Source organism: Coturnix japonica, chromosome 5, assembly GCF_001577835.2.
Source record: "Coturnix japonica isolate 7356 chromosome 5, Coturnix japonica 2.1, whole genome shotgun sequence".
Taxonomy (NCBI): domain Eukaryota; kingdom Metazoa; phylum Chordata; class Aves; order Galliformes; family Phasianidae; genus Coturnix; species Coturnix japonica.
In genome coordinates, this window is record NC_029520.1 from 2,600,049 (window position 1) to 2,888,406 (window position 288,358).

Below are 288,358 nucleotides of genomic sequence, written 5' to 3' on the forward strand. Positions count from 1 at the left end.
ATAAATTCATCTTCTGCCTGTCTTTGACATGAGAGTAGTTCATGTATTTTCTTGGCATGGCTTAAAAAAATACTGCTGATAACAGCAGTATGAAGATTCTAATCTTACACCAAGAGGGTAATATGCCCTTCATTCATTCAAAGAATTACTGTTCAGAAACTTACATATGTGCATGTATATATATTTTTTGTTTGAGAGGAAACTAATGTTCAATTTACAGATGATAAATATACACATTTTAGAAAATATTTGAATTATGTTGAGGGAAAAAAAGAAAAGAAAGGAAAAAAGACCTCACAAAGATGCCTCCATGTACTGATAATGTCTTTTTACTTTTAACCAGAAAAGGTGTATATATTTTCCCTCAATAGATCAGTAACCATTCTTTCATTCCAGCCATGACTGTGACTAATTTGATGTCCCAGTGCTGGGATGGAGGTGAACAGATGGTGGCATTTCTTCTGGTGTGTGACTACTAGAGGTTACAAAGAACACGGTCATAAAGGAGCTTCAGTTCATACAATTTCAGCTGCAGATATACTTGGTCTTTCTAGAATACTCCATAACTCTTTTTATGAGCAGCTTCACAGAGAACTGGGTAGCTGGGTCTACTTCCCGGTGAGGGCACATCACACCACAGAGCAGCACATCTTAGGGAGACATGTTGCAGTTCTGTGCAGTTGCCTGGCAACAAGGTCATACACCATATCCTTTTCTTTGCACATAAAGATTACTTAAGAGGCTTTTTTATTAGATATTCCAGTGTCTAATGGCTAAAAGCAGTTTCCAGATGAAGAATATTCCATTTTAAACTACAATGTGAGTTTTCCTTTGGCGTCATAGACTTCATCTCTGAATTTCTCTCTCTTTCTATCCGTATGTGTCTGTAAATGTGAAAATACTTGTTATGAATTTATATCTGTTAGATCTCCATGCGTATACCCATCTGAGTAAGCATGTAAGTAAATAAAAAAGCCTGGAGTGAAATTTCATCCCTAGTAAGGTATTACTTAGCATCATAAAACTTGTAGCTAAGAAATGCTCTACACAAATAGACAAAAGTCGTGGTAATGCTTTATACAAAAATGAAACATTAAATCTGGCTATATTCCTTGTCAAAAATACTTTATAAGTGTTTAAGCTTATTTGTGCTTAAGATGGGTCATTTTAAGTAGTTAAATGTGGCATATCATTCTGTTAGACTGAGCATACATATTGCATTGGACACCTATAGCTATCAGGAAGCATGAAAGTAACTCCTAGCTTTTCCCCACTTAGATCAGCTCCAATGTTGACCTTTCATAGTGGATGTTACATAGCAAGGGCATTTTTGTTCAGCTGTCCAATAACTTTAGAAGTCTTCTTGTCAGTAATAATAGGCAGCGGAAAGATGGAAGTTATAACTTTTAGTAGATTATTTTCACATGCAATAGTATCAGATATTCTCTTCAGTGCTTTCAGCTGTGCTTCCATGGGGGTGGGGGGGGGGAGGGGAGATGACTGTGCCCCACATTCTTTAGGCACTATTTCAGGAAGGGAAGAAAAGCAACAGGGATTTTATTTTTCAAGAGTACATTTAAGTTTATCTGGCAGTAATTGATTTCCTTTGTATTATGCAGTGATTGATAGTTGAATGTTATAGATTCACATACTGTCATTAACACAAGAGATGAGGATTAATTACTGGTGTCTACTAAGCTAGGCTGAGCTAAATGCAAGTAAGCAGAAGTGGCAATTTATTTCCAGTAATCATCAGAAATGTATGAGTGTTGCTTCTATTTTATTTCATGTTGTGTACCCTGGGTATTTATGTAAGTAGGAGTGCCAGCATCTCCTGTATGCATGCCTTATAGCAGACCAGTTTGCACAGGAGCTCAAGGTGTTATCAGCCTGCTCCTTTTCTTTAGCAGTAATATTACTAAAAATCTAGGTTTTGTTACACATTGTCAAGTTTTCTATCGATATGGATCTGACACAGAAATAGGGAGAGTGCAGCCTTCTGACAGACAGCTGGCCCCTCCCCATGCTCTTCTTGGGCTCTGCTTCCAGCTGCCCTCCTCAGCAGCTGCCAGCTCACTCTCCTTTCCCTTGCCCTTCCCCTGATGCTGCAGCTGAAGCTCTGCCAAGATTCCTTCTTCTCTTGGAAAAAGAGGGAATTGTTTTAACTCTGCATAACCCTCAAGTGATACCGAGGGCTGGAGGGGAAGCTGGAACAAGCAGCATTGCATCTGCTGCTGGCATTCTTACAGTACTGTCAGTCCACAGCTGCAGTTGCAAAGAGGCAAGCAGGCTTCTAGATTTAGTGATGCATGTGAGTGTATATGCACGTGTGGCAGGCATGCTGTGCTGCTGTTCTCAACACTGAGTCAATTTGTATTTACCTAAAACTACAAAAAAGTTTTAGCAATAAGATGTAGCAAATGCACAGAAAACTGGATGTTCAAGCATATGTCTGCCTTTATAGCTGTAACTTCATGAGAACGCTTCTGACTAATGCTATGACAAGCACATAATATTGTGGTATATCAAGAAACATTTGGTTAATTGTCCATCTTCTTCAAATACTGACCTGTAGTGTAAAGAGATGTCACGTTAAGACAGATTTAATTTCATATGCATCAGATAATGGCATCTGCCTTCCTCACTTCCTTTCTGCTGTCAACCTGTCAGCTGGGGTGTCAGCTTCAAGGATGATATTCATATTAAAGGTTGCTGTGGTAGGTACTGATACGATCCAGCATCATGTCCTGTTGACAAAGGACATGTTCTGCACATGCATTGAGTTGCATCACTCTGGTCACTGACCACTGACAGTTGGTTTGGCACAGAACTTGTTGGATGAGCATCTGACATCCTGGCTGAGGAACCATGTCTGAAACTATTAGTGATGAACCCCAGCATCGTCTCAGGCACTACAGCAAGCATATTTCAGGTCAGATACAACAGTGGCACTCATTGTGTAAGTAAAGTTAAACAGAATTGGGTACGGCAGCCAGTACTGTCTGTGTTGATCTATTCTGTGGATGCCTTTAAAATGACATTGAGTGTATCTGGCTTCTTCAGAATTTTAAACCTGGGCAAAATTAATAAAATGGGCTTAAGACAGTCTGATGTGCCTGGATCACAAGGAGAATTTATCGATATCTTCCCTGTGATGTGGAAATATGTGCTTTTTATTATTTTTTATTATTATTTTACTCTTGGACTGATACATAATTCAATCAAGTCTCAATTGGCTTTCAGTACACTAATCTTGTGAAAAATTTAGAGGGAAGTTAAAATGTAAAAGCATTAAAACAAAATAAGAAGTAGTCTGAAACTTAGCCAAGCAAAAGAAACCCAAACTAACTCAAACCTGAGACTTGCTGATGTTAAGGGAAGGTTGCAGGATGAAATTGGACCCATATAGAGTTGAAAATTCAAATCTGTTTTATGATACTTGGGACAAATTGTTTAATAAATGCATGATTTGTTTTTCTGGGAAGCTTATTGGAAAAAATATCCTTTACTGACCTAAAGGGAAGTACGAGTATTAGTGTTAATGCGTAAGTACTTCTATTAGTACGTTAGAATTCTAATGGATAGCAGCTTAGAGCTTCTGCTTTTGTGGTTGGTTTGCTTGTTTGTAAATTCCTTTCCTTGAAATGTCCTTGTTTCTTGATCAAAAATCACTGTTTTAGTGAAAAAATGACACATCTGAAATTTTGAAGTAGTGAAATACTATGTTTTAGTGATAGCAATGTATAAACCAAGAAAATACCAGCTATACAACACTAAGAACTGTGTGATGAGTAGATCGGAGGAATGCAAGACTTTAACTCAAAATTGTCATGTTTTGAAAAGCATCAAATGATACGATGGATAATATTGCTGAAAAATGTCTTGTCTTCTAGTTTAAATTTGTGAGTTACTAAATAATAATTATAGGAAAACATTCCACACTGGCAAAAATGAGCAGAATTGATCTTGATTTTTGTGTGTCTTACTCATATGAACATCAGGGCTGAAAAGCTGAACACCAACTTCCTCAAAAATTCAACTTAAATTTGGCAGGTGGAATTATCCTCTTGCTAATTGGAATATTGGTGTGTATATCAATCTAATCTCAGACATCCAACATGAAAGCATTTTATTTTCTATAGTAAACTCTGCATTAACACGTTAACTAGTGAATCCAGTTCTAGGTGTGCAGCTGTTCATATTGAGGGTTTCCTTGTACCTATCAGCTGCTACGTGTTGCTACATGGTATGGAATAACCCTTTAGCCAGTTGGAGAAAGCTGTCCTGACTCTGGTCCCTCCTGGCTCCTTGGATCTCCCTTCCAGCCCTTTGTGGACATGCTGGAATGGCGACCCTTCCCAGCAGTAACTATAAATGTTGGTGTGTTATCAGCATTGTTTTCCTCCAAGAACCAAAATGAGGCATTATACGAGACACTCCAAAGAAAACAGTTCCTCCCCTGCTTGCTTAATCTATGTGTGAAGGCACGTAGCCAAGTTTCTCTTCTCATTTATGCCCTGTTAGAGCTGTCAGGTTTCTATCCTCCCTGAATAGATGAGGAAGTTTCTAATTTAGGTTCTTTACTTTAAAACCAAATAAACCTGAGGTTCTTTGGTTTAGGTCTCTATTAATTTAACTATCATTTTCAAAACAGAATGTGTTAAATAATGACAAGTAATAGAACTAATTAATATTTACCAAATAAAGCCCGAGTTGACTATATTTTATCTTAATTTCGTTATATAACTATATAACAAAAGCAGCATTCAAGTAGTTTTAATTAAAAACGCTTCTTAATCAATAAATAAAGGTAAGCTAAATAATGGCCTTACAGGTTTGGTAGCATTTGTGATTGCTAATAATAAGACATCTATTACTTATTTCTACAAAGGGAGTAGGCTCAGATATATGTGCACAAGCTGCTGATCAGCCTACCAATTTCCTTGGTAATTCATGCATGGACAGAAGCTGTCATATATTTCTGGCAGTCAAGTCAAATCTAACACTTTAAAGTATCTGGTGTCATTGCTCCACAGATGTCACAGGCAAAAGCTTGCTGCAGGTAATGAAATTATATTGCTTTTACCTTTTCCAGTTCAGATGAGATGGTTGACATCTGTAAGGAATTCCCGCACATCCTAATATTCAGCTAAACTTAAAGGTGCCAGTTGAGTCTTGTTCTCAGGGCATAATAACCTTAATATTGTAGTGCTGTCTTTGATGGGTTAAAAGGTATTGTGTCAGTAATGATTTTTTTATTGCTAATCCTTGGTGCACAGATATCAGCCCTATATTATAAAGCCTGTTGAATTGATCTGTTCTTGCAGTTTGGATATTGCTTACTCTACATCAGCATCCTGCAGCACTCTCTAGCTGCTTCCTTACACCTTTCCACCCTTCCCCTCTCTTTATGAATCTGGACTGTCAAAAAGAAGGTCGATGCTGGATTTGTTTCATTCATAGCATGTGAAATCTCATTTCTTATTGTTCCTGAATCAGAAACATAATGCATTTGTTGGAAATAAAGCAGTCGTTGCTCTTTAAAACTGCTCTGTGATTAATACAGCTGTCTCTTGCCTTTCTTCATTTCCTTTTGCCTCTTTCAGAAACCATTTTTAATGAGAAAAGGAAAATGCTTAAGGATGAAACGATCCTTCTCATGGGAAAACTGGTTTGGAATATCCTGTGGAGAAAAAGAATTTGCTAATTCAAAAGAAGTTTGTAAAATTAAAACAAGTATGTTTTCTTTCTTTGGGTTTGGCATCATTCCACAGGTGCAGATTTTAACTGCTAAATGAAACACAATTGGAGAGAGAAGGTGTTGACTCACTGGTTCTGTTTTGGTTTGACCAGCTGAAATGTAGTGGCATCTTACAGGAACAGCTTTGGGTTCATCGCTTTATCTTTTACTTTTGGAACTGAAAGCGAGGAAATTGATTTGCACAGACTTTTGGGAAACAGTATCTTGTTCTGTCAGTTGTGATAGCTTTAGTCATTCTGGCATGCTACTGAGCAATTCTATACCATTTCAGTGATGCATATTGCTCTTCTCATAGCAGTTAAAAGCAGTGCCTGTGGCAGTCCAACCGCTTTTTCAGTATATGCAGTTATTTCAAGCTCATAAATCAATTCATTTGCTTGGGATGTGGCAGAAGAAGCATGAAAGATACCACTGCTCCTATAATTATGTGCTTGTAAGGACAGATTAATTTGTGGTGCGAAACAGAGAGGTTCTGTGCATTACATCTTCTATTTATCATATTCCACAAAACTAGAATAGATATAGGAAGGAACTTTCAAACTTACAGATACACTTGGGTAAGGTAATAAATATATCTTGTATACTTTGCCATTTATTTTTCATTTATAAATAGAGTTGTTAAGAGTAGTGTGCACACAGCCACCCACCTTTGGTTGAAATTTGGCAAAGAAATCCTTTGTCTGAGGGACACAGATGGACAAGGACAGGGGCAACGAGAGAGAGAAGCTGCAGCTTAATGGCCATGAAGCAGTCTTGTGTGGGCTTATCTTGAGGGAAACAGCCATCTCAAGGAGTGCTGCACATGGCTCTTACCCGAGTGCCCAGCAATGCCACACTGTCAGAAGGATTAAAAAAGAAAGGGACCAACAACCATGAAGTAAGGTTTCTGACAACATAGAGGTTGACAACAGATTCCTCAAGACCTGAGACCTGCATGCTGAAGAAGAAGAAGACTCTCCATCCTGGACTTGCTCTGCACTCTACTTACTTGATGCCTAAGGCCAACCATTCTGCTGCTGCTCTTCCATGATGTGATGAAGAAGAGGTGTATGCTATCAGGTCCCTCATTACGGAATGTCTGCATGCTGATGGACTCTCCTGGTCCTGCTACCTGAGACCTGCTGCTTCCTCCCAGACTTACCCTGCAGCTTCTTTCTGGGCTTACTCTGTCACTGTACCTGCTTGCTGCCCAAGGCCAGCCATGATGCTGCTGATCTCCCCTGCACTTTTGCCTTGGGCCATTAGAACCCATTTTACTATTTCTTCTATGTTTCTTTACCTACAGAAGATCTGTGAGGTGATTCATGCAGTCATCTTAATGTACCAACATACATCAGTAGCAGCTCAGGTGTCATTTTCCAAGGTGTTTCTAGGCACACCCTGCTTCTTTCTTTACCCTTCATCATCTTTTGTAGTCAGAAAGAGGCATTTTAAATTGGTTGCTGTCCCAGCATGTCTCTTCCCAAATGAAAGGAGAGCTCAGATGGTGTGATGCTGCACTTGGCACACTGGCAAGATCAGCTGCATGTGGGGACATAGGGACAGCAGAGCTGGGGGTTGGATGTCACACTGAGACACAATGAAATGTCAAAACGGGGAATCTGGAGTGCTTTCCCATCACTTCCAATTGTATTTCTTGGCAAACATCTTCAGCATTGCCCTGAGTAGGGAGAAGAAAAGCCGAAATTGCAGGTTACTGGGGAGAGAATAAAAGAGAAGCCTTTCCCTCTACTCAGCCCATGTCTCTTAATTAAAAATGTTTTTAATCAAAGCAGAAGAAAGCAGACTTGTCTACTATTGTTCTTGTTGGCCAGATAGAACAGCTCTAATCCATAATGTCTTTAATATCTTATTAATTTCTACTTTTTTGTTTCACTCCTTTCTTGCAGTCTTGTTAATTACAGTCTCATCCATAAAACAGGGAATATTTTCAAACAGTGGAAAGGAACATCTCTTTCATGGTGATTAAACAAAGGAATGGGGAGAGAATGGGAAATTGTCATGCATTGCATGTATCGATAAGGAGGGAATTGTGCTATTAGTGTGTACAGGCTGAGTGGTAATTCATGCAGTCTTCCCTTTGTAATATAACAAGTTCTATTCTTTGTGGCAGGTAAAAGACCTAGAAGTTGTTGTTTCTACTTGTCAGAATGACACTTAAGGAAAACAGAGCTAGTCTTGGTTTACATAGCATTCGTACAATGTTACTAATGAAGCTTTAACCAGTCAAGCACTTCAGAATCTATCATGGTGGGAGCGCATGTGAAATATTATGGTAGAGAATCTGCAGCAATTATCATAATAGCCCATCTTGATTATATATCAAGAAATAAGAGCTACATCTGTTTTTTATCACTGCCTTCCTCTGAGCTCCATGCATAAAGGCAGCTGTGTTTCTATAGTACAATGGTTAACAAAAGTACTGCAGTGCATTATCAGAGGGTGCATGCACAGCAGTAGAGATACAGTCTATACAATTTCCAGATGCACATAGTGGGCATTGTGCAATGCTCAATTTCTGGCTGGACCAGCAGCACTGGCAGGGCAAGCAATGCTGTAAAGACACCAGGGAATTTGTCAAAGTTACATTTACCTGTCTCACTGCAGGGAGGAAAATGAGATGTGAAGGAAGAGGGGAGCTACTATTGACTGTCTTCCAGCACACCTTACTTTCACAAACTGTTGCTGGCAAACCATCATAATCAGAAGTTTCAAAGAAGCACACAGCAGACTTTAATATGGCATTTTTCCATGGGATTTCCTTCATTTTTAGCTAATACTCCTGTACCTGTTGTCAAAAACATGAAATAAGTATGTATACCAAATCCCCTGTTTTGCTTAGTATCAATTAGAACAAATAAAGGTTTCCAATTAGGAAGAAAGATGATTTTCTAAACAGAACACTGTTTTATATATGCAATATATATATATTTTTCCTTTTTATGAAATCATTTTTTAAAACCATAGGATGTACATTTATTGTCAGCTACTATATTATTACAGGCTTTTATTCCCTGTATCACTTGTTTGTTTATAGGAACTTGTATTCACTAATGAGGAAAGGAAAATATTCTTAATCCTGTTTTTAAGGTCTTATTATTGCATTACTGTTGTCTGTTAAATAGTCAGTACTTGTGAAAAAACTCACTGTATTTTGCACATATATTCAGATCCCTGAGTACTCCCTCAGCTATTCAAGAAGTTAATGAAATAAAGTGATGCACATTTACATGACCTAATAAATTCTTCCCATTTCCCAAGCTCAGCTGTTTTCTGTTCATCATGGTCTGAATTATAAAACCAAATTCTTTGTTTTGAACTTATCTGAATGTAGCTGCCAAAATCAGCTGTGGTATATAACATAGTGAGAATAAGAGACTGCAGGTAATTCAGCTAAGGAATAAAGAGACTTTTTGTATCCTCTGTAAGCATGAACTCCTATGGAAAGTTCTCTTGAATTAGCGGGCTGGTAATACTTGATCAAGTATTATTCCTTCTTTTTCCATGCAAAAACGTTGCTTATTTCACCTGAAACTGTAGTATACTGACAGTGACACATACCTCTCCCTGCTGTGTCCCTTAGCATATGCATTTGGGTGTGGGTGTTGTCAGCAAGGTATGCTGTAGTCACAGACAAGTCTCTGTCTCCAATGGAAGACTTCAACAGCATCTGTCCTAGAATTGAACCCAGGAAGCTCTAGTAACCTACATTAAATATCTGTATCCCCACTTAAGCTATAAGACTTGGAATGCTATTTGTGCAAACAGACCACTGGATCCTCAAAGATCATCAAGCTCCAGTCCCCCCCAACTTCCTTATCTAATACTAGATCATGGTAGACCAGGGTTACATAGAGTTCATCTTTAATTCCAGCTTACATTAGATGAAATGGTTTGAACTTTTTAATTAAATAATGATTCATTAACAAAACTTGGGTTTTGTTTCTGATAAACCAGAGATTCTACTGGTACTCACATTATGCTCTGCAATGAACATACAACACACGGCAGCAAGGTGCTTTCAAGCGTGCTGAGAAACAAGTTTCCACAGGAAAAAATAGCAAGTTTCTTGCTTAGAAATGCGATGCATCTACTTTGAGAAGAAGATAGTTTTGTTTTGTAGCAGGAGTATATGAGGCAGTTTCCTTCATGTGTTTTACTCTCTAAGGACCTAGAATTAACCTGACATTTGCCATGTATGTTTATTTTAGAAGGAGAATGAGTGAGATGAGTTATTTGCAAGACTTTACAGATGCCTTATATTACTGAAATCTGAGAGAACTGAGGCAAAATGCATTTAGAATAAGTTTAGGAAAGCAGCGAGGAGACTCCTTATTCTCTAGCTAAATGTAATGATTTCCACTGACTGCTGTGTGCTGTTTCCTCAGTGCATGCCAGGTTCAGAGACAAAAGCTTTCATGCTAATTCAGAGGCACAGAATCTGTTTAAATTGTTTACCTCATGGGCACTCCCTGGTTCTTCTCATGCACAAAAAATAAGAAGATGAAGATCAATCTGTAGGGCCTCCAGCATTGCCCAGTGGTGCCCCAAATAGTGATATTAAATATTTACAAGACGAGCATAAGGAACAAAGGAGGAGAAAAGTGTTTTTTTTTCAAAGAGCATACTGGAGATTGAGTACTATGATGTGACCAGAAGTGGATTTATCCAGATCTAGGTAGGCACCTTGCTTGAAATACAAAGAAAAGAGAAGAAAAGAAGCTTCCCACTGCTTCCCTTCTGATGCTTAACTCAGAACAAGGCATTTTTTCCAGTCCTGTTAGAGCAGGAATACCTAAAAACAGGACAGACAAGGAGACGTCCTTGGCAGTAGAAGGCTGGTAGTGAACTGTTACATCACTGGCTGGATGCCCTTGGTTCCATAACTAGCCACAGCTGATCTAGCACTTTGTTTCATATTGTACTCTGCTTGGAAGTGCGATCAGGTGTGTTTTGTTTCCATGTGCCCTTCATTCTGAGAGCAGGTAGTGGAATTAAATTATTCATGTATTTATTTGTTCAAATAGGATCCATCTTTCAGAATTAGAGTCTGATCTGTGAACTATGTGCAGCATAGATTGGGAGCTAAAGAAGATATTAATTCAGATGTTAAGGCAAATTAGAACACTGGGCTCTATTTGCAAACAGAATCACAGGTTCAGAGATGGGTAAAATCTGCAACAAGATAGTGGATACTGTCCTAAATAAATCTTGATGTGCTTCAATATTTATTCTGCCTACTTATGGGTAGTTAATTGTTTTTATGTTTTTAGGGGAGTAGCATTCGATCAGTGAGGATGATCAGCCTTCCGGTGAACAGCAAGACCTTGTTGCCTTTTCTTATGCTAGAGAAGGGAGGCCAGTGTCAGGCTCTGGTCTTCATCTCAAAGGTAACATATGGACAACAAATTTACTTGAACATGAAGTACACAAGGTAGCACTGAGATGAAAATCAAGGAAAACAGGCGAGTTTTTAAATCAAAGGGACTAGACATGGAAATTTGATGTATAGTGGAGAGTCAGGTAATCAGTTGCAAACTGTTTGATATGAGGGACAAAATGATGATTTTATGTGTTTTGTCAAATTTCTTACCTACAAAATACGCTATCCAAACACTGTTATGGATTATAGAGATTCCCCTGCCCTCCTCTTACCTACCCAAGGCTTCCCCACTGGAGGGCAGCCTTTCAAATGCCAATGGGGAAAGCTCTCAGGCTTCAGCAAGAACATACGTGATGAGAAAAGGACAACTCTATACCTTACATTTGTTATTTATTGTTATCTATCTGTTATTTATTGATATCTATTGGCAAAAATGTTTACTCGTTTTATTGTGTTTCCTGAATCGTTGGCAGAAAAGCACTTCTGTTATTGCTAATGTCTATTGTCCTTTTTTTTCTCTGTGATATGCCCTGACTTGAATGTCAGTGATCTCAATGATGAAATCATTGAAAAATGAGTCTGCAGCACATGCATTTTGCAGTGTGCATTAGCACTGCTATCAGAGCCCTCTCAGAAGAAAAGTAAGGGCTGTGGGGTTTGCTCACTGCAGAATACTGGAGCAGCAGTCTATTCATGTGCTCTAATCACAGCATGTAGAGATTCAACCATTAAGCTCCTATCAAAGTTAATTAAAGTTTTGAAGTCAAATGTTTGAAATGCAGGCATGGTACAGAGAGCCATATTTCCTCTGAGAATTGTTTTCAAGTTCATCACCACAGCTCTATTCAGTTTCCCGTTAATTCATGTCTTTTTCCAGGTGGTTTTAGCCATCAGAACAAGATCTAAAGGGCTCAGGATGTGCATGTTGTGAGCTGGGACCCGAATCCTATCCTGAAGCTCCACTCATTATCCTGGAGCTGTCAGCTAGAGCTTCACAATGAAAAGTGTAACACTGAGCTGCTGGGCAATTCCAAGAGATACAGCAGTGAAAAGAGTACTGAAGGAAGGACAAAAATATGCACTGTGATCTGAGAGCATTTGCATATTCTTTTGAAAACAAAGACCTTCTCCTCTCGTTTCTTTTCCCCCACCTTTATTTATAGGATGAATATTCTTAACATTCATATTTAATAGATCTATTACGCCAGTTGGGTCTCTCTAATCGGCAATAGAATATTCAGCATTTGAAATACCACAGAAGGATGTTAGCTAACTGAGAGCTAACAGTGGCACACGGATGTCTGCTTATCATGCAAATAGTTTATTTAGATACAAAGACACATTAGACTCTAATGATTAAGAAGTGAAAAATAGGAGGTGCTTTGTATCTTTTCAGAGCACATGACCAGAATTTCAGTGCCTTTTCTTCTATCGTTCAGAAAGCAATACTGAAATTAGCATCAGTAATGGGGGCTGCAAACGGTGCATACAAAAGAAGCTTGATTTCTCACACAGTGGTAGAGAATGGGCTGCAGAAGAACAGATGCTTTTAAATCAGCAGAGCACTGTGCAAACAGCTGTTAACAAGGCATGGCATCTAATTTCACTGACTGTACTCTTGATTTTGCTGCTACCATGCAGTTGCAGCGTGACATTTAGAAAGAGGTCTCAGTAGCACTTTGTAAGCCCTGCTTTGCAGAAAGGTAACTGACAGGTACTACCTTTGAGTTCCAGGAAATAATACAGCTTATAACTTCTTGTGGAACATGAGTGGGTTCTCACTAAAACCTTAAACCTCAACTCCTTCCTGACCTTTTCACAATCCCCCACCTATTATTTTTCTCTCTAAGCAATGTTCTGCATTTGTACATCGCTTTTGTCTGTTACTGCTCCTGAATATGACTTAATCATTCCAATATGTAGTACAAGGGTCTTGCTTTTGTAACTAACCACTGATAGAATGCAAAAAGCAGGACCTCCATTCAGGGTCAGATGGCCAAGTGTCAGATTAGCACAAAGTCCACAATACACTGTGCACTAAATGGACCACGAGTATTTTAGTTCCTGGAAGACACATCATTTATTCATACTAGAGAAAGTTGCTTCTGAACACAGCAGATGAAAGCAGGACTCGTTTCCTTGACAAAAATGGGCTTTTGAATGGTGAACCTGCAAATACACACCCAAAAAAGCAATTTAGAAAGTGCTTTTGGATATTTCTCGGTGGTTTTGCATTGACACGAACCACTTTAGACATCAGAGTGTTGTTCACCACATTGGATATAAGCATCCAAATTTGTTTTCTCTCCCTCCTCCATCATCACTTGGCAAAGCTTGACTGATGCTGCTGCTTATTGTGGGGCATGGATGGATGTAACGCTGAGAAGGAAGCTTAATTTACTGGGGAGCTCAACAGCTCTTTGGGTCTTGATATGCTTAAGTTATTTTGAGGCCTCTGCAGTAATTTGTTGCCTACATATGATTTTAACCTGCTCCCTAACAAATTAATCCAAGCTACCACTGAAAACCTGAGTGTATGATCTGGTCTTTGCATTACACTGCTATCGTAAACAAAAGGATAACAGATGGGGTATTCCATCCTCTGTGCCAATGGGCAGTTGTCATCTGAAAGGTCTGCCTTCTTAAATCTCTCATAGGTGACAGTGGTGATTAAAAAAAAATATGATGTGACATGTTCTCTGTATAGGAAATTGGTAATCACAGCCTGAACCTCTGATTAACCAGCTGAGGCAAGTGTTAGGTCAGCTGTCGGAGCACAGGTGAAGGTAATTCAGCTGTGCTCCCGGGGTAGAGCTTTGCTTCACCTCTCCTAGACTTCATTTCAGGGCTGACCACTACAATGGCAGCATTTCTTTTGGAGACTGCTTTTTCATGGAGTTTGGGTGACCAGCCTCAGTATTTTCCATCTAAATTGAAGGCACCAGTATTGGTGAGGTTTTCCCTATAGTTAACCACTGTTTTTGTATTATTTCCTGCTTTACATTGTCCAAACCCCAGTTGTTTCTATAGCACATTTATGCTTTTATGAAGTCAATATTTTCATAAAGGGATGACCAGTTATTAAAGGAAGTAAGTTATTAGGGTGGAAGAAACAAATGTAAATTTTTAGTCAGGTTTTTGTTTTTTTTTTAATTCCGACTTCTAATTAATAATTCAAAAGACTTAATATGATATTTATTCAAGGAGTTGTTGCATGTTGCTTTACATTTATTTATATGCATGTGTGAATACTTAAGCCCATCAGTGTAAGTGTTTGCATGGTTAGTTTAGCTCTCCACAACAGCTATGTTGTGTGCATCTACATGTATATTCATTCTAAACTTATTTCTCTTGATTTATGCCCACTTAAACCCTCATAGGTGTTTTAGTTAGTTTGGGATTAGAATCAGAAATTGCAGCTATAACGCCAGCTATTGTGTCCCTCAGCATCTGTGACAGTACCAACACCCACAGAAGTGCGTTTCACTGGAAACAGACATTGTTCAATTGACACAGTCTCTTTCTGTGCATGAGTACAAATAATTTGCTGGGGAAGAGCTGTGCCTGTGACATGATAGAGCATATTTTGTCCTGGAGAGAAAGGCTGCATACAGAAGTGAAATAGCAGCATCAGGGGCTGCCTGCAGAGACACAATTGCACAGTCATCCCAAAAAATTGTTCAAGTAACAAATTCTGTCTTAATTTTAGCATCACTGATGTTTTCTGTTTCTCTCTGGCTGTATGTAACTCAGCACTGTGACCAATGCTCTTCCAGCCAAGTGCCAACTTTTGTTAGGCTGGGTGTGAGCATTGTGACAGCAGGAAGCTATATATAAACATATATAAAGATAGTAGATATAAACATATATTTCTCAATCATTTTGCCTTGAAGACCTGATGCGCATTTATTGGATAATAAATATATATGTTTTTCTTTTCGTTTATTGCAAGGCAGTGCTATGAATGCAAGAGCTTTCATATAAGCCATAAAACTCATCTGTGATAAATGACACTGCAAGTCGCTGTGGGTATAGCTTAAGCTCAAAAGCATCTGCATTATCTTAATGGCCATTCATGTTGGATCCAACACGCATAGCTAGTTCTTAGGTTATATTTAAAGAATTCTAAGAGTTCCATATTCAGCTGTATGAATGAATGTATGAATGACCTTAGTTTTAAATTGAAGTGATCTGTAGCCCAGTGTATTGTCATGGCGCTCTGGTAAATTTAGGCTTGAAGGGCCCTTTGGAGTTCACCTGATCCTGATCTGTGTGCAGGCTTGAAAGCTGTTCAGGTTGTTGGAGGTATCATTCCACTAAATTCTGAGTTTCCAAAATGGAGATTACATAAGAAAGGAATTCCTCCTGGAAAAAAACTTGTGCAGTGTTTGAGAGATTCCTGTATGGTGAAGAGTTTTTTCCCTTAGCTAATTGGAATATCCCTTCCTACAGCTTCCAGCCATTGCCTCACTTTTTGATCTGCTGTAGGTAGCAGTTTCCATCATGTCATAAGAAAACTTCAGTTAAGATGTTAGCATTCTACAGGTAATAACATTTTACACTGATTTCTGATTGATTTCAGCTTAGCACAGGAACCATGACTGAGGGACTCTTAAATCTATTTTATTGGCACAGCTAGAATCACATGGATTTTTGTTCTTTCTTTACAGGAATCATTGGCTGAATCAATTTTAATTCACTCAGGGAATAAATATTTTTGGCATGTTGTATACAGGAGATTGCTTTCTACCTCGAGGTCAGAAATGTTCTTAGACTTCCAGAACCATTGGTCTGGCTTCAGAAAGACTTTTTGGAGTGACTCCTCCACTTCCAATTCTGCTGTGCCATGGATGTATTCCAGCTTATACTTAGGTAGAGTTCTGTGTTGATGTTTCAGTTCTCTTAAGACTTCTTTTCATGGTTAGCCAGGAATGGGTGTGAGAAGCTTTGCTGCTCTAGAAGATAAGCATGATGATGACAATGGAGCCAGAAGAAGCTGTAGAAGCTCTTGGATGGATCTTAGCAGCCCACTTGGCTGCCCCTCTCTGATGCACCTATGACAGGCCCACACTCCAGACAGGTGCTGGGAACAAAGTTGGTGTAGAAGTAAGTAGTCCTTCCTTTCTATGGGGAAACAAAACTTTGTTCTGTGTGAGGGTACAGCTGGCGTGAGGTTTAGACAGTATTATGGGGCAGAGAGATTTAAAGTTAGAGCGAAGTTACAGATATATCTATTAATTTAGATTCTACAGGCTTCATTATTGATCTAATGAGAACCCATGTACACTACTGTAGAACATTATGGTAATATGAGTTAATAGAAATTGCATTCATAGAATTATAGAATCATGGAATGGCTTGGGTTAGAAGGGACCCCAAGGATATTAAGTTCCAATCCCCCTGCCACAGTCAGGACCACCATCTTCCAGACCTGGTACCAGACCAGGTTGCCCAGGGTTCCATCCAACCTGGCCTTGAATTCCTCTGGGGATGGATGGGGTATCTACAGCCTCTCTGGGCAGCCTGTGCCAACACCTCACCACTCAGCTCTATTCACTCTCTGTGGTTCTTCCTTTTCCCTTACACTGTGACTATAGTACTCTTCTTTCAATTAGCCGTATGCTTTGTCCCTAAGGCTGATTTTATTTGCAAGCCTGAATAAATTACTTCACTGAATAAATTACCTCTCAGGAAGAAAGCAGCTTATTAAGCATTTTTGAAACAAAGCAAAACAAAACATACATTTTATTGTACAAAACAAGCCATGCTTGATGTGTCTACGAATGTTTGTACTTCTAAGCTGTTTACTGACACGTGCCCTGTAGAAAAACTTGAGGAATGTATGATGAGAGAAGAAGTAATGGTATTTAAAATAGGATGTGTCGTGTTAAAACCACACTCAATTAACTTAAAACATATTTTTAAAGTGATACAGAAAGAGGAATAGTGTGAAGTATCTAGCTAAGAAAAGGAGCTGCAACTGAAATGTAACTTAACATTAGCTAGAAAATACCCTGTATAACAGAGGAGGGAAATCTATTAAAGCGAAAAATCTGTAAATCCACCTAATTATTTTAGTAACCTAATAAATAGCAGTACTTCTGTCTGAGAGTTTATGATGAGTTCATATATCTGCCTTACTCCGTTTATGATCTAATTTAACAATGTAACATCAATTTCTATGAATTCTATGTCTTGTAGACTGAATAATTCAAAATGAGGGATGCTTAAACAATGGATGTATTAAGGCTGAGTTTTTATCTTACTTTCCACAGACTTTTTCTTCTAGAAACAGCAACATCTGAACACAGAAAGTTTAATTTAATTTAGTGGTGAATCAGGCAGTACTGTGAAAACCTGCTGGCCTTTGTTAAACATATGCAGTAATATTTTACAAGCAATCTCTTCTGTAACCATGCAAGTATATCTGCTGAGCACCATTCTGATTCCAGTCCACTGGGCCCGTCCCAGAAACCATTACTCTCAATCTGTTTTATCTTCATTTCACTTTTTACCCTTTCCTTAAAAATATCATTTACATTTTAGCTTATTTATTTATGGCTGTTTCTATGGTGCTAATGCTTGATTAAGAAAGAAACAAAAGCACCCTAAGAAAGTATGTATCTGGATGACAAGCCTGTTCTCAGCAGAAAGAACAGGATGTAGGTTAGTTTTTCTCCTTTGTTTCACAACATTTGATTTAAAAAAGCCAACTTTTTCAATGGAAAAGGTAGACTGGTTTTTCATGCAATTTTACAAATGCCATTGTTAAACTTCCTTGTAATTTCATTTGCAGTTTTATTAAGGACTTGTCTCTTCAGGCCTCAGTGATGCTGATTTTTATCCTTTCATGTCTGATAATCACATCATTTTAAAAACGATGAAATCTTAACAGACGAAGGAATCTGAGCTGTGCTTTTCTATGCTTAGTCAGAAGCATGTGGAAAGGCATTGTGGCTCAAGGAAGGTTCCATCATGAGAATGCGATCATAGTCTCTTCTCTAAAGCTTGCTGCAAGTACTTTTTAATCATCTTTACTTTTTGGTGAGTTAGCATAAATTTAAAGAAAAGGATGAAAGCAATAACACACAGCACTGCATTTTCCAGACCAAAGAGTGCCTGCAAAGTAACAAAATTCTTCTTATTACCTTTCCAGAATTATCACTGTTTTTTAGGAGGTGGAAAAAGATCCGTGTATTTCATCCATGAGAAGATTTCGTAATAACTTCCATATGTGGAAACTTGTTTTAATTATAGGAGGTTCAAAGATATAACTACTATTAAATGCAATAGATTGTTTTGAAAATACATGCAATCACGAAATGAGGAATCACTGCTTCCAGGGACTATGATGTACAAGTTGTCAGACATATAAAGGAGCCAAGTAGTAGATAGAGATTTTTCTGCTCGGAGAAAGCTGTAAGACTCGTATCTGGAAGGGCTGCCAGAGCAACTTAACCATACCAGTTTTTGCTTAGCCTATTTTAAAATAGTATGTGCTGTAAGGCGTGTTATGGTCATCTATATTCTTTACTCAGAGGATGATGAGGAACAGACACAGGCTGCCCAAAGAAATTGTGGGTGCCCCATCCCTGCAGGTGCTCAAGGTCAGGTTGGATGGGGCCCTGGGCAGCGTGGTTTGGTGAAGGACAACCAGCCTGTGGCTTGGGGTTGGAATTGGATAGACTTTAAGGACCATTCCAAGCCAAGCCAGTCTGTGATTCTATCATTCTATAATCTGGTAAATATGCAGCTGAGATCTTCATCCCTGACATGGCATTATACACATTCATGTATATCATACATAACTCACAAAAAAGACACAGCTGTGGAAAAAAGGGTTAGAAAAGGGACACTGGGATGTGCTCTCCCATGTCCCCATGCTTCGAAGTGGGAAAGGGGGCCACGTAGGGACCATGCGTCTGTGTTCACTGCCTAAATACCCAAGTACTGCTTGTGCTTTCTTTGCTCAGGACAAAGCACAGGATGAGGCCACGCTACTTTGGGGCATAGTTCCAGTTAGGCAGGAGAGGTATGAGCTTCAGTGGGATGTTTTCTAGTTTTCTCTTTGTCTTGAGAGAGAGGCAGAGAGAGGGGCTATGGAGCTGCCTTGAGTATTGATCATGTACCAAAACACATACACACAAAAAGTATTTCTTTCCTATTAAGTGAATGAATGTTTCTCCATTAATTTTTTTTTTAAGTTCATTTCTGTTCATTCTGAGTTAACTCAAAGAAGCTGCTTTCCTAGTAGTGGTTGTTGCATAAATTCAGCTGCATTTCTCTGCCAGTGCCTGCCCAACAAGATCTTGCATTTAAGGGTCTCTCTGTTGCCATTTTACTGCACGTAGCCCTATTACATATGACAGCATCTACTAGAGTGCTTTTCACATTTGTTGAATGTTTGCAATTAAGAAAGCATTTCAAAGTACTAGCATAAAATCCTTTTGAGTTTGGAAACACAGAATGCACTGAGTTGGAAGTACCATCCCAGGCAGGTGGTCTGCAATGCATCATTGCAGAACCAGGGACCTGATTGACAGACTGTATCAAAACAGCAGGTGGAAAAAAGGCATGTTTATCTAAATGAGTGTGGATTTTCAGGTTAGAAGCATGCCCTCCTTATCTGGAGTGAATTCTTAGTAGTTAAGAGACATATCTAGTGTATATAAGAATAACTTTTAAATTATATTTAGAAAATAAAACCAAAAGCTTGAATTAGCTCAATTTCCCTTCCATTCAAGGGGAGTATTTGCCCTTGGCAAATGTGAATCTTTTAAAGCCAAATACTAATTTCATAGCCCTGAGGACTCTCTGTGCACTACCCAGAAGCTGTAAGCACACCTGCTGGCTATTTCTGATGCGGCTTTTATGCTGCTGGAGTGTCACCACGTTACCTGAAAATCTGCCATCTGAAATCATCAAATGAAGTGTTTCCAGGTTGTTTTGGGTGGGAGGGAAGATGCTGGAGAGAGAAGAGGATTTTCATTAGATCTTAATTTGCAAAGCATGAGGAACATTATATCTTGAGCTGAAGCTGAGGATAAATATCTTTTATTTATTTTCCAGGTTTCATTATTTACCCTTTGCAACAAAGCTTGCTCCTGTCCACATTTGTGCACCTCCATATTGGTACACAATATGGTTCTGTCAGACAGTGAAGAGAGGTTTTGTCAGTGGAGATCTGAGCTTAGGAGGGGGTAAGTGGTTGTCTAATTGTGAATGAACAATTCAAACAAAAGTTCAGACTTGTTCATATCTCCAGTTAGGATATTAGTTGGCATGTTGGGATGGTATTACTTTTGGTGTTTCATGATCCCTGTGCTTTTTCTCCTGTTGTGTAATGATGTGAAAATGACCAATTTTTGCTCCAGATTTTATTTTATTTTATTTTATTTTATTTTATTTTTTAAATGTAAGTATGGAAATGACTGCAACTTTTTCATTTAATATCCGGTGGTATTATGGGTTATATGTATACGCTGCTTTTAGCAGAGGAGTTTTCCTACCTCAATACTGTCACAAATGAAGCAATGCTCTGCTCAGTTTCCCTCCAGCTGGTTTTGTTTAGTGCTTCACAATGGACTGCACATTTACTTTGCCTTTTTACTTGCTCTTTTAACAGGACAAAAGCTACAGCAATACATAACAACCCAAGCAATCAAAGCAACTGTGAAGTGATGTACCACTTCCAGGTGAAAAGTGTTCAAGGCTTTCATCTCTAGAGTTTGGACTGATTAGAGTTACACATTCTAAGCGAGAATTGTATGGGGTTCTTCGGGTCTGTTTACTTGGTATACTAGTTCCAGTTCTGAGGTAAGGTGTTTTTTTTCCTATGGCATTCTAACTGTTTGTGTTCAGTTAGGATAAGAACAACTGCAGTTAGCTAACTAATTCTTGGGAATGGAGCTCCTTAAACTACTGTGAGATGTAATCATTTTTTTCTATCCCTGATATCAAAGCAATCTGTTTTTACTACTTTCCAGAAATGTGAGACATTGAAGCCTGGTAACTGCCTTCCATTTCTTGGGGCTTGGGCTTTATGTTGTCTCTAGCAGAAAAGGTTATGGAAACAACACTGCTGGGATTTGGTTCAAGTTCCTGAATATCACTGATATCCCAGTGATATCACTGGGGAACAGGACAGGTGAAGAACTGTGCTTGAATTTACTGGGAGTAATTTGCATGTAGAAAAGGAATTAGATGTCACAGTGAACAAGTCACACAATGGGCCCTTGGATGGAGGAAGTTTGGTCGTGTATGGAATTACATTAGGATAAAGGACAGGGCTGTTATTGTTCCTCTTCCTTCAAGATTTCTGTAACAGAATCTAGAGTGCTGTACTCAGTCCTGGGCTGCCCAGACTGAAACGCAGGAGTGTAGGGGAACTTTCAGGTTATGGCTTGAACTTGATTGAGCACCTGGTGAAGGGCTGTGGCTGGCCTAAGGAGGACCAGGCATATTGTTTGCACCTGTGAACAGAAGGGGGGTAGACCTGGGGCGGTGCCCTCCTGGCCTCATATAAGGGCTAGCCATTGAAGGGAGAGTATGTCTTGAGTCCAGGCTGTTTCCTGAGAGGAGTGCTTCAGCTGGGTGAGTTTAGCTCTTCTTGTTGTTTATGATTATTGTTCTATTTGCAAATACTTTACCTGGTTTTGTTAAGAATCTATTAGAAGCAAGTTTGTTTCTCTCTGAGCAGAACACAGTAGTTGGTCCTGTGTGGAGGCCATCATGGCTTTGTGGTGGTTGGGCCAAGCTAAATGCCAGGGGACTCTGAGAAACCTGATCCTTTTCTGCAGGAAGAGAAGGGTAAAGGAGTGACCTTAGTCTAACAGAATGAGGGATGAGGAATGCAAATTAACAAAGCCGGTGATTGCTGTTAGATACTAGGTTTACTTAGCTTTTTAGGGTGACAAGGCAATGGAACATACTGTGGAGTGGTTGAATAAGCTCCATTTTAAGATGCAAAGCAGCTGTTTGAGAAAGCACTAGGGATGATGCCTTCAGGAGTGTGAATATTGTTGATGTTATTGCTTGCACTGTATGTTTAATGTTGAATTTTAAAATGCAAAAGGTAGATTTTAGAGGAGGGCTGATGTTTCTTTAGGTTTGGTTTTCTTTCTTAATTCAATACTCTGTAGTGAAGAAGAAAGCCTATTCTTGTTTTCTTTTCAAACTTGATGCTCTACTAAAGAGTTGTAGCTACAAAGTAAATATCTTTGGATTTTGAAGGGTCTTTGTGCTGATTTTTTCTTACATTTTCAAAACTTGGGCTGTCCCTGGAACTGGAAACAATGTGTATCTTGTAGTTTTGTTCTAGGACTGACACTTAAGAACATGTTATCCTTTTAGATCAATATGTTGTGGAAATACACAGCTGCTTGGCAATCATGGTGTTAAGAAGCATGCGTGTTCTAAGCTGTCTGAGGGAAATCCTGCTTGTAGTTGTCCAAGTGAATTGCAGAGCTCTAACTGATAGCTGCCACTTGATGAGCAGTGGCTGCTGGAAATTGGATTTTGTTTTTTAGTGGGAAATTACTGTGTTGACAAGTGTAGTGTATTGAAGTGGAAAATTGCCTTTGCAATAATGCAGATATGCTGAGACTGGGGGATGGTTTAATGGATAAGCAGTTGAAAAGACTAAAAGAATATGGTTAATTATGCAACTTGCTTTTTGGGTTATTTCTGTTTTTATTGAATAAACTGTGGGTGAATGTTTCATTAACTTGGCTTTTAAATCTAGTCAAACAGCTATTTCTGATCTCGTATTTGCTATGCTTTCTTGTTCTGACAAGGTCCAATGAATGTGTAGGTGCCGGAATTATTAATTGAACTGAAGACTAAGTATTTTAATGACTTGTCTCAAAGCTTCCAATTTGTTTATTTTGTAATGAAGTGTTTTTGTTGCTGTTTCCAGGAAACTATTGGTGCTGCTATGATTGTCCAGACTCTAAACTGGCAGGCTACTGTGGCTAGACTATTAGGTGGCTTACCAAAATGTGCACTACACATGTAACCCCAGCTGCAGGCTGCGTTCCACCAGTTTACCAGTCTCCAGACTTCAGTTAATGTAAAATTACTTTAGACTTACAATTCCATTGTATAGGTATCTCGTCTGCTGATTCCTGTGTTTATACAGGCTGATCAAAGAACCACTTCAGAACAGCCCTGTAGAGAAGGACTTGGGGGACTGGGCTTTTGTTTAGCTTGGAGAAGAGAAAGCTCCAGGGAGACCTCATTGTGGCCTTCCGATACTTGAAGGGAGCATACAAACAGGAGGGGTAACAGCTGTTTACGAGGGTGGATAGTGATAGGACAAGGGAAATGGCTTTAAACTGAGATGGGAGGTTTAGGTTAGATATAGGGAAATTTTTCACTCTGAGGGTGGTGACGCACTGGAACAGGATGTCCAAGGAGGTTGTGGGTGCCCCATGCCTGAAGGCATTCAAGGCCAGGCTGATTGTGGCTCTGGGCAGCCTGGTCTGGTGGTTGGCGACCCTGCATATAGCAAGGGAGTTGAAACTAGATGATTTTTTAGGTCCTTTTCAATCCATGTGATTCTATTACTCTATGATTGTCAAAAAGTTTTGCTGTTTTGGCCTCAGAAGCTTGTTCCTGCACCCACTCCTCTGCCTTAGGACTGAGGGAGGCAGGAAGCTCCTAAATAGATGTATTTCTCTTTCAGAGTCAGGTTTCCTTTGATGTTGAAAGGTCTGTTTCCTGTTGGAAAAACATTTTGGGGAAGCATTTGTTTCTATACTTCATAGGTAATTTGAGGTGAGGTGAATACTTGAGGAAAAAAACTGCTTCTCTACAATTTTATCTAGTCTACCTCCTCCAAGTTATTTTCTTCCTTTAACTTGAATCATGATGCAAAGAACTGAACAATAAACTCTAAACTTCTTCATTTAGTTATTGTGATTCATTGCTTTAGTCTATGAGCCCATACGATTGAATGAAAGTGTCCTGGTATTACAAAATATAGTAATCCATTGTTTTGTGCTGCTTGCTGGAACTTGCATTTAAGAAAATTACTTTGCAAGGCACAATTGAGCAGTTACTTACCTGGTCGATTCCTTTCTCTTTTCAACTTGTCTTCATAAATGGACAGCAACTGATAAGCTTGTTTCTTTTTGTCTGAAGGCGTGTTGGTGTTTTGACAGGTCTTCAAGTAGCAAAGTGGTTCTGAAGACTTGATTCTCCCCTCAGACTGATCATTTATACTGAACTAATCACTTCTTTTGAACTAATGGTTTCAGAAAATATTATGTAAGAGCGCTATTCTTCTATATGTTTTGAAGAAATCCTAGTACACTGAATAGCTTTGCAACTGTAGTACTGTTCACCTTGTATGTGGGAAGTTCTTGAAGTCACAAACAGCCCAAGAATGAATTTTGAGAGGTGGAGGAAATAGATGGTGAATGATCAAGCTTTATGAAAGATGATAAAGAAGGAGAATTCTGTTGTTGTTCTGCTCCTGGTAAAAGTTCATACTGAATCAATACTTTCTGGTGTCCTTCTCTGGCTGTAGATGGATGTAGGTGTCCTATACTTCATAGGAACATCTAAACCAAGTGACTTCCAGTTTTGACCTCCAAGCAGTCCTAGCCAGTAAAGGTACAGGAGACAAGATTAATCCCTGAGTGAAGAATCTTCTCTGAGGAGGAAGAATGAATTTAGCTTCCCCCAGCTTAGGGGCTACGAGCAAGTGAACCAGTTTGCTACCCTCATTCTCTCCGAAATAGGAGAGAGAAACAACTTGGTCAGCAGTACATCAGTAGATTTGTTAAAGCTTCTTCTTGCCTCACTGCAGACTTTGCTTTTCACAGGCACTGGCAGTGTGAATCAAATCCACTTTTTGTTTATCCTAAGTATATAATAAATACTGCATGTACTCAGGACTAGGGATAGAAGTCTGGGTAAGGAGTTGTGTCAAGGTAGCGGTGTGTTAATGGCATCTTCTAAATGAGTATCTGTCAAAATACTGTTTTGCATTTCCTCTGTAGGAGGTGAAGTACTCCAGAAATTAGACTACCCTGTCTAATGGATTGTTTTCTGTATTTGAGATGTTTACAAAACTATCTAAGATAATTGCTGCTGCATTCAAGTACGGATGACAAAGCCTCGTGCAAGATTCCCTTTTCTCTAAGAGAGGTTTTGTCAAATCAGTCCAATGTGACCTTGTCTTTATTCCAACACTGATTTGTAGCGTGTTTAGTTGATTGTAATCTGACACAAGTGCTTCAACTGTGTTACTGTATTTGAGATTGGTACAAAAGGGATGACAACACGGCATGTAAAAAGCTAAGTGTAAGAGCTCTGAGTGCTTAAAATATTTGGAATTCATTGGAGAAATTTTGCACAACTTATTGCAAAAGCAACCCTGTTTTGAATGAGTAACTGGGGGATTCTGTGGCTGTTAAACATTGAAGTTGTCTTCCCCTGACCCTCGATGGGATTGTTGCCTTTCTTCACCAGAGAAGTCATCCTGCTAGATAGCAGGTTTCAAGCATAACTTAACATATCCTAAAAATGGAAGGCTGTGTACTTTGTTAACTTATTTGAAGGTTTTTTTCTCCGTGTCATAAAGATCGCTATCTTCATTTTTTGTCGATCATTTTTTTTTAGGCTTTGACTAAGACTTGCTTAATATCCTTCATGAATTAAATTTACCCTGGTTACTTACATCTTACGACATCATTATTTGTTGTAAATCATGTTGCTCTTGCATAGTGTTTTCTTTCCTTGTAATATGAGGGTTTACACAAAATGAGCAATAATGCAATTTTCACCTGTGTTTAGAAATCCCAATCAGGTATCCTGTGCTTATATAAACCCTAACTGACATGAAGTGTTTTTTTGCTGTTTTAAGTGTGTGGACACTTGAAGGAATCAAAGGCCTGTATACTGCCTAGGTTGGTGTGTTGGTTGATGCTCAGCTGAACATAAGCCGACAGTGTGCCCAGGTGGCCAAGAGGGCTAATGCCATCCTGGCCTGCATTAGAAATACATCCAGTGTCCTGTGGTTGCTGCCTTGCGTTTCTCTACCTTGCATGTCAAAGTGTTGTCGAGTAATTTAATAAGAAATTCATTTGTGCTTTGTTATCTGTATGTGATGCGGTGAGATTACGTACCAGTGACACACAAGAGCAGCTAACAAAATGGTCTTCAGTTTACTGTGTACTTGTGTACACAGTATGTGTACTTGCATGGAGAAATGCATGCTAGGAAGTATAGATAATGTTTATGGCCAGAATAACAGTCAAGCTAAGACACTGTTAATGAAAACCACTGTGAATCCTAAAGCAATTTAGGCTTTTTTTCTTCAGCACTTCAGTCTCTCTCTGCTGAGATTTGTTAGCTGTATACTCTTCTTATGCTTCCACATCATCTTTGATGCAAGAAGGGGAAAAAAAATAAAGAAGGAATATTTTCTTTCAGAAAACCAAAATAATTATTTTTGAGCAAACTTTCTTGAATGGTGTTGTATGGCGAATGTTACATGCCAGGTGCTCGCATATTGTCTAGCTCTTACTGACAGCTGGTTATCCATCTAGTCCTGAAAATCCTTTTTGTTGGTGTGCTTGACAATTGGATACAGAGAGGCAGGAAGCAGCTTGTGTGACAGTTTAGCCTCAGGCTGTGATGAGTTTCACTCATCTGATGGAGGTTTATGAATTTCAGAACTCTTTTTACCCTATGTTTACATGCTATCCAGGCTGTTCCTTGTTCTGAGTTCATTGTATCACATCCACAGTTGTTCTTCTCTAACTCAATGCAGGTTGCTGTTTGTCCAATTACGATGGAGGCAGCTGCTACCTCAACAAATGCTTTAACTACTGATCATAGCAGATTAGAGACAGCCAGGTTTTTGTCTGCAAAACAAGTCTTTGAAGATAGATCCTTGAGTCTACAGTAAAAGATGGTTTCTTGCATTTAGTTGTTGTTCTGTAACCAGGAATGCTAAGCTAAAAAGCTGATCTGTAGCTAAGTTTATCTGCTGCAGATGTTAAGTACTTGGTTGTCTAGAAGTTTTCATGTCTGAGAAATATTACCTTTCTGTACTGATGCATAGGCTTTTCATGGTTATTCACAACCAGGTGTTTCAGTCTGCTTGCACTGTAGATACTCTTCAACTTTTAAGCATGATTTGTCATCATTCTGCATGATATCTTCAAGAAGGGCAATAATTAAAGCTGTTTCTCCGAGCTCCCTCTAGCACTCCTATTGGCGTTGGCTGTAATAAATAGAATGTGTGGAAATACTATTTATCTGACATATAAAGTTCTCAAATTCATATCTAATTATCTGGTATAAAGCCCTGGTGTTACAATGATGGAGGGAGATAAATGAAGTACTTTATAAAATCTAGAGCCAACTGAAGTCAAAACTCACCTTTCATCTCTTCCTTACTGTATTATAAGGAAAGAGCAGTTTCTTTCAATAAGGGCTTCATGTATTCTGCTCAATTACATTAACACCAGGGTAAGATAGTAAATATTATTTCCTGCTGTACCTTTTTCACTGGCCCAGGGTTACTTGTGTTAATGTATGGAGTCAAGTAAGTTCCTTGTTAAATAGCTTGTTCTCTTAAGAACCATCTTCCAGTAAGTGCAGGGCATTTGCAGATGATGAAGAGGACTTGCTATAATGACTGTGTATTTTGTACTGTAGAGTTGTATTCAACTATGCCTGATAATCATAACTTATTATGCAATCAACTCTGCATAAAATGTTTAACTTTAGCAGAGACACATTATCTAAACTTCCATTTGTATTTCCTATATTATGTTATATGACAGTCATGGTGTGACTTGTTTAATTGCCCTTTCAACCTTACTGTCCTTTATCTCAGGGGCAAGCCTAGGAGTTGCTTTTCTTGAGTGTTCATTATACGATATGCAGTGTATCTGTTAGCAGGCATGTCTTGCTCTTGTTCCTTCTTACTTTCATAAAGTACTCTACTTTTTAGTCTTTATGCTCTCCTTGCCAAATATTAAATCCAGGAAACCCAGTTTCTAGGGAGAGTAGATGCATCAAATACTAATATTCAAAGCTTTGTCCAAAGTAATGAAGTTACTTTATTTGTTCCTTGTTCTCCTAATAGAATAATTGCTACCATGCTCTACCCCTCCCAAAGATGAAGTCCATTTATTCACATTTCATAAATTTTCATCAGATCAGTACTGTATTGGGGCTGTAAACAGACAATTATATTCTCATCAGTCAATTGTTAGGTAAATCAGTTAACTGTAAGGTATCTGAAGATATTTTTGGTTATTAAACTTGAGCCTATTGATTCATCCCTCGCTAAAAACAAAGCTAGAAAGCTAGTAGTAGCTCTCAGCAGGATAAAAGGATTAAGGTGATGACAGCCAGTGGTTTCGGTAGTTAAATAAAAATGTGTTGAGAAGTGCTCTTATCATATTTTTATTGCCTTCTGTGGTGCTTCTTACTTCTGGTGCCTGTGACTTATTTCTTACTGTTCATTTTATAGTCCAGGTACTTGCTACCCAGCTGAGTCCTACCCAGCTTTGTTCATTTCCATGTCAGATTTTGATCACTCAAAGCTCCTTTCTTCACACTGCTCACTGTGCTGGTTTGGCACATGGAGCTCCTAAAAACCTTTGGGAACTTTCACATTCTTACCTTACTAAGCATTCTTGAAGTGAGTTGTAGTATTTAAATCTGCAAGTTGTCCCTAATTGTGTTGTTCTACACATGCAGTAATGAGTTTAGGTGTTTGAGATCAACTACTTCAGAAAGGCAGTTGAAGTTGAATGCATACACAGAAATGTTCTTAACATAAAGTATGTTTGCAAAAACATGGTGCAGAGCCCTGTTTCTACAGCTATGCAGCTTCTTAAATCCAGAAGAGATTTGGCAGGGGGCAACACAATGGTTCTGTTCCAAGGATCCCCAAAGGGTCATGCTCAAACTTGAGCTTGGCTCAGTGCATTAAGTATGCTCAGATACTCCCTATATTATTATGCTGTTTTCCAAAAGGCACCCACCAACCAAATCCTTGGGAAGATTAGGGTTTCAAATTCAGAGATATAATATCAAAATGTTTGCATAGCCTTTATTAAACAAAGTATTTTGCTTATTCCCTTTTTCATTCTTAAAATCGTTATGTGGGATGTTCTTAAGTTTTTTTCTTTCAAAAATCTTTTAAAAATTGTATATTTGTTCCGTCAGTACATTTCAATACTGCCCTACTTCATAACACCGGAGTACTTGTTGAGGTTAGACCCTGCATGTTAAAGTGCTCAGGAAGTACGTAGGCAGTAAAATCACACCCTTGTTCAAGCATTTACATGCTGGAAGACTCCCACACATACTTTTCCCCTTGAATAACTTGGGTACATCTTGATTAGGAAATAGGAATAGCAATGGAATTTGAGTGTTGTGGGCAGACAAAGGATGAAGTATTGTATATACCATATAGGAAAAAGTCTGATTTTGATAGTTTTGTAAGATAACATCATTTGTGAGCTTGTGTTACAGTTACCATATAATTTATCTGAAAGATTGCAGTTGAAGTAGAAACTGAACAGTTTCTCAGGTGTGTTTGAGGTGCCATTGGTGCCTCCAACCTGCTTTTGCAACCTGAGAAAAGGTTCAATGGTTGTTAAGGGTTGATCTGAACTGAAAGCAGACACATTAGCAAGAGTGTTGAACCTGGGAATTGACAGCCCCCTCAAACCTGAATCTGTGATAATAGGGTTTTATTATTCCTTCCTTCATTAGGCTCATACTGTACAACTTCCCCTTTGTAATAAATCAGGAAATTGCTTTTTGTCTCTGAGGTCTTCCAGTGTACTCATTTTGGTTTTATCACTACTTTTTTATCTAGCTACATATACTGGATTATTTTTGCAATCAATCCAGTAACTAAAAACTCATGAACTACTACTACAGAAAAAAAGAAGCCACTATCTGTTTTTTGTCTTCCCATGCCAGCTTAAGCAAGTTGAGGGAGTTGAGGACTGGGGAAGCTTGTAAGGCATAGTTTAAGGTAAGTGTAAGTGGCTCATGTGAAATCTCTTCTGTTTTACTTTGAGCCCAAAGGCAAGAAATGGGAAGGAGATGACATTAGTGTTCATCCTTTCATGGGCTTCAGATGAAATCATGAATAAATGCTGGTGAGGTGCAGAGAGTAGGATGGGAAATAATGTGTATAAAATCTGGTAGGAAAATGATGGAATGAGCAAGAGTACGAGTGCCTCTAAAATCAGGTTTATTGGACCTTTGATGTAGGAATATGCAAGCTTTAAAACATCTCTTCTTTTCTTCCTCTCTTGCATGATATATAGGCTGCTCTCAAAATAATGCCTCCTTGTTTATTTCCATGAGAACCACGAGAAAGATGCAAGGAGGATAATAATGCCACTTGATAGAGCAGATGTCCAGCTACAAATCACTGTTTCTCAATGTGGTCACTACCCTTAGCTATGCATTTCAATTGGCAGATGTGATTCCTTTCTGCCACTGTCGAAGCATGCCACTCACCACCTCACTATGTTGACATCCACTGTTTGGTCTCTGTGTTCAGCAATTGTTGGTGAATGTCGAAGGCTACCATTCTTTTTCAAATATAGTTCAATGGCACACCTTTTTTGTTCATCCACAATTCCATTTCAGAGTCTTGTTTTGTCTGACTTCTGCTGCTGTCTGTTGCACAGCAACAAAATGTAATGGCATATTGGTTGGAAGGTTCAAGCCCTGCTGCAATCCCACTAACACCCACCTCTGACACAGTGGGCCTACAGTTACAAATAGGATGCATTATGTATAGAGCAGCCCTTGTACATAGGGAAGTAAATAATGGAAACGTTGCTCAGAGCTCTCTTCAAATACTGATAAGGGATTTAGTGAAAGCATAGCTCCCTCTTTTGACTTTCACGGTACACTGCAGGGTGTCTTGTGCTGAATATTCTACGAAAACTCTGCCACAGGATTATCTTTGGTTATTGGCCCTTGTGCTGAGGGAAGATGCAGACATCTGACTGTAATCCTGTTCGGTCACTGGTGCTTGAAACCAAAACCGATGGACTCAATTTCATTCCTTTGTGCAAAACAACTGTGAAGAGCTGTTGGCTGTGTTTCAGGGAAGAGAATTACATTGAGACTATTTCAGGGTATTTCTTATTCTCTGTATTGTGTTCATAGACAAATCTTATGCTGCTTTATTTAAAATGTGCTGAGAGCTGCAAGTTTGAATACGCAGTAAGATCGAGTGACATGCACAGCTTTGTTGTGTGTTAGGCAGAGCTACCTTACCTGATTTTCCCATCTCAAGTAGCATACCTCCTAAGGTGATTAAACACAAGTGAGAAAGCTATTAAGAAGCTCCAGGCACATATTAGCTGCTGATCAGTGAGATGGAAGCTTACTTGGAAGGAGGAAAAGCTCATAACTCCTTTATTTGAATAGCTGGTAGGAGCATGATGTTTTTGTATTGTATATTCAGTTCTCTAGGAAAAAGATTTCTTAGTCTGTATATGGACTTTAAGATGTTATTCCTAAATGCCTGCCCAGCCCTTAATAAAGCAAAACTACAGTTGGTGTTTTGCTACAGAAATCAGAGTTCTAAAGGGAAGACTTCTGCTGGCTTCCTGTAATGCTACTCAAAGGCTTAAATACCCAAAGTGAAAGAATTCTGACTCTAAGCAAACTATTAAAAATGATTTTGCTGATATCTGGTTATTAACATTGCTAATACTTGGCTTTCAAAGTGGGTTAAACAGACTAAGATGTTGGAATATCAAGATATTTTAATCTGGTTGCAAATGAATGGCTGTACTGAAAGTGTGTGAGGGGAGAAGCTAATGCTGCTGCTGGTACTGATTTTACCCTTAGCGTTTTCATTCAACTAATGAAGATTCTTTCCCTGTTGGAGGTTTCTTCATTATTTCTCTCTTCAACTTCCACAACATTTCCTTCTCTTTTCCTTTCCCCCCTGAACGTGATAGTCATATTGATTGTGAAACTGCTCTTTGTAAGACTCTTTTACTGGTACCGACAGATAACTGTGTTCAGTTCAAGTCTGTATGCTATCATTAGAGTTGCCTTCATTGTGTTATTCTATAGGACTCAGCATCCAATAGAGGTGCCGCTATTATAAGTATTTTCATCTGTCTTAGTGACTTGGTTTTTTTCCTTTCCTTGCTTTGTGTTGTTTTTTTTTTTTAATTGAAACCAATTCCGATCTCTGTCTCATGTGCCTCCATGGGAATATGCCGCAGACCTTGTATCTCAAGGTGGTTATACGAATGCAGCGCTACTTAGGAAGAGAAAGCAATAAGATGGATGTACAGTGAGATTATTTTTGTGCTTACTTGTCCATTTTCCTCTAAATATTCCTGGTTTAATCAAGCTGAAAAGAACTTGCTACAAAAGCAGAGCCGTTATTTCATGTTAGTTTTACTGCTTCTTGACTATAGCATGGAATAAAATTTCCTAGGTCAAAAAACCTTTTGCCTTTTATGAAGATGCTAAGAACAGTTTCCTAAGAAGAATTGTAATCATGTAGCAAAGAAACACACTTGTGAGAATTATTGTTTCATTAGTTTCAGTGTGTTTTGTATAACGCACACTTGAGCACTCCTAAAGCTAATCTGAATGAAGCCATCTCTCTAAGGCAGGAGATTTTGTTTCAGTGCTAATTCCTTTTTAAGATGAGAGGGAGTGTGGGCAGGATGCTTGCAAAGAATTGTGTGAGATGCCACTGGGATGAATTAATGTGCAAAGGAAAAATCAAGTTTCTGTAAGTTGTGTGCTCAATAACAATGTATAGAGCACGTTTTACTCTCAGGTCTGTGGCTGCTGTATGGTTCATTTTAGCTATTTATGAAGCAATTATGTTTAGCTTTCAGTGCGTAAAGCAGTGAATTAATCCAATGGCTCCAATAACTTTGTTTTGCTGCAGTTCAGCAGTCCTGTGCACAGAGTGCTTGCTATCCAGAGTGGTGTGTTTTGTCAGGTAGTTTTATGACCATGTAGTGAACAGGTTGTACAGTTGTTCACAAAACCCGAACTGAAGAACTCAATTCATGTGTAACCCATTCTATTCTGTGTTTGTGGCCTTGATTGCTGTGGCATGACTGAAGTGGGGGCACACAGGGAAATGAAAACACTTAAGCACAGAGCTTGTGGAATCTGTCATCCTGCTTGAGGTGATCCTGACTGAACAGGGCATTGGATAAGATGATCCCCAGAGTGCCCTTCAGATGAAATTTTTTCTGCTTCAGTAAAAGCTCCCCAGCACAGGGAGGGACATTGGTAAGAGCTGTTTCACTCCCACTGAACTGAAAATCATAGAAAGGCTGGGCAAATGTTGAGCAAACAAAGGTGATGACAGAGCCTTTATTTGAGAAATAGGTGCTATAAGAAAAGATATCGAAGAACAATTAACTCGCCTCTCCCAGTAACAGTTTGGAGAAAGGGGTGAGATGAGGAATGCAGCTGCCTTCTGTTCATACTCTCACGCTGCTGGAGAAGGGCAGGGGGAAGAGGAGCTTGCACAGTCTCAGACTGCACATGCTCCTGGAAGCATCACTGATACAGAAAGGATGGCTTCAGCTTCACCTGCTCCAAGCACTCCTGTGCTCACTTATTGGTTCAGGGCATTATGACCATGGAGTTCCCCTATAGCAAAATAAGTCCTGGAGCTGTGCATTAGTGATGGAGGGATCTGGGAGAAGTAGGATGTGCTGGAAGGATGGCATGGTTGGCCGCAGACCTCTCCAAGCTCTGACTGATGGGAATAAGGAGTATTGGCAGGGCATGGTGATGCAAAAGGGATGCTGGCCTTGCTGTAGCTGCAGAGCCTTTTCAGAGAAATGCAAGTTTTGGACTTGCCTTCCAGAGTAGGTTGGGAAGACAGTTCTGCCTTCTTCACAAATCCATGCTTCAGAGGAAAAACAGTGGTGCAATATGTGTCTAGCTCTTTGGATCAGCTGAAGCTTATTTGAAAGAGGACATATCAGTATGTAATTGAAGGTGAGGAATGATCAGTTCTAGACTGTTGAATCTCTGAGATGCTGAGCTGTCACGGTGTTTTGAGTCTATCTCCCTTAGATAAATACTAAAATTGTAGACAGTTGTTTAGGAATATGTTGGAACAGGAAAAAATACTACGAGATAATGCTGTAATGAAAATCATGGTGATTTCTTTCTGAATCTGCTTTCTTTGTAATTTGAAAAATCTGTCACAGACGACAGTGGATAGTATATGAAATGATGGGTCCACCCAGAGCTATAAAGCAGTGTTTACTTGTCTTGCTGACAAGTATGCTATATTCTCTTCAGGTGGTACTTATTGGGCAAATTTTGGAAAACCAAGTAGTTTTAATTTACTTGGTTTTAGTTGAATTTGGAATGTAATCAGGAGCTTGTTTGTTTGCAAAGTACTGGTTCAACATTAGATACTTATGTTCTTGTTGAAACTACTAATATTGTCTTGTAAGGTCCAAGTGCTTAGTTTATCTTGAAGTGTACTAGTACTACTTTAGCATGGTGCTTTCAAGTCTTACTTCAGCAAAACATAAATATTTTACCAATTGCAATCTGTGTTCAAGAGGATATGAACAGCAATAAACCGAACCAAGACTGGTTGCAGTGTAGATAATTATGGTAGGATAAAACAAGTTGTTTCACTATACATTTTATGTCAAAATAGTGTGAATGATAGCTGTTCCTCTTGGTCCATCTGACGTCTGTAGTCAAGGTGTCAAAGTCTAATGTGAAACACAAATAGGCTCTGTGATGCAACTCTTGTTTGTGTTATGTGATCTAAGAGAACCTCCAGAAATACTTGAAATGTATCAGAGTTATTTCTAATTTTTAATGAAGGCAGAAATTGCATTTGAAGTAGAAAATACTCGCTAATAAAAGAGAATTCGTGGGAAGAGTGATTATGAGAAAAGGGTAAGTGATGCTTTGAAAAAGGTGATGGTAAATGAGAGGTGAGGATTAGAACTTGATTAAACTGATCTCTTAACTGCTGTCAGATGTATTGAGTAAATGACAGTAATGGAGTACGTCCTCACAAGCATAGCCTTGTGCCTGTTGAAATGAAATTGGAATCATGCTGGGTTGCTTATTGCTACTTTATGAAAGGTATGGAGGGAGGTATCTTGAATATTACTAGAAAGGTGCCTGGCTCCAGGAATGGAGGGAATGTATTGTGCAAGGAAAACATGCATAGTGTGATGTCATGCTGGTATGGGTATTGTGGAGAAAAACAGAGTATGCTAAATATTGTTAAGTAGTTTATATAATGAGAGGCATGAAAGCCAGGCATTTTAGTATGCAGAATAAACCTTTTTAGTATGCTTGAAACAGGCACAAATGAAAATAGTATGTGATGTAAATTTGAGGACCTTCTTTCTACAGCTTTCCATGCTTATATTGCAGTGGGAAATGATGCAGGCAAAATGAAACTGTTGAGATGGAAAAATCATCCCATATACAGAGCTAAGGAAATTAGTAGAAATGGCTTTGTTTGAGAAACCTGAATATAATTTGAGTGTCAAACCTGTACAACTTCACACTCAGTGTTTTTACTTAACCTTCTACAGTTTTTATAACAATGGCTTTTACAAGAGAGGTTTGTTTTTGTTTTGTTTTGGTTTTCTGAAATGAGTTTTGCAGTTATAATGTGAAATTATGACTATTTTTTAGATTGAAAGGAATTATAAGTGATAAGCTATTCAAACAATTAGTTGATATCCCCAAAACCTTAAGTTCAAGTTTAGAAGATGGAGTTCTGCCTTCTAATGTTTTTGTTCTGTAAGATCTCAGGCTTCCTGCTAAAGATTGTGTGGTGTTTAGAAGGGTTTAGTCTGACAGAGAGAGAAAATATTGGTGAACATAATGATTAAATATGAAGAATTAGAACTTTAGAAGGGGAGATAAAAAGGATAAACTTAAAAGAAGGATCTCAGATTTCACATGTGTACAGGAAAAGGTTGGGGAAGGAAGGGAATCTGCACAGTAACCTTAGTTTTGCTTGCTCACATATGTGGAAGAAACAACCACACCAGCCTTTTATTATGACCATTTTGTCATAATACAGGTCCATTCTGATTAAGGAAAACTTGGTAGGTTGATGTCATCTTACTTTATTTTCAGGAATGAAAAGTTGGGAGATGTTAAGAATTCTGCTTTTTGAAGCGTATGCTTCACTGTATCATTGCAGTGTAAGTTGATATTCAAGCCACTGCAGTCTCTAAAATGCTGCAAAATTTCACTATATGAAACAAAAAGAAAGGGGTAAGTGTTGAGTCACTTCCAGGAGAGCTGGGGGCTCATGATAATAATAATAGATAATAGTCTTGCACGGGTTGGAAGGGACCTTAGAGATCATCGAGTCCAACCCCCGGGATTCGAGCCTCTGTGTAGCAGAGCGGCACTTCTACCACTTGCGCCACAGGGGGGATTCGATGTCCAATGATTTCTTGGTCAGACAAACAAATCCCCCTCTTCTTCCTTTCCACCAGTTTTATTGCTGAGCATGACACTGCACAGTATGGAACATCCGTTTTATCCAGACTGGGTGAGCTTTTTCATCACAGCTCCCTGTGCACCACTCCCTGCCATCAGGCAGGATAGCAATAGGAAAACTCTTGGCTCTGTGAAGATTGCTGTTCTACAACAGCTGAAATATCAGTGTGTCATCAGAACTATTTTGAACAAGAAAAATAAACCACAGCTTCATACGAGCTTCTAAGAAGCAAATCAATCTTATCCCAGCTAAAATAAATGACAGGAAATGTGCTCTTATTCCTTCTTGCTTAGAATACGTGAAGTTGCAGGAGCTGTGCAGATTGCTTCCGAGTACGCGACATATAACATGAAAAACACATCATTTATGATGATAGCTCAGGATTACTTCATTAATTTTCATTTTTAAGTAATCCAGAAAAAAATATGTTTATCCCAACTTCTCTTGAAGATGAGAAGTGGTACAGTTAGTAGTAGTTAGATTGTGCCCTATTAGGGTCCCTGTTATTAGTTGAACAGGAAGCTACCACAAGTTACATCAAAACTTAGAGAGAAATCATCAGTGATATGCTCAAATACTGTGTTTTGGGGCTTGAATTATTTACCAGTGACCTGAAATCTACGGACAAAATATGTTGGAAACATCTTAGTGATAAGGAGGAACAAATCATTTCCCATTGTGTGACTAGTCAGTAGATAAATGGGAACTGGAATGGAGCTAATCAGAAGATAATTTTCAACTGCTAATGTGATGGAACTGTGAAAAACACTAATGTGATTTTAGAGAATATTAGGCGAACTTTTTCTGTCCGTGTTAGGGAAGTGTTGGTGCTGTAGCTTAAGGCTATTCAGTGTCTAGTTTGCATAATGTGTTACACCCTGGCTACAATTAGCTGAAATAAACGAATGCGAAAAACTACTGAATTAAGGGAGTAAAATAAATAGAAAAACCGGGAAGCTGACTAATTTAGGTTAATAAAATATGTATTTTTTTGCAAGCCATCTTAAAATACGTAGAACATAGCTAGCTTACTCTGTCTCTTTTTGTGAAGAAAGACTAGATGAAATCTAAAAGTGGTTACCGTATCACTTAGAAGCCTCTTCTGTATTTTGAAGTAGCTGAACAACCTTCCCTATGGGACTAGAAGCAGAGTAGAAGTTATGTAGAAGAGGAGTTAGGTAACTTCATGGCTAGAGAGGTCCAGGTGAACGCCTGGAGAATACTTAATTTGAAAATACATCTCTAAGATTTTTAAGTAGTGAAAGGATTGGGCAGGATCTTGGGAGCTGCTGAAGTATTTGAGTCACTTCTGAAACTGAGACTCTCATTTCTCAGAAGATATATATGATTTTTGGAGTCTCTCTGTTTCAGGTCTCTGATTGCCTTAGAGGCAAGTCACTGAATGGGAGTCAGAAAGGTAAACTAAGCTTATGTAAAACGCCTTGGGCAGTTTTTAGTAAATAGGAGAAAATTCAAACCGTTAGATCTGTAATTCTCTCCTGAACGATTTGGTCCTGCATTGAAAGCTTTTTCCTTTCTCATGCAAATTCACTTAGTCTGTACCATCTTCCCCTCCTCCCAGCTTTATCACTTTTCCTTCCCTTTGACTGACCTCTCTCAGTCAGGAAAAATGTTCGGTTCCCTTCAGTAACATTGAGGGCAGTTCACTCATTCCATCTGTAGGTCTTCCTATTTCTTGAAATGTTTACCTTTTCATCCTCATTTTCTGAAGACATGATTGTCTTAAGAATGTGTCTTGTATTTCCTTTATTAAACAAAAATCTCAGGTGGAATGAAGTTCCAACTCTATCTTACCGTTGGTTTGTATCCGAGGCATCTCTTCTCTTGTAAAATTAGCTAGTTGATACTATGACGGCAAAAAAAAAGACTTACAGGAAGCAATAGGGAGAGTGGTTTCTTGAATAGAGCCCATCTTCAATCATTGCTCCATTTTCTTCAGTAATTCCTTTTTAACATTCCCTTCTACAGAATCAGCTGTACACAAATATTCTGCTCAATGAGTGAGAATGGAGGATTCTGACTTTATCTTGCAGCATGGGATCTGGGATCTGTGGCTGCAGTCAAAGGGAAGCTTGTCAAAACCAGAGGGTGTAATGTGAGGGTCAGGAAAGGTGGTTCTATCTTTGCTTTCCAGACAGCTTTCTTAATGTAATTCTCAAAATTGATATTAAAAAGAAGACATCTGTTTGGGCAGAAAAGAACTGAAAGGAATTGGGTCTCCCATCGTTTTCCTCTTTAATGCAATCTCTGTATGTGCCTCACTGGTCTGCTGCGACTGAATGTGCAGGAGTTACCTTAAACAGAAGTCATGACCTTAAAAAGCATTTTGCCCATCGTGACTAAGTCTCAAATTATACAGCTGTAGCCAAAAGCTGTTTGAGCTGTAAGAACTGACCTTTTCTGCTAGCAACAAACCACTAATTTTGTGGAAATATAGGAGTAGATGCTTACCCTTTTCTTCAGACAAGGTGTGGTATGTGTGAGTGGAATTAGAGAAAACACTACATTCCGTTACATAAGCAGTTGTTCAGTCCTCTTACTAAGGAAGAACCTGATGCTGGGGAAACTGCTGTATTATTTCTTTTGTACATTCTTTCCCAGTAAGATTTTGACAGTCCAAGCAACCAGGAAAATGAACTGAAAGAGAAAAGCAAGATAAGATGAAATTGCTGGCATTGTGATAGCTTTTTCAGCGCAATGTCTACAGTGGGTGGGAGTGGAAATAAGGAAAGCTGCTTTTCCTCTACCTTGGGACTTGTGAGGAAGTCACTGAAATGCCAGGCTTGATTCTGACATTTACTTTTGGCTAGTGGGGAAACTGCAAGCAGTGATAGAAAGAGCTGAGCCACAGAACTGCACAGCTTAAGTGTTCCCCCCAGAATCCAGGTGGGCATTACCTCAGCCTTTCTGTTACTAAAGATCATGCCAAATCTATGTGTTATATATGCAGTAAGAAAAGCAAACCACAAATGCAAAACACCTACAGATGTTTTCTCTCCGGGTGGATTGCTCTCAGATAATTCCTATTTCCTTTCTGTTCAGCAACAAGCATGTCCTATTGTGAAGCGAGGCAGACACCTAGCGTCTGGTTCAAATTCATTCACTGGGTAAGTGTGTCATTTGCAGGCTAAGCGTGCTCAAAATTTCTGCTTGACCCTGAGGAAATACTGTGCATCTAAAGGAAGTTACATTATTCTAAAGAAATAAGAGCTAATTCTGGTCATCTTATAATAAATGCAAATCAGAGCCTTGCAAAAATATACTAATGTACAGTAAAACATTGCACAACTGTTAGTGCTTAGAGCCACAGTGTAAATGTAAGGAGAAAGCATTACATTTAACAAAGTGTTTTATCTTTTTAAGTAAGCAGTAAGTGGAAGTTTGAGGATGTGGCTTAATTTCTGGTTGCTTAAGGAGTATTCAATATTATTCTCTTGCACATCCAGTTCCCTAACAGTCTTGGAGGACCTCCCCACATCTGTGTTGGTCTGCAATTAACAGAATTGCTGTAGGCTGATTAAACCACGAGAGAAGGGTGGCTTGGAGTTGTACACCACCTGCAGTTGAACACCGGTATGGGTGAGATTTGAGCTACAGAGTTGTCTTTATCCTCCAAGGCATTTTGTTGCTCACGCTGGTATTTTTAGTGGTATTTAAATGTCCCAACTTACATCTAATGTTATTTAGCTGAAGTTGATAAAAATTGTGTATTTAGTTGAAATTTGTTTTTACTAGAACCTGTATATAATGAGCTCCTAACAGGGAAAACCTGTGTAAGCCTCTAAGGACTTCGTCAAACATTGCAGAGGAAATTTGAGGAGTATTTGTTTTATAAAAGGTCACTGCTTTATAGAATCATCAAGGTTGGAAAAGCAAAAGATTTGCAAGGCATTAAAGATACAGTTTGTTACCTCAGTAAGATCTGATGTCACAGTAAGTTCCTCTACGTGGGTTGCTCTGAAAATAATATTCTGGGTATGTTTTGTACATATATAAATATGTATGCTTTGTGTGTGTGTTGGCTAGATATACTAAGAAGTTAGAGTGGTTTTAATTATCTTTAGATGATATGTTCCTGCAACTAGGAAGCATAAGGATTAAAGAGCCTTGACATTTTTGGACTGCAGATCATTATGCGTGTCTGATGTTAATGGAATTTCCTAACTAATTTTTCTATAATAATTAGTGAAGATAGTGGTGACAGAGTGTGCTGTCTGGTTACTTAACTGCTTCATTTTCTCTATCCCGCTAAGAACAATTGTTGCTGTGTCCTGTTTTTGAATAGGACTTCATTGAATTTTGCAAGCAATAGTTTGAAGAAAAAATGCAGTAAATTCTAAAATGAATTTTAAGTTGATACAGGATAGTTGATTCAAAATTAGATTTTTTTTTCTTTTTCCCATCAACCCTACGTATATAAATGAATGGTAAAAACCTATACTTGTAAGATGAATTATTCAGTACCATAGTGAAAGCTATTTGCAAAGCATTCAAATGTGATAACTCATCAGGAGGATGTAGCCAGAATTGCCTCACTTTTCTACCAGCTCAAAACTGACAATTATGTAGTGACTTAATGAAATTCAATTTGTGCCTAAATTGAGTTAAGCAATCAAAAGTGTTCCTTGGTTACTTCTGGAAGATAGATGGTGTTTTCTTCTCTGCCACTTCATGTAATGTAAACAAGTGTTTCTGTGGAAATCCAAGTGAATAACTCCTCCATTAACGTGGAAGGCACAATAAGCACGCTATGGAGATAGAAATGGTTTTTGTTGTTTAAAAACTATTCTGGCTCATTACAGCTTAATGTCTCTTTTTTCAATTAGTTAAAATCACAGAGTTGAAAAATATAGCCAGTAATGCTAAAAACAACCAGGAGGTGAAGCACTAAATACTTGTATGTACTTTCTCCCTGGTTAATGTGTTTTCTGAGCAGATGCCACACAACAGTCTGTAGGTTTGCTGATATTAACTGTTGGAGAATTTACACTTTGTAATGTAAGTACATGATGTTGGTAGATAAGGATGCATTTAACTGCATTAGTTTAGCATTGTTTTAGGAAGGCTTTATATCTTGCTTGTCTGTTTGGAACTTCCTGTTTATCTGTAGTTCGAATGAGCAGGATGAGGTTCAAATTAGCACTTCCATTCCTGATTGACAACAGAACAGAGCAATCACTGGGTATGGATGTAGTTCTGTCCAAGCTGTGGAGGTCATTGGATATGTCATCAAGTGTATGCCTGAGCACTTAGCATTTTGACAAAGGGAGAATTATCACTGTTTCTAACTCAGTGTGAACACTCAAATCTCTTGTATTAAAAACAAAAATCCTGAGGAGAGCTTTTTCTTACAAATGAAGAAACTCATTTTGACATCAAAGAGTCTTTTTGAACTGAGTGACCTCAGTTCAGTGTCAGGAAGAACTGAATTATGCTACTAGAAATTGAAATTCCTCTGAAATATGGTTAGTAACATCATCTGTGCTTTCACATATATTACACAATATGTGAATTTTGACACTTTAGTGAGATGAGAAGCTTGAGACATCTTAAATGTCTAATGGCTGGATTTATTAAGAAAAAATAATTATGAAGCCACGTCATTAAGTGAAATTGTTTAGGTGGTTGGGAGGAACCTTCAGCTTGGTGCTTATTTGAGTGTCTTGAAGTAACTTTAGGCTTTGAAAATGACTTCTCTTCCTATGGTTATTGCAATTACCCTTTGGTTTTGCATGGAGCATCATGTCTATAGGCATCTATCTTCCTGATCTTGCACTGACAACAGAAAAGAGAGAATGTGGTTTATCCTATTTCACTACTAGGAAATAGCATTCTATGTATACAGGACTTTAAATAACTTGTCTGTGATATATTGTCATACCTTATCGCTTTAAAAGATTATCCTTACCTGTGGAGTTAACTAGTATTTCAGGTTTCTACAGATACTTTGTAATGTGTTAACAGGTTGGGGTTCTTCCAATTGCCAAAGATCAGTACCCACTCATATAGAAGTGAAATACATAAATTAACAAAAAAAAAAGCTTGTACACATAAAATAAATGAGTAAAAGGACTGCTCCAATCCTAATAGGCTCTAGACTGACTTATGAATACAGCTACTGGTAGTTCTGTAGGAAACAAGGCGGCAATGGTAAAAAGATGCTAAGATGCTTCACGCCGAGTTTAATGTCTTTAGAGAAACTTTAAAGCTTCAGATAAAGATCTGTGCAGGAGGTGAACTTGCTTGCATACCCAGGAAAGATCACAAGTATCCAGGTAAGCACAGTATGAAGTTCTAAAGATAAGCAGTTTCAGAGAAGCAGATCTCCCTCTGTGCATTCATGATGCATAGTCATCAGGAGAATAAGGTTTTGCTTCCTTTAGAAGTCTTAATATACTGGATTGAAGAGTAACAACCACATTAAGTATCAACTCTTGCATGTTTAGCAATAGGAAGTGTAATTTAAGACGTGGAAAATGGTAAAAAGTCTGTAAATATTCAGATGTTTAACAACCAGCATTTTCACTTATGAAAATTTTCTTCCAAAGGCAAAATCACACAAGCATCAGTAATGGCAGAAGTATTTTTTACATAAGAGGAACTGTAATAGGATACTATTAAAATGATGAAGTGCAACTCTGGGTCTTGCTAACTTTGTTATTGCCTTTCTTGGCATGACTTGTGCTGAATTTGCTTTCCAAAGCAACATTTGCTTGCTTGTTCTGCCTGTTATATAACCATTTCATAAGTTTGGGTAACTGTGATTCTTTCACCAAGCTGTCTTTTTCTCACTTCTAATGTGTATTAATTGAAGTGAAAGAGCCAACTGCCCCAAATGATTTTTGGCCTCCCTGTAAGTCTCTGCGGTGACTGATGCATTTTTCAGTTCTACTTCCATATTAGATTGATGATCTCGTTAAGGTTGGAGAAGACCACTAAGGTCATCTCATCCAGCCATCAAAGTGCTGCTGTACTTACTAGTCCTATTATTACCCTTACTATGATCATAACCTACCCAGGCTGTGCAGGGACCAGAGGGCACCTCTGAGGGTTCGTCTTGAATGGGTCTGTGGTAAGCCAGGGTGGCCCTGGAAATTCTCCTGTATTGAGCTGAATCTGGAGATGTGGCATTTGTCCTCTTAGTCCAGGATGATGGACTGCTTATTAATAAGGATCTGCTTAGAGAAAGCTATCAGGCTGCACAGATTTTGTTGTGTGTGCTTCTCTTTCTCACTGTAGGCAGCTAACAGGTGAGGAGTCATTGATAGCCATCCTTTCCTGAGTCAGACTTGGCCGTTTTCCCAGCAAGCCTCCCATGTGGCACACTTGGACAGATGCTCTAGGCAGGCAGAGGAGAGGGGGGCAGGGGAGGGCGAAGCATGCAAAATGAACAGACAAAACAAAAACAAATACAGGATGGGGACCAGTTCCCTTAATATCACTAAAAATGGTTTCTCAGGGGGGGGAAGGGAATAATCAAGGCTCTGAAGTACAGAACAGAGGAAAAAGCTGTTCCTTACTGTTACACTGCTGATTGAAAACTGTATGCGCGTAGCTTGCCACACATCTCAGATGAGCACCAGGGAAACCCGAGTGTGGCCAGAGGAACTTCCCTGGGCGGCTGCACTTGTTTTCATTGGTATGGCTTAGCCCCTCCCAGCTGGATCAGTGGGGAACAAATTAGGAATTAAAGGCTCTTAAAGTTAATCCAGAACTTAGCAGGTATGGACGTCTTCACTTATCCTTTCTATTTTTGTACCAGCCCCACAGAAATACTGTATTATTATTGTCACTCCAAGACCAGAAGAGCTTTTTGAAGAAGTTATCTACCTTAGAGAGGAGCTGCAATACTTAGCAAATGCTGCAGAGCTGGAAGAACAGCCTTATGAATGTACAGTTTCTCAGATAAGAGAGTTAAAAGCATTTTGCACTGTTATTTTTACCATAGGAAGCTGGTAAAAGACTGCAAACTTGGGAAAACTGATCTTAAGGTGGTTTCTTTAATTGAGCTTTGTGTTAATTTTGGTTACGTTGAGACTGTATCGCAAAGTCAGCTGTGATAATGGAACTGGATAAACTTTATTCAGATGAGAGTGAGAGCAAAAAGGATCCCAAATCAGATGTTCATGAAGGCAAATTGAGCGAGTTCTGTGCTGATTATCGTGGGTTTCGGCCTCACTGCTCCCATTCTGCACCAGCTGGTAAGCCTGCATTTATATTGACTGTTTCCTTAGCTCTGTGTCTATTTACTCATGTAACGTGTTCTGAGTCAAGTATAGGAATGATGAGAAACACAGGAGACTTTCCTGCCACGTGTAGGTAATCCAAAGTCATTTTCCCTGCCAGTGAAGGGAATAACTTACAGCTGATGCTTTAATAATACTTTTAGAGACTTCTGAGCTCTCTAGTGAGAGCTTGAGACTGTTACCTTTTCATCACCTGGATGGTGAGCTGTCTGTGTGATATACCATGGCTCTGAAGTCAGGGCAGCCCCAGCAGCTGCACTGGCATGGTGCATACAAGGTATAGATATATGCTATGTCCACCAGTGCTTAACACCATGTCCTCTTCTTTCCTCTGGGATTTTTTGTCACATCAGTGTTTGTAAAGAGGGAACTGCATATGTTGTAACACCCTTTCGTGACCAGTGCAATTGGTTTATAGCTCTTATTTTGTGGTAGGTGTTAATGTAGCATGGAGTAGTGGTAGATAGCAAGAAGAGGCACTCCAAAATGCCAGTTGAACCAGCACCTTGAACTTCCCTGAGATGTCAGTCGTGGAAACATACAGAATGTGGTTGCTTTGGATTTGCTAACATTACTGTAACTGACCAATGCAATCTCTCTTACCTCCTTAAAATTTCCTTAAAGTAACAGATGGTTGTAAATGTAGCAAATACCTTTTAAGAATGACTACTCTGATAGCTCGTAACACTGCACAGTATACTGTGACTTCAACAGTTCCCTAGGGATCCTCAGAGTTTTGTGTTTTCATTTGTTTATGACCACTGGAACAAAGGGCAAGTGAGAAAAATGAACAGTATCTGAACATAAGCAGTGCTTTATCCTGTGACAGAACAACTTGCAGTCGGAGACTGCAGCTTGTGCTCAGCTGAAGTAAGTGATTATTTAAATAACAAATGTATTCAAAAAACTTTTTGACATCTGTGACAAACTTTTGGAATGGTTCTTAAACATTCAGTTCTGATAGAAGAAAACGGGCAGACAGTTGGGATGTCATGCTATCTAATCTCTTGCTAGATGAATGGCTGTCTTCTGCTTTTCCTATTAGATTTATTTATTTATTTTAAGTTCTCATAAAGCATTCAGTAAATTTCATATTATTGGAATAGCAGTTTCTGGAACTTTGGCATGTCTTTGCAAGTTCAGGAATCGTGTGTCTGTCTCTTCCCTGGGGTCCTGTAACATTACTTGAAGGTTACCACTCCCGTCCCAAAGAAGCTATTTAGACAAGTTGTCTGTAATTTCCATTCTTGCACTGCATTATCTGAAATCTGAATGAAATGGGGTAAATCAAGTCCTGCTTGGCTTCCACATGTCACTTCATAGAAGAAACTTCTAATTGCTCAAAAATAGTCACTGATGAAAAGAAATAAACATGTTTTGGTCCTGTTTCTTCAAGAATAGGCTGTTTTTCAAGCAGCCGTGTTTCATAGGCAGGTGAAAACATCACAACTCAGTGTAAATCTAGAAAAAAGATTGGAGTAGTGCCCTCTTCTGCTGTTCATATTTGTGTTATGAGAAGTTCTTAAACAATTTATCATGCTTATTTGTATTAAGGTTTTTTTTGTTTACTAAACAGGATTTGGTATAGTGGCACTGTCACTCGAGAGAAAGCATTTTCCTGTAGTACAGAGGGTTTAATTCTGAACTTAATGCTCAAGAGTGCAAAGGCAGAAAAGTGAATGCTCTGACAGTGTTAAATGGTATCCTGAAATAGTATGATGTTCTTTGAATGGGAAATGGAAATGTCATTAGAAGACCTGATGTCTATTCAGAGTTACTAGGGCATGAAAACACTAACATTATCTTGTTTCTTTTTTTAACTGAAGCTGTAGCAAAGGGATATAAATGTTAAATTACTTTCCAATTTCTCTCTTCTTAGATAGGAAATGTTATCAAGAAACTTGACTTACAGTATATAGCTCAGTTTTCAGTACTAATCCTAATGCTTTTTTATTTGGGCTCTGCAAGTATGTTAAGAATATATTGCAGCAAGTAATACACTAGAATATGAACTACAGCACTGTTAAACTACTTTTCTGTGTACCTTGTTTTTTTTCCTGTGCAGGGCACATAGAAATATTTGGGGATTGACCACTTGCAGTGTCATTAATTTCAAAAGAAAAATTCTTGCAACATGTGACTGACCTTGTTTTACTAAATGCCCTATGAATAATGAATGACTAGTGATGGTTCCCATGGCGCTCAGGACAGTTGGACTCTGGGTGAGGGGTGGAATGGAGCAGTGATACTGGAAGGCACAGAAGATGGTGATGAGGATTGATGGTTTTTAAAGATGCCAAACAGTCTTGCGAAAGAAATGAAGCTTATGGTTTTTTTTATCTAAATACTGTCTATCCTGTGAAGAATTCTACTTCAGTACACAGTAACGTGAATGTTAGTGTCAAAAACTACAGATGTTTGTCTTTTTCAGTGGCAAATGAAAGCTATTTAAGATACAGGAACACGAGGCATGAGATTTTGCATTTGCTAGGACGTAACTTCTTTCAGGACCTGGCATATTCACTGTTCAGGCTTCTCATAGAAGCAAAGCTATTCTGAATATTCCAGCTGTAAATATTTGCACAGACTCAAGTCTTATCACTGATAGATGATGTTCTGTCTCATCTCATTATCCTGGAAATGACCAAGAACGTCCAACCTACAATAATGGCCTTTATCTCCTTATCTTTGTTTTACAAGTCTAAGACAAAAACACATTTAAACATTTCTCTGCAGTGGTCCAAGTACATTCCTGAAGGCTGCTCTGTCACTTTTTAGTTACAAAAAAACACCATAAATGGAATCTTAGTACTGTAACTGGCAGATCTGAGTACAGCTCTCAGACTGTCCTGAAATGTGTATTCGTCAGGTGACTTTAATAATGTGAGTACAGAGAAATCTAAAAGCAACTTCTGACAAATCTTCAGGCAGGAAAGAACAAAGATTAAAGACTACAGAAAGATATTTTTTTCTGCCTTTCTTGTGATCTTTTCTACCAATCAGTTTCTTTAGGAAGAGATGTAGGATTTATTTTCCAGAGGAAAGTACCTTATTTTTCAGAAGCTATTTTTACCACCAGCCTTCTTTTTTGTTACCAATATCCCAGATGCTTTACACAGATATAAAAGAATCAAAGCAAGTTATTGAACTCGGAGAATCTTAAGAGGGTTACACTTGAAAAATAAAGAACTTCTTTAGATGTTTCTTTCAGATGGCACAAGAAAACCACAGCTGGGCTAACAAGGAGTTCAGGGAAAGGAAAATGAGAGTTACTGGACAGAGGCACTACGAATGAGTAAATGCTTTCAGGTCTTTCGTTAATATTTTTGTGTCCAAGACCACCCATGTAGTAGATGCTGATATGTTGTAACAACTTTTGTAGGAAAGGTTTAAGGGCTAAATAACCTTTGAGAGTTGGAAAAGCAGTGGGAAATTATTCAACTTCCCTACAGTTATCTGTCTCTTCCTTTCTAACATGCTTCTAAGAGGCAGCAATAGGCTGAACTGAACGCTTGCTTCCATCTTTCTTGGTAACCAACCTAGGCAGCCTCTCACTTCTTTCTAATATCAGCTGAAACTATAAAGCAGATTGGTGGACTGCTGTCTCTGAACGGAGCATTTCCTCTAATGAAATTGAAATCATTAACAAGAATTACACAGGGTGAAGAATCCAAAATCTCCAGTTGCTTCCTCCCTAAGCCTCTGCAGCCCTTGCTTGGATAGATGACTGTCTTTACTGAAACTTCAGAGGGATTCCTATTGAAATTCTGCTAAGCCACTGTCTCCTATTCCTGAAATTTAGAAGGTTGTTTCTGAATGAGATTTTCTTTTTCATTCCCATTATTTATGTTTTGGAAAGCGTTTTGTTTGCATTGCAGTGTCTGGAGAACTGATAAATAGAACTGATAAACCAGAGCCTTCTGCATAAATCACCACTACCACACCACCTACTTGCCTCAGTAACTCCTGTAGGATTACATAGTAAAACCAAGAGAGCAGACACCATATACAGAACACTGTATCTGATACTTACAATGTAATTGAAGGTCACTACCTTGAAATGCATCCTGATTGTAGCTGCAGTGCAAACACCAACCAATTTTTGAAACCACTTAAGTGTCCATGTGAAATGAACAAATCTAATGAAATAATGATTGCAGAAAGCTTAGGTACTATTTCTCTGTATATTTATTCTTGTCCTGTTGTCCACTAAAATGCCAGGGAATGTGGTTTTCCTTCATTTCAAGAAGCAAAATCAGTCTTTTTTGCTACTTCCATGTACACCTGGAAGAAAATTCTCTTTAGCACTGTCCTCTGTGCCAAAAGATTTGTTTGTAAGATACAAAATAAGGCTATAGCTAAAGAGATCACATAGAGTTCAAGTGCACTAAGGCATTCACCTCTGCCCCTGTGAGTCACGATTTTGATCTTCACATAGCTAAAATGAATGGGAACTAGGCTGGATAAACTTAATTTCTCTCATGGGCATAATTTCTCTTCTGTTCTCTTCCTTCCTCTAATGAGATATTTACTTTCAGTTTGAAGTTGAAACTTGAGTAGAGATACTTGTCTTTTTCTTTCCAGATTCTCTCAGCAGTAATAGCAGCATGTCTACATAAAGTTGCCTTCATAGATAATACTAAATCTTGTCATCATTTGAAAGATGTCAGTATGGACAAGACATTTGTCCAAACTCAATAACAGAAGTAAAAAAATGGGAGCAACGGCCAAGCCTGAGCAGTTTTCCTGTAGCAGTCTATATTTCACATCTATAGCAATTAAGCGCTTGTTAGCAGAAGTAAGGCTATATACTTTATTCTTTCCCTTTTAAATAATGACATTGTATGCAGGATGAAAACACAGCTGAGAAGTCACTGAGGTATTTAAGGTCTCTCAAAAGACTGTAAATATGTTTGTGTGTGGTATTAGAATGACAAATGTCTTCTTGTGGCCCTAATTTTTAAACACTAAGCCTGAATTTCTTGAGTGTTATGTGTAAAGAGGATGTGTCAATAATTTTGGTATGTAAAGAAGGGCACTCCTCTGGCAATGCAGGATATGCTTGTCTTCAGTATTTGGACACAATCTACTATGAAATGTGACAGCTATGTCTAGACAGGGTGAAGCGAGATGACAGATGATGCCCATACATAGTCAAAATGCTTTTGTTTAGAATTCATTTCAGTTTCTTACTTGGTCTTAAAACAACTTACAGTTGGTTTTCTGTTATGCCATCCTGAACGTATAGGAATTTCACAAGATCATCTTTCTATTATTTCGTGTCTTTTACTATATTTGCAGCTAAGCTGATTAAAACATAGAAGCTTTCCAGAAACACTTGTTTAGTAATATTTAGGTTTAGAAAGGACATCATGGGAGAGATAGCTGTACGCAGTTATCTGTGTAGGCAACGGAATGTTTTAAATAGTTTTGAGTGGTGATGGAAGAGACAAGCGTACTTTTCTGGGAGTATGTAGTGAAAAAGAATTTGGCTGCCTAAAATCCACTGTTTTGTTGGTAAAATGCTAAGTAGAGATGGTAATGCTAAGAGTTGAGTTTGTACGTGCAGAAGTATTAGTAACTATTTAGATTTCTATCATATTTATGCTTCCAATTTTGGGATAGAAATGGAGGAGTGTTGTTTAATTTAAGTACGTGAATCTCTTGAGCTGGTGCAATTGTGCCAAATCTCTTAAGCTATGTATATTTCCTAAAAATAATTAGCTTTGGATTTTTGTTTTAGTGTTTTAGATGTATGTTTAAGGTGTCTGTTTTTAAAACAAGCGCCTTCTGTTCAACATCAAAATCCAAAGAGACTGCACTCCAATACAGCAACTTAGATTATGCATCAGAAATTCTTAAAGTAAGAGCCTTCCTTGTTTCCTTTCTGGACTTTTAATTTGCTCTGCAATGTGGTATCATTTGTTAGTCGCTGACAACAATATACATCTTCACATTTATTTCTGAAAGTTATTAAGAAGAACCTAGGCATGGATAAGAGTAATACCAGAATTTCCTGAAGTCATTAAAGCAACCTGGAGTCTATTCTGCAAAGTTTTTCTCAGTTCATCTTTGAAGATCTTTGCTGCTTATGCTCCACACGTTTTGATGCTGACATTCCAAAGCTGCTCCCATCTTCCTACATTCAAAAGTTTTGAATCTGAAAGACTATATAGTACTCAAGGAGTATGCAGGGGTCATTTCTTCAACAGTGGTTTTGATGAGACATTTAAGTGAACAGCCATCAAAATCCTCTGTTGCTATTTCAGATTTATGCTCAAGATTCCACTTGTCAGATTCTATTTTGCTCTGGAGTGAGATATATGAGGTCTGCATGGCTTCTCTCCCAGTATTCCTACAAAGGCAAGCTCCATTAATGCAGCTTTGGAGACAAACTTAATGAATAGAGTCCCTTGGTCTGCGGGCCTTGATGAACCAAAAAGGGTCCTTTCTAGTCAATGGTATTTTGACATGGGTTTCACTCCAATTATTTTTGGAAATACATTAACTGATGTACATCAATCAAGAATATAATTATATTCATCTGTGTTTTCTCTGGTTGTTTTTAAATAATTAGCAAAAAAGCACAGACTCCAGAAGCTGTGTCTGAGAAAACTAAGTACTGAAGCAACCTACTTTTGCTGTAACATTTGTGTTGGCTATTGTGGCCTTGTGGTATGAGATGCTGATGGTCCCTGCTCCTTCCTGTTGACTAAACTTAATGTTACATTGCAAGAACAAACAGTAGTAAAAATAGCAAGTGTATTCTTGTTAGCACTGATATTTTGTTTCTTTCAGTTAAAAATAAAGACAAAAGATAGAGTCACTCAGGATTAGGGAACTGTCTGTATATATTTTGTGTTTTTTCTTTTTTTTATTCTGAAAACACAAGGAGATCATAAATCTTCAAATGTCAAGGGTCCTCAAAACTTAGACAGGAGAAGCTTATTTCAAATGTTGACATCTTGTTCTTGAGAGGGATTTGGCCTTGTTCTCTGAACTGAATTCATGTAACAAAAGTTCTTTGGTATTGTTTTCCTTTATTTCTGGAAGAACACAGTTTTGTCATTAGCATGCTCTTCACACAGGATGTGTTACTGGAATGTTCAGTCACACTGGAAAGGAAATAGAGTGGTGTACAGGTGTACAGATAGATATCCCATTTATAGACCTGATGTCAGCCTCAAATCTTTAATACAACTTGTTTGCCCTGTTTTCCTTTTGTAGTGTTACAGTGGACCTAAATTAAAAAGTACTACTTTGTTTTTAGGAAACCCTTAATCTCTATTTTCTTTTCTCGACAGGGATGTCTGTGGGGAATTGTTAGCTTGTCTGTCCTTGATAGAGCTTATAGGAATTCCCCTGCCTACGTCAACAGTCCACCATGTTTGGTATCCCGTTGTTTAACACTGCTAGAATTTGCTATTTCAGAGGAAAGAGCAGGAAAGCATCCTGTTGGCCATGTATCCAGTCCCTCCTTGAGGATATCCTACCACTTGATCAGAATTAGCAGTGCTGCAGTCCTGCAGGAGATACGGCACCGAGCTTAAGAAAATGAATTGTCAGCTTCACAAGTACAGAGTTTAGTCACTCAAAAACCCAAACCACTGCTTTTAGCCAGATCAACATTGGGGTAAAGTGAGATGAAAGGTGTCTTAATAAGCAGCCTTTGAAAATAATCACCTTATGGTTGGCACTGAAAAGCCTTATAGCTGATTTTTTCTCTGTTCTATGTCATTCATATTTTTTTTCATTTCCATAGGTCTGTTTATTTCTTGCTCGTTCTTCTTCACGAATTGCCTCATTTTTAAGGTTCTAAGAAATGGAATTCTTAATATACATATTCAGCCATGGAACATCTGCTGTCTATGTAGCTTTAAATGTCTTCAGTAATAAGGAATTTTTTCTGAAGCACTTTTTGGAGAACTGAGGATACTGAGGAATAATAATAATCCCGCTGTTTAACATCTTCCTGATTTTTGTGTGGAAATGGGTCTACTTAACATTTGTGGAAAAAGAGGTTCCAACTCTTTTGCCCAAGGTCATAATGAGACTTGAATTCTATACAGCTGTTTGTGGGTTTTCATTTTAAAGATGCAAATACATGAATATATTTTCTACTGTTCTAAATCTTCGTTATCCATTGGGTACCTTTTATAAAGCTTATTGGATATTCTTCAGCAAGAATGAGGTGTCTAATACTTTCTACTGCTAGGCAGCTAAGTTACTTCTAAGGTATTGGTGCCTCCTTTGCATAATGGAAAACATGTAGAAGGAAATGGAATATAGTCTGTCAAGTGCAAAGAGAAGGCCAGTATTGGAGTTAAAATGCCATTTTGACTTTCCTAGTAATAGGCACGTTCTCTCTTTATCTTTCATATTCAAAAGTGGCACGTTAAGGATGAGGAAGTCTTTCTGCCTCGTGTAAGACTGATGGTTCACAGAATTGCACCTGTTTGCTTAAAATGAGGGGATTTATGTAGAAGTTATAATACAAGCATGAGGAATTTTAATGCCTGTGGAATAATCACAATTAAGTTCAACTGTGAGCGTAAAAACTGTCTGAACAGTGAAGTTGAATCACTTGTGAGAAGCGATTTAAGGAAGTAGATACAGAGAATTAAGCAGTTCCACCTTCATAAGGGAAAGTCTTTGTAATGGTCTTTTACTGATGCTCCCATCCTTTAAGCACTAATCTTTGTTTTAAAAAAAAGCCAAATAGCAACTTGAGCCACTTGTAAAGGAAGTAATGATGTGAGTTTCAAAGAAAGGTTTTGATTCTTTATAGAAGTGAAAACTGATTTTTGGGGGGATTGGGAGGATGAATACTTGCAGATAGGTTTGCAGGAATTAATTTCTAACTAAGAGCCTGGAGTGTAAAACTGACTGAGCCTTTCCTCCTAAAAAGATGGGAGGGAGAGAAGCAAGGGATCTTTTGGATGTTCTTAGCTTGTGACAATGTGCTTTTGAGGTATTTGTTGCAGTGATTTGAGGTGTTGTTGAAGCCTGGAACAACCCTGCAGTGCGTACACCTATATACTGCCTTTGAGAACAGATTGGGGAGGCAACCACTTGACACTGTCAGCAATGCTCTGTTCCTTACAGTGCACACAGTGCACAAAGGATAAGCGTGGGTGCAATTGTGGCTCTGGATTTGTAACAGCAAGCAATGTAGCCAAATGTACAAAGGGTTCCTCTCACCATTTGAAAAGATATTTCAGAGTAAGGCTCTTTGTTTCTGCCTCTGCACTGGCACACACCAGCACTGGCTCTGAGGCTGCTTGTTTGAGAAAGTCTGCTTTCTGCAGTGTTGGTCTTGGGTTATTGCAGCACAACATAAGGATATGGTGTAAGTTGATATTGCACCTGCTTTAACTAAAATGCTAATTAATGCTTGAAAGCTTCCAGCAGCTAATAGTTTTACTGCAACATTGTACTTACAGGTGCATTACATATTGAAATTCAAATTCCTTTGTTGGTTATTCTGTCCTGATACTTTAATTCCATGAACAACAAAAGAGACAAATCTTACACGGAGTTGGTCAAGAACTAATTATCAAAACTCGGTCTTTAAATAAGGGATTAAATAAACAAGAATGTCTGATGGTGAGGTTTAACTTGATTGTGCTCTTGTAGTATGTGCTTAGGCTAACATCCTATATCAGTGTTATAATGTGTGTAATTAAAATCAGGTATCACAAAGCATAGCAGGAGTTGTTAATTTAGTTATCAAAGTTTGACCACTTCTCATGAAAGTTTTGTTCTGTGAAAACAGGTATTGAAAATGATGTTTTTTAAGGGCAAAGTATTGGTGTTTCCAGCCTAAAATTTAAGGAAAATAGGTTTTTAAGGAAGATAACTGGTTGGAAATTGCAGTTATCAAGGAGGGTGCTGATGGTGAATGTTAATTGAATCTGTGGATCTTAACAGCCACTATTGTTTAAAATGCCTTTGCAATTCTAGCCTACACAAGAAGCAAAGATTTGCAGAAATACCTTCTAGACAATACCAAGTTGTAATGATTTTATTGGATAGCTTGGTGAGGGGGTGGCTCGACTGGAAGATAATTGAAAGCTGGTTTATTTGATAATTACACAACCATACTCTGAAATGCTCAGGGCTTTAGGCAATGCAACTTTCCTTCTATGCAATGCACTGAACCAATGCGTCTCTGACCACGCTTCTATTCCTATAATCTCAGATTACATTTATACAAATGCAGAAGCAACTAATACTGAGCTTATAGGGTTTCTAGTGTTTCCTTAACATAGTAATAGTGCTTTTATGGTTGCACTGTAGATAAAACTTATAGAAGATGTTGCTGTATATTTTATAACATATCACTTGGATTAGAAGTTATTTCTTACTTACAAGCTCTTTCAAAACTGCTGAGTAAAAATGCAGAATTCTCTTCCAGGTGAACTTGGGAACTCAGTGTTAACTGCTTAGAATAAAAGCCAGAAAGTAGTGAGGAAGATACTGTTGGTGGTGATGGAAGCACACATTCAGTACTGAAAACATGAACCCACGGTGTCAGCAAGGAAATTAACCTGTTATTTGTATCTCAGTTTCTTCACAGAATCTCAGTATTGTAGGGGTTGAAAGGGATCTCTGGAGATCGAGTCCAACCCCTTTGGGTTATTGATGCTGAAATCAGTCATTAAAAAGAGATCAGCATTGTGTAACTTAGTTATTGAAATAGGTATATATATTTTTTCTTACTTTTACTAATGCTGGAAGCTCCCTTTGATTTTCTTTACCAGAAATGGCTGTGTAAATATGGTTCCTGTGAGATATTCATCCTCTGTTCTCATTGTGTGTTCCTTCCATACATGGAAAAGTTATTTGATTCAGACATAACTTCATATCGAATATCTTCTCATCTCCTCTACTCCTACTATCCTCCATTTTATTCTTCATTAGCATGAAGGAAGATTTGTACCTTGAAATATGACAATATAGATCAATAAGTTCTGAGTAAAATGTGCATTGCTTGGTTTTCTTTGCAGTACCACTGGTTCATTTTTATGCAAGATTGTTGTTATTAGAACCAAAAGTCCAGCCTTCACTTCCTTGCAGTTTCTGAACAGTGAGTTGTGCCTTCAGCACAGTATTTTTCTGCAGGCTGTGTTTGGACTGGCTAGGTATGCAGCACTGAAGCCAAGCTGAGTCTAACAGCAAGAAATGCAATTGAAATTCTCAGTCAGAGAGACTGCAGATTTTTGTCATAAGTAGTGCCTTAGTGGTCTCAGTCCCCTCTGCTTGCGTGCAGCCCTTTTTCAGATCACCAGGAAAAAAAAATTTGAGTTAATTTGTCTGCTAGACATGAAATTTCAGTAGGGTGATTTTTAGATGCATGGGACTTCTATGTTTACAGCAACATCAGAGAGGAAAAAGCTTCCTTCAAGCAGATGCAGCTTGTTGTTGCCCTGCTACTGCTATTGGTGCAGCTGTTGGCACTTGCTCAAGCTGCTGAAAGTCTGGTTACAATGATGGTGACCTTACAGCAGCATTTCAGTGATTCAGCTTTTGGCTGGTCATTCAATTACTTCTGAGTTACTTCTGAGGCAAGTCCTGCACCTCTGGCATCTCCTGCCCTGGGATTGTGCCAGGACAGCAGCCCAAGCAGGTTCTTGTCCACAGCGTTTGAGAGTTCAAGCTTTTATCTTTTAAGCTTCATACACTTCTTGTTGCAGTATGTGGGCATGTTTGCATTACAAAGTCATTTGCCTCGCTAGCCATAAGCAAAGAGGTAGAATTTCCTGTGCTGTTGTGCCTGCTCTGTTCCACATTTCTTTTGTGTACTAGTCTTCTACAATCCCATTGTTGTCCTGAAACCAAAGAAAGTTCTCCACAGCTTAGAGCTGGAGTTCAGCATGATGCCAAGCATGTTGTTTGGCCATGACTTGAGTACATAGTTTATTGTGGGGGGTAAGGCATCTCCCAAAATAGTCCTGAGGGACCAACTTGGGAGTATGCCAGCGGCAAGCTCCAAATGTAATTAATAACTGGTGTCCCATGTTAATTTCTGAATTGTGGGAGTGAATTGCTTGGGAGCACCATGTTGTCTGCTCAGCATGCCAGAGACTGCCCTAAGTAGCTTCCTGTGTCTCACATGAGTAATAATAACATAACCATCACATTTTGGTGCCCGCAATTGTTTCATTTGCTTGGAGACACGGTCTCAGGCCATTGGCATGTGAAAGCCACACAGCAGACACGTGTATTCAACCAAAATGCCACTGACAATTATTAATCTTTGTTATTGAATTCCTAATATAGAGAGGATAGAGAAAGCACAGAAAAAAAAAAAAAAACCCCAAAAAAAACCCTGGAATATGCTCTTCAGAAGATTTCTAATGGAACTTTCAGTGTTCCATTTGATGCACTAAGCATTCTGTATTCCCAACAGGTGGGAGGGGTGATAGGGCTTGGGTGTTTGTGTTCCTGTGTTGTGTTTTTTCATTAACAGCTGTTTTTGGTTTCATAAGAGTCATACTGTCTACAGCATCTATGACAAAATAACAAGACCTTGAAGAAACAGATCTTGAAACGGTAATCTTCACATGTATGTTTGTTTTTTGACTATGCTGATGTCTCTAGATACACATGATTATAGGCAAAGAGTGCTTAGTGACAGTTCCCATATTAAGAAATAAACACTGTTTTGTCTGGCTCAGTGTATCAGTGAGATCAGTGGATCCATTGCCCTTATGGTGATGCCTAAAGTCATAGCTTACAAACAAAGGAAGTAGTGCCGAGAAGAACAAAGGGGGGATAGGCGGTTGTTCAAGAAGTGCAGGTTCAAATCTGATTGTAATTGAACATCCTTAATGTAAGTTTTTTTGCTGAGTTTTATTTGGCTTCTAGTTCTGTAGGTTTTAAAGCTGGCTATTGTGTGTTTCTGCAAGGAGCCAAGAAGAGAGTAATACCTACCAATGTAGGATGTGTTGTGCTAGTCCATGTATAGTATTAGATAACAGGCATTGCTGAAAGCTTGACTTTAGTCAAGTTTTAATGTTTATTGCGCATAGTGCTAAATGGTGACTTCCAACATTTTGATATGCACAAATGAGAACAGTAGAGCAGATCAGTTTTCTGTTCTGTGATGATGAAACTGTATTAATTAGGAAAATTGGAGTGTGTCTGTTTATGACAGAAAGTGTCCTGCTTATGAACGTGTAGCTTTTTGTTTTCATATAAGTCTTTTCGAGAGAAAGTAAAATATGTAGTTACATTTTAATATCTAAATTAAATGGACCTTTGTAAAAGGATAACATCTTTTTCTTATGGCAAGAAACACATCAGCCATTTCTAGACCTACATACTGTGGAGGGGTTTTTTGAAAGCATTTTTTTTTCTAAGTGTTTCTTCTGTACAGCCTACCTTAGTCTGCTGGTTACAGTTCCTTCCCTTCTTGTCTAAACAGTAATTTAATTCCACATTGAACCAAGCTGTGTACATTAGTAGAAGGCAATTTTATAAAAGATTGAATCTCATTTTAGAGCTCAGCTTGGCTCAAGTTTCTCTGGGTTCAGGGAATGGGGTTTATACAGAGGACAAGAGAGTATTTCATCAAGTCATTCCTGTGTTGCAGTAATTGGTTTCTGGGATCTTGTAAATTCATTTTTAAAAGCTATCTTTTATGTCATCGTTTGTCTTTCAACTACTATCTTAGTGACAAGTATGGTATTTTAGGATGTCTATATATCAAGAAGCCTCATAGCTTTTATAGGTCAGGAAAACTTTCAATTTTAAAAACAGGACTTTGTTGTATTTTGAAAGCATTTCCATACAATTTTTCTATGGTCTGCAGTTCTGCAACATAATTTTCCACGTACTATGGGGAAACACATTTCATAAATTGATTCTGTGGCAACTATCTTCCTTGGCGAAACAGACTTCATAACTAACTTCCTCTCTCCTTCCCTCATGGAATCAGAATCCTTGAAGTTAGAAGGGGCCTTTAAAGGTCATTCACTCAAACTCCCCTGCAATGAACAGGGACATCTATAAGATCCATCAGGTGCTCAGAGCCCTGTCCCGCCTGCTCTTGAATGTCCTCAGGGCTGGAGCATCCACCACCTATCTGGGCAACCTGTGCTAGTGCTTTATTGTGAGATAAAAATGTAAATAATAATTATTATATTCAAATCTCCCCTAACTTCTTCCTTGCTAATAAGTTCTATTTGATACTGTTAGGTCTTATGAAGTAATAAGAAAGACTTCAAAATATCTGAAAGGTATTTTAAAGCTTTTTCTGCAATATGGGACTGATTTTATTATTCTTCCCCCCTTCACTTCTGTATTGGAAGTTTCTGTGTTCCAGTTTGTCTGTTGCCTCCTGTCATCTTAATCAATTTTAAGCATTGGTAAGAACTTTTCTCAGTCTTCTCTTCTTCAGGCTAAACAGTCCAAGATCTCTCATCCTGTCCTCGTAAAGGAAATGCTCCAAGTCTTTAATCATCTTTGTGGCATTGCCTTTCTTGAACTTGGGTAGCTCAGAACTGGACGCAGTGCTCCAAATGTGGCCTCACCAGGACAGAGTTCAGGGAGAGGATCAACTCCTTCAGCCTCCTGGCCATGCTCTTTTTAATGCACTGCAGGACCCTGTTGGCTTTCTTGGTCACAAGAGCACCTTGCTGGCTCATGGCCTGCCTGCTGTCTACCAGGACACCCGTGTCCTTCTCTGCAGAGCTCTCTTCCAGCAGGTCAGCTCCTAACCCGCACTGATATGTGTGGTTATTCTGCCCTCTTTTAGACAGAGAGGTTTACAACAGATGGACTTAAGTTGAAGACTGTAATTTCTACTGACCATCTCAAGACTGTTCCTGTGATTTTTGCTTTTTGCATTGCTTCAGAAACACTGAAGTGGTCAAAAGAGGAGTAGGCAGAGTTGAATAGCCCATCTGTACATCTTTTCAGGCATTGCAGGGTTTGCCCAATGATTCCCAGTGGACCTGCCCTTATTCCTCACTCCAGGACAGACCTTGACCAGAGCCTGCAGTCCTATGGCTGTTTTCAGGTCCCTGTAGTCAATGTGAGGGTATCCTGAAGGAACAAAAAGCAGAACTGGCTCCTTGAGAAATTCTTCCTGTCTTCCGTGCCAGAAAGGAATAACTGAGGCTTTCTTCCTTGGGTGTAACTGAACTTCACTTGATAGATGTAATGTTTCAAAAGCTCAGGCCTGTCAACGGTAGATTAAGACGCCATCTCTGCCTTTAAAATAAACAGTAACTCTTCTGTGTTTAGTTCTTGAAGGGCAGAACTGAGTACAATTAACAGTTTATGCACTATGTAAACCTCAAGTTAACCTTTTAAACTTAAGATTTTCAGACTTTAAACAGTTTAGAAAATTTCTCAATAAAATTATCTGCTTTTCTTCAAGATATACAGAACACAGATAATTTCCTGAAGGGAACTCTTCTTTACCCGCATGCCTGAAGCCTGATCTCACTAACCTGGGCTCTTCTGTGGCTACAAACACAGGGTGCCTCAACCCCTTATCCCAGCACCCATCGCCGTGCTGCTCATGGTCCCATAGAGGGCTCAGTTATCTGCTGCTCTGGAGCATACCCACACACTAACAGCAGCACTGGGAGGCTGGGGTTGCAAGTACAAACCACTACAAACTGTGCCCGCATTAATTCAAGCCATTCAGTGGATTTTGGATTAGGCCCAATGTACATACATAAAGCAGCCAGAGATGACTGATGATGAGATGGAAAACATTCAAGAAATCCCTGCAAGATTGTCTTGCTGATGGCTTGCGGGCAAAATGCCTTACAGAATCCAGTTAATGCTGCTTTTGAGGGTAGGTGTCAATACTGATCTTTCATATTACCATTATGAGACAGAAATACGTTTGAGAGGAAAAGCGCTCATAGAGCTTGGCCAGATCACTTTAACAAGTAGATTCTACTTCAAAGTAACCTGTAGCTATTATAGGTTCAACCATTATAGATTCAATTGCTAACTGGTGCAGTTATTTGTTCTGTAGTACTTTTCAGTGCTGTTTTTCAGATGAGATTACATTACTTCACATTATATTATAACATTGCCATTAAAGGCTGTCCTGAGTTAAAAATAAAATAAAAATCTCTAGTCTTTCTGGCTAGTCCAAGCACAGCTGTTTATAGACTTGAGAAACTGAAGGATAAGCTTTATAGTTCAGAGTGCAGGTCTTTATTTTGGTTTGGGAAGGTCTTCATTATGACTTAATTAATCACAAAAATAAAACAGCTCTCTCTGAATCAGATGGAAAACATATTTCCAGACTCTGACTTTATGAAGATTGATGGCTGCTTCATGCCTAGCTTTTTGTGTCCCAGTGTGTAGGGATATGCAGAGGAAGATCAAATATAGAATACCATGAGGACTATTGCTAAAGTCAGAATTACTTAATAAATTGAGCAGTTTAATTGTTACTCACATTAGGCTTTAAACGCTCATTACAGCACAAAAGTGTGGTCTGAAACAATTAATTGTGATCAGCAGTGTTTATACTAAGTGCCCTGATAAATGCCAAGTGTTCAGTAGAAAATAGCTTTTAAACGTTTCTCCATATTACAGGCTTTGAAAATACAGATGATTTATGCTGCAGATAATGTTTTTCTGAATGAAGAACTTCCTAGGAGAGGTGAAATGTGTGGTGCAGGGGGACCATACCAGAGCTCCAAACCCCCAAACATTGAAAGACGTCTTTCTGTAATGCATGAACAAAACTGACTGGTTGCTCTGTATGCATAGATGGTAGTGAAATGTTAAGAGCACCAGTTATTTTACGTTGCCTAACTTTTGTACAAACTGAGCTACCAGAGTACCAAACAGACTGAATAAGCTGCCACCCACTGATGTTCATCAACGTTTGCTGAATGTTAATGGAGGCCAGACAGTAGATGGGAGTGCAGTCAGGTGGTGGGTGGTACATTTCAGCAGCGGTGATGGTGGGTAACCTCTACTGGTGGAGATTTTTACAAGCTTGTCATGCAGGCTTTTGTCCATCGCAGGCAAAAATGTATAACTAGGGGTGACTATGTTGAAAAACGGTGTTTCGTTGCTGAGGATTTTTTCCATCAAATAGCATTACTGTGCTCTTTACCATGTTGTAGTTTCCATGGAATTGAATCAAACTCGTTACTTTCTAAGTGACCTTTGTATTTATTTCTGACTCTGCAAATCTTGATGTTTTCCATTTACCACTGTGGATCTGCATTTTTAGTTGTTACATTACTTGATTCAAAAGACAGAGTTGCCTAATGAATGTTTTAGCTCAATAATAATAGTGTGATTATCCTTCTATTTGCAGAAATATCCAGCTAATATTTTTGTGACTGCCTTAGTCTATTTCCACTTCTTTAAATTAGCTGTACGCAATTTTTCTCCCGACTCAATTTATTCATTCTGTGTGGTATTTCTTTTTGTAACCAACAAACTGTAGCACGCTATAAAGACGTGCTCTTGGACTGTACATTCAGTAGTACTGGGGGAGGTTTGTGCTCTTTGAGAGATCTCATGAAGCCTTAGTGTTAATCTCTGCTTAACTATAACTGTAACATGGAAGATGACTGGAATGCTACTGTCAGAATTTCTCCTCACTGAACTGACGTTGTGGAACAGTGAGAGGGATTCACTTACAGAAGGGTGCTTCATTTCTTTGGACATTTAAGGAAAGTAGCCCATGATATGCCCAACTTCTTTATGACTGCTGTGTTCACCCAGCAGTACTATCTCCTTTTAGGTGAACTCTAGTGGTCTCGGGTGAAAAGTCAAGTGCCTTGAAACTTTAACTGGGGTGATACAGAGAAACTTAGAGAAAATGGTACAACATGTCCTCCCATAGTAACACGCTGGTATTTGTGGTTCAACAGATTTATTGGAAACAAAACAAAGTTTATGGGAGCTTAAAGACTGCTGCTGCAAAAAGCCCTGTAAAAGATCTTCAGTGATTTTAATTGGTCTTGGAAGCAATGAAGTCACTAAACTTGGTATTTCCTCTAAGAATATCATTATCTCGGGATAATATTACTAGAATTATTCCCATTTCTTTTCAATCCTGCAGAAGGGAAACAAAGGAATGCTAAGACCAGTAGTATTATGTAAGATATACAGACTAAAAAGCATTCCAAATGCTTTGCTACATTGAAATGCATTCCTTTCATCCACTCAGTGATAATTAGAATTAAAAATGGTGTTGTTTATTTTAAGATTATCCAAGCAGCATCTGAAACCTTCTGAGTAGTGATAGAGACTTTTTCTTACTTTCACTAGCCACCCTACTTCAGCTTCCTATAAGCTTCTCAGCTCACTTATTTCAAGTATATTTAGAGTGAACTGAAGTAGAAGCACTGTAAAATCTTGCACGGTTGAATTTTATTTTTGCTTTTTTTTAGGCAAATTATGATGAGAAAATTATGGTTTAAGTAATTGTGTTGAAATGAAGACATTGATTAAACAGAATAAGTGGTAACCCTCTGCTTCCTTCGTTCAAACATGAAACATCCAAAGCACAGCAGAAAGCATTGGAATCACAGAACTGTTCAAGTTGGAAGAGCCATTGAAAGGCTGTCTAGTCCAGTTCCCCTCCAGTGAATGGGGACACCCACAGCATGAAGGATTTAGATTGGTTTTCATAGCTTTAATAATAGTTTTTTCTGGAAATAATATCTATCACTCAGTTGTATTTCCCTCTCTTGTAACCTCACTTAATGCAGTTTCTTGTCCTTTGGGGGTTTTTAGGTGGTGGATTCAAACTGCAGTGTTTTTATATTTAAAATGCTTAAATGAAGATACAGGAGAACTATGTTGTCTGATTGACAGAATATCTCCAAAACCCTTGGGGACACTTACTGAACACAAACGTGGTAGAAAGCCTTTTTTCCTTTGTGTTTATTCTGACTTCAAATGTATTTCACCTTGTTGTGTTTTTTACTTGTGATGCTTTGGATTCATGTTCTGCTCTGTTACCATATGCTGTTGTTTCAATTCAAATTTCAATTATTTGGTGCAAGGTGACTGTAGTCCAGCCTCCATACAGGAAATCCCTTGCATCTCTTGTTATCTTCTGCAGAGACTGTAGGACTCACTGTTCAGCTGTAGACTCTACAAGGCAGCATTTCATTTTCCCTGTTGACCACTTCCTGGCTCACTCTCTTTTGGCACTTGATACAGGTGAGCTATGAAGCACAGGCTTACTTTCATGAGGTCATCAGCATGTGGCTATTTGAAAGCTGAATGGAAATAGGAAGATGAGAGACAGCTGCAGGCCCCCTTTCCATGATTAACGTTCATGTTTTCCTAGGCTACTTTTTAATTTATATTAAGTTCTCCAATATGTTGTAAAGGGAATGTTTTTTTCCCCCTGGGTTATGCCTTGATGTTTAAATGAAGTTTAGAGGCCTCTCTCTGTTCTGTGTAGCTACATCAGTTTTATGTACCACATTGATTTTAATTGCTAAGGAAGTTAGAAGATTGGAAATTAGGTTTTTATTAGTCTGTTTTTTCAATGGTTGCTGAGTCTTCTCTCAGTAATGCTTTTGCCTATTTCAGTATGTTTCTTTCCATACAGCTGAGATTTCAGAGGCAAATATAATGTCAGTCTGTGGCACCAGAGTTATTTTGTCAAAATTGGTACATTCTGATGCAAGCCGTAATATTATGCAAATCTGATGAGCTATATGACATTGTTTGTGGCTTTGAGTTACAAAAGGAAGTTGTGTGGGCTAGTGATTAGACCAGGCCATTGGGGCTTCTTGATTCTCCCTTTAGCATCCCTGTAGATTTGCAGTCACGCAGGCATTTAGGTCACTAAATGTTGTGTTGCACTAACTGCCAGTGGTACAAAACTAAAGGATTAAAGCAACAGAAACTACAGGGGCTACCAAGAAAAATTGTTAGAGTTACTTATTATACTTCTATTTTCTTTGATTAGAGCAGGAGAACTAGTGCTGTTCTTATAAGCTTCAAAAATTAATGACCATTCTGTGCAAGTGGGATCAGCCCAATTGAATGGATATGGCAGAATTCTCTGTGTTAGAATGTTTAGCTTGTACTATTAATATGAGCGGAGAGCCACTGACATTGCTTGGAGCACTCAAGCAAAAGTTTAACTGCACACAAATAGCTTAGCAAGTCATTTACATTGAAATAACGAATAGCTCTGCTTTGCAAATGAAATTCCTCTTTCTGGCATTGATTCGGTGTGTTTGCGTTTTCTGATTAAACGCATGGGTGATGTGGATTTTACAGTGATGTCAAGGTTATAAAATGGAGTGACTTTCAAAGCTGATGTGCATGTGGATGTCACCTAAGCAAGTGGTACCTCCCTGCTGCAGAGTGGTTCCCTTGCTCTCTTCCTCCTGTTTCCTTTGTTCACTGCCAGCCGCAGTTCACACCGGCTCTTATGTGCACTGAGATCTTTGCAGGGCTGATTCAGTTTGCAAACTGCAGATAAGCATTTTCTTTTGGCTAATGTAGCTAGCATGCTGCAGCAGCCCAGCACGGAGCCTGATAAATGTCAGAGCAGGGATGGGTGGAGGGGGAACAGTGTGGTGGGGTGCAAGAGCTTCTCAGACCAGCTGGAATGGCTTACTGTTGCCAGAACTGCATGAAGCTCGTTCTTTTCCAATCACCAGTTTCTTGTGTTCTGACAGATGTCAGTGTTGGCAGATTTTGAAGCCTCTCTTGATGTTCACAAATGATGTTTCTGTATTAAATTTCATTTTCATCCTTTAATTTTTTAATTATTTTTTTTTTTAATCAAGGTGAAACATCTTCCCACTGTGATCACTAAGTTAAAGGACAATGCAGGTAACAGCTTATTGAGTAACCACTCCTCTAGACACAAAGGCACTCTCCTTCACATTCTTCATTCCATCCGTAATCTCCAGAAGGAATCCTGTGGCACATCATTACATGTTTGAGAGTTCCCAGATTCGCCTTTGGAGGCTGCAGTACATGCAGTGTGGGCTCTATTGTTCTCTGCAATTCTTAGATACTTGTGGATGGCAGCATTACACAGTATTAAAAATATTCCTGTCTATTTAACATTGCTTTCTTTTCTTTTCCTACACCACAAAATTGAATTTACAACTTTTATCTTTTTGGTTCTTAAGAATTTTCTACATAAATAGCAGGGTAAATAGTCTTTTGTAACTAGTCTGTACTTGGTTCTTATTGCAGTCCTTTTCTATAAATATATGGGTTAACCGGCTGTGACTCATACGGAGATGTAGAATCTGAAAGACAAAACAATAGGAGTGGAAGATCTCAGTTGAAATATGTGAGCTAGCATGAAAACACAATTGTTTTCACTCAAGGAGGTCGTGCAAACCTCTTTTCGCTTAGGGAGCTGCAGAGTGTCTGAACACCTGCCACCAGGGAAGCTCTGGGTTATTGTGAATGTGTCAAGATGACCTTCAAGCTCTCTTTGCCTTTTTCCCCTGAATCTTATATTCTGCATTACCTGCTACCCATGCTGTAACTAAAACAGTCTGTGTAAAATTAATAGGTAGAAAAGATTTACTAGAAGTTCTAGTCTCAGGCTGCTTCCTGCTACATTTGGCAGAATTAATTAACTAGAATCCAGATTAAATGATTCCTTCAGTTTTTGTGAACACAGGGACTTAACAGGGGGGCATGGCATAAAAAAAAAGTCCTTCAGGATGGATGAAATGCCTGGATTCCGTGAGTCTCTATGAGAATTCTTGGGCACGCTGGCAGTACTGTCATACGGTAACACTGTGTTAGGGTTGCTCTGAATTCCTTCTGGCTGAGGCAGTGTAAAAATGAAGCAAGGGAGCTTATCTTTCTTTAGGAGAAAAATAAGAGCATATCATTGGAAATAGCAAAAGCTTCCTAATATTTCACAGCACCTCACAAATACTGGCGTGAATCTGTGGGGCTCCTTTCTCTTATTCCCTGTTTGGTTTCTCAGTGAAGTAACAGGATAAACAGGAAAACAGCTATTCAACCTGGTAAAACTCTACTGAAGTGTTATGGATGAGATCCCACATCCGCCTGCTTTCTAGCTACAAATAAATTCAGAGCTCCCTCTAGTGGGGTTTCTAACTATGTCTTTGAATTCACGAGTTTTAAAGTGAAATCAGACGTTTCCTTAACACATCAGGCTAGAACAGGTAAATAACTAAATTAATATGGGTAATTAAAACTTAATATCATATCATCTTATTCATCTGTTTCTACAAGTTCTGATTCGTTTTTGTTAACGAAGGTAAATCTGGATTTGCTTCCTGAACTGCAGGTTTTTATGCATCCATTTGGGATAGCACAAGTATGATATAAATTGATTGTCAAGTACCAAAAAGAAAAGAATTTAAGAATATGGAAAATAGGCATCTTACACAATAGTTTTACATGGAACTAGAATTTATATTAGCAAAACAGAAACATTACCTTGACTAGTACCAAGAGTTAAGTCAAAGGACTTTAATGATACCCCAGTATCTTGGTAATGTGTCCAGTCCCTCTTTGTTTCTTTTCTCTATGACCTCATGGACTATTTATAAATGAGTTTCATAGCTCAGGTTCAGCATGGGAATCATAAGGAAATCTTCATTTTCTTTTCTCAATAACTTGAGCCTGTCACTCTGCCAGATCTGTGTTCTCATGGGTTTTCCCTTTTTTCCTGCTTCCAGTCACTTGCCTGTGAAATGTCTTCCCTGTGATATTTTGGTGCAAAGATGTTGACAGCTGTGGATATGAAGAATCGTCAAGGAGTCCTTCAATTAGGTTAAATTTGGCTTTGTTTTGAGAAATAGTTGGGGGGGGGGGGGGGGGGGAAGGGTGAGGAAGCATTAGGAAGGCACAGATCTGCAGTTCGTATTAATAAACTCTATTTTTGGCTGATGTCAGATCTGTCCCAAGTCACTTAGGGAGAACTATCCGGTCTGCAAATATTCATTTTTTTTCACTCTCTTAATGCCCAGAGAGCCCAAACAAAATTACACGCTCACCATAATAGGAAAGGCTCATACATTTTTGTATGAGAAATAAGTAGTGCTCTGAAGAGCTTGTGAGCTAAATATAACATAGATGACACCTAAGGGAAAGGAATTTTTATTACTGTAGTTCATAGGAAAAAAAGTTGGAATTGATTTCATGGAGGGCTCAAAGGTTTGTTCTTGCTGCTGGGTAAAAGTACATTCAGGCTGACTCTGTCTGTCCCATCTTACTTGAAACAATAACATCTATGAGGAGGAAGGGTATCTCCAGTTGGGTGCAGTCCTGGGTCAATAGGCTTACAAGCATACTGGGCCATAGAAGACTCTTTACTCACTGCCTCAAAACTAGCTGAATCAAGGTGCTTTTTAACTGCGTCCTGCTATATGCCTTTATTTGTTGATAAGGCATTCTTCAATTTTTACACAGCTAACAATTTTTAGCCCTTGTTGAAGGCCAAATCCAGACAAGTTTAATTCTAGCTGTTAGCTTGACCATACTGGCATTCATTAAGTGTGCTTCTGCATCTCAGTGCAGACTTTGTTAGGGATTTCAGAGTTTAACTGCAGCTAGTAAATGTATTTCAGCACTGAAAGTCCATAAGCAAACACATTCTAGAGTTCACTTATGATGTGAAAAACTGCAGAAGTTTGGACTGATTGAGTGCCTCAGCTAAACAAACTGCTTAAGGAGGATGGGAAGGCATCAGGTCTAGCAAACTTCTTGCTTTCTTTAATTTAATTTCTAATATTGTTCCTTGCATGGATTTGAAATGCTATCTTTCTGGGGGGAGACATTTCCTAAATGTACTCAGTAACAAACTCTAAGAACTGGTGCAGATTGGGGAAGCAAACAATTATATCAGAAATATGTCGGAACTTTATCCCACCGATTTCTTTCCCAAGTTCACTGAGGACTTTTTCTGTAAGGCCAATTGTATTTAAATATTAATATTTATGATTACTATTTTACTGTCTTATTCAAAGTATGTGTAAGAGGTGTGCAGTTTAATTTATTCAGTAAGGAATAATAGTATGCTTGTGTTATTTAAACAGGAAAGTGTAGGTAAATCTTAGAATCAGAGTCACCAAGGATGGAAAAGACCTCCAAGACCACCCAGTCTAACTGTCCACATCTCACCAATATTTCCCAGTAAACTATGTCCCTCATTACCACATCTGAGTGTTTCTTGAGTACCTCCAAGCATGGTTTTCTTGTGGAAAAGATTCTATGCAGTTCTCTTTGATGCTACAATGCTATCTGTTGGGTAACAGAACACTGTTTATTAGGGAGACAAAAAAGATGATAGAAATGATTTTGATACAGGTAAAGCAATAACATGTCTTCCATTAAACTTCTGCATACTGAACTGGTGGGTTTTCCAAGCTAGCGGTGTTTAAATTACTTTAGGTTTAACTAATCATCTTACCAGACTTTGAAATGAGACTTAGAAAATGTACAAAGTTGGTGTTTCTTTTCACAAGCCCTTAAGCAACTTATGACACCGTGCCATATCATTCTAGATGGAAAGTTCATTTCTGTAATGACTCTAAAGCAGTACCCAAAATTACAAGAGATTTTACCATGGAGTGATAAGGCTGTTCATCTGCAGTCTGACTTCAGTCCCGCTCTCCATTTAAGAGATGTATTATGTATCATTTCTCTCTAACGCTGTTGACATCTATACAAACTCAAGTGCTTGGTTAATCAATCGCAGATGTCTATCTGGTGCATCAAGAGGTTGTAAACAAGTAGGACAGATTTGAAGACATGTTTCACGACTCTTCTGGTTTTTATACAGTTGCAAGGAAAAATGGGCCCACATCTTCATTAGATCATCTATTCTTTCCATTCTTAGATATAAAAATACTTTTCTCCTAACTTATTACTCTTCAGGAATCATCTCCCCTGCTAACAGCCATCAGGGTGCCTTGAATTGCCATCCACAGACAGTGTCCTCTCACTAAGACTTCTTCACCGCAAAAATAGATGTGGCTTGTACCACCTAAACTTGTGAAGTGCAGCTTGCCAACAAAAAGGTCATTGGTTTCTGAGGTGTGCGTATTAAAAGGCTTCATAGCTTAGTGTCATATTATCACATTTTTCTGGAAAAAGCTTCAGCCAAACAATCCTTGGTCCACAGTGCACAAATATAGAATGATATTAAACTAGGATCGTAGATTTTCTGTACCCAAAAGGCTGACGTAACACTGATTAGCAAGATAACGTTTGCATGCATAGGAAATGAATTTTGCTTTCTTCATACTTTTGTTCAGAATATTTTCAGATTAATATTGTTACTATTTTTTGTAATTCCTTGAACTCAGGTTGTTTTCATCATTCTCGGTTATACTGACAGACTTCAGCAGCTTCTGTTTCATACCTGCTGACATGTTCATGCATCTCTTTAGAATGGCAAGGTTGCAGCTGGAAGAAAGAACTAAACAGTGACTGGTTTTGTATATCTTAAATGAGGTCAGCTGAGGTGAAACAGCTCCTGCCAATACGTCTCACTGGTGATGTCAAAACCAGTTCCCTGTTTTTGAGGTGTAAATCCACCCCAGTGTGTAACAAGCACTAGGTGCTAGACTGATCGTGTCACGCAGACACAGCTTGAGCTAACCCCTGCCAAAGAGACAGGGCTGTCAGCTGTCCTCTGAACAAGGTAAATTTGGACTGTATTTCTCATACACAAGTCTGGTTATGCTGAAAGAGGATGCCATGCCAGGAATAACTCTCACGGTATCTGAAATACATCTAAGGCTCACTGGGAAATCGAGCATTTTTCTTTTTTCTGGTGCTTCTTCTGACATCTGCATCTCTGACAGAAGCAGTGACACTGCAGTAAGCGCCTCACTGAGACACAGCTACTGCAGCATGTATCAACAAGCTTCCACTCTCCCTCCTTATAATAATTCAGCGTTGTTTTGCTCATTCTATTTCTCCAATACTGGCAAAAGGATAAAAATGTAAGTTAATGTTCAGCCTTCCAAGCCTTTTCTTGCATACCTCCTGCTCCTTTTTGTGCACACAGGCTCCTTTTGGAATATAAACAGTTCCCCCAGTGTGAGCCCTCCCCTAAAGAGGGGTTTGTCACCACTAGGATTAACTGATTTATGTTTTCACCATCTTTGCTTGGCTCTTTCTGCCTCCTCCGTGCGTCACCAGGGTGGTCCTCATGTTGAAATGCAGAGGAAGAGGTCCAGAAACACAAAGTTTGTAGCAATAGGGATAGTCCATATTTGTGTGCATTCCTGGCAGGATGGACAGTTTACTGTATTTTGTTCAGAAGATGAGAATATGTGTATATTGCTTTTATGCACAGTCATTTTCTATTTTATTTTTTTTCCTATTTAATTCTTTCATGAGCTGTCAGCAAAGCTGAAAGAAGTTTATATTCTTTCATTTAGCCAAGTTTCATTTACTGCCTCATCTGGGGAGTAAGAAACCACATGAGGTTTAACAAAAGAAAGTGTAGAGTCTTGCACCCAGGGAGGAATAATTGCGTGTAGCAGTACAGGTTGGGGGATGAGCTGCTGGAGAGGAGCTCTGCAGAGAGGGACCTGGTGGACGACAGGTTGACCACGAGCCAGCAGTGTGCCCTGGTGGTCAAAAAGGCCAATGGCATTCTGGGGTGCATTAAAAAGAGCATGGCCAGTAGGTCGAGGGAGGTGATCCTAGAGTACTGTGTCCAGTTCTGGGCTCCCCAGTAAAAAAAGACAGAGATCTCTTGGAAAGTGACCAGCAGAGGACCACAAAGATGGTGGAGGGCCTGGAGCATCTTCCCTGTGAAGAAAGGCTGAGTGAACTGGGTCTGTTTAGCCTTGAGAAAAGATGACTGAGAGGGGACCTGATCCAGGTCTATAAATATCTGAAGTGTGGGAGGCAAAGTGGTGAGGCCAGACTCTTTTCAGCAGTGGGTAGAGACAGGACAAGGGGAAATGGACAGAAACTGGAGCATAGGAAGTTCTGTATGAATGTGTGCAAGAACTTCTTTACGGTGAGGGTGATGGAGCACTGGAACAAGCTGCCCAGGGGGGTTGTGGAGTCTCCTTCTCTGGAGATATTCAAGACTTGCCTGGATGTGTGACCTGGTGTAGAGAACCTGCTTTGGAAGGTGGATTGGACTCAATGATCTCTAGAGGTCCCTTCTAACCCCTATGATTCTGTGATTCACTTTTACTTATTTTCTCATTTATTTTACTTTTCTCATGTTAAGGTAAGGTTTGAATGTAAAATGTATAGTACTGCAGTACCGTAATCTTTACAATATTTCATGTTTCTTTGGACGAGGATCAGTCCATTTTATTTACTCCATTCAAAACAAAACTGGTCAGGTATTCAAGTCAGTTAATCCTCTTTTTTTAGAAAATAACCTGGTGCTATACACACTAGCCAGTGGGTGTCGCTGTTACAATGCAAATCTACCTACAAATTGTCACAGATAACTTTGTATAATGACATTCATTAATGAGTAATAACTACAAAATACAAGTCTCATGTTTCTTAGCCATTTGCCATTGTTTGTTGCTTGATGGCCAGGTGCAGGATTAAGGGCAGGATTTAGAGACGCTGTGAACTGAGGCTTCCCCTGAGAACCTGCTTTGTGCAGTGGTTGTGGCCACTCAGTCAGCTGCCAACAGGCATCAGACCATAGAATCATAGAATCTTCTGAGTTCAAAGGGATTCCTAAACGTCATCCAGTCCAACTCCCCTGCAATGAACAGGGACACCTACAGCTCCATCAGGGGCTCAGAGCCCTGCTCAGTCCCTATCCATGCCTCTCCTGTACTGAGGTCAGCGTCTGGGTGCAGTAATCCAGGTGAGTTCTCACTGAAGCAAAGGAGCAGGACCCTTCTGGTCACACTTCTTTTGATGCAGCCTGGGATATGGTTGGCTTTCTGGGCTGCAAGGGCACACTGCTAGCTCATGTTCAGCTTGCCATCCACCAGGTACATAATATATCTATGTTTTTGTGTTGGTTACCAGGGATGAATTATAATGGGTTGCTCTTGGAGATGGAGTGTTTGCATACAGAGTTCTGCTTTGTGACAATCTCAGCTGCTCCCTGAGCTCTGCTGCCTGTACCACACTGATGGTTTTTAGCTCCACTTGTGCTATGCTTAGCAGCCTTTATTTACCATTAGTTTTGAAGCCAGATTTTTTCCCAAGCAGAATTATCAGCTGATGTTGAATTGGTCTTTGCTTGGCTCCTAAGACCATTAGCATCAGAAACACAGAAAACGTGGATTTAAATTATGGAGCAATATTCATTTAAAACTAAAGCTGCTAACAGTGTGCCTACATCGCTTAAAAGGTCCACGTTGTAATGAACTTATTACCTCACCGTGTGTCGCTGTTTTATTTCTCAGGTTCCAGCATCTATGGCTTCAGTTGCACTGAGCTACACATCTACATTAGAAAATAATCTTTAGCCAGTGAAACAGTTCCCGAGGTAATTAAAAATATGATATCCATATACAAAAGCTAACAATGGGTGGTAAAATGGCTGAATCCTACCCTAGTAAGGGGCTTTTCTGATGCGCATAAAGGCTGGGGAGTAGTTAAACGTGACTGTATCTAAAGACTTTGAATGGCTTGGATTTGCTTAATTTACAACCATGTTATTACGTGAAATGAATGCAATCCTATAATGAACAATTTCATGTTGATTGGAAGCGATTAGCCTATTTCTCATGCTGTTCAGAATCGGATATTGAATAGCTGTTAAATGTATTTCACATGTAAGTGCTTTACAAACAGATTCTGGAAGTGCAGAGTTCATGCTCCTTGTTTGTCCTGCTAACTATAAGACAAATACTTCGTTACATTTAAATCAAATATATTGTAGCCAATCAAAGATACTGTAGATAGAGCTTCTAGCTTTTTCTTAAATCACACCTGCAGGGCAGCTGGTGGGGTGAAGCAAAGCTGGAAACTTACATTGAATTTAAACAGATCGTGGATTCAGTTTCTCAGTAGCTCTAAGTATGCATATTGTTCTAATATTGACATTTGTGTCACTGGAAACGAAGATCATAACCACTTCCTAATGAAGTAAAGGCAAAAGCCTCATGGACTTGCATCCAAACCCCTTTGGCACTGATATTTCTCCTCTAGCTCCACCTCCAATAAAACCAAGAAAACAATGATGTCAAAAATTCCTAGTAGAAATCCAGACTGGAGAAGGCAAGTTTGGGAAGAGCTTTGTCTTTCTTTCTCTGTTAAATTTGGACTGAAGAAACAACCTGTGTTTTATAGTGGACTGATTTGCATTCTGGTTTTGTAGGTACATCTGGTTATAGCTCACAAGCACCAGCATTCATCCTAGAGTATATTATTCTTTATCAGTATGTGCATGTGATGTTTATTTGTCTAGGACATAAATAATGGACAACTATCCTGTCTATAGTGAGTTTGCTTGGTGTGTATAAGAGACATAGAAATACCTTCAATTTCTGAGGGCAAGTCATGTTGTTATGGACAAATAGACTATCTGTGTGTACAGGGGAATGAAGCATAATTTAGGTATCTTTCAGAATTAGTCCTTGAGAATGTTTGCAGTTTGAGTTCTTCTAGCCCATGAAGCCTATGACAGTGTCATTAAGTCAGTGTGCTTCTTGCAGATAAGGAAAGTGCTCCTCTCCCATCATTTGCTTCCCATTATCTCTTTTAAATTCAGGTGTTGTGCACTAGTGCATTGCTTTGACTTTCTAGGTTACGGATACACAAAGTAGTGTTTAAACCCTGAAACATTTTTTCTTTGTGGCATTAAGAAGTATATAAAAATTTTGTTGTTGCTGCTGTTTACAGTTTTCATCCAGGTGGATAACTCACATTCATTAAAAGCAATTCAGGGTCCTCAGTTATGTTATGTTTGGAAACCTTGCACTGCTTTCTATCAGTTTCATGTATCATGAAACTTTAACTAGAATAGTTACAAAACAAAGCACTGTATAGAGCTGTAATATAAAAATAAAGCCTTCTTTTATTTTTCAAAGCCTACATTACTGTGATTGAATCTGACATTAAGTACTATAGCTTTAGAGACACTCAGATAATACCTTTTTTAAACAGCATCCGTAGTATTATTATTGTTTATTTTCTCATTGTGTAATAGTGCAGTTCTTCCCAGGTCAGAACAGAGGATCGCTAGGCCAGATGGCACCATACTACTGTACAATAGTTTGTCTATAGCATCAGCGTCTAGGAGGCGTGAGTCCTGTGGGAGTTCACTTGGTAGAGCCAAGCAGGCACTTCTGTGGTGAGGGAAGGCAGAAGTCTGTGGGATGGGATAACCCATCACAGTAAGTTTCTTCCAAACTGATGGGGAGGTGATTGATGCATGGTAAATATGTGTGTGGGTGCATAGCTCACACGTTTGGCATCAATTCTCTCTCAGATGCTGTTGATAGAGAAAATACATGGTAGTTCTAGTTACGGGGCTGGGAGGAGGACATACTACTCAGTATGGGGTTAAGCAGCTACAGAAGGGTCTAGTCATGCGATAGGAAATAAGGAAATAAAACTGTATGTGAGCACAATACTGAAAAGAGAACCTTACCTACAAACTTAACTTCTCCTTCACATGCAGGTAAGCTACTAAACTCGGATACTATTGCAAAACTGTTTCCATCTTGCCTTGCGTGGGGACAGCTAAATGATATATGGCATAAGAAAAAAGATGTAACATAGAAAATTTAAAAATGATTATGCTGAAAGTTGTCTATTTGGAAATTAGGATAGGCTTATATATGTGAACATGAATCTGTGAAGAACGAGCTTAAAAATAAACACGCAATTACAGTGAGCTGCAAAATCAAGGCCCAAATGCTTTATATTAGGCAGAAAACATGGTCCAACCTCATGGATACAAGAGAATTCTATCTAGTCAGAGAGAAAAGCCCCCTTAAATTACCATAGAAATGAGATCTTAAAATACGGAAACCTTAAAAATCTCAGTGAAATTTGAAGGCTTTGTGTCTTAGCAACACAAAGTCAAATCTGCACAGAAATGTCCCATTTTTTAATTCATCTATTTTACACCCTTTAGCTCCAAAATCTGCTTTCTACAACCATCTTTGTTGTGACTGACAGCTTTATCAGACTTAAGGAAGGACCTCCTCAGTATGCTCATGTCTGTGGGAAAGTTTCTACTGGTTTCAGTAAGAACAGAACATTCATTCTGTAGATATCAAACAAGATGAATGTTGTATAGCAGAGCTTTAAAACAGTAGGGAACCATCCTCCTTGCAAGAGCTGGGCTCATCAGTTCTCTCCTGTGTTGTGCCAGGGTGAGTGGAATAGGCACGTATTCAGTATAGTCCTTTGTTACAGATATAGGAGAAACAGTTGCATAACTTCATATTTCAATTGAATAACAACTCAAAATTTGCTTCCTCCTGATTTGAACTTGCCTGCTTCCAGCTTCCCTGCATTTGTTTCTTATTGTATGCTTTATTACAACCAGTGGAGGTCATGTAGTCCATCTTCCTGTTCAGAAGCTTTACCATTGCCATTATTAATATGGGTCAGACATAGTCTGGTCAAAGATGATTTTGAGATCTTCAGATATACACCACTTTGTGGGTCTTTCTTATGGTTCATTACCAATATAGAACCATTGTTTTTCTTAATGTCCAGTCTGCCCCATATGTAGTTAACTAGATTACTTAGCACTGAGTAGCTCTGTACTGCCATCATTTTAACTGATTTTCAAGTAGTTGTAGTAGTTGCTAGAGCTCCTTAGTTTATTCTTCCAATTAAATAAGCAAGGTTTCCTTAGCTTCCCACTGTTGATGTATTAGAGATCTCTGACCACACTGGAGAAACTGGGTAGAACAGCTACCCAATTTTTCAGTACCACTCTTGAATCGAGAAGGCATGGAGGGGCAAAGCTAGATAGAATTTTATGTGCAGCTGAGTGGTGCCAAGCAAAGAAGATTAATAACCCTTTGATCTGTTGGCCACGTTCCTCCCAACATTTGCCTTACTTGGATGCAAGTGCACAGTTGGCTGGTGTTCAGGCTGGTGTTTCCCATAACCTTGAGGTCCTTCTCATCAGCCTGAATTGATATGTGGAGTTTTTCCAGGTACAGCTACATATACTGTGATGAAGTGCAACTAGAGAGCAACAAGAGAGGTTTTCTATCCTGTCCTCTCATGAAAAAGAGCCTGCAAATCTATCTATAAAATAAACTTACTGTCAAAACTGACTGCCCTAAAGCTCAAGATGTCCAAGCTTTTAAACTTTTTGCTTTTGAATTGTGGTTTTACTTATGGCGATTATAGAGTTAGGGGGTTTAAGTCTAGTTCTGGTTGATTCTGATCTCTTCACCATGTCCAGAGTTATGATCTGCTTTAAAAATGGTTTATAGAGTGTCACAATGGCAGGTATTAAGTCTTAGCTTAATACAACTAAGGATTCCAAATGATAGAGAAATGCGAGTGCAGAGTTTTGAGTTTACTTCAAGCTTCAGACACAAAATAGTGTGAAGATGAAGTATTTATGCATTTCTTAAATTTCTTAGCCATCAGTTCATAGCTGCTCTCTTTTATCTGCACTCTATTATCAAAACTGGATCGATTTTATTCTCTTGCCAAAGAACAAGTTTACTAGATTGAGATATCATCATATTTGCTTGCTATTGAGCTTACTCAGTTGTTATTATCAAGGATTTAATTTAAACCACCTTTGTAGAGGTATTTTTACTTTTCTTTGCAGACTTTATACCCAGCTGCCATACCGGTAGTCTCATACATATGCATCACCTATTGCTGGAAATAGAGCTTTATTCCAAAGGTACAAGTAGAAAAACAACAATTTCTGTCTTCAAGCTTAATTCCTCTGCTGAGTTTCTACCTTAGCCTTTCTTGCTCACCTTATCATTCTACAACCTTAGAAGGCTTATGCTGCTATGGTGTAGAACCATATCTGCTGTTTGCAGACTTCGTATGTTTATTTATGACTGTGTTTATAGTGTGCGTTATGTTTATATTTTCTTTGTTCCCTGGTGACTCTCAGTTGCTGGGTTTTACTCCCAATTCTTCATCCTGATATCAGAACACAGAGGGAAGCAGAGAAGGGAGTTGAAGTTCATCGTGTTGCATCTTGCAGTTATCTGGAATTATTTTCTTGGCGTGAACACTGGAGAAAGGGGAAATTAGAACATCACTAGCACCACAAATGGGCTTTATCAGGACCTGATGTGCAATTTAATGTCTTTTCCTGCGAGAAGCTGTTTCCAGTCTCATTCAGACTCTGTGCTTTAAGTCATAGATGCGTAAAGCTCAGGGCAAGGCATAAGTTCAGAGTGCCGCGACAAGGAGGGAGAGGCTGAACCACTTGTATAGGTGTAATGGCATCTATGACTTTGCAGAGGAGGGGCAACTTCTATTCCCTCCTCGCCGCCATTCCCTCTGCCGCTCCGCCCGTTCCTACGGCAACGGCGGCGGCTGCGGGGCGGACCGAGCCGTGCTGGGGCGGGCTGTACCGCCGGGCACCCGCCTCCTGCCACCGCCCCGCATCCGCCGGGCTGGGAGCCGGCGGGCTGCCGACCGCCAAGATGGTCCATCACTCGGGCTCCATCCAGTCCTTCAGGCAGCAGAAAGGTCGGTGGCAGCCCTCGGGCTCGGGAGCTGAGCGCGGTGCCCTCAGTTCGGGGCGGTGTGCGGTGCCCGCATGCTGCTGCCCCGCTCCGTTCCGCTCCGGCGCGGATCTCGCGGTGCGCTCCGTGCGCGGAGGCTGCCGGCGTGGGAGCGGGACTGCGGGCTGGTGCTTATTGCACGCAGGCTTTGCTTCCCGACACGTATAAAGGTGGACGTGCAGCTGTGGTGGGAGGTGGTGTAGAGGTGTTGTAGAGCCGTTGCTGTATGTCGTCTTGGGGGGAGAAAAAACCAACCTATTTCCTCAACCAACTTGCACTTTTTTACATAACCTTTGAAGTAAAATTTGTTTTTCCCTGCTGCTTTATTCATACTTCCATCTAACGTGGCGAAATGGAGATTTCATTTGCTACCAGCGCGTTTCAGCTGTTAGCAGTTCTTTTTCCCCTGATTTCACAGTCTGCACTAACTTGGTCATATATACGCCATAGGCTTGCTTGTTGGACTTACCTCATTCAAGTTCCTTTGTTAGTGGTAAATCAATACTCCAAAGCACTTATTCCATCCAGGTAATCCCATGTTAGAATGTAGTTCTTCTCTGCAGATGTTTTGCATTTATCTCCTGTCTCGTGTGCAGTAATGAGTGGTGCTGTTACAACTTGTAAGTGGTCTCATTTGTCAAGAGCAAAGTTATCAGTGTAAAGAAGTCCCTTTTGTTCCTCCATGTGTATCATGGATGTTTATAGAAGCATCAAGTTACTTGGAACTGTGGTATAAATCCTTTTTGAACGTTATGATTATTTAAAACCATCCCTTTACATACACAGCAATGATGAGGGGGTTGGAACTACATGATCCTTGAGGTCCCTTCCAACCCGGGTCATTCTGTGATTCTGTGATGGGCTGGCTCTAGAGTGCTTGCCAAGGCTCTTCAGGAGCCACTCTGCTGTTGTTATAATTTTGGGGTAGGGGGAAAGTACCTGCAAACAAACTTCATAATGATCAAGTTCAGGGATGCTATTGAATTGCCTCAAACCAAGCTGCATAACAGGGTTTAAGAAATGATGTGTCTGTGGGGCTCATGAAACTCAATAATGATCTCACAATCTGAACCAGTGACATAATGAGAAGGAGATGGTAGTTCTCTTCTTCTGCTTGCAGAAATCCCTGGTAAGGTGACTAACCAGCAATAAGGCCTTGAGAAGAATGCTCTTGGAGCAGGATTGCTCCCAGGGAGCTCTGTAGCCTGCATAGTGCTGACTGGGATGTGCATTGCTTTCCTGATCATCTCATCTACTGTGTTCTGAATGTACCTGAGGGAGTTGAGACTTGGCTTTTTCTCAACCTACTGCTACTGGGCACGGAGTAGGACAGCTTGAAATTGTGGGCAAAAGGCTGCAGAAAAAAAGACAATCAACCGTAAATCACAGTTAAGAAGTCCTGCTCAGAGATATGATTTAGCAGAGGGTTGTTAGAGTCAGGGTACTATGGTTAGGCTGTGGTTGGACTTAATGATCTTTGAGGTCTTTTCCAACCTGGGTAATTCTATGATCTAATCACAGGGCATTGAAAAGAAGTGGGGAATCCGGCATCCTGTTGTTGACAGGCACTGATCTTTCAGCAACAGATCATCATGGCGTGATCTTTAGTTTCCTCAAATTTGGTGTTTTGTGTCATTCCCCTGATTTCAGTTAGCGTGTTTTCTTTGACCTTACTGTAGCTGATATGTTGATGCAGGATTTGCTTTCTAGATGCTCTCAAAGCAGTGCCCTACATTCCCTATTTTAGAGACACAGTGGTAATCCACAGTGGTGAAATGGCCAACTGCCCATCGCAGCTGTGCCTTGCACGGTTCGCTTGTGTTAAGCCTGAGCTTCATTTCTTTTGGGGAATTGGAAGGGAATTATTTTTGATGTAGATTTGCAATCCAATGGGAAAGATGTAAAGCAATAAAAGTAACAGTTCATGGAAAAAATAGATGTTTCATCCTTTTATTTTTGATACAGAGATAGCTGCTAGGTAAGGTAATATTCAGAGATGTAATGTTTATGATCAAGATGGAATGGATTGGGAAGCATTTTGTTTTCCTAGTCTGAGCGCTTTTCTGCAGCTGAGAAGACAAGCAGCAGTGTTTGTACCAATGGCAGCTTTCCAAGGCTTGGTAAACAGCAGCAGACCAGGTTCTCCAGTCTCTTGGGCACAGGGGTGTCCTCAACAGTGAGAAACATATAGAAAAGCTACATTTATATCCCAAGGATTTGTTTCCAGGTGGAGTTTGTTCTCTTTCTTTTTTCCTTTCCTTGATAGAGTGAGGAGGTGTTTGCAGTGGGAGACCGTTGTAACGTGACAGCGTGGTTTTGTCTTGCTCCTCCTTCAGGTTGTGCACCAGGAGTGAAACACTTTGTTTCCAAAAGCAGTGCTAAAGTGCAATGCACTGTTAGAAAAAGGCACCCTGAGACTTGAAAAAAGCACCTCATTCTACTTTACCACCAGTTTGTTGCTCCCTTGTTCCGATCTGAAAAGGTATCCCTCTAAAAAGAGCAATGTCCTGGAGGTAGACTAATCCATGTCTGCACTGTAGTGCATTAGATCTGTTGAGCCATCTGTAGAGTATTTGGTTGCTATTTTTAACTTCTCTTGTGGCAGGAGCTGCTTTTTCTGCAATTACTTTCTTCGGTAATATTCTCAAAGACGTACATTTTATTTATTATCTTCTTTATTATACTAAGTGGCACCTTTATCTCTATGGAAGATGATTCAAACTGTGGTCTCTTAGGAATTACGTCTGAGGGAAAAAGGGAAGAAATGTTTCTCATTTCTTTAGAGCAGAAATATTCTCCATCCTCTGGTACAAATGTATGGTTTTGCTTAAAACTGTTGATTAATGAACAGTTATCCAGGAAGGACAAATAAGAATGAGACGTTACCAAAGACAAAGATGATCTCCATGAACAATTTATAGGTGAGTAATTCCAGATCAAGGCAGCTGGCTGGGATTTGGTAGCTGATCTCAATCACGATGGAATGATGTTCTTTTAAAAGAAGGGCATAAAAGTATACGGTGGCCTGATAGTCGAATTTGTGGTGTTTGGAATGGATACAGGAGTGGTGCAAAGCAGTGCCTGTTTCATTAGGAAGCTTTTCTGGAAGATGATATGCTTCAGCAGGAGAGGCAGCCTGGGGTTTGGAAGAGGCAGGTGGTTGGTAGTGAGTGGGCTGTAATGTTTCTAGCCTGACAGAAGCTCAAACCTACGTTTTGGGTGTAGGTCAAGGCAATAATGATGCTTTAAAATTTAATACTTGCATCTTTAGTCCTGATACTCAGACTGCAATTTTCTGCATGCTCTGCTGGGTGCTTTTATTGCCTGTTGTTGTTCTTTTTAATACCTTTATCAAAGCCTTTTAATGAAAGAGTATAAGGCTGAGAGAAATAAAAGAGAATATGTTCACACCATAAACCGAGCTGCTTTTAGCACTGCGTATGAGTTTTAAGAATGCAAACTGCAGATTAAACGGACCAGTAACAACCATTTTGTGTCTTTCTTGTGTTAGCCTTTTGAAGTTGTAGCACAGATTGGATGGTTTGACGGCTGGGTTGAGTGATGGGCTGGTGGCTGGACTTGATGAGCGTGGTGGTCTTTCCAATCTCAATGATTCTATGATCTCTGTGGAGCTGAAGTCCTTCTCCCTACATGGTAGCACTTGTTGCCTCATTTACTGACTTCTGTAAATGCCTTCGAGCTTTGTAGTGGAGTGGAGCTCTTTTGCTGTTGTTACATTTTACAGTAGTTTTAAGATCTTAATGACCCAAATTCTATATAGAATAACTTGTGAATGTAATTTGCATTCAAGTTGTGACTTTAAATAGGGTTTGTAAAGATTACATATTTTATATACATATTCCTCTGGAGTTTTCAGTATTCAGAAACTTGGGCTTCTAATTAAGATTTTCATGTATAATTCTCCAAGGAAGTTTGACACTCCAGTGGCACTGGTGGATCCAATACAATTAGTAATGCAAAGAGGTTGCCAAAATCACTAGAAATGCAATTCTGTCCTTGGCAAATTCCTAAGAAATGGTGACTGTTATATGTTGTTCTCAGGCACAGGCAGATCAAGTTTTCATATAGGTGTGAGGAAAAGCATTTCTATGGCTCAGCTCTTTCATTTCCATTCCAAGGAGCAAATTAGCATCTACAGAAAATTTCAAAGTTGTCCTCTTCCTGACTCTGAAAGCTGAGAGCAGCACAGCTATTAGCACCCTCCCTTAAAACGATACCGTTTTCAAGCTGTGCCATTTATAATGCTCTAGTGGAGCACTGAAACACAAGGCCCAGTTTTTGATAAGGTTTACACCAGAATGTATTTTGTCTTCTACTTATTGTCTGGTACAGCTACACAGTGTAGGGTGCACTTTACCTTTTTCAGTCAGACATCTTAGAATGGCCTATAAAATGCCTTTTTATTCCGGATTGTGTTGTTGTGAGATATTTAACCTAATATTATGCAGATGCGTGAGTGCTGTAGAAACCTTGTTAAAGTAATTTTCTTCTCTGAACAAATATATAGAATGAGATGCATGCCATCTACCTGGACTTCTGCAGAGCCTTTGACATGGTCAAAGGTTTTGAAATCCACTATAAAAGGATGATATATGAAACAAATGAGACTGTGGATTAAATGGAGTATTTGTAACAATGTTGTAATATGCTGGATTTGTTAAATCAACATTTTACAATTAAGTGGACTTTATGATTTCAGTCATGAGAAACTGCACAGTAGCCTCAATAAGGTGCACTCAGAGACCCATGTCCTAAGCTCTGTAGCCTGCTAAGTAGCAGCAAAGTAGTGATTTCTTTTTCACTGAAAAACAAGGGAAATAGCAGAAACTAAGTGAAATCCGCATTGTTGAGCTACGGGATGGTCTCTGGTTTTCTGCTTGGACCTATCTATGGCAGAGACAGTGGCTGTGCTGTCTTGACTTAGACACTCATGAAGTTTTCAGAAAGTGTGATGCACACATAGCATAACACTGCATACAAATCTTACATTCCCTTCACCAAACTCGTTTTATAGTATGCTCAGTTTTATACATCCTAAGCCATATGTTGTGATAGATTATTTATTGAAGATGAGTGTAACTCAAAACTAAGCTACAGCATGTGGCAGTATGTTTTAACAACTTCGAACCTCAATGTGTGCAAATTCATCACTGTTTGCTCAGAATGAGATTCTACTTCTACCTCAGTTTGAGTTATCATCTGTCTTAGGAAGACTTGAAGCCAGTGTGACTGAAGTAAGGAGTTGTTCATTTGTCTGGCTGCTGAGGTCACCATTTCATTCTCAACTCATATACTATAGATGGGATTTTGAAGCAGCTAATATATTAGTTATTTTTTGGGGTTATGTCCAATATGCAAACATCAGGAAAAAGCAACATTCATGTTGTGACTCCTTGGTCTGTTTAAAGGTAGGATCTCTTGAAAAGGCGGAAGCCGTGGAAGCATGCTGATTTAGGTTCCAGTGTAGGAAAGGGAGAGTGGCTTGAAGAGTAACCCATATGGAGGTTATCTCCTTCTGAACAGCAACATGCCACTGCATGACGTTTGGCTTTTTTATTAGTAACAACGTAGAACAAGAAGATGGATGAGTTTTCTTGCTTCTGGGCTGCAGTTCTTATGGGATTTTGGTGTAGCGCTTGTGACTTGAAGAGCATGCGTCAACAGAGGAAAGTAGAGCACTCACAAATCTTCACTGAAAAATTCATAATTGCATCACAGTCACTAGTCATGTATGCTCCAGATAACCGTAGTGATGATGGCAAGCTTTCTAGCTGCAAAGTGTTTGAAATGTCATTACTTGTCTGAGTTAGTAGAGATACTCTTGCTCAAAAGAAATTACTTATTCCTTACTACTCTTTTGTTTGCTGAGTAACTTCCTCAGTATGCCTTACTAACCCAGAGGGTGTGATATGTGCCAGGTTTGCCTTCTTTTTCCTTCCACTTACTGAACCAGTGCAGTTAATGCCTTTAATGATGTAGTTTTCTCAAATTGTGAATCACATTTTGAGAAAAAACAAATCCTTTTTCTTATTATCTCCTTGCTATTGTGTGGCAGTCCATTACCTTCCTTTTCTGTGCAGTCCTTCTAAAAGGAATTTCATGGTATGAAAAAATCAGAATGAAAGAGCAAAGGGAATTAAGCAATGAAATGGTAGAAAAAGCAGGCAATCCTAAGTACAAAATTCATGCATGTATTGAATGCTTATGGGGAGGAAGTTTTAAAGCATCTAAAAGTGAATAAAAGAAAATACGGAAAGATGAGTAATGATGCAGAGAGACAGAAGTGGTAGGTGGGTAGACAGACAAGAATATAAAATAATACCAGGTCCTAACAGCGCATCTTGAAATGTGAGTTTTTTAGTGCTATTGATTTCCATGTCAGTTGCCAAAAGAAAGGGGACAAAGTAACAGATATTCTTTAAAACCTGAGGGCTATCTGCTTCTGTTAGGGTGTGAAAAGCACTGAATGCGACTTTACATAGAGCCAAATACACGAGATGAGAGAATAAATGGGTACCACTTGACCATGAAAATGCATATGTCAGAATGCACTGCAAAAGCTGGATTATTCAGGTAAAATTAAAACACAGAACCCTCCCATAAAATGTGTTTTTGTTGAAATCATGCTTTAAAGTGAAATATGGTAAAATATATTTTTGGATTCTGAATTGTCTGATTCCTGGGGGTATTCTTGTGCAGAAAACCTAGATTCAGTTAATATGTTTAAAGACATAAGATCAATCTTTATATTAAAAATTGACTTTGAGGATATATCACACATTCAGTAAACACTTGGAGGATCTCCGAAGGCTGATTGTTGACTGATTCTTTTGTAGAGGAAGGCTGGCATTTCCATTCTGCTTAGGTGAAATCCCACTCAATACTGTAGCACCTGAGGGATTGCTGAATTTTCCAAGATGCAGGCAAGTATTCCATCAGCACTTGGATCCCTAATGTGCAGTCATTTGTAGGAGTTATTCTCATAATGCTGTCTAAAAAGTATTGGAATTCAATGCACTTCAGTACTTAAATCTTTAACAAGCCAACACTAAATATCTAAAACTGTGGGTTTTTTGTTTGTTTGTTTTATAAAGCAAGGAGTATCTTAGCCAGAAAGGCAATTATTTCCTAAAGCTATGCCCAGAGCTTCAGGAGATGCTCTGAGATGCAGGGGCAGAGCATCTGGGGATGCTAGAAGACTCGGCAGTTTGCTTATATTGCAATAATTAGGTGCTGCTGTCTTTTCAGGAAGCACCAGTGCATTGCTTGTGCTGTTGTGAGCATAGGCTTGAGTGAAAAAGGAACAGATTTTTCAGGTGCACAAATGGGAATAAATGAATAATGTACAGGAGCTTAACTGCATTGCTATTAATAATTCACATTTTCAGAAACACAGAACCTTGAAGTGGCTGTTTTAGAAATCCAGTATCTAAATAAGATGAAAAACTGAATGGGAAACCAGGCTGTCATAAGAAAGTGCTTGTCATGACTGCTGCCCTTCCTGAAAGCCATTTGGGCTTGAAGGTATTTCATGGCATCTGATATGGAAACTACCTTGAGTGTGTTTGAACCTAACATTGAAAAATAATTGTGAGCTTTTATGGATGCAGTTCACATGGCAGTCTGACATATCCTACTGTTTACAATGGGAATTCAGTGGGTGACTAGGAATTTGATGTGCGGATAAACTACTTTTTAGGATATTATTCTGAATTGAGTACATAATTTGCTGTTAGGATCAATGCCAGCTTCCTGTGTTGTTTTTTTTGTTTGTTTGTTTGTTTTGTTTTTTCTGCTATAGGATAGGAGCTTCTCCAAGTTTATTTTATGTTGTAAATTGTGAAATAAGTATGAGATTGATTGTATACAGCAAGTAACGCAGCAGCAAATTACAGTCCATTGCTTAATTAACCAGCAATTATATGTTTGTATCTGGAAGGTTTTCATAGAGCTTTTTGTGACGTTCTCAGTAACTGGGGTATTATGAAGTAGAAAGATGAGGATGGATTTGAAATAAATAGGAATAAATAACTATTCCGACAAAAGCTTTTCTAGTTTGCCTGTCAGCTTTCCAGCACTCTCTGTAGAAGACTGTGCCATTAGGAGGAGCATCAGAGAGGAATTTATCTGTGCTCTTCAGAGCCTGTCAGGTCTTCCACAGAGGCAGGGAGAGAATTAGCAGCCAGAAAGAAGGTCAGAGCTTTGATAGCAGTATCTTGCTGTTGAGTACAAGAAGCTATTTCTTCCCTGCACTCATCTGGGGATCCTTCCGTGACACTGGGGTCCTGATACAGCCCATTTCTGCCTGTTTGGGAGATCAGAGTTCATTACCAGCCCGCTTGTTAAGTGGCCAAATGTACATTTATATTTTATATGTCCTGTGCATACATCCATACCTCAGAGAGAGGAAGCAACCATCAACGGAAAGATGCTGGCCTTTTAAACCATCAGTCTTACATTAATTATGTGAGCATTAATATGCCATGAGGAAGCAAATCACGACAGCTGAATTCAAACCACTAGCAGCTTTGTCCAGAATATTTCATAAAATCCATCAAGAATATCCTCAAACTAAATGCTCGTAGGAGCAATACATTTTAGTTCAGAGCTTTTTGACTCAGATCTCTTAGTTTTAACTTCACCAGGGCTTTTTGTTCTTTTCTTCCTTTACTCATTTAAAATTCACTGTTTTCAGGATTCAAAAGGCTGGAGGGCAGAGGAACAAAGCTCCTTTAGGACCTTTTGGTTTTATTCACTTTTCCTGTTCATTTTTTATCTCTGTGTTGATGAAATGATAATTTCTTGTAGTTTCCAATAGGAAGATGTGTACTGGTATAGTTTTGATTATATGCTTTCTTTTCCGTTGTGTTTCTCCTTCCATTTCTTCTTGTGTTGATCTATCTTCTATAAACATAAGGTCTTCATTATTGATTCTGCTGACATTTCTTGATATATTTGATAAATATTTGAATGCTGAAGTAAAGTTGTAAAAATATCATGCTTGGAATTTGTCTATCGCTACTGGATAGAGATGTATTTTATGGTACACAGTAATTGTTATGTTAGCAATTGTGGAATTATTTTAAAATATTGATGGAAAAAAGTCAGAAAGAAGATGTATATGCACATTGCAATAGCAAGCTGTCTCTCAAGGCATTCTGAACATTGCTGGGCAAGCAGATATCCGGATATAAGTGAGCAGTTCCTTTTACATTGTCATTAAGTGTTTTGTTGTTTTTTTTCCCCTTTTTTTCTTGTCTGAAAAGCTGGCCACGTGGATAATAACAAGGTTATAAATACCTATCGATGTCCTATGGTGCTAAGGAGTAATGGAAAGTACTGCATCGATGAGGACTGTATCAGCATCTATCGCAACACAGTACAGCTGTAGGGTACTGAGGGCAGAATGCCTGTTTTGTGTCCAGGTTTTAAAATGACGTAGCACTAATTGTCCAGTTCTCTTCAGATTTGTAAGATGTTTCTTTTTCTTTATTTTTCCCCTCTGTTTTTACAAGAATTTGTAGATAGTTGAGAACTTGACCAGAAAATATGTCAGTCATAGACTGTGGCCAGAAAAACTCTTAATGTAGTTAATCCTTCTTTTTCCTCCCCTAATAATCCAGTAACCCAAACATTCAGTTGGTAAATGTTCTATTATGTTGTGTTATGGAAGCGGACAGAAATGTTAATGAATGTTAATGATTCTTATCCAAGAGCCTGCATAGAAAGGGAGAAGATCCTCAGTCTGACAGTAATATCTATGGGGAAATTTTTTCCTCAGCGCTGGAAAAAAATGCTACTTGTCAGAGGATGAAAATGATACTTTAATAATGAACGCCTCATGAGGTTTTATTCTTATAAAGAAGTTATTGATTTGTGACCGACTTCCTATTTTTCTATGATGAAACTCTCAGCTTAATATCAGTCTGCCTTGTAAACCCTTGAAAAAATAATGCCAAGGAATTAGGCTTTGCATAGATTTTAGTTTATAGGAAAAAAAAAGAGATCTTGAGGCCACATCAGGATATGTGACAACTGCTTAAGGAGCAGAGCTGTTACACATTCTCACCATTGTAGATAATGAAGAGCAAAGGATACGAAGTCAATTTTCCGTAAGTGGTATTTTGTTGTGTTTCTCAGTAGATCACTCAGCAATTCCAGGTCTCCATTTGCCTATTTTTATCAATCTTACAAATCTTTATTTATTTATTTATTTATTTATTTATTTATTTATTGGCAGAACTCTAAAATAGGAAACTACACCTAAAACTAACACAAGGTCAAAATTACATACTTAGCTTTAAAATAAATATGCATAAATGCTACAGAACTCTAGACTAAGCTATCTGACCTGTAGAATATCCCTAACAAACCTTCTGAATGTTAAAAAGAGAGAATTTAGTGGGAGCAGCTCTCCTGTCACCTTGCTGTGTTAGCCTTAAAGGTAGAGAAGGTAGAGCTTTATATTTTACTAGACATAATGCACTGGAGGTCTGGCTAGCAAAGGAGGTTCCTTCTAGGAACCTCTATGTGTCTGGGTGGTGGTGATTTCCTTTGCATCTTCTTACTCAAGCAGAAGAAGTTGACTGAAACTCTCATGCTATCATGTATCTTCATCTCTCCACCATTCAAAAGTAGGCTCAAATCTTTTCCATGTTCAAAAAATTGCATTCTGTTTTTGTTTAGCAAATCATTTCTGTGATTTCAAACACCTGAGGACTGTTTTTCTACTACCTTGCAATGTGGTTTTATTTTATAGCAAATAAATAGGAAAAATACAGGATTTTTAAAATCTCACATTTCATCACTTGACAAATGTTACAAGCATAGTTCTAAATAGTAGTTCTGGACAATGTGTGTCAAAAGAAATACATTTCAAGCACATGAAGATTTCTAACTTCTTTGTGAGAGGGGTAAGTTCCTGTCTGATATATTCACATTTAGAAGCATTACAGAATCATCCACAGAGATTCCTAAATTCATTGTATGTACGTTATAAAAGAAATCCCCTTTGTCGTTTCCTTTTAGAATGTAAAAATCCCTATTCCTCACTCAAATAAGTCAATTTGTTATTGTACCTACATGGAGACCTAGGAAACAAAACTGCAGAAGAGTGCTATAAATGTTTGCTGGATCATTAGATAAATTTTTGGATCCGTTTTTGTTGTCTTAGCAAGTTGTGATCAAACAGTTGATTTTGGCAGCCAGCTGGATGTAATGATTTGTCTGTATTACTGGATCAGAAAAAAAAAAGTGAGAAATAATTTCAAGTCTTGTTAGCAAATGGTCTCTTCGTGTCTTTCAGCACAGATCCTTAATAGAGATAGCTCTCAGGAGAAGATAGTGCCTGCTGACTTGGGGTTATTATATGCCTGGAAGTGTATAGGAATGAGCTTTTGCTGAGTATTATGGATGAGACCAGTGTGCATTAATCCAGTGTGGATTAAAAAAAAATTATTAAAAAAGAAAAATGCAGATTTTGGGCTAGGAATCTTCAAGGATATTGAAGCATCCTTATTTTTGAGGACCCAGTATGGTTGGTCTCTGAATGGAATCACAGAATCACCAAGGTTGGAAAAGACCTACAAGATCATCCAGTCCAACCATCCACCCATCACCAATAGTTCTCACTAAATCACGTCCTTCAACACAACGTCTGATTGTTCCTTGAGCACCTCCAGGGTTGGTGATGCCATCACCTCCTTGGGCAGCCCATTCCACTGCCTGACCACTCTTTCAGAGAAGTAGTATTTCCTAATGTCCAGCCTGAACCCCCCCTGGTGCAGCTTGAAGCCATTACCTCTGGTCCTATCACCAGTTACCATGAGAGAAGAGACTGACCCCCATCTCGCAACAACCTTCCTTCAGGTAGTTATACAGAGCAGTAATGTCTCCCCTGAACATCCCCTTCTCCAGACTGTTATGTGTATTAATATATTGATACATTTATTTACTAGATGCTAGTCTGGTGTTTAAGGTTTTCTTGAGTCAATGTGATGGTCACAACTCTTCACATTTTGGGTTTGGTCCCTAGGTCCACATGCTGCTCTGAGTGGCTGGGATGTTTTTTCCCAGTTGAGTATCACTCTTGAAAACTGTTTAATGGTGCAGCTGTGAAGCTTATAAAATCTTGAGGATGGCATGAATTTTATTGATCAGTCTTCCCTTTTATTGCAAGAGTCCAAACCTCATGACATGACTCATCCATGCATGCGGAAGCCGGTGATGTTTTAGACTGTTTACTGTGAGTAGACAATGTGTCTATCTGAGGAGGCTCAGAATGGTTGTTTCATGTTGCTCTGAGCTACAAGGTAGCTTTTAGGTTAAAGTGTTCTCACTGCTTATGATGTCACCGCATCATTCATGTTGAAGTCCATCTTAAAAGCATGAAGAACTGAAAACATGAATAGGCATATGAGCCTTCAGGTGGAATAAAGTAGATTAATGGCCAAATGTCAATTCTGCCATCTCAGTGGTGCCAGCTGTCTTTCTAGTTTCATAACCACCTTTTTAAGTGCTTCCTTAAAAGTTAAAACCTTCTTTTCTTTCCCCCGCTTTTATAGAAATAGTTACAAATTCTAAAATGGAAGTACTAATTGTTGAAAGGTCAGTAATTACCCATAGAATACCTTTCATTAGAGATAGACTCTAATTTTGCGTTGGATGTAACTCCCATACTTTTAATTACATAAATTACATAGAGTACGTAATGATATTAGTAATTCTAACCGCAAGATCTAAGAGCAAATGAGGCAAGTTTTGCAGTGATAAAGATAATATCTTTTATTAACTAGTGTAATTAGAAAAGTTGGACAAGCTTCTAAGCGTGTAAGCACTTCTAGCGAGTCTTAAATAAAAACTGCAGACTTCAAGTGTAAATGTAAAAAGTGGTGGTGACATTAATAATGTATATTAAGTAGTGTCCCCTGCCTTTTCTTTCAAGAAGGTCTAATTGGTGTGGCTGAATTTTAAATTAATCACAAACTTTTTACTATTTGACACCTCATATTGCACTGTAGTTAAAAAAAAAAAAAAATGATGCTTTGATCTTACAAAGCTTGTTCTACTATAGAAAAACTGGACGTTAATGAACATCATTTACAAAGTCTTGAATACCTGTTTGTTAACCATTAGTAGAGCTCTCAACTAATGGGTGGGAGTACATAATACTAAATGGAGGCTCCATATATTGCACTGTAACCATTAGATAAAAGCAGGGTTGAAGCTTTTTCAGTTTGCCTGTCTCCATTTCTGGATATGAAAGCAAGCTGTTGAGAATTAATAAAAGAATTGAGGTATGAAGGCTGAGGCAAGACATCTAGTAAGGCCAAGCAGAAGAGAAAAGAGAGGGGTCTCTGAGTTTTGTAGCTCTTCTTCTCTTCTGGTAGAGGTATTCAGAACTTGAGCATTAACTCTTTAACTCCCAGTGCAGTACATGATGTTATGATGTGGAATACCGATAACCAAAAATCATAAAACCATGACAGAATTGAACCATTTCAAAGTACGCATCTCCAACTGCAGTGGCTGCTGAGAGCTGTTTGTTATACAGTAGTCGACTCTTTTTTGATACATATTTGAATTTAATATCCGTGGTGGTTTTTTCTGCTTATCATATACTCCAGGATGTTCCCCAGAGGCAGCTTCTCTTTCTTGTACTAAGCATACCTTTTTTTCCTCCTGCACACCATCAGCCTTTGACTTTCCATAAATTAATGCTTTCCCTGTTACTAAATATTTTAACTAACAGAAAAAAAAATACAGTAGAATCAATTGTGATCAACTTTTTTTTTTTTTTTTTTTCATTTTAGCACTAAATAACTCTCTGGCAAAAGAGAAAAAAGAAGCATATTTGCTGGTGCATTTGATATAGAGTATAATTCCATCTGTTTTGCCATTTTGCCTTCTTGTTGTAAATTAATTATACTTGATTTGACAGCAGTATTTTGTAAAGAGAAGTTGTTGGATTCGGAAATTGCTAAGGAGAGGAACTTGAACCTTTATTTTTAGACTCAATTCTGAATTCTTTCTGGAGTCAAATGCATAGCTTCTTCTTGTTTTCTCTGAGCATCAGACCGTGAAGCAATCCTCATCCTACACTCTTAAATTATTTCTTGCAGGATGCAAGAGATATGTAATCTGGAACATATCTTGAAACAAAATGTTGAATGCTCTCTTAGTTTGTGTCTTTTAGACAAAAATCATAGAGTGACTTGCCTTGAAAGTTGAGTCAGTGTACCTGGATGTGTTTAAAAGCCGTTTGGATGCAGTGCTCAGAGAGATGATTTAGCAGAGGGTTGTTAGTGTTAGGGTACTATGGTTAGGCTGAGGTTGGACTTCATAATCTGTGAGGTCTTTTACAACCTGTGTAATTCTATGATTGTATGAAAGGGACCTTAAAGCCCATCCAGTTCCAGTGCCCTGCCAAGGCAGGGTTACCACCCACCAGATCAGGCTGACCAGGCCCACATCCAGCCTGGCATTGAATGCCTACAGGGTTTGAAGCATCCACAGCTTCTTTGGGCAGCCTGTGCCAATGCCTTTGGGTGGCATCTCTTGTTTCAATTGCAGCACTCAGCTCAGTGTCATGAACAAACTTGCTGTGTGTATGCTTGTTCTTGTCATTAGTGATAGGACCAGAGGGAATGGTTTCAAGCTACATCAGGGGAGATTCAAGCTGGACATTAGGAAACATTACTTCTCAGGAAGGGTGGTCAGGCACTGGAAAGGACTGACCAGGGAGGTGGTGGAGTCACCAACCCTGGGTGTGTTCAAGGAAAGACTGGATGTTGTATTGAGGGACATGGTTTAGTGGGAGCTATTGGTCATAGGTGAATGGTCTTTTAGGTTTTTTCCAACCTTGGTGATTCTGTGATTCTAAGATTCCTTTTGTCTTAGGACACCAAAGATGCTGAAGAGCACTGGTCACAGAATGGACTCCTGGGGAGTTTTAGTGTTAAAAGACAGAGTAATGTGCTTGGTAGGTTCAGCAGGGCACTTGATTTGTCATTGCAATCAAGTACAAAGACAAGCTCAGACTTTATGAGCTCTATCCTGCTTTGTGTGTTCCGTGGAAGGGCATTGCTGAGGAAGACCTTCAGTCATTTGATTTCTCACGTGTGTGTGATGTTCCATCTTTCTGGAGATGCAAAGGATAGCATGAGAAGCGACAAAACAGTGGTTACAAGGTATTTGTGCATGGGTTTGATATAGAGAAATAAGAACTGTGTTTCAGTTGAGCAAGTTTGCCATTTTTATAAGGTTGAAAAACATTAGTAAAGTACATTAGTTTTGATCTCTTAGAACACATTGTTCATGAAGGGAAAAAAAAATCTTACAGTAATACAGAAATCTAAATCAGGTGCAAAGATGAATATAGAATACTTGCATAGTTCTGTACAGCTTGCTTAATTGCGTTTATTGAAAGGATATCATTTTCTTTTTAAGTCACAGGCTTTGAAAGAGCATGGATAATTTTATTTTTTTTTTTTTCCAGATATTTAACCTTTTGAATTCTTAAGTGCTTTAGTAATGATCTCAACTTTTCCCCTGTAATTTCAGAAAATTATAAAATTGCAGATTTTCAAAATAGCTCTATACGCCTCCACAACGGGTCTTGTGACACATTGAGCTGTCTTACGTGGGCCTGATGTACAAGCAGGTGACTTGAGATCGGCACAAAGGTTGCTGGAGGAGGCTAAAGAAAGCCTTCTAATTAATGAGCAGGCTTTTTGTTGGATCTTGCTCTAAGAAGCCATTGTCACATGCGGAATCTTTAAGTCATTGAAAGCTAGCATGGAGCTATGCCATAGTTGGTAAAGTACAAGTTCTTTCACTCTGCAGCATTACCAGCTGAGGTGATTTGCAGCCAAAATTCTCAGGCAATCCAAGGTTGCATGCTGATGAAATGTGTATTTGTCATCTGTTGGCAGTCCATATCCAGCCCATAAGCAACAAAACCACATCTCAGTTTGTTTCAGTGTGTGCAAACAAATGTGTGAGAACCAAAACTGCATTTCAGTTCCACAAGAAACTGTCAGCTGAGTTTTAGAACAATTTTCTCTTCCTCTAGGTGTCACAACTTGCCAGTTCTTCTGAGCTTCCTGTTCATGCAACGAATACGTCAGCAATAATACTTCCACCGTTAAGAGTTCTAGAGTTATATTAAGTTTTTGCACTGAGAAGTAGAGCTACTGAAGAAGCAGGTTCAAAAATCATTGCCCTAGAAGTGCTTCTAAGCCAATCACGCCATTTAAAGATGATTTAGAAGAATCAAAACCTTTATCTTGGTCTAGAAATGTGAAGTCTCGTCTGGGTGTGGGTTCTTTGCAAAACCTGTTTGCACAGTAAGTGTTTTAGGCATATTCCTTCTGTGCCGCATTTTTGCTCAAGGAGGCTTAATCCATGTAAAACAATGTGTTTTTAATTGCAGGTGTTAATAAGTAGGTTAAATAATAATTGTTTTCATGAGGTAGTTAATTGTTGCAGCCATTAGTAATGCCAGATGTTGAGATCTCCCAGGGTTTCAGACCCTTCATTTTAATCTTGACAGGTGCTACTTTAAAGTAGTACTGAAATTCATGCAGTTTCCCTGCAAAAATCTTCTTAGATATAATATTGCCTAAGTGTTTCAGATAACCGTGCTTCAGAGAAAAAGCAATGCTGTAGCAGCTGAAAAACAAGCTGCCAGTGTATAGAGTACTTAAAGAAATAATGATGATAATAATACTAAACATGTTGAGTTCCCTCAAGACTGAACTTGGTTCTTTGTTGACAGCGGAGTTATTGCATGCATATTGGTGGCTTCAGATGCCTGATATTAATTGGGTCATTGGTGAGTATGTTGCAAAATAGATCACTAAAAACTGTTTTGCTTTCACTGCATCCGCTATATGCAGATAGATTTTTTACATATATGAATATGTGTTGCTAGATGCAAGTAGGAAACATGACAGTTAGGTAAGGACGAGTAAGTGGAATGCATTCACCTTATTTGTCTTTTCCTTTTCCCATCTTATATTAGAAATAAGACTTAAAAATGATTGTATTTCCTAACCAGCAATAGTTTAAAATATTTTGGGGCCCTCTCTTGAGGGTAAAAAGTAAATAGAGTCTACAAAATTACTATTCGACTATCAGTGCTATGAGGAGCAGCAACAAGCTGCTGAAAGATTGTAAAATGAGCTGTTGGAAACATGAAGTATCTGCTGGTGTAATCAACTCAGTATATGGAATCTATATTGGGCAGTATTAATTAGAGCTGAAGCTGTTTCAGGACACACTCTTGGTTGTTGCACAGTCACAGTTCCATTACTGCAGAGCAAAGTACTGTGGGGAAACACCATTGGGACAGAAGGGAGCTGTGGGAGCAGCACTTGCAGCACACAGACTGCATTAAAGAATGAGGTAAAAAAAAAAAACCAAAAAACCCAAGCATCCAAGTGGTGCTGTTCAACTACAGAGTTTAACTTGCGTGACAAAGGATAGTGGTAGAGAGATGTGCCCATAGTTAGAAATTGGCCATATCAATATATTTCAGTATCTTTTAACCTGCTTTGTGTACTTAAAATATGCATAGATAATACTTACCATTACACTGTAGTGCATTGCATCAGTCTGAACTCTGCAATTAGAATACGTTGGATTTAATCTTCACTGTACTTCTGTTTATTAAGTACTTGTCAGAACACAAAGCGTATGTTCAGAAACCTGGCAAGACCCGAAGAGCTTTGGCATTACTGTGCTACACACACTCCATCACTGATTCAGCAAAGTACTGTGAGAAACAAACAGCGTGCCTTGTTTCTTTGGGATGAATTTTTCAGTTTTTACTGAAAAGTTTTCCAAATATGTAGCTGATATTAATAAAGAACTCTGTAAATGCTTCAGTAAATAAAATGTAGTAACTATTTAGTGAGAATGAAGAAGAGATTATTCTTCAGACTGTAGGAATCAAGAAGGGCATTGACTGCACTTGGAGAGAGGAACCAATTTCCCTTCCCAAAGTGCCAAAGCTTCTAACTTGTTTTTCTTCCAGCATTTATAAAGCTACTTATGAACTTGAGCATTCTGGAATGTTTGTGCTACCAAAATCTCTGTAGTCCATGTACGGGTTTTGTATTAAAGAATCAAATTAGTAATTATCTAATACCACTAATGTTTGTGAAAGTGAACAGTAATGATCCTGCTGTGCAGGTGGGCTGTATTGTGGCTTTAGCTGCTAGCTCAGAGAAGGGTACTTGCTCCATTCACTTCTTTTTGTTATATGGTGTGGATGATTGTCACAGCTCCCTAAATACAAAGGCAGAATTTCAGCCTGACTGTTGTTAATACAGAAGAGACTGTGGCTATTTTCTGTATGCTGGATGTGAGAATGCATGGCCGTTCCTCTCAAGCTGGTGAAAAAGCTTCCATCTTTCTCCACTGCAATTACATAAGAGTGTAATTTCTATGTGGTGTGTCAGACACCAAATAAGGGTTGCGGTCATTCAAATACATTTAGTTTTAAAATGTCCATTCTAATCTAAAGGACTATAATTAAATATAGAAATACTGAATCTACTTACCAGATAATATTAACAACAGTCATTTATAATATCTCATTTGCATCTTATACATGGCATTGTTTCATCCAATTTCTCTCAGAAGCAATATACCAGTGAAGTAGGAATTGTCAATGATGTAGTTCTGAGCACTGCATCTGTTTCAGATTTATCTCACTTTACTCAGAAGGGTACCTTGCATACAAAGTGCCCTTTGCCAGCCATCGGGCAGCAGTCATGGCTTTAAATCTAGGCATGTAAATGACTTGTACAGAAAGGCAAGGGGAAGCATTTGTACAGGTATGTATGAATCTGAACTGCTTTGCTTCTCTCCATGCTGTAGAAGGATAACAAAGGAGAACAAGTTGCATAACAGTTGACTATAAGTCAGCATAAAAGCAAAGTCTCCTCAGGGCTGGTATTAGCGTTTAAGAGAATAAGAAAAGGCTTTAAATATATATTATGGCAGAGTGCCGAACAGCAGCTCCAGCTGTCTTTCTCAAAAGCATGTGTCCACTTAGCAGTATGTTCTGATCTGTCTTTCAAAGAAAAGATCTTGAAAAATACATACATAATTGATTTTAAAAGTGGTCCACAATGTGCTTCCTTCCTATGTGGAAAGAGAGATGTCAGAGAGTAAATAGGATAAAAGGATATAGCCAGCTTTCCAAATTTAACCCAGGAAGTTCTCCCTTCCTTTCCTTTTTTTCTTCTGAGTGTGTTCTTCACCAATGATAAGCTAAAATAATCATGCTCGAAGTCACTGAGCTTGGAAATTCATGGAGTAAGAAATGATTGCTTAAATGACTCCATGTTGGCTTCACTTGAGATTGTGTTTTCTCCCAGTGGAAGGAATACCCATAATAATGCAGTATGTGCTAATACCCAAAAGGGGGGAGCAGCGCACTCAGGCTTCCTCAGATTTTGAGGCTTTTTTTTGCAGTCCTTTTCTGCTTTCACACCGAAGTGTTGATGTTGTCATGCCTTCAGCATGCACTTGGCTGAGCAGACAGTGGTGTGCTGGGCCACAAGCGTAACCAAGATCTGGCTCTTGTGATTGGCATAAATTCTTACAAAATGATCAGAAAAGCATGAAAGGTCGTCAAATTTTGGAACATGCAAACATTTTCTTTTGTAGAAAAGTATTAGGAATGTCTCTTAATGGTCCACATTGTTGATAGAATAGTCCATGCATTCCAGAAAAAAATTCAGCCAATCTCCAGCAAAAGCTTTTAGTGTTGTTTCCATAGGAACGTTAAGAGAAAATGCTGTTCTTGTTTGACATCATCTTTAGTATAGTAGGCCTCAGTATTTCTCTCCTTCCACCACGGTGAAAGTCCTGATAGTAGTGAAGTCATGGTTAAGTGGACTCATGAATTCTACTCACTTGTAAGTGTTTTGCAGTAGACGTTTATTATCACAGTCTGTACCTGTGATTCACAGTCAAAGAAAACAGAAATATATCTCAATGTGATGGCTTGTGGACCTTCTTTCTTTTGGGAGTGTGAAAATGTTTGCTGGAGGTTTAAATTCTGGGTGAGTAGAAAGCATGAACACCATTGTATTTCTCAGTTGCATCATTACCCAGACAGGAAGCTTTGCTGGGGCAGGCAATGAAGGTGGCCAGGCAGTAGGCACAAGGCTTAGCCCCCAGTAGCTTTGGTACTGGAATGCTGCAGCACATTGCAGATTGCCTCCCTCCTGAAGGCACTTACTTTCTACATTACCTTGTGACAAATTGCTTGTGTATCTAGGCTTGAAAATACCTAATTCCAATCAGAATTAAATTCAAGCAGCTTGGATGTGTAAGATAAATATCATAATTCTGAAGACAAAATCGATAGGTAGCTTTAAGAATGTATGCCTCAAACAAGAAAAAGGATATAATATATGGACTTGGGCGTTGGATTGTAATATTTCATTAGTGCCATGTATTCTGCAGGATTCTGGCTGGTTTTCAAACACTGAGTTAAGCCCTCCTGTACACAGAGAAGAATATAGAATGATTTTGGTGAGCATAGTTTAATTCATGATGACCTTTGTTTTTCAACAGTGAATACTTCTCAGAGTATATAGACTTGGAATCTTTTTTTTTTGTAAAGGACTCTAATGTTCCTCCTTTCATCAGGGATTTTCTATTAAGCTACTGACAGGCATGCAAGAAACCTAGTTTTTCTGATCCTGAACCCTTATCTTCACCCATCTCCGCATCAGCAATGGGTAATATGATTTCATCTTAAGTGTTCATTTACAATATTAGGAGTGATTGCAGCTTCATTCAGTGCTTTAGTTCTCCTTTAGCAGATTTGAAATGATTTTCTTTAATCGAGTTTACTCTTCATACATGAGAAGTATCACTTCACTAAATATACTGTGCTTCTGTTTCTCAGCACTATACATGTAGTGTTTCACTTTTTTTTTGTTAAGTATTTGTTACCATGACAGTATTTAAGGCATTTTGAAATGAATATGAGCCTATAAATACATATTACAAGTCTTCACAAAGAGATTTGAAGCCATTAGTGTCACTTTTGTAGATAAGTACTTAGGCATTCTTAAAGCCAGCAATTATTTGACTGCTTCTCATGATGAGCTATTAAATCCTCACATGAAATTTTGTATGCGTTTTTTATGACTAAGGATTCGCTTATCATAGAGCTCAGCAGCAAACTCTGTATTTGTATTTTCTGATGGTAGAAGAGAACTAGCGAGTTTAGCAGAAAGGAAGATTGGCTGGCCTTCAGCTGTGGAAGCGTATAAGAAAATCAAACTAAACATACCCCACTCCTTAAATTCCTGCTGGAAGGTTGTTCTACAGCTGAAGGAGTTAAAGCCTGTAGAACATTTTTGGTTGTGAAGATGAAGCGCGCAAGGCAGTGAACCATAATGGATGTATTGTAAGAACCAGGCTATTGGGAGGAATGACTTGGCTTCTTGTATCAAGCCTTTAAAAGCACCACGTGAGCACATCTGCGGAGATGGGCTCCCTTGATTTCCTCAGTCTTTTCTATTTCTCCAGGTCATGGCAGTTTCTTCAACTTATAGCTTCGGGTACCAGAGGCTGGAAAATAACTTTCTTGAATCATTTGTTGAAGGCAATTTAAAAATAATATATTGATTTTAGATTAATGCCAGGTAAAAGGAAACTAGAAGAGGCAATCTCAGTGCATTGAGCTAAAACTAAGGAGTTCATGGCATTACCTCGGATGCAGTAAATATTATAAAAGGTAAGGGAATTACTAGCATTGTAAATTGTAAATAGCTGATGCTTTTCATATTGTATTCACATAATGCTGTGTTAACTCTTTTTATTCAGTTATTACTAGAACTCCTTTCCTATACCATTACGTTATTTTTGCAGAGTGTACAGTGCTAATCAGTTAAGAAATGCCAGAATATTAAGTGCTTTCTGAAGCCTTAATTGCAGATACCGTATAGTACATCCTGCCACATTTAATCAGCTCAATGGCAGTTGGCTGTAAAAGAGCCTGCAAACTCAGCGGAGTCATCCAAACACACTTGGGTGATGCTGAAGTCCGGGCTGCTGCCAGCACACCTAGGCAGGCAAGCCTGAAGGGGACCTGTTAATTAATATCCCTGCATGAGAATGGAATGGAGAGATCTCTAGGATCTTAAGTTATCCTAAGTTGTGATTACTATGTTATTTCTTATGCATATTTTTCAGTCTGTTCTAAATAAGAAGAGGGGTAGTTGTTTAAAATGTCACTGAACACTGTCTTAGGGCAAGTAATTTTGCCTATTAAGAAGTCTAGCCACTAGTATGGGGCTGAGCTATTTTTCTTGTCATAACCTCACTGTTAAGCTTCCTGACCACTATGGAGAAGGAAGACCACTGATGGCTCTCTCAAGCGCATAAGCTTATGCAGATGACATTTGTTATCATGTCTGCCATCATCATTCTTCGCTTGCCTAAATAATCCCAGTTTGTTCAATGCTTTTTTGTTGATCATGCACTCACTTTAATTCAGTGCCATATTCTTCTTTATAGACTAAGTGATCACTTTTCCATTCTTAAATGCTAAGTATTTCAGTACATTTATAGCATCATACATTTTTAATGATAAAGACTATATATGTATATATGTTCATAACCTTTATTCAGATTAGCAGCCAACTGCTTTTGAATCCAAGCAATGACAGCTTTAAAAGTCTGAAATCAGAATTCTTGTAGAGAATCATGGAATCTTTTGAGTTAGAAGGGACAGTTAAAGTTTAAGGTCATCTAGTAGAACTCTGCAGTGAACAGGGACACGTACAGCTCCATCAGGGTGTTCAGGTTGGCCTTCTGGGCTGTTAGGGCAAACTGGTGGCTCATATCCAGCTTGCCCTCCACCAGTACCCCCAGGTCCTTTTCAGCAGGGCTGTGCTCTATCCTTTTGTGCCTCAGCTTGTACTGATAGTGGGGCTGCCATGATGCAGGTGCAAGGCCTTGCACTTGGCTTTGTGGAACCTCCTGAGGTTCTCCTGGGCCCACTGTTTAAGCCTGCCTAGGCTAATGTGGATAGCATCCCATCCCTCAAGAGTGTGAACCACACCACACAGCTTGGTGACATCCCCAAACTTGCTGTGGGTGCACTCAATCCCATGGATTAAAGAATTGTAGGATAGAATTATTGAGCTGTTTGATAACCTGGAAATCAAGTCCAACCATCACCTAGCTTTACCATTTAAAGTATCATCAAAAGCTGTACTAACTGAAGATGGAGGGGTTGTATGGCATACTTGTCTTCCATCAATGAGGTCTGTTCTGTTTCAGTGAGAAACTCAGGTTGTGTGATCTGGTTTGGCCCTCAGAAATACATGCTTGTGTCCACGTGTCTTTCTGCATTGCGTCTTGTCACTGGTGTATAACTGACCATCTTCTCATCCCTGTGATCCAAAGAGGTAGTGAAAAATAATTCAATGATTCTTAATAATCAATGTTTGCATTTCTGTCTCCAGAGTTTTTTTAAGCAGGATTCCGTTTGCAGTCTGTTTCACTGCAGACACGTGTTTTTTTAGTTGTTTTTGTCTGTGCTGTTTCTTTTTGCTTCTTGGATCCTGGCATCTGGCTTTTAGTTTCTTATCACGTGGATCTCCAATGTGAGTATGAATAAAGCTGGATAAAAAGACAGGTTACAGCATGTATGAGTTTGTTGGTGTCATGGACGCAGATAGATCTAGAGATGATAACTCTGTGACCAGTTCAGCCTGGTTGTGCAACTAATGGGGCAGGGGTTCCACAGACCCACGCACCATGGAAGGAGGAAAAAGGGAAAGTGTATCATAAAATCATAAAACCATGACAGTCAGGCACAAGGTTAAAATATGGAGTATGGAATGGATGAATTCATATCTTTGGAACAAATTATAGAGACAAATTACAGGAGATTTTGGGGAGTTTATGCTTTCACCAAATGTGGGTGTATTTTTCTGCACATTTTAAAAGCAAGGCTTTTTACAAATTCATATATCCCATTCTAAAACATGTGGGCAAGATATTTATTCAGTGAAAATGTCAGAATTCTTTTTAACATTAGCAAATATGTTTATCCCAATATTTTTGAGAAAGATTTTTCTTTTTGGTTGCAACTGACAAAAATATACTTTTCTCTTTTTTTTTTTCCAGATATAAATATGTATTTCTGTGTCACATGTGGTGTGCACAGATTGAATGCCCTGACTGGGCTCATTGCTGGGTTGCATTCTGTGAGCAATGCTCCTGCTTGTATGGCCAAAGCCCCTGAGCATGTGAGGACAGATGGGCAAGGTACAGCAGCATCTCCCCAGGGATGTGACATATGGTTGGTGTACCCTACAGAAAGTTCATGTACCTTTCATTGGCATGGACTGTATGTATAAATCATTGCAAAGGCACTAGAGAAGTTCCTTAGCTTATTCCAATTATGAGACAGGTGACAAGATAAATGAAGGTTAAAAAAGAAATAAGACGGCTGCTCAGAAAGTAATGCCTCCAATTTATTATGTTAGTCCCCAACATCAGAAGCAGCTGGTGGTGGTATGGCAGTAGGGGTTGAGCTTTCCTGACAATATTCCTTTACCTTAATACACATATAATGACTTACTGCTAACTTATACCAAATTTCATTTTTACTTCAGTAAATTTACATGTTTTACTGCTTACAGCCATTGAAGTTTCATTTGTATTTCAGTGCTTTCTCTCATATCTTGGGCTTTTTGAGACCTACTTGGCCATGAGAAACTACACTCAGATTTTACAGGATTCTCGCTTTCTGCACAAGACCCATCCATTCTTCTCAGTGAACAAAAACCTACCTCTGACAGTACACGGTGCTTTTAGCTTCTGCTGTATTGTCTGTTCATGCAAAACTAGCAGTTCCTGTCTGCACTGATCTCTTGTCACCTTAACTCTAAGGTGACATTTGGCTAACAGATAAATATGATAACTGGCCTCAAAACACTGGACACCTATTCATTTTATGTTTGGTGCATTTAAGCGCTGTCTTCCTCTATTAAAAGACAGAAATGCACTTTCTTCCTTTTCCTTATCCTCATTATATTCTTGCAAATCAACTCAGTTGTACTGCTTCTGGTCTCCCGAGGATGCTCTCAGAAAGCATTTTCAGGATTTCAAGAACAAAGGCTGTGGAATAGCCTACTTTGAGGTGAAAATAGACCCTTCTAGAGATGTGTCTGGTGTTACTGTGTTTGGGGAGAACATGTATTTTATTAGATTTCTGATATTTTTCTGGCAGAAATGTTTGTTACAGCTCTGGAGATAATCCAGACTTCTGGAGCTTTTTAATTCCCACATTCAATTAGGCACAAAAATATTTTGCTTTATTTTCATGGGAATTATTACTGATGAGTCAGGCACAAATCTCATTCTGTTAAAGTTATGTAAGACCAGATATTCCTGAAGGCAGGCTTTGTGAAAGGTGCTGCTTAAGGCTTTAGAATGCAGCCCTTATTTAGAGCTATTGACTTAGCTGTGCTTTTGATGGCAAGTAGACCACCGTGGCAACCTAAAGAAAATGAAAAACCATTCTGTCTGAATTAGTTTCTTTTACTTTAAAACTGAGTTTGTCCTATGCCAGGAAAGATCAAATGTTTGAAAATGCTTAAGGTACATCTCACAAACACAGGCAATGTCAGGGAAGCATGTAGTGATGTTTGCAGGGTCTCAATGTGTTGTACAAAAGTAACAGTAATTGGCAGTGTAGCTGCTTTGGTTTGCATCTTGCCTTACTGGTGTGGTACTTAAAGCAACATTCTAAGTTGTGTTTAACTGAATACAGGTTTTTGTAGACCAAAAATCCCTTTATTCCTGGCATTTTAACACTCTTCAAAAATAAATAAACCAACTTTTCTTTTTTATATATTAAATATTGGCATTTTATTGGCTGCTTCTCTAAATCTTGCAATTTGGGACAAATACTTCACAATCCTAGATGAAAAACTGGCTATATTTATTCATTATTTATTCTTTCAGCCTCTGTGTTATTTGTGTAATTCTTACCACGGTAAAGTTGTTTAACGTAATAGACCTCATTTATTTCTCAAGTTGATCATTACAGGAATTACTCTGATAGGCACCGGGTGGGATCAAGGACTGACTTATGCTAAATTTAGGAAGAGAGTTTTGTGCAGGTGCTGGTAGTTTGCTAATTCTGTTGCTGAATTTCCTGCTGCTTCCATGAGGAAATAGGTCTTTTCTTCACTGGACCCAGTCCAAGAGGTATGTAGTGAAGAAATATAGTTCTGACTTCTCCATGAAAACACTGTAGTAGGTCTTTGGTTTTCTTGTGGCTTTGTTTAACTCTTCATTTCTTATAGTTAACGACTAAAATAAAGATGTGCCTATTTAATTGAAGTTTAAAAAGTTCCAGAAAGGAAAGCTTGCTTCTGAAAATGACTTAAGGGGGAGAAATATCTTAAACTCTCTGTAAGGCCTTTAGTTTTGTTGCATTGTTGGTTTGCTTCTCTATGCGAGGATGGTGTCCTAAGGGACTGCAAAAGATTTCCATGCTGATGGGAATATCAAATGCAAACCCAAATATAAAACTTGTGAATAGTAGAATGGTTATTGTTAAGTTTCTTTCCCAGCAGAATCCTCTTGGGATCACTTTTAACTCTAGTTGGTGCATTTAGTAACAGAGTAATGACCTGGAAGCATATATATAATCCTTATGGCAGCAGTATGCGGAGCCCTAAATTGAGCACAAGTCAACAACAAGCATTTCAGTGAAGAAGCTGGAGACTTTTCCTAAGAGCAGTTTCTCAGGGATGCTGCTGGATCTGGTTTCAGTGCAGCAGAAATTGGGATTTACCCATCTCTTATTGGGTAATGCTGCCCGCTGCCAGGGGGCTGCAACCAGATGATCTTTGAGGTTCTTTCCAAACCAAGCTAATCTTTTTTCTTGGTTGTCATTGAGAAGAGAAAGGATGTCATGCCTTGATGATCACTTGTGATCACTTGTGAAGTTAAAAGCATAAATCATCCTGGCTCTTCCCTTAACCCTGTTCTTACTGAGGTGGTTTGGTTCAACTGATCTATTTAAATGGTGAAGCCTGCAACTGACTATTTCTTTAAGACTGCCTTTAATACCTGTTACAGCCTGCTTTAAAATTCATTTTATGATTTAATATCAAATGCAAAGGATCTATCAGGCCGGCTGGAAATGTGCAGGAAGAAAAACCTGTGAAAACATTATTCTTTCTTTATTAGTCTTTGCATTTGAAAAATGCGAAGATGACAAAAAGGTTATTTTGCAAGTGACAAAGAAATAATGGCTTATCAAGGAGAGAAATCATTGCAGCCAGTTTTGATGCTGGAAATAGTGCTGCTTTCTACATGGAGTACATGTCTTGCTAAAGAGTAAACAGGCTGGGACTTTTCACATTAAAGTATAGGTTAGTACCTGTGCGAGATTCTTGTTAGGAGCTGGTTATGCTTGAATTGTAGCTTGAGAAGTTGGAGCTGTTAAAGTTTACTCCTCTGAAATAAAAATGACATTTCGAAAGAGAGAAAAGATGGCTTTAAAACTTTGTCTGCATACCATACATCTACATTAGGAAAGAAGAATCTGATGAAAGTATGATATATACAAAGTACCTAAATGTCTATATTCCTCTTTCACGGTGCTCATAAATTCAAAACAAAACAAAAAGGGGTAAAATAATGGTATTAAATGGTAACAGTCTTCAAAGCATGATTGACAATATTATTAAATCTCATTATATCATGAACACGTTCATAAATCAGTTTAACAAATGATGTGGTATGACAATGAAAAATACCATCCAGGCTAGCCTAGGAGTTTTACTTGTGCAGTGGCTGCATTTGAACATTTAAAAGAAATAATGTTGACCTGCCCATTTCATTATGGAAAAGGCAATCTGAAAACATGCCTTAGAAAACCAGAGTTCATAAGTTCACTTGATTATAAATCAGCTATGTGAAACTGAATATCTTCAGTATTTGCTGAGGTACTTCAAACAGATGAGAACTAGTTAAAGGAACTTATTGTTTATTCACCATTATCTGTCTTTTAGTTGTGATTTCCCAGAGCTTAATAGAGAAATGATCATGTGTTTGGTTTTCTTTTCTTTTCTTGGCAGCTGCCAATCCGAGTAAGTATATTCATTAGCAGTAAGTGCCTGTTAACACCCATGTTTACTGAAACCTATGTGTTATTGTGTTCTTCATAATGAAGCTGATTTATTCTTCCTTCTGTAGAAATATGTAGAATCATAAGTGTCACGAAATCTATTGCAATCTTTTCTTTGTATCGTATTTTATTAGACAGTCTAATAATGATGACACTGGCATTTGAAACTTCAGGTTCTCACTGTGCTTCTTGAATGATGCTTCATTTTAATTACTTATGTGTTGCATCTGAGTTTGTTTTTTTACGATTCAGAAAGTCCTTTTATCAGGAAAAGCTTTTGATTATGTGAGCTGTTGGTGAGATCTGTGCGTTGTTGATGTTGATGAGATCTGTGTGATTGTGGACATCATTATATACTCTATAAAGCTATTGATTTGACTTTTATAGTAATTACTCCTGCTTCAAGCTAAGATCTGTGATGGATTAAATGGGCAATAGTTCTTAGGTTATTCATTTTTATATGGGCACCTATGAAGTCTTCCTGAGTCTGCTTCCAGTATTAGGTTAACAGTGCATATGGGCTACCTATAAGACTTCCCTCAGATACAGTTCAGAGCTTGTGAAATGTAAAATGATTTTTTCCCTGCTCTTAATAGAAATTATTAACTATATTTCACAGAATGAGGCATAGGAGAGTCTTCCACTTCTTTGTTTCTAGTGGCCAAAACCTGAGAGCTGGTTTTGATTGGAATTTTTCTAGATTGGCGGAAAGTAAGAGTGCATTAAATTGTGCATGCTGATTTAAACATCAGGAAAGCTCATCACGCTGAGGCTCCATCCTTCCTGCCTGCCCTTGCCAGGGAGCCGTGAGATGCAGTACAGCTGGCTATACTGGCTTTGAGCCACAGAAGGATTTGCTTACATAGTGGGAATCCCCTGTTTTCCCTCAGGAGAAACACTCTCTAAGGCAGAAGTGCTAAAATAAAAGGCAGGATCTGATCAAACCATAAACTTTAAGTACCCTTTTCTCCTAGGTGAGAAATTTCTTTAGTCATGCTGTGTTCATATCCATACGCATGCTAAGTGCCAGGGAAACGCTCTTCTGGGAAGGATGAATTAGATGCAGTTTAAACAGAAAAACATACTGTTTTTCAAGTCGTGATTTTGCCTGCCTGATAGCTGTCTTAATCCTTTGTTTCAATGATCTTTCTGCTGTGCTAATTTTGCTATAATATGCACAATAGTCATCTTCACTACATTCCAAAAACTTCCTGCTGGTCATTAGGATTTCCTTCCTTGAAATCTCCCATAAATTTCACAAGCCGTTTTGTACTTTATGGCAGTTCCAAATACCCGTAACATATTAAGTATTGTAATGTTGCGGTTGTAAAGGGCCAGGTTTGACAAAACACCCCTACATAGAAGAGAGGAATAATTGCAGTAAAACAGTTCAGTGACCCTGTTTATTTGTCAGCCACAAGCTGACAGTGTGTCAGAGATGAGTAAGCGTTGGCAAGCAACAGCAAATGCCACCAAAGCTCACAAGTTGTGGAACTGGACTGGGACACTCCAGCAGAGAATGGATTAACATATTAAATTTGCATTGTGAAGGTAGGTTGTGCAACTGTGTAGATGTGCCATGAGATTATTGTGTTGTGACTCATTCTGCACAAGCAGAAGCTCCCTTGTGTTAAGGAACCTGTATTAAAAGGCACAGAGGAATATACAGTAGGAGATGCAAAGGAAATAATTTTCATTTAAATTGAGGCAGTCTCATAAAAGAATTGTACTCTAAAATATACGGATCACTTAAATTGTTGTTGAAATTGAATGACAGTGTGTATTATTTGCATTACCTTATATTTTTGGGTAATAAAATGATTCATCTTGTTGCATACAGTGATTTCTATAAGGATGGAAACTTTTTGCCAGCAGTTCTAATGATACAGTAGGTTCCATGATTAATGATCATATATGACTGCTTAAGAAACTGAGTGTTAAAGCTATCCGGCATAATTACCAAATCAATCTCTTTCTCTATTATTCTGGAGCATCCATTCCTCTAGCTGGCATAGATTTGGTCCAATAAACCTGTCTGGGCAGCACTGCAGACACTGCCTGGTGCAGCTGTGTTTGAGTGGGACAAGACTGGGGCCATAGCCCAGTGCTCCTGCTTGTGCTGTTGGCGCAGAGCCTTCCTTTCAGGAGCATTAAGAAGCCGAGTCCTGTCCTCTCGTAATTATTTAGTGATCTATGGTACCTTTGGAGGCAATAGGAGCTTACCTCTGTCTGCCTTAACCTCAAATTAGCACTGAATTGAGCAAAGCATGGTGAGCTTGGGAAAGTCGTGAAACAAAATACCTTTTCAACCCATTAGCCATTGCATTTAAATACCAGAAGTAGTTTGCTAATCAAAGGCCTGTCATCATGGACTTGTAGGCTGAGTTTCAGAGAAGAGTCGTACAACTTTCTTCAAGCTGCTCAGGTTTGTTTGAGGAAGATGCCTCAGAAATTCATGGCACTCCAAGCAGCAGAAATATTTGTATTTCCCATTTCTTTCCAGCGCAATTGGAGAGGGTAAAGAACAGCATCAGGAGATAAAGATTTAGAAGCATTTGCTGCAGAGTAAATTACACTGTAATTACAGCAGAGAAATAGGGTAGTAAAATGGACTCTCTCCACTAATCTTTTGAGGATTCCTGATACTGGGTACAGCAATCACAGATCTGTTGGCCTCACGTGGTCTTTCCTACAGAAAAGTAGGGATCTGAAGAATTGTTGCGTTATTGCAATTTAGGCTTAATGAGCATTACAATTAACATAAAGGGAAACTTTCAGGATTTAGTGAGTGAACATGTCCAGATGTTCAAATGACTGGTAACAATATTAATGCCTGATGCTGCAAGCATGAATCTAGGAAAACTGGACAGTTTCTTGTCCCCAGGTAGGCAGCATGAGCAGCTGTTGCATTGTTTGTTCTGTCACCAGCAAGGACATAAAACAGAGAACTTGGTCGCCATTAAAACATGGAGTTGTAACATTAACATGGGGCAAACTCAGGGAAAAAAAAGAGCAAGATTTCCATTCTCTTCACATAATTTGTTACCTATTCCATTGTTCTTTTGTAATGCTTTTTTTGGGGGGGGGGGATTTTAATTCTCTGACTTCTGTTTAGTAAATGATTGTAGTGAAGTTGACACTAAGGTACTGTCCTAATGGCTTTAGGGCATATGTACCACAGAATGATGTCATTAAGCATGTTGTGAATTCGATTGTTTTTATTGATAGAAGGGTGGGCAAAGAATTCCTAGATTCTGTACACAGCTTGGTGTTCTTCAAAATTAAATACTTAAGACATCTTGATTTAGTTGGAGAGTTGCTTATTAATTGAATGAAACCTTGAACTTTCTTAATTAATTAGTAGTGTTTCTTTGTTATGGTGTAATACACCTGAGCTTTGTGCTTTTTTCTTTTGACTTCTTCAGGTATGAATACAAGCAAGAGTGAGACGGTGAAGGAACACCCACTGAAACCCTCTAGAAGATCTATGCCATGCTTAGCGCAGAGCCAAACACATCCTCAGAGTCTGAGCAAGCATTCTTCATTTCTGCAGCCAAATCGTGTACAGCCACAGCCTCAGCCTTTGAGTGCAGGGACATCTACGGCTACCATTGATGTAGTGTCAGAACGAGGTAAGAGGCTGTTGTCTTACAGCATCATGTTCCACACTGGCAATGGAAGGGATCGTGGTTTCTGGTATCTCTGGCTGATCTGCTGGAAAGGAGTCATCAGTGTGCTTTTGTGGCCAAGATGGCCAGTGGTATCCAGGGGTGCATAATGAGGAGAGTGGCCAGCAGGTTAAGGGAGGTGATCCTTCCCCTGAACTTTGGCTTGATGAGGCTGCATCTGGAGTGCTGCATCCAATTCTGGGCTCCCCAGTTCAAGAAACACAAAGACATGCTGGAGAGACTAGCCAGGAGCCAGAGAGATGGTTATGGGCCTGGAGCATCTCCCTTATGAGGGCAGACTGAGAGACATGGGACTGTTCAGCCTGGAAAAGAAGTCTGAGAGGAAATCATATCAATGCTTATAAATATCTAGTGGGGGGAGTGAAATGGTTAGGTACCAGCCACCGTTCAGTGGTTCCCAGCAATAGGACAAGTGGGCACAAACTGAAATACAGGAAGTTCCATATGAATATGAGGAAAAGCTTCTTGACTTTGAGGGTGACTGAGCTCTGGAACAGGTTGCCCAGAGAGACTGTGTAGTTTCCTTCTCTGGAGATATTCAAAACCTACCTGGATGCTTTCCTTTGTAGAGTGCATAGGGAGCCTGCTTTAGCAGGTAGTTGGGCTCACTGATCTCTAGAAGTCCCTTCCAACAGCTGTGATTCTGTGTTCTTAGATATAATTTTTAAGCAACTTCCATAAAATTACAAGGACTTCATTTAGATATCTTACAACTTGTCAAAGAGACATTGACAGAGTTGCCCACAACTGATAGAAGAACCTTGCTGTTGAATTCTTGAGCACAATCTCTAGAATGCTTAAAGTGAGACTTAAACATGTTTTTGTTTTATTTTTCTGAATTACAAGCTTGTATTAGCTCACTATAAACACTTCAAGAAAGTACTGCAATATGCTGTGAAACAGCATGGGAGTTTCAATAGTCTCTCCTAGGGGAGAGAGTTAAAAATAAATACTGGGTTTTTTATACTAGATGTCAGTACGATTAAGTGGGAGCAAACTGGTTCATTGACTGTCACATACACCAAGGAAGACTGATATGAGGAAAATGAAAGAAAAGGCAGAAAATCCCTATGAATTTTACCTTATTTTGAATGAAGGGATTGTTTTTATTTTGTGATTTATTTTTAAATAAGCATGAATTAACAGATAGACCAGTCCAGCTGGAGTTCCCAGCCACTATATGTGTACTCTACAGCCAAACACTGTTGTCAGCTCTGTGTGAAGCTGCACTGAGTAAATTAACACAACCTTTTTCTGCTACTAAATTTTGATCAGCCCTTCCTTAATGTCACTAGGCAGTAAATGTTTCTGTGATGTTATTCTACCACAGGAAGCTTCTCTTAGGAAGAAAGTAATTTTTGTTTGTTTGTTTTTGCCGGTGGAAAATAGTCATTAAAATTGCAGCATAAATCATTTTGTTTGAGTCACTGTCAGCTTTAAAAGTGCATATTGTGTGCATATGCTGATATGACTGTTGTATTTCTTCCAGCTAAAGTGATGGAGACTTTAGAAAACAACTTGCTCAAGCTGTCTAGTACAGAGTACAATGATCCGTTCTTAGGTAAGTTTATGTCTGAACTGCAATAATATCAAATAGCTGATGTTTCAGTTCCACTTGTGGCATTTAAGTGTGATAAGGCCATACTTACCCTGAAGTGCCAGGTGGGTTGAGACAAAATATGACTAAAGAAATACTGTCTTGCTTATTTTAAGGGAAACATTTCAGAAAGTTTCCTAATGCTTTATCACTTTTTGAACTAACTGTACATAAGGAAAGAAGTGTTTATTTTTGCACATTTGATGTAATCATTTCCCATAACAGTTATTCATAATACAATTGCTTTGAAATGCTTTTCTGAACCCCTCTTGAAATTGTTCTACGTATATGTATATATATATTTTGTTCAGTATTGCCATGTGTGCATTTCTGTTGCTTTTGCTTTATCTACAACGTGTTCCAACGTGATTAAAAAGCAGTAGAAATAAAAATAAGGCTGTAATTGGGGTATATTTGTGCATGAATTTATTCTATTTGGATACTCTATGCCGGTGAAAGTAGAAAAGAGGTCCCAGAATAAACCCTTCCTTACAAGTGCACCATGAGTCTATATATAAACAGAAAAGGAATAACTCGCAGGTTCCAAAATTAATTTTGAAATCCTTTCTTGATATATTACCCATTTGGGGTACATTAAAGGTTTCTCTGAACCGTGCATCACTACTGTGAAAGCTCCTTTTGCTTACAGTCAGCATAGTACCAAACAAGAAGTGGTTGCTTCACGCTGAAGGAGATTTGCTTTCAGAAAGCTATTTTTCCTTCTCTCACATGTTTTTGTATTGATTTTTCTTGCTTCCCAATATATACGATAGAGAAAAAGCTCTTCAGGGTCTCTTAGAGAAGTGGCTATTGGAAATGTGAGGGTAATTGATACGTACTTGGAAACAAAATAAAAATGTTCCGAAATCATAACAGAGTATAAAACCTTGGCATAAAGATGGTATGAGAATACCATGCATCTCAGTGATGTTCCAGCTGAAATGCTACTGTCCCCCAGTGTCATTGGTTTTATTGATTGTGCAGGCATTTTCTTTATCCCTTTCTTTTTTCCCCAATTTATTTAAACTAATTTATTTAAGTGATATTGCCGCATATTTATGTATGGCAATGATATTTTTTTCCCTTGGTAAATGGTATTTCTCATTCATGTAACTTATTTTTCACCTGAAATGAAATGCAGATAACTTGGAAATTAAGGAAAAGATGGATTGTGTCACATCTGTTCAAAATGGTATTACATTTTTCATGGATGCTCTTCACTTCTGACTACAGCTACAGTCTTTGAAGGGACAGAAAATGTTGTTCAAATGGTAGCCTTTTCAAACTTGGTTCATTTATTTGCTTTTATAAATTGAGATGTCTCCAGTCAGGCGCTGGAACGGACTGCACAGTGAGGTAGTGGACTCACCATCCCTGCAAGTGTTTGAGAAATGTTTAGATGTTGTACTGATGGACAGTGTTTAGTGGAAATATTGGTGATAGGCGATGATTGGACTGGATAGTCTTAGAGGTCTTTTGTGACTTTGGTGGTTCTGTGATAATATCAGCATTATCGGTGAAGTTCACCAAGATAAATCAGGGACAGTTAAAGGTACTTTTAAACAAAACCAACCAACCAAAAATGAAGAATAATTTCTATATGTGTGTATATATATATAAAGGCCTTTCTACAAATCATCAAAATACAGTTTTCTGTTTGTGAATCCAGTCTATGTGGGTAGGAAATTGTGTTCAAGGCAAAAGCTTCACTTTCCTGAACCTGAAAAGAGCAGTATTGCTGTTTGAACTTTGATCGTGAAGATGAGAATGACGCAGCTCTGCCCTGTGATTTAGCTGGTGCTTTGGCGTTTTGATGGAGTCTGCAATGTAGGCTGATTAATGGGTATCATCTTCATAGGGAACCTTTTCAAACTACTCTCCTGAGAACATGAAAGAACGCTGAATTAAGTGAATGTGGTGAATTTCTAATTAGGCTCTATTGTGGAAACAGCCCAAATAGACCGAATGGCTTTCTCTCAGTATCATAACTGTCCATAATTTCTTCCTTTTCCTGAGAAGAGGATAAATAGACAGCAGATAAAAGGCTTGAGTTCACCAGAAACCTTCTCCTTTATTTCAGTGGACTGTAAATAAGCCGTAAACGTAAAGGATTTCTTTAGTCAGTTCTGATGGATTTGCAAAGGAGGCAGTTTACAGCACCTTTGTAAGAGCTGACAGACAAAAGCAGTCAAGGACATTCTCCCTTTGTCCTCTGACAGTTTTAGGTGATCAGAAATGTTTTGAGTTTGATGGGTCAGTAAATACAAGGAAAGAAGGCACTGAGCTTCTGTAAATATAGTGTGAATTTCTGTGCTTAATGTGGCTATCGATAATAGAGTCTCTAGTTGGAACTGGAAAAAATAAGTGGGGAATGGTTAGTTAGGGCAACGACATGCAAAAAGTTTTATAAACAGATTTGCAGCCACTGGAAGGTTAACTGATGACTTGGTCCGTCCAGGAGCAGCTGCTGCTCTGGTGCAGGGCTGTGTGCATGCACATCTAGAAGGAAACAATAATTGTTTGTTTGAATAAAACATTTATTTGTCTTCAAAGACCATCATGTGCAAAAAAAAGAGTGAACTTTCTCGCTTATTATTTACAACTTTGGCTGTCAATCTTCTCTAACAGGAATCTGTATGTGAACAGAGCCTATTTTTCCATCTGCTAGGTCTGTATAAATTTGTCATTAGTGCTGCCAGGTTTGAGCTCCTTTATGTCACTTTCAGACATTATAAGCCACATTCAGAAAGGGATTTTTTTATAACACAATAGATCGATGCCTTTAAAAATCACATATAGCTAACATACCAAGATTTTCAGAAGTTAGGCCATATCGGAAACACTGTTAGACCAGGTGAAAAACCAGCAAGCTGCAGAGGGAGCTTGTTAACTGGGAAATTCAATTTGCTCTTTCCAACAGAAATATGTACGTGGAAGTAGCTTTCTAAACTGTGCCAGTGTACACAGAACAAGAGCAAGCTGAAATGTCTCATTTCAAATAAGATGTCAAAAATGAATAGTGGATAACCCAATCGATGGAAATTGTCTTTGGGGATTTAGATATAAAAAGTATCTAGTTTTATCTTATTTGGCAGTTTTTGTCAGCTGCCTCATTAGCAAATAAAATAACACTTTTAAATTCATTTATCCTTTTTTCTTCCTTTGAGTTTTTTTTATTTATTTATGAATTAGGTCAATTATGAGTGTCTTATGCATAGTAATGCAGAGATTGCAAAGCGTGTGACTAAAGAAAGCTGGACTTAATTTCTGCTTCAACAGAAATGAGAGGTTTTCACTGTGCTGTTTAGAATACATTTTTCAGGAACCTGTTTGATCTTCAAACAATGTTTGTGTGATTAATAATAATTTTTAATAATAATGAGGTTTAAAATCTAAGTATTTTTGCCATTTAATCTGCCTGTACAAATTGTGCATACCATTTTACCTCCTCCAGAGAGCACAGAAACCTGCTAACTGCCTCTGTGAAAATGATGTAAACTCTGTGTAAAGGTTACATCTGTGTGAGAGCTTATGAGAAGCCTGCACTTATCAGCTGCGCTCCCCTTTGGTTTGTAGGTGTAGATATACAGGTGAAAAAATGTCTATAGCATGTATACCATATAGTATTACATATTACATAGCAGAATAAAATAAGTTGGCCTAATTGCATGACAACATCATTTATCCAGGTGTCCACCACTTTCCTTCTCCAAGATACTTATTGTTTCTGGGACTAAAATGGGGGCAAAAAGGGATTATAACTAAGGGAAAACCAGATTAATTTCTAGACTAATCTTATTCTTACTTAAGCTTACAAGACTTTAGAAGAATCATCCTTTCAGTATTTGTGAGGTGAAAACTATTTTGGAACGATTTTTATATTATTTTCCTGTTCTGGAATAACATCACTTTTCACTTGAAAAACATCTGCTAAAATATTAATTGATTGTGTGTCACAGGGAAATTGGAACAAGTACTTTTTGTGTTGTAATTGTCATAAAATTAAAAAGACATTCTTGGCCCTTCAGAAATATGAGATAGAAAAAAAGACAGATGAGTAATTAAGGAGGCACAAAGTTGAAGTTGTAAAGTGTGGGTCTAGAAATTTATTTCTCAGTGCTTTGCATTGTTAGGTGAAAGACATCCAAAAATTAAATCATTTTTTCTCCATCATTTTTTTCCTTATAAATGCTTTTAGGGCAAATTTTACTGCAACGCAGTAAGCATAGCAAAACCGTATATGTCAGAACAGTAGATGCCTCTTGTGATGTATAAAACCAAAGTCACTCATCATGTCTCTGTGTTACAAGATGGCAAAACAGAGCAACTAGTAGTTTTTCAAACAGCTTTGGTGAAGAGATCTATTACCCAATTGCTTAACGATTTTTGTGTTGTTATCTTTTTAACTGTATATCTGACTTTAATTACTATTAAAACTTGTTATGTGACAGCTGCTCAAAAACTCTCAACTACCACACAAGTTTCACTTAATGTAATTAAGTTCAGTGCATTAGCAAGGTATGTTTTTGGCTATAAGCATATCTTAAAAATGCCAGTATCTCAAAAACAAATGAGAGGATCAAATTAAGACCGATGTCCTTGAAAACACTTTGAGGGCAGGTATGTGAGCATCTGCCAACCTGTACTCTCATTTCTGGTCTTCACATTGCAAGATGTATTTTTCTTCCTGATACTAGTCATGAATTTTTGTTTGTTTTTCCTCTTTTCTTCACATCTCTTTGAGTTTTTTTGCAGGTTTTGCAGTTTTCAGTTCAGCTTTTTCTGGGATTGCTATTTATTGTACCGTTACCATTAAAGTAGGAGAGCTGTTTTTACATCAACCTACCCAAAAGGACAGAAATCATTTTACTTTTGGGGTTATTTAATTTGATTCTGCAGTAAAAGAGAACTGGAAGAACATTTTATAAACAAGCATTGCAGTCTTTCTGCCAACTTCCCCAGTCTGTACACTGACTAAAGGTTTTTGATACACCTCTGCAAATAGGTGAGTTGAACGAACGTATTTCAGTACATAATCATTGATCACTGGCTGCTGTACAGCAGTATTTAGTGATAGCCAGGAATTTGATCAACCTTAAATTCATGGAATTAGAATTGTTTGAGTTGGAAGGTACCTTTAAAAGTAATCTAGTCCAACTCACCATAATCAGACAGGGACACCTACAGCCTAATCAGGTTCCTCCGAGTCCTGCTCAGCCTGACCTTGGATATTTTCAAGGATGGAGCATCCACTGCATCTCTGGTGAACCTGTTCCAGTGCCTCACCACCCTCACTGTAAAAGCCTTTTTCCATTTATCCAAGCTAGATCTCACCTCTTTTAGTTTGAAACCATTTCCCCTTGTCCTGTGACAACAGGCTCTGCTGAAGGATCTGTCCCCTTCTTGCAGTGCTCCAGGTGAAGTCTTGCCATCAGAGTGAAGAGGCAGGATCACCCTGCTGGCCATGCTGCTTCTGATGCAGCCTAGGATAATGTCTGGCTTTCTGATCTGCAAGAGCACATTGCTGGCTGATGCTCAGCTTGCTGTCTGCCAGTACCCACCTCCAGGTCCTTCATGGTAGGGCTGTGCTGTTTAGTCTCCCAGCTTGTACTTATAGTGGGTGTTGCCATGATTCAGGTGTTGAATTTTGTGAGGCTCTACTTGGCTAACTGCTTCAGCTGATATTTGTTATTGGCAGTAACCATCCAAATGGTTGTCATAGGCCAGGGAAGTTATGGTGGGAAATAGAAAAATAAAATAATGTTTAGTAAACAGTATGTGCTTTCCCACAGCACAGAATGAAGAGCTCGAGGCAGACAAGGCTTTTTCATGATGTTTTATGGAGCTGCAGCTAAATAAGGGGCTCTGTGTTTGAATTTAAAGATGAGTACTTATAATGCAAGGCAAATGGACTCTTAGCCCGTTTCACTGCTTTTTGGGGGATGTTGCATTAAAAATACCTCTGGGCAGTACATCTCCATTTGGGTTTATTGTCTTGATTTGGCTTGTGGCAATTCCAAATGGCAGTTGGTATGAAAACAAAGCAAGCAAACAAACAAAAAAAGATTATGAAAGAATAGATGGCAGCAAATAGTGTTACTTCATAGAAAAGAGTTATATAACAATTGTCGTGGAAGTTTTAAAGCTGCGGTTCTTTAAAAAAGGCTGAGGAAGCTAAATGACTGCATTTGTACAAAATGTGGCAAGCATTGGTGAAACTAGGAGCCATCCTGTTTCAAGTAATTTAGGTTGTATAATTTCCATGCTTAGGGGAACATCGCTTTGATGTAGTGGGAATATTCTAGAAGAGAAACTTCATCTTTCTTCTTCTTGATGCAAGTGACGGATGCCTTATTACAGAAAAGAGCCTGTTCATAGAGGAATGCCACTGACAGCCCTGACTAATTGTTTTTAATTTAAAGTTTCATTTCATTTTAATTGAGGCCATTTTCAAAAATTTTCTACCTGACATTTTGCTGTCTCTGATGTTTTTTCATACAGATGTAACAAACACTGCGATGATAGAATGCTAGCTCTTAATCATCGTTCTTCCCATTTCTGCTATATTTGATCCTACAGTCTTGTGAGATAGCGGTTTTGGTGCATAAAATGTCATCTTTTAATGTACAATAATAAGTATTATCAAGTAAGTTCTATATTATTTTTAACTGTAGGTCTCATCGTTGTTGAGGGGTGTTGAAAGGTTGTTGCTAAAACCTTTTTGGTATATATATATTTGAGGTTGGACTTGATAATCTTTGAGGTCTTTTCCAACCCAAGTAATTTTATGATTCTCTGATTCTGTATTTCATATAACACCTATCTAAGTGGAAGGTAATCCTTTTTATCCAGAAAATGGATAGTACACTTTACAAGCTGTGTTCTCGACAACATAAACAATGTTTCTTATGTGAAAGTATGTTGAACAATAAGGAGAAACTCATTTCATAACTGAATTATTTAAGCTAAACTAAAACATTTCTTGGTAGTGTGAGATGTAATTGAAGTGTTTTTTCCTGTTAAAACTTGGCTCACAAACACAGACTTTTTTATATGCATGAAGTGTTTCTTTCAACACTGATAGCCTGTCTGGCTATAAGAGGCTGTTTCATTTTCCTTCCTTTTATTTTACTGAATTTTCTTCTAAGCTCTTGGTCTTTGGAAATATAAGAGCCGGTCGCATCTGGGAGTAAGTCAGGTCAGCTCATTTACTTCAGAATCCTGTTTCCTACCTTGTATACCTACTACTTTAAAGCATCCTGTAGTCTTTCTGTTCATTTGCTTTTGTTATCCGGAGATTGATACTTTGTTAATATTCTAGTTTGGTGCTCTCACAATCAAAATAGACTATTTTAAACATTAAAATCTCCCTTTGCAGATTTACTGAGGTTAATATCAGCGTAAGGAATTACTGAGGGCTCATTTGGTGTAATTACTAGGTAAGTAGCTAAACAGCAGGGAAAGCAGCTCTCTGTAAATGTTCCAGTTTAATATTCCTTCTCAGAATTGTTTAGGCTACGCGAGATAATTGTGGTTATTTTGTTTCTGTAATATTTACTGTGGAGAATTTGGCTGAACAACTGAATGAAAAATACTTTGTTGTTGCAGATGAGCTTTTCTGAATATAAAATTCGGGAAATTCAAGACTTCAGTTCCCACAGCAACCACGGCTTGTTTCTTGGCTTCTATTTAGGGTTTAGAATTACTGAGATAAATACTGTTCCCAGTTCCTCTGACTTTTCTCATGTTGATGTGAGAGTTGAGATGAAAATTTGGCTCATGATTTGTGAGTAACTTTTCTGCCTCGATAGTTTCAATTTGCAGTTTCTAGACGTGGATGCGCGGGAATAATTATTCCATCTTTTTAATCTTTAAGATATTCTTTTCAAATCTAAACATTTTTCCAGCATTCAATATAATTTGCATGGTCCCATAGTGCACATGCATTATCCCCCATTATATTGCTGCTGAGGAAGTCTTGTTTTAGATGGAGAATGTACAAGGAAATTCAGTATCTGAAAAAGACTTCCCCCTTTTGGCAGAATCAGGTAGATTGACTCGATACTTAATTGGGAGCAACTGCAGTTATGGTGTAGAGAAATCTAACCCCTAATAGTTGGTCCTAACAAGCTTTGATGAAGGTTCTCAATCACCTGCAGTTAGGATGCTCGTAGAATCATCATAAAATCAACAAGGTTGGAAAGGACCTCCAAGGTCATCTAGTCCAACAGTTTACCTACCACCGATATCTCCCCACTAAATTGTGTTCCTTAGTACCACATCTAAATGTTTCTTGAACACCTCCAGGGATGTTAACTCAGCCCTCTCCCTGTGCAGTCCATTCCAGCATCTGACCACTCTTTCAGAGAAGGGAATTTTCCGAATATCCAACCTGAACTATTCAAATATGTTTATAAATATTCTGTTGAGTAGTTAAAAATAAAACCACCAGAGAGCAAAGCACTTCTTCATGGTGTCAGCTGTCTTCTGTCGTCATCAGGTACACCTCAAATTGTGTTCTGAAGTGGTCACTGTGATACCTTAGTGTGCAGATTTTCAGTAATACGAAATGCCTCTATTATGAGTCAAGCAGCAAACCATCTGAATATTTTATATATTTTCTTTTATCACTTTGTAGATTAGATTGATGTTTTTTTTTTTCTTTCATTTGTCTGTAACTAAAGCTAAGAACTTTGTGGGCTTTTTGAACTTGAATAATAATGTGAAACATTCACAGTAGGCTTTGTACTCGAATAGAAGTCATTTCTAGTTTAAGACAAGACAACCATTTCAAATATAAAGCTTTTACAGGAAAGCAAGTTATTGAAAAAGGAACACTTAAAAGGAATATTCAACTGTGGCTGTAAGTTTACTGTTTCTTTCCACAATAACCTAAAATGAGCTCCCTGTTTTATTTTCTTCAGGCATAGGAAAGGACAAAGACACGTACACAGATGATTCAGAACATGGAAATTACGATGTTCGTACAGATCAGTCATTGCTTATTGAAAGCAAGCTCACCAGGCAGAAAACAGAACCTCGAACTAAATCATCTTTGAAGGTAACAAACACAAAACTTCACTGAATTGTATCAATTGCAACAATATGCTTAAACGTTTTCAAACTATAATTTGTATGGGTTTAGTTAAGCTAAAGTTCAAATAAAGGGGCATTTCATGGAAAAAATTGCAGGAGGTTCCTTACAGTGCTTACAGAATCCGTCCAGGGAATTGTCTGTAGCAGAAGTCACCCAGAATTATGGCAAATGTTGTAATGGTTTGTAATGACCCATTTGAGAGACTGTTGCCTTCTTGTGATAAATGGACCGTGCACGGAACTGAGAGCACAGGTCTCCTCGCATGGATTGAAAAAAGCATCTCACCAGACAAAACTGACAAGTAATCTCAGCTAGTAATCAATTAATCACAGTATTAATCTCAGTGAATTTCCTACAAGAGTTCATCTGTTGTAATGCTGTAGAATTACAAGTGATTTTAAGTTGAAAATAGGCTTGTTTTTGTTTTCTCTCCAGATTGGGAGATCTATGGTTTTCCTTTGAACCATGCATAATTTATTGTAAACATAAGATACATGACTTATTCTCGCAAAGTTCTGAGTGATTTATTTCTTCAAGCACTAGAAAATTGTGTATTCTGCAGTACAGCTTTAGATAATGATTCTCAGTTTTTGGTAATACTTGGCTGCAAATCTGGAGCTGCCTAAATTTCTTTAACATTATTTGTTCTTCATAAACTGCACTTTTCAGTAGGCCATTATACACTTCTGACATACCTTGTGCCCTTTATGTTTTGTCATTTTAGCACTGGATGCATGTTTCAGTATGAGTCTTCTAACTGATATGAAGCTTGTTTTCTCAGTCACACTGTAATGTATTCACTAAAGGTTTATCTAAGACATACAGTGGGGTCAGTATGATCTCTGAGACTGACCATTGGATGCTTTCATAAAAAGCTTTCTTCTTAGGATAGCTATCTAATAACATTGAGATAAGCTTATAGATAATGATATATACAGACTTGGAAACCTGTGACAGAGAAATAAATCTTCAGTAATGACAGAGGAGGGTTAAATTTTAATTTACAGCACTTCAATGAAAACTTCTTGTGTTAGTAGGATTTTTATTGGAGTTTTGTTTTGCTTTCAACAGAACCTTGTTTGATTTTATTACTTACTCAGGCAAAGCCTTTTGTATTAAATGTGAGGTAACAAAAAATGCAGAATTTGCAGAATTAAGGTTTATTGTAGGTAATTAAATGTTTTTCCTAACAGTAATGTTATGATACAGCTAAAAAAGTTCAGTCACAGATAATGTCTGTCTAGTAAAAAACTTGTCATTCTGTTAAAGCAAGTTATTCTTCTGTTTTCATGTAAAATACAAAATGACTCCATTTTCTTTCAAAGCTGCAAGGAACACCTAGTATTTGTATTAAGTTTAAACAGAAATACAACTTTTATGTTGCAACCTTTGTATATCCTGACCCACTGAAAAAACCTGTTTTGAGCCTTCTGAAGCCACATCTGGCTTCTAACCTTGACAGCAACTTTCATCATAGCAGTCACTTGGGAGGCTTACTTTGGCTTTTATACCATTTCTGTAAATGAGATGTTCTCCTCCTGTTTACTGTTTGTCTGCCTTCACAGGAAAAAGGCAAAGGAGATATAAATAAGTCTTAGCATGGAAGAGGAGGTTACTATTCTGCCTATGGAACAGCGAACAGATCCTTCTGGCAGTTAGTGGAAGTTGTCTAGGGAAAAATTAGCCTAGACTGGTAGAAAACTAGCAAAGGAAAACTTCTGTTTCTTTGTGGGACTGTTGAAAGTTGCAGTGAAAAGGAAAGAAGACAGCTTTGCAGGAGGTATGTGCTCTCATATGCAAAGAAACTCAGCTGGCATTATTAAAAACTAGTCTTCTACATCAGCCAGAGCAGAAATACTACTCTAATGCAGCCTAAAAAGTTAAAAGCATATTATTTTTCTCTGCTAATGATTCTAATTTAGGTTTGGAAGTATTGTTTAGCACCTGAGAGACTTGGCAACAAGTGGTGACTTGCTTGATGTCTCAGTGATAAGCAGTCGCAAAAGTTCTGTCATGATGAAAGCCAATGTGCATTTTTGGGGGGAATTGCCTAGTGTTTCAAATTGCATGATGTGCAATTGCATGATTTAAAACTCGCATCGCAGCACCTTTAAAGCCTTAACAAACATCAGATAATAGAGACAATAGCACTTTGATTCCAGTGTTAATCTTGGTAGTCATCTACTTTGCTCATTTCATTATGTGTAACTCTTTATTTTCTGTAGTGTAGTAGTGTAGGCTGATATTTTAAAAGTCACATGAATTTCACACTGACAACCCAAGAGTTGTTCAGACCCATTAAAAAAGCTGTTTTTGTTATCTATATTTGCTTGTTTTCAGCACCAACTGCTACAGAGATTCCTTAGAAAGTATGACTTCACTTATCCCTCTGCCAAGAGATCTCATGCAGAGGAATGATGCCAGCAAGGGACAGCTGAACAGAATATGACATAAGTAGTATCTGTTAATTGCGAGTGAAATGTAGGAAATGAGAAGGTCCCTGAGTGGAAGGGTGATATTTGAAATGTTCTTGTTTCTCTAAGAAAGGAAAGTGAGCTAAACAGATTCTGTCACTTGAATGGGGAGCTAAAGATGCCCAGTGAAGCAGTGAAGTCAATAGCTGTGTATTATTTTTGTACCAATGACTATATCACATTGGAGAAATTTCACTTGCATTTGTTTTTATTTACCACATTTGTGTTATTACTATGGGTTCAGGAAGTACAACGAAGGGCTATATATACAATGGCCTATCTAACTGTCTTTTGTGTTATCTGCCACCCTCCACCACAATTTAGCACGTCAAAAATAGCTTTGTGCTGGGTAGGATCTGACACAGGTTCTCTTTCAGTCTCTGGAAATGTTCTGTAACTTCCGAAAATTTTAAGTAAATCTTAAATGAACGAATGCTTAAAATGTGGAGAGTTGTTTCCAATTAGCTGGTCTGAATAATGACAATTCAATATGGCTTGAGCAAAACTCAGTGTGTTCAGTGTAAAATACTACAATGATTACTGAAATATAGGGCTGCCAGTGAGAACCTGAAGCACACTGTGCCATCTGTTCTAATCCTGACAATTTATAACTAATTTCAGGTACATTATATCAATCTATCTTGCTCATGTGTTCCATGGAAGTCAGGAATGCATGCTCAAAGAGAAGATTTGGCAATTAAAATTGTCTTAGTGAATAAATCACAGCCAGATATGGTCATCTGACAACAATGGACTGGAATGGAGAATAGCAAAAGGAGTCTCATAGATAAGGAGTAGCCTGATAATGCAATTTATTATAACATAAAAGTAAACAAAGATTAAAAGGAACGATAACAGATAAAATCATTACCTCAGGACAGAATGATATGGTCAAGTGCAGTACAGGCTAATGCTGTTGATGCTTTCAGTGTATGGTTCTCATCTGCTGTGAGGTTTCATTAAAAAATAAATAAATTTAAAAAAGAAAAAGAAAAAGACATCTTTGAAATTAGTTCAGGAATAGCAGGGAAAGTAGTAAGAAATTTTACCACAGTGAAAGATACAAGTTTAAAAAAAGAAGATAAAAAAGAAATTGTCAGCAATCATGTCAGTGTGGTTCCTACTTACGTCTTCCTATTAGACCTAAGGAGCAAATAGAGGTGGTTAGATACTGATGGTGAAAAGTTTTGTTGGGGTCACAGGCTTGATCTGAAATAGAGCAAGCAGTAAAATGGAACCTCAGCTCTTTCTTGAAATAAGCCTGTTGCAGTTAGCATTAGTAACATCTATTTCCAAAGAAAACTTAAAGAGTTGAGTCATAAGCTCCGAATGTAGAAACAAATAACAATATCTTTCAATGTAATTATTACCACAGATATTAACACAAACTTCACGGTAATGTTATTAAGGAGAACGAGTAATGAAAATAAGTGGGATGGTTTTCATGACTCACACAGTAATCATTTTACCTCTTAACATCTTATGAACACTAGCGAATGGTATTGATAGAAAAGTTTCCCTTATGTGAAATAGCGATTCTACTTACAGCTGTTCATTTATAGGTAGTTTTATTACCTTAGAAGTTCACATACTAGTTCTTGATTGTCACATTGTTTCCATGGCTACTTCAGTCTCTTACATGATTTGGTAGCCCTGAACCCATCTATTAATATCTCTAAAACATCTCTTAAAAATCGAAGAGACAAAGAAATACAGAAAGCTGTTTTCCTTGCCTTGCCTCTGACTACCAGTGTGTTTTGATTGTATGCTGCATTCTTCTTCTCTCACTTCTCTATCCCAAGCAGATAGTCACTGCAAGAATAGGAAGTATTTTATATGTTGCAGAATATTCTATGCTGCCCTAATTATCCTGGAAGGCTCCATGCCAATAAACTTTATGGTGGCGGTTGTAAAAGTTTGGCATGTCAGCAGTAGGTCAGTGAACATGTTTGCTGGTCAATTTCCATATCAAGCAAATAATTTATATTCACAGACTAAGTGCTACCACTTTGTGTGGTACAGAATATTTTTACCAAGATTGTATGTGTAGTTTGAATTTTTTAAATTATGATAGGGTGTTAGATAGGAAAGTGATACTCAATTGAACTTCTCAAATCTGGACATGAGAAGTTCAGTCTTCAATCTTAGCAAGGATTCTAGACAGAGGCATAAATATTTTGCTATAGAAATTGAGAGAATACTTTTAAACATTATGGCTAAGACATACAAAATAGTTTAACGGAGTTATCTGCCATTCCTACTGTGATTTAACATTTTGACAGCGAGTAATACTGGACAAATTCGTTGTGCACTCTTTGACTTTGTTACTTTCAATGGAGATTTTGTCAGTTGCTTTGGCACACTTCTTGTGCAAGTCAGTTTTGTTTCTGCTTTGTGTGCTGAGACTGTGCATCCTATCTGCATGTTCGTGTTAATATTAAAGGAGGTAGAGTTGTGAATATTAAAGGAAGTAGAGTAGAATCATGTAAGTTACACCTTGCCTAATGACCTACCAAAGGCCAGAAGGCTTTTTTGTTCTCTCACATCTTCTTTGTGTCTTTACTGAATGCCTTACTTTGGGTTACCAGAGAGACTGAGATTCAGTGATCAGAGAATCATTTCCAGTAACAGAATCACGTTTTTTCTTATTACACTGTTCCTTTCTCTTATAAATTCCCTGGTAGGAAAAAAAAAAAAAAAAAAAAAAAAAGAAGAATAAAGAGAAAAAGACAAAAAGAGAAAAAAAGGCAACTCAATAAGTCTTCTTTTTAATGTATTACTTCATTAATGCTAAGTTGCACTAAATAATCTCCAGTGATCCCTTCCAGCTCTGTGATTCTGTGATTCTGTTGCAAATTTAATAGTCATAATTCACATCTCGTTCCATCTTAGGGTGGAAATAAATCTTGTTCCAAACATCATCACCTTGCAATAAAGAGATCTCGAGGAGAAAGTTCGGTAATTATCAAATGTAAAAGCAGAATTCTGAAGTTCAGCCTTGTGTGTCCACCTATAGTTTCAATCACAGGTAGTGTTCTGTTGATATTATTAATTTCTTTTACAAATTTAAATGCAAATTCCACAGCCTATGTGGAGATCAGTTGAACTTCACTGTCTCTTGTAGAGTAAAAATAAACTCATGGTGCTGTGGAGTCTCACTCTTGTGTGATATATCAGTCAGCATTAAAGTAACTGAATCCTACCTTTGTTGGCTATGGCAAGGAAATTATGTTCTTATGCATTCTTATAAATGTGAAACTACCTTAAATTCTTTTTAGAAAGCAAATGACTGTCCTCAGATTCAGAAACTGATACATGGACTGTTCACTGGCTGAGCTACACCCCGAAGTAGAAGTTGTTTCTCCTTGTATATATATCTTGGGTCAGAATAACCTGCTCTGAGCTGAGTCCGAGTCACTTTGTGCATGCTGCCAGATGAGCACTCTCATTGTGTTTTGTTTGGTCATTACTTCAAACTTCAGGAAAATGTGAAGCAGATTTTAAAGTGTTACTAGTAAAGGTCTGCTTTCCAGCTCTTTGCTTTGCCTTTGAATGTTAAATAACATTAATGAAAATTTCATGCATGAAACTAACAAGTCCAGCAATTTTGTCCATGTCAGGCTCTATTTACTAAGTGTTGATAGTAAGAATAATGTCAAAGATGAACATTAAAAGGTTCTAATTCAGTTTCAAAATGTTTAATGTTAAATATTTTCTCATATTACCATTATATATAAGGGCTGCTCCGAAATAGTGCCTCCTATTTTATTATGTTGTCCCATGGCATCAGAGGCAGATGTTGGTGGTATGGCAGTAGAGGTTGAACCTTCCTACCAATGTTCCATTGCATGTTGTTTCCATGTGACAGATGGCAGCAGAGGGGCATTCTGACAGTATGGCACTATTTAAATGATCAGACCTGGCAGGATTACTTCTCTGAAATGGAGGAATTTAGGCAGTCACCTCAGGCAACCTAAGCAGCTGGGAAAGTTTCAGCTGTTGGTACTCTTGGTGAGGCTTTCTCCACAGATCAATCGTATATGAAGTTGGGGTTGTCAGTGGAACTTTGAAGCATTTTTAGTTATTTCTTACATAACTTTAAAACCAGGGACTCAGCACAAGGATTGTAATTAACATTTGTCTCCTTGTAACTGATCTGTGAGTTGGTGATGGAAATGCCATTATGGTTACAGAAAGGTGGGATGCATGCTACGTGGATTCAGGATGTCATTATAAAAGCACATGAAATTTTTGCTTCTGTTGCATACTAATGGGGTTTCCAGCAATCTGCTACCAATCACCAGTGACCTCAGTTCAGCATATTTAGTACTTCACCAGAGATAGCTTGGGAATCTGTCATTCCTAGTGTAAAGCACAACAAGTTTTCCACAGCTGGGAAGATTAAAACCTAATAGCATGTGTTTTAACGAGAGTTTATTGTTGTGTCAATGCACAGTTTTCTGAATTAAGCTTTCCAGATGCTGCAGGATGATGTTTTATGAAAGGAGTGCATAAGTTACTATTCTGCTTTATTTTCTGCTTTTTTCTTAGAATGAACTGAATCTCCTAAGAAATGCTGGTTTGTTCATTTAGTCTATCTTATTGCCAAAAGGTTCTACTGATTGCTTAACCCTACATAGTTTATTAGAATAGTCTTACTCTGTTCCTGTGTAGTACCTTTCCAGCAGCAAGTCTCCAAAGAGAATTTCTCAAACAGAAATGTAAATAGGCTTCCATACCAGACTCTTGAGTGTATGAAAGGAGATAAAGGAGATCAGGTGGCTACTGCTGATACAAACATCGATCAGGCTGATTTTGTATCTATTTTCCAAATACAACAGTAAATACTAACCCTTAGTATTGAAATTAATGCTCTCTTTTCTCCGTACACATTATGGAACCCTTTCAGATCAGCTGAAATCACCATTAATTTATGTATTATAAATGTGTGTAAAAATCACCAGCTCAATTATTTCACTGACCTAGATGCTTCTGGTAACATAAGTGGGCATTGCTCTTCCAGAATTGCATTGAAGTGAAACCAGCAAAGCAAACGTAGCAGTGGCTTCACTATTGCACTTTTCATAAGAATCAGATCCTCTGAAAGTGTTCGGAGATGAACAGATGGGAAATTTCTTTCTACTGACAGTGCAGATCGTTATTTATTGAACATTGCCCCTGGAGATTTCTGTTCAGTGCAGATGAACCTGAGGGCATGTTTGCACCACTGTTAATCTGAGGAAGGAAAAAACAGATCTCTTTGCTCTTGCAGTAAAGTACATTCCAGGAGAGAAAAGCAAGGTGGAAAATGTCTAGAAAGTATAGTCCAGAGGAAAGGTAAAGGTGTCTTACTTAAAGGCAGATTTAATTTGCAGAACGTCTGTACAGAAATTGCATGAGCAGCAACTCTGAGATATACATCGTCTCTCCCCATTGGGGAATTTTGGGCAGGATTTTCCTATTGTTTTGCCAACTTCATGGAATGTGAAAAGAAGCCAATTCAAGTCAGCTTTTGTGAAATGCTTATGCTGGAATACTACATTGCTACCCCAAAGCATCATTCATATCTTCAAGTCATTACAAGAATTACAGAAATCGAGTGGGTTCTGGCAAAGAGGAGTAGTAGAAGGAGATAAGAGAAGGTAGGGAGTAGATTAGGTGTGTCATAAATGTCATTTTTTAGAATTTACAAATGGATCTATGTATAAGGACTGCACTATTGTAATCATAATATAAAATGTGAGTTGGGTTTCTAATATACTTTTAAAAACACCTTTCGGTTTACAGAACAAATGCAAGTTTGCACTGTTGCAAATAAGATTTGAATGTACAGTTTTTTAGTCAGATATCTAGAAGTAAAAAGCAAGCAGGAATAAAAGCCTTGTTTCATTGTGGGTTTGTGTTTGTTTGTTGTCATTGTCAGTGATAGATTTTGTGATCCTGTAAACATATTGAAGCACAGCGTGAAAGTCACAGCTCCAGGCAGGTAGGATGTTTAGATATCACATACCCATTTTCTATTTACATATTCAATATTGAAATACATAAGCAAATAATAGGTGCTTTCATGGGTTGCTTTGAAAAGTTACATCCAGAAAATAAAGACAACTGAGGCCGTCGCGTGCTGCTGAGGAGAAAAAGAAGCCTAATTGTATTTAAATGGAATCATACAGCGCTTATATTTCCAAAGGTGGGTTGATGCAATTCTGTAGCAATGAGTGGCCTGAGAATTGTTCCTTGGTTGTTCTGGGAGGAAGAAAGCAGAGAGGAAGAATAACCTTAGAAAACATCATTTTTTTGCAGTCTGAGAGGACCTCCCAAACACTGAATGTGTAAAAAGCCATCTGTGAGCTATATGGGAGTATTAAAAAGTAAAACACCTTGTGCAAACCAACGAGCTGCTATCCAGTATCTCTGCCACTGGCATCACACACCAGCACATGGTTCCACTTATCAGAGGAGAGAGTAGCTGTTGGATATGACTGAGTTTTATTAATATCATCTCAAACAGTCCAAATAAGATACAATTCCATGATAAACATTCTGGCTGATAAAAATCAATGCATCATCAATAGACTTCTGATATTGTGTGTGTGTGATGCATTTTCCTTTAAACTCCCATACATGTTCTGGACAGGCTACTGTGTTTAAATGGTGCTGCAGCCTCCAGAAGACAGCAGCTGTTTCTCAGTTTACCTTTTCAAATTCCAGTCTCTTCATAGGCTGGCACCAGCTGATATAGTCACTGTCTATTCTGAATCATGCAAAACACAGACCGTAAAAATAGCTCGCAGCAGCGCTGTGTAAAGTGGGCTTTTCCATGTTAAATCAGAGGATCTGCTGCGTTTACTGGTGCGGTGGGAAGGAACTAGAGGAGATTTAAGCACTGCTAACAGAAATGGCTAGATTGTGGTTGTTGTACAGTTATGTTAGATTGTTCTAATTGATTTGAACTCCTGAGCAACCAATACCTGTTCTTGTGACTTGTTCTTAATATATTCATCCCGTGGATGTGTGGATATCTCTTTGCTTCAGGAAGTGCTGTGTTACAGGGAACTTGTGATGGATCCTTTCATCTTTATGAATGCCGTATTTAACAAATGTTAATTTGATCTTCTCCAGACCGATGCCATGGCATCATCAGGCCTCTTCTTCAAAGATGGCAAGAAACGCATTGATTACATCCTGGTCTACAAAAAGTCAAGCCTGCAGGTAGAAAAAAGAAGCACGTTTGAGAAGAATTTGAGAGCAGAAGGACTGATGTTAGAGCGAGAGGTGAGTTCTCAGCTGATGTGGTGTAAAGCAACCTTTGCAATGCTGTCTTGCTGGACTAAATTTATAACAGAATCCTGATGTTTTACAAGTCTTTCTGGTCAGACTGGTTCCTCTGTTCAGTGCTAGTATATTAATCATAGAATCATAGAATCATAGAATGGCTTGAATAGGAAGAGATCCCAACAAGCTCCAATCCCCCTGCTGAAGGCAGGGACACCATCCTCCAGACCAAGCCACCCCGGGCTCCATCCAGCCTGGCCTTGAACACCTCCAGGGATGGAGCATCCACACCCCCTCTAGGCAGCTGTTCCAGCACCTCACCATTCTCACAGTAAAGAACTTCCCCCTGATATCCAACCTAATAATAACAATATTTTGACAGTGTGTATGATATGTTTTGCTCATGCGCACTTATGTGTGTACATACACTCACATGCATCCCCCAGCACAGAATCACTTCTGAACAGGTGCAGATGTAGTACAGTACACAAGGGAACATCCAACTACTTACATCTTCAAAACAGAAGAAATTTCAGTAGCCCATGTTGTCACATTAACATATAACCCCTGTGTCTCGTAACATCATGCATGATATTTAATCTCCCGGTATGTTTAAAGGAGTAATGATGTCAAGTTAATCCATCCCTAGTTTACATGTTGTAATTTGCATTGAGTTCTCTGAGCTAAAATAGTTTCCAATCTAGTGCTGCTTGGCAGGCTTGCAGATTTCCTGGAATGCCATTAGAAAAGCAAACAAACAGACAAAAAAACAGCCTATTATTCTAGACATACTTAATAAAATATCAGAAGCTGTGCCACGTCACACTGTTAACCCACTTTTTCTTTGTGTGCTGAAACCCTTAAACACCAAGAACTTCAAATAGTATAAAGGATTTCTTTTTTTCACTTTAAAGAATGATTTTGTCTGCTTTGCTCTGATCTGTAATAGCTTGTTTTCCCAAGAGTCCAAATTAATATCCTTTTAGGTTCCTAATTAGGTTCCTAATAAAGTTGCTGATACTCTAGGGATTAAATAATATTTTTACCTTGGTGCTCACAATCAGCCTTTCATATAAATATACATGTATATATTTAACTGTTCTCTGTGTTGTCAGAAAAAAAATATATGTATTTGTCTCCTGGTTTATCTTTTCCATTCCTTTCCCAGATATCCTTTTATGCTGCAGTGTTTTGCACTTTGATTGATATTTCTGCCATGAAATGTGAAAAACTGTTTCAAAAGGATGTGAAGCTGTTGCTGTTGTGATTAGAATAGCAGGACTGAGAATTGTAACATAAAAAGAAAGGAAACAAACTCAGGCCTTGCAATTTTACTCTTTTGTGAATTACTTGTAAAACAGACATGTATTTAGTCTTTCCTAAAGGAAGTTCCTGTAGTTCACGTGTATTTAACTTGATTATTTTCTTCAGCTCGATTCGGTAGAACTGCTTTACATGTTCCATTTGAAAGCAATAAGGTTTTAGTTCCTTGCAGGTCCTTGCAGTAGCAATATAGCACATCGAAGATATGTCGATAGCTGGCCTGGAAATTTTGTTAAGCTTGTTTTTAAGCTTTTAAACATTGTTTTGACTCTGACAGGAAAAAACAAACAAACAAACAAACTGGTTTTCAGATATTTATTGAAATAGGAATAATCTTCAGCTGGAGTCAATTTAGAAGCACTGACATTTCAGACAAAATGTGTTGGTATAGGATAGTGATTCTAAATATCAAAATATTGAAATTGCTTTCCACTATTATTTTTTCCTTGTCTTTGGAGATCAATGAAATCCTGGAAGCAGTATTACAGAACTTTGACCTTATGGCACCGAGGGGCAGAATATTGTGCACTTATAATTCAGTTAACTCTCTGACTGAATTTTCCTCTATCTTTGCTTACCAAACCTTGCATATTTCAAGTCCTGAGGAGGCTTTTATCAGGCTCAGCTCTACCAAAATGTTTGATTATGGAAAACTCAAGCAAATACATCTGGGAGGGGAGTTGTGTGGGGCCTCGTAGGCTTGAATTATTAATATGTGTTTATTTATCATCACTTTTTGCAGCCAGCTGTAACAAACAGTGATATCATGTTTGTTAAAATTCACTGTCCATGGGAGACGCTGTGCAAATATGCAGAAAGAATGAACATCAGGATGCCTTTCAGGTATGGTGGAAACCATGTTAATGAATGTGTAATATTTGCTTGAAGTATATTTAGAAATATATGTATTAATTACTTCAGTGCTCAGTTCCTCGTCTGCTAAACAAATTCCTTGTACTGTTTTTGCAGTAAATATTATTGGACAAGTCAGTATCTTCTGTAATAAAACTGAAATTTTAATAGGTTTAAACATTTATTTTCAACTCAATGTTGTTCTTATGGAGAGAGAAGAGCTTTGTTGTGTGCTGTAAACCTGTGTGACTCATGGAAAATTCCCTTGCAGAACTCCTTTTGCACTTAAATTGCCAAATTCTCTATCTTTCATATCCCTGCTGACTTTAGTTATCATAATGTGGCTCTCTTGCTTTGGTCCTAAGCCAGAAACTTAGTCATTGAGAAGCATCTTTAGCTCAAAGCTGGTTTCAAATACCCAGTTATGTTCTGAGTTTCTACATCATCTCATTATGCATTCAAAGTCTTTTCCATTAAAAAATACTTTCTGTGACAGTCATATGCTGAGTGTTTAAAAATATTATTGTAGTGCCATTTGAGCTCCCTTAATTTGAATGATTCTTGTCTGCATTTTAAATATAGCAATGAACGTTTGCGTGTGTGTACACAAATGCATAAACAATCTAAATTCCTATTCCAGAAGTACTTCTTTTTTACTTTCAGTACTCGACATCACGAAAGTTGGGTTTTAGCAGTGATTTGAATTCTTCGTCGTTTTAGCAACTTCACAGATCAATAGTGATCTTCAGAACAAAAACAGTCAGTTTTCAGAAGACTGCTTTATTTGCAAGCTGCTCGTAGTTGTGTCTGTATTCAGTGCTTCACCTTGTTAGTTCGCTATAGGGTGAAACACTACTGGTCAGAAAGAAGCCTACTGCTTACCTTCATCTCTGTGGGTACTATGCACTAGATCACCATTCCTTTTTCTCCTCTAGGGGATTTAAAGTAGAGTTAAAGTGAGATCTCAAGCTAGAATTTGTGTGAATATTTCAAATAGGCTAGTCCTTTAATTACACTTTTTAAAATGAAATTGAACACCATAGTTTTACAGTGAACACAAAGTAGACTCAGGTTAGAGCAGAAGTCCATCTTGCTTTGCCAGCAGTCAGTGTGGGATGTTCAGTACAGAAGCAGGGCAGCATTCCATGGTACCTTCTGTATTTCCAGAAGTCTGTGGCTTACTGACATTCTGAGGCAGAAATTGTGTTCATCTTTGTTTTTATTAACTTTTGTTGATCTTTTCATGGATGCAAATGTAGCCATGTGCACTTCCATAACAACACCCTGCTCTCATACACTGTAGAATCTGGCTTTATGTTCTGTCAAAAGCGCTGTCCTTATTTTAAGTCTTGGGCTTGCTTATTTAAGTCCAGCTTTTCTAAACTCAGTGGTGCCTATTGTTTCCTGAGCTATTTTCATCATCCAGTGGGCAGGGGAAGCTCAGGTCATACCACAATCGCAGTGACATAGTCCTGAGAACAGTTTATTTCTCTTTGACTTTATCAGAATAATCAGCAGCTTCTATCTGTGTTGGATATATAACTGAAGAAGAGAACTTAACCTTCCCAGCAGTGTTTCAATGCAGGGAATGTATCATCTTGCGAAGCACTGCAAAAATCTGGCTTTTGGTTACAGTCCTTAGAATGCCGAGTATCAGTATCCTAAATGAATAATACATGAAGAATGAATCTCCTGAATTAGGCTCAGACTTCTCAGGTTTGTTCTGCTCAATGCAGGATTGTAAACACAGAGTTATTAAATATGTTAAGAAAAATTTCTTTTACTGAAAAGTAACAATTTTTTGCCCCATTGAGGGACTAACCAGCATCCTAGAACTCAATTTTAGCATGCCATGATGCCTACATATGGTGGCAGATACGTAATATGCATAATATAAGCAGTATGAGATAGAAATGTTTCTTCTAGCATTTCAAAACACTGTAGGAATCACTGTTGCCTTCAAATATAATAAATATAAATGCTTTCAAATCTAATTTATAATAGGACAATGTTTAAATCATGACTTATTTCTGTGATCTATGTGTCAGGAGAAACGAAACTGAGATGGCTCTGAAACCCAAACAAAAGCCTCATTTAATCAGTGTCCACAAGTATATCTTGTGAAACATAAATTATCCTTGTGTACACTGAAGAAATAAGTTGTTTCTGCTTCTAACTGGGCTCTATTTGTGCAAAACAGCTAAGAGTGTTTAAGTGTACTGTTGGAAGCTAAATCACTAAATCTGATGTCTACAGATGCTGTAGTAATTCTTTTGGGTTTCACTTGCATCTCTACCTAGCTGTACCAAGTGTCAGGCTGTCAACAGCCTACAGATTGATAGATGGATGAATGTGTTATTTTGGTGTATCTTAATGAATCTCAAATAATGTCCAGATGGGCAGTTGCAAATCTTGTTACCTCTATTGTTTCTGGATGATTTTATTGTCTGATGGAGATTTACATTCATATCCAGTGTGGGAATGCCATTTTTATGTGTGTTAGAATGAGGGATGTGGGAGAATGAACTATCATCTGAAGATAATGTTAAGCCTTTATTTTAATGTGTCTACATGAACTTGTTTTAATTCTTCCTAAATAAATGGACCATGCAGAAGATGAAAGGATTTAGGCAAGCTTTAAGGATGATGTATGTAAGATGACAGGAAATGAATATAAATACAACAGCATTTGAACCCTATCTAATGGTTGTCTTATGAATGAATCCCTGACCAGGTATTATTAGCTACAGTATGTAGCTGAAATGCAAATTTCTCTGAGGAGCAAAATTCAGCCTTGAAAATACTCTTATTTCAATTTACTTTTTAAACTGTTTTTCATCTGTCTGTCTATGAAAATGCATGTTTTATATTGTCTGGTATTCTTTTCCTAATGTATATGTCCTTTTCTACTGTCTCTTGCTTGATTATTTTCAGCTGATTTTTGCTGTTCTTTCAGGAAAAAATGTTATTACACTGACTGGAGGAGCAAAACCATGGGCAGGTTGGTGGGTGATGTGTAGCTTCTAATTTTGTCAAATAGACACCCTGCTAAATAAAATCCATTTTGCAGTTGTAAATTTATCCAGGAAACTTGGAACATGAGATTATTTCCCTGAAAACTCAAAATATGTTAGCTCTGAGTGTTAAAAAATTCCTCTATAACAAGATGCAGTACTTTAAAGTCCTGCCAGTTCTCATTTTAGAAATGCAGATGTGCTTATGCCAGGAAAAAGAAGTGATCCTTTTCCTGGCAGCAAAGATTTCATACAGGATCAAGCTCTACGGTTACATCTGCTCTTGCTGAGAGATGTTTCTTTAGCATGTAAGCTATTTTTGAGCTCATGTCTTCAGTCTAAATTCTGTAGTCAGCTATTTCTTTAGGGGTGCAAATGTATCATCTCTCACATGCGTTCTGTTAAGCAGGACTAAATCAATGACATGCTTTGAAGGCTGGTTTGAGTTTCTATTTGATAGCTGACAGTAATGTTTTTGCTGCAGTAGAAGATCTCACTGATCTGAGAATGATCTCATAGAATCACCAGGATTGGAAAAGACCTCCCAGATCATCTGGTCTAACAGTCCAACCTCTCTCAACCTCTGTCTCTGCCATTGCTGTAAATGGGTCTCTTTACTGAAAGCCATCCAACCATAGCATTGGATGCCAGCCTCAGCTCCAGCTGCTCCTGGCAGCTAGGAGAGGAAGAAGTGTAGCAGGAAGAGCCTGGGGGAGCTGGGGAACTATGACTGCTCCCTCCTGCTTTAGTCAGTGCCATGAAGTCTTGTACGTCCTAATTGCCTGTGGAAAAGATTTGAAAATGTTTACAAGGGAAATCTCCTGAAAGAGTTTTACGTTCTGGGTTTGCTTGAGATGAATCTTTAAGTTCCATTTGGTTTAGATTCTCCTGCTCTTACTTTAGATGATGAAGCGTTCTCGTTATTTTCCATGAGCAATTTGCAGAGTCTCATGGTAACAGTTTGCAAAGTAATCAGTTAGCAAAAGTAGGCAATGCACTGCTGAGTATCAAGGAAAACATACATAAACAAGTAAAATATATTACAATGAAACAACCTGCAACATAAATTTACAACTGCATTTTTCCTCTTCCCAATCATCCACATGCTTGCTCCATTTTAGTGTGCATTATGAAAGATGTAAGTGATGTGCTTTGTAATGCATTGGCAAAATTAATAGAGCTTACTGCAAAATTATTTTGTTTTAAATCCATCTGGTGAGTCCTAGGTATTAAACAAATGTGTCTTCCTTATTTAGAAGGACAGATGTCTGAAACATGCTGTTGTATATATTGTTTGTATATGTTTTTCTCTGGCATTTCATACAGTCGGGTGCAGAAAGGGGGAAAAGAAGCTAACTTGAAAATTGCTGACACACATCTCATCGTTCTCACTGTTTCTGTGCTGCCATTGTCTCTGCATCTTAAATCTTTTCAGGTTCAACTTCTGTGTAATTTATCAAGTATTTCTAAGCTAAGTGGAGTTTAACGTAGGATGTGGAATGTAAATTTAAATCTTTGTAGATCAAAGGTAAAATTTTAAAGTACTGAGTTTCTGTGGTTAAGAATACACTGTTACATTAGACCTTACTGTGATATAGAAGTTCCTCTGTATCTATCAGTGTAATATGGTAGATGTGTATGTCTACACGTCTTTAAGTCTGTGAAAGATTAATAGAAGCATGCCTAAAACAGTGAAGGTGAGTGTAACTCTTACGGATATAGACTGTGTCTCTCCTACATGATACCTACATTTTATCTCTCCCTCTTTATTTATTTGCATAAATTTATGGTCTTACATGGTGTTAAATTGATCTTGTATCTACCCTTACCCCTTGCTAAAGGGTAACAGAAGAGAAATGAAAACTATGATTTAGTTGCTTCAAGATGTGTCACCCCAGTGAAATGTTAAAATAATTTTGTACTTGTAAAGCTAGAAAACTGAAAACGAATTTGTTCAGCAGCTGAGCTGCAGTACGTTACTTCTCAGCAAGACTTGTAGAACCTCTTGTAATTTGTCAGAATGTGGGAGGCAAAAACAGAAGAAATTGCTGGGAACGGATTGATGTCAAAATATCCTAAGTGAGCAGTTGCTCAGTTTTGGTGTCTCATTCCATTTTAACTGTGGATTCAGAAAATCCTACTAGCTGTTTCATAAGGAGAAATAATTGCTCCTTGAAATCAGTGTGGTTAAAGAGTGAAAAAGTGACAGTAGATCACTGCTGTACACATAACACGGCAATATGGAGGTGGTGTATATCAAGCTGCCTTAACTCCCTGAAACTCCAGTCACAGTAGATGGCCTCATCATGTTAGATTAGTTCTCTGTGCACCAAATTCACTTACATAGTGCTTCTTTGCACTGGCATCTTCAGAGTAGGTATAATCTGCAGGGATTTTTGGATTTAGTTTTCCAAAAAGAATAACAGGTCATGTTATTCATGTGGAAATTTCTTACAAATACTCTATATAACTTTGTGCTGGAAGAGCTTCCACTGGAACTATTCAGATAATCATCTTGCATAATAAGATATTGTCTGAGCAAACAAGATACTGGAGGGACGTGCCTGTGTGGGAATTGTTTTCTATTTCAGCTTTATGACCACAGTTCATGTGATGATGTTTCTCATACTGCTTGGTATCAAGAGCATCCCTCAATTGCAGCACCAATTAAATACCTGGTGTGCAACAACACCTTGGTAAATACATAGCAAGAAGCTATTGAAAATTTTAATTGTAAATGTACAGTGATGATCCCACATTTGGCTTAGTTTTCTCTCTGATGTGGTGTTAGATATGGGTAGACCTTGAACTGTTTTTGTGGATTAGAAGGGTGACATTTCCACAACGGTGTCTTGGCTGCCTGAGCACAATTTCTTGTGTGTTCATTTTAATTAGGAAAAGGAGAAGGGTGTTTCTGCTTAACGCAGGCAATTCCATATTTATCTCCAACAAAAATCATGTACTTACATCATTACAATTTTTGTGGCTCTCTTTCTTTATATGTCATGCACACGTTGTCATTGACTAAGGCCCACATCGCACTGAAAAATAGGATGGGGGAAATATTAACTAAAAATCCTTTATTTCTTTCTTTTTTCCAGTATCTCTCATGTGATTCTGGTATCATTCTGTAATGCGATCTACTCCTTAAATGCCCACATTTTATTGCAGTTCAGGATAAGAAAAATGCAGGCCAACAGGGTGTGTAAAATTAGAGGAATAAGAAGATAAATTTCAGCATTTGCTTGAAAATAAACTACACTGCAGTGTATTATTCCATCAATAGACACTGACCTGTGATACTGTTTAGACAGAATACCAGTGGAAGAAAGCCTTTCATTTACCAGTATATGATCTAATCAGAAATAATAATAAAAATATGTTCTGTGCTAGAATTCTCTAGAAGTTACAATGGCAACTTCTAGAGAATTACAGGTAGTATGGCTTTTGCTTCATTTGTTATATCACTATACTGTTTCCGAAGGTAAAGTCGGGGAATTACCACTTTTCATTGCATTCATTTCATTTTCATGTTATGACGTCCGTGAATGTTCAATGATGGATATAGAAATAGCAAGTGGGTAAGAACGTGCCAATTGACATTTGTTATTGTCTTAGTTTGCAGAGGAATATGAGAGAGCTGAAAAGCTGGTTGCCCAGAAATCCAATGAAGCTTGATAAGGAGGCCCTACCAGATCTTGAGGAAACAGATTGCTACACAGCACCCTTTAGCCGTGCACGCATCCACCAGTAAGTGTTGGAACTGGCAACACAGTTCCACTGACCAGAAGGGTTTTCTACATCCTCTCTGCTTAGCAAGTCCCATGGAGGCAGCCATTAACAGATGGCCACTGGCAAATACCCAGTGCCACGTCTGGTATTTTCTATGGAATTTACTCTTAAATCACGAAATCTGCTGTTACTTGTTATCTGATATTTACAGCTACTACTACTACAGGCAAAAGGTTGACTGAAAAATGTCTGCCACCTTTTTGGTTTAGAAGTTGGTTTGTTTGTTTTTCCATTACATTACAGAATGCAAATACTTGTTCAAATTTGCTTACCTTGATTATATGATTTACTTAGGCAAAGCCTGAGACAGCTGTTGAAACTGGGAACACCTGGAAATGGGCTAAATACATTGTCAGCTGTCCATTTTTAAAATGCTGTTGTCTGTGCGAGAACATATATATTCCAAAGCAAACCTGTACGTGATCACCATTATCATGCTCCTTTGAATTAGTTTAACTGTGTTATAGTTTTCTAAAGCAACAAAACAATACGAGTCTTGAAATTCTAGCTGTTTATTTTAAAGCTGTTTTGTGATGCTTATTTAGGAGAGGGAAGTTCATATGAAGGAAAACCTTAAGTTAGGATGAATAGGTTTTTATCTTCTCATTAAAGAAGCTATGTGCAGGCAGACTGACTTCACCCTAGGAAGGCAGAATAATTGCATTATTATCTCAGGTTTGTTTAGCAATGAATTATGTTGCATCAGGTGAGCCACTTCTTTGTGGTGCAGTTTTCCAGCAGCTCAGAGGATGTGATGAACTGCAATAGTGTCACCTTTGGCACAGCTGAGAAGGGAAAAGCTCCTGCATGTCAGATTTCTGGCATTCAGAATCCCGAGCCATCTGGGAAAGGCTATTTGCGTTATTTGGCTCTATCTTAGGATTCTCTGAGGGAAGGAAGTTGTGGAGCTGCTCCTTAAGCATCCAGTGCCTGGAGACAATAATAATTTCTCCCTGAATGGCAGTGGTAGTAGTCATGAATTTCAGAATGATCACTACTTCTGAAGAGTGTTTTTTCTTGTTGTCTTTTCAAATGCATATCCAGAATGAAAATTACCTGGGCAGTAGGACAGTTTGGGGAAAATATATATATTTTACTCATTCTGTTTTCCCAACAATCTGTGCAAATGACAGTTTCGGGGAGTCTGAGAAGGTGCTTTAGGAATGTACAATTTTGTATCTATTCTATTCAAAGTGTGAAGCTACAATATATCACTGTAAGAGAGAACATATTCAGCAGCTACATTTCAGCGCCTATTCACTGTTTTGGGTATTAAAAGACATCCATTATTTCAATAGTTTTACCATAAACAACAAGGACAGCTTCTTCAGCAACTCCACAAGAAGTAGAATTGTCCATCACATGCTGCAGAGAACCAAGTACGAAGATGGAAAATCCAAAATGGGTGAGAATGCTGTATTTTTTTCTTAGCCTGAAGCTATGAAAATTTTATATCTGTGCTTGCTTGAAAAACTGTTTAGTGGATTAAAACTTAATTTCGCTATCCCTTGAAATCTTTATTCAGCCAGTAAAACAGTTGGATGTACATTGCATACAATTGTTCTGTGGAATAACTATGTGAATATAGGGAATTGTTTTCACCTAAATACACATTTCTTAAATAAATTGGAGAGATTATGATAGCTTCATGTGATCAAGAGCCACAAGAGAGATAACTTAGACCTCAGAAAGCTGACAAGAGTCTTCTAAGACTGCTACTACCCAGCAGTCCCAGTGCAGCAGAATTGATCAGAACTACACTTGAATTATCTGATGTCTCCATGCAGTTCAGAGACAACTGTCTTAAAGGCTAAATCCAGTTTTGGCCAACACTCTTATTACAGTGGTATATTTCAGAAAGTCCAGTTACTCATCTTCATTTGCATATAAGAGAGTATATATGTATGATCTTCTGTTTTGTCTGTAGGAATTAAGAATTTTACATAGATGTGTACGTCTAAAGATGATAGCAATTACAAAACATTGTTGCTTGAGTTTCTGGGAGAAAAGTAGTGGTAAGAAAATTATAGAAACTGAGGGATGGAGTCAAATGCTATTGACGGTGATGGTGACAGGTTTCATCTTGTATTTAGTGTAATTTCTTTGTTTGAATGGATAAATCAGAAATATGTCATGAGAATTTACTTGTAAGGTCAACCTGGCTACACAGATATGCCCTCACAGGTACCGAAACTTTTTATCGTTAAGGTTATTAGGTTTATTAGGTTATTAGGATTATTAGGTTATTAGGATCATACCCTTATTAAGGTTATTTATGCCTTATTTTTCATACTGCACTTTAGTAGTAGAATAAACCTGGTTTTAGGAGGACTCTAGGAGTTTATCCAGAATGCTCTAGCAGAACTCTGATCTGACACAAACTCCTTCAGCTGGTTCACATTTAAAAGTAACAGGATGTTCTCTGCATGCCTCTCACTGCGTGCACACCAGATTATCTGATCACCCGTAAGATCTGTATCCTGTGCTCTGATTAATACAAGAGTGTGACCATCTTCTCACACTTGATCTGGCACAGGCACCCAACCATGAAAGTAAAGTTGCAGATGCTGACCTTCAGAATGCTGTAGTTAGACAGAGCCAGAGAGCCTGGGGAATCCTAAGACCCTCCAGCTGGTGATTTTCCTGTTTATACCAGCATCCTGAGTACCTAATAGGAAGCTGCATTCTCCTTTTGTAACATGAAGATTCTCAGTTTTTAAAGCCAAATCTATGTTAAAAAATGACATTGGAACTGTCACATTTCTTTCTTTGTAGGTATTAATAGGTTACTAAACAATGGAACATATGAAGCAGCATTTCCACCACATGAGGTAACCTCATTAATTTTGTATTTGTATTTACATTTTGATTAAAACTTGCACTAATATTTTGAAGTAATAATGTTGTTAATAGCTCTTAAATTAACACTGAGGTTTTTTTCCTTAGCTGCCACCATTTACAAACCCTTCTTTTCCTAATGGGCTGTGCAGTAGATCAAATGTAGGGAAACTGCTTATTTATTTCCATTTTAGACCTTAGTTTCCTGGATAATTTGCACTTGACAGTATCTTCTTCAGTAGATTAAAGCCTACTGAAGTCTGCAGAGATGTGAGATAAATGGAAAACTTGTCTTTATGTTTTGAAAGGAAAGAAGCAACCCACACATCGTAGGTCATCGTAAATGCCTATCTGTAGCATGGTAATTGCAGCTGTGAGCATTGTGGTTAATTGGGCTGAATGCTGTGACATTATCTTGTGTTTCAAAGGACCAAAGTCTGGCTCTAGACATTGCTGAGGGTGTTTTTTGATATTGTAGTAATGATTAAATACAGGCAATACAGAGAAGGAGTATTTTAGAGAAATAATTGAGTATCATTGTTAACACTTCAGTAGGGCATTACTGTAGGCAAAGGTTAGTCGTACTACCTGATAAAGCTCTGTAGTTTTCTGTTGCTACCAGATCCAAGCTCTCATAGCCAATTTGTGACATAACAAAGAAAAATATATGCAAGCGATGATTTGAGTTTCAGAGTCAGTTTAATGAAGTCATCTTTTTAAGCCACTCTTACCTTGAAAGCAGCTTAACTGGTGCTAAGGATAGAGGTTAAACACCCCACTTTTTTCTTCCTTTATTTTTTTAATCACAGCAATAAACGAGAGTGAAAATTTGGTCCCAGTGGGATCACTGTGGGACTTGCTATGGATAAGCAGTGCAAAAAGAAGCAGGAAAATAAAATATTTGACATGTACAGCACTGGGTAATGCTTTATACATTGCACTCATTCTTTCAGATGACGGAAAATCAGCCGGTGCTCTGTCCTTAGGGATTTCTAGTTGTTGCATGGACTGCTCTGTGCTGGCATTTTTTCTGTGCTTTGCTGATTTTAATGCAAAGCATAGTTTTTAAGTCATTCTTAAACCAGATAGCAGATTCCAACAAATAGTGCTATTTCAATTGTGAGCAATTCTCAAGGTTTCAAATTACTTATTAAAAATTGTAATGACTAAAAATACTTGAGTCTATCAGGTTCAAGAGTGTCTCCCTTTTCTTCCCACAGTGTGATTTAACTGTGAGTTGTTTGATGAAACATTTATTTACCATAAGTTAGTGTTGCTCAATGAAAGGACATTCTTGGGGTAGGGAGGAAACCAATAAAGATATTGCGCCTTAAAATGGACATAAAATGACAAAGATAAGCAATTTGCTTTAGGATGAGTCTAGCAAATCTGTGTGTTGATGCTTCAGAGACTCCTGTGTAGACTTCAAAGTAATGCCACTTCTGTTGTTTCTATCTTCTCAGCCTTGATGTAGTATGCATTTCCTACAGTGTCCTATACTTTTTAATGGGAGTTAGATATTTCCGATGATATTATTTAGGACAGAAGACTCTAGCTGACCTACCAGAATTTTCTGTGTTTCTTTTATTTAGGAAAGGCAAAAACAGGTTCCATAAAGTATTTCATGAGAGTTTTTTGAATAGTTGGAATGAGTGAAGGCATCCAAATGAGCACAGAGTAATGAAATTGAAACATAGTTCCTGAAGCAATATAGAGCTGAGTAGTTCTTGATAGTCTTATTCTAGTATGATGTTGTCATTACTCCTTCAAGAAGCTGGTTGTTTGAGAAGTATATTTAACTGTCTCTCTTGCTGTGAGTTTACATACTAGCAGGTGACATTTCCTGGAGTTGTCCATGACAAATTGGCATCTCTCGATTAAAAGCAGTAAAATCTTCATTTAAAATTAGATTTAGATATAGAAGGGATGTATTCATTTCTCACAGTGTCTGGTAACATGTTTTCATTTCTTTGTGAGTATTTGGGTTTTTTTGTTGTTGTTGTTTTTTTTCAGGGAAGCCACAAAAGCAGACATCCCATCAAAACACACGGAGCTCAGAATCACAGACACCTCTTGTATGAGCGTTGGGCACGGTGGGGAATGTGGTACAAGTACCAACCTCTGGATTTAATCAGGTATTAGTACTTTTAAAAGTAGCTTGTTTCTGTGATACAGAGAGCCTGGAAACAATGCTCTATTCTGCTAAACTGTTAATTCTTCTTCCTCTTTCTGTAAAATTTATTACTATCAGGTAAAAGTTGAATTCTCTAAATTGCTTCATTTGGGTGGTCACAAAAGTGCCAGGCCATTAATTGATTTAATTGATTTCAAACTTTCCTCAACAAGACATTGTTTCAAATTGAATCATTTTTTCCTTTCTGACAGTTTTCACTCCTGATCTGACAGTCATAGTCATTGCACACATAATTGTTGCATTGAAGGCTGTGGAACTAAGCATGTGCTTATTTCTCGTTTCCTGTTCACTGCTCTCTCTTACAGCAACTGATATCCAAGCTTTGAAGATTTAAAGCTGAATCTTCAGCTTGTCTTTTCAGTCTCAGTGTTTTCTTGGTTAATAGTTTGAAATACATCATATTATGTGACTGCTTGTCATAAATTAGAGTAGAATACTTAAGTAATGCAAACCTACAGAGTTGCTTTCTAGAAGCTGTGTGTATATAAGTCTGTATTTTGTGCGTGAATAAAGTCTCCTTCATTTTACAGCATTGAAATGGGTGTCAGTAAGTCACTGGGAGGAACTGAAAACTGCAGAATACTTCAATTGTACCCTTATAAAATACATGTCCTAATAAGTCTATGGTTAGCATGACTCCAGTTTTGTGCTAGCCTAAATTAAAGCATGTTGGTGAACTGACAACAGTATTTACTATAAGCTTGTAATGGTGATTCCTTGTCTGTGTTGCTGCGCTGATTGTGAAGGCAGAGGTTACTGCAAGTTTTAATTTGAGAAAATGTCCTTTTCATGCAGGCGATATTTTGGTGAAAAAATTGGACTGTATTTTGCCTGGCTGGGATGGTACACTGGAATGCTGATTCCTGCTGCCCTGGTTGGACTCTTTGTTTTCCTTTATGGACTGTTTACGATGGATTCCAGCCAAGTAAGGTAAAATCCCAATTGAAAACATAGAACAGCCTGTTGAAAGCAAAGAACAGCCTGGCACAAGTTAGGTCATTTTACTTTTAAATGCTTTTCAGATATTGTAATAATAACCAAATTCAACACTGGATTCTTCAAGCAAGTGTATCCACTTTGTATATCTGTTTTGCATCAAGGTGGATGCAGAGCATTTACAGCAAGCACTCTTACCACTGTGTCTGCAATGATTTCCATCCCACCTGCAAGAAATGAAAGAAATGTAGCTTCTAATGTCATGTGCACTGCAATGGTTATCATTCCAGTCAAAGCTAATGGGTGAAAAATAGCAACATGTTCTTTAGTTTTCCTTCCATTTTACCTTTGGCTGTAGTTTAGTACAGTTGTACGTTTCAACTTGTATGTATATTTTTTCCCCTCCAAATCTTAGTGTCAAATTAGTTGATGTAAACTGTTCGAGGGCATTGCAACTGTGTGAAAGGCACCTCATTTCCAAGCTCCCCACTGTTGTGATTTTGCTCTGCGAGTGGTTTATGTCAGTTTAGAAATAGTGATGAGAGTGTTAGACTTGAGTGCTGATTATATTTTCAGGAACCTGTTTCAAGAGGAAATGCCATTATTACAGATTATCGTCTGTAATGAAGTTATTAGTGATCATACTGCTGCTGTTACAGTAATCATAGCTGCTGCTCCAACTAGTTTAGATGCTTAGGCAGTATGCACAGTAGAATCAGATTTCATGGGGGATGTTTCCTGGATTTGGAGCAGGAGTATTTGACAGCTCTGTGTGGAATTGTCTTTGTTTTCTCTTTCACAGTGAGTTAATATGCTCCGCAGTGCTGTAATTAAGGCATTCTGTTTTACACAAAACTCCAGAGAGACTTTACAACCTCAGAATGCATTAAATAAAATGAAGTAAGCATACCAGCCAGGAAATTATGCTATCTTTCTTTGTATTAGGGTTGTTTTGAACAATAGATGTATGTGAAATGCACCAGATGTAGTGAAAAGCAAATAGAGGATCATCCTGTTCTTCTGCGTAAGTATTAGAAGAATCGGACTGGGATTCTTCACCTTTTCCATGGCACAGTTAAAGCAAGTGGGATCTTGTCACTATCTGTTGTTCTCAGGGTATAACTTGATATTCCAGGCACTAGAAGTTGTAACACTGACATTCCCCAAGAGGAAATGCAGAAAACAACTACAAAAAACCACAACAGAATGTCTCAGAGTTTAAATGAATTGATTATATACATCCAAACTTAGAGGTGTTATATGCTTGTGCAAGTGTTATGTGCTGCTTCTGCCTTGAATACATGTCTCCAGTTGAGTACATCTATAGGAGAGACAGTTATTTGGTCGTAGAATTTTTGGGGTATGATTCTCAGATAGGCAGAGGTATGCCAGCCTTCCTGTTTTCCAATCTTGGTTTTGTTTTTGGTTTTTTTTTTCCTTGGCTGCTGTGGAGCAGCTGCAAATGAAACAGGAAAGTTCATGGAGGTTGGTTGTCTCAGGTTCCACACTGGGAATCTTCAGTGTAATGTTGGGCTACACAGAGAGCTGAGTCCCACCAAGGCCTCTGGACTCTTTTCTAATAGCTAAAGCCTGAAATTTAGGTAATCTATTGTATAGGTTTAACATGTGTCGTGTGTTCTGTGCAGCCCCCAAACATTTGTAGTCTGGATGTGTTCATTCTGGGCAAGTCATCTTTGTTTTGTGGAGCGTGAATTTGTGCATTCACTTTGACTTGTCGTGACACAGTAGCGTCATCTTTGTGCATTGCTGTAAACAGATCAGTAAGGCGTGCTGTGAGATGTAGATTTAAGAGCAGAGCTTACCTAACTCAAGTTGGTATACTTGATAAAATGCACATGGATCTTTTCTGTGTCACCTCTGTCATCCGCTCTGAGTGTTCCTACTTGAACAGGGGGACTGGACCTCATGACTTTCAGAGGTCCCTTCTAATTTTACTGGGCAGGTGCTTCTCCTTGCCTTATTGTCTTGCTTAACCTGGAATAGGGCAGTGGGGGTTAGTCAGACAGTTGATTGCTATAGAGCAGATGGGAGCCATCCATCTGTAAGAAGGCAGATAGAGTATGCAACCTAAATGTTCTTATTGTCACTGTATTCTGAGACCACTACATTAGCACAGCAGTTGTAAAATATGCCATTTGATTTTGAGCTCTACAGACGTGGAATTATGCAAACACAATGTGCATCAGCCATCAGGAAGAGACAGAGCCAGGTATGTTACTCTGACCAAGCCTATGCATAGGAAACCCAGTTACAATTAGGAATTTAGGCTTAGTGCCAGGTATTATGACAGCATCCTCACAACCAGATTACCCCAGATCCGGTATTATATTTTCATGTGGAACTGAGAATCATCCTCTTAATGTCTGTAATTATGAAAGAGTAGATGTTAGTAGGTGTTGATTTACAGTATTATGAATTATATGGGGAAAAATAATGGCTTTCATCTGTCCGCAAAACTTGAGCTTGCAACTGATGGAATTATTTCTGAAGCAGCATGCTTTTCAGTACTGTCCATTTGCCTCTCAGGATTATGAAGCTGGCTTTGAAGGTAGCTATCATGAGCCTCCCTCTAGTGGCTGCAGGTAGAAAAAGGCCATCTTTCTCTGCCGAAAGATTAGGTACGTTACACGTGCTGCATTGCCACAGAATCAAAAGCCGATTGGGATGCCAGCCTGAGGTTTTGTGCAGCAATAATCAGAGGCTTTCATATCTGAATGGTCACAGCCAAAGACCTTCAGTCCTAAAATGGAGAGAAGGTGTGTATTTCATCCTTGGCTGCCACAGGCAAGTTTGAAACTGAGCACATTTGCTCCCTTCTGGTGGCATTCATTTTTCTTTTACCAGGCAGGTACCCCTCTCACAATGCCTTTTGCCCCTTGTTACAGAGGATCCCTTGTTTCTTCTGATCTAATTTTAGGAAAGCTTTCAAATCAGATTGAATCACGCAGTGGTTGAGCGTGAAGAAAGAAGGTGAAACAATAAAATGGGAAGACAAAACTCCCAACACACTGTGCCATATCAGGAACTATGCTATGCTGTTATAAGCATTTGTGTGTGTTTGCCCCATGTTTAGAAACATATTTTTCTCCACAGATGTGCGGTTTTATTATAAGAGATTTGGGATGTTCTTTTTCTTGTATGAGGTTGCATTCAGCCTTGTTGGCAATGCAGTCTCCCTGGGTGCTTTGGCTGTTATGTCAATCAATACTTCCAGGATTTGGCTGTTAAATGAATGCAATGAAGAGAGAAATTCTCAGAGTGAAAAACACCCAAACAACAGCAACAAGAGCTCCACAGTTGTTTCCAGAATATTTGGATTATATTTTAAAAGCTCAGACATGAAGGAATAAAAAAGCAGGAAGTGAGCCTGTATGTTTGGATTCATACACTTTTAAATATATTTTGATCCATTTACCCTTCCTGAGCTGAACTGGGAAGAGTGTGGTTGTTGTGAGAAGGGCTTTAATAGACCTTTACAAGTCCTTTCATTTGGGTTCTTTCTTTTAAGCACGTTTCATGGAGCATGTGTTGCTCATCTTTATCCTCAAGTAAGATATCAAGCTATTGCGTGTCATACAAACTAAATCTGATGGCTTTAAAGGTTGCTTTGGGCACCTTTATGTAGATCTTTAATTATCACTGTTATAATTTGGCCAGATATACAAGACAGCATGGCTATTACTGGCAACATAATCTGGTGAAATCCACGTTATGCAAAACAAACCAAGGCTGTAACTCAAGGTATAGAATGCAGGACACTGAGCACTCATTTGGAAATAAACATAATCCTCCATATAGTATTAGAAGTGTTAATTCAGATTTTATGAGACAAAGAAGTGAAAGCACAATGTTAATTAATAATATATATAAATATATATGCATATGTATATGTGTATATATATATGCAAGAAGCATAGCATGATGCCCAAAGACATTATGTCAACTATAGGGCCCACAGTTTTAACGTTACTGGCCTGAGATAAAGCTTTTAATGCCTTTTTATTTATTTTGAGTCAGTTTTGTGGTTAGGCATGCTGTTAACTAACAGAGACCACAAATGATGTCGCCTCAGAAAATCTTGAGGATGCTGAAAGCCTTTTAATAACCTTTATTTTCCTATCTTACACTAAAGCAAAGAGATCTGCGAGGCAAATGAAACCATCATGTGCCCTATGTGTGAACGCAATTGCACGCTACAAAAGCTCAATGAAAGCTGCATATATGCCAAGGTAATTATATAGTTTACTGCTATCTTGAATGTTTTTGTCTAAAGGCCCACTTTTACTGTGTAACTGCAGCCTTTGTTGCAGCAAAGATTACAGATTGTGTTGTTATATAGAGGAGTTTTTAGCCTCTGTGCTCTTAGGAATGGAATAATCTGAAGTATTCAGAGATGATTCTAAAACTGCTTTACTTTCTGATAACATTTTCTTCCCAAGTAATTATTTTCATAAATGGATAAATTCCCCCAAATTAGAAAAAAACTAGTAATAATCTTGCAAATTTATTTCTACTTTCCTCTGTATTTTATTGTTCTCTTTTCCTTGCTTACTTGGTAACTATATTTCTGCTCTTCAAAAGGATTTCTTGAACATTTCCCAGGATTATCTTCTCTATAATGTACTCTACCTCATCAAACTAATGCAAAGAATTAATGCAACTAAATATTTTGCTACTAGAAGCTGTCCTTCAAACTTAGCTGATCATGAGTACTTCTATATATGTGCAGCGCTTTCAAGTGAGCAGTACGCTTGGATGTGTGCTATGTTCATAAGGCTGGAAGAGCAGCCTTGGCATTTTTCTCCAATGCCTTCTGCCCATAAGACAAACCTTGCTCAGAAGGTATGATTTATTGTACTTCTAGAGCATTGAATGTCTGGATTGTGGCATTGCAAGAACACTGAGCAATGTGGAAGAGAATAATTGACTCTTTATAGGATCTGGAAACTTGATTTAGACTGGACTTGAAGGAAAACTCAACACTTGAGAGCTTTCTGTGAAAGGAGCATTTAATAAACATTTGACATGAAGTAACATTTCAACTACAGCAATAAATACTGCTGTAAATGTTATCACAGAATCACAGAATTGTAGGGGTTGGAAGGGACCTCTAGAGATCTCGAGTCCAACCCCCCTGCCAAAGCAGGCTCCCTACACCATGTCACACAGGTAGGCATCCAGGTGGGTCTTAAATATCTCCAGAGAAAGAGACTCCACCACCTCCCTGGGCAGCCTGTTCCAGTGCTCCATCACCCTCACTGTGAAGAAGTTCTTCCGCACATTCGTGCGGAATTTCCTATGCTGTACTTTCATCCCATTACCCCTAGTCCTATCCCCACGCACTTGGGGTTATATTTAAGGCTAAATTGTGCTCGGCTTTTACATACTGCTATAACTTGATATCAAAATGGAACTTTTTTCCTAACTTGCTTCATGTACAAGGAATGATCTTCAAAGGAGGTTCTTATTGTTTCATTTCAGGGAAACACTCTTATTCTGGAATAAGAATTCTAATATTTATTCTGTTGTTTGGAACAACTCATTGTATATAAGCATGCTAGAATTAAGTTTATTAAGAAAAGTGAATTTTACCTCCCCAAGCCTGCTTATGTCATGGGACCTGCCTCATTTATATGAAAGACTTGGGCTCATGTTTCTTCTTATTAAAATTGCTGTCAGGGCTTCTTTCATTAAACATTCCTTTCTTACATTTCCCAAGCTTCCCTTTAGGGGAGTACTTCAGAGAAAACAAAGTAATGCAGGAAAATTATGTACTTCAGATGCTTTCTCTGTGGTCTCTTGCCAGACTGGCAAACAATACACAAAAGCTGCATTTTTCCTTCTTGCTCCTGCCCATTTCTTTTGTCACTTCCCTCTTTTTTTCCATGTCTGTTTAAAAATGCTCCAATACTGTAAAGCTTATAATTTAAGGGAAAAGCACGTAATACCTGAGTTGCAATCTGAATTGCTGAATGCCCGAGCTGTCATCATTGCCCACTTGATTGCTATGATTAGCAGAGATGATCAGAATGGTGCATGGTGGCTCCTGGGCTGGTTCTGTTTCCAGAGCACCTTGCACTGGAGCTCACTGGTAGGATATTGATTTGAAGTGGATATGAAGTGTGGGAAAGCATAGTGATAGTATCAGCCAGGTGTGCTGACTGACCAGCATCCTAAGTGTGGTGCTGAATGGTTGTAGCCCAAGTGATCTATCTCAAGACAGAGCTAAAAGCAGAGCCAGTTACATGTTTTCTACCAAATGATCCTGCTTACCCATTATTTTTCAGAAAGAGGGAAATAATGAGAATATACATAAAAACTATTCACCACGCTTCTTCTTTCTCTTCAATTTCTCTTCCTAGCATATGCCTTGTTACAAGTTAGTTTGTGTTATCTTGTAATGTTTTGTGCTTTTTTTCCCCCTCATCTATCCCTTTCTCCAAAACATGAATTTGAAGACTATACTTTTCTTCCTAATGCTCAGCAGCATCTTAACCACCTTTCATAAGAAGAAACATAGGACCGCTATTCCTGTATATTGCTGTCAACTGGCAACCTGGCACTGATTTAAAGAGCATTGATCTAAACTTCAACTTCCTAAATACCATTTCTTATTATGGTTGGGTTTTTGTAGTACAAGTTCTAATCTATGCAGAAGAGAGAATCCTAGGGTGATCCACAGGTTTGCAAAAACTAATTATTCCTTATTTTCTACTGGTAATCTTTGGACCTTACAGCAGAATTCACATTCTGCCCCAAAGAGCTTATAAAAAAGAGTGAGATAAGGGATAAATCATAGGATCAGAAGTAGAGCATTTATAAAGGGAAATGAAATACATGGTTTAGATTTACATTTCAGAGTTGGTTACTTAGAATTTATTGCATGTTAAAAGGCACTAGCCTTTTAACAAGGAAGATTTGTTGAGGTGTCTGTATGTAAAGGAATTTTATTGTTGCCTGCAGAGAAATTGTGGGATAGCTTGGGAGAAGTAGAAAATGAAATTAAGAGATATTAACTAAGTAATATACATAGGAAGAATTTTAAGCCTGTCTGGTCACAGAGCATCTCCAGCTTACTGTCTGTGAAGCAAGCAATCTGGAGATTCTCCAAGTGATAGTCAAGGAAAACAAGGCAAAAATGGGATGGGACAAATGTTCATAAAAGAAGCACTCAAACAGGACTTCTTACTGGAATGCTTGGCTTTTAATTTCTGCCATCAGTGATGTACTCTGTGTTTGGTGTGGAAATGAAGGTGGCAATATTGTTTGTTACTGATATATTTATTTTCTGTTCAGGTTACACATTTGTTTGATAATGGAGGGACTGTCTTCTTTGCAATTTTCATGGCAATCTGGGGTAAGTACGTTTTAATATTGTTTTTTAATTGACCTGACCCTTTTTGGGGATTACTGGATTATGAGGTTATAGTTAATAATGAAAATTACAGAAGGATTAAGTTTTTATTGCATAAACACTTCTTTTTTTTCCTGTTTTCATCCACTTCAATTACCGTGCTAGCAGTGGTTGAAAATAATACCTATTATTGCTAATGTAATGACTATCTTTAGTGCCCCAAGTGTCCTTAAGCCTGAGTTTTATGCCATGCAGGCAAACATATGGGATCACTTCATGGAGTCACAGAATCCTTAGGGTTGGAAGAGACCTTTAAAGGTCATCTAGTCCAACTGCCCTGCAATGAACAGAGCTACAGCTAGATCAGGTGATCAGAGCCCATGTAGAGAATTCTTATGGAGTGAATGAGAATTCTTTGCAGAGCTTAATTAGAGGATAACAAAGATTTGATTATAGATGTTTACAGCAATTTAACTATTCATATTCAAATTCACAGTTGAAATAACACATTCATTCCAACATCATAAAATCACGGGGAGTGAAGCAGGGTGGCTATGTTGAACAGAAATTACCAGTAACAGTTTTTTCTTTTAGAAGGTCGATATAATGCTGCCACACAAGACAGATGCGATGATTCCAGCATGAAGCATTTAATGAGATTAGTTTTCACTGAGGCTAATAGTATTTTGCTGCTGGAAAGTAGAAAAGATTTATTAGAAAAATAATTGGAACAGGAGATAATTAATTTCACCAACATAAGCATGTGTCTATGTTTAGGTATGTGCAAACCCTGAAATAATGACATCAGATCACATACATACATATGTCTGAAATGAAGCCAGCTATTACAATTCTAAACATTCAAATGCCACAACATATCGTTATTTACACAAAATGTAAGAAGAATAAGCAATAATCATTCTATTTACAATGAAGCGTCAGACATGTTACAGATTTTAGATGCTGGCCTGGTAAAACCTAATAACAATATAGAAACCTAAAAGGCATACTAGGATAGCATAAGCCATATGCACGTGCACACAGAACACATAACTAGATTGTTAAACATTAACAGAACTGATGGGCATCCTTGGGGTCCCTTCCAACCCAAGCCATACTTGATATTTCTTCATTGGCTCCTGCTCTTCCTGTTGTAGCCTTGCAATTACATTACATTTGCAATTGGTACTGTGGTTCTATACTGCTGGAAAGAACAGTGGTTCAGACGAGGTTTTGTTATTGATCCCTATAGGAATGGCAAAACTACACGTTAGCCATTCGATTCTATACTCTTTCAACTACTTTAAAATAGATATGTGCCCTATTCTTCTTCTGTGTCACCACCACTGTTTCTCTTTGTGGTGTGTGCATGCTTATAATTTATATATGCATTGCAGCCTTTACAGTGAGTTAGTGAGATTGTTCCACCAGCATGATTGCAGTCTCAACAATAAATAGGGTATTCTAACATCATAATATCATGCATATATTCAATGCGAGTAGCTATTTTCTGTGCACTTAATTCTATTTGTTTTGTCTTTTATTATGTCTATACCTCTACAGCTACATCTGTTTTCATTTTCTTTCTTTCTACATAGACCTTTCTGTAGACTGCGAACAGATAAACTGCAGTTATTTGCATTTTATTGCCATATTTTTACTCATTAGCTGGACACAGCACATGCTTTTTAGGATATCTGTATGCATGGCAGTGCTAATTCCTTTCATATTGAGACAATTATTTCTTCTGTCTAACCTTTACAAAAAGTGTTGAATAGTTTCTGCAGATCATGCCTGTAATGCAAACAACTAATCAGTTTGACAGATGGATAGAGGCTTGTCCTTTGTTTTTCCCTTTGATCATGTTTTTCACTGTGTCATCACAGTCAAAGGTTACTTTTAGTTCATGTTACTCAGTAATGCCATTCACTCCAACAGACTTCAACCTCTGGGTAATCCAAGTGAAACTAATTCTTTTTGTGTTATTCTCTGTGGAAGATACAAATGTAGACTGGGAAAAATAATGTCCTGAGTCATTAATCAGACAGAAATGATATTTGGACAGAATAGTTTCACCTCAAGGTCATGAAAGTGTTGGGGAAAAGGTTGTACTGATGCTAACATAATATTGCAATCCTAGTCAGAGATTGTGCTGTTACAATGTCCACATTCATGCCCAAGGTTACACAAAGAGGAATTTTACCCATGTGTTATTTCTCTATATTATTCCTAAGAAAGCAAGTCTAAAACTCTCCTGTGAAAACTAGACATTGATCATCTCATTTCAAATCAGAAGAGCGCTGCTCTGGTCCTGGGCCCTGCCCCTTATGTGTCAATGCATCTTGTGACAGCAAGTGGGAACATAATCCAAAGCAAAATTCACAGATCAGGGTCAGATGGCGTCACGTCATCCATAGGGATGCTATCATGTGGGCACTCTGCATTATCTGCCGTGCTGCATTCACCATCAGGAGCAGTCCCAAAACTGGTTTCATATGGTCCAAGCGAGTTATCTAAGTGGAAAACTGTAAGGGTCAAATGATTATGGTTTATGTATTGCTTGAAAATTATCTCCATCACAGTGTGTGATTATTCAACAGTGTGTCACAGATAAATTTTTTGTATATATGGGGGCCATGGGAAGGAAAAGGCAAAAACCACAACTCAACATACGAGAGTAGTGCGTCCTCCCAGTAGCATCCATTCAGCACATTTATGGATGGCCCATTTACAAAGCTACTTCCTAATCTGACTTTCTGGCAGCTTTCAACATCTTTAAGCCAGAAAGGACATACTGCTAAAGTTTTGTTTTTATTTATGTATGAGAAAAACAAAACCAAAAACCAAAAAACAAAACAAAAAAAAAAACTTAATGTTTAAACATGTGAAAATGGGAACATGGCAAGAATGTTTGGAGACTGCGTGATTACTCTTGAGTACAAATTAATACACATTCATAGAAAAGACAAAGGATAACGGGTATGGTATTCCTTGATATTTTGATATTTAAAAAGAGTTTGTGAGGAACGATGGGAAAGAAGGACCGAGGTGCGGAGTTGATGGGAGAACTGGTGAAGTTATAATGAACAGTAAGGGAGGGTACTGTCAGATAAACATTACTTTAACTGGACTTGATGTAGTTCCTAAGAATTCAGTAAGAGCAGAAGATTTAAATGACTCCATATGGAGATAAAAGATGACCTTATGCAAAGCACTTGTGCTGTTTCTTACCTGGATCGTTTCTTGTATCATAAAGCCTTCTGTGGGAAAATGATTCAGATCTTTCCTTATCGCACAGAAAACATCCCATCAGACCAATTAATATAGATCCCAAAACTCCTACGGTGATACCAACTATTACTCCTGTTTTGCTGGTTTTGCCTAGGAGAGGGAGAAAAAAAAAAGAAGAGATTTAAATGGCAATAATGTGTATAATCAGGTACATTATAGCAGTCAAGTTTCTTGTGGAGTATGGGCACTAAGCATCTTAAACACTTTTCAGACCATGACAAAACCAACCTCTGCTGGAATTACCAGCCTTTGTAAAGCAAAGCAGACATCTCTGTCCTTGATTTTCAAGGGAGTGGATTGAAAAAAAAAAAAAGGCCAAGTGAGTTTTCAGCCTAATTTAATTTAATTTAGTTACAGAATCAAATACTATCCTTTAGCTTAAAGAGATAAGTAAGCAACAGTCACTCTCTGAGTGCATTTATTTGTGAGTATTTTAAACCAGCAATTAAAATTGTGGCCTCCTAATTTTAAATGTCTACACTCTGAAGTACTAATTTAAAAGGTTACAAGTCTAGAAATGCTTTCTGCACTCATATGGTTAGCAGAAAAACAGCATTTCTTATCAGATTTCATGAACGTTTTCCTTAGGGTATTTTCCTTCTGTTGGAATTGAGCTGACTCTCCCACCCCCTTACTTTTCAGGCACATTATTTAAAAACAGGGTATGTTGTAATTATTAGAACTGTGATAGGAAACATGAAAGCCTGATGCTCCTTCAGCTCTTAGTACATATTGTACTGCGCTGGATGTGATGGATAAGCCTTTCAGTCCTCTGTGAAGAGCTTGATAGCTAATTAATGGCAAAAATTAGCGTAGCTAATAATCTTTTCTTTTCTTATAGGCCCAATTTGGAACTGTAGGATAGAGAAGTGCCATGAAAGTTTTATGCTCCATTGTTTTCCCACGCATACTCAACTTGATAATTAACACAATATGAGTAATTCCTTTGGAAGTGTTAAGAAAAAAAACAAAAAATCCTAACACCTTCAGTCATTAGTTTCTGAACCTAGATAAGTTGATGTGCTGCAGGTTTAGAATGTTATTTCCGTACTTATGCTTTGTTGATCCACACTACCACCCTTTATATTGCATTGTTATTTGTTTTTCCTTCTTTCACTCGTTCTCCACACTGAGGAGTGCTAGAAATGAGGAAACTGGGTGCTGTTGGATGGTGTGTGACTCTTAAAATAATAGAAGTACAATTAGAGTCAGCCAGTCTATAGATGAAGCGTGAGATAACTGATAAGAGTTATGCCGGCATTTTGCTTTAAGTGTGTTGTAGTCTATACTAGATCACCTATTAATTCATCCATCCTGTGTAGCACCCTGTTCAGTGTTTGTTTTTTAGGAAAAGGTTTGATTTCAGCATTAGAATTTTATTATAGAATCATAAAATGACTTGGGTTGCAAGGGACCTCAAAGATCATCTATTTCCAACCCCCCTAATTAATCCACTTTATTTAGACTTCAGCTAAGTATTTACCTTTATTGGTATCTTCTTCCTTAGGCAGTACAGGAGAAGTGTTGGTAAAACTATGCTTCAAGTCTGCTGTCTGCTGAATGGTGTTGAGGTCTGGTGTGGGACTGTCCTGCATCATTGTGGGGGATGTCAGAGCACTGCCTGCGGGGATCGTAGTGGGGATGGTGGAAGGGCTGTCACTGGGGAGTGCTGCTGCCTGATGGGTGCTCACTGTGGGTGCAGAGCTGCTCAGTGTTGCTGTGAATGGCACGTCAGCAGAAACAGAAGCAGCATCTTTGGCTGTTGTAGAGAAGTCACCTGGTGTTGTAAGTGTTGCTGAGGATATCAAGATTCTTTTCAAGTTTGGGGCAGAGCTATTTCTTCCATCTCTTGGTGCCGCAGTGAACGTTGAAGGTAACATGGTGCCATCAGTGGATGTCAGAGGTGTGCTGACTGGCTGTCTGCTCATCTCTCTTCTCTCTGTTGCATTCTTATTGGCATTGGCAGTTGCTGCAGTTTGACTTAGAGCAGAGGGAAGTAAGGCAAGTAGAAAAAGGAACATGATTCCACAGGAGGGTTGAATGGTCTTGACTTCAAGAGTTGTTTTGCTATATTATAATGTGCAAGAAATGATTTTATTCTGCAAAACAAAACTGATCAGTTAATATCCAAATAAGCTAGTATAATAAGTTAAGTGTTAGACTGTAGAACTCTCAGTAGTTGACCACTGTTTGATGCTGAATGCTTTACATCAGGTGTTAATGACTTTAATAGTGACTGAAAAGAGTACTGATGGTCAACAACTGCAAAAACACAAAACAAAGCTTTCATGTTTCTATCATCTTCATATCTTCATACTAAGAGGTTCCATTCAAGTAATGTCTCCTTGAGACTCCCCTGGGGTTGTGAGCTTCACCACAAGGGCTGTACTGATTATACATGGCTTTTCCTCCTTAAACTGCTCAGATTTATACAGAGAATTTCTTCAACACAGCGAAAAAATATGTCCTAATTCTTATGTGGATTTTTTTTCCGGGGTTGTTTCTAGATGCCTGGAGTAACAGGTTCGGATCTGCAGAGATTGCATACGTGTACTAGGCTTTTCTAGCTTTATCAAACCTTTATGATTAAAAATAGATGGAACAAGCATAAAGCAAAGCCTAGAGTTTATCATCTCCTTGTATTCAGAAAGATCATTTGCAGCAGCAAATGATGGTCCCAGAAATGTACTGGATGTTTGTACCGGTGGCAGTTCACTCAGTGAAGTTCAGATTGCCTTCCAAGAATTGGACACTACTAAATTTAGTGAGCAAAGAATATTGCATTTTCAAACTTAATTTATGTATTGAACTGCTGAAATAGTTAATAAGCTTTTAGTAAATTATGCAAAGCAATGTTAATATTGCGTAGTATAAATGCACTGTTGGTACAACTGAGCAGCACAAACTGTAACAGGGCAGCAATACCTTTCATTGCAGAAATTTGGTTCAAGTTGGCATACACTGAGTTTTTCACACCCAGCATCTATAAGGGACTCTGAACTGACTCAGAGGTATGTTCCGTGTAGAATCTGGCTGCAGTTACACCTAGTAGCTTCTCAAACACTATAGAAAAGAATAGAGCAGTTATTAATCAGATTCACTATTAATAAGTTCTTAAAAATACCCCCTCAGACTTACCTTGGAGCTCTACAAAATATTCAGGTGTTGGAATGGTGCTGTGACAGAGTGCAGTCAGCCTGCTGGGAGCACCAGAGTGCATAAGCCGTGCATGTGACAGTGTCACACTCTCAAGGAATGCGCAGTACAGGTGAAGTGAGGTGGGGCATTGCTTTGCTAAACACAGAGGAGCGTCTCAGAACCTGCCTGAGCAACTTCCCTGTCGTTGTGACTAAGCTCCTTCATTACAGGGTCCTAGAAATCACAGTGTTTATGGTAAAGTGGGTTGGCAGTCCTTATTGCTTCATCCTTTGAAAGTCTTTGAACCCTTTGCGAAGGGCAGCTGGTCGAACTGTTGTTCCATGTAGGGTACAACTATTAAAAGGTGGCTTTTTTGAAAAAATAAGTATAATATAAAGCAAAAAAGTTTGTGCTAAGAAAAGTATGCTGTCATATATTATATTAAACAATGACTAATGCGGTGATCTAGCCAAGCTGTGATTTCTTTTATTCTTTTGTTCCCTGTGTGTATTTATTCTAGACAGGTATGGTATGCAGTGAGGAGTGACTCAGAAGTGTTTGAGTGGAATGCCATGGTTCTGTTACCTGCATCCACTTCAGATTTTTCAAGGATCAAATGCAAATGCTATTTCATAACTTGCCTTCAAGAGAAGTGTTGAGTAATATGGCTTTATAAGGAAGATGCTCTTATGGGACAGTTATAGATGTTGCCATGATATGCTGTATGGGACATAGAAGGATTTATGTGAATGGTTCCATCCTTTTTATTGCTCCTTTTGATATATGAAGCAGTGGTCTGTAAAAGGAAGGAGGACAGAGCCCGATACTGTGGGTTTGGCTTTCTTTGAATCCTGGCGTTCTTTTAAAGGGGATTTAGTACAGTGTATATCAGCAGACATCCATCTCACATTTATTGCTGTGGCTGGGTGGACACTGCTCAAGAGATCTGAAAACAAACACCACTAATTGGTGTCCAAATCTGTATCATATGCAACATTAACTAAGTGACAAGGAGTTACTGTACGAAGTTCAACACTGTGCTTTTCACTAACACTCACGCATTATGGTTCTGATACTTAAATATATGTATATAAATAGTCGCATGGTGTTTGAAAATAGCAAGACCTTAAAAAGATTGCAATTCTGTTCAAAAGTAACTGTTGCAATTGTGTGAAGGTTAGTAGCACTTCAGCACTAGTCTCGTTGGGGTCGTTAGCAGTTCAATTCACTTGCTATTGAGAGCAAATCTGTTTGTCGTTTGTCTGGGTGACTTAAAGCCTAATGAGGAGGTGTCTCGGTTCTTGGTTAATTGTCATATGCTTGCACTGCAGTGCCATGTTCTTCCTGGCCCTCTGTTCCTGGAAGGCAAAGTTTCCAGCAGTGAGGACAAGTGTTAGCAGATGCAGAGCTGTGGCCATATGGAGACAAGATAGCTGGGTACAAGGAAGATGAGAAAGACATGTTGTTCAATTGTAACCTGTGTGCAGTAAGCAACAGTTTCAATTCTGAAGAGTGTGTTGTAGAAGTCAATGTTGTACCAAGACTGTAGGACTGCTTTTATTGCACATCTTTGCTACAAAGGAGCCTTACTGAGTAAAAAGTAATGGAGCTGAGTTTTCAGAAGGTCCTAGCTATTGCCAAGCTCTTCAGAGAGGCAGTGGATTAGGTCCCCTAACTCCTTACAGAAATTCCTCTTTGCAATGACCTTTGAGGTAAATATACACACCCCTCATGTTGCCTCAGAGGCTCTCTGAACATTCAGGTGTGTTCATGTAGAAGTCTTGGGTTCTCTGGGTGTTGCTCTGTTTTATTTCTCTACTGTCTGATTTCCATTCATAGCATTTAACAGCAGCCATTTATCTTTTGTTATTCTTGGCAGTAACAAGCTTTAGTTGTACTGCAGACTGCATTAAAGAACAACACAATTTTTCCTGTCCCTTTTAAGCATCAAACATTGTCCTCTGTATACTGGAAGATTAAGGACTGAGGAAAGCAAGTACCCCAGGGTTCTAGTTCAGTAGGAGCAGTATCTATCTGTGTAAGGAAAGTAAACATGAGATAAGTTAGGTGAGAGAATCTCAGGAGCAGAAGGGTTTGGCAGAAACTAAGCCTTGTCAAGCCTTGTTAGATCATAGGTGTTGCTGTCTTGTTGTTCAGATGGTTAGATTAGTCATCTCTTGTAAGTCTTGTTTTTCTACAGGACTGAGAAAAGTCAAGGCTTAGAGTTTTCAGAGCAGAGATTGGGGTAAGAGATGAGTCAGGGAAGAGTGCAGCAGGGAGCTGGAAGGGCTCAGTGGTGAGGAGAGCAGGAGAATAAAGGCAAGCCAGGAAAGATGCAGAGTTTACATGGAAACGGCCAGTTGCTTGGTTTCCATTTCATTGACTCAGGAATTTATGTCAGTGGGACTCAAAATTACTTGTCATAAATGGGCTTCTTCCTTACCTTCTATGCTTTTGAGCGTAACTAAGTGAACAACTTGATTTGTGCCATTGCAAACTATCAGCTGTTTGTGGGCTGGTCCATCCCACTTCTGTGACCAGTGGGGAAAGGGGACCCATGAACCCATCCATGCCCCAGGAAAGGGAAAAAGGGTAGAGAGATGGGCCTTAGAACAGCAGCAACAATCTGAGGAGGAACAAACTAATTTACTAAGTAAAATATCAGAATGCAAGATAACACACTGTAATACAATATAATATAATTAGAATTGAAGCTAATAAATAAAATGAGAGTGTCTGAAAGCCAAAGGCCTTACTCTAATGCTGTGATGAGATGGCACCTGCAACAGAGACAAGCCAGATGATCAAAAAGGGGAGGGGAAGTAATTTGTGGATGGATTTTATCATTAGTATACATAGTGTGTAGTTCTTCTCTTTCAGGACAGGTAACCAGAACAGGAGCATAAGCTCTTTAATTCCCAATGCACTACATGCTGTTGTGATGTGGAATACTGATAACCAAAAATCATAAAACCATGACATTCCACCCCTTATTCAACACCACAAGACAATACAAGACACAGACTTACTGTTGTCACTTGCTAGAGGAGTAGGTCTTCTTTTGATAGCTGTGATGCTGGAGGATGCAAGCCAGGAGGAAAAGAATTTGATCAGCCACTCCAGAAGGCTGTTTTGATAATCCTGATCCCCATCAGGTGTATCTGACAGCACCACGGTCTTACCAGTTTCATCACAATAAAACAAAGTAGACAGTTCATCCATCATATCTTCTTGAGTGCTCTCTACTCTGTCCAGTTTTTCAGTTACTTCTGCAGTGGCTGAAAAACAAACTCAAGAGGGGTTAAGTGTAACTCAGAGCCATTAAGTCTATTGATAAGTTCATTTAAAAAGGGTCTTATTTGCCCTCTGCCATTCATTGCTACCACTGTACTGGCATACTTTTCTGGTGAAGTCCTTGTGAATTTACACCACGTTTTTGGTGTGCACCTGACTCTCTCAGGATCTTGGTTTGGATCATCAGGAGTGAATGTACACTGCAGTTCATTTCTTTATCTCAGGCATCAAATAGTCTTTGAAGGGGTATTTTTCTTTTACAGCTAATAGCATCCACTTCCAGAGGGTGAAGGCCTCATCCTGACATGTACTATTATCTATCAATGGCTGAGTCCCTGGCAAAAGCCAGGCCCCAGATCATTTGTATCTCCTCAAATCTTTCTGAGCCGCAACATCCCTGTCTCTATTTAGGCTCTCAGGATCTTGCAGGTGTTCAGGAGTAAAGTTCCATGACACTGGGGATGCCCATCTCTGTAAAGTCTCTCCATGCTTTCTGCCACTCAGTATCTTCTGGCTCTAGGGAAAGATACAATATATCAGCTTATTATAAATAAAGATACCAATGAGGAGTACATTCAAGCAGACTGACAAGGTGATCAGATGAGCATTCAAAAAATGTATAAAGGATTCAAGGAAGAGACTGGAAGACTTTAAAAATCACAGGTTCTGTGAGCACAAGCAGCTTCCTCTGGAAGCAGTTCTAAAAGGGAAAGCAGAATCATTTTCTCTTTACAAAAGCAAGCTACCATCAACTAAAAAGTTTATAGATATCTCAGAGTACTGTCAGCCCACCTGGACTTTCAAGGTCTGGTTTTCAGTTACCTGATGTTTTTCTAACAAAGCTCTCTGAGAGTATAAAGAGATTCATTCTAAAAGGCCAAAACTTAAATGAAATTGGTGGAGAAGACAAGAACCATGCTTGTCTTCTCCATGTAAAAACACACTATCCAGAAATAACATCGAGGAACAAGTTTCTTTTATTCAGACATCCCTCATTGGCAGGTAGATTTATGGGGTAAACTTCTAGTCATTGCAGTTTAGAATAACATATGGATAAGTCATATGTGTATATCAGGTATGTGTATGTTGCTACATTTAGAAGAATACTAGAAAAGAAGGAATGTAAGACCGTCCAATCCTTATTTGAAGCAGTAGGCTGCCTAAAAGGAAGAAAAGTTTTGGAGACCCACATTTTCTAAGGCTCTCATCCAACAAGGTGTTTTGCCCTTTATAGCTCTTGTTCTATACTATGGAAAACAATGAGCAGCCTCCATAGCAAACTACAGTGTTTGGAAAACTTAATTATTCATTGGCTGTAATTATTTTGGTAGGACCTACCATGAACACAATGTTATATGAAAGCAATGATTATGATCTTGCAGCAAAGATAAAAAATAATTATTTAAAGAAATATTTTAGTAATGAAGATACTCCAGTAGGAAATGGTGTAAGCGAGTGAAGCATCACTGGTTTTGTTCAAATAATAATGAGATCAGAATCTTGCTCTGCATTTATAGATCCCGTTGTGTATATGTGCTGTTTTCTTCAGAGAAAGATTTTAAGCAATACGTTTGAACAAAATTAATAGCAAATTAAAAGGGATGATGGTGTTTCATAATAACAGGTACCTGCTTGTACAGATAGAGCAGAAAGCATCATAACAAGTTTTAGGTGAACATCATAAAGTAGTGTTCCAGTTTTGGCTATGTTTATCATGAAGTTATGGATCAGTCAGGAAACATCTGAGGAAAGTTACTGTGTTACAATATGTTGATTTCCTTGAGTTCTGCATGGAGTTCTTTCTTTCTTTTACCATAACTAAATGTGTTTGATGGTTTCCACAGCTACAGTCTTTCTAGAATTCTGGAAAAGACGGAGGGCTGTTTTAACCTACGACTGGGACCTCATAGATTGGGAAGATGAAGAGGTAAGATAAAGCAGAGGTATAGAAGTTAAGTTTGCAGTCGGCGCTATTCAAGCATAATGCCAGCCATCTGTATTTGCCATTCACCCTGTATTTGTAGTTCTTAAGATAGTTGAAGAATAAATCCTGCTATATTTCTACATTTATTGAAAGTGCCCTTTCAAAAATTGAGTGGATTTTTATTATTTTCAGTTTACACTTGAACAGGAATAAAATGCATGAGCTGTAATAGCCTTAATAATGAAATGGATCCTTTCAAAGAGAGTGCAAGTTTAAGCTTTGGCCCACTTCTGGGTAGCCCAGCCAGTTCAGGGCTTCAAGTTTTGAGGAGTGATTGCTGCATATAATGGAAATCAATATACACTGGGAAAGAAGAGAAGGATAGTGATGTTCTTCCTTTCTACAAGACACCTTTATGAAGAGTGTAATAATGGGGCTCTAGATGAACAGACGGCTTGATTTAGCCTCCCAGCTAGGCAAAAATGCTATTGCTGGCAGCGAACAAAAACTAAAACTCCAGAGAGTGAAATGATGTAGATACAGAGGGACAAAAGCTACCACCAATGTCAGCACAAATCCCTACAAGATTTTAATTCTGCAGTCTTGTAAAGTTGTAATCCTTGGAAGTTCTTAATCCTGTCTAGAAACAGAACTAGTGCAAGCAAAGGGTCAGAGAGTGGATTTAAAATCCTTCTGAGAGGCATAACTCACTCTTTGAAATTCTGCTATCAGCTTCAGCGATCTTCAAATGATTTTATCACTTTGCTCCATAAATCATAGTCAGTGAGACTGTAATGTAACCTACTATACTGTTGTTTCATGTGCAGTATAACTTAATAGAGTCTTTATCATAATGTGCCTTATAGTTTTCCATAGACTTGTAGATACAAACTAGTAGCTTTTAATAAATGCTTTTGTATCACAAAGAGCACCATCATAACTGGCATTAATTTATAGCATTCTTATCAATTTCTGCAGAGAAACTGGTGTTTAAACAGTATTGTGAACCATGATCCCTTTCCATACCCTCACAGATTGGGGAAGGCTCTTAACTTCTCTGTTCTTCTCTGATCTCTGGCACCTTTGCAAAGGATTTCCAAAAGAGAAAATGGCTTCAAGTGGAACGTTATTAAAAGAATAGAAAAGAATTTTTATCAGGATTATTATTATTATTATTTTTTCTGATCACATTCTGGCTGATTTTTTTTTTTGATAGTTCAATGTAATAATACAACAAATGGGATCTCTCCTCTTATTCCAGGAAGAGCTGCGTCCCCAGTTTGAAGCTAAGTATTCCCAAGTCGAGAGAGTAAATCCCATCACAGGAAAACCTGAACCTTTTCAACCTTTCCCTGACAAGCTCAGTCGGCTGATGGTGTCTGTCTCAGGAATATTCTTCATGGTGAGGTTTAATAATATTGGAATTAGAGCCTTTAATCTTATTCTGATGTAAATACCGAACTAAGTCATTAATGTGTTCATTACATAACATAGGTAAAACAATCAGTTCAATCTTAATGCTTGTTTAGGGATCTCTTTGTTTTAAAAAGATGTGATACTGTTGCCTCATAAAAGTACAAGAAAGAAATACTTAAATTCAGCCATTTAATGTTTTGATTCTCTTAAAATTTGCTCCCAAAACAGATGGTCCTCTTTAAAACTCCTGTTAATTTATTGTTGCAGTAGAAAACATTCCCAATATGGTTTTCCTTGTTCTAATTTCTCTACTCATAAACACTTACCTGTAGATTTCACTCGTCCTCACTGCAGTTTTTGCAGTCGTGGTGTATCGTCTGGTGGCCATGGAACAATTTGCTTCTTTCAAGTGGTATTTCATCAAGAAGTATTGGCAGTTTGCAACATCTGGCACTGGAGTCTGCATCAATTTTATGATCATCATGTCACTCAATGTTGTAAGTCTTCATTTAATGGAGAGATTTATGTAAAAGAGCAATTTATACAAGGTTACACTGGATATCAGAAATATGTCTGCTAGTATTTCAGGGATTTTTTTCCTCTTCTAATATTGTGTTTACCAATGCTTTCCTCTACTGCCAATTTTATTTGTCACTAGACACCTTTGATTGTGTCACCAGTCACTGTAGTACGGTGCACTGCTTTTGACATTTGCCTTCTTATTTGTCATGTACCTTTTACAAAAAGCCAGTTCTCCAAATACAACATAGTTTTCTTGAAACAGAATTTCATTTTCCTTTTCTATTTTGTTGTTGTTGCTTTTCTCTTTTCTTTTAAATTCATGACTTCAATCAATGAATTGATTCTTAATTAAAATGCTGCTTTGATAATCATCATTGCTCAGACCTGGAAGGACTGTGAGATGCAGTTCTTGTTTAAGCTTTCCTCTCAAATAACAGCACAGGTCTCATCATTTGCTGCGGTAGCATGGTGTACACTGATCTAAACTCTATTCCCTTATAGCTGCCATAGCATGCATCATTTTTCCTTTTCAGACATAAATAGCTAAGAAGAAACAATAAGTCAGCAAACATTGTCTTCTGTTTCTGTTAAAAATATTATGGACTTGCTGCAGTAAGAATGCAGTCTTCAAAATAGAGCTGTCGTGTATTTATTTCTGTTACTACATACACAATTCTATGTTACAAAGAGTCACTTCAAGTTAAAAAGCACACCAAAATCATGGACAAAGCTTAGACATTGTCCTCTGTTCTCTGCCCATATCACTTGGTACTGCAGGGCAACAAAACTCCTATGCCTTTGATATGTTCTTTGTTCTGCATTAGACATCACAACAGAAAAGATATACTGTACCTACATCATCTCTTCTTTCTGTTTTAGGTGTATGAAAAGGTTGCCTATCTCCTGACAGACTTAGGTATGTAGGTCTTTAAAACTGATATGGTCCTTGCTACCGATGACATATTCATATTTCCTTAGAACAGTTGCATGCACAGTAAGATGCTGCCATTTTCCTGAGTGAATTAGCACTGACAGCAAAAGAAATGTTATAAGGATTTCATTAAAGAAATAATACAAAAGAAAGAAACGTATTATACAATCACAGAATGGCTTGGGTTGGAAGAGACTCCAAAGATCATCAACTTCCAATGGCCCTGCCACCAACCTCCAGATTGTACTTCTACTTTCCTATGTTTTTATAGTATAAAATGAAAAGATTGTTGTGTTAGAACTAAAATCAAAACAAATTCTTTCTTAAAATACTAAATTTTATATATATATAGAATTGAATTATATATAGAACATATATATATATATACTCAATCCATCCCAAATGCTGTTATTTGTGTGATCGTTTGTTATTTAATTGGAACTTAGTTATGGAAAAGTTGGTTAAGATTGCATTTTCTAAGATAAAAATGTTATGTCAAATTTTAAAGCAGCTTTAATTCCAATGCTTTACAATTTTTTTTTTATGATAAAGCTCCTCTAATTCTGTCAGATAGGTGAAGCTTTTTAATTCATAGAAAGCACATTGTTGGTGATAGTTAAGACCTCCCTGTGAACACATTACGGTTCAGTATTTCCTGTTACATGCTGTATTTTCAGCCCCTGTGAAATTACACCTTTGACCTTAACAGCTCACTCGCTACTTAAATTTAACAGCGCCCCCTTTTGGTTAAAATATTGAAGAGCACTAAATAAATAACCAGCTCGTAACTTCATCAGGTTCCATGTAACAGGCAAGTTAGAAAGAAGCAAAATGCATAGTCTTTATAGTATTGTTGGGTTTTTCAGACCATGCTTTTTTCTTCACTTAGCTAAACTTTTCAAAGCAGTTGGATTATTAAAAGACAAAGGGAATGGGAAACAAAAGAATATGACCCATTTTATTTATTTTTTTTTTTCAGAGTATATTAAAGATACAATTTAATTTCAAAACTGCTTTCTTCAATTAAGTATGGTGGAACATCAGGTGCATGAGAGGGGTAGCTCTTCCTAAAGTTTTCTGCTTGCAAGAGGTCATCCTAACCTTTGAGAATCAACAGCATCCACATGCAAAGCTAGTACACTCTAAATTTACATACAATCTATTTCAAAGTAGGCTGTATCTTTAAAGCTAACCAACCATGTACAGATGGTAACTTAAAAATCAATGCAGTTTAGATTTCACCAATTTCTACTTCAGAAGTCAATCATTCTGCAAATGATAAGGACAAAAACCAAGTCAATTTAGACCCACATAGGATACTTGCAATCTTAATATGCATTTCTGCATTTCTTTCTAAGGAAAACACAGAGGAACTCCCTTGTTTTCTCATTGCATTATAAACTGACACTTGAGAAGTGTTGTAATGGAGGAAGGCTGAAGGATGAAGTAGTGGTCTTACAGAAGTATTTAGAGAGTGAAGCATTTGAGTGAGAAACCAACTGACTGCTGGTTGCCTCTTCTCTCCCTGCTTTCTTTGGGAGCACCATGGATTGAAACCCTCTCTAGTTTTTCTGTTGATCTCTAGTGAGCTGACATAACTCACTTTCATTTTTGTTTATATAATGTGTGTCATATCTTCCCATAGAGCATCCAAGGACTGAGTCCGAATGGGAAAACAGCTTTGCCTTGAAAATGTTCCTCTTCCAGTTTGTCAACTTGAACAGTTCTATCTTTTACATTGCCTTTTTTCTTGGCAGGTAAGTTATCTTTCCTAACTCACACGGAAACCATAATCCTTGATAACTGTACAGCTTTCAATAAAATACATTGACAGTTTGAACCATAAATGCAACAGTGTGAGGATAACTAATAGCACAAAGTTTGTAACTGTGTGCAAGGGCTGGACCCCTGAAATCTCAGAAATTAGACAGTAAGAAGTCTACTTTTTAAGCAGTTCTATGTACCTATCAAAACAAGAATTCACTACTTTTGAAAATACAGACACTTTCTCTATGTACATCTGTATTCAGCCTTGAACTGATACACTTATTCTCCTTGGGTTATTTTTCCCAGGGCACATGTCTATAAATTTACAGTGTAATTTAAGTTCAAGATTGTCTGAAAGGGAAAGAAAAGGTGAAGATTGCTGGTAAAGCCTGAATGTTACGTCCAGCAATGACTTTGTTATACAGCTCCTAAACTTTTTGTCTGGTAGGACCAGGAATGTGGTTGTTTTTTTCCCCCTTCTCATCCATAATTTTCATTGAGGTCATGAAGAATTTTAATGTATTTCAGTATACAACAATCTGTTAGATCTCTTGGAAGAATTTTATTGTGATGGGCCTGAAAGCTCTTTTATGCTTGTCTGTGGGTGCAATCCAGAGCACATTTCACTCAGGCAAGCAAATCTCTGTGCTGCGGTAAATTCCTACATATTGCAACAGCTTATCTTCTTAAACATAGATTAGAGAGTTTAAGTATCTAACATCTGAAACCTCTGGAGCTAGGATTTTTGTCCTGGGCATAATAAAAGCTTAGGATTTCTTGCAAAATGATGGTCTTTTTTCTCATTCCCTGAAACTCCCATATCCTACAGATATCAGATTTAAGCCTGTGCAATTTAATCTGTTTGTATTTCATGAGTTTGCTTAGTGGTTGTTGTGAAATAATTACTGATACAGCACAGTCTTGGAACATCCACTAAGCAGAAATCTTGTTTTCCAGATTTGCAGGCCGCCCTGGAAAGTACAACAAGCTTTTCAACAGATGGAGACTGGAAGAGGTAAGCAATCCTGTTTTAGTTCCTGAGAAACTCCCATGAGTAAAAGGGAAACAACTGTAGGACATGGATTACATCCAGTTAGAAAGACTTAGTGTTCCATCTAAGTACAATGAAGAATAAACTCTTATTTATGGCAAACGATAGGAAAGAAGAAATACTAGTATCAGAGATTCCACTCCTTAGTCTCTGTTAAGACCTAGGTTGTAACAAATTAAATGTTACTGTTATTTTGAAATGAATGCAAATGTATTAGTGTAAATGAAATTATGAAATTAACTATATCATTTAATATATACCTAGCCCATATTCCCTTAGCCCAGATAACACACTCTGTTTCTCCAAAAAATAAAACATCTTAATGTTGTTCCATAATGTTACTGTTATTATACTTAAGTAATCTGAGGGTTAGTGTTTTTCACCTTCTGTATTTCAGTATTTTCCATTCAAATTGTGAACAAATAATTCTCTGACTACTGATCTTTTACTATTTCATTTCAGTGTCATCCAAGTGGCTGCTTGATAGATCTGTGTTTGCAGATGGGAGTTATTATGGTTTTGAAACAAATGTGGAACAACTTTATGGAGCTAGGCTATCCGTAAGTACTGCTGTTAGTATTTGTTTTACAAACAGCCATTTCAAATTAGTGTTATTTCAGCAACAGAGGAATATATTTTTCATAGAAGCAGAGGGCAATATGCCATCTTTACCTGATTATTTTATCATCACTAATTGATGAAGATTGTGAGCAGCTGCATTACTGATCTCTAAAAGTATATTTTCAAAAGAAGGTAAAGCAAGAATCTTCAGCAAGTGAACATTTGCATGTTTTACATTATCCCTCAAAAAACATAATGCTAGGATTAATTTTTAGCCCTCCCTGAAGAGTGACAGGGAATTATTACTGGTGTTTATATAGTTTTGTGATCATAGGTTGCAAAAATATCTATTTCAAGAACATGACAGGCTTGGCGGATGTTTGGTTTTTCCATCTCACCACCATGCCCTGCAAATTCATTCCCAAGGGAAGCACTAACCGTGCCCTGAAGTTTCTCAAGGTTCATTAACCAGCTAAATTGTTTATTTTGCATTTATATTCTATAGTATAAAAATAGCTGTTCAACTATTGAAGAGTGTGATGAGTCAGGAGTCTTACACTTCTTCTGTAGGTTGCTCATCACATGTTAATTTAATCACTCTTAACCCTGATAATGTCAGAAAAGTTTATGCTCACCACATGCAGTTAGTCTGCAATTCATGCACTGCATCGCTGGGAGAAGCAAACTTCTGAAAAGAAGTAGCTTTTAAGTATCAGCTTTCCTGCCTTCACGAGCCAGCACTTCTCTAACTCTCCCTAGAATTGCTTTCAGATCCTGCATGTTCCTTTATGGAAAGCAATGTTTTGTTTTGGCAAAACTGTGGCTTGCAATTGTGGCCTTCCAGAAGGAGGAGCTGAGCACTGAGTTAGTTGGAGAGAAAAATAGCAACCTGGTGATAAAAATCCTTTGAGAAGTTCTTCCCCATCTTTGGTTCTTTCTTTCAGTAATATCTGGAAATAAATAACAGCCTTTAATTGCCACCTCTGTCAGTACTAGGTAATATTTTTTCCTTTGTATAGCACTTTTATGTATGAGGCTGTTATACTTATTTGAGATTTATAACTACTTTGTGAAAGGACCTTTGCAAACCTTCATCAAAAATAGTCTTAAATATTTATAGCTAAAGAGCATCTTTTTAGATGTGTCCTGCTTGAAGAGGAAAACATTCCATAGAGCATCTGAATTTTTATGATTGCTCCAAAAAATAGTAGTCATTTTCTGCTATTCAGTATATCCTAGCACTCCTAGTAAGTTCTGCTTATTTCATTTGTCTCTTAAAGGATTAAAAATAGAGCATTCTTTGTTTAATGCATTCAGTATGCATGATTTGTATGGGTTTTTTTCCTGCTATTTTTGACAAAGTGATGCAGGTAAATCCTTAAATACAAGTGAAAAACGAAAATGTCAGTGCAAGCCAATTCCATTTTCTGTAAGGCTTATCACAATTGCTGGCATACTGTATTGAATTCATAATTAAAAGTATAATGTTAAGTGGGAAACTTCCAAAATTTCTTTGAAATCTCTTACACAATGTTGTAAGTATCTCCATGTAATACCTCAGAAAACATCTGATGCCATTCAAAATAACAACAGCTAGAACTGCAAATTATTGAGCAAGTGCAATCAATAATACTTCATTTGTCTAATATAGGTTATTACAGAACTGGTGGTCACGGCGCAAAATGAAAAGAAGGGGGCAATCAATGGAGCATAAAATTTCTCTACCTCAGTGGGAAAAAGATTGGAATCTGCAGCCTATGAATCTCCATGGTTTAATGGATGAATACTTAGAGATGGGTAAGCAAATTTATAGATATATCTGTTTATCTTTAAAGAATTAACTACTTTAAAATATGTTTTTGCACATCTAAGTTCTAATCACAGAATTGCTTATCTAGTGTTACAGTTTGGCTTTACCACCATCTTTGTTGCTGCCTTCCCACTGGCACCTCTTCTGGCACTGCTGAACAATATCATAGAAATAAGGTTAGATGCATATAAGTTTGTGACTCAGTGGCGAAGACCTATGCCTGCAAGAGCAACAGATATAGGTGAGAGAACCTAACATTTATCGTTGTAAGGTACAATCCCTCTGTGTAATATTCTTTGAGGCCACTTCCCCTTTGCAATATTTCAGGTGTCTGAAGTGAAATTGATGCATAGCCCGCAGATACAGGGAAGATCTTCTCAGCAGTTTGGGCTGTACTGTAATAATTTATTCAGGTGGAACCTGTAGCAGTGGGAGCACGAGGGCATGACTTCATCTTTACTAGCTTTTCTGAGTCAGTAAATCTTTCTGAAGAGGAAAGAAAAAGGTTGTGATTAGTAATGACTTTAATATCATCAATATGATTTTTTTCTGATGTAATGTGACTGTTAAAAACCACTGGCTTTGCCATTTCTTTTGTTTTTAGGTATCTGGTATGGGATTCTTGAAGGAATTGGAGTACTGGCTGTCATCACCAATGCCTTTGTTATCGCCATCACTTCAGATTACATTCCACGTTTTGTCTATGCATATAAATACGGTCCCTGTACAGATCAAGGATACAGACAAGAAAAGTAATGAAGATTTTTAAAAATATATTCATACATGCTTGTTTCAGTGGGAGTAAACTTCTCCTACTGTCTGGCTGTTTTAATGTATTTTAGTGGTAACATCTTTTACATCGGTACAAACCTTGTCAGGTGTTTCACATGAGAGAGCCATTCCATCATTACTTCCCTTGCATAAAAGAAAATGCAAAAACATGTGAAAGTTGTAGGCTCTTTGTAACTGAGTTGTGACCCTGTGTCTTTGCTTTCCAGATGTCTAAAAGGATATGTCAATAGCAGCTTATCAGTGTTTGATCTGAGTGAACTTGGAATGGGATATTCAGGATACTGCCGGTATGTTTTGATGTTCCCTCTGCTTGTAATATTTGGACTTCAAATAGACATTAAAAGGAAAGACAGTGATAAAGCTAATGGCAGAGTAGTTTCATTTTTGCTTTTGTAGAAGTATTTGAGTTCAAGGTTGCTCAACATGGAAATCTCAGGTGTGAAAAGCGTGTTGTAGGATGCAGTACTAAGACAATGGAAACCATGTCCAGGTTTTTGAGCATGGGCTAATTTACAGAGTTTGTTTTTACTTTACAGCTACAGAGATTATAGAGCTCCTCCCTGGAGTTCAACTCCCTATGAATTCACTTTGCAGTTCTGGCACGTTCTGGCAGCACGACTGGCCTTCATTATTGTTTTTGAGGTTAGTCATGGAATGCAACTATTCTCTTCTACCTTTTTACAGTTGGAGTTTATATATATATATATATATTTCATAATAGTCTTATAAAGTGAGTGTCACTATCATTGGGTGTTTGTTCAATCATGATGGTTTGCAACTAAACATTATTCAAAGTTGTCAGATGTTCAAATGCGTGTCAGGAAAATTATACACGATGGCACCCTGATACAACACTGGAAATGTGTGCTAACTTCGACTAAGGTACTGTCTGGAGAGCTTGTTGCTTGCTTTGATAATCAGCTCTTAACAAAGACTAGTGGCAGATCCTGCAGTTGTGTATGAATTTTGCTCACCAGCTGTATCTTCAGGGTTTATTTTTTTCATAAGACTTCAGGGTCTTGATCACTTCACAAGCAATGCCTCCTATTTATTTCCATGGAAATGACAACTGATGCAGTGACGACAATAACACTAATGGACAGAGCAAATTTGTAGCTGCAAGATACTCTTTTTCAACATGGTCACCACCATTAGAGATGCATTTTAACCAGCAATGAACAAGAGCCTTCATGTTTTGTGCACCAGTGGAGGTGACCGCTGTTGCTATCACCACTGCTAAAACACACTGCACACCACCTCACTGTGCTCACCCCACTGTTTGGTCTCCGTAAACATTCAGTAATCATCAGTGAATTTCTGTGGTTGCCATTTTTTCCACATGGATGAACGCAGTTACACACCTTTGCTTCATATTTGCTTCCATGTTAGATACCATTCTGTCAGACTGCCCCTCTGCTGCTATTTATCTGCCATGTGGCAGCAAATTGTAACCTAATATTGATGAAAAGGTTCATCCTCTAATGCCATGCCAACAACATCCATCTCTGATGTTGTGGGCCAGCATAACTACATAGAAGGCTTTACTTTCGGAGTGTCCTTTGTAAATCTAAGTAGAGATTTAAAAAGAATAATCATTCTTCAGTTGTGAGCCACATCACAGTGTCCCAAATTGGCCATTCAATTTAGAGCCCAGTGTTTGAGCCTAGCAATGAGTGTTGATGCGTATGTGAAGCCATTGTTTATGTTCTTCTTTTTCAGCACCTTGTTTTCGGAATAAAGTCTTTCATTGCTTACCTGATTCCAGACATGCCCAAAGACTTGTGTGACAGAATGAGGAGAGAGAAGTACTTAGTCCAGGAAATGATGTATGAGGCTGAACTAGAGCATTTGCAGAGAGAAAGAAAAAAGAATGGGAAACAGTATCACCACGAATGGCCTTAGTCAATACCATGCTGCAACAAAAAATGCTGTTTGGAAACTGAAGAGAGCGATTTCGAAATGAAGTCAGTCTTGCATCAGCGTGTGCGATTCAAAGTGTATATATGTTCTTGTTGGGCTGTGCCGTTGCAGGCTTTGGTGGGAAGTGGAAAACAAGTGCTTCCGATGAAGGAAATGAAGAGCCTTACCTGTATCTGGTCTGTGAGGTGAGCGCCCAGAAGAACTGGCACTCAGGAATGTGCAGCAGGTTAAAAATTTGGACACTGATTTTAAAATGGCAATGAGGTTTTTATGCTGCTCGTGAAGATGCTGACAGCATAATGACAATAAAAAATAACCTATAAACTTATACGGTAAGGGCATGACTAAAAAGAAATTACATGGTATCCACTACAGCTTCTGATTGCTCAGCTGCATCTGTAATGCCTCTGAAGAAACAAAAACAGTTGTTGCCTTTGTGGCCATAACTTGTTATAAATGATCGTTCAGGCTTATTGTTTTGTCAGGTTTGTCCTAGTCTCTTGTTGAGATTGTGGATGTGGTCTTACCCTAAAAAAAGGGGTATATGGCTGCTTAATATATACTATGCAGTTTAAGATTTGCACATCATTGTCATTAATCTATCCTTCTCGTTGAAAACCAAAAATTCTAAATTCAAAGAGAAAACAGCAGCACGAGGACACATTGCATTGCCCACATTGCAGCTGTAGTTGAAAATGACATGGCTATGAGTTGTCTTTCCTCTATTTCTGTGCAGAAAGGCCACCTTCACACACGAGGATGAAAGAATTGTCATTTCCATGCTCTGCTGTAGCATGCAGATGTCGATAACTGTGTTACTGTTCTCTTTGAGCTGTCTGAGCAATGATTCCGTGACTTCACAGAATGCTAACTTGGAATATTCTAATACAGTGCAAATTACTTCATTCTGAATATACAATTAACTATTTATAGTATGCAAGCTTATGCAGATATGTATCAGACTTACAGTATAGCATTTTGACTTTCTTGTTCAGGGAAGGAGAAGCTGAGCACCTTATAACAATGCTCTTCTTATTGTAACAGTAAATGTTCCAGTTACGTGCACTTCTTTTATGGGGCTAAATAAGTCAAAGTTCGAGAACTAGATACAGGCTGATGTGTATACAGGTTGTCTATAAAAGCACACACACACAGTGGTTACTTTTAGATTTTTTATTATTAATTGTATGCCTTCTTACAGTCTGGGGGAGCTCCGTGTATAAAATCAATATAAAAAGTAGGCGCTTATGTAAAGAACTGAATTTTCAGAGGGGTTTTTGTGAATACAGTTTAAGGTAGCGTTGCTTATGGTTGTTGCCACATTTTGTCGATGAGGTTGTCTAACATTTCATAATGTGTGAAAAAATAAGCACTTACATTGCAAAACTTAAACAAGCAAGCAGAGTTCACTTGCAGCACAGAGTAGGGAAACAGAGTTGCAGTCATCCCGTTTATCTTATACAGTTTTAAGCAGTGCTCCTTTATACTGAATGAGAAGAAAAAGACCCAACGAAAAACAAAACCCATCAAATCATACTGACGTTATGCATTTACATTATTTTACAGAGAAAGCTGCAGTGAAACCACTGCTGACAGATACAAAAAGACCTGAAATACTACTGGGTAAATGCCACATTTAGTCAATAGGTGTCATACGAGTATTTACTTACATACATTAGAACAAGCTTTTTTTTATTATTATTATTACATCACATAAAAATGAATTTTAAGAGCCCATTGAATAGATGAGTAGAATCCATTGTACTCAGTGAACATTAGCATCAAAGTTTAAGTTCTTTACTCATTCCACTATATTCATGAAATGTGTAGGTTAATTCCAGCTTAATGTGACCTGACAAGGCAACTATAGAAGTATTTACAGTACTGCACAAAGGAGGAAGGAAATGGAAAGGTATGGATTAATCAGGTGTATTAGCAGTTAGTTCTTCGATAATGGGTAATCAGAACTCAGATTTCCCTATTTTGGAAATGCTTTTCTTTATATTTTGGATAGTTCCTCGGGAGTCCTTATCAGAAATATCAGCACTCTCCTCAGTGCTTATAGATTCACACTAACGTAATTTATTCTCTCCTTGTTTCATACTGTGGAATATCAAGCATCACTTGGCAGCATTAACCACGTGCCACAGGTTCTGTTTCTGTGCCATGTAGTGATAATGCTTCAGTTCTTCAGAAGGTCACACTTCAGCTCTCTTTTTCAAGTTCTCTTTCATAGCAAAATGCCTTGGCTGGCCCAAGGTAAGAAGACTTCAAAGAAAAATCAGCCACAGTCAGAACTGGTGATTATGTTTATATTCTTAGTAATTTTCGGCACTGGTGTATAAAAGTAGATTGAAGGCAAGAGTGTAGATCTGACATTGCAGTTTATGCACTGGAAAAAGCACAAGAAATTTTGGAGAAACACTGTGTTTTCCTTTATAAGGACATGAACAAAGTGTAAAGGTTTTGCCACTAACAGTCATTTGCTTAAGCTGAGAACTTCTTGCTAGAGTTTGTTTAGTATGCTGTTTGCATTGACTGCACGTTGTTTTACTGAAGCACAAAGCATACACCTGCTGTCCTCAGGAATAGTGTATTTTATGAATGGTGAATGATCTTTTCATATTCTAGGTATTGTCTTTCCAAAGGAATGACCAGTATGAATAGACCATGCATGCGAGCTGCATTTGTGAAACCTGACAAAGCTTTAGAACTTAAATTTGTGCAAAAACGCTTTAGGTCATTGCTGGTCTAATCTATGCCAATATTGCTCTGTGCATGCACCCTTACAGAGACCGCATGAGCAGCTAGATATTCTTAAATACAAACGATTAGTCCAAAATGTCTTAATTATTCTTAACCAAATTCAGTGTCTTGCTGCAGACGAAAGAAATTTTCCATTTCAGAAACTGAAAAACTGACACACATTATACATATTTCTAGTTACTTTTCATTCCAAATTTGTGCCTACTGTGTGAGACCTGAATTCTGGTGAGAAAAAAAGGAGGGGGAAAAAAGCATCCAAAGAATTCTGTTTTATTAGCCTTCCTAATGAGAAGTTTCTTCTTGGAGCTCCTAATCTCTTTCTATTGAGGGGGATGCATCAAGTGCTTGGCATCTACAACTGAGTGACAACAGGGTTGCTTACAGTTTTAGGAAAGGTTGTCTATCTGTAATGCTGTAATGTAATTGTCTTACAATAGAGTGATTGGGCATCCTGACCGAGTATTGATATTTTAAACAAGGCAGACAACGCAATGGCAAATTTTCCTTCCAGCATCCTTTTTATTGAGGCATTCATAGAGAAAACTTAGATGAACACTTAAGTTAATATTGATGATGATGAGGCTTAAATTTCCACAGTAATGTTGGATGACAAACAGTTTGTGTTTTTCATGTTTCTTTAAAAGTACTTGTCTTCATTCCTACAAAGCAGATGCGTCACCTCCTACTACGCCCTTTTCTGATAGCAGTTTGACTTAAATTGTGTTTTTAGGATTGCTTAGGCTCTGTTGTATCCCAAAGAAAACTCAAATTAAAATCAATGTTTGGAGAGTCTAGTGAAAATAGGTGAATAGATACATACCTTAATGTGTAAATTAATTAATTTCCCGAGGTTTTCTTCATGAAAGAAAGTATCTTGGGAAACCAAGTTTTAGAGTCAGTGTTAATACAGGGAAAGGCATGAACTCGAGATATTTTTTTCTTACCATGTCATCGTGGTGATCTGTGTGCATTGGTGGTTTCCTTATTTTGGCTTCTTCTGCAAACTCCAAATGCGAGTGCTTCCAGGGAGAATGATTGGAGCCATGCAGTTCAGTGAATTCCCTGCATGGTATCACATGGGATTTATTCATTCCGAATAAATCACCAATTTTCAGGGGCAAATTTGTATACCTGTGTTTAGAAGCATCAAATCACTTTGATTAACTGAAAATGATCCTTGTCTGTAAAAAGAAAAAGCTTTCCTTAAATAGATAGCTTATGTGTAATACCAATTTTCATTAGGATTTTTATAAATTAGATTTTTTAAAGTACACTGAGTAGTGTACTCTTATAAACATCTGTATATGATGGCAGTGAAGTTAATGGGAATCGATCACATTTTCCATTTAGCATTATGCAGAAGAAAAGGGACAGATACAAAAACAGTTATCAATGTATCTGTGATCATTTAAAATTGCATTAGTATTTCCAGATCCTCGTTAACTACTAATGTTGATTTTGAGGGGTTAAAGCTTGAAACAGATCTTAACCAACTATTCATTACATTCTGTATTTCATGTTACAGCTGACACAGAATTCAGAGATCCACATTTAGGCAGATTTCTGAGAAAGATGAAGTTATTTTGTTAGTTCTAATGTATGGTTTGACTGAAGCGTAACCAGTAGCCATTTTTCCAAGCATTTAAGTTAGCTGCAACCATGAATTCCTATGGGAGAAAAGATGGTGGCTTTCAAAGACCTCTTTACCTTTTGTGCTCAAGCTCATGCTAGTTAAAGCCTGCCTCCTGCTGCAGTAAAATGGAATAAACCTGCTTTCTGCGGCTGGAGATGAGCAGAGAAAGCAAAGCTCTTGTGTTCATTTTAGCAAGTTTTGCTGTAGATCAGTTCTCCAAAATGGGCGGTTGGAAACTGGAGCACAGTGAGAATCCCTGCAACCCTTTTCCTTTTCTTTACTTATCCTTACTTTACTTATCCTTAGTGTTCTATTAAATGATGCTTTCTTGCTGACGGTCCAGTTTCAAGAGCAGTTGCCTGACCTAAGTTACTCAAACAGAAGCCAAACAGAAGTGTTCCCAAACCAGTCTGTCCAGTGCTTGTCACCAGCCAGTATGCTCAGGATGGAGTGGTGCAAGAAAGCACATGGTATGTCTGTGTCTGCTGCTAGGCTATGTCTGTCACTGTCCCAAGCACTACCTTTTGCAGTCCTTCTGTCCCTCCCTACACACACACACACCTAAAGGTCCTACCCCATCTTAGCATATTGAAATTGATACGAATAGGCTCATATCAACAGTTTTTCTCTAATTCTGACATTACAACCGCATTCACTATAAATTTACATTGACTTAATTTTGACGTAGTTGTGATAGCACAGCGTTACCACAGTAGCACAAGTTTATAACAACACAGCAACAAACTGTAGAGAAATCCCTTTGCTTTTCCATGTTACGCAGGAACTTGCTTAGTCCAGGACTGGAATTTTGTCTTGAAATGTTAATGGAATAACCCCCTCATCACAGCACTGGAAATTACCTTTTGTTAGTTCTGTTGGCTCATTCTAACTTCTTGCCGTAAGCTCTGTAACACTAGGTGTTCCCTGTAGCATGCTCTTTAATTGCCGTGAACTACTTGTTGGGATGCTACTAGATATGAGCAATGAGGATTAAACCCAATGCAGTCTAAAGCAAATGTAATTTTAAGTACTAGGAAGTTGAGAATTGTGTTGAAATTTTCAGAAAGTTCAGATCACCTTTTCATTTAATGTTCTATTCAGAAGACTCGGGATTTTGTATTGAGAATACAGAACTGTTGATTCTAATTTTTACCTAGAGTAGCATTGCTGAAATTTCAGTTGTTTGAAGTAATCTCAAGTAAAATCTGCATCATATAGTTCAGCCATTTTTACTTCGATAGTCCTGGCTAACTTTCAATATCATGATCATAAGAGATTTCTTAAAAGGTGTATATACTTGAAATTTGTGTAACGTTTAAATACAACTTGGTTTCTACGTAAGAAATGAGAGTACAGTTTCAACTATTTTTTCTATTCATAATTCCAAACTTTGTAAGTAACATTTAAAATACGATTACCACCAAGTGTTTCAGAGAAATTAACTTTTATGCACTGGAAGCTAGAAGTTCCTCTTGCCTGTCAGCTTTCACTTTGTTTTAGGTTTAAGGTTACTCTTAGAAGCTGGTGCGTACCCCAGAACTAAATGAATTCACCGAGGAAAAGTTGTTGATATGATTAATTATTGTAAGACACTTTTGGCATAAATTTGTCTTTGAGATGCTGTTTACTTTATCAAGGTTTACATGTACAAATGCAATGACTTACTGTATCATACACATTTGAATATTGCATTTTTCAGTAATAAACTTGGATATCTTTGAAGGAATCTCTCTGTGTCCTAATTCCAGATATTCAAAGTGATGAAAAATACACTGGCAAGTGTGCATGTGCCTTCAAACCATAGTACGTAAGGAAGTAATTGGTAAGTTAAGCTTGTCTCAGGGCAGTTGAACATTTAATACTTACTGTGTTCTCAGGCCACATGTAGGCTCTATCACTCACGATCTACTTCTTTCATTAATTATTAATAATTTCTTACATTTAAGCTCCTGTTTTAAATTGACATTTTTCTGGTTTCTTAATCTCACTTTTTTTTCCCACTCAAGTGCACAGGCTGTAGCTCTTCTCCAGAAAAATCAGTGGCTTGGTACTTAGGGCAAACAAAAAGGTAAGACAGCTTTAATCAATACTGAATATTTAATCAGAACAGTAATTTTTTCCAATTCATCCATAAGTCTTGGTAGAATACTGATTAATGAACTAATGATTAACAGTTTTAGCCATCTTATGTAAGGCCTTGTGTTGGGCTTGGTAAAACCCTTTGGAACATCTGACACAAACTACACATGGGCTCAGCAGACAGCCGTAGTTGAAATAAGCCTGGTGCAGAAATATACTTTAGAAGATAGTAAGTCTATAGCAAATATACTACTAAACTGTTCCTAAGGGTGTGAAGAAATATAGAAAAATACAAACTGGACAGCCTGTTTGATTCTGGTGTTTTGGCCCACTTTTACTCCTGAATTGTTAATAGGTTACATTGAAAGACAAAATGAGATACAAATGCTTGTGTTTAAGTTACCGTTTCTGCCTTGCTAACCATAACAAGGTTGGATGCACAAACAAGAAATGTCTCACGTGAGACAACAGGCTGCCAGCTAGATTTAGCTGTAAGCTTTTATGAGATTATAAAAGCGGTGTAAAAGGGATTAACACAAATATTGACTTAACTCTCAGTTTGTTGACAAAGTGTCTCCCACAGGCAAGACCACGTCACTTACAGCCTGTTATTTTGTCTTCTAATTGAGTAATCAGAATGTTCCCAGAGGTTAGGCATGAACACAGGTGGTGGAAGTAACTTGGAGGTCCACTTTGACTTAAATTTACGTCATAAAGACAGTCACTGATTAGCAGAAGTAAGATCTGGGACAAAGTGCTGTTTAGTTCCATAAATCCAAGTCTTCTGATATATTCAATCTATCAGTCTGTTTCATTGAATTATTGTTCACCTAAAAAGTACACCCAGGAGTTTATCAGGGAAAGAGGCAATCTGCCGAGTCGGACTAACAGGCACATAGTGGGAAATGCATTTCAATGAAACAGAGCCCTTAAGCACAATTAGGTACATTATCCCAAAACATTCCAGCAGGTAAATTATTTCACCTCATGAAGTGCTTTATTCAAAATTCTTATGGATTCTCAATTAGGAGGCACTATAAAAGGACACTTTATTTATTGCTTACAGCTAGCAAATGGATTTTGCAGCTAGAAAAAAACAAAAAAACACATATACAAATATTCAACCGAACAAAAAGGCTGAAGATAATCTTTTCAAGCTAAAATGATGTCTTTCAAAGACTAATATGGATAAAGAACTATCCTGAATTTGTAGTAAAATTTATTACCCTCTCCTATTGCTTGGAATAAGTCTTTATAAAAACATCTTAGTTCCACAGAGGAAGCAAGCACAACAAACTCAGTCAATAGAAGACCAGTCTGGTCATACAGCATTTCTGTGCTGAGGCTTTTTGTGATGCCTAAGAATAGGCACAGACCTCCTCCTCTGCCCTGGCCTCCCTCCATTTGCAGTGGAGAGAGAGCATGACCTCCATCAGAGGGCAGTTCACAGTCTCACCTTAGTGAGAGACCCCAGAAGCTTATCTGAAGTCTTATTTTATCTCAAGTTCACCTTTGCTCGTTACCCTTCAGTGACTAGTTACTGAATAGAGAATGTAGTATAGGTGTACTGCAGCTATTTGCTAGCAGTTTCCATGACAAGATCCATGATCTTCTGAAATAGCAGAGCTTCCAAAAAGAACACTGTATTACAATTTCCAAGTTCTGTCATGAAATTCATAAATAAAAATCTGGCCTTTATTGCTATTGAAAGCAGTTCTTTCTTGGTCAAGGTGGTAAATGTGATAAATGCTTCTAGAGACGAGATTCTTTGCTCATATTTGTATAGGATTTTTCCTCAGGATTGTAACCAGGCAACTGGCTTCTGTTTTCTTTGTTGACATTGTTCTTGAAGGTGTCATCTGTTGCAGTTGTATCTGCGATAACTGCAGGTAGATTTTTTTCAAAATCTTCCTGAAAAATAGAAAGAAAATACCCCGGTAGTTTCAAAGGTCATGCACTGCTTTTTGTAATTGCTTAAAGAGTAACATTTTGACACGCTTTCCTACAAATCTGAGGGGTTACTTCACTACTTAAATGACTGCCAGGCATACAAAAATGCACTGTTTAGTGCATCCCCGCCACCATTCCACAGTCAGTCATAGATTTTCTCACTCCTACATGGCAAGTCTTCTAATAAAAGCAGCAAAAGCAACTTCTCACAACTCCTCTGTTGACATAAAAGTCTTGAATTATGTTCTCATTGAGTCTCTAATCAGGAAAATGTAGTTTTTCACTAGCATATTTATTTACATTTTAGTGCATTGTTTGGTTTTTGGTTTTTTTGTCCAGCCTACGTTTGCCTATGATTAATTAATTGCAGCATTAAACCACTGAGACAAGTCCGTGCTAAACACCTAAATTCAGGTCAGACAGCTGAACAAAATCTAGAGCCACAGGTGCTGTCTGAATCGAACCATCAGTGGGGAATGTTTTTAAACTGAGACAGGGAGGTTTAGATTAGATATTAGTAGGAAGGTTTTCACAGAGGGTGGTGACACACTGGAACAGGTTGTCTAAGGAGGTTGTGGATGCCCCATCCCTGGAGGGATTCAAGGCCAGACTGGATGTGGCTCTGGCAGCCTGGTCTGGTGGTTGGCGACCCTGCACATAGCAGGGGGGATGAAACTAGATGATCATTGTGGTCTCTGTGACAAGTTAAGTGGGGAGGGATGGCTTCTGCCTTACTTCTGAGGGCCTTGTAGGGTGAAGTTTATTTTACAAATGTAGATGGACTTGCAGATGACTCTAGAGCATCTGAAAATGCGCAATTAGCTTTCTCTCACATCCCACAATCTAGCAGACTTTGTTAAGGCAGAGCAGTGCCTCTGCAAACCATTAAGCCCCTCATGTTTAAGAAAAGGTGAGGCCCTGGGACACCTGTGGAGGAGCCTTTGTTTGTTGCAGCTGCAAGGAATTGCTGCTCCGCTTAGAAGATCTGCTGTCTTACGAGTCTAAAAGGGCTGCATGGACAAGTGCCCATGTTTTTCTCCCTGCAGTCAGTGGGAGGAGGCAGCAGCTGAGCCAACTGTGCACTGGGTGTAAAGTACAGCTCTGCCCAACTTGGCTGCCTAGAGGGAGGTCTGTCACAGGCTGCTGGGGGAAATGTGTAACCTGTTGCTGACTGGAGTTGGTTGGGGCACCCTTGCATGGCCATGGTAGCAGGCTGCAGCCGGCCCCTTGACTCTGTGCACTACTCACGTCGTAGCTATTGTGCCGCACACCACACCACAGCAACGTCTTGAGTCTTTCTGACCAGAAGCAAAAGAAGTTGCAGACTGGTTTAATTAGCACTGGGCGGATGGTCTCTCCTTTGGTAGGCCCTGGAAGGAGGGGAGAGCAGTCAGTGGTAGCTATGGCTGTGAAATTCTGGCTGCAACCTGTTAAACCCCCAACCACAGCCTCCATGCTCCTCTCAGCCCTGGCCTTGCAAGCAGCTCCTCAGCAGCCAAGCTGGGTTCTTGTGCACAAGTGCATTGTTCTTACTGAACACCAACCTGTTACAAAGCTGATGAGCAGCCCTGAGATGATGCAGCCCAGGCATCCAATGGTACTGAAGTAGAGATAGGACAGGGAGTACCAGGTGTCTGCCAGCAAAGGCCTGGGGAGAAATAACAGGAGAGAGAGAAAAACAGGTCATAATGGCTCCTGCCAACGGGGATGCCCAGGCTAGGCTGAAGTCACAGCAGTAGGTAAATACCTGTCAGCAGCTGTGATGGGAGCTGCTGTGGTTGGCAGGGCTGTGCTGTTTGCCAGTGTGCAGTTGAGAGTTGACAGCTCCAGGGGAATGGTCTTTACAGGCTGTGCAGGATAGATGAAAGAGCCGATGCCAACCCAGAAAGCCAGGGTGATCCCAGTGAGGAAGCCTCCGACTGCACCCTGGTCAAGCAGAGCAAGATACAGTCAGAGGTAGCATGTGGGAAGTGCATTTCTGCTAACGTTACAGCCAGTTGGGTTTTCTCTTGGCTGAGATGAAGCATTGTTTTCTACTAACAAGAGCTGCAGATAAATTCTGACACTCAAAACTGAAATCACAGAATTAACTGCTTCATCCACTACTGAACGAAGGTGATGAGGAAGAGCGAGATGAACTTGAGTTATGTTTTATCCAAGTTAGCAAAGATGGAGAAAATGAGCTTGTTCTGTGCTTCCCAAATTGGGTATGAAATGAGGGAATGGCAAGGGAAGCATATTATTATTTTTTTTCTTTTATGAGAGATAAGAAATTGAAATCTAAAAGAGAAACAAATAAAAAACTTCCCTAAAAGAGAGACAAATAAAAACTTCCAACATGGATCTAATCACTAATTATTCTACAGTTGAGTAGAGATAAATTCAGACAGGGAAAAAGGCTTTCTAAACAGTTCTAGGGCAACACAGGCTCTAAATCCATAAAACAGTTTTGAGAATGGGGTTTTAACACAACTCCAAGCGATTATCTCTTTTATAATAAGTATCTTTTGTTACTTACCTTCCAATTAACACAAGGAAAGATTATTCCCAGAGTAAATAATCCCAACATGGGTCCTCCACACATTCCGTGAATGGAGAGGGCAGCCTGCAAATGCAAAGAAAAGATGTAAACCAACACAGCAACTGGGGGGAGCCTGAGTATTCGTACTTCCTGTCTGACTTTCATTGGTGGAGAAAGGACAAAGTAATTTTAGCCCACAGTTAAAGAGTGAAAGGACTGCACTCAGTGTCACTTCCCAGCTATAAGTAGTGAAAGCCATTTCCTTTCTATGATAGTTTTTTGTTGTTGTTGTTCTTAGTTTTCTCAGTATATGAGGAATTAATACGAGATGGTGCACGGGAGTTGTTCAGATTGCCTAACATTCCCCCAGCACTATTGGTTACATTGCATTTTATTCTGTCCATGTTCAGATTGTTGCCTTTTTTGAAGCTCTAGATACCTGCACAACTCCTCCCATCAGTGATGCTGCTCCTGCCATGGACGTGCACAAAATGCCGTATAATATACCTGGGAAAAAATCAGACAAGATTGTCAGCACCAGGTAAGTAATAAGACAAACAATTTCTTATTGTGCTACTGTCGGAAAGGACCAGCAGGAAGGAATCTGAAGTTTGGGTTTTGATGTAGACTGTGAAGCACTAAGCACTGTCTTGTCTGCCGTCTTTGGTTTTTTGTTCTTATGAAGCTGAATTTAGCATTGATATTAACTTAAAAGTCTCATCTAGAAGTGTTTTGGTTCCTGTTGTCTTTGAATAATATTTTTTTAAGTGTTTGCACGAATGAGATGAATGATGATGCAAACAATGGCTTTCTTTATTTAATGCTGATTTTAACCTTGTGGTGGGCAATTCTGTCATAGCAATCATCAACAAAACTTGTCTTGTGAGCAAACACACTTCGGTTAATGGAGGTCGTATGGGAAACTGTTGATCACAGCTTGAACCTCTGATTGACCACTTGAGGCAAGTAATGAGTCAGCTGTGGGAGCATAAGTGAAGGTTCTTTTTAAGGCCTGACTGCCACTGAAGAAGGTTCTCTTTTTCTGGAGATGGCTTCTTTGTGGAGTTTACTGTGAGCCTTCAACACTAGTGAGCATTTTCTTTTATTATAGATGATTTTTCTTAATGAAGCATCTGTTTAAGCCTGTTTTCCTATTGATTGTACGACTGTACAGATGTAAAAATGGTTTGTCTAGGGCCTGATTAGAAAGGCTAGGCAGTAAGTGGCAAAGCTGGGACAGAAAATGTTGGAGATGATTACAGACACAGTGGAAGGACTAGTTTTGATCTTAATAAATGTCAGTGAAGGGTTGTGATGTTATTAAAATACTTGTTGAAGAATTGAGATAATTCTGCAATAATTCTGCAGTACTTGTTAAAACATATCATACAAATGCAAACCGCTTTGGACTTGGTTTTGAAAGGTTCTCCTGTTTTGTTTGCTGTATCTTTACTGCCTGCTGAAAAACTGAACAGCCTTCTTTAACGAAGTTTAAATAGAAAAGTCATATTGTGCTACTGTAAAGCAATAATATTTAGTAATACTACTGTAAACCAATGTAGCAGTAACTATGTTGATATATTTCAGCACTGTTAAGGAGTTTCCAGAGTATTCCTAGTACTTTCAGAGCAGAAGAATGTGTGCAAACAAAAAAATTTTCAGTGGTGGTGGTTGTTGTTGTTGTTAGCATTGATTTGTTTTTGTATCATATAGTGAGTGCTTAATTGTACTTAAGCATGAGGCTGGTGGTTGTCCTTTAAAAACAGTTACGCTGCTGTAGGGGTTTTGGAAGCAGAAGTGCATATTTAAAGCATTACCTGAAGCAGCTGCTGCTCTTTACATGCGCAACTGCTGTCAGACTGAAGCTGGAATATGGTTTCATCGTCCTATGTGAAATAATAGGCAGATTTCTGCAAGCATTATAGCAATTTTGCTTGGAGGACAAGAGCACAATTCTGTAGGTACTGTATGTGCTTAATAGTGAAATCCTTGAGTTCACATTACCAAGGCAATATCACAACACAATTACGTGGTTGTTTGAATGTTAGTAGACCACACTGGCACAGCTAAAATGGTTACAAGATGTGAGCTAATTCAACTGAATTCTGGTTACTTAGCTGAGGTGCTTAAGTTAAAAGCTTTGTCTCTGTTGGCTTATTCTAAGGTTAACAGAGGAGTCAGGAGGCGGTAATCTTTTCTGGGGATGGAGCAGTTCTGTAGAAAGCATTCTACAGAATGAAGTCTGCCTTTCTCTATAGAACAAGTATTGCCTAAGGCAAAGAAGTTCCTTTCCAGAGCATATAATATCCAGCCTTATTCTTTCTTGTACTAATAGCAGTTGAGCGGGACAGGCAACTTTGCCTTTAAACAAATGGATTCCACTTGGGCTACTTACACAAGCCTTTGCTGGTCCAGGTGCTGGTCTTCTCAGACAGGTTTGGGAAACATTTCTTGACCAAGTCTTCAAAGGTAACAGTTGCCAAAGCATTGATACTAGCTGCCACCGTGCTGGAGAAGAGGAGAAAAAGAATACTGAGTAAATACAATCTTTAATTTAGCATTAATGTTATATCCTAAATAATACTGTTCTCATCTATTGGAAAATCCATAGATCCACAGTCTAACGTTATATGTTCCCTCTTAAGTGAAAAACATGAAATGCAAATGATTTTTGGCTCTTTTAACTAGAGGAGTTTGTCTCTGTGGCCTTGTTGTGATAGTATGCAAGAAATGTAGCTTCAATACACATATTGCATTATTTGGCATTCAGCACTCTTTGTTCTGTAAGTCTCCTGCTAGGAGCTGGCTATTGGTTTTATGCATGTTATTTTTCTTTCCTGTTTGGGTAGCTTTCTCCCTGTAATTTTCTCTGCTCACAAAGTATTTTGAAGCAGAATATCAGAGACTGACTCTATTGCACTATGACATCTGATGCATGTCACTGTGAATTTGAATCTTCTCTCTAATGTCCCATGAAGCGTTGATGTTTGGCCTGTAGAGGATACAAACTACAATAATATGCAAATCCCTGAGTTATTCAACCTTACTCCAGGTAGACCTCTCTCTTCCTATGCTAATTGTACAGATGGGCTTGCTAGAAAAACTCTATGATATGATATGGCAATCAGGTTAAATGAATGTGAATTCAATGTGAAGAACTACAAAGTTACTTCAGTTAGCTGAGCTCTGGTGTTTTGTCAAAGATAAGGACATAATATTACCAATACATTATTTTTATTCTATAACATATTTAAGATGAAAAGATACTGGAGACATGGAACTAGATTTTGGTAGAACAACTTAGCCAAGTACTATTGTTTTTTCTAGAATGTACTAAGAAAAGAAAGCTCTGTATTCAGTAGGGTTTCTTGTTTAGCCCTATTCTGGGCCCCTCAAGAAAGCAGTGGCATGCAGTTAAAATGTCATTTTAGATTCACAGACCTTAATGTTCCACTGAATGCACAGGCGACGAATAGTCCCGGGACTCCTGGCATTGAAGAAAAGATGTCCATAACAAAATATGGCATGAGCTGGGGCAGAAGACAAAGAAGGAGAAACACAAGAAATGAGTTAGGATAACAGAAGTATCTGCTTTTGCTCATGCTGCTGAATCTTTATTTTTCAGACAACAGGGCATATTAAATTTGGAGAAAAGCAGATTTCATTTAGCAAAACACAATCAGTTTTGTACTGTAGGAGTGTGAGAATAGATGTGTGCTAGCCCTGATTCAGCAGTCACGTGGGTGCCTGCAGAGCTGAAAGGATAAAGCATCCCATAGGACTTAAATAGTTTTTATTCATGCAATGTCTGAGCCCAGTGCAGCTCCAAGTTGTAATAATCTGTATATGTACCTGATCAGGAGCTGAAATGAAATCAGCAGTCCAAGGATCACAATTCTTGTAATGTGTGTACATCACCAAACCAGAAAATACTGCACACACCAGAACTATCCAAAGTCCCAGTAAATTCAGGTAAAGTGCCCTACAGCAAAAGAGGAAATTCTGATTAATACAAGATAGTTTGTAATGGTTTTTCTATACTGGACTATTCCTGATTTCTTTTTGAGAGATTCTTTGATCAAGCCTAGCTGTATAATCCCTGAAACACTTCCCCAAAAGTAATAATAATAATAACAGTAAAAACACAGCCTTATTATGTTACAGGGCAAGGATAAAGGTTACACTTTGTACAGCTGAAGGGGACTGATGTAAAAACCCGTAACTGCTATATGCAGAACAGACTGTGGGGAAGCACTGTTGGGGTCCTTTCTCTTGCCTACAAGAGCAGGTTTTTGTTCATCAGGACTTACTGCTGTTCTCCCTTCAAGGAAATATATTACTTGGAAGTATTAATTTGCATGCATTCTGTCATGGTTGCATTGCTGCTGTGCAGAGTTGTGGTTTCATGTCAGTGAAATGGGCATGGATGGCAGCACCCTTTGGGGAGGTTGTATGTGATTTACTAATCCTGCAGTCTCAGTGAGCTGACAGATTTTATACAGCCTCCATCATCTCCCATTAGGTCTCTGGCTATGGCCAGTTCTATTTCAAAGCTATGCTGCTGCCAGTCAGTGGTCTTTCCAGACATTTTACTAGTGATATTCTTGCTGTCATGACTTCCAAACACTTGCAGAAACTGCCTTTGAATAAAGGAAATTCCTATAGTCTATCATAGCCTTAAGAACAATGAGAGTGATTGCAGCCAGCAAGAAGAAGGGGAAAAAATACTTATTTCTTTTTTGTTTTGTTAACTGTGCAAGCGGTGTTAGAAGAAGCTAGGTTGTTTAGTAGAGTGTGTACCTAATTATACACATGCTGAACTTTAGGAAGGTAGCAGTCTGGAGACCTGTATGTCTATACTGTGAAGTTTCACAGTTGATTCTATAGTTGTCCTGTTTTTTTTAATGTTTTACAATTTGAATACATACTTGTGGTCACATATTATTTGGATAATGCACTGTAGTATACTCCATTAATGGAATAACCTCTTTCAGTGAAAGAAGACTGTCAGGTCAAAATTGTCTAACAGCCACCCAACAGCATCCCAGTATTTTTTTTTAATACAGCTGATAAAATGTTGTCGTAATTCCATGTCAGTATATTTCATTGCTAAAATAGGCTAAGAACAGGCAACTTACATCTTTGCGTGCTTCTCTGATTTGCAAGAAATGCATCTCTGTATCGTGGACTGATTAACTCCATAGAGTCCTAGCCATGTGAATGTTCCCCCAACAACAATTGTCCAGAAGGTATGTCGTCTTAAAGGGTCTACATCAAAGCTACAAAAGAGAAGGATAAGCAGTTCAGTTCCTTTGTTTAAACACAGTTTCATTTAACAATATGTATGTGAATTTTCAGGAAAATACTGAGTTCTATCCTTTGAGTCCAAGTACTGCATTGATGTGTTTTGGCTTAGGTTTGGGAGTGTTTTTAGCTATAAATTGGAGCACTTCTGACAAGTTAGGATAAACATATGTCACATAGAACAATAAATAGAAATAAATCACATAGTTTATGCTCAAATTTCAGATCTGCCATGTTATACCAACTGACCCACAAGCCATCTTGCTTGAAACCCAATTCTTAGAGAGGAACAAACCCATACAGTAAACAATTACATCATTTTAGTATATTATTTCTTTTGCAAGGTATTTCTTCAGCTGCGGTGCTGTCTTTTCCTTTTTTGTTGTAACAGTGAAATGTCATTGCAAGTACATCTTTCCGTCTTACATCTGTCTTTTCTGCAGTTCTGCTAGTCTTCGTATGGACAGCAGATAATGTTTGACCTTGCTGCTAGTTAATGTCAATGACTTGATCAGTGAATTCTAGTTTAGTGCCACAAATAGCTAAAGATCAATTTTCTCTCCTGGTGCTTTGTTCCCTCATTGCTAACTGCTGTGGTGTGTGTACTTAAAGTGCTTGTTTTATGAACTGAAAATGAAATATATGTGCAATTTAAAGGAAAACAGAGTACATTTGCAGCTGCACAAAGAAAAAAAAAAAAAAGGCAAAGTGTATTAGGATTTGGATTTCTTCAAAGCAGGAACAGGAAAGCAGCATTCTTATTTCCTTGGAGGTCAACTGCATTGCCAAGAAGCAAAGAAATAAGGTCTAGGTTTCTCTAAGGTAGTTCACTGGCAGTATCTCATTATATTATGGTAGCATTTTTGGGGCTTAATCTGAGTATAGTTTCTAAATGCTAAGTGTAAAAGAAGAAAAGGGTTTTGTCATTGGTTTCTTACTCAAATATGTTTAGTCGCTGTCCTTCATAGGCTTCCTCCCAGATCCTGGTTGACCCACCATTCAGAATAGTTCCTCGAATCAAAACAGTCACGAAGCCAACCACCATGATCACCATTTGAAATGCATCTGCCCAGACAACAGCTTTTAATCCTCCCTAAAACAAATAAGTTGTAATCTTTCATTGTCTTTTTTGTCATTCAAAGACAACACAAAGTAGAAGTGTCACTTACTTTAAGGTCTAATTTTATGGCTGTATGTATAGCATCCAGCAGAACTTCCTTTATATCCTCACTTCCAAAGGTTGTGATCTTGCAGACAAGCCTAATGGCTTGTCCACAGTCATATGAGAACACCTGACCTCAAGTTACATGCTTTTTTTCATACCTTCTTAATATTCACCTGAAGAATATCTCATGTTGTTGAACTATTTTAGAGATTACAGCATGGCCTATGTTTGTACTTCCCACAGCACACTGTATATTTCTCAAAGTGATCCCCAATTATACTAACATGACTAACAATACAAAATAGCCCCCCAAAAATTTGCAATTGGGCTTTCTTCCATAGATGCTTTCATATTTCATCAAATCAGTGCTAGAGCAGCATCAGTACTGTTTCCAGCAGTGGCTGAAACACTGAAAAAGTGATATGTTATGATAATAAAAACAAGACATGTTCCAAGCTGATGTGCTCTCCACTTCCACTGCAGTGTTCTTCTTTGTTATTATCTGAAGTCTCGCATCGCTTCCACCCAGAAGCAAAGCTCTTTCTATGATCTGTGAGCCTGCTTTCCTGGATTTTCTCACTCAGCACTGATCTGCAGTTATGTCAGAGGTGCATTTTTTTGTTACAGTCTTTTTTCTGTCTATGGCTTGTAAAAGATAAGGGGAATCTTCTCAAAAGACTGAGTGTGGCAATTAAAGGTTATCTCCCTTTATCTGGTCTCTGCCTCAGGCTGATTTAAACCTTTAAACAGGGTATTTGAGACGAGATTTTTTTCCCTCTGAATAGATTCATTCACGCTAAAGATTTTAGAAGAAATTTCTCTTATGTTCTACTACTTTAAATGCTCAGAGTGTGTGTAGAAATTTCACTTCTGGTACAGCTTGTGTAAAAGGGTTGGTTAATTCTAACAAAACATGTGTTTAAGCTGTTGAGTCAATGTCTGTTACGTACCGTAGTGCAATAGAAAGTGCAGACAACTCCTGTTGCAACTACAGAGCCCCAGAGATCGAATCCAGTGACTGTGGAACCAAAGAAAACCAAATGGTTAGCAAAATGAGGGTAGGTTTTCTGGATGGTAGGAGAAAAATGCTGTGATCCTTTAGCTTTGGAAGGAAGGACATAATTATTGGTTTCAATGTTTTCTGTCTGCTAGGAGCTTTGCTGGATTGTCAAGGTTTCTTAATACTACTTCATTGGGTTGTTTGCTTGTTTACAATTTGGGTTTCACTGACTTTCAGGTGTACAGAAGTAATAGTTAAAAATAATTACACATAGGAAACACTTCATTTTATAAGCAATGCTTCCTTCACTTCTTAGTCTGGAATTTTCATTGTTTGTGAGGGCAAATGTATTCGTAAAGGTTTTTGTAGTAGCATGGTTAACATTACCTGCTAATGAACATTAACTTCTGCTCACAGCTATCAGTTTATAGAGCTGGGCTCCAGAGGAAGGAAGGAAGGAAATTCAGAGTAGGAAAAATGGTACTGGAGAAACCAGGTGCAGCTTGACTGATGAACAGTTCAAGGAGCTTCCCAATCTCTTAACGGTCAGCCTTAATGAAGTCAGATCTGCCAGGGATTAGGCCCTAGTGATTCTCTCTTCTCTGTGATAGTACATTTACTAATCCCACTCATCATGATGGATGTTGTATGTCTGTTAAGATCAGTTAAGGCAGTGTGTGAAAAGCAGCTCTGCATCCAGCTACAAGGAGTGGGCTTATCTCTGTTGGAACCTGAATGGGTGTTCAGGTTTTGATATGGTATCAAGTAGGATCTTGAAACTTAACCCTTAACATCAGGAGCTTCTTGGCACTCTGGCCAGAAAAAATAATTCCCTCAGCACCTATAAAGACATTAAGTTTGTGTCATCCCTAAATAAATCTGTTCTTAGCTGCTTTAAGGATTGGTAAGGCACATTACTATTCTACATTTCTTTGGACAGCTGTGCCACTGCAAATACTTTGGGAAAGAAGATCAGCTCTGTGCTTAAGATACGAACAGTGACAGTGGTTCTCAGGAGGCAGGGAAGGGAGGAATCAAAGTACGGAATATGGTCTTGGATCATCAACTTGTACTGTGGACTTTGTCTGGATGTTGAGAAATTGCTCATCACTAACTTCTTTGGGTTGTTACTGAGTGCAAAAAAACAGAACAGCACACGCTGAACTGCTAATCTACTGGTGTGAGAGGGATGTGGGGAGGCAGAAATGGAGAGCCTTCCAGGTGCACAGAAAGACCTTGCTATAGAACTTGTAATGATTTTCTTTTTAGAGGCTTGTTTAACTGCTTGCTTAAGTTATTCTTGTCTTGTTGCATGGTTATTTGGAGTAGCCATATAGGCAGGGAAACTCACCTTGGTTGAGAGCCAGTGATGGAGCATAAACCACTATTCCTGTGTAAAGAATCTGGAAGAGAAAATCTTCATGAAAGAAAAATGAACAAAAAAAAAAACCAAACAACCACATAGACGACTTCTCAGTAATAATGCTTCTGTTTAGAAAGGAGCTTAGGGCAGTGTATCAGGACTAAAATTTTCGTTAGATCAACTTGTATTGCCTTCTGCTTTCAGTCTACAAAATGAGAAGGCTTTTTTTCTTTATTTTTTAAAGGTCCTTCCATCAGGAAGGAATTATCTGTCAAGATATTTTGTATTTCATTCATTGTTAAGATGACTGGATGTCAAAAATATCCTTATCAAGTAGAAAGAGGAGGTTGCAGTAAAACTCAGTGTTGCAGAAATGACTTGCATTGGATCTTGGAAATTACACTTCCCTTTGTCCATTCAATTGCTTTTCAAGTTAAAGCAATGCCCTTCATGAGGATGTTCTGACAGAGGGAGGGAGAAACAAAACGTGGAAGCAAAATTTCTATCTATTGTGATAGGTTCTAGAATTGATAAAAATGGATTTGAAGTAGAAATGTCTTCCAGCATCTCATAAAAAGCTTTCATCAAATACCTAATTAGTGTTTCTGAGGAAGTTGGTGTCCTTTTAAGTTACAGGGCAAAAAAGCTATGTGATGTCTACCTACAACAGTGTTTTGGAAAGCTTCTAAAGTGAAAACAAAGCTAGTTTCTGCTTGATCTTTCTGTTCAGGATCCAGGAATGCTGTTTTATTTATCTATATGTGCAGGGCTGTGGACTGACTAGGCTGTGTTTTGTAGATGTGCAGAGCAGGCTATAGATGTGGAGTGTCTAAACTCTAAGCAGTGATTCCTGCCCTGTTGCTGGAATGCTTCCAGCCAACTATGGGGCTGGGGCTTGGCTGGCCTTGCCACTACTGCTGCCTGAAGACCAAATGGGCCCTGGACATAATCCAGGGTCTCAATGCCTTTATTATAGTTAGGGACTCAAGACTGAACATAGTGTTCAAGGTGCAAGTTTAACACAACATCCAAGTGTCAAAGGCAACAAAAATGCCTTCTTAAATCATAAGTAGGAATAAATTAGAAAGTAGGAATGCATCTGTTCTATCCTTTTAACATTCTTATTTCAACTGTTTGTTTGAAAAACAACAATATAATTAAAGAATTTTGTTGGGTGGAAAAAATGTTCAATCTGACACTTCATTCAAAATAAATATGTTGACTGAAATGATCATAAAGGAAGAGGCAGAATCTTCTTACCGTCTGCAGGATGTAGATCAGCGTTGCAGCAAGACGGACAGTCTTGTTAAATCTTAACTCCAAATACTAGGAAAGAAGAAATTCAGTAAATTGCACACGTAGCATCTGTGACACAGCTATTAACCTTCTGTTCTCCCCAAGTAACAGCATGCTGTGCAAGTAAAACTACTGGCAACTGGCACTACTGTTGTGAGTAATGAGCAGGAGAGCATAATTACTGCTACACATAGAGATCGTGACATCTAAGAAATCTTCTCAGCAGAAGAGAAGTTGAATTTATAGGTTGGGTCACAGCATTAAATACATGTTTTGTGTTGGGAATATAACCAGAAGAGCCTGCAGGCTACAAACAAAAGAAACAAGGTCATCTCCTGTTGAAAGAGGACAAAAGCAGTGGAGGAGCAGATAGGGAAGCAGCAATTTAAAGGCTTTCACAGCCTGTCAGTTAAGCTGGCTTTCTCATCTGCCTTGTTTGAAGCCAGATCTGCACATGATCAGTGGGTAGAAGTGAGGTTAGAATCATAGAACCAGAGGAGTTGTAAGGAACCCTTAAAGGCTATCTAGTCCAGCTCCTCTGCCATGACCAGGAACACCTACAGCTCCACCAGGGTTGCTCAGAGCCCTGTCCAGCTTGACCTTGGATGTGTCTGGGGATGGGCATCTACCAACTCACTTGGCCACCTGTTCCCTCAGGTTACTAACAACTCCTCAATCCATCCAGTACCACTACCCAAATTCTTACAGACTTACCCAAAAACTCAGGTTGTAAGCACAAATCACTACCTAAAATCTCTCTGCAGATTTGAGAAAAAAATGAAATCTCTATTGCTGATGCCAGGGTAGCTGGGGAAGGGCTGGGTCTCCCCTGAGCCACAGGCCATGTGTTCTCCCCAGCAGACAGCTCTGTGGTCTTTACCAGTTTCTAGGCAGTTTTTTCAGAAGCAAACTCTTACTAATTTTGTTAACATTAACTTCTTGCCTCTTGCATAATAAGCCCCACCGACTGCTGTGCAAATAAGTAGCTAATTTATGTTATTTGACTTGTTTCTAAAAATAAGTCATGAAATCAGCAGAGTCATCTTTCCAGCATGCTCGGAAGAGCTGTGTCTACTATGACACCTCCAGTGGCTCAGATAAGAAATTCCTACTCTGGTCTTGCACTAAAACTAGCTAGAAAATGTAGTTAGTCCTGGTGGTGGGAATAGATGTTCACTGTTATTTTTTTCCTGCTTTTGACTGAAACTCAAGCTGTCTGTTTGAAGCCTTTCCTGGGTTTCAGTGTAGAGAATATGAGCAGCCTTTCCGTTAAAAGAAAGCTCCTTGGGAAGCAGCACGGCTTTGCTCAACAGATTTTTGCCAAGATCTTAATCTTTGATCATCTTTCTTGTTGGTGCAATGAAATCTGCAGCAGTTGGTTAAATACTACGTGACTACCCCTATTGTTGTTAAGCACACCAGAATGAAACAGTTCAAAAGCATTTAGGATCCTCTCCAAATACTTTCTAGCTGTGACAGTTTTTTGCTGGTGTATAAACTCTTCATGCTGTCTGTGCAATTTATCCTTAGCAAGGCCTCTAGCATTTAATTTGTGCCTTCAACTTATGCAATATACATAAGTGACTACCTTGTATAAGAGAACCCAATCTTAAAAATAATTCCTGTATCAGTTGTTCTGTGAAATATTACAGAAAGACTTCTGTATGCAGACATTTCTCCTGAAATATCCATATACTTCATTCTGTCTTTTATAATGGAATAATGCACCGTGTACAAAATTTTTACTTACCTCGTAAGTGCTTGTAATGTCGGATCTGTAAAATACAGGTAGAAAAAGCTCGGAAGTTAAAATGATGACAAATGTGTATGAAAGAAAGAAAAGAACAAAGGATGCTCCATAACGATATACTTCGGAGGGTGTCCCCAGAACTGTCACTGCTGACATGAAGCTGGATGTGAGGGAGAAGGCTATTGGTCCGCATGACATCTGCTTACCACCCACCAAAAACTCCTTTGAAGTTTTCTTTTTTCTCTCCTTAATTGCAAAAAAGACTCCGATGCTAGCGCATACTAAAAACAGTCCTGCAAAAACAACATAGTCCCAAACGACAAATTTCTTAATTTCTGGAGCTACAAAGTTTGACATAGCACCAGCTGGGTAATTCTCTGGTAGAGGATTCTGATTTACTACAGTTGTTGCTCTAAGCGGATCTACTCTGTTAGCAGCAAAGGTGTAGCTTATCTATAGCTTATCAATGAGAAATTAACAGGCAGACTGTTCAGTTGAGATGGCTCTTTTCATCCAGTCCACCTCTGATGAGGAAAAAAAAAAACCAAACAAAAAGAAAACAGAACAATCAACTAGCTCACGATAAGGAAGGAGGGTGTTGCATGCTCTTAGACCCTAGTGATACTGATGTTTCTGCCAGGCAGACTGGACGGGGGCCGTAGCTGTGAAGCCTGCTCTACACTCCCTTTTTATCTGGGAGGTTTTAATTTGAGGTTAAATATTAGCCGGGCAGATTGACTTGATCTGACTCTTTTCTAACCTATCAGCATTTTCAAATAATAAAATGAGAGCAATAAAAAAATAAATAAAGGAGAGGGAAATTAAGGAAAGCACGATGTATGGACCTATGACCCTACAGGTGAGTTTATTTTCAAAACAACAATTCCTTCATATGGTTAAAATCTAAACTTTAATATCAATGTTAGGGTTCGCAATTGTCCTTTGACATTTTAAGTGTGCTCCTTTATAGACGCTCTGCTGTAAAGATTTGAAAGCTTTAATGATTAAAAGTAATTGTAACGCTTTACCCTGAACTCACAGCCTACTTTTACTGGGTACCCTCACGTTGGGAAAGAAATATAGTTAGTGTTATGTGGTGTTTTAGGATCAATTTTGGATAGAACTGATATTCTCTGTCAGGTACTAACTGCAGTTTTAATTATAGCTTCTGTGAGTTTCTGTGATAGATGGTTCAGTGGGCATGGCAGTGATGGGCTGGCAGTTGGAATACCTAATCTTAGTGGTCTTTTCCATCTTTAATAGTTCTGTGGTTCTATGGTGTATTGCATTTTTCAATGCGCTACTTGGTAAGACATGCAAGGCCAAAGAAAAGGAGATAAGACAACAGCATCAGTTTTCTAAACTACATCGATGGCGTAATTTATGAAATTCACTGAATTATGTTTTCCTTCTGGTTTTTTGTTTTTTGTTTTGTTTTGTTTTTGGTTTTGTTGTTGGTGGTGGTGGTTGGTTTTTTAAACAAGTAAATATTCATTCAACTTCAGTCTACAAGTATGATGATTCAAAGCAAACAAGGACTTATCATACCAAAGAATAAACTTGTACACAGAGGTGGTGTGCAGGCACAGCCCTAAAGGAAGGGCAGAGCCTTCCTTTTGCAGCTCATCACAAGAGATGCAGTAATGTGGGGTAGGTTATGGCACAAGTCCTTCTCTTAAGCCTTACTTAGGGATGGATGCATTTTTGACTATAGCTGAAAGACAATTAGTCCATATAAAGTTTACAAAATGTCAAGGATATATTTGTGAGGTCTCATCCAGCTGGGTTATCAATTAATGCCACTTTCGTTGCCACCACAATCACTTTTGTGCTGGAAGCTGCCCTTAGTGCAGTGGAGGGACTGGATGGGAGTGCAATAAACCGATCACAGCAAGCCGGTGGAGGCTCTGCAAACTCAACCCACCACCTAACAGTAATTTCTTTATCTAAGTGTACCCTCATCATTAGTTAATATTTCCCTTTTGTACAGAACATGTCTTAAGGTGTGTCCACTTTCAAAAAAGCAGGAACTTTCACTTGCCAGGCATTTGTTTGCTTTTTTTTTTGCTTTTTTTTTCCTTCCTCCGCTTATGACTGTAACAACATGAACATTTTCTGTAGGTTTAAGGCTTTGATTGATACCTAGTCTGTCTCTGGCCATGCCACAGCAGTGGCAGGGTTCTGGGATCAAACATCAACCCAGCCTGGCAGGAGCCTGATGTAATGGGTGCAGGCATGCAGGGTTATGTGGGCAGAGTACATGCGTGCCTCCTCCTTGAACCACAGCTCAGCACCGGTCAGTGATGACAACACCTAATGAGTTCACAAAAAGTTGCAAATAAGTGAATTTGTGCGAAGTCCCTCTCACGCTTGAGCCACTAAGTTGCATCCCATGTAGTAAGACTGCAGGGACCTGATGGTGCTGAGATGGTGAGTAATTCCTGTGGGGCCTGGGATTAAAAATAAACAATGAAATTTTGAAGAGTTCTTGGGGTCAGATTTGTGTGCGAGTCATGTTACCAGAGTAAATATAAGTGGAAGATCCCAGTAACATTCATTCTAGGAAAATAATGCTGTTTTGAGTGTCTTTTTAAGATGGTCTCTTTGCTGTCAACCAATACTAATTAGCAGTTGGGCCAGCTGTGCTGTAACCCACTGGCAAATAATTATGCCTGTTGGCCAGTATTGTCTCAGTGCACAGTACTTTGAGTTTCATTGAAGGAAGCTTTTTCCAAATTGCATTTATTGGCATAAATACATAAGTGAAAGCCTACAGAGATCTTTTGTGTTTGGTGTTTTTTAATGATTTTTCTAGAAGAAAAGTGTGTGGAGAAGAAAAGAGTGATGGAGTTTTACGTGAAGCAGAAAAAATTCCATGGATGATAAACTGGAATTCAAGTCAGAAATTTCCATGTTGATATTTATGGTTCTGTAGCCCTCTAATGCATTGTCGTTCTACCTTTATGATTTTGTACAGAGTAGCCATCTTGGCTAAATCCCTCATTAAAAACCAAGAGCTTTGAAATACTGATTCTAAACGAGAGATCATTTTAAAGTAGTACAAAAATGCCTGATATTCTTTTGATGATATTCTCTATGTGGGGATAATTGTAAGTATTTCCTGAAAAGAAAAAAAAAAAAAAAGTGTAAAAATAATAAACACTTTTGTTTTATATTTTAACAGTGGAAATCCTTGTGAAATCCAAGATTTATTTAGTCAGGGCAACACAAGGAAGTAGTCTGATGTCTCACAGTTCTCACAGGTGTCTAAACCTGCTGCTATACAGGTTAATGGAGTGAGGCCATGAAATACTTGTGTCTTCATAGTCAAAGCTATCTTGGCTCCCTTTCTGTGAGTAAAGGTATGAGGAGAGTTAGACTGATATAATCTAAGCATCTGCTTGATTCTTTTGTCTGGATTGGTAGTATTTAAGCGTTTGTTAGATTCTGTCTTGCATTTAAACTAACTGAGCCTCAATTATTTATTCCCAGTTACTTTGTTTAAAAGCTTTGCTTTTCAGACCATACTAAAGCTTGATGGAAGTTCTCCTGTTATCAATTCAATGACTGTAGTGTCTCACAATAGCCCATAGTTGGATAATCATAATAATTTGATTTCCTGATTTTTCTAGTAAATTAACTTTCAAAACCTTAATTTGCTAAATCTTTTACTTTCAATCCGTGTTAGCCTATGATGACAATTAGGTATTTATGTAATAAGAACACGTTGGATCTGAGACATCTGCCAAGTTTTGGCACCCACATACCGTCCACGTGGGGCAGCTGTGAATGTTTGCTGAATGTAAACCACTCACTTCAAGGCCATATTTGGCCACACCCAATGATTAACTAGTGTTTCATACATCGTGAGCACTTAAACTTTCTCACTGTGGATCTTCAGAACAGACTCTTAGATAGAGATTACTTGCAGTAATTGCTTTTTATGGTTTTTAGTGTTGCTTTCTAATTAAGTTTGCTGGTGACGGGATTTCAAATCTTTTGAGAAAAGACATTGAAGGAAGAAGATGTATAATACATGGAATTATTGGAAGTGTAGGAAGTGAACAATTGTCCAAAAATACGATTTCACAACTGTATTTTAAGTTGGTAGCATCCTTTCCCATAGGTTCTAATGTTTTAGCCAATAGCATATGAGAGGACATTTTCTATCAGTTATTTGACTGGATTAAATCCTATCTCAAGATATGTACCTTACCTGCTTTTTCATATTTCAGTGAGATCATTCACATACTTTAGGTGTGTATTTTGACATCTATTTTGTAGTGGAATAAATAGTTGAATTTATCTGTCGCCTTTATTCAGTAAATATTGTATAGGACTGTGATTTATGAGTGTTTTGGGTGGTGGTTGTTTTTATTTTTTTTGTAGTGGAATTTCCCAAATTCTAGTTCTATTCCTTTTCAGTCTGAAAGGGGGAGATAATGACTTCATTGTAAATAGATTTTAATGTAATTGTGAAGTTATCACACTATTGCTTACATAAATTCTTCAAATAACTGTTAAGTCCTATTTTGCAGGAGATTTTTCTAGTGAATAGCTCCGCTTTGTGGAATGAATTGCAGGGGAGGAGGAAGCTTTGCTTAGTGGAATTGTATATACATAACCATATTTGGCATTTATTCTGAGTGAAATCAAGTCCTGAATATAAACCTTGCATGGTGTTCTTATGCATCAATCTCCAATTTCCCTCCAGATCATGTTTCCTAAACTATTTTAGCTCATTTATAACTAGTAGGAGATATCAGATATTGCCTTTACTTGCATTCAGGAATTGAGGGTTTGACTTAGAGAGGAGGGTTCTTTTCACAAAAGGCAGCTCATTGTATTTCTTTAAAATGAACATTGCTCTCTGGTGAAGTAAAGTCTCCTTTTCAATAAATGAAAGGTAACAATTACCATTAAAGGAAAAAAACAACAAAAGTCACCCCTTTCTGAGTGCAGACTAGCACTGAATCATCTGATGGTTGGTTATCACACCATGCATATCCTTAGAGCCTTCAGCTGAGTTGCTCAGTTGTAATAGGTCCAAATGCTGACCCCTGAGCACTGACTGATCATTGGTACTGACAAGAGGTGAAAGTGAGGCTTACAGTTCCTGAATGACTGAAGAAATTTGCAGTTTCTGCACTTAAGCTGGGTCTTGAGTCTGGGATTTGTTAATTATTATAAATGAGTTATTCAGGAAGATAATACAAACTCAGACTTAACAGTGGACATTAACTTGCTTATGCTTCTCTGAATGTCTAGCTCTATGCATGCATAGCACATCTAATTTAAATTACAAAACTAAGATATTCTCATGGATGTAGAGGCAGCAGCCTCTCTTAATTGTTATCGTAAAAATTAATATTGCATCTTTCTCTAAGCACTACTTTTCCTCTGAAAGCCAAGCTTATTTATCTATGCAAAGTTCATTATAAGCCAGCAGTTTGGGGAACTGGGAGACACTCTGCAGCACAGCCACATCTTGTCACTGCTTTGTCTGTCTGCTGTGACCCCAGCTGTTCCTTTGGCACTTAAGGTTGACTTTCAGTCTACAATGCACTCTGATCTGTGGTATCTGTATAGGCAGTACTGAGCTGTGATTAGAACAACAGGTGTTTTCATTGTGTGGAAGTAGGTTTGTGGTGCAAACTGGGTTGTGTGATAGCTGAAATCCTAGCTGTGCTTTTCAGCTCCTTCACTGCCCCCAGACCTCTCTAGTTTCTTTTTATTTTATGTAGGGGGAGAAATAGAGCATAGGAAAGTAGTTTGCTGTAGTGATACATTTTCCAAGAATCATAAGATCATTATGATTGGAAAAGATCTCTAAGATCCCCAAGTCCAACCCCAACTCATCCCCACCATGACCAACAACCTTGTCCTTTAGTGTTGCATCTACCTTTTTTTCTTGAACACTTTGGGGATGGTTACTCCATCTCTGTCAGGGAATGATAAATGCAGTGTAGAAGGCTGTTTTTATCTAAATAGCTGTCCAAATTAAATTACCAGGTACAAGTTTCTAATCAGGTTTAGAGGTGGTTTATTTCCATTTTTGCCAACAGAAGTGTACATACATGAGAGAGAGAGAGAGAGAGAGAGGGAAAAATGGTACATAGGGGTGAGCATGGCAGGGAGGGGAGGAGAGGGAGCAAGAGTGTGCAGGGGAAATTCACACTGCTTCGACTATTTCTGATTCTTGAAGTACTTGTCAACGAAGAGCAGATTAGCAAAATGAGAAATGTTATTTCTGGCTTGCAAGTAGAACTGACTTGTAAAATGAAGCCTGGAAGCTGTTTTTCTGTTACGTTTACTGTTGAAGTTTTACTGCCTAGTAGCAGCAGGATGAGCCAGCTTGAACCCAGCATATCTCATCAAATGAAGACTGAAATAAATAGCGGTGTTATGTTGTAGCTTATTTTTAAAGTGAAGATAACGTGCAGCAAAAGTAAAACAATCTACATACTGAATTACCTACCTGGTCAAAAAGCACGTAGGAAGTATGCAGCCACTGGGAAGGAAGGAGGGAGCAGAGATCTTGCTGCAGGTGATTTAAGGATAAGGAGGTGCAGAATGCACTATAAAAGGATACCCAAGTAATCTCCTTTGCTCTTCAAGTGCTAATAAGCAGCAAAAAATACTGCTTAAGCTCTTCAAGAGGCATTTAGTAAAAGTTTCACAGCAAACTCAGTCGTACAGATAGCCTGTATTTAAGGGTCAGCATTGATGGTCCCTACAGGAAGCTTGTGCTTTGAATACTTTAGCATACAGCTGAGGATCACAGTCCCTCACTTACCCCAGGTTATCATACTAAAGGAGAAAAGGAAAATCAGTCATTAGGAAGTGAAATGGTTTAGCACTATATGGGCCCAGCATCTTTCGTTGGATTAGAAGTTGTGTGCACTCCAAAGAAATCATGCTGTGAAAAATCTTTTTCTACATGTCTCTCATTGAAAACTGAAACCAAAGTAAGAGCTTTTCAGCAAGACTAGATCAGTCACTCATCTGGTGTCTGGATAGGGAGCTAGGAGATACGGTTTACTGGTTTCTCTGTAGGTATGGTAAAGGGAGGATGGTTGGACTAGATGATCTTGTAGGTCCTTTCCAACCTTGTGATTCTATGATCTTTTACACATTTTTACTTATTTACTTCCTCTATTGCGTTCACTTTTCTTTCTAAATATACTCCTAAGGAGTCTCTTCACCATGTGTTGCCTGCATTATTTCACTCTCTACGTACTCATATGCTTATCTTGATATAGATTACTTGCAGAGCAACCACACTGCAATAAGTTCATGTGGTGTTTTTTGTTTGTTTGTTCTTGTTTTGTTTTGCAAAGTGAACAGCTTCCATTAGCATACAGGATTGCTTGGATATTGTGTATTTTCCATTCTTTCATTTTTTCCTTAACTTAAAACAGAGACATAAAGAGTTACAGTTAAAATAGTCCAGTAAAAATAGTCAAAAGAAAACAGGCCTGTAACTGAGAAGTTGGTTTCTCTTGAAAGGAGTGGGCAGAAGAGCTGGACTGACCTGGTGTTTCCTGTGACACACATGGGGCTGGGACACGTTTCTGTAGGTCACTGCCCAATGAACATTCTCTTCTGTCCTTCATCTGAGGCCCTGACATCCTAATTACTTGGTTAAAACTTCTGAAGTAATTTCAATTGAGCTATATGAGCTTTTAAATGGCACTTTATTTGGGCTATCCTGAAGGCTGTAGGAAGCTTCTCCTTCCATTCTCCCTTGAAAGGCCAAAAGGCAAAGAGAGAAAAATAATTCTGGAAGGTATGAGAACTAATATGACATGAAGTGAGTACTAGGAATCAAAGAAAATATGGCTTAATGGAAAGCAAACTTGTCCCCTGGGCAGCAACAGGTAGTGCCTGGGTTCATGTCATGCCCTGTTTGCCTGCCTCATTGCAAGCCAAGCATATTCTTGGTTCCTTGAGCCAGGCTGCATGTGTGCTGTGCTGCCACAGTCATCACTTTGAAATCAGGAAGAGGGATGTCATAACAGCATGAAGAGTTGTAAAATGGATTCTGGAATTTGCTTATGTGAACAATTACTCCTACAGCTGTTTGTTCTTCTCAATAAATTGCTTGGCTTTTTATGTGCTATTGACTGCAGGACAGCAGAAGCACTTTAACTTGTTTTGGGGAACAAGAAAATGTGACTTAGGAATAATTTTGGAAAGGCTGAGACATTCAAGGTCGGGCTGAATGGGGCTCTGAGCAACATGGCGGAGCAGTAGGTATCTCTGTTCATTGCAGGGTAGTTGGACTAGATGACCTTTAAGGATCCCTTCCAATTCCAAAAATGATTCTAAGAAGATTCAGTGTGTGCTTCTTCAATTGATTTTTGGTTTTGAGGGGATTTTTTTTTTCCTTATATATCAAAATGGTTTGGGAAATTTCTCAGTGTAAGCTACAAGGATTGAACACAATTCTCATTCTGTCTGAGTCATTTTTCATCTGAAAATTTGCCTCTGAGTGCACATGTTGAATGTTTTTGGAAATCTAATCCTTGAAGCTAACTTGAGAATGGAAAACAATTACAGTGGAAGCATGTGGCCTGGGAACAATACGAGGTCAGACAGTCAGGTTAAGACCACTGGAAGCAAACTTAGGTTTAGGGCTGAATTCTGGATCAGTTTGCTGTATTTGAAGACTTACAGTGGAAAAGCTGAAGCAACCAATGCAGAATGTTGTGTCAGGACTGATGAGGTGTTATTCCTCATGTGAGACATGGTTGTTTTTAAACACATCCTTCTAGAAGAAAAATATTTCCTTTTAACTTAATTTATGTAAATGGAAACAAGACATCTATGTGTTTCGTATGTGTTCTGGTCTGCCTTCATAGACAAAGCTGCTGAATTAGAAGTCAAATAAATCTTGCCTGTCTTCAGGCTTGAGAGTGGATCATTTGCTTTGTTCCTATTTTATATATATATATTTTTTGTTTGTGGCATACTAACCAAAAAAATTCAGAGTAAGACATTTACTGTCAGGAGTCTGCAGACTTCACTGCAGAAGGATTTTAGAAGTGAGGTTGACAGGAATGGGTTTCCAGGCTTCTGTTTGGTTTTTTAAACTTGCAGCTGGTCTCGCTGCTCCTCCCTCTTGTACGTACTGCTCCCAGCAGTATGCAGAACGTCTGGATAATCCATTTACTACTATTGTTTGGGTTTTTCCCTGTTCGCTTCGAAGTCTGTTGGCCTCAGTGTGGTGTTTATGTTTTACTTATTGTTTTGTTTTGGATGTTGCACAGTAACATCTGTGAAACAGCCACTCTGTATTGCTTCCCATTTGGAGGAATGTAGGAAAAAAAGCAAAACAGAGATTGCTCTCTCTCTCTGGTTTTATTTTTCAAGTTGTGTTTGTCTGTGGGTGAGGACTTGGAAACAGGATTTGTGAACTGCTGCTTGCTCCCACTGACAGGCTGCACAGCTCTGGGTTAGGAATTCAGTCTTTCATGTCTCTTTTCCGCATGGCTGGGGGAGCGTAAAGGGGGGGAAGGCCGGATGCTTAACTTCAGGTGTCTGAATGGAGATGTAGTAATAGTCAACCTACTCTAACAGAACCTGCTATAACAACACATTCCTTCCAACCCTGACACTTCTGTGATTCTGTGAATTGGCCTTTTGACAGCCAAAGTTTTTTGCTCACCTATTGGTTCTGCATAGGGGAGTGCTTTTGTGTGAATGCAGGTCACAGTCATAATGCCGAAGTGTCTATGTTGCTCTACCCTTGCTCCTTTCCTCAGCTATATCTGTAGATTTTGATGGATGCTCGGGGTTAGGACCTAAGTATTCTTTACAGGCCATTTATCTTTGATTTATAACCATGGAACAAGCTGTAGAACACTTTGTTCTCAAAACGCTATCTAATCAGGTAATTGAATTAGACTAATATAGATGAGCGCTCAGGGTAGTGCAGTTCCTCTCAAATACCGCTGTGTGCATTAAACATTTCTGAAGTCTTTTGCACTGTAGCTGGTTCATTATCACCTTTCTCCAGGCTTGGTGACGAGGCACAGTTCCATAATACAGAAAGAGCTGAGAAGTGACGTGTCCAGAGGAGAAACCAGATAAGAATAATCAGGGAAAGATACTGTACAAATTGAGATATAACTCAATATGTAGAAAGCTTGGGCTAACAGGTTTATAAAAAGTGGCAATGAGTTTTTCTTTTCCCATTGGGACTATGAGTGAATTTTGCACAACAGGCTTTGCTTTGCTTTGTTGATCCAAAAGATTTGTAGCCATCTTGCTTACATGGAGTAGCAAGAGTTGCAGGGAGATTTGAACTTTGCTTTTATGTTTGCATCACAGCCTTAGGTAATTTAGAATGAAGGGCATAAGGACTGTACGTAATATCTCAAGTAAGACTTAAGCAAAATGTACTTATTAAAACCATTTAGCTGTTAGTATTCAAGTCACAATTACTTCTGAGGTTTGTGTGGGTACAGCTCAAAAATAACATGTGCTAAGCAGCATCTTTGAAAGGCACACTGTTCTTTGTATGTCAATCCATATTTTTAACATACAATAATGATATGATTTTGAAGGTGAATGTCCCATGTTAGTAGTGATTTGCTGGCATGAGAAAAGCCTGTTGTAATGTCTCGATGTGATGAGTGAGTCTTTCTTCCTCATTTGTGCTTAATTTACATAAATGTTGACAGAATTTAGATGTTTAACAATTGGAAAATGAATTTCAAATGCTTAACATTTTGCAACCTGCTGTGTTTTGGTTTTTTTCCATGGTCATGTTTCTCCTGAGCTCTGTTTGATTTTTGTTTTGTTTTACCCAAAGATTGTATCAACTTTCAACTGCAGTTAAACCCTAGCATATCTGTCTGTCATCTTTAGTGCCTATGGTCTATTGACTGTTGTCCATTAGTGAAAGATAAGGTTTGAAAGGAATATCAGAGACACTAGAAGGGCTCCTGTGGGTGTATGTGTAGATGCTAAGTGAGCCATTGGTACACATGAGGGCTGTTCCAAAAGTAATGCCTTCTATTTTGTTAAGTTGGCCCACAACATCAGAGATGGGTGTTGGTGGAATGCAGCAAATGGTGAGTCTTCCCACCACTATTTCATTACGTTTTGTTGTCATGTGACAGATGGCAGCAGAGGGACAAAATAGCATCTGACATGGAGGTGTGTGTGAACCAAAGGTGCGTCATTCGATCTCTCCATGCAGAAAACTTGCAGCTGCTGACATCCATCAGTGTTTGCTGAGCATCTGTGAAGACCAAACAGTGGATGTGAGCACAGCAAGGTGGTGGGTGGTGCATTTCAGCAGTGGTGACAGTGGGTCACCTCTGCTGGTGCAGATTTTTATAAGCGTGGCATGCAGCCTCTTGTTTATCGCTGACAAAAATGCATAAATAATTGTGGTGACTATGTTGAGAAACAGTGTTTTTATGGTGTGAATTTATTAGGAGGACTGAGGAAAGGGAGGGTGACTCTGTCCTTGATTCTCAAACTGAGCAAGTACGGTCCCTGTCATTTCAAATACTTAAAGCTTTAGACAGCCTTGAAAAATGCACAGTGTTATGTGATAGGACTTTCAGAGTCACAGGACAAGTGTTATACATAAGGAAATGGAGATGAAGGATCATTTTGTCTCAGTGAAATACATACCGTTATGGAAGGTGATAAGAATTGAGAAATGGTGGGCTAAAAATTATTTCCTTAAATTAAAGGGGCTTCACTCCCACTTCTTCTATTGATGAAACACAAAGTTCATTCCCATAGCTGCTTGGCATACTCTGTTTTAAGTAAAATTACTTTCAAGGTATAATATTTTACAAGCAATGTCTTGACAAGGATGTAACCCCAAAATATCAATTTATTTTCTCATCTGACTACCACATAAGCAAGGTGTGAAGGAGAATAATGATCTCTGTAGGGAGAAGTTTTCACTTAAGTCAATGTAGCTAGCTGAGCTGCCGAGGTGGCTGGATAGATCATCCATTCTTGCTGCAGGAGCCCTAAATCAAGGTCAGCTCTTGGCTGCAAGGATAGTAATGTGCTTGTTTTTATCATCCTCTGGCACTGTGTTTATCAAGCTCTGGCTTTTAATTTCATTATTTAAATTTGTGCAGAACAGAAGAGATGTGAATGACCGGTCATTCAGTTCATGTTCTGGAACATTAAAATTCAAAACATTTTTTTAATTCTAAAATTACTATTGGACCAATACATTTTTCTTGTGTAGCTCTTAAAAAATAGTAATTAAAAATATCTCAAGTTTATACAAATATAATTTTTATGTAAAAATGATTAAGTAATTAAAATGATTGGCTATGTTCTCATTTCATTCTTTTCTGGAAGAATAGAAGCTTGTGAGTTTGGGGTTGAACTCTGAGAACAGGATATAATTAAATCCAACAGCAATCACCAGAATGAAATGACTCTGAGGTCACAAATGACATAAAGAGTGTGGATCAGTACCTGTGATATTAGGAACATTATGTCCTAAGCACTGATCTATCAGAGATATTCTTGTTGCACTGAGATAAGAGATAGCGTACCAAGCTTCTGATAACATAAAAAGGGCAGAGGTCAGTGGAGCTGTACAGGTACATGCCAGTTTGCTGTCTGCCTCTGTATCAATATCAGATTAGGTCAGGGGGTGAGTTTGTCCACGTTTTGTTCAGATAGTCTCTAAAATAATAATGAAATAGAAAATATGAAACCCTAAACTATGTCAAGCTGTGGTATCTGTTTCTCTGTTGTTTGGAATAATTCCAAGTATGGGCACATTACACAAAAAATTCTCAGCAGCTTCCTACACATAACACTGAATCAATCAGTATTAAGGAAAAAAGATTCACAAGCTACTCAATACTAACTATAATTTTACTTCTGCCTGGCACAACAACCAAATGCAATTTTTGTTGTCTGGCTTCTCAGCTCCCTAACCCAGTTTTCACAGGTGTGATGATTATTTTGGTAGGAACAGTTCTGTGCAAAGGAAATGGTAGAAGACTGTCCTAAATATTCATAGAATCATAGAATTGTTAAAGTTGGAAAGACCACTAAGATCATCCAGTCCAACTGTCAACCATGACCACTCTAGACCATGATCTTCAGTGCAACATATACTCTTTTCTTGAACGCTTCCAGGAACAGGGACTCCACCGCTGCCTTGGGCAGCCCATTCCAATGCCAAACCACTCCCTTCTATGAAATTTTACTTAATATCCAACCTGAACCTCCCTTGGTGACACTTGAGGCCATCCCCTCTCACTCAATTGCTGTCACCTGAGAGAAGAGGCCAGCTCCTACCTTGCTGCAACCTCTTTTTAGGTAACTGTAGAGAGTGATAAAGCCTTCCCTTTCCAATACTTACCAAACCCAGTTCTCCGAGCCTCTCCCCATAATATTATGTTATATTCTGTAAACAGCGGAATTGCTTTTTAATTCAGCATGCTGGTGTGTGCAGTGACTCATTCAATGTCACAATAAAAGTTAGGATCCTTTCATTTTGATTCATAGACAGTGGACATTTAATTAATTGCATAAGTTTGCTGTTTGTCATGCCTGTTACAGGTTTGTCATTCAGATGTCAAACTTGGAGACTACTTATTGAGCTGGTTCCATCATCTTTATCATTGGGTTGCTGGAGTTTTGTAGTATGTTAGGTTGTTGTTGGACTTGATGATACTGAAGGTCTTTTCCAATCTGAGCAATTCTATGATTCTACAGTTACTATCAATGTGTTACTAAAAGAAATACAAAATTAAATTTCTTCCTAGTCTATTCTAATTGTTTTGTAATACTTATCTTTTTGAATGTCAACTCAAGTTATAAAAGTTCTGTTTTGTGGACCGCTTGCCTGAAATGAGTCCAAGCTTAATCTTTTTCTCTATAATTTAATGTTCAAGGTAACATACTGCAAATGTTAGCTTCAGAACTGTAACAAAGAGTGCATTGTTCTGCAGCTTCCAAACTACGCACTGAAACTGCTCTATTATGCAAAATTTTATATCAAGAATTTCTGTTGTCTAATCCAACTCAAACAAGATGTATTTGCTCACAGGAAATCTGACTGGGTGGTCATAGCTGTTCTGGATGGCCTTGTTGTTTGCATGTATTTTGTTAATTATAATACTTAAAGTGTGTTAGTTGTGTCAAGAAATGCACTAATCCTAATTAATGTTGTGTGTAGCTGTTCCTCGCTTACTCAAGTTGCTGCACCAGAAGTAAAGAATCTCACAAACACATGGGAATTCTTACGAAACCCAGTGGTGGGTTGATACCTCATCTTGTTGAGCACCCAGAAATTGTGCCATAGAAAGTAGGATCGTATTGGGAAGAAAAACCTCAGCCCTTTGCAGCATCATGCCTTAATGTGCAGAAGTTATTCCTTGTGCCCTAGGTAGTTCTGGCTGCATTTATATTCTTCAGGTGAAGTGGCATAAAATTCATTTTCTCTTCTGTGCTCTAAGAGCTCCCTGGGCAGGCAAACTAAGGCAGCAGGAAATAAGATACAATGCTGAAAAACTGTCTGGTTTTTACAGTTTTCTGTCTGGAAAATAAATGAGGTTCAAAGAAAAGAGTAAATCAAGAACATTTTGGACTTCTAAAAATAAAGTTGATGTTAATTTAGTTAAGAGAGGAGATTACATAAATGATATTTGATCTGTTATTTTTCACTGCAGTCTATTAAGTGAAATTTTTCAACTCCTGTTTCACTGCTCCCAGCCTGGCAATTAGAAATCAAAAGAAACAAGAAATAAAGAATGACCACAGAGATGGGACATTTGGATGTAGGGATAATATGACCTGGTTCTCCAATTTTCTGAAGCCCTTGTGTATGTATGCTGTTTAAGGTATGCCTTTGAGCCTTCATTTTTGAAGCAGATGATTTTTTTTCAGTGCTTTAGCCACTTGTGTTATTGTTCTTGATCTGTCTATCTGTCTGAGTCCTGTGGCTAAGAACTAGAAATATCATTTGTTTCTGCACATCAGGGCTTTGATTCTCCTACTGCAGTAGGCAAGTAAATCCTATTAAAGTTGATGGAGATTTATTGTTGTCTCACTGGGGGGGTAGATTTGATCTCCTACTTGCTACGTGTGTCTAAAGAATGAAAGTTGGACTGCAGGGATTCTTTTAGTTTCCTTAAGTACAAATGGTAAGTTTCATTTTAGTAGTCCAATAATTCAAATTCTTGTTTGTTGACTGCATCTCCACTTTTGCAGGTAGTCACACTAAAGCATCCCAGGTAAAGTCTTCCTTTTCTTTTAAAGGAGAAGGTGAAACAAAGATCACTGTGTCCTCAAGAGGGATTGAAAAACCTTCAGACTGCATACTTTGCAATGCAGATTCAGTTAATCTAAATTATTCTTTTAGACCAGAAGTAGTACTCTCCTTAGAGAAGAACAAAAAGCAATATATTGTTTATATTTTTGATGGTTGGACTTGGATGATCTTAGAGGTCTTTTCCAATCTTGGTGATTCTATGATTCTATACAGGTGGTTCATAACATAATAATGAAACTGATGTGGTCAGAAAAGATAAACAGAAGATAACTTATACTGTAGATGCTTTTTATAGTTGAATCTCTCCAGTCATTTTTCTTGTCCATGTTTTACTAAGTCTAAAATAATAAATTGAAATATTTATTTCCCCACTGAAAAATAATTAGTGTTTTAATGAGATGGAATAACAGTTTGTGCTTTTAAAGGCTTTAAAGCCCCCAGTCTCATTTAAAGAGATTTTTCTGGTCTTCCTCTGGAGAACACCAGTGTGCCTATGGCCACATGCTTCTTGGAAACTCATTGGAGCCAGCTGAATCTCGCATTACTAGTTTTCACTGTTAAAGCTGGTCTGAAGTCTCCCCAAGAGAGGTGGGCCAAATTCACAGCATGTTAAACGAGTAAGCAAATAACAGTTATGCAATGGTAGTTTTAATTAAAACTGGAGGCATTGCATTCTCTGCTAAAACGTACCACTGTGGACATGCTGCTGTATAGTGGTAGCTGCTTTGAGTGTCTGGAGAAGAGGATAACCTCAGGAAAAAAAAATGTAAGGAAAGGAATGAATCTTGGATAACCAGAAAATTTATAAGCATGCTCATTGTGTATTTTTGAAAGGAGAATAAAAATTTTGGATGTAATGAGTGCCAACATACTTTCCGATCTCATACAAGGTTTGGGGACATTGAGACAACTACAGACGCAGTACAAATGTTCCAGTATTTTCTGAGGAGTGGAGGGGCACTTTGAAACATCAGTTTAACACCTGTGTATTGTAATAAAGTAATAAAAAGGGGGGGGGGGGGGGGGGGGGGGGTTGGGAGGGGGGGAAATATGGAAATAATACTTAGGGGAAGCCAAAAGAGTACTGTAGTAATTCTGCAGGAGAAGACAAATGTTTCTCAGGAAAGAAAATGTTAGTGCTATTTTTTGTGAATTGGTAGATGCACTGATATGAAGACTTACAATTAACATCATATTTTGAAGAGTCTAATAAGGTTTCAGCATGAGAGACTGCTTAAGTAGTGTGAATAGAAGCAGAGCGATACAGAATCCTTATTCTCTTGGGACTTCAGCCTTTGACATTAATGGCAAAATTCCTGAATATGCTTAGTTTAGAGTGCTTATTTTAATTTCATTAAATAAATGGGAAATGTTTCAGTTCTGTTCTACTTCCTTCATGGGTAGCAGAGGGTCTTACTGAGCCATCAGCTTTCATAGAATCATAGAATGGCTTGGGTGTGAAGGGACCTCAAGGACTTTCAAGCTCCAACCCCCCCTGCTGCATGCAGGGCCACCACCCTCCATATCTAATACTAGACAAGGCTGCCCAGATTTACCTCAGTTCAGCTTTATTTGTATTCTTGCCCAAATTGCTTCAATAGAATTGCCAGTGTCATGCATCCTAGAAAATATAGGCAGTTTTGAGATCCACGAACAGCCTCTGAATAAATCCACCACTTGTTTCTGAGATTAATTGTGAAGTACTACATTCATCAGTTCTTTAGGAGGATTCCATTGTGCTGCAAGGAGAGTTGGACTAATACCATGGGGTTGGCCAAGGGAGCATCTCTAGTATTGACGTGGTGAATGCAGCTGAATGGGTTTCTTCCCAGCCCACCTTCTCCCCTCTCATACCCATTTCAGTTATATGTGGATGTAGGGCTTTCACAATCTTTCTCCAAGGACTCCACTGAAGAGGGCCTTGATCTCCTCAGAAGTCTTTTAGAGTCGTTGTCAAACAAAATTTTCATAAATTACTTTTCTTGCCTTACCACATTTGGAAGAAAAAGCCTCCATGGCACAGCACTGTAGACATGTATTGTGCTTCTATGAGCTTGTTCACAGCCAGTCCCAATTTGGGTTCTGTGGATAGTGCCTTGGATTTGAGCAAGGGAATGCTGTCAGGGCTCAGGCAGCATTTGGTCCTAATTTTAAAATAGTTCAAGCTGTGTTTAAATACTTACTTGGAATATCTCATTGCTTGGAGATTTTATGCTGGCAATCTCATGAGTTACCTAAATTGTAGAATCATGGAAAAAAAGGTATTTTTATTGAAAACTGTCTCATTTTATTGTAAGCTGGCTAAAACCCAGAAAGCACTGGCTAGGAAATGAGCTTGTTCAAAATGGAAAGATATTTCCACTTAACTTTCTATGGAGGTTCATTTTTAATTTCCAAGCTTTCTTTGTATTTCTAAATTGTATCTGTCCTTGAACTCTTATTTTAATCCGCCTGCATCTTGCTGACCAAAGCTGTTCATGAATATGCCTTTTGCCAGCATTTCTTTGCTGATGATTACTAGACCAACCTCTCTGGTTTTGGTCTGACTACTTCTTATCAGACTGATTCAGTTTGTCTTAGATATTTCCCCAAGCCTACAAGTTAGCTTAAATTCACTGTGATAAAATTGGGCTGTACAGACCTTCACTTCCCAGAATAGTCTCCACTCCTCCCCTTCCTTGTCAATACAAGTTCTTCAGAAATTCAGTCTGGTCATCTTTGAAGCTTCTACCAAAGTATTACTGGGAGGACAGATTTCCTGACTCATGCTATACATCGCTGATAAGGATAAGAGGACATCAGCAGATGTTTATACCAAATACCTGTCTATGCTCTGCTTCACATCTGTGTCTTATCTGTTGTTGACTCTGCTGCTGTTTTGCCGAAAGGATGAAAAGTCATTATTTCCTACAAGAAGCTGAAATGTCCCGTAGAAACACACAAGGCAACCTTTGGCTTTTGGTCTCCATGTCTAACAATTTATTTCTGTTGAGACAACTAAAATGATGTGGGAGGAGGGGGGAGGAATCAACTGTGGACAAACAAATAGTATGTTGTAATCACTGATTGCCTCTCAAGATGTTCTGACTGTTGCCTTGTGCTCACCTATCTGTTCCTTGCATTTTGTTCTTATTTCTAGGTGGAAGGAAAAGGGGCATTAAAGAGTCTTGAGCCTGTAGGACGTGTTAGAATAATGAACTAATGCTAATACATCCATACAGGTAAAGCAGCCACATAGACAGAACAAGACTGATGAGCTGATAGCGAAGATAGATGAGTTGTTCAGCCACTTATCAGAAGTGAGTGGAAAGAATGATGGAAGGGACAGGACTTATATATATGTCAAAGAATATAATGAGATATATGATGGAATGAAATCCAGAAAGAGCTCAAAAATGACCATACTGTGTGTGTATGTTTACAGAGGGAGATATAATACTGTGTTTCCTGCATAGAAGATTGTACCCTTGGCACCATAACCAGTTGTCAAATAATAGCACACAAAATGAATTAGCCATTGAAGTTGAGTGAAACTGAGTGCAGCCTATGCATTCCTTGGGGCAGCAGAGAAGAGGCACAAAGTATCCTAAGTGTTTGTTGTAGAAGTTACAGTTGGTCTTCTTTAATGCAAACTCGTAAAGCCTTTGACAGTGTGAACTGGAAAACATTTTTCTTGAGTGTTGTGAGACAGAACTCTTTCCCACATGCCTGAGCAATGATTTCCCCAAGGTAAAGAAAAGGAAGCTAATTTGGGGATCTGAGGCATTTTAGATTGATAGCAGTGTTTGCAAATGATGTGGTGGGGGGTGGAGGATGTCCCTTGTGCCCTTCTACTTTCCTCAGCAGTGACAGCTTCTTTGGCAAGGACAAACCTTGGGATCCTGTTTCCAGGCAAATGAGATGTTGATTACTAAAATAGTCTGGAAGTATATGGAGAGTTCAAGACAAGGAATATAGTGAGGAATATGCTCATAACCTTCACAGAAAACATTTTGAATGGTAGAAAATCTACTTCAGTTGGACAGATTTCTGGCTCTTTGCTTGAGTTTTCCAAGTACTTGTAAGAACTCTCTTAAAATGTGTTTGGAAATACGATTACAGCTAACGTGAGCTGGTGACATTATGTCTGAAGGAGTCCCATTCAGTGGGGGGTGATTGGCTCAGTAGCTCTGTGCTGATGACCTACTGGAGAGCTGATTGAAGGGCTGCTGGCTCCAGAGACACTGTCTGAAATTCTTGCCATCATCTCAAGTTAAATCAGAGTAATAGAGAGACATCAGCAACAGAAGCCATGCATGCTGGCGAGTCAGTCCAGTGTGTAGGTTTATGACAGAGTCACAGACTGTCTCTCATACCGTAACATGTTTGAGTTTCTTGGAAGAAACTGTTAAACAAGTGAAAAGAAAAACATTAAAATCAAGGAGCCAAACTCAGCTGCTTTACATACGTAATAATACTCAATTCAGGTCTGATGTCTTTTGCACATATGGTTGTTTGCAACGAAAGCGACAGGTAATGAGAATATTGAATCCAAACAGAGAGAGGTGCTGGGCAAATGATCATAGCATCTCTCTCTCATAATTCAGCTCACAGCAGATATTTCACATGATCGCTTGTACCGGGCTGAGGGGATATTTTGTTTTCTTTAATCTCATTAACTTTCAGTCTCATGTTCCTGGCTCAGAGCACCTTGCTCACATACTCCCCTTGCAGCCTAGTGAACCAGCAGCCAGCCCTGCTATTTGTCATCTATGAAATAGAATAAACAATTACATCTGCAGAAATTTTCCTTTCTAGTTTCAATGCCACATGCTTTTTCCCAGCATGGCAAGAAACTTGTGGGTTCAGTATATCATTAGGGATTTGTCAAATGCACCTTCAGGCTGCAGTATGGCAGAGGGAAGTAAAAAACATCGTATTCTCTATCTCTTAGTTTGCTGCACAGGGAATTTTCTGGAATACATGATTGTATTTCAGCTCCTGCATATAACTTAATATTGGCAACTGGTGACTTGATGGTTGTGTTCTAGACTTAGTCTTCTGTTTATTTTCCTCTGGAGGAGAGAACAGCATTCCTCATGCTTCACTGGAGCTGATCTCAAAGCAGGATTTATTCCTAATGAAGTCAAAATGTTAGAAAGATTTATGTCATAAGTTCTAATATATTTCTCAGGCTGATTTTTGTGGCCACTGTTTGCCTTGGTGTTTATTCCTTTTCGCATAATCTTCAGTCTACCGAAATAGTTCTGGTGGTTTTTTTTGTTGTTTTTTGTTGTGGTTTTTTTGTTTTTTTTTTTTCTGGCCATTCAGGAGAGGCCTCAGTTGACCAGATTGTTCTGGGTAGGTTTCAGGAGGGCTCCCTGTCCTCACAGGGCTTCTGAGTAGTAATATAGTAACAAATAGACAGGCTTGTTAATAAATATATTAAAAAAAAAAGACATTCAATAAGGCATTCCTACATTGAAAAAACAAAACAAAAAAAACCCCAAACTGATGTGTGGTTTCAAATAATGAAAAATAAAGAAGCTATATAATGGCTAACATTGCATTTGTTGGTTTCTAAAGTCAGGTCCCTGTGTACTGCTGTTGGACTGATGACAGTCAGTAACATCTGCTCATGTCTGCATTAATCACTGTGTCACCCTAAGCTACAGCCCTAATTCCCCATAATTAGGCATAAGAACATCAAACACTGCCAAGTGTACATTTGCTAGTAGATCATAATCAGACCTTATGAACTCAATATGAAGATAAAGTTCATCTTCAGTTTTTGTCCAGGTGGTATTAATGTGGTGAACTCAGTGGTTGCTATGGCATGGCATGGTTCTAGCAGAAGTGCATACCTTGCAGAACTGGATGTTGAGTCAAAGCCAAGTCCTGCATATGCACACATGTACAGTTTCCATGGAGCACAAGGCAAGTTAAAAATTTTCCAATGTACCTTTGTAAATGATGAAATGAGTTTCTGTTTTCAGATTGATCAGGCCACATATTAATGGTGTCTGGCTGCAAATGAGTGGAATATTAGGTCCTTAGCAGCTGAGTCATTTGAATGAAATGTTGGCAATTGCAGGAACACCTTAAGGTTTTGATGTGAAAGGCCCATAAACAACTCCCAGTAAATGACAGCAGGTTTTTCTTTCGTGGGCATTGGACTTCTGGGATGAAACAGCACTCATGTAACCACTCAAATGTATTGTGTGTAAACGTGCACTCTGAAGTTTCCTGGAACATTAGAAGTGCTTTGATCTTGGTAGTAGGTTTTGTTTCTAATTTTGTGAACAATTTCATTTTTTCCTGATCCATCCAAGAGGTTCTGCTAATCTGCCTTTTCTTTTTGTGGGCTTACCCAGTGCAACATACATGTCATCTCACCAACAGGGCTGCTTGGACACTGGCTCAAAGCAGCTAAGAAACAGCTGGAGGGGCAAGAGGAAGCATGTCATTTTCTCATGTTTATCTTGGCATTTTAGTGCAGTCTGAGCTTTTCCAGACTTCAGTATTCATTAATAGCAAAGAGAAGAAATAAGTTATTCAAGTAAAATAGAGAATTAATGCAGAAACATTTTTGGCTTGCTGTAAATTTGGCATAGCTGGAAGAGAGAGAGACATGTATGAGTTGAACACGATCATTAACAGAGAATAGATAACTTTTTTAGTTTAGGGATAATGTGAATTTCAAGGTAAAGGGAATCTCTACACATTATCTTTGAAAGGAAAGCGCATCTGGAATAAAATGGATGAGCACATGCTTCTAAATCCTTGGCCTTTATGTCTGTTGCTATGATCTTAGAACAGGTCTCAAAAAATAAGTCTGGATCTGAAAATATTCCTACCTCCCTCTACCACTGGAAAAGCCATTCACTCCTTCTCATTTGTAATCAATCAGCATGAATGAGCTGTAGGAGTGTGTTCAGAAGGCATACAGCACTGAGTAGCCCATGGAAAATTTCTTTCTGTCGTCATGTCAGCAGGGAGGTGGTTTCAACCGAATGTTGCTCTGACAGCTGGTACTAAATGAATCCTCCCTCCACTCCTCTTTTCCTCATGGGAAGGTTGGGGGGAGTAAGGAACCTCAGCTGGGAGTAGGGAGGCAGCAGATTCTGTGTGCTTTGGATTTCTGTATGGAAAGGCCTGCAATCACTGGTCTTCAGGTGGAAAATCTGACCCACGTGCAACCACCATGCATGCCTGGTTCAGATCTGGGCCCATGTGTAGAACAGGGTGTCCTTCTGGGGACCATCCGCTGCAGCTGCAGTGTCCATTAGCTTTGGTCCAGCCTATTACTTCATGCAAACTGCGGCAGCTTCTTTTTTCTTAGTTAATTATTAGCAAATATGATTGGTTTTTTTGTTTTGTTTTTTTTTGTTTTTTAGTTTACTCTTTTGATTCTGGTTTTATCAATAAATAAAACAAGGAGTCTTTTTTCAAGCAAATGCACATTGATAGTTGTAAAAATGGATCTAGAAAAGTCAGCCTAAACAAAGGCCATGAAGCAGGTACTAAGTGCTTGTGATTAGCGTTACTTTCCTCTGAATTCCCTGTTACTGCAACAGTTTGATTCCTGGAGATGTAAAGTTCACAGGATAGCTTAAAAGTCATAAATAGTCTGTTATTAGAACATGCTTAAACAATAGCTCCTAATTTTTTGTTTGAAAGTCTTGAAATTTCAACAGTCCAAAAATATTTAATTTACTATAATGTAAAATCAGCTTTGAGTTACTAGTAACTACATCTGTGCGTTTCTGCATTCTATGATGGTGAATGCGTGGGCTGGCAATAATATCTCAATTGCTGATTATATAGATCCCAAAAAGTTCATCTGGAGATATTTTCTTTTATGAACAGTCATTTCTATTGTTTCTCCTTTTATGATTCACATTACTGGCATTTCAAACACGTGAGCTGGTGCTCCTAAATGGGGAGGATTTATTTTGGAAATAGATAAAATGAAAATAAATATTTTTGTTTTAAATGTTAATAAATAGATAGATCTCCTCTCCTTTACCATTGCTACAATGAGGAGGGTGGCAGTCAGCTGCAGCTTTTTGTGTGCTGAGGTGCCCTAAGGCTGGTATTATAAGGAGTGGAGCATACCTGGTTGGATGCATGCAATGAATTATTTAATTTTTGTAACACCTATTTCTTCGAGATTTATGTCTAATACAGCAACATTTTCTGTTCTGAACGGCAATGTGATATCAGGGTGCTACCATAAAACCTAATTCAGACAGATAGATAATAGTGTGGAGTTTTATTAGCATAGTAGACTGAAATTACACCTCAATTGCCAAAATAAAGAAAAGTAGAGTACGACAATCTTGATTTCAGTAATCTCCGAGTACATTGTGTCTTTATTGTAGCAGAAGGATGTCAGTTCATTTCTTATCATTTCAGGAAACATCAACAGCCCCATTGCTCAACCCATAGCATGAAATATCATAATGTGTGTGTCAAAGTCCATTTATATATAATGCTTAATGAAATCAATATTCCATGAAATTCTGGATTGCTCCTCTGGTAAGTGCAGGAGACAATATGAGGAAACCTTTTGTATTTTTCTTATTCCTTTTTTTTATCAGGCTACTTCATCCAAAACATAGAGTAAGCCATGATCTTGTATCTAGAATGTTCAGTCTTTTTTTTTTTTCCTAGCTTATGCAAACCTCCTAGAGCCTTCACTGATGCAAAAGAAACCAGCTATTGGTTTGAGGTACTCCAAGCCATTGAGTTTTAACTTACTAATCTTACACAGCAGGACAACCTAAACCAGAGCCTGCACTATTTCTGATGTTACAGTCTATCCCATCACATGATACTGTAGTCATAGGCTCCTTGCTTGGGTTTCTCCATGTGGTTATAATTTGTTGTACTGATTTTTCTAATTCTTCCAAAGAGTCTGAGAATCTTTTTTTTCCCTCCAGAAGAAAGTCAAAATTAACAAATTGATGTTCACTTCTTTACCTCTTTCTCCCCTTACCCAGCAATTGTTCTGAGCCCAAGTGGTTGTCCTCTTTGATGCCAAGTTTGGTGGAATCTGGATGGCAGTTTATATAAGCTCTGAAGAACAAAGATGAATGTTTGGCATATGCTATTATGCTTTTAAAAATACATTATAAGCATAAATGAAAATGGAAATCATCAATCTTTTTTCTTTCAAAAGAAGGTAACAGCCGCTGGAAGTGGAAATTTGAACTTGCCAGACTGTTCAGTCTTGGAAAAAATTACTGGTTTTTGTTCTCAATTTATGTAACACCTTTATTTCTCTACTTATTCAGCCTCAAACATTGAATTACTAAGTCTTGAAAGGGCCCCCCAAACAAGTGATTCCTACTCGTACTATGAACTAACATCAACAGCTAAGTTGGCCAATTAAATGTTTACCAGATGTTCATTGCATTGACACTTGCCAAAGCATATCCTGTAACTGAGGCTTTATACTCAGCTTACAGTTTTCCTGCTGTTTCCAGATTGCTTCCAACACCCCACAGTCAAAAGGGGGAATGCTACATAAAAGCCAACAGGACCATTATGTAAGCTCAAAAGAAGGATATCAGTGTAGGTTCACTAGTAGGAATGCAAATACAAATAAGATAAGCATATTTTAGCGAGCCCTGTGTATTATTATGAAATCATGTAACTGATCAAGTGTGTACTTAGACCTGTGCTTAATTAGACTTGTGAAGGGGAACTGGCCTATGGAGCAGTGCAGATTTGATTTGAAAGAAGAGTGCAGAGCATGTTGAATGATCTCTGGAAAAGACGGGGGTTTTTGCCCCTAGAATAGTGTAGAGATCATACTGTTATATATTTGTTTTTGTGTCTCTCTAAATATAAAAAAATATATATCTGGTTCAAGAAATTTCCTTCTACTTGTTTTGGAAGGTTGTGGATTTTTTTTTTCAGGAGTACAACATGTTTTGTTCTCCATGTCATTGCAAGGAGGGGAGGAAAATTCCTAGTTTTACAGCTGTACGGAGACAAGAATCCATCCACAACCTTCTTCAAAACTTGGGATCAGAAATTGCTTAAGAGCAGATAAGTTGAAAAGGAATATAAATTAAAGCTAAACTGCTCCAAGTGGATTAATAAATAAAATAAATGGCCATCATCCCAGATGGAATAGTCAAATAAGTATTTTCAAAAAGCGCACGTCTACTTGGCATTTGCTTCTGTGCTACATCTCCAAATGACATTGATTAGGTTGGAAATAATGCTTGGTATCTGTTTAACTTTTATTCTCATGATCACAGATTAATCGCCTTCAAAATGCAGACTTTCTCTTTCCTGACAAGTGCTAGTGTTGTCTGTAGGCAGGAAGTTGAAATATTGCAATGTTTTGAAGTGTGGAATCTGAATATTTTGGTTTTCCAGAATTCCAAGAGCTTCATAGTGTTCTGTCAGAGTTGTAAGTTACCCATGGTTTTCATATCCATGTCTACACTGACGCGTAAGACTTTCTAAGTCAACTACATTTAGTACTGCTCTTGTATCTGATGAACACAACAGAAAATAGTTCCTCAATGAGGAATATATTTTCATTAAAATTAGCTGGCGAGAATAAAGCTCTGCAGAAACAGCACTTTGAGTAAAAGCAAGTAAACAAAAGGGAAAATGACTGTTTATCTCAGCCATCTGCACAGACCAGTACAAATAACATATCCACCAATGCAACCACCTACACGTAGGCTGTGTACACAGCCATGCAGGAATGTTTTTTGTTAGGTAAATATGAGATCTTGTTGTTATACTGAAGTTACTCATATACAAATTTTTGTCTGGGAATCTCAAAGTATTCTCAGCTATATTTTGCTTCAAATGTCCCAAAGTGAAAGGAAAAGCCCACAAGATTTTTCCCATAGTAGGTGGCACTTTTTTTCTTGTTGCCATGTGCAGGAGCTGGCATTTCCACATAGCTGCAGATGTTTTTCAACTGGATTTCAGCTCTAGGATGTCTTTCCATCTTTAAACAACTAACTGCTTACCTAGGAGATACTTCAGCTTGCGCTAAAGAGCCCTAATCTGTGCCTTTATCAGTGATTTCATTAAGTCCCCACGTAAACACAGGATTCATCTGTTCCACTGGTGCCTCTGCCTTCTCCTCACAAGTCTGAGTCGTTTACGTGGCCACAAATAAGGTTTATTTTCAGAAGTCCTCAAAGAATAGAAAAAATAGTCCACCATTTCAAGAATGTAAAATGTCTGAAACACAGTTGGAATGTATTCAGTCCATTACCACATGGCCGTAAACTGTATCTCCTGTTCAGTCACTGCTTCTGAAAGTTTTACAGGCAGCACTGCTGGGAAAGGGTGAGGTGAATATGTGAGTCACGAGTTGCAACGGGAATTCAGCTTCAGGTTGAATATCAGGAAAAATTTCTTCTCTAAAAGAGTGGTCGGGCATTGACGCACAGTACCTAAGGAGGTGGTTGAGTCACCATGCCTGGAGTGCCTAAAGAACTTTGTAGATGTGGCACTGAGGGACATGGTTAGTGGACATGGCGAGGATAGGTTGGGGTTGGACTTGGTGATCTTGGACCTCTTTTCCAACCTTAGTGATGCTATGGTTTCATGATTCCTCTGCTCTTGTGGCCAGGGCCTTGCCCCGTTATTGCCTTCACTTTGCAGGATGAGTGAGTTTGTGAGATGTCTGTTAAATCAATTCTAAAATGAATTGTAGCCTTGTGAAGTTCTCAGAGGGAATTGTGTGTGATGCAGAGTGTACTTGAAAGCAGATGAACTGAAATGAGTGGAAATCAAACCCTATTGTTTGTAGGTCTAATTTAATGCAGTAACTACTTTCAATATTTGCCAGTGAGCAGTGGGAAAGATGAATGGAGGGTATAGTCTTACAGAGTCAGAATGAAAGTAGCCAAGTCAGGATGCATTTTGTTTTTATTGTTACTATTTTGATAGAAACTGTACTAAGAGCTGGTATTTTATTTGTAAACTGTTTTTGTAGGAAGACAACTAATTTGCCAGAGCTAACTGTTTTCACTGCTCAGATGTAACTATCTGATCAGATAAGCTATGAAAACCTAAATAAATAAGGAAGAATTTGTTCCCTCAGTTGTAAGAGATTGAGATCATTTGTTTCTTAAATGGCTCAAGTAAATACTGGCTATTTCTGTTCTAGTCTTTTGTCATCTCCTGTTTGTTTGGCTGACCAATATTGAATGTACCCTAATATTCTGTTCAGTTACTTGAATTCAATGGGATTTGACTAAGACATGCAGGTGTCTCTCATCTAGATGTATATATTTGCAAAGTCAAACATTTTCTAAGAAAGCTCATTTGCAGAGTAAACAGATTATAAAGTTCTGATAGAACTACGTATTATCTGAAGTAGAAAACAAAACCAATAGAGTGACTCAGCATGAATGCACTGCAGGAAGAATCTCATCCTTTCGAACACCATGATTAAGCTAAACATTCTATTTTTTCTTTAAATGAAATCATACTTCAAGAAGGTTAAGTGAACAACATATACTTGCTGAACTTTATGTGCAGCATGTTCTCCATGCTGCTGTGACTTTTCTTCATGGATGTCAAACTGTTTTTTCCCTCTAAAGTGCTGTGCAGTATGTTGTTCTGACCTTGCAATGTCAGGTCTCAGTGAAGGTCCATTGAAGACAACATTCTACTGCCTAACATTTTGCCTGATACAGTTGGGTCAAGTCGCTTGTCTTGAAATCTATTATGCTGAGGAGCGGTTTTAATGTCCATTTAGGCCTGATAGTTAGTTCTTATAAAAGAAGTAATACTTGACCATATCAAAGAAAGAAAAAAGACGAGTGAATTTTTTTTTACCCTTTCCAGCTCCACTGTAGCTGCATTGTATCCAGAAACTGACAGTTCTAATTTCTGTTCAGTAACTGCTTGATTGCATTGCATCATATCCTCGAAGAAGAAAATAACTATCTTGGTAAATGCCTACCTTTGAAGCTGTTTCAAGTATTTGATTCTGGCTATTTTAGTTATGTGAGCTCTTCCTATGATCCCTCAGGCAACATGATGATCAAAGACAAGCCAGAATATCCCAGTAATTAATTTTGACTATCTTTAATACTGAAGAATTGGGAAATTAAAAGCATGGCAGAACAAAATCAATAAACCAAGATTATTCCAGACACATTCTCTTGGGAATGCAAATGAAAGATCAGACTTGCCTGTGATATGTTAACGTAGCCGTTCCCCAGGCGATTAGCCTGTCCTGTTTCATGTAAGAGCCTACTGTGAAGCCTGGCAAGAGAAGTTTTATTTTCTTTAGTAAGGAGCCTTTTGTGGTAAGAATAACTTTTCAAGAGTAGTACAAATGCAAAAATATATGTATATATAAAGAAATTGTTCCATAAAACAATATCAACCACTTAGAAATCTTCATCCAGAGGTGCAGCCTTTGATCAGATACCCTGCGTCTCTCTCTGCTTGCTGAATATTAACTCAAGCTTTGCCTTCTACAGTGTTCTTGATATGTTCCATTCTAATGTTCCATGGGGGGAAACCACTAACGTTTCCCCGTGCAGTGGAATTTCTGCTCCATGAAAATCACAGCTAGGAAATGTTGAAACTCATTTCTCCATCCGTGCTTTCCAGTCGTGTCACCAACACATGCTGGAAGGAGGCTTGGCGAGGCCATCAAGCAGACACAGGGATGAAGAGGTTTGTGTGCTGCTGCATCTTTTGTTCTGTTGATTTTCTTGGCTGAAGGCAGTGGACTGCAGGACAGGATGTTCGCAGCAAAACAGCCAGAGCAGGAGGACACAGTTTGCTCAAGCAAGAGGTTTCTATGCCCACACTGTTACTCAGTTTCAGGTAAAGTAGGCTTAACATATGTATCTTCCCAGTGTTACTTTAATGATAATTTATGGTCAGCTCAAGAAAGTTATATAATAGATGGTTGTTGTGTTTTGTTGGGTTTTTTTTCCTTTTCTCTTTCTTTAATAGTGGTTGCACCTTATTTTTGTATCAGTAGTATGCTGCTTGCTCCAGGCTTCTGAAACAGCTGTTCCATCAGTTTTACTGATAAAGCCCTAAAAAACTGCTCTAGAAACCACTCAGGATATATTCTGTTAAGACCATTTAAATGAAAGGAAAGACACAGGCTTCATGGCAGGGCTGCCTGAAGAGTAATGTAGCTAATATCCACACAGTATTTTATTGTATTTTGTTCATGATTAGGAGATATAATGTGAAACTGAGAGCTCCTGGGGACTTGCTGAAGTTATACTACACTCCTCTGCTATCTTGAGTTTCTGTAGTATTCATCTCAATGTGAAGGTTTCATCACTTCTCCCATAGGGAGGTATGCTTGAATCTCCAGTGGCTCACACAAGATTTTGAAAGCTGAAAAGTGAATTTTTCAGCTAACTGTATGTTTTATCAGTCTACTGTGACAATGAAAATAAAGATACTGTGCATACGAAAGGAGATGTGAAGTCAGCTTTCAGAGTATGAGAGATTTGCTTGGTTTGGGTTGCACCCCATCAAACACAAAATCAGTACACCATACAAACTACTCATCTTGTTAAAAGGTTCTTTTCTCAAATAGATAAGTTAACATATTTATGTGAGGATTATAGCAACAGATACACTGATGAAATACCTAATGCTGTGCATCTGGGTATTTATTTGGTAGTGCTGGTCTAACTGTTGCTAGCATCATCTAAGAAAACCCTGCAGGAATGATCCTAAATGTTCTGGTATATCATTTACTGCAGAGATATTTTCTTTGCGATGTTACTTGGTAACAAGATGATAGACATATCATTCACACCAGAGGGTATATGAGATATTTAAGGTAGTGGGATAATGTGGAAGAAAACTGGATGCCAGGAAAAAATTAACTCTTCTTGAAATCCTATACATTACAGAGCTGTATTCCAGTGCTTAAACCTGCATTTTCACTTAGCACACTGGATCTAACCAGACTGAATAAGTGGTTTGTCTTTGGCTTGTGAGCAACCCAAGCATTCAGGCAGCACTTCTAGTTAATGCCAAGTTAAACATTTTCTGCCTTTGACTGTGCCAAGCACTGTTTGCACCCACCACCATCAGGGACAGTGGTACACAGTCTGCCACTGTAACAGTGACCTCAGAAAGCTTGGGCTGATGTGGGTTCTGATGAAGTAAGCAATAATGAAATGCCTTTTTACTCAAGTGCTGCTTGTTTGCCAGTTTGTGCCAAAAAATGCTCAGAGTCTCGGTAGCCATGCCCAATGGACTCTTAACTACTCATACAAATGTCTTCAGAAGGGCTTAAGTAACATGTATAGTGGTCAAATATATAGGGAATCATAGAATCATCGAAGTTGGAAAAGACCACTAAAATCACCTAATCCAACTACAACCCTGTAGTTGTAGTTTACCGTGTCCCTCAGTGCCACATCTGCATGGTTCTTGAACACCTCCAGGGATGCTGACTCTACCACATGCCTAGGAAGCCTGTATCAATGCCTCACCACACTCTCTGAGAAGAAATCATTCTTAATATCCAACTTAAATTTCCAGTTTATACATATGCAAGTATTTGTATATATGTACAAAATTTGTTTTTTCTTTTTGCTTAATGAGAGAGGGAAATGCACGTGTCCTTTGTGCACCCTGTGCCCAGGGATCAGTGGGTGTCTGCAACAAGACTGTAAATGCAGCCATCACAAATCAGTGACCACCAAGCATGGGAGGACTCGCTCTTTTTGAGGAGCACAAATGCGTAAATATTTGTGTAGATTCAAATCTTGAAGTTAAGCACACACAAACAGTGCAATTCTTCAGAAAAGACTAACATCAAAATTGCACACTGGAATTTGCCATACTTTGAATTCACTCATCTAAATTATTTACTCAGGCAATTTCCTTGTTTTTCAAAAGAAAAAAAAAAAAAAGCTTGCACAACCTTCATCAAAGAAACGGAGTAGTAGTGTAAACATGAAATGCAAGTATTTTTCTGACACTGTTTTTCAGTTTGCAAGAGATATAATCAGGTGTGTTTCTGAAAGTCACTTACCTATATAGCAAGTGTGCTGGAGAGTTTGGACTAGAAGAGTTTTGAGGTCCCTTCCAACACAAGCCATGATGATTCTATGTAAGGGTGCATGGAAACCCAAATTACACTCAAATAATCATTTCAGGCTTTAAAGAAATATTAGACGTTATGACCTTGTTCTCATGGGCATCCCAAAGGAACCTAATCAATTTGTCAGTCTGTTTTGCCGTATCATCACTAGCTCTCAGATCCCACAAGCTAAGCTATAAGTTGGCATCTCTGTGCTATAAAAGAAATTTCCAAGAAGCCTTTCAATGAAATTCTGGGTGGAGATGATGTGTTTGTTTGATAAGGTAGAAGACGTGGCATATTACTGAGCTGAAATCACATTGTGATACTAAGGAGCTCACGTGTCCTTGGGCAGCTTGGGACCATTCCAACTGGAGCTTTATAAAGCATACTGAAAATGTTTTTCGCTCAGTCTTAATAGTGATGTGCATAGGTGGAATAATAGCTAGGGCTTTGCTTCCCTCTACAATAAGGGTTCAAATCCTACATAAGTGTGTTAAGACAAGCAAAATTAATTATACTATATGGCAAGTTTTGTCAGATGTATGCTTTTCAAGAGCATTGGGCGTCTCTATAGATGTCTTGTGCACTTAACAGCGTATCCTTCAGAGGGTTATTGTGAATGGTGTCCCCAGCACTGCAAAGTTATATTTGGCACTGCAGGGTGCTGCGTGGCATGGGGTGAGGAGCAGCCCATCCATTTGGTCGGAGAGAAGTCTGAAGAGCATCAAACATCAGGGTCTAGTTTGAGCAGTATTGGGTTTCCATTCATTTGGGGACTTTGAGAAGACCAAAATCTGTTGCATGTTGCTAGGTATGCATTATTCTGTGCAGCAGCCTACAGCCAGGATTCTTCTGGCTGTTCCCATGCCCCCCAAAATAGACACACAGCTACTTGAACTGCTGCATGGGAGAAAGCCGCACAGCCTCCTAAAAGATTATAGCCAGTTTTCCAACCCATAATAGCTGGTTTCATCTTGTCAGTGCTATCCTGATAATGAATAACCTACACTGTTCTTGCCCCTACTGCATTACATGCTCATCTACATTTACTTATATCGAAGCCAAGAGCACAATTTCCACTTGAGTTTCCCACCAACCAAAAACCCTTACAGCTGCTATTGCTCAGGACCAGTGACCTTATGGATAGAAGTCAAGTCATCTAACAGATTATATTAATTAATGTGTATATTTTTTTTATTTAGCAGGAAAAATAAAAAGAACAAGGTTTATACTAAATGTTTAATTTAAGAGGACAAGCCAAGTGTTACCACCTGCCATAAAGTCTAATTGTGCACATTCAGCAGTTTTTCCATGCCTGTGTGGGAATGTCTTCACCCAAAGCGAATTGTTTCCCTATAACCAATGTCGTTTTCACATTCATTCAGCCAGGGAAGCTTAGGTGATAACTTCTGCAGTATGTGGGTGAAAGGTAATGCCTAAAATATCCATGCTAAGTGCTTTTTTTCAAGAGCCATGCATATGAGTCTGGAATCTTCCTGATATCCTCAACAACAATCTTTTAGTAAATACTACAACTAATTTTATTTATTAATAGCTGAAATTTACTTCAGCTATTCTTTTGCTTTAAACAGCAGTGCTCATAAATAAATATGGTTAACATTCCAAGGGTTTGATTCCCCCCTCTCCCCTGCCAAAAGCATGGATTTCCCTTCTTTGTTTTATGAAGAGTTTAGAACCAGATATTTTTCCTTTCAGCTTACCAAGGGATTAATAACATGAAACTTGGCAAGGAAACTGCTGTCTGCAAACTGGAGCTAATATTACTTGATGTAATCCAGATATAACAGTTCCTTGAGCAATCTCTATCTTTTGCAGCACAAGGAACATAGGCACGGTTTGGTGGCCTCTGCACATAAAGAGGAAGCAACTTTATTTGTAAGCATGAAGAACGGTGGTTTTTTTTCCCCTACAGTAAGGCAAAGTATATTTAACACTGAGAAAATAGGATTTAAAAATAGATTCAGCTCTGGAGAATAGATCCACTTGAAAGATTATGAAATTTGGTTTGGGGTTGGTTTGTTGCTTACACCTTCCAAATTTATGCTTATTCTGGACTGAGATAACACAAATGTTGGTGGTTGTCATGCTTTTTAGAAAGAAAATGAAGTTAGTGGTTCTGAACTACGTAAAGCAGCAAACACACAGCTGTAGCAACCAAAATCCTAAGGCAGAGGAGCTGGGAAGGCTCTGCCACGTCCCTCAGTTATCAGCATGATTGAGAGGGGACAGGGGTCATGCTGCTGGCTTGCAGACTTAACCTGCTATCTTCTTCATCTTATATTTGAAGTTATTTTTCATACACAGCTTAAATCTCTCTTCTGAGGGTATTTGCCTGTGTGTTCTTTCATACACTGAAGTGTCTGTACTTCTCTGCCTATACAGAGGTGATGTGCACAATCATTTGAATCTGATCCAAGGATTTCAAGGTCTGTTTTTTCCATCTTTCATTTGCACAAGTCAATATCTGCAGAATATCTTTCTCCACCCTCAAAAGGGGCAATAGATCAAATGCTTAGCTCTGGATATAGTCTTGCTTTTACCTTTCCTGGTGTTTAGGATTCATGAATACCAGCATATAAATTCATCTCAGAATAGAAACCTGCTTATCTTAGTGTTTGCTGTACAATACCATTGGTGTCAAATCTCAGAGATCTTGCATCAAACTAAAAGCACAACTGTGTGTAAGAGAGTTTGGCTTGTTTCCACATTAGGCTAGTCCCTTTGAACAAAATGTGCTGGTTTTGTGTTTTACAAATGGAAAGCAATTTGCTGAAATTCTTTAGCTTGCTTTCTCCGCCCCTGTGCTGAACTGATAGTCTCCTTCATTCATATCCTAAATCCAAAGGGAGCAGCAGTGGCTAGAACATCAGCCAGATATAAAAAGAAGTGGGGAGACAAGGGGCCACAGGGGGTGGGGAGGAATCTTCCAGTTCTGTCAGTTCATAAAGGTCAGATACCCAAAAATGAAGAAAAGGGGTGCATAAGTCTTTACAGGCTTTGGGGAATTTTGCTGTAATTTGCCAGCAGATTTTGTAGGCTTTCTGTTCACAAATGCTTATTTGCACACTGAAACACATGTATGCACTTTGGCAATGTGTAGATCTCACAGCAGTGAGGTTTTTGGGTGCTGTCTTTAATAAATATTAGCTGTGGCCATATATAATGCTAACTACAGTGCTGCCTAAAAACTATAGACACTACAGTGTGCTGTTGTGTACTTTTTCTTCTTTCTATGATGAAAAAGTCAATCATAGGCTTATTGTTGTAATTAAGCTAAGCTGTTGATTGCAGCCTTATGGAATTAAATAGGAACATGTTATTTAAGATTAAGCCCATAGATTATAGAATTTTACAGGGATGTCATCCTTTGCTTAATACCAGAAGTCATTTTGAAATGTCTTTTTGCACAGTGCTGTGATATTCCTTCCATTAACACTACAGTTAAAAACATATTCTGTAAATTACACTTTCCATGGATCTGGTAAAATGCTGACATGTTTACCTGGATGGAACATACGTTCAGTTTATACATATTATATAAAAATGTATTTCTATGCCAAAACCTGGGGTTTTAAGAGAGAAGGGGATCTTTTCTGCAGGTATTTTTAAGCACTTATAGAGAAAACTTCATGCTCTGGTAATCTCTTGAAGGCGTCAAAAGGAGGTATTATGTGTTAAATTCTGTAGGACTTTTATGGGAAATATTTGAACGTTAGGATTTATTTTAGTCTTTTGCAAAAACAAATTAAAGCAGTGATGTTGATTTGGGGGTAATCTTCCTCTGAATATTATGGATAGTAACCCAGGTTCAGCACAGTGTTTTAGCATCTGTCCGTGTCTGTTTCCAATACCATTTCCAATACCACTAGTATACTCCAACATCACAAAGCTGCATGTCTCCTTGCACGTATTTTAACCAAGCCATCCCTCTCTGAGAGGGAGTGCTTCTCAATTTAAGAAACACAAAAATAAATACTTGGAAAAACAAAAACAAACAAAAAATACGAACCACCAGCCCTAGTAGCATATGGCCTGGCTTTCCATCCCAGTGTCAGAGAGTGCTCTCATATATAAAAGTAAACACGTGTCCTTGTAATGTGTTTATAATGTAGTTTTGTTGCTTGTTTTTTGCAGAGGGGAAGACCTGAAAAGTTAGGCAGAAAGTCTCTGTTTGTCTGAATGTATCCTACAGCCATTACATCTCACATGTCATTCAGGCAGCTGCCTTTCCCCCTAAACCATTTGCATCTATTGAATATCACTGTTCTCTCTTTTTGGCACTTAACGCTTAGCAGTAGATGTGTTCAAGTAACCTCTTCTATCTTATCATCATCGTGAGCAAACCAAATCATCTACATTTCCAGAACTTGAAGCAACAGTGCTTCATGCTCATTTTTCATATCTTGTTTGTTTATAGTGTAGTTGATGTTTTACATGTTTAGGCCTTTTTTTGGCAAGGAGAATGATAAATGTCCTGCATGCTTGGGACAGTGGCTGGCTGAAAGCAGTTCGGCAATAACCACATAGCTCTGACTGCAGCTTAAAACCCCACAAGAAATATTTTTGTTACCTATCAGTTAGATTTCTTTAAACCATGCCATTGGAATTAGCAGAAAGACTTGTAGTTAGATCTTGTGCAATGTGCAATTGTCATGGCACTTCTCATTCTGGCACTGCTAGAGGCAGGTCAGCTACCGTGGCTTATCATGTGAACCTGAAAGGTCTTCCACACAAATTGGAATGGATGTAGGCTGAAACCCTTATGCTATTTTGAGTGTCTGTTTTCATTTATGTGTCCCTGCAGGATCCACACCCTGACGGTGCTTCTGCTCCCAGCCCCAGTGCTGGGAGAGAAACAGCCAGCACAGAATTTTAATTGGATACAATTTAGAAATGAATGAAAAGGTTTTTTTCTTTCTGAAGTACTTCCGTCTTCATTTTTCATTTGAAAGAGAGCTCTTTACAAATGCAAGGAGCCAATTAGAACTAATTGGTTATTATTTATAAAGAAACTGAGCATCTTGAGGCTGGAACTGTGAATTTCTTGGAGTCTGAAAATGCCTTGTACATCAGGTATCGAGCAGGAAACAAACAACAAGAAGTATTAATTATGAGATGTCCCCAGAGCAGCTGCTGTGTTAGAGCAGATCAGTGTCAAAGAGCTAGTGCAGGACTGGGCATCATTATCTCTCACACAGTGGCTTGTACAGAGTGGTACTTCAGTTTATGGACATCAGATTTTCTCTAGGCTTTCTACTTTTAATTTGAAGTCTTTAACATCTTTATGGGAGAGTGAAGATTCCCCCTTTGTTTTCTTTTGAAGTCTTTGCTTTCAAGCATTTATTTTCTGAATGAAGCCTCAGACAAGCCACAGGAACATGCTCAGTGAAGCCCAGCAGCTGCCCAAGGAGCTGCCATCAATAAGACCTCCAGTTCAGGAACTCGGCAGCCTGTGCTCCCAGTTGCAGAGTGTTGAAGATCCAGCACTTGGCCAGCAGCCTGCTCATGGGCAGTTCTCATCTGAGCTCAGTGTCAAAAGATTATGAGAATGTTTATTCTTCTTGTGTGTGTGTGTATGTGAGCAAGTCCTGCCTCTGAGCCTTCATTATGGTAAATTGTTATGCTTAGTGGAGAAGGGATCTAATTTTATCTTCCAACCTCTTGCCTGTAAAATGGCAGCTGAGCCCCTGCCTCTCCCTGTGGTGCTTCTTAGATCAGGCTGGCTGGGAGTACAACCTCTGGGGCTGTGAAACATCTCTGCCAGAGTCAGCTACAGGCTTATGTTTGGGCTGACCACAGACAGAAGGGTTAATATGCAATATGTGAAACAGAGGACAGTTATGACTTCATTTTCTTGCTTTAAAAGTCTCTCCAGAACACGTATTTCTCTGAAACTGCTTATTATGCTAGATGATGGGGAACTGGAACAGAATTTCCAGAGAAGATGTGGGTTCCCCATCCCTGGAGGTGCCCAAGGCCAGGCTGGTTGGAGCCCTGAGTGGCCTGATCTGATGGGGGGCAGCCAGCCCATGACAGGGGTTGGGGCTGAATGGGCTTTAAGCTCCATTCTCACACAAGGCATACAATGATTCTACAATTATATGATTCTGTGAATATTTTCTGTGGTATGCAGAAGGAATATGACTGTACTGATAAAATGCAGTGTAGCAAGGTGCCTTATTGTAGCTAAAACAAGCACTTCTTATGTTTGTGTGTTGTTCTGGAATCTGGAAACAAAGCCAGACATTCTCCTCTGCTCTTGAATTGGGACCATTTGTAAAAGCCTAAGATGTTGGTGACCGCTTTCTGAACCTATTCCAGAAATTACATCAATCAACAGTACATTCTTATGCATATGAATCTGATTACAGCTGATGAACTGGTATAGTGATGATAGCATAGTTTATAAATTACTTTAAAATCATACTCTTATATGAATACCAGGGGAGAGAAGTGATGTAGTAGGCATTTACTTGTATGCAAGTTTCAGTGACAATTTGTGCAAAGAGTAATAGGAAGATGCTGATGAAGGACTTGATTGATATGGGTGAAGGATTTGATTTGATTTGATTTGCTCCATAAACACTCTGCTGTCGAGGGCTGGCTACACAGTGCTCTTTCAGGAGCAATGTGTCCCATCCTGCAGTCAGTCAAGGAGACTTTGTTCAGGGACTGTTGAACCCAGACAGGTAACACTGACAGATCTCTCTTGTGATCTGTGAAATGTCACTGGGAGTCTCTGTCCTCCACTTTTCACAGTATTCATTTTTGCATGATTAATTAATGTCTGTACAATTTATTAGGTCTCGAAATTGCAAATATAAGTGAAATTTTACCCCGTGAAGTTTTCCTGCTGGCTTTGGGGGAATGGTTTTGTTGGGAAAGATGATAGCAGTGCACATGGTTATGTTGTTAAGACCTTTACCCTCTGTATGGCAGCCCTGCAGTGATATTTAATTTCATGTCATTACTTGTTCGGTGTGTGTCAGATAACACATAATTGCAGTGTTGAGAGGAAACAGTGGCTTGCTATTTGCTTCAGCCCTGTGAATACTGTCTTGGAACCCTAAAAAAGTGAGGTTTGTATGTATGCAGGAGAGTCAAACAGCAGGCTAAAGATTCCCTTTCTTCTATGCTATTTGTTTCACTCTGAAGTGACAAAAAGTAGCAACTCTATGCAAGAAAACTATAATAAATCCTCCTTAAATACTACAGGGTGTCAGTCAAAAGCATCTATCATCTAGGAGGACAAGGCAGCTGTGGGAGCTCTACTCACTAGATGTGAAGCAACTTAAGATCTGGCAGCATAAGGTCTGTGTGCAGTCATCAGCTTAGCTGCTGCTGGGGATGCATCCTCTACAGTTTGGCATCTGGCCCCCGGGGTTGCTGGCCAAGCAATGGGAGTGGGGCTGTTGGCCAGCAGGATAAGCCCCTCCAAGCTGAGCTCAGACTTTCTGACGTCTCCCATTTGTGTCTGTGCTTAGCTCAGAGCCGTGACTGGGACCTTGCTGACAGATTCCATAGTGGGAGGCTGAATGCTGTGAGCGTAACTGGTACCCAGGAGCAGCATGCAGTGTGTGAGTGTTCACCCAGCCTGTCTCTGGAATGCAATGGGGTCTTGGAGCTGTGTATTTGCAGCACCTTCAACACTGTCTGTGCTCCTGTTAAATTAATTCTTAATGTTTTGCTTCATTATCTGCAAAGGTTTTGAAGCCGCAATACTCTGTAATACTGTGAATACAAAATAACTGTAATGGAGCATTAAAATTATATCATATCATTTTGTAATGTAGCTCCAGTGGCATCTCTCCTACCTTGTTGCATACTGCAGTCTTGCAAGAGAAACGTGCTGGTGGTTCTTGCTTCAAGTCCTCCTCCATCATTGTGAGGAATAAATTATCTCACAGGCTAACAGTGAATCCAGGGCTGTGTTGTAATATTTCTTCTAATATTTAAAACTAAGTAGTCCTAGAGATGGTTTTTAAATTGTAGCCATCCTTGGCTGTAATGGAAAGCAAATGGCATCCAACTTGATACCAGAAGAGGTAAAAATAAGGGCAGTTGTCAGGGCATTACACACAAAGTACTCAATATGTAACTGCATGAAAAAGGAAGAAGTATATCTATCTGCACTTGTGTTTTCAGGATGAAAAGCAGAGTGCTTTGGAAATACATATTGATATATATATATACATTATTGTTTCATAAGGAAATGAGGAACTGGTTCTGAGTAAAATTGGACCCACTGTATTAAGTTGGTCTGTATCCTCCAATTAGATATCTAAAGAAGGCAACGGGCACCTCACCAGGCATCTGATCCCCTGCAAATACTGCAGAATTGCACTACAGAAGGAAACAATCTCTCACAACTGAAGCCTGATAGAGAGGAACAAAACAAAACAATGTTAAAGCTACTCCGTCTGACTTCCTTAAAGCAAACTTAGCAATATCATTGCTCTCACTGCCAGTCAGTCTTCATCTGAAATGCTTATAGCTTGAGATAAGTTAAGAATTTACATTTGGCAGATAGTACTAAATTACAGTTGCATAGAAAAGGCCTCCAAGCATGCTAATATTTCACGCCTGCTTCTGCAGCTGACTACCACAACTGGCACTGCATAGAAATGTCAAGATGTTCAGCCTCCAGATTATTCTGAGGTAAAGCTTAATAACTGTAACATATAAATCAAGCTACTGTTTGGTTTTGGTTTTGTTTTCCCAAACTTAGAACACTAACATATAATCACACTCAGGGGAACAGCAGATAAGGAGTATTGGACCAAATTCTCTCATTGTATCTTACATCAGGAGCACAGTAAGCATCACAATTGAACGGGATCTCTGAAAACAATGTCAGCCTTCCTATCAGCCATCATAAAAAGGTCGTGAACATTAAGATTAACATTTGATAACTTCAGCTGTGGAGACAGAAGATTGTAGCTCACTACTGTTGCTGCAAAGGATTTGATGTACAGCTGCCACGGACCCATCCCATTTGAGCTATCCAAACCATTACCCAAGATATCCAATGGCAGATAAAACCATTAAGAGACCAAACTATACCACAGGGTGCTAGCTGTTCTGGAAGTCTCAGCAGCACCGTGATGTGAGAGCAGAGTTTATGGGGAGATTCTGCATTGCCTTTGAAGCAATGCAACTACTGCTGCAAAAGAGTGGAGAGAATACGAAAAGTGAGAAATCAGAAATCTGGGGCATCTGTGTAATATGTGGAGCTTTGTATCAAAAGCAATTGATGAAAGCAGAGCACAGACAAAGAGAGCTGGTGTTCCCAAGCATCTCTACCCTCCCTCCTTCCCATTCCTGCTATTTGGCTTTATTACACAGCACATCATTTCCATGGGCATCCTTTGGCATCCCAGAGCAAGTGAACCTTAAATGCTCAGTATTCCCAAGCAATTCATTATGCAGCATGTAGTTTAGAACAGTGAGTCTATCATCCATGATTGTTAGAGAAAAAAAATCAACATTTTAAAATCATTAGCTTGTGTTTCCTTAGCTGCCCCTTGGGTGGCTGTATCTTACAAGCCAGCAGAGTAAACAGAAATTGTTTTATTCCTGGAAAGTGTCTTCTGATTTGAAGGCAGACCAATAAGGGAAGGAACTCCAAGTTCTGCAACAGTCTAATGTGTATCAGTCTATGTTCATGTGCACATCTGTTTAACTTTGTCTCTCTTCACGTATGTGGTTTCTGGTGTTTGATTTTTTTTTTTTTTTACCATAAAGCTGATAACTCCAGGAAGGTCCTAGCTGAGGACTTAAAAATAGGTAAGAAAGGAACTGTGGAAAAGAGGAATTTACTAATGGCGCAATCTTTTTTTCTTCCTTTCTTTCTTTTTCTTTTCTTTTTTGGAGCTCCAGAGAGATGGGAGAAATCTCCCTTGGTAGCTGTGTGCAGACAGTTCCACGAGCTATGTGCTGGGGGGCCAGAGGGGAACTGGCTTAACCTTGTGCTAAAGGAATATGTTATCACTGAAACCAGGGAAAATAAAAGGCTCTTTTGTTTGGAGCTGCCTGCACTGCCCCAGTGGAGGAAGGTTTTATGGCTAGCCTGGAGGGATAAGCTTTCATCCTACCAGGGAAATGGCTATGAATCTCTGTAGTGAGGGAGATGACAACCGAGGGTGGGTGGCTGCAGCAGAGCAAGAGTCACATATTCCTGCACACCACTGCGTTGGTAGCATGATTTTGATTGTCTGAAACAATTTGTGTTATAAATTTCTGAGATTTCAAAATGCATTTGCACCTATGCAATCACAGTAAACTGAGCTACGTTTTCTTAAGGTATGCTTCCAAGGAGAAAGGGTGCAGAAATGATTAAGTACCCACAAGTTCCTGTGAATTATGTTTCGAGTTGAAAATACTGCTTCTACATAATGACTTACGTGGCTCCTTTTGCAGACATATGGTTCATTCTCCATGTGTTATATCATGAAGCATGTGGTTTGTAACAGTGCTGGGAAGCATGATGTTAGTGATTACAAACACAAATTACTTAATTACATCAGAATTTTTTTTTTTCTTTTTAAATAAAGTGGGAGCCATTAACTATATTCTGGACAGGGACAGTGACGAGGTTATGCTTTCTATCTGCATTTATAAATGCATATGTATGTGTACATGTAGCATTCCCAGACAGCAAGATGCAGGTGGCTCTTTCTGAGTCCCAAGAGCTTGATGTGCATCCTGAAGGCAAGCAATTTTGAGCTGATTAGTACACACACTTTGTCAGACTGGAAAAGTGCACCAGCACTGCAATCAGTTAGTAGAAACTACTCAGGAGAACAGGTCAACAGCTCTGCAGCTTTCATAGCGACAAGTATGATTTCAAAGCTTTTCCACATGTCACTATGAAACCCAGCTGAATCCATGGAGTACTGCGAATGAAACTGATCCTATTCTGCTGGAAAAGACTGTTCCAGAAGCACTGGCACTCCCTGCATTGGTATCAGGAGGATTGTGAAGTAGGAAGCATTTATATATAAACTGCTTGCTGCAGAAAGCTGCTTCAGGGGCTGGAAGGATGAGGACAGTAGTACAACTCTTTCACAGGTGGTAGGCTTTGTTGTGGGATTACACAATGAGTGAAATGCATTATGTACAGCTAATTCCTGGGGATGCTGTGCTTGTGACCTCCAAGGTCATTCCCATTGCAAAAGCTGTAGGTTGAGGCAAAAGGGGCTGAGGAACCCAGGCCTCGTGAGTCTGCACAAAGGCACCAGAAACCTCGCAGGAAAGACATCTGCTCTATCTCATCATCTTGAGTGCTTGTAGAAAGCCCAAAGGAGCTTCAGCGGTTTGGCAGGAAATGTAGATAAGATGCAGCCAGACACATTAGGACCAGAGTACACTGCTTGGCCCTGGAGATATAGAATCAGAAAGAAGATATATCATTTCTTCAGACGTGCTTCACCTCTCTTTTTCATTGTGTAATTCCCCAGTGAGCTTCACTACACTGGAAATTGTCAGTATATTGAGAGTTAGTTGCCTCTCTCCTTCTTTGCCAGTGAAATGTGAAGCCATGAGTAAAAGGCTGGTTGTTCTGATTACTAGCAGCACATATTTCAACCCTCAGAAAGGAACTTCAGTGTTAACAGTTGTTTTCCAAAAGACTCTTGCTGCTTCGTGACCAGGAGAAGAATATTTGATGCAGACTTATGTCCTTTTAGCAAGGTTTGCAAGCCAGCCAATTAAACTCAAGATGTTCATCCTGAAGAGCTTCATAGAAACCTGTTAGGACACAGCCCTAAACCTAAAGTCATTTGGTGGCCATTACCGACATGGTTTTGTCAAAGCAAGTATTTTGGTTATGAGGTATTGTCCTTGTTTCAGTGGACCCAAAAGGCTGAAGTGAGCGAAGTGAGAACAAAGCGTGCGTAAGTGTGGGCTGAAATGAATCCAAGGCAGGAGTTCTGATCCTTTCCAAAGAACCTATCAGTTTAATACTGAAGATAAATATTTTTGTTGTGTTGTTCTTATCTTCAAATGAGGTCCAAACCAACAAGCAAAATGACTCTAAAAATTGCATTTGCATCATGGGGTTTTTTTTAGTAGAACACTTAGGAGGATCCTTAGACAGAAATGCCTGAACAATAAAAAAAAACATCTTATATTCCATATACTTAGATGTAACTGCATTATATCACGTCAGGAATCTCTGAAAGAAATATAAAGAAAGCGGAACTACTGAGCAATTAAGCAGTTGTCTTGTTAACACCAATATAAGGGAAACTGTTGATCACAGCTTGAACCTCTGACTAACTGTCTGAGGCAAGCAAGGAATCAGCTGCAGGAGCACAGGTGAAAGTAATTCACCTGTGCTCCTGGAAGGAGTGAAGCTTGACTGCACCTCTCCTAGATCCCATTTAAGGGCTGATCACTGCTAAGGCAGCATCTCTTTCTGGAGATTGCTCCTTTGTAGAGTTTTTATGGCAAACCTCAATGTTTGTGAGCATCCATCTTGACTGATAACCTCAGCACTGGTGAGTCTTTTCTTAGACACCCTCTGGCTATTTATTCTGTAATTACAACTATATGCTTGTATTTTTCCAACTATACAACCAAGACGTCTTGGCAATTATATTAGTGCTAATTGCGAATTCTGAAAGCAAACAAGAAAATATTTCCTTCACAGAAACAATGACAAAATGATGAGATGATTTCATGTTGTGTTTTAAATGGATAAAGTGGACAAAACATTATCTTGCAAATTTGTGCTTGGTTCCCATTATTTGGTAAAAATAAGGGATTCAGTGTTAGAATCATGGCTTGACTGATCAAATAAGAACTGGAAAAGTTCCTTGGCAGAGATTACCCCAGGAACTTGGCCTGTGTACAGTGAAAATACGCTACAGATGTATAAATTATGCAGGTTGGGATAGTGCTGGAGAAAGCCTTCCATGCTGGAGTCATGTGGGAAAGAAAGTCTAGACATCATAGATTAACTTACTTCATTGAAAATCACGCAATCTAGAAATTGCCTAAAATCACATCTACACAAATACACATACAGAATTTTGTAACCAATGGTGCTTAATAGATTTTCAAGCTGGGAGCAACCAAAGGATTTTGGCCAATTTGCTTTATTGGTCAAGCTTACAGATAATTTTAGTCACGATACACAGAGCATTTTAGGCATCTAATAAATTTATCTAACCAGAGAGATGGGAAAGAAATCTGTATTTTACAACAGAAAGAACTCTGCAATCAAGTATAAATTGTTATGGTTTCTCCACTTTTACTGTTCCAAATGAACTTGTTCAGACAGGGATCCTAATGCCTAATTATTATCGCACAAGGCCTATTCATAATAATTTGATTTTTAAATAGTTTAGTTAATGATATAGACTTTTTTCTGAATAAGCAAAGTCATGGTGGGAAGATAATAATGTAGAAGCGTGCAGTCATTCTTGGGAAGTTAAAGGAACAATATATGGGACTATAGTCATTATTTTGGAGGAAGGAAAAAATGGAGAGCCTGTAGTGAGATATTACCTGTATGTTTCCAAGAGGTTTAGGGGTTGAATCTTCTTGGTTGTGCCCCTTTGATAGTTGTGGATAATGAATTTCTGGAGTTATACATGCCCGTGACCCAAGTGCTGTTTTTGGACCTATGTGCTCAGTTCTAAACAGAGGGTCCAAAAATACTGGCAAGGATCTAAGCTGTTTAAGCAAGACAGCAGACTACGGGGAGAAGAGAGCGAGAGCTGCCAAATCTGCTCAGAAGTCCAATGAGCCTGTCTGTGCTGTGTCTGCTAAGACTTACCTGGATAGCCACATACTGTCTGATGTTTAGACATTCTCAAAGAACTACATCTGGACAGCAGGGCTGGAATGTTTCTGGTCAGCAGCCAGCATGAAAGCGCTATGGATGGAGCTGTGCCAGCAGCAGAGGTGCTACAAGGTAGCTGTGTAGGAAGATGGAAACAAGTTTTCTAGGTACCATTTCTTTGCTTCCTTCTGTCATGACTCCTCGCCCTCAGGATGCCAATTTTCTATTCCAGCAAGCTGAGTGTGCATACTGAAGGTGTTAAACCTAAACCTTCCTTTGTGGTCTTAGCTCCTGCAACCAATGGGGTCATTAGCCATTGTCTTATTCCTTTGTCTCAAAGTTTGTCTGATGGCTGTTTTTACTGACCCTTCTAAATGTTTCCATTTCTAAGTGCCCTTGTGCTTTGAGTGAGTCATGAGGCATAGTGCGATCATGAACTGTGTGCCTTTAAGCCATGTCCTTTCTGGTGCTGCCAGCTGCCACAGCTCACATTGTATCTGAGTTATGGGAAATGTCTCAGAACAAGTTGATGCAGGCTGTACCCAGCTCTGGGCTTTGCTTCTGTCTCACTGCAAACACAAAATCTTTCAGGTGTGTATTAAACTATGAAAGCCACTGCACTACCTGAAAGTAAACTCTCTTTCATCTCAAGCTATGGTGTCTACTAGTCTTCTTCTGACCACTTTCCAGCTAATCTGGTGTTGTGCTTTTGTGATTTTTGTTGTCGGTGTTCTACATCATATCATCGTATAAAGCAGTAGGAGTTACAGAGTTCATGTTCTGGTTCTGTAAACTCCCTTCTTTGGGGGGGATTCAGGGTTCTTGGCAGGGAGGAGTGGCAATTCCAGAGGTAAATAAATAAATAAATAAATAAATACAAGTGTTCTGGAACTAAGAGTAGGAATTTTTGCCTTGAGCTTGGAACACAGCAAATTAAATGGCAGAAGGAGAGAAAATGCTTTGAGTATCAGTTGATCACAGAATAACTAACCATTCTAATGCAGCAGGAGAATGAGAGTGGAGCCTAGTGTATTTTAACCAACATGAGCATGGTTCACTTTCATGTTCAATTGCTTTTCTTGGTCAAGATCTAATCCATGTTTTCAAGTCCAGCATTTGGGAAATAAGAAATAAATGCCTAACAAACGTCCTTCCCAGCTGATATTCTGGCCACCTGCAACTCAGTTCTCCTTCCAGACATCTCTGCTTCCTTGTAAAAGTGCCCCGCCTGTTGGCACTATCTCCGCCAGTGACAATATGTGACTGTATTAACCATTGCCATTCACCCCCTCTGCCTCTTTGATTACTCCGCATGTCCTGCTGGTGAACACCCAGGGTCAGCTTGCCAGAGCCATGCTGGGCTCTTCTTCCTCTGTTCATCACAAGGATTGGGATGAGCTCAGGAGGAACCTGGACCCCCGTTGTCTGCCAGCCCTCTGGCTCATAGAAATGAGCTCCATATCACAGGGGATAACCATGGTATATAATTCTTTTCATAAGCTGCTCAGCCTTTATTTCTGACTTCAGTCCTTGGCCTGTGGTGTTTTACTGGGAGGGTGTTCAAGAACTTTTCTTCTTCAATGGCTCATTTCCATCCAGTTTATGTCTACTTGTTATATTGATGTGTGTATATATGGTAGTTCAGCTTAAATGATTCTCATATGTTCCTAATATTCAGCACATAGCGTATTTATGGAAAGAAACTATATTGCTTCTCAGGCTTTATTTTGCTAAGCTTAATGTATTGAATGTCTCCCACTATCCCCTTTAAGACAGACTTCTCTGTTCTCCTGCTTTTTTTGTTTGTTTGAAATAAACTTGCTTTAGTAAGAATTACTTTTAACTCACTTCAAGATGAAGTCCAAGTATTATTTTAATAATCACACTTTCTTGTTTCTGTTCAAAATGTCTTGATTACAATGCAGTAGGCTCCACTCTCATCCTCCAACAGCTACATTCAAATGGCTTAGTTATTCTGTGATCAGCTGATACTCAAAGCATTTTCTCTCCTTCTGCCATTTAATTTGCTGTGTTCCAAGCTCAAGGCAGAAATTCCTACTCTCAGCTTCAGAACACTTGGTATTTTCCATCCACTTTCTATTGCAGTGTGCAAGTAATACATTCTTATTGATCCACTTTGTATTGATTATGTCTCCCTGTTTTAGAGCACTATCACATTCTGCTAATACCCTGCAGGTTTTTGTGCCAGAATCACTAAGAAAAATGTTAGTTCCAAGAATGTTTATTGGAGAACTCAATAAGTCATCTTGCCCAAGTTGGGCATTCTTACTTTGTTACAACACAAGCAGTTGTAGACCTGCTACTGCCCCTTAACAGTTCCTAAGTATGTTTAGATCCTGCAATACTTCATCTTTTCATCATGAATCTCAAAATATTTCCTGTTTTTCAACACTGCTTAGTGCCTGCAAGATGTATGTCTAGGATCATGAAAAATGGCAATGTTCTGATAGGTTCAGTTGGGTATGGATTTCAGTTTTCAGGCCAATTGAAACTTTTAACTTAGCTTAAAATTCAAGGAGATGAGATCATGAGGCATTCAGCTTCTTGTCTGTTCCCTTTACAATGTGAACTAGAATGTGCAGTAAATGGAAGATGTTTTGGCATAAGTCTTCATTCTTTAAATAAGATAGTGGTCACGTTACCTCCTGCTGAAATGAAAGGATGACTGCAATGAACTTTGCAAAAACTGATCTGTATTATTCTAGGAGAGAAGGAGAGGACAAAGCATGTTAGTGCTTCTATCCTCTACCTGTATAAACAATCATGTGGAAGAATCAATAAATCATTTAATAACATTAGTGGTTATTCAGTTACTATCAGAAAATCATTAATGTACTTCAGAGTACTGAAAATCTATGCCAAACTAGCCAAATGGGCCTGTAATTACATACCAATCTAACTCAAATCTGAAGTGTTATCTCCACTTTTAAAAATGCAATAATAATCAAGCTAAGATACAGTGTAGCAATCTTATCTTAGAAATGTAAGAATACTTGATAGTGTTGGGTATAATCTAATATGCAATAACTGATTTATTTGTGTGAGTACTGGATTCTTAGTATGAAGTTTGCCCTATGTAGAAGACCAGCAGAAGCATTAGGCAATGCTTAAGTGCCATTTTGGCCTTGGAAACAGAAACCTAATTCTGATTATTTTATTTTTTTTTCTGTGTTCATGCTCACATCTTAATTCCCTATGGCTGGTCTCACTCAATGTTGTTTTAATTATTATTCTTTGTTTAAATTGCAGTTGCTACCAGAAAACTCAACTATGTCTGTGAGCTCAGAAAGCACTACAGATGGTCTCTGTTTTGGGAACTGTAACCTCAAGGTGAGGCGCTTATTATGTGATCAAGATATATATCATCCCACATCATTTTTGTATACCATGGTGCTGGTAATCTAAATACTTAATGCTAGACCATGAATTTCAAGAACATGAGATAAACTGTATCCCTACAGAGACTTGTTTCATAATGTGTTGATATGTGCCCAAAAGCAAAATAAAGTGACTTGTTCACAGGTATAGAGTAAACCAGTGGCAGAGCAGGGAGAATGTCAGTGAAGGGATTCTTTAACTCATTCAGTGTCTACAACTTGCCACGGTCAAGCAAAACAGGCAAACTTTTCCACTAGAAAATTCCTGTGTGAAGGAGACATCCACACAGTAAATTATGTTTTCATAGAAGTATCAAGCAAGATAATCTACTGATTGTCCTACACAGTACATTTTGGTAGAGTTTGGGGAAGAGTCTTTCATCTCCAGGACTGTTAGTGTTGGTGACAGTGTGTGGACACACTGAAGCACAGGAATGAAAGATCCTTGAAATAAATAAGAAAGAAAGCCATTTGTTTTTAGGTAAGAAGAAATACTTAGGCACATGGCTGTTATCTGGGGGAATATTTCACTGCAATCTAATCTAGGGCAACTTAAGAAATACACAGAGAGATATGTCTGTGTCTGCTCAGGGTTGTAACAGATGTTTTGGCCTCCCAAACCAGAGGAGAAGGAGGCTTAGCACTTGGCATTCGTGCATGTGATGCTCAGTGAGCCCAGAAGGGAAGGTGGTACTGGTAGGAGAGACAATGCCATAATTTTTCCAGCTATTAATTTGGAGGATAAGTGCCTTCAAAAGAGTAGGTGTCCAGGAAAATCTACAGTTAGCACATGTATAAAGGCCAAGAATCAGGCTGCATACTCTTTTCAGTACCAAGATATTAAGTTAATTTTATTCTGAAGAAGCTGTTTATACCAGTTAATTACCCCAGTCTATAAAGGAAAACATTATGTTCTAACATAGGCAAACCATCACAAATCTCCTTATCTTATGGAAAAACAAAAGTTCTAACTGATCCACACCTCAGTTGTGTTTGCAATCACAAAAAACTTTCATATTACCTTTTTTTAATATACTGTTGTACAAAAAAACCCTGCAATTAAAAAGGATTTGGCTTGTTCTTAAAAATGAATTGATACATACCCAAAAATGCAAGAAAAATTAATAGCAATAGAGTTGCCCTTCCATATGTCATACAAAGAAGCTTAGCTTATAGCACTTTCCTGGAGCAGAGCCCTTAGGTATCTGACTTGCTGAAGGATGGGACAGATCAGCAAAGAAAAGGATCATTTACAAAGTCCTGAAACTTTCCCATTAGCAACAGAGAATAAACATAAACAGGAAAATAGATTTATTTGCAAGTATATTCAATGCTGCCTTTTTAACTTGTTACAGAGCTGCTTCACATGTCAGACTTTCTAGGGGAGAGAGCTTTGCTGGATCAGCAAGCCTCCAAAACAGGGACTCTGCAACTGCATATAGCTTAGAAAGAAACTTGAGCCACAAGAGGCTCAAACGCTAATATTTTGCAGCGATGAATGAGCAGGAGCAAACTGAGCTTCTTTCTATGAATTAGTGTAACAAGAGATTCGAGTCTCATTTGAGAGGAAACTGAGCTGCATGCCTGGGGTGCCCCTTCCCTTCACGTCCCTCCCATCCCTGCAGCTCTGTGCAGTGCTAAACTCAAACCTGAGTGCGGACCGTGACCTCTTGGTGGAGAGCTGAAATACGGTTGAAAACTAAGAGCTCAGAATGAGATTGCTTGGTTTCTGCATAAGCCATGGGCTGTTTAGACACATAATTAATGTAGGCTCGCGCTTATGGAAACTTGGCCTTTCTGTTTGGGATTGTTTTGGCTGAGGGTGTGTTCTCACTTTTTTTTTTTTCTTTAAGGAAGGAATGGCTTGTTATTTATTACTGGGTGAAACAGCAAGCACTATTAATATTGTAGTGCTGACAGAGAAGGCATTTTCCCAGTTTGCTGTTCTTTTTCCCTTGAAATGCTTGTTCTCTTTCCATGCAGACGCAAACAGGCTGAATGTTTCCTGCAAAATAAGGCAGCGATTACAAAGTGGCAATAGCTGGGCTACCTGACTGGTAAATGACACATCTTATCGTATGTCTTGATGCATCAAAGAAAGAAAAACAATTGCTATGAAAAGAATTATCTGTGCATAGGAGTTTGCTTGCACACAACTTTAGGCAACATTATGCGCTATAGGGATGGCACAAATTCACAGGTGACGGGATGAACTGGAAAGGTTGACTCCTGCATCCCCAGCTGTACTTTATAGTGCTGGTTTGGAGCTCTGAGTTTCAGAGCCACACAGTTGTTCTGTGAACATCAGCCTCAGCAGTGCTGCCCTGCCCTAGGAGCATATGCACTGCAGAACATTGGACTGCTGTTTTAGCCAGAAGTCTGAAATTCGGGAGGCCAGCCCTGCCCCAAACACACCAAACAATGCATACCACATTTCAGGGCAAACTGAGTTCAAACCCCTTAAAAGCAAAAATGCTTTGTAATCTCTGACTGGCAAAGCTGTCACAGCTGGGAAAACTGAACATGAGCATTTCTCACTGCTATGAAAAGAAAGATATTATCTCAACCCTGTATTTTTCATTGTTTTGTTGGTTTTTTTTTTGTTTTTTTTTTTTTTGTGCCGGGCATCTCCTGAAGCTCTGCCCTTTCTCACTGATGCTTTTGACATAAGATTTTGTTGGCCAGTTTGTTTTTTCCCTGGTATGAAGAAGATGACAAATATTCTTTATTCCTTCAGCTTATCCCTTCTTGTTGTGCCAGGAGCACTGTGAAACTGTTGGTAGCTAGCTAGAATTGGACAAGTATGATGGTAGCTGAAAGAAAAAATAGTGAGACTGCTGCTGAAGAAAAATACTGCCATTACCATGAGCCTGAGAGTCTATAAAGAATCATATTATGCAACCAGAGCTCTACAGCTCTATTTCCTGGTTGCATGGGTGTGAAGCCACAGTATAGTCATTCATAGTGTTGGTCTTACAGCAGGAGCTGTAAGAAAGAATCGTTTAAGGAAATGTAATATTTTAGGCTAAATCACTGTGAATAAAGAAAAAGTAAGCAGTAGTTTCTGATATAATAAAAAATTAAAAATTAAAGGAAAAAAAAAAATAGAAGAAGTCTTCATATTTTCTAGGCTTGAAAGATTTCCAAAGCCTATTTAAAAAGGAGTTCTGTTTAGACCTAGTGATTTACTGTATATGTTCCTGTGGACAGAGACTGCAGTTTTCTGTTTGTTCAGAACTTACTGCTGCAGGGAGTTATTCACAAAAAAGTTTGCTGTGAAAAGTAAATAAGAAATGACATCTGGAGATAGTAAGAATTTTAACCAACAGCCCGATGGAATGTCTGCCTGTTGCTTGCATTTCACATGCCCAGCACTTCAGTGCACCGCTTATGTTATTACATTCATAATGGTTGGTGAATCTCATTTTTCCTACACGCAAGTGGAAAGTACTTGGGAAATTACAGTGCCCGGCCTCCTCTGCAGTGTGTTGGAAAAGCACATGTGCCTCTTTTTAGAAGCAGTCCCTGCCCTTTCCCAGAGCTAGTCTGAAGCACCAGGAGAGACAGTTTTCCAGTCGCTAACTGCTGGAGATGTTGTTAACAATTGCTCTGTTCCTCTCGGTTGTTTGGTTTTAAAGAGCTTACATGTCAAAAGCTCTGAGGTTTGGGCTGAAAACGTTTTAGGGGTCCCAGGTTTTCAGTAGCATGGTGCTGGCCCAGTGAGTTATGTGGCAATTTATTTTCCGCTGGGTTCCGTGGAAGCCTTCTGTAAATGCTATAAATGTACTAGACTGATTTCCCTAGTCTACCCTCAAAGTGTGCTCTCCACACAGGCAGCCTGGGCTTTTATCACCTCATCACTGCTCTTAGTTCCCTGGTAACAGCTGGTGATAAAGGAAATCTCCATCTAGGCTGAAGTTCCCATGCTCTGTCACACACAGTCTGCTCTGAGTTTTCCTCCCATGGCGGCTGTGATTAAAACAATGAACAGATGGAAGACAAAGTGCGTAACCTTGCCCTTCCCATCATCCCCGCAGGGTGTTGCCAGTGGATGCTTTAAGCAATTCCAAGCTAGGCTGTGCTGTATGTTGCTCCACGCTGGGACATAACCTTGCTGTACGTTTGCAAAGGCATTTCTGGATGTATTTGTGTAAGCATGGCTGGGGGCTGCTGCGGCTGCAGGAACTAGCTGTAAGACAGCTGGCTCACTGTTTGCCCGCAGCAGTACAGAACTGTCTGCAATCTGCAGCGTCATGGGTGAAGCTAGGCAAACACTTGGATATTTATCTTGACCTGCAATATAGCTACAAACAGCTGTTATCAGTGCACTGATAAAGCATGGCTAGCAGCTATGCCTCTATATTGCAGGACATTTTGACAGCTGGCGGTAATCCCAAAGATTTCCCCAGCACAGAGCCTCAATCTCTCACTTATCAGCTAATGGCATTCAGCCTCCAAGGTTATCGTTCTGATAACATAAGGACTGGGATTTCTACCTTCAGAGGGCAATTAGGTAGAAGGGCACGTCTCGCTGAACTCTTGATGGCAGTATTATTTTTTTCTTTAAGCTGATGTGCTTCTCTCCTGGCACCTTCCAGTTCTCAGAAGTCACTGAGATCATATCACAGTGTCCATCTTTTCCAAACACAGTGAAACATTTCATTTCAGACAGCACTTGGTATCAGAGAGATCTGTCCCATTTATGGACTATAAAAGCAACTTCAAGACAGCTTCCCACTGCTGTCTAGGAAGAACATGTGTCCAAGAACAATACAGCAGGAAAAGGATGATTAGATCTTAGTTAGCTCATATCCTGAAAGAATCGTGTTCTTGATATACAGTTGCACCTAATCTATGAGATCTGTAAAACTGAGATCTTTTCTTTGCCTACAGGCATATGCTTAGTTGCTCCAGAGCAAAGCTTGTCATTAAGGAGAATTACAAGACAGTAATTTGAGGAAAGCAAGTGAGTGGATTTCCATTCTGGAGCAACATCTGCATATTCCCTGTTGTTCAGGGAGCATAAGACCTAGCAATTCTGAGAATAAAATAAAAGACTGTAAAAATAGCAAATCCCATCTCAATCGTGACTAGAGCCACTCTTTTACCTTGGATAAAAGGGAAGGGAAAAGATAACCATCCTGCTTATTTCATAGAATTGTTTCAGTTGGGAGGGACCCTTAAAGGTCATCTTGTCTGACTCCCCTGAGATTACCAGGGACACCTACAACTCAGGGTGCTTAGAGCCCCATCCAGCCTGAGTTTGAATGTCTCTCTTCGCAACCTGTGCTAATGCCTCACCAGCCTTATTATTTCCTATTATTTCTCAATGGTCTTTAATAGCAGTAAACCTTATCTACATGTGTACTGGCAGTAGCTCCATGCTGAGCAGAGTTTCAACAATGAACCTCACCTGCCAGGGACCACATATGGCAGACTGGACTTTCTGGGCTGTGTTTTGATGTCCAATGCCTTCCTTATGGCTGCCTTTAACTGTTAGACTATTTATCCTTAGGGTACTCAGCATCCTGAGCTGGAAGTCTGGAATGGAGAGCAGAATAAAATCCCTGTGGTTCAGATGAAAACAGTTAGAGACCTGCTTGCTCTTCCACCTCAATTGCCAGAAGTCCATGGAGCCACATGGGATCCACCCAAGGGTGCTGAGGGAGCTGGTAGAGGTGATAGCCAAGCTGTTTTCCATCATTTATCAGCAGTCCTGGTCAACTAGAGAGATCTTAGAGGACTGGAGGCTTGCCAGTGTGACTCCCATCTACAGAAAGGGCCATGAGGAGGATCCAGGGAGCTACAGGCCCATTAGCCTGACCTCAGTGCCAGAGGAGTCATTAAGGAGCAGATAATCTTGAGTGCAATCACACAGGACATGCAGGACAAAGCTGTGAGGGGTCTGGAACATAAGCCTTATGAAAAGCAGCTTAGATTGTTTAGTCTGGAGAAGAGGAGGCTTGGGGGAGACCTTATTGATCTTTACAGTTCACTGGCAGGATATTGTGGTGAGGTGGGCATCAGCCTTTTCTCCCAGGTAACAGCAATAGGGCAAGTGGGAATGGCCTCAAGTTGCACCAGGGGAGATTCAGATTGAATACTAGGAACATCTCAGAAAGAGTGGTCAAGCACTGGAACAGGCTACCCAGGGAGGTGGTTATTTCACCATCCCTGGAGATGTTTAAGGTATGGGTAGATGTAGTACTTAGGGACTTGGCTTAGAGGACAATGCTGGTGGTAAGTGGGCAATTGGATTGGCTGATCTTAGAGGTCTTTTCCAACCTTGATCATTCTATGATGAGGACATGTGTATATTGTTTAAATATTCCATACTGATGGAATTGTGCCTCAAAGTATAGTGTGATGCAGGAGCAGCTGTAATGCACAGCACATCTCCCTACACGCTTAAGGCTCCTGAATCTATCTTTTCTGCTTTCAGTGTTTTTCTGCATATCATGGTATTCTCACAAGGAGATAAGCACCATTGTATACACCAAGAGCAGGCTAAATTTCTCTGATAAACATCCCAAACTGTGTAACCGGCCAAGTTGGGTATTGATGGCAAAATGAAAGATGATTCCAGAGTATAAAATATCATGAGAATTACACTCAAGTATAATCAAAGAAAATGTTCTAATACTGCATTTAAAAACAGACCAAATGCCTGCCATCAGACAGGCTGCCCCCCCTCCCTGCACTAGACAGAGGCCATGTGGGTCACTGGGCTGAGCACAAGCACTGCTGGGATCTGACACAGCAGCAGTGATGAGAAATGAGGAGGGAGGGAAAAGAGATATGCCATTTCCTACCTGTACCTGCCTTTGACTCTGTGAATGAGCCTTTAAGGTTCTTATGATTGGCCCAAGTACAGTGAGAACAAATCAAGCAAGCAGCTGAACAAACCCTTGACATTTCTGACCTTTGCCAGCATGGGAGCATCCAAGTTTGCATCCAAGCATGCCTTGGGATATAGCAAAGCTTTCAAGAAAGGCTTGACACTTTCTTTTTCACATCTGAGCACCGCAGGTAGCATCAATGTTGAATATTGTGTGTGGTTTTAGTAGACCATGTTACCAAGAAGCAGTGTTAAAAAGCTTGTTAAATAGCTCAATTGTTCAGATTTTAAACCACTGATCTTTCACATAGACTTTTCCTGAAATGAAATATTTAGTTCACACTCACCGATAAATGAATGAAAAAAAAAAAAAATTACACTTGACTGGCATATATTTTCTTTGATCATTAGTGATTTCAAGCATCTTTGTCCATACTTGTCTTTATTGTCTTCATAGTCATGGTAAGAAAATGTTATTTCCACATTTTTTTCTGGCTTATTCTTGTTTATACTGTATTCTAGTACTATCAGCTTCCAATGTAACTTGTGGATAAGATAGAAAAGTTGCAGTGGCAAAAAGAAATTCCTGTGAATGTTTCATGGGTTATCCTTCAGTTGATTTGTGGAGTTTCAGAAGTATAAAGCAATTAGGGGGCAGTAGGGAAATGCACAGCTCCACACTCACACTGCTTGTCATGCTCTTCTCTGCTGCCCTCTTTTTCAGAGACCCAGCAGTCTTTTGCTGTTTTTCACTGTTGTGACAGGAGATAGGTGATGAGCACTGATTAAGTCTTGGTTTGGTTTTGTTACAGTGTAATGTGTGCTAGCTGATCTCGAGCAATCTTATTGCTTATGGCTGTGAATGAAGAACAACGTGCTTTCAAATCCCACACAAACCACGGTGTGTACTAACTCTCAAGAGCCATCTGCAAGATCCAGAGCCTTGGACTTGGCAGTGGAGCCTCCTGTGAATAACTGGTCCAAGCCAGGAGTGGAGGTAGGGCTGTGTTTCCTATGCCTGTGTTGTGTCACTAATCCCACAGCTGTCAACTGAGTAGTACTCAAAATTGTGGATATGGAGAAACCACTGAGATCTACCATCATTTTGATGAAGTATGTAAGATATCATCATCATTCTGAGTTCTTAAGTCTTATTTCCTTATTGTCCATAATCAAAGTGTAGTCCATTAACTTTTATATATTAGCTTCAAAAAGCATTATGTGGTCTTATTCAGATGGTCATAATTAATCTACAAACTTGTCTGCTTCTAATAGATCCAGGGAATATGATGACAGAGTATTCTTTGCGATTCCAGAGGATGATGGACACCTTTTCATTTGCTAGCATGTTTCACTTCCCACATATTTATTCCTGTAGCATGTGGACAAAAAAGATACTTAGTTACCAATGAAGTAACTTGGAAATGTTACAACGTCTGGATGGGATTCGTCTTGTGTTACTCTATATAACTGTGCATGGAGTTACTTATAGGAACAGATTTCTATATTTGATGAAGAGATGAAAAATTGAAGTTTTACAAGGAAAACAATAGAACAATAAATGGGGCATCAGAGCATATAATTTAGACTCCAAATTAGATCAAATTTGGTGGTTTTTGTTTTTTTTCACCTTTATCACTTCAGCTCTATGCACCAGGCAAGGAAGTGTTTTGGTTGAATTAGTTTTGGTCACTTAGCTGTTCTTAATCAAACCATATGGCTAATTGTCTGAACATTTGATAACCAAAACCATTTGTAAATGACAATACTTTCACACACCTAGCTGAAAATCTGATCCAGAAGTGTTCTTTGCTGTAATGATTTTCTTCATGCCACAACTTTGTCACAAGATCAAACCTTTCATTGTAAATTAACGCAGTGAACAATTAAGGAATTATTAGTCGTAACTGGAATTGCATAGCATCTCTGGAAATTCACATTTTGATAAATAAGTAATGGTTCCTGTCTTATTCATTGTGTTGATTCCCAGATGACTGACAAATCAAAACAGGAAAGAGAAATGGTTCCTTCTGCGAGGAATTAGCAAGTAAGCCAAGGGCAAGCAAGCAGTTACAAAACAGAGACAAATATTCCCAGGATTCATTTTTGACTCTGTCCTATTGAAGATACAGGTAAAGTTCTCACTACTTTCAGCAAGAGGCAGATAAATGTTTGGAAAATACAGTCCTCCATACCCTCTTTCTGAGCTTCTTGGTTACCAAGGTCATTTTATCCATTTATGCTGAGGCAGCTTTGGACTCCTTGTCCTTTTCTTTGTGTAGTAAAAGAAACAGCAGCAAATGTCCAGGTGCCGTGCTTGGAGGTATGCTCACATTTTTTAATGAAGGGAAATAATCCTGACGAATGAAATAAGACAAACATACTTTCTGAAGTGCAATTAATATGATTCAAACGACTTCCACAGAGCTGGTGGTCTTAGATACAGCCTAACAATGGTAGAACCTGCATGGTTTAATTACTCAAAGAAATCTTGGCTGCTGTTCCAAGTATTTTCACTTGTAGTGAGCTACCCCTTCATCAGATTCATATTCCAAGAGGATAAGAAAATACAATTTTCCTTCCCTTTCCATTTTCTCAGGTTTAGACTTTCTACCAAAAGGGTTTATATTAAGTGAAGTGCCATACTGCTGCAGGAGCATAGCCTGCAAACTATATTCTGAGAAGGCAGAGTAAGTATAGAGTTAGTGATTTAACAGTTTTGAAACCAAGGGTGAAATCCCACTTTCCACTGAAATATATAAGACAGGGCCAGGAGCCAGAATATACTTGGGAGGATATGGTTAGTATATCATAACATACAAGGGGGAGCCAGAAAGGGGCACGTGCATTGCCTTTTTTCTAAGTGGTGTGTGTGCCTTTGAATATGCTTGCCTTAAATTTTTGGGAAAACGCGGTGCAAGATTATCTTAGAGGTCTTTTCCAACCTTAATATTCTGTGTGATTCTGAGGGGCCACACACTTCAGCTATTCTTCTCTGGTCAGCCATTGTGCTGCCACCTGCAGCACCTAATTCTGCAGATCCATCTTTCCATTACACATGGGAGGGGTAAGAGAGGCAAACTGTGCTTCAGACACACTCCTTCTACTCCAAAAGCTGCTAACTCAGAGCAAGCAGAGTGCATTGCAGCCATTTAACCTGCAGAGGTGTCTGGCAAGTGAGTTACTCTTGTAGAGGGTGGGTTTTCCTGCCCCATCTTCCAAACAGCTCTCAGTCTCCATTGTTACCCTCTAAATTATCAATTCAAACAGTTCTCCCAGCAATTGGTTTGGCTTGGTTGAACCTTCTTAAAAGTCCACAAAGCTTTTTAAACATCTCCAAATCTGCCCACTGCAAAACATGAACTTTCATTCCATTAATTCAGTGGGGCTACAGCAACAGAAGGAACCTGTTTGTAAGAGTAAATGCGATGTTCAGTCTGCACACCTGCAGCAAGGCCAAGGTTTTCTAATCTGAGGCAACCGAGATGGAAGAGACTATTTTGTAAACCTTTGTGAACTCACAAACTTTATTCAGTTCAGCTTCTTTTCATTAAAACTAATCATAGGTCTGTCTTCTTGACCGTAGACCTGGAAGTAGGTGCACAGCATTCCTGTAGATGTGTGCATTTTGGTTTGAGGGTCTCAGCAAACAAAAGTGCTGGGCTAAGATTTATCAAGGTGCCTCTTTGTCGCCCTTGCAGAAGGCCTCATAAGGCCACAAGTCATCTCAAATGCCAGGTCCTAAGCCACGCTATCCTACATAAAAGTCATAAATTGTAGGAGGAGGTACAAATTCCCTATCAATATTCTGCACAGACCTCAGGCACAGGGAGAATAACGCAGTGTTAGGATTACTGAATGAGTGCTCTGTGTGCACTAAGTCATTAAAAACCTGCGGAACAGTCAACCATGACTGCACAAAAATAAATACAGAGCTGGCCGTAAATATTATCCCTTCACCTGCTTCTTCAAGTAGAATTTTATAAGGATGTTTGTTAGAGGGAATGATTTTTTTTTTAAAACAAGGAGATTTTGGTATATTTCAATTGAAACCATATGTTTGGTCTTCGGCTGCTCGAATACAAAGTAAGTCTAGTTTTAAATTTAATGCGCTGTTAAAAACACCTAAATAAAAATCTGCACAAATGTGCTAAGATAAAAAATGGACCTTTTCCAACTTCTTAAAACCAGGTCTGGGAATACAAGTGAAATTTACTATGGAAGCATTGTTTTGCTTTATTCTTTATTTGCCACACAGGGAAAGGTATGGGAGATGAGGTTATATCAGTCAAATCCTGCCTTTGTTCATTATTTCCTATCTCTCAGGTATATCTGAAGAAAAGATACTACCATAAAAGTAGTTTTATTTCCATTTGATCTGCAGTAGGACATGGAAAGATTAAACTCTTGTGTGTTCTACGCGGTTGGTTAGACTGAACATGTGGGTTGAAGCTCTAAACTCACCACCAGGGATGTTAAAGCCATCGTGAGAAGAGGAAACTTGATGATTAATCAGTATAAGGTTTGTCCATTTTTTTCAGGAATTAATCCCAATCGTGATAAGGCTGTGCATGTGAATCAGAAAATGCTTTGAGATCCTAGATCAAATGAATGAATTTGATCACAGGACTGCAAATCCTTAACAACTGTATCAATGGACTGATCCCATTTGAAACTATATCAGCATTTTCCCACCAGACTCCCTCAGATTTCTTCCAAAGCTTTTATTCAACTTCTTTTCCAAGCGTGCTGGAGCAAAACATGGCAGGTTTTGAGCTTTTTCTATTTGTGAGAGAGAGAAAAGGAAGAAGTATTTCTTTAAATCCTAAAACACACTAAATTCTTGTCAAAAACAAGGATGCATTCTCTATACTAATGAATGAACTATATTTCCATAACATTTGCCAAGTATATACAATACACATACAGCCTTTTCACTTTCACATACAGCATAAAAAGTAACACAGAAAGCAACGAAAACCAAATCAACATTTTAACAGCACAACATGCTGACTCGGTAACAAACCACATTTACAGTGCTGGGAAAACTTCTCCATGTTCTGGCCAACAATGATGCTTCCAAAGTGTTTTCATTTCCACTGAGGAAGTGTTATTATTTCCACTTCAGGAACCTTACTGAAGCAATAGCAGAGATATCCCTTCTGGGGTTTGGAGTTTTTTCAACAGCAGAAGGAAACTTCACTAGTATGCTACCAATAGATTTTGACTCCATTTCTCTTTTAATCCCTTCCCCTTCCCACGAGGCATCCAGATGCAGCACTCCTCGAAACTAACCCAAATACATCCACAGTTCTCCACTTTAACCAATGTATATTTATATGCTATAAAGACAGGATGTGTAAAATGTTTGTCTCTGCATTTTTTCTGCCAACGTTGAACTCATTTTATTACTGGCTGAAGTTGAGGCAGATTCAGTCCTGATTGCGTATTCTTTCAAGACGAGCAGCCTGGCAGACCCTTTTTATTTGCTATATTCTCATTCAGCCTCAGACCAAACTTTGCTCATAAATACTTGTGTTTTTTAACTCAATTTATTGATTATCTAAGTAGGGCTCACAGGACTATGCGCCCAGTCATGACTGTGGTTTGACTCTGAAATAACATAGAACCATAAAGGTTGCAGAACGCCACTAAGATCGCCCAACTTGACCACAGCCCATTCCCAAAGACCATGTCCCTCAGTACCATATCACCACAGTTCTTGAACACCACCAAGGATGGTGACTCCAGCACCTTCCCAAGCAGCCTACCTGACAAACGTATGAGTTTTCAAAATTTGTAAGCTTGTAAGTTACAAAAGAGCTGTTTATATAGTTGCTGTAAGGGAACCTGTTGATAGCAGCATGATTAACCATCTGAGGCAAGTAACTAGTCAGCTGCAGGAGCACAGGTGAAGGGGTGAAGCCTGACTCTACCACTCCTAGATCCCATTTAAGGGCTGACCACCACTAAGATAGCATCTCTTTCTGGGGATTGCTCCTTTGTGGAGTTTTTGTGGTGAGCCTCAACCCTGGTGAGCACCCATCTTGACTGAAAGCCTCAGTATTGGTGAGTCTTTTCTTAGATACTCTTTGGCTCTCTATTTACTCTAATTCCAATTATACAGTTGTATTATTCCTACTATTCAGTTACGTGTGAGAAATCTTTTGTTCAGCTTTCCAACTTGGAATTAAGTTTACTTCTTAAGATTTCAGTATAGTCACGTGCTGGCACTGGGACGTTCAGCACAACTTATGCTTCAGCATATTCATGCTTAGTTTGTGTTGACTTCCAATTTTATACTGAATGAAGTGTTTTACAAAAGTTACATGTTAAAAATCTAATCTTTTTTGCAGATTTTCTGGTCGTACTTTTATGTTCCTAATATTTCTATGAAAAACTGGCATGATTCTGACATGTATCCCGTACTCGTATCCCTCAACTGGTGATGATAAACCTTCAAGAGCAGAATGAAATAGTGATGACTGCTGTAACTGTTGCACAGCCAAGTGGTAAGAACCAATATTTTTAGCTATGTTTAAGTTGTCAGGCATTCACTTGGTCTGGCAATATTTTCAACATCTCCTTTTGTAAGTAACTGGGAAAGTTACTGTGTATTTATAAGCCAGCCAACTATTAATATATCAAACAAAATTATATACTTTTCACTTAAGAAAAACATACATATTGAACATGCTTTAGTGAACTCTGACTGGGGCATTATTTGTGCTAGAAACAATTACTATTTAGTTTTGTAACAGCTGGATATTGCCAGACTGTTGGAAAGTATTGAAAATATTGTGTTGGATGAAGAACAGAATTAGTGGGGGATAAATACCTAAGCTAATATTGACACCTAAGTTGATGCCATTTGAGCCTTTGGTACTACATCCTACAATTAGACATTACACTCACATACTTGTTAGTCTCGTGTTTAAACAAGGTATCTTCTATACGAAGCTGTATATATACTGTTCACAGTAGGGAAACACAAGGCAGTAGTCAGCAAACAGCATTTATACCTTAGAGCCTGTGGGGCCTTTAGGACCATATAACGTGTACCTGTTCTCTAAGTTACTGACTGCTTACAGCCAAAGCGTTCTGATGCTGCTAAGTTTAATGTGATCAGTAGCAGAAATAGCAACCTGAAAATCAACCATAAAGCATTGCCTGTGGAAAAAGATGGTGCACGCATCACCCAGCGCTGAGCCCGGCACTACATATTTGCCTTTGGTTCATTGACAATTTCTGGAGGCCAATTTTGGTGCTGTTGCATTAGCAGGATATCTTTTTAAGCAGAATAAATGCTGCTGTTCTTCACATTATTACAAACCTAATGCTGCTCAGAGGAAAAAACAATGGCTTTAGCAGTGCAGAGCACACTGTGCCAAGTATTTGTCAAAAGACAGTATCAGTATCCCTCTTTATTTGTATTTCCAATGCTTTTTCCTCGTTTTATGCAAAAAGCAGTTTTTACATGCTTAAGCAGACACACTAGGTTAAGTGCTGTCGCCGTGCAGTCAGTGGGACTGTTGACAATGCCAGGATCACCATGGATGCCTCCATGGGAGCATGTCACAAGGAGCAGCTATTTCCTGGCTGCATCCCAAAATATGACCAGATATCTGACCTCATAGAACTAGCTGTAAGGGCTCCTAGTAGCAGGCATACTGTTCAGCGTAAAACTGCCCTCTCCTGTATTACAGTAAAAAAAAAACCCTTGTGTCCTCCTCCTGTTTCACTGCCTTCTGTGCCTCACAGATAATACTAGAAACTACTTTTAAGAGCTTCTGTGCTGACTCTGTTGTGTTGTTGTTTCAGACACAGCTGTGATGCTGCTGCTGATGTTGGCTGTGATGTAATTATCTGATCCTTCAGCTCCCATCTTCTTACATAAATGTAAATGTGCCTTTCAGTATCTTTTGGGTAAAAAGACTGTTTTATTGCCTGTATGCAAAATGTTTTATGAACAAATAGAAAGGATTCATGTCAGATTGTCTCAGTGTATTCTAAAGACAATTGATTCTTTGGATTCATCCACAATTCATCCACAATTGAGGTTGTGGATGCCCCGTCCTTGGAGGTGTTCAAGGCCAGGTTGGACGGGGCCCTGGGCAACCTGATCTAGTAAAGGTGTATGTTTGGTGGCCCTGCCAGGCAGGGGGGTTGGAACTACATGATCCTTGAGGTCCCTTCCAACCCGGGTAATTCTGTGATTCTGTGATTCTGTGTGATCTGTGATTCTTAAAAGGGATTTTGGAGAGATGATGGCCACTTTGTTAAAGTATTGCTCTGTCGACTTAAGCCTGTCTCTTTCCCTTTGCTTGATTATTACCTATGTTCTCAGTAAAAATTTAGGATTTTGTCATGTTGTGATACTGATCCAGATAGGTATTGCCTTAAATTAGGCTCTTGCACATCCTTCAGCAAGCCCCAACTCTTACTAAAGCTTTGCCTACTGGGTCACGAGGGCTGCAGATCCTGAACTGCAGCCATCATCCAGCAGCAGAGACATTCCAGGTGGGATATTTAAGGCAAGATTAGTTGGATAGAAAATTGAAATAAACACAGATAAATCCATGTTGGATTGCGAACAGTATTGGCAGGGAGCAGCAGACACTTCTTCATCTCTTAAATTATGAGGAGAGAGAGAGAAAAAGAATTTGCTAAGGCTGAAGTTTTCACCTACCAAGGCACCGGAGAGCAGAACTGTGCTGACAAAGCTGAGCTGAGAGATTTACAGTGCGGTCCTTCCATGAAGAGACATCAAGAGGGGAGCCCACCACAACGCAGTGCCAGCCAAACCAGCAAGCTGGCAGCCATCAGGAAACCAACCTGTGCAGGTGCAGTGCTGCAGCTGGCATGGAGCGGGGAACCAAGTAAAATATTGGGTGAAACAAGAGCATCCTGGGAATAAATTTGTTTGAAAGAGCCTCTGTTGGCAAACACACACTGAGGATAAATGCCAAGCAAGCTTAGCTGAAGGAGCCCTAGACCTTTTATAGAAAGCTGAAGCACAAAAGCTTAGCCTAATCCAGCCTATTTATATTAGTGTTTTCTGAGCTTAATTACGAATATAAAATGTTTCCAAACATGTGGAGTGTTTTGTGTTTGGATAGCTGGTCTGGTTTGGGCTTCAGCAGAGCAAAGGAAGCTGCTTTTGGACTCCACAGATACTGTGCACCTCCAGGTCTATGGGCACACAGCCTCAATGGACCCGGGGCATGAGAGGATGTTCAGAGCAATGACGCAGTCAGCTCCTGCTCTGCTGTCTCTGGGCTACATTTTGGTTGCTGACTCGCTGGTTTTGTTTTAGCTCTTTTTTTCTCAGTGTTTGTCAGTTGTATAATGTTCTGTGCATGCCTAAGAGCTCTCAAGTCACTACTTGGGACAATGATAGTTAGAGGTTATCACTGAGGCTAGGCTCATCACAAGGTCAGGACAAAGGGGTGTGGCTTTAAACTAGAAAAAGGGGAGGTTCAGATTAAATGTTAGGAAGAAATTCTTTACTGTGTGTGTGGTGAGGCACTGACACAGGCTACCCAGAGAGGTCGTAGATGGTCCAGCCCATCCCTGGAGGTGTTCGAGGCCAGGCTGGATGTCACCCTGGACAGTCTGATCTGGAGAGTAGCAACCCTGACCAAGGTAGGGGGCTGGAACTAGATGATGTTTTAGGTCCTGTCCAACATAAGCCATTCTATGATTTTATGACTATTCTTCTGTAGACTCTGTTTTGTACTTAGGGGCCTTTCCCTGTCCTTAAGCCCACTAGTGTGCTCCCAGGAACCTATACCACTTACCTATTGCAGGAACCTGCAAAGCAGAACCTGCAGGCAGTGCAGAATGCCAGCTGCATGGTAATGCTATGACAGTGGGTTTCAAACCTCATTGCTCTGTAGACCTGCTTGAGGAGAGTAGTTGGGAACTGCAGTCCTGGTGTAAGAGGTTAGAGCAGCCTGTCTTGACAAAATGAAGACACAGTCCTGCAGCCTAATCTCAGCAACAAGGCCATTCAGCAGGGTCCTCTCAGATCTCTCTGGAGAGCAGACCTAAGCCTGGTGCTTCCTGCCCAGTGTCTCAGCTCCTGCTTAATTCTGGGTGAAACACTCCTACTCTGCATGAGACAAACATAAATGAGACCAAGAAGAGCAAAGATGTTTCAGCAGGGCCATGTTTAGAGAGCTCGGAAATATTTCCCAATAAAGTAAGTCATAATCATCCCAGTTTATACAGTACGTGGAAAGTGCTGGATGATAGTTGGAATATTTAAGAATGCCTATTAATAACGATGTGTACATATTTTTGTATGCAAAGCTTTCATGGACAGCAGCGGGAATCTGACCTCCATGTGCCTGTGTGATCTCTTCAGTTTGGCGACTGCTTCCACGCCAGAAGATGTGAAAAGACCCAGTGTGCACACTCGCTACGCACGAGGTTCTACCCTGCTGCAATCCAGTTGCACGAAACACTTCGAAATTCACTGAGCGCGGCGGGACGGACATCATCCGCTCTTTCCCAAGGCAAGCACGACTGAGGTTGTCTCCTAGAACAGCCCGGAGGGAAGGAGGGCGGGGGGGAGGGAGGCGGGGGGCGGCCCGACACGCCGGCGGGGCGATGCCCGGAGGCCGGCCCGTCCCGTGCGGTGCCGGGGCCGCTACCTCCGCTCTCGGAGCGGCTTTTAAGGGCGGCGCGGCTTGAGCTGAGCGCAGAGCTCCGGCCGGGCTCCCGGCCCGCAGCGGCGTTTGGGGCGGCCCCGCGGGGCGCCCATGGGGCGGGGGCAGCGCGGCGCCGGCCGGCCCTAGGCTGCACGCAGCATGCCGGCGCTGCGTTTGCTGTGGTTCGGCTGCCTGTGCAGCCTGTGCCGCGGGTATTTCGAGGGCCCGCTGTACCCCGAGATGTCCAACGGCACCCTGCACCATTACTTCGTCCCCGACGGGGACTACGAGGAGAACGACGACCCCGAGCGCTGCCAGCTGCTTTTCAGGGTGAGCGAGCAGCGGCGGTGCGGCGCGGCGGCATCGGGCGAAGGGCTGAGCCTGCGGGAGGAGCTGACGGTACTGGGCCGGCAGGTGGAGGACGCGGGTCGGGTGCTGGAGGGCATCGGCAAGAGCATCTCCTACGACCTGGACGGGGAGGAGAGCTACAGCACCTACCTGCGCCGTGAGTCCGCTCAGATCAGCGACGCCTATTCCAGCTCGGACCGCTCCCTGAGCGAGCTGGAAGGCAAATTCCGGCAGGGCCAGGAGCAGGGGGGCCGCGAGGAAGCCCGCCTGGGCGACAGCTTCCTGGGGCTGCTGCTGCACGCCCGCGCCCTGCTCCGCGAGACCCGTGCCATCTCCAGCGGGCTGCGGGACAAGCACGACCTGCTGGCCCTCACTGTGCGCAGCCACGGCGCCCGCCTCAGCCGTCTCAAGAACGACTATCTGCGGGCCTGAGCCTGCCGCCGGCACCCAAGGATGCCGCCCAGCCACCTTGGAAACACTTATTTATTGTATAGGACCTCCCGAGTGAACGGCAGGTTTGTGTTGAACGGAAGGGTGGAGGTATACCTACAAAGTTGCCCTGTTTCATAGCATGCAATGGACGGAGTGTTCTCCTCTTGCAGCATTAGCTCTCTGCTTGTCGCAACACCCACATGTGCAGCAGGCGAGCAAACTCCTCCCTTTGGTACTGTCATTTGTGGCGAACCCTCTGTTAACTCTTAACCTTATGTAATGGCATGTATTGTACTCATGTAAAGTATTGTTCTGCTGCGTAACTCCAAAGTGAGATTTCCATCTGCGCTCGGGAAGCTGGGATCTCATTCTGGCAGGGTCTGTGCTCCTCGCGGCTTTGCTTATCGGTGGCTCTAAGCTATTGAAACCCCAGAGCCAGCCAAAAAGGCTGATGTCAGATCCCAGGAATGCCAGTGGAGGCTTTTATAGCAAGAAGAAGGAGCCCTAGCGGTGATTGCAGTCTCAGGTCCCAAATTCAGTGCCTGGTTTCTCAGAGCATGTTTCTAAAGCAGACAGAAGGTTCTGGTCTGTTTCAGCATAGCGACATTTCCCGTTGGTGCCTTTGTACTTTTGCTAGCTAAGCTATTAATAAACCTATTCGTGTTCCTGGACAATAGCAGAAGCGCCTGGTGGGAAGAAGGGGGAGGATTGTTTGGGTTCTCACACTCCTCGCTATGTAATCTTCAACTTGGGGTAATGTGGCTACTGGATTACAGACAATGCAGGCAGCATCACTGCTCGGACGAGAGAATTTTGTGTTGTTTTAATAAACGTTTGAAAACCGTGTTAAGGCACGCTGGTTTTGTACCCTTCTGCTTGAGACGCTCTTGGTTTAAAACATGCTGGTGTAATGTATTTTTAAATTGTAAGCATGTAGATCCTGCCAAACTAAATAACTTGCTTTTTAGTGAAACCAAATAAAAGTTTACAGACTCAAAAGGTAAGCAGGTTTCATTCAAAGGAACTATGTTATTGTAATGGTCTTTTCCAACCTTAATGATTCTATGATAACGATACCAAAAAGCGCGTAAGGCTCTGTTTGGATTTTGTATGCCTTTTTAAGAAGCCAGTGTATGAAACTAGCAACCTCACAGCAATGAAAGAGAAGCTGTTTTATGAGTGCTTGAGGGCTGATCCCGCTACCTCTGCCCACATTCAGTTCTGCACTGGTCTGCAGACCATCTGGCTAAGTGAGTCCCCTCAGAGCTGTTGGGGGTCCATGTAAGTCACCTGGGACCAGAGCATTGAAGGCATCAGGAGGTGTCTCACAGTGTTCTGTGCTTACAGGGCTCGGGGACCATCCCATTTATCTCAAAGGTAAGGAAATGTATCAGTGCCCAAGCAGGATATTTTAGGATGGCAGCTTATACCTTTAGATCCTTAGTGTCTTTGAAGATCTGGAAAACCAGAAGCATTGCATTGGCTGAGTTCAGTGGAACTACCCAGTGTTGTTTTCGTGTATGCTTTCAAGGGAGAAAATGTGACAGGTTCTAACTCTGAAAAAAATGGTTTATTTGTCTATTTGTCATACTTTCCTAGCCACTAAGGCCTTCTTATCACTGAAAACTCACAATATATTTTTACCTGGGAAGCCTTACAAGCCCAGTAGCAGCTATTCTGAGCCAACAGCTCCACCTGTTGTGTCCATAGCATCGAGTTTGGGCTCTCTGCTTAATTTTTTATTTTTTCTTTTTTTTACCCTAGAGCTGAAATTGACTCAGTGTTTCCATCAGAGATCTGGAAATTTCAGAAATATATATGATATTTCCTGACTTTGTTAAAGAGATGATGATATTGAAGAGCAGATGATGATGTTTGCTGAAAAGAAAAAAAAAACAAGTCATGCAAATGGAACAGAGGGCAACAGTCAGAGAGAGCTCACATAGAGCTTCAGTTTTCTTTGACGTTCAGCCAGTGTCTTAACTCATTAAGAGTCAAAGCCAGCCATTAAGAGACCAGATTCTTCTCCAGGCAGCTTCCTTCTGCAGTCAGTGCTCAGTTGTAGCCAGTCATCTGCCTACGGATATACACTGAGCTGAAAAAACTCAGTGTAACTGTGGAGCGGGCAGCTCGCACCAGCACCAATAAAAGCAGAGAAAGAAAAGGCTTTGCTTGCAGATGGCAGCAGTTGGAAACAACTATATCTGTGCCAGCTCAGTGGCTGTGAATTCAGAATGGTGGTATAAATCATGGCTTTCTAAGTTAAAGCTTACAAAGTTTCCAAGGTTGACCTACCCAGGACAGTTCTGATAAAGAGAGAGTAGGTAAGGGAGGATTTCAAAAGCATGGTAAGCCTCTCAAGGATCCCATGTGTGCCAAGCTGAATGGATTCTGCAGTTACATTGCTGCCCCTGTCTGTTGTCACATGTGCGGCTGCAGAGGACCAAGATGTGTACCTTGCAAGCAAAAACATACTTGCCTCAGACAAAAGAAGCAACAGGCACTGGCTACAGTCTTGCCTGTAGTTTGTGGAGAAGGGAGAAATCCTGCTGGGTGTGCTTGTTGCTGTTGGTGCAGCTTATTGAAATGAGCTTCATGACGCTTTAAGAGATGTTCACTTGTGCTTGTCTGATGTCACTTTTGCTATGGATACAGGAGTTCTCGGTATTGTTTAGTGAAATGTATTTGCCAGCTATTACTCTTCAAATAGTCCTGCATGTTTGAAAGCGATCTGTCGTTTTTCTGTCTGCTAAGACATATTTTTATTTACAGTCAACTGTGGAATTGAATCCCTCTTTCTTTGCTTTTTGGCTACCCACTAGCCTAAACTTGGAAAACTTAAGGGTCTGTATTCTGTTCCTGAAGTATATGAAACTGGCAAAAAAACCTGCCCCAAATGCATGTCCTTAAAGAAAAAAAATTGCTTTCACTAGAATATGTATGTATAAAGAAGCCTATAACTCTGTGATTATTTTATTTTCTTCATAAAGTTGTCATCCTGCCTCTAAGATCAGTTTACAATTGGAAAAGACACCATTTAAAGACTGGTGCTGGAACAAGAAAAACATATGGTCTCCATAATCATTATGTTTTTAATGATGTGGCTTGGAAAGAGTCATTCGTGGCTTGTAGAGTCATTCATCCTCGCGAACTGCCTTACCTTGGGGAGGTATCGTTGACTGTCTCCAACATACCATTAACATTCCTTCATAGGAAAAGACAAAGCCAAGCGTATTGTATTTTCTCAGATGACAGCCTTGCTTAGGCTGCACGCATACCTCTTTTAAATAGTCTGAGACTGCCTGCTTAACAGCAGTTGTTCACATCTGAGCTTTCTCTGGGGAAAAGGGAAGTCCTTGGAGAAGCTTGGGTTAGGGAAAGATTTGTTATCCAGCAATAGTTATTGGCAAGTGCAGGATGACTGAAAAAGCTGCGTACTTCCATCATACTTTCCATACTTTTTCCATGCTGCAAACACTTCAGTGCAAGTGCAGTTACCACCATAAATCAGTTATGCTGTAAACAATAGAGGCCTTACTATATAGAGGCTGTCCAAATTGCAAACTGTTCTTGGTTGGTTTTTTTTCCTGTCTACTTGTCATTTCTTTTTGAAAACAACATGACCTGAATTTTCAGTTTAGGGCTAGAATTACTTCAGCGGGCTGTGAATAAGCCTCTGGTCTTACATTCTCAGCTATTCGCCTTAAATTTGTTGAAGAGCTTATTGTGCCTTTACCTGGGAAATGATTATGAAAGAAATCTTTCCCATACACTTCCTGCGTTGACAGCTCTCTGGTTAATCAAGAACAGCTTACCTTTTTCTTTGTTAAGAGCAGGCTTTGTCCTCTTTTTGTGGATGTGAGTTTGTTTCTAACCCAATGTGACTAAGCTGTGATTCATATTAAAGCACAGAGTAATGTGAACATTACTTTCCTATTCTGCTACTTTCTTACAGAGTATTTGCAAAGATTTTTAATTATTTGATTCTAAAGGCACAACAAAGCAAAGAATGAAGCTTTCCCTTACAACACACAATGCTTTGTCAGTTCAGGTTCAAATTGGATCCCAAGGACTGCTTTTCTGTCTTGCAGACTTCTCTGAATTAGAATCAGAGCGAATGTGTTGTCCCTGTCCCCGGACACGCAGGCACCCCCAAATAAACAGGGCTATGGGCAGACAAGCTGCATAGATAAGTTGAAGAGGAGATGCTTCTACCTTCAGAGCAAGCCCTACCTGCAGCTCCTGCCCTCCTTCTTGTGTGATGGCAAACCTGGTCCCCCCCTGGACCTAACACTACTGGTGCTGACCAGTGTTTGTCCAGTCTGACCTAATCTCCTAAAAGTGCTCTGTCTTGGTCATTGGAGTCTGAGATGCACTTCTCCCTCTGTGATCATGATTTCCTAGCCCAGTCACTCCGTGCTCTTTATTTGCACAAATGTGAGTGCAGAGGGATAAACCTGCCCTGAATGAACTAACGTTCACCCTCCTCTCATTTACCCTAGAAACTAATCTGTGAGCAGGCCCAGTTTTTGTTTCTGACATCTTTCTTTTTGAGGCAGTTACAGATTTCAAAAGGCCGAGCATCCCCCTGTGCTACATACATACTGATTTATATTTCCTACCCTAATGGCTTTACCTTTGTGTCTGCTTCCACAGCCACGTGCAGGCTGAGTGATGTTTATTTACTTATGTAGTCTTACTGAATTTAATGTAAGCTGTCGTACATTTCTAAGCCTCATTTCAGCCTACCCTGCAACACCGAGTTACTTCATAGAGTAACCGATCCCTTCAGGATGCTACACTGCTCCAGGCTGCTGCTGCCGGTCCTTTTCACATCCCTCTGGGGCTTTTCCACTGTTGTCTTCCAGCTCCTGAAGATCCCACATCAGATCACAGGCCCACTGCACGTTGCTACTTCTATCTCTTCAGCATGTGTGCAGATCTGAAGCTGGCAGGACCAGAAAACCACCATTATTTTTTATAAACTTCATTCAACAGGGAATACTGGTAGACTCTTTCTTCTGTGGTGAGGTAACATGTTGACTGGACAGAAATCAGAGTTTGCTTTCTAAGGACATCCTGCTTTTTATGCTTTCTGTGCTTTTTGCCTATGACTTGGAGTTTTGCAGTGCCCATTGCTGCCAGCCTTCAAATCATCTGGCATTGACTGCTCAGACTATTAGTCATATTGAAACCCACAGCATTACCCCCACTGTATCATAGCACTCCATATGAATGGTGGAGACAGAGTGAAGTCCAAAGGGACTAAGTTAACTAATCTTGCACAACAGGATTCTGTAAAATGATACTGTGATAGTAAAAAGACACAGAAACGTGCCACAAAATAAATAAGCTCCAGATTTTCACTGCACAGAACTTCTGACGTGCCCCTTTTAAAATTCCTTATTTTATATCCAGCAAATCAAAACGGAGCACTAATGAGTCATATTTTGCTGAGTTATTATGTAATCCTGAAGGCAGTTTGTTTTAATTTCCACTTGGATAGGGATACTTTTCCACTTACATATTACGTAACGCTCCTTATAAAAATAGAGACTCGGTCTCACAAACACCTTGGAGTGTTCCTGTTACAGAATGAGACTTGTGACCAGAGCAGTATCTCACACCCTCCTTATTATGTTTATAATATCACAAACCATTCTCTGTTTGTTTGGTTTTTTTATTAGTATTATTATTTTGAGCTTGATGGGCACATATACTTACATACACTTGAATACTTTATGTTAATGACAGATCCTGCTTGTTAAGATACTCAGTTTGAAGTCCTTGTTGCTAACTAAGAACACTTGAGAGATTAATTATAAACGCATATAACATGAAATGTTTTACATCAGTCAGCGTGCATTTAACAGAATGCTCACTGCTCACAAAAGATAACAAACAAGAAAAAATACTTGGTATACATTGTGTTAATGAAATAGAATGTGGGCACGAATGTGAAAGGAAAGTGGAAAATAGACTAGGGCACCAATTTTAAAGCAAATAAATCCTACCATGGCTGCCTTAAAGGAATGCAATCCAACAGTGCATTACAGCACTGCTTTGGCACATGAAGACTTCTTTATTGAAGATGTTGAACGATCACTACCAACAAAAATATTTAATTTCCTATAAGTTGCAGACATGAGCCTCGGCCTTTTTAACTGCCAGAACAGTTAGAGAGACGGTCTCTAAACAGTCACTTAATACTTTCACTTATGTGTGTGCTTATTTCCATCCAACTAGCCAGCTCTTCATCTTTGTGAATGTTTTGCTGCCTGTGAAAAGAGCTGCTCAGCCAGTGCATATATCAAAGGTTTTTCCTGCGCTAATTACATGGAGGCAGCAGCTCTTTTCTCGGTGCTCTGCAGACCGCAGTATGGACACCGAGTACCCATAGGAATATGTACCTCAGAGTCCATCACAAGGCATTACCTATTACACAAAAAAACTAAAGCTTTTCCTTTTTTTATAAAGCCAGGCATGTCACCAGTTCACACACAGTGAAGAAGGTGTGGATCTCAGTCCAGTACGAGATGGTAACTTGCATACCAGTATGAGAAGCTACACTGGAAAGCCAGTAGGTGAGAGCACACCCTCAACAAGTGTGTAGATACCAACCAAGCTGAGTGGTGCAGTTCATATGACAGAAGGAAGAATCACTAACCAAAGGGACAAAGGCAAACTCAAAAGGTGGGTCCATCATGAGGTTCCACAAAGTAAAGTGCAAGGTGTAAGGGAAACTGCTGATCACAGTCTGAAGTTCTGATTAACCATCTGAGGCAAGTGACGAGTCAGCTGCAGGAGCACAAGTGAAGGTAATTCAGTTGTGCTCCCGGAAGGGCTGGAGCTTGACTCCACCTCTCCTAGATCCCATTTGAGGGCTGACCACCACTAAGGTAGCATCACTTTCTGCAGATTGCTCTTTTGTGGAGTTTTTGTGGTGAGCATTCATCTCAACTGAAAGCTTCAGCAATGGTGAGTCTTTTCTTAGATACCCTCTGGTTATGTATTTACTCTCTAATTACAAATATACCTTTGTGTTATTCCATCTATACAGGGGCAATAGATAGATGCAAGTACAGACTGGGAGAAGAACTCCTTGAAAGCAGCCTTGAGGAGAAGAATTTGGAGGGGGGACCTGCTGGACAAAAAGCTGGACTTGAGCCAGCAGTGTGCTGCTGCAGCTTGGAAGGCGAACAGTATCCTGTTCTGCATTAACAGGGGGGTGGCAGCAGAGAGAAGGAGAGGATTGTCTCCTTCTTTTCTGCACTTGTGAGACTCCATCTGGAGTGCTGTGTCTAGGTCTGGGACCCCCAGTACAGGAAGGGCTTGGATCTGTTGGTGTGCCCAGAGGAGTGTCACAGGGATGATCGGAGGGCTGGAGCAGCTCTCCAACAAAGAGAGGTTAAGGGAGTTGGGCTTGTTCACTGCTTACAGCATTTGATTGTGAAACCCCCTGCACCTTTGACTCAGTGGATGCAGCTCCATCTGCAGCAGCAACGTTGTTTCACGCCTTCCATCCCACCGAGCCACCCGGTTCTCCGGCTCCTCTCCATGTCCCCCGGCAGCCGTCGGCCGGCAGCGCCCCGCCGCGGGCTGGGGGAGCCGGGGCCGGGCTCTATGCAAGAGGTGGGGTGGGGGGGACGCAGGGTTTGCAGACTGTGTGGCTGCCTCCGGAGCTGGAAGGCGGAGCGTGGCCGGGACCTGCTTCGCCGATGGGAAACCGTGCGTCCTGCGTCTCTGCGTGGATCTCCGTGCGTGGTACCGCGCCAACGTGGAGCATGTAAAGGTAGGCTTGCTTTCCTTTATGGTGCTGCTTTACTTTGCTGTGACTCTCGGCATTTATTTTCGGCTGTCTCGATCGCGTGGTGTGAGCAGAGAGAGCGCTGCGTTGGTGCCTCCTAGGTAGGGGGCGTGAAATGCAGAGAACTGGGATGCAGAGCTCTCCCTTCGTGTTTTTCTGTTACTAAACGCTCTTTAGTTTGGCTGTGGTCGGAGCACACTGATAACTGAGTTTAGGCGAAGCTCTGCTTCTCGTTTAGTGCAGAGTGCGGTTTCCAGTGTCAAATGTCACCACGTGGTTGAATGTCTGCCCCGAGGGTTGGTTGGAAGTGATGAGGATAAGGGAATTAAAGCTCCCTAAGCTTGTAGTTCAGCCTGCATTAGAGTGAGTTTGCCGTCTTTTTATTACCGTTTAAATCTTCTAAACAATTGTCAATAAACTGAAGAAGAAATAGTACTTGAGCCAACATTAGCACAATTCGTATGGTTAGAGATTAGATCTGTTAAGCATCATCAATAGTCTCCTACAATAAAAGGTGTGCTTTTACCACTTCTAGCTTGCACAGGCATTTGGGTTTGTTATCTGCAGCTTGCTTTGTACTGTGAGCTCCAAGGCTTTTAAAAGACGAAGATGTATCTGTCCAGCACTTAGTACTGTGCCTTAGCTGCTGGGAAAGCAGTAGTGTAGCCCAGTGGTTACTGGTGTGAGATCATTGACTGTGATTGGTTGCTACTGAGGGGATTATATTTTGCTGTGAAGACTTATGGGATGACAACTAGACTTTTCTACTTATTTAAATTGTGTGTGTGAGAAGATAAACTCCAAGAGGGTGTGTTGTAGCAGCTATTTGTAGTTGCTGTTCTCTGGGTTTTCATTTTAATAGTGACACTGTGTTATGACAGACTCGAGGCAAACAATAAGCAGGCTGTTCGTTGTTATGGGATTTCTCTCGATAGGTGGCTCACCCCAACAACTGCTTTACAGTGGAGGCAGGAGCAGAAGTGTCATGCAACCACTGCTGATTATTTTCATCATTAGGGAAATCTTTTTGCTGTAATAATTTTCTTGTCTTTCTCTTGTGTAGCTGGCAAACCAAATAGCCCTGGAGCCTTCTAGTTGACAGCAGCATCATGCAGGTTCAACTCCACTGACCTCAGTAAATCAGCATAAACCAAAGATCCAGGTAGGTCCAAAGTTTTGGGGTGGAGTAACGTTGGATAATGTAGATCTGCGTACTGAAAAAGCCACCTAGTGCTCAGTGGAATTGTTTCCTGCCCTAAATTCCTACCAATGACAGCAACTCAGGTCTTCTCTGCATGTCACTATAGACAGGGCTGCTACCATCCACACTGTGCATAGCAGGTTCTGCACAGCAGAAGCAGTCAGTGAACGCGAGCAGCAGCTAATCATGAGATCACTGCCATGAAACATCTTGATGAGCGTGAACGTGGGCACTGTAACTTCCACATCAGAGCTGATTGCAGAGGTTCTTTCTTTAGTTGGCGGAAAGAAATGAGTTCATTTCTCCTCTTCCTAAAGTGGGTTTCTAAATAGGTCAGTTGAGCTGGGCTCTAAATGAGTGCATTATTTATGGCTGTTGCAGGTGGTGCCTGTTATGTTCAGATGTGGGTGACCCTGGTGGATATCTAAAGCTTAGCCAGATGTATCTGGCTGTACTGTTTTCTTAGCATCTAAGCATAACTGGAAATTCCCATTTGACTTATAGCTTTTTCTGCTGTAACATAAATCATGGCTATGTCACCTCCATACCTTCCTGAAGTTCTATTAGTCTTGTAATAGCAGTTAAGCAACTTGAATGACAGGAAGACAGTAAACCCACCTTAATTCTTTATCATTAAAAAGAAAAACTCTTATGTCATTTTAGAAGCAAGTTTAGGTCTCTTAACTCAGTGGTAGAATATGAGAAGCTTAGATGTCCTCTGAACCTCTCAAGCTTATTAGAATATTTTTGACTTGATGGTGAGCCTTCCTTGGAAGGTGTTTAGAAACTGAAGGCTTAATTATGTTTTACATTGAGGCACAAATGATGGAAGTGATGCAGCAGGTTGTAAGGTTCAATGCTAAGCATGTGCATGATACTTAAATTATTTGGGAAGCCACGTGAACTGAAATGAGAGAACTGTGCTGGGTGTAATGCATGTATGAAATGCGTTATGGATAAACTATGTGAATGACTCACTAAATGGATGTTTCATGTAATGATAAATATCTTGTTTGCAGAATTTCCCCACCTCAGGTAAGCTAGAAGAGTTTCCTGGTGGTTTTCAACATTAGAAATCAAATCCTGTTCTCATCACCTCATCCCAAGTGGTTACTAAAGCAGTACCTGTATTTACGTATGTATATGTGTATGTTCTATATATGTGTATATGGAGAGAAGGAAATATATATTCAGTTGGGATCCAAACCCGTTTTTGGATAAAATAGGTTTGAGTCTGTGTGCACAAAGCTGTTCCTTGGATTGAATTGCAAGTGAAAGCTGGTAATTAGTGGGATTCTGGTGGGGCTGCTATGCACAAAAAGGAAGCAGAAATCAATATTGTGCTTTGCTGTACTCAGTCAAATGAAATAAAAATAAAAGGAGACCCTGGGGGGCTGTACAGCATTGCTCTGACTATGCTAGTCAGAATCCTTTTTGACAGCTCTTCTAGGTCTTAGTGTGTAAAGATATTGAATCTAAAGAGATGTGCCCCATGTAAGGACAAGAGGGAAGGCTTTGGTTGCAACTGGGCATCAATATTTGGATCAATATTTGGTCCGCTGAGTGTTAGAACCAAAACTGCAGGGGGCGGGGGAACACCGAACAAATTACGAGTAGGTGTACAAGCTTTGAATTGGTTAATCTTCCTGTTTAAAACAAATGTGATTATTGATGTCCCAGGAGGAAGGAGTTAAACAAGAGCTTTACTGATTTAAGGTTGGGGTGCATCATCTTTCTTCAGCGTGCCATGCAGTTAATTTGTATTACTTAGCTCTAAATTAACTTGTGGAGAACTCAGTAGCTTGATAGCAGTACCTGTGTTTGATTTGTGGAAATTGTCTTGAAGTATCTTACAAGGGGACACAATTACATTCCTCAATATTTAGGTAGAAGGAAGGATGGATTATCAACTTAAAGTGTTCCTTCTGTTATAGTTGCTCTGTAAATAATCATCTGTTTCCTGTAGTACTGCAGGAACCACTCTGCAACCCAACCAAGATCAGTATGTGGAGGCTGGCTATTCATGTCTTGCTGGGGACCAAAGTCCACCCTGTCACTCTGTCTGCTCTGTGTGGCTGCAGCCTTCAGTGCTGCTGGTGGGGGACTGTGCGGGGGACCCATACGGGATACATGAGCATGGGGATAAGGAAAGTGGAGGCTCCAGATGCGGAGCACCTCATCCGTGTGCAGTGGGAGGATGAGAGTGAGAGCCAGTACCCCTGTGTCTGGCTGCGGGACAACTGCCAGTGCCCCCAGTGCTTCCTGCGCTCTGCCAAGGCCCGCAAGCTGCTCTTTGAGGACCTGGATGTTGACATCGTGGCTAAGGAAATCACTCTGACACACAGGAAGAAGGTAAGGATGTTCATCGTAATCTGTAGAAAGGGTACCGGTCTGCATGCTGATACTTTCTGATGTATATGTATACTGATCTTTAAGTGTGCAGCACGCTTCATTTTAAAGCAAGCACTCAAACCCAAGTATAACCCAACTGGCCAGTGTCTGCATCTTTACCTACCCATCTGGATTTGTTCATCAAAAGGGGAGATAATTGAGCAAGACATAACAAGATCTGACATTTCTGTGAACTTCAATGTTTTCTGATACATGTAGCAACTCTGTCATTTTGATTTTATACATCTATTTACTTGAAAGGGAAGTAAGTTTCAAAACCAGGGAAACAATTTGTCTCTTAACCTTTTTTTTTTTTTTTTTTTTTTTTTTTTCCTTAGTCTCTCTTATCCTGTTTTGCTTTTGAAAGGTGTTTTTGCTCTTCTGAGGTGTAATGAAGTGCTCCCATTGTTGGAATGTGCCAGCTTCTGTGATTCCCAGTTTCTCTTGGGCAGAGTACATGCAGTGACAGCAGCCTTCAGAAAATGGCCAATTAGGTGATGTGCTTTTGTGAAAATAACCCTCTATTTAAAAAAGGCATTGGGATTTGCGTGCTGTTCAGGTTGTGTTTTCATCGATTGTTTGCAGTGGCGCTATGCAGTAGCCTGAGCTGTGATATTACTGATTTTAATATTGCAATGCCTGTAATTTCTCATTTTATTTGGTGTTGTTGTTTCTGACATTGCATTTATTTTTATCTTACAAGTTCTCTATCACGTGGCCTGATGAACGCATGAATGAATATGAAGCAGAGTGGTTGAAAAAACGATGCTTCTCTGAAGGAGCCAGATGGTTTGGAGGCCTCAAAACGGAGTCCTGTGGAGCAGTGTTGGTTTGTGCGCTAAGGCCAATGTGTGCTTTTTAAAATGGCAAGGAAGTTGTAACTGAAATATTTCCCCTTTCCATGGCTTTTGGTTAACAAGTAACCGTATCTTACCAGTGCCCTGTGCTGAAGTTCTGCGTGTTTGCTCTGTCTCCTGTACCTCCTGCATAGCAGACAGCCTTTTGGAAAGCTGCATTTTGTGCAGCTGGCACTGTAGCACAGGTACAAGTGATGGTTACCTGCTGCACATCACTAACCGTTTTGTAAGAATGAGTAGGGAACTGGTAGGTTTGCCACTATGCACATCCTCATTTCTTCTTCCTTCAGCAGTCTTTCATACTGGGTGTGTGAAAAGCATGAAAACTGGCAGGATTTCTGCAGTTGGCCCTGACAGTGTTCTTGTGAGTTCTGCTGCTGCAGAAAGCTGTGGAAAAGTATTCAGAGCTAAGATGTTATCAGTTGAAACGGGGTCTTATTCTAATAAAGGGCAGAAGAGGCAGATGGATGGTGAGAAATTCTGATCCAGCTATTGGTTTCCTTGGCAAAAGGAGAGTCTGAAGCCGGTTTATGCTCCTGTGTTTTTTAGTGTGGGAGTTGTGTTGTTGATTTTCTATTGTTCTTGAGAGACTATAAATGCAAAAATGTAAAACCATAAGTATCATCTACTCCTTGAGCTCTGTTTGGCATTTAGAGATCCAGTTTTTACAGGTCACACCTTCCTTAGCTCTCATTCTCCTAAACAAAAGTCAATTATTTATATTCAGGCTTTTGTTACTAGTGTAAGGCTTCTCCTGATGAGTAATAATTCTATTTGTTTCAGTGGATCATGGAACAGATGTTTACTAGTTCCAGAGTGGAACTTCAGTCCCCCTGGTGAATGATGTAAAAGTGATGTCTATTTTTGCCTTGGCAAGAATAAACTGCGCTGTTTACTATGTTGGAGACTTGGACCTGTTCCCAGAGTGAGCATGATGAAGATGAACTGGACTTGATTTCCCAGGTTCTGAGTTGTCGTTTGGAGCAGTGAGGATGCCGTGGATGCCGGTAAGATATTTTATAGCATCTGGAGGGAACGTGATAAGGCGAATGTTGCTCCAATTCATGCTCAGAAAACTTCATCCAGATGTCTTGTTATGCTTATTACCAAGGTAGCAAGATGGCAGTATTTCAGGTACAGCGTTTCTTTTTTGTCTCTGTTACAAAACCTAACTGGACATGGTTTGCCTTTGCACACACACATTTTCACTGTGCTTACTCTCAGTATCTAAATACCGTGCTTCTTTGGGAGGCTTGTTCTCCCTTTTAATACAGCTTTTCTCTTGTGCGGCAGTCCACGAAAATATTTAGTAAAGATACTTCTGTTCTTTAGACACTGCTTTGCAAATTCAACCTAAGGAAATACGTTGGAGAGGCCTTGTTTTGTTTGCAAGGAACGCCGCACTTCTAAGGCGTGTGAATTTGCTTGCTGGCTGTTTGAGACCAGCTTTTCCTTGTGTACTGGGCTAAGCTGAAATCAGCTTCCTTCTGATCCCTGCAGTTACAGCACTGCAATTGACATGATCTTAAGTAATTGATTATATCCTAGCAATATAACATTACAGATGATGATCTGAAATGGCAGCCCTGTGTGCTGGTTCAACAAATACGTGAGCAGGCTCACCAGACTGCTGCAGTTAGTGATTTAACCTTCACTGCTGACATTATTGAGGCTGCTGCTCCCTTTTTGTTCTTCTCAGTAGCTGACATACTGGAGAAAGCAGTGTGCTAGCACAAGCAGTCCAAACCAGAGGATACGCACTTGTTAGGAAGACCCCAGGTCTGTGCTTTAGTTTTCAGTTCTTCTTCATTTTGCTTTGTGGTTAATAACAGTACATCCTTCCAGAACGTGAATGGCGATATGCCAGCTGGTTCTTAATTGCTTTGCTTTGGTCATTTGTGGCTTTAGCAATTTCAGAAGTGTAATTGTTGTGTAAGTTGCACATTCTGAGAATGACAAATACATCAGCCTATAGGCAAGCCTGTGCACCACCTGTGTATAAGTCTTGGAGCTTGCAGCACCACCTGGATACAGACATGTATACACAGAGACCTCTACCTTTCCTGCATCCATTAGTGGTGCCTATGCTAATCAGATGAGCATAAAATGCATTTTCTGAAACAGTGCTGTCTACTTTCCTTAAGAATTTCTGTTCTGTTGCAAATGCTGGCAATGGTGCCAATGTAGTCTTTTTTTCTTTTGCTGTCATTTAGCTTCATTGTGGATCAGCTCCAATCGATATTGCTGTTTCCCTCTTTTCTGGTGGGGGGGGGAAAACAACCAACGAAAGCCTGAAATTTTCACATGAACTTTCTTCTAAAAGTAATTTGCCATTCCTGGAAACTCTCCTCCCAGTTGTTTGTGAGATACGTTTTCATCCATTATATAGTCCTCTGAGAAAGGTCATTAGAAACAGGTAAAAATCATTATGCTTGGAAAAGACCTCTAAGATCATCTAGTCCAACCCATGCCCACTGACCATATCTATCAGTGTCACTTCTCCATTTTCTTCAGGTCCTTAAACACCTCCAGGGACTGTGACTCCACCACCCCACTGGTCAGCCTGTTGCAGTGCCTCGCTGTTCTTTCAGTTAAGTTTATCCTTGTATCCAACCTGAACCTCTCATGAGGAGATTTGAGGCAGTTACCTCTCAACATTTTTTTTCCTATTAATTTTAAAGGGAATATATTTTTCTGAAGGCATTATACCCCACATCTCCAAGTAATTATGTATGTTTTCTTTAGTAGACATTATTGTGGGTCTAAAATGTAGGGGGCAAAATAACCCTCAGTAGCTTAAATGTCAGAATATTCCAGATTTTCCTATCCACCTGCTCTAAGAGTACTAAATAAACCTTAAAAAATAAATAAATTAAAAATTGCAGTTGTTTTAAACTGAATTGCAAGCATACGAATTTATTCTCTAGTAGAAGGTTCTAAGCTTGCCAGTTGGTACTCGCCATGTTACACCTGAAATGCTGATTAATTCCAGGTGTTTGATGTATGCATGCTGTCCGCAGAAACCGGGCAAAGGCTGTAATCTCATTTTGTGGAGATTTCTCGTGTAGAGCCCTTATGTCTCATCTCGAGCGGTCAAGAAATGGGAATCTTCCTTCCCCCAGAACTGCTATTCTGAAGTTGGAAGATGTGGTAACTAGTTCTCTCAGAAACAGTTTGTTCTTCATGCTTTAAAAAGCATGTTGATGTGGGGCTTTCTTAGTTGCAATGCAATTGGATAATCCAAAAAACCACCACAGTAACTAGTATGTTAAACATAATGATTAATAAGGCTGTACAAAACCCTCTGTTACAATCCATTATAATCTCCTTTTTTGACAAGGTTACTGAACTTGTTGACCAATTGAAGCTGGATGATGAAATAATTTTGGATTTAAGCAAATCTGTTTCTCACAGTGCTTTTCTGGACAGATTTTCCAGCGTCTCCAGCTAGAACAAAATATAATGTGATGGGTGAACATCTGGTTGGTGAGTTGAGCACAATGGAGATGATGTTACATCAAGTTGGCAGCCAGTCACTAATGGGGTCCCAGGGCCAGTTGTCTTTTTCATTGCTGATTTGGATACAGGTCTTCAAGGTGTTTGAAGTTTGCAGCCAGCAATCAATTGAGAGGTGGTGGAGTCCATGGTGGTATTCAAGAAATGTGTAGATGGGGCACTTAGGGACGTGATTTAGCGGGCTTGATGGTTGAACTTGATGATCGTAGAGGTCATTTCTTACTTTGTTAATTTTTTTCCACACAGTCTTGCAAAGGCATTGGTTTGGTTTGTGCTCTAAGTATGTGAGTTTGTTCCTGCTTTGATTATTTTCCTAATTAGCTTTACGTATTTTGCATTAAACACAGTAATCATATTCTTAAATACTTACATGTGAAGTTGTTATGAATATGCTAAGGAGATGTGGCCTATTTGAAGATTAACCAGAGCATCTATATTGATTTCTCTTTGAGATTAGGTGATAAATCAAGGTAGGCTTTGCAAAGATCTGTGCTTTATGTAGCACTGTTGCTTATTTTTCCGCAATGACTGTTATGTAATAGAAGGGCTGCACTGAATTTGCTGATGTTACCATGTAGTGGTCAGCTGTAAGTGTTACAAAGTTAGAACTTTAAATTATTGTCACAAGTAGGACAAATAGTGGAAACATTTAAAGAATACTTTTAATGTGTTCACTGAGCTTAGTACTGTCTCTCCAGCAACAGTGCAGCAAAAGAACGTGAGCCTGGCAGCTCTTCACAGTCCATTTCCTTCATATTTTGAAGCACCCACAGTTGTGGCAGTTTCCATGATGGAAACACTTTTGCCGTGCTTGTGGTGGATATGTCACTGTGGAAAAAGTACGTGTTTGAAAGTGTTTAATTCTTTTCATAAAAGGCAAAAATTGGAGTTCATCTGAACTCCATGATCTTTGATTCTATTAGAAACTTTCTGAAGTCGTGAAGTAAGGGAATACGTGTAAAAATAACTTTACAAGCTGCACTAGATCATTTTTCTGTCTCAGATACCAGTTGCTGCAGCGTTCCATACATTTCCCAAGGATTAGTAAAACTTGGAGCTGTACACAATGCTTTTCCAGCTTCTGGCATATTTACCACAGTGTCATTACACAATACAGTGGGTGGAAGTGTCCAGGGGGAGAGCTTACTCCTGCAGTAGCTCAGAAACTAAGCTGTTGGCTGCAGCAATAGGCGGCTGCAGGGCTGGGATCTTGGAGTGTTTCTTTCCAGAAATGTGAGGTAGGATTTATAATGTGAGCTTGAACCTGTGTCTGCTGGCTGCAAAAGGAGCATATCGCCACTGGGTGGAACTCCCAGCAACATGGTGAGCATGGAGACTTTGGAAGGGAACATGCTGCAATTTCTTTATGCAGAGAAGCCGGCAGCACTTGGGGCTGCAGTTAAATTCCATCTGCATGTTTCTCTCCAGAGTGAGGGAAAAATCTTTTGGTATACTCCCTGATATAATTATATCATTCTTTAATGTAAGGATGTTTAGATACAGCAGGAAAGACCAGGAAGGATAAGTGGAGACTCAAATATTCCATTAGTTTTCATGTGGTTATTTACCTTCGCAAGCACTGAAAATGAGATCTGTCTTTCAGAGGTTATTCTTGGCAGCTCACGTGGCATACATACAGCTATTTAAATTGCATAAGCTTTAATAGAGAAAAAGGCAAACATTTAAATCATATATATATATATATATATATATATATATATATATATATATATATTATTTTATTTATTTATTTATTTTTCCCTCAGTCCTTCAAATGTGTGAGAAGATCTGTAGTGGTTGAAGCACAGTGGAGCAGTGATCGGATGGCTGTGGAGCGGTCTCCATGAGGAATTTTATGAGGTGAGACTGTGTGTCTCCTGAGGGCACACTTCATTTTGTAGCATGTTTTGAGATTAAACGGCTTGTCAGTTGCACTGCAGCTTCTTTGAGACATGGGATGGAGCATAAAAGATGGACTGTGCGAGCAGCTTTCATTTGGGCACGCACATTGTTTCTTGGACAGTCTCTAACCAGCCTAAGCCAGAACAGTAAGGAATAGGAGCGGTTGGAAATTTGCAGACTTAGCAGCTGTTGTGAATGTTAACTGTGTAGCACTGGGATTCACATTGTTATGAATCTTGCATTTTGTCCTGTTCCATTTTTTTGCAATGCAACGTGTCCCTCCGTGACCATGTGAAATCCACCAGAGCTCCCATGCTGCAGGCTGCTCTTGGGGCTTGTAGTGGTTGTTATCAGTGCCGTCTGTCAAAGGAGCTGGGCAGCAAACAGAGCTGGGTGTGGTTTATAAACGATGCCATCTGTGTTTTCCTGTGGTCTCATTTCTGACTGATGATCAGAAATGATTGTTGGCTAAAGTGTTAAGGAAGTTAGGCGGGGAATTTAAACAATTACTTTGTTAAATACTTAGAAATCTATTAGTGTTTTGTTGTGCACTCTGTAATGAATTATCAGCTTCAGACTAAACAAGCAGAATCAATATTGTCTTAACTGTAAGAACAGGACTCTGATTTAAGAGAGTTATTGCCATTGAACTAGCCTCTATAAGTTTTGTAATAAAATAGTCAGGCAAGATGTCTGTGAAACAAAAAGAGAGCACTGTTGTCCTGTCCGCCCATTGCTGTGCAGCAACTTTGGTTTGAAGATGTTTGTTTGTACATACAAACCCAGTAACTGGACAGCTTATGAGACTTACAAATGGAACTTAGCCCATAGAGGTGGTGGATGCCCCATCCTTGGTGACATTCAAGGTCAGGCTGGATGGGGCTCTGATGGAGCTGTAGATATCCCTGTTCACTGTGGTGGAGTTGGGCCAGGTGGCCTTTAAAGGTCCCTTCCAACTCAGATGATTCTGTGATTCTATTATCCTAGTCTATGAAATCAGTGAGAAAAGAGTACGGAGACAGACAGTGTGGCACTGCAGGGAGTGTAACTCTGAAATAAGTCTTTTGCGCAGGAGAGAAAGAAATCAGCCTGCACTGACATCTGTGTCCACAGTCACCTCAAGCTTGTGGCCAGGTGGGTCTGTCTGAGTGGTGTTTGGTGTCTGTGACCAGTACAGCTTTTCCAGTGGAGCTGACAGATCTCACCTCATTACCTCATTTTGCAGTCAACTTCCGCAGTAATTAATAAGCCACAAAAAAGGCTAAAAGATGAAAGAACTACAGTTCATACAAAAGGATCTGGGACGTCTGTCTCACTGTGGTGCCTTCGCTCCTCTAAACAGTGAAGCCTGGACAATTCCTACGCTGTGGCCATTGGAATCCATGAGAACATCATGCCATCCTGGGGCATTTTTAAAAGTTTCTGGGCAATGTGTGTTTGCTGTGCCGTGACAGTTAGTGTTAATTTCTGTACATTAGAATACAGAGCAATGTGACCAAAAAAGCAGCGCAGAGGATAATTGCAGCAGAACAGGTCCATCTAGTGGCCAGTGGGAGGCAATGCAGATCACGCTGGCTTAATTTCAGCACAGTATGTACACAATTCCTGATTACTTTGGGGGGGGGGGGGGAGGGCGTAGAGGGAAAGCAGATGCTGGGGGAAAATTCTGTAGTCTGGAAGTTATATTTTGCTGGAGTTTTAAGCGACTGAAAACAGTCTTGCATCATAAACACAGGTTTCTGAGGAAACCGTAGCAGCGTTTACTTATTATTAACTATATGTGGATGGGTGAAACTAGAGAGAGCACATTTAGAGCACATTTACCAGTGATTCTTTCTTACAAGGTCATTTGCTAAAAGCTGTGTCCTAATGTAATATGTATTTATGCTTGTGAACTTTTAATTATTTCAGTATTAATCTACTGACAGTGATTGCTTGCTTGATTTCTTTCAGTATAATCATGATTGGGTCTACACAGCAGCTTTCTCTCAGGTGTACAGGCAGCCACTTATTGTGGCTATTTTAAACTCTGAGCAAAGAAGCAAATAAATAGAAGAACAGTTCCATGGGCCCACACTGTGCAGTGCTGAGGCTTGTTCTCTTCAGTCATTTCAACCAGGGCTGAAAATCACCAGTAGGTAAGTACAAAATACAATGCTCAGTTATGGATTTCTGTGCCTTGTGCCAGTAGCACAGACAAATTTAATTAAAGTTAACAGCTTAAACAGCTGCAAGACTCCAGCAAGTGTCCTGGTGAGAAGCTGCGCTTTGGGCTCCGTGATTAATTTCCTGTCTTTTCACTTTCCGTCTGCATTGCTGTTCCCTTGAGGTCTTGGCTAAACACACTGCAGCCATTAGAAATGAGGTTGTATCTACTTTAGTTTTGTCTTGCAAAATTGGTCCTGTCAGGGATAGTTTGGAAAGATACCACCTTTTATTATTATTATTATTATTATTTTTATTTTTATTTTTATTTTTATTTTTATTTTTATTTTTATTTTTATTTTATTTTATTTTTGAAGTGATCTTGGCCTAGGAATATTGTGGACAAAGTGAAGATAGTCACGCTGATCAGTGGTTATTGTGTGTATTTTTGTTTGTTTGTTTTGTCTGCAGTAATGAATTGCCACAGCACTACTTTGTACCAAAGGAAGTTAATTTGGTTTTGCAAATGGCAGCTGTATGTTCATAACATGTGAGCAACTTTCATACACTAGGAAGTATGAAAGCACTGACCCTCCTTAGCTAAGCCAATGTAGAAGCTTTGGCAGGGCTGCGTTACTCACGTTTCAGTTGTTGTAGGTAGGTATTGCCAAGGAGAATGTCTGCTGAGGTGGATGGAGTGTTCCAAAGTTACAAGCAAGTGAAACATTCATAGATATGCAAGGTGGCATCAGTGACAGCCACACCAAAGATCCCTGAAATACCAGGCCATCCCGGTAGAGAGGTTTAACGTAGAAAGAATTGTAACTAATACTGTCTACCCAGTATCTTTCCTTAGCAGAACTGCTGGAGAACAAGTTTTCCATGACTGCTTTGAAACAACTGAAGCTGTGCATTCCAGCCGGTCGGACCTGAAGGATGAACCCTTAGAAGATGCAGAAGTTCCTGGTTTCCCGACAGCTGCAGTTTTGTGAGACAAGGAGGCTGCAAGGCAGGATATGCAGTAACTGTTACTGAGCAGGTAATGGAAGCACTACCATCAGCTGTGGGGACTTCCCCTCAGAAGGCTGGAATAACTGCCATGACTAGAGCCTTAATTATATGGACAGATGCTAAATATGTATTTGGGGTACCACACGCTCATGGTACCATCTGAAAAGAGCAAGGATTTCTCACACACAAGGAAAACATCATGATGTAAATCTACCAATGGCTATTATATGTTGTAAAGGACATCAGAAAGGCAACACTGTACAGGAAATAGGGAATAAGATGATGGGTCAGGTGGCAGAACAGGCAGTTGAAGAAGGTTTCAGTTCCAGACGGTAAACTTAAAATCTCTGAACCCAAGTCAAAACCTGTGGCATATTCTAAAGAGGACAGGAGTCCAATTAATGATTTAGAAGGGAGGAGAGCGAGCTGACAGAGAGGCACACTCCCAGATGGACACAGGGCCGTGTTATGCCGGGGCTGCATACACTTCTCTTTATTAAACATATTTGCTTTATATCCTAACAGGGTATAGAGTTTGATTCCACAAGACATGAGAATGAGGAAAATCAAAGGAAACAGTTAGTGAGTAAAGACCATATATTTGTTGTTCTGCAATAAAATTGTATTCCTTCATTTTTTTGATGACATTGTTAGAGTAAAACCCTGAAAACTGTAATGCCACCAGAGAAGTAACTGTCTGCTGGAGGCTGACAAAACAGTAGAACATGATTCAGCCTATTTCATAAAATACCAAACTTTGTGTTTGTTATTAGCCTTCATTGTGAAAAATGATACATTGTTCAATTCACCTGTTTACCACTCAGCACTATTGTTATATGTATGTGTACAGTGCATCTAAATGTCCCTTTAAGGATAAATAAATAACATTAACAGAATAAAAATGTCTCGAGTGAAGCACTTTGTAACGTATCTATGAAGAACTGGGGAAGCCTCCAGCGATTTCCAGCATCACAGGTCACTCTTTCTTCTGATAGCTTAGGAGTCTTTTGATTCATGTTTTATTTTATGTGTTGTTGTTTTTTGGTTTTTGATTTTTTTTTTCTCGTGTGGTTAAATGCTGGTAACAAAGTTCACAAATGTCTGGATGTTGTAAAATGCAATATATTTCCAGGGACTAACTAAGCTGTTCTTCAGAAACATCCACAACCTGTGTTTTGAGAAGAGTAAAAATGACAAAGTTTCTCCTGCACCACAAGAGAGAGAGCATTTGTTCAACAGTTCTTTTAAATTGTGCAGTACTAAGTAAGCAGTAAAATAGATGACTGTCACCAAGAATAAAACCAAAGCAACTGACTTCTACGAACACCAAACTTTGCTAAAAAGGGGAAAAAGGATAAAGACAAGAATGTTGTTTTAAGATATAGAAGAGAATAGACTGTATGAATGACAATTGTTGTGTTTAAGGTGCCAGGCAGTTGAGATGAAGGTGCGTGTTTGTTAGCATTATTGCTGTTGGGTTTTGATTGTTCTGCCAATTTTAAGAAGCTGTTTCAGAAGGGATGCACAAACTTCACAGTCATTTGAGTGATCTAATAGAGGTTGTCTAGCCACAGCTCAGAGGGAAAAAAAATTGCCTCGCTCATATGCTTGAAAATAACCTTTCTTCCTTGTAATCCTATGTACTGTGTAGAGTACATAGAGTACTGTGAAGAAACTGCAAAAAATGCCTTTCTCAATTTTATTTTGATGGATGTAAATCAGAAAGTTTGTGTGCTGATGCCTTCCTTTCTTTGAAAATGAGCTCGTTTCCCTCTGGTTTTAATCTGTTTGAGTGAATTTTTTCTTTAAGAATTTCAGAAGGTATTTCATGAATGTGTAACCAAGTGTGAAGCTAATGCAGACTCATCCTAAGGAGAAGTATAACGGTGCTTCACTCATGAGGGTGGGAATTAAATTAGAGAGTGGTAGAAAATGAGGGTGGGACACAGAGAGGTGAACTGAGTAAACAGATACGAAATGTTCTAAAGGGTGAAAAAGGAAAAGATGAGGTCCAAGACAGAAAAAAATTGCCAAATGAAATGCACAACAGACTACAATGCAGTATAAATTAGTAATTATATAATTTCCTAGTGTCATGCATTCTGGTTGGGCTTTGTGTATTTGGAATGTTAGGTTTATGGATAAACAACTTAATTTGTACAAAGAGGTTTAAGAGGTGCCTTCTATATCAGAAAAAGGGCTCTGAATTCGTGCAGTCAGCAAAAGCCATGGCTTAAAAAGGCATCGGAGCCCTTTCGAAATGTTACG

General features: G+C 39.1%; 4 protein-coding genes and 2 long non-coding RNA genes across 27 annotated transcripts; 4 read left to right on the plus strand and 2 right to left on the minus strand.

The window, feature by feature from the left end:
* Window positions 1-54,157: 54,157 nt before the first annotated feature.
* On the plus strand, window positions 54,158-181,740 carry ANO3 (anoctamin 3). 4 transcript variants are annotated; one of them, XM_032444968.1, is made up of 27 exons: window positions 54,158-54,270; window positions 110,168-110,374; window positions 111,921-111,992; window positions 120,953-121,089; window positions 130,722-130,874; window positions 132,940-133,040; window positions 136,006-136,050; window positions 139,682-139,813; window positions 141,154-141,260; window positions 142,631-142,686; window positions 144,707-144,828; window positions 145,683-145,817; window positions 149,977-150,073; window positions 153,141-153,201; window positions 164,766-164,848; window positions 166,107-166,247; window positions 166,594-166,758; window positions 167,663-167,699; window positions 169,360-169,471; window positions 170,439-170,496; window positions 170,995-171,092; window positions 172,745-172,890; window positions 172,992-173,144; window positions 173,508-173,655; window positions 173,902-173,982; window positions 174,232-174,337; window positions 175,415-175,597. In XM_032444968.1, the coding sequence occupies exons 2-27, from the start codon at window positions 110,170-110,172 to the stop codon at window positions 175,595-175,597; spliced, it is 2,934 nt and encodes a 977-aa protein (XP_032300859.1). In that variant the 5' UTR covers window positions 54,158-54,270; window positions 110,168-110,169. The 4 variants fall into 4 exon arrangements, with proteins under 4 accessions (XP_032300859.1, XP_015718893.1, XP_032300858.1 ...); XM_015863407.2 differs by lacking the exon at window positions 54,158-54,270 and adding an exon at window positions 78,365-78,491 and having other exon boundaries at window positions 175,415-181,740; XM_015863408.2 differs by lacking the exon at window positions 54,158-54,270 and adding an exon at window positions 99,900-100,316.
* Window positions 151,118-159,770, minus strand: MUC15 (mucin 15, cell surface associated). 5 transcript variants are annotated; one of them, XM_015863414.2, is made up of 5 exons: window positions 159,628-159,770; window positions 159,415-159,552; window positions 157,973-158,588; window positions 156,430-156,579; window positions 151,118-153,887 (listed from the first exon to the last, which is right to left on the minus strand). In XM_015863414.2, the coding sequence occupies exons 3-5, from the start codon at window positions 158,508-158,510 to the stop codon at window positions 153,874-153,876; spliced, it is 702 nt and encodes a 233-aa protein (XP_015718900.1). In that variant the 5' UTR covers window positions 158,511-158,588; window positions 159,415-159,552; window positions 159,628-159,770; the 3' UTR covers window positions 151,118-153,873. The 5 variants fall into 5 exon arrangements, with proteins under 5 accessions (XP_015718900.1, XP_015718899.1, XP_015718898.1 ...); XM_015863413.2 differs by having other exon boundaries at window positions 151,118-153,890; XM_015863412.2 differs by having other exon boundaries at window positions 151,118-155,711.
* Window positions 181,741-182,092: 352 nt separating the features above from the next.
* On the minus strand, window positions 182,093-199,092 carry SLC5A12 (solute carrier family 5 member 12). The gene is made up of 15 exons (XM_015863409.1): window positions 198,443-199,092; window positions 196,657-196,722; window positions 195,385-195,436; window positions 193,984-194,051; window positions 192,807-192,961; window positions 191,703-191,843; window positions 190,417-190,546; window positions 190,006-190,094; window positions 188,960-189,072; window positions 187,004-187,071; window positions 186,562-186,648; window positions 185,791-185,969; window positions 185,588-185,691; window positions 185,292-185,413; window positions 182,093-184,004 (listed from the first exon to the last, which is right to left on the minus strand). The coding sequence occupies exons 1-15, from the start codon at window positions 198,797-198,799 to the stop codon at window positions 183,846-183,848; spliced, it is 1,890 nt and encodes a 629-aa protein (XP_015718895.1). The 5' UTR covers window positions 198,800-199,092; the 3' UTR covers window positions 182,093-183,845.
* Window positions 199,093-227,190: 28,098 nt separating this feature from the next.
* Window positions 227,191-261,817, plus strand: LOC107314304. Its single transcript, XR_004307480.1, has 6 exons — window positions 227,191-227,384; window positions 246,860-246,940; window positions 254,638-254,822; window positions 255,816-255,957; window positions 260,182-260,337; window positions 261,647-261,817. It is a non-coding gene; the product is annotated as an uncharacterized LOC107314304 (long non-coding RNA).
* Window positions 261,818-264,442: 2,625 nt separating this feature from the next.
* On the plus strand, window positions 264,443-266,264 carry FIBIN (fin bud initiation factor homolog). The gene has a single exon (XM_015863430.2). The coding sequence runs from the start codon at window positions 264,640-264,642 to the stop codon at window positions 265,258-265,260; it is 621 nt and encodes a 206-aa protein (XP_015718916.1). The 5' UTR covers window positions 264,443-264,639; the 3' UTR covers window positions 265,261-266,264.
* A 5,882-nt stretch (window positions 266,265-272,146) lies between these two features.
* LOC116653495 lies at window positions 272,147-286,459 on the plus strand. Of its 15 annotated transcripts, none has more exons than XR_004307466.1 (7): window positions 272,147-272,238; window positions 272,321-273,052; window positions 274,131-278,523; window positions 282,799-282,892; window positions 284,007-284,068; window positions 284,160-284,524; window positions 284,888-286,459. It is a non-coding gene; the product is annotated as an uncharacterized LOC116653495 (long non-coding RNA). The 15 variants fall into 15 exon arrangements; XR_004307459.1 differs by having other exon boundaries at window positions 274,131-274,229; window positions 275,288-275,303; window positions 276,235-278,523; window positions 282,799-284,524; XR_004307468.1 differs by having other exon boundaries at window positions 282,799-284,524; window positions 284,888-285,072; window positions 285,923-286,459.
* Window positions 286,460-288,358: the final 1,899 nt, after the last annotated feature.

Excerpts from the sequence above, each read along its gene's own strand:
- ANO3 (XM_015863407.2), top strand. The coding sequence starts at position 78,446 with ATGGTCCATCACTCGGGCTCCATCCAGTCCTTCAGGCAGCAGAAAG. Across the intron at positions 164,849-166,106 it reads TAGATTGGGAAGATGAAGAG|GAAGAGCTGCGTCCCCAGTT; the intron begins GTAAGATAAAGC and ends CTCTTATTCCAG. Across the intron at positions 169,472-170,438 it reads ATTGCCTTTTTTCTTGGCAG|ATTTGCAGGCCGCCCTGGAA; the intron begins GTAAGTTATCTT and ends CTTGTTTTCCAG.
- MUC15 (XM_015863411.2), bottom strand. The coding sequence starts at position 158,510 with ATGTTCCTTTTTCTACTTGCCTTACTTCCCTCTGCTCTAAGTCAAACT. Across the intron at positions 156,580-157,972 it reads GGAAGAAGATACCAATAAAG|GCAAAACCAGCAAAACAGGA; the intron begins GTAAATACTTAG and ends TCCCTCTCCTAG. Across the intron at positions 155,724-156,429 it reads TGATACAAGAAACGATCCAG|TTTTCCACTTAGATAACTCG; the intron begins GTAAGAAACAGC and ends TGACCCTTACAG.
- SLC5A12 (XM_015863409.1), bottom strand. The coding sequence starts at position 198,799 with ATGTCAAACTTTGTAGCTCCAGAAATTAAGAAATTTGTCGTTTGGGAC. Across the intron at positions 194,052-195,384 it reads ATCACTGGCTCTCAACCAAG|TCACTGGATTCGATCTCTGG; the intron begins GTGAGTTTCCCT and ends TTGGTTCCACAG. Across the intron at positions 190,547-191,702 it reads TCAGAGAAGCACGCAAAGAT|GGCACTTTACCTGAATTTAC; the intron begins GTAAGTTGCCTG and ends CTTTTGCTGTAG.
- FIBIN (XM_015863430.2), top strand. The coding sequence starts at position 264,640 with ATGCCGGCGCTGCGTTTGCTGTGGTTCGGCTGCCTGTGCAGCCTGTGC.